The following is a 288,358-nucleotide window of genomic DNA, read 5'->3' on the forward strand; positions in this document are numbered from 1 at the left end:
ACTCCTAGTTCCTGTTTCCACCTCTCTAAGAAAATTCTACTTCCATTAAAAATAATACTAAAGGAGAAATTTTATAAAGATAATATGTTTGTGTCTCTCTGTTACCTTGAGGATAATCTTACTCATTTCTTATTCTCTTTTTATTCCAAAATCTACAACAGGGTAAAGATAAAATAAATGTTTGTTAAATAAATACTTGTAACATCCTAACCTCAGATAATGGTTTCACATTCATAATCTTAGTCCCGGTAGTAACTCTATGACTTAATAGATGAGGCCCAGAGAGGTAATGTAAACTACCTGAGGTCACACAGCAGGGAGTGGTACAGGCAGGACTTGGACATGGGTCTGCTGCTGATCACAATCACCTAACTCCAAATTTAATGCTAAATCTATGAAATCCCGCTTTATGACAGTCAAATAATCATTATATTTTTTTTCTGTGGTCATTGTTAACTGAATAAATATTATGCATATATAACTTCTAAATTTATGAAAAGAATGATAAAATTATTTAGAAACTTGGCACCATTTAATTGCCCTTTAATATGAATTCTGCCACAACATACTATTCTCTATAGATTTCAAACAGGATTTGAAATAAGTTGTTATCTCCTGGCTATCTAGGAGGTACATTTCATTTGGGAGGTAACTGAGAATCAGAGATAAAAGGAAATCCTTTTCTGTCTTAAATCAGGCTGCCATTTAAGCTACTCGGTAGAGCAGACTTTCAAACAGCCCTGCTGATGTCTGACAGTGCTGGCTAACAAAGAGAGCCTGCCACCGACTGTCAATCCTCAACTTTCTGGGCCAGAGAAATCCTCTCTGTACTGAATTTAACAGTACCTAAGCACAGGGTGGTATAATAAAAATCATCAAATAGCTGGCTTTGATGCTTCAGTGTCCTTTAAATATATAGGCCAGAGGAATTGACTCATACTTATTCAACACCTACTACGTGTTGGGAGCCAGATGATTTATGTCTGATTTTCTTTCAATCCTATCATCAATGGAATGAAGTAGGTGCTCTGGCCCCATTTCACAAGTGAAAAAATGGAGACTCTGAGGGTCTGGGTATACTGGCCAAGGTCATACAGCTGGCAAGTGACCAAACCCAGGATACAAGCACTGTTCTCCTTTATTCCCCAAATGTGTTCCAGGATACCGCTTGATGCTAAATACCAACCACAAGTTACAGAAGGGGTAATAGAATAATAGCCTCCCCATGTCCACATCCTAACCTATGAATATGTTATCTTATGTAACAAAAGAGACTTTGAAGATTAATTAATAAAGGATCTGGAGATGGGAAGATTACCCTGGGTTGTCTGGGTGTGCCTGATGTAGTAGTCACAAGGGTCCTTCTAAAGAACAGAGGGAGGCAGGACAGTTGTCGGCCAGAGTCCAAGAGAGATCTGAGATGGCGTTTGCTGTCTGAAGATGGAGAAGGGGCCACAGTGCAGGGACATAGGAGGCCTCTGGAAGTTGCAGAAGGCAGGGCAACACCTGCTTCAGGCTTCTGACCTCCAGAATGATAAGGTAATAACATTGTATTACTTTAAGCTTTTTTCATTTACAGCAGCAATTGGAAACTAGTAGAGAAGGGCAGAATAGTTAAGCGTATAGAAATTATCTTTTTGGCACTTTAAAGGAGCAAATTTAATTTTCCTTTCTAAGAGCTTGAATCTTGACTACAAATTCTATGGCTAATACTAATTTAAAATATGCTTGTATTGTAAGGGTCTTAGTACTGTAGGAAAAATCCAACACTGTCAACACTTCTATAAACATATCAATAACAAAATAAATGGTGTTAGGATTCACGAGAGTATGGAATAATCAGACACTTTCTTTCTATTGTGGATATTAACTGAGTTGCCACCTTCATTCCCACCATTTATTATATTTAGTTAGCACTCATTTAACCATGCCTGCTAGGCAGCAGGTCTCATACAGGTGTATGTGTGGGGTAAGCAGAGATTTAGGTCAGTAGAGAGGAAAACAGGAGCCCACACATTCTGCAGTGCCCCAAGCTCTGACAGGCAGATTGTCACTGTTAGCAGTAGTTCACTTACCATCTTTGAATTAGGTGGACGTATAAATGTTTAAAAGTTTATCAGATATCTGATTACAAGAGAACATAAATAATTCAATACAGAAAATTACCCCTTTAGAGAAGTGGCAAGTAATTTAAGTTTAATATCAACGAGGAGCTTCAATTTTATCCCAAGATGCTTTTCAAAAATAGAATTAGAACTCCTGCCAGAGAAAGAACACTCTGACATCTATTGGATCTTATGAAAGCTTGATTTATTCTCTGTCAGAGTTTATTATGAAAGTTAGAAAAATATCTTGATATTTTTTTCTCACTAATTTTATTTAGTTATTTTTCAAGTACAGTTTTTTGTCTATTTCTCCCATCCCAGCCACCCCACCCCGTGCTCCCCACCTCCCTCCCATTTCCACCCCCCCTCCAGTTCTCATCTCTGTGTCCTTCATATTTGCTTCTCCAAATCCCTCCCCTTTTTCCCCTTCAATTCCCTTCCCTCTCCCCTCTGGTCACTGTCCCCCTGTTCTCTATTTCAGTGTCTTTGTTTTTATTCTGCTTGCTTGTTTGTTTTGTTGTTTAGCTTCCTGTTAAAGGTGAGATCATATGGTATTTGTCTTTCAATGCCTGGCCTATTTCACTCAGCATAATGCTTTCCAGTTCCATCCATGTTGTTGCAAAGGGTAGGAGCTCCTTCTTTCTCTCTGCTGCATAGAATTCCATTGTGTATATGTACCACAATTTTTGGATCATAGCAGCACAATTTACAATAGCCAAGAGTTGGAAGCAACCAAGGTGCCCATCAGTAAATGAAAATATCTTGACATTAAGGGATATAAAAAATCATTCCTGCAATATGACCACCACATTGGAATTCAGAGTCCCGATCAAAATGCAAAGCTGCCCGCTTGTCATTGGGCTTGCTTGGCTGGGGACCCGGGTGTTGCTCCTGCTGGGGCCCAGGGGCTGTTTAGGGCCTCCATTGATGGAGGATTCAGTTATGTCTGAGTTAGCTGAACAGTGCCATTCCAGAGTCCAATAATCTAGATGACGTCTTTGAGCATATTTTTTTCCTATTAAATGGAAGGACACATTTTCTGAATTATCTTCAGTTATTAAAATGGTATTTGGTCCCAAATGACTGAACCATAGTTCTGCTAGCATGTACCCTGACTCAGAATAGTTTCGATAACATGATCAGTTAATTCTAAATCAGCAATATACTCACTCAGCCTAGTTTATGTATGTTGCGGAGCATGTGCCATAGCCAAGGACTTTGCTACATGCAGTTGAAGAATATGAATAAGTATAAAATAGGACCCATCCAGGGCTTTTGTGTGAATTCTGAAATACTGTACAACTTGGTGAGGGACTGTGCCTTTGTCACTATTAGGAAAAGTTTTCCTTTTCTCAGAGTAGATACAGCCCCACCACAGGGCATGGGTGTCGGTGAGCAGAGCATGAGCTAGACTTCAGCGCCTGCTGTGTCCTTGGCTGGATGACTTTGCACAGTATACAACCTCCCCAACCACACTTAGCAGCCATGGTAAGAACAGTCCCCACTTTGTAATCTAGTTGGGGAAACAGCATATCTACTCTGTGTTCAGTTCTTATAAGTTATTTCTAATGGGTGCACTGTCAATTCAGTTCAGATCAAATCAGAGGAACTAGGGCAATTTCATTCTTAACAACTCTTTCGAGGAAACCATCATATGGCTGTTTGCAAACTGTTTTGTTTTGTCAAGTTTGTTATTAAATGTGCTAAGTGCTTATGAATTTCACAAGTCTTGCCTACAGAAGGGAGGTTGCAGAATCTCCTCTATGCATTTAGCAAACGTGTGTTGAGAACTATCACTAAGCACTGGGAGATCAGCAAGTGATGGTGAATGAGAGCCACCATTCCTATGTGTGCAGGGAAGTCTGGGGAGAAATGTAGTAAAGTGGAGAGGTGCTCCAGATCCTGAGAAATTATCTTTTTAAACAATTATTTTTCAATTTATACTCCATATTATTTTGTATTAGTTTCAGGTATACAGCATGGTGGTTAGATAATTGCATATTTTACAAAGTGTTCTCCCTGATATTTCCAGTACCCACATGACACCACACATAGTCATTACAGTGTTATTGACTATATTCCCTATTCTGTACTGTACATTCCTGTGACTATATTGCAATTGCCAATTTGTGCTTCTCAATTCCTTCCCCCTTATTACCCAGTCCCCCAACCACCCTCCCCCTGGGAACCATCGGTGTGTTTTCTGTGTCTGTGAGTCTGTTTCAATGTTTCCTGTTGGTTGACTTTGTTCTCTAAGTTCCACATATAAGTGTGATCATATGGCATGTGTGTTTCTTTGGCTGACTTACTGAGAAGATTTTTGGTCTTTGCTAATATCAGGGACTTGCTGAGCAGGAGGAGTTCTGGTGGTGATGTAGATGGTTTCCAAGGAAACCTTCCCCTGTTGAAAAAAATTAGGTGTGGAGCTGGGTGTGTGAAAATGTGCGTATCACAATACTTAGCCTTTATACTTTGACTAAAAAGGAAGGAGGCTGAAGGTTTCCCTTGGATAGGCAGTTAGAGAGTGTCAGAGTTACTTATGAGAATAAAGAAGGCTATTTAATTGGTCTTTGTGAGGAGGAGTAAGCAGGTGGTTAAAACTTCAGAGGCCAAAGCATCTTGAGGTCACAGTGGAGGTGAATGGAGAACTTCCCTGGGAGCTGTGTATGTGCATGAAAACTGGAGAGTCCCAACACCTGAGTTCTACGGTCATCTTTTACTTAGAAGAAGAGCCAGTGATTGACAACAACTCATTCAGTTTGGTAACTATTCCTCATATATTTAAGTGTTTTTATTTATTTTGGTACTCTCTAGTCTGTGCCATTTCTTCTTGCAAAAAAAAAAATTATATGTAAACCTTAAAATATTGAAATCCTTTGGTCTAGCAATTCTCCACCCAGGACTTTAACCTAAAACCATCCATCTGTATACAGGCATTTGTACAGGAATATTAAGATGTTGATTGTTGTGGTTCTTAAATATGAAAAAATTGGCAATGACAAAATGTTCATGGAGGATTGGTTAAGTTTTGGTGGAGCCACAATGAAAAGAGAAAGGTAAAAATCACAGTGTAGACTGGAAGTTCTCACGAGAGAGGCACATCATGTTCTTATTCATCTGAACAACACTGATGCACCAGGAAGTTTTAATTTGAGCATGGGGTTGGGTTGGGATGTAGTGGGGGAGAAAAGGGTAACTTGAAAGGAACCTCCCCAAGTGATTCTGATACCCTGAGAGTGGGCATAACCCCTTTTAGGAAATAACTTCTGTTCTTAAATGATGTAGAACCTATGAGTGTAATATTTTTTAAAACATGAAATGTTAGCCCTGCCTGGTGTAGCTCAGTGGATTGAGCATGGGCCTGTGAAGCAAAGGGTCGCTGGTTTGATTCCTGGTCAGGGCACATTGCCTGGGTTGCAGGCCAGTCCCCAGCAGGGGACACACGAGAGGCAATCATACATTGATGTTTCTCTTCTCTCCTTCCCCTCTAAAGATAAATAAATAAAATACTTAAAAAAAAGTAGAGAGTTGGCATTAGTAACACACACATTTTTAAAAGTGTCTGAAGGAAGTAATACAAACATATTGATAGTTATTTGTTCTTGGGGGAAGATTATGGGTGATTTTATTTGCATTTGTGTTCTCTTCTGTATTTCCCAATATCTGGCTTACAAATCTGTACTACTTTATAGTCAGAGAAAAAAATAATACATTCTTGAATTTAAAGGATGCAAAAGTTGTAGTAAGAGTCAAACTTTTCTAAGAGTATCAACCTGGACAAAAAAAAAACCAGTAAAAGAAGAAGTTCCTGAAATGCTTATTATACATGTGTAGGCTCTCAGTTATCTATGGTTTGGGGAAGCCCAGCTATGTGGCTCATGTAGAGTCAAACTCAAACATGACAGCCCCTTCACAGCAGGTACCCAAATTTCTTGACCAGTGACTAAGAAAGTCACCTGGAATGTGATGACAAACCCCTTAGTTCCCTTTCAAGTCAACTTCACATCTGAGTACATTTTGAGAGAGAAAAATAATTGTCCACACATAGCCAGGGCTCTCTGAAGCATTCTATGGTGACACATGTACCAATGCTCCAGGCAGCTGTGTACGTCACTCCCCATGTGGGGAGCTGGCTTTTCCTCTGCCTCCCTCTTTTTCTCCTAGCACTTAGAAGACAATTTTCCTGGAGACTGGACTCTTCTCTTGGGGGAAGGGATAAAAGATGGAGGACAATGAGATATGAAACATCACTGGGCCCGGGGCCAGAATGCGTGGGTTCCAGAACTGGCCCCACTATTTAGTATCTTTTCCCTTGTCAGCAAAACACAGACAGGAGCAGCAGCCCTTCTTGCCATCCAGGAATGCTGTTAGACTTAGTGTTTGCAAAAGTGTCATGAGAGCTATGAAATGTTATACCTGAGTAGTCTGTTATTACTTTTTAATGGTAATCCAGCTCAGATTTTTAATAATCTGAGACTTAAGGGGCCCTGTTGATTGTACAACTATGGCCAGTCCTTGTGAAGAGCAGCAGTCTCTTTTGCCCCATGGAGTCATGTCATCCTCAGTTACAACCACAGATGGCAGGACCTGGATTTGTGCCCACTTACCTCACACTCCTGACTTATGCAACTCTCTCCCTGCTTCCTAAGCTCTGGCCATTCTATCAGTTTCTGAAATGTGTTTCCCCTTGTGCTCTTTCTTCTCTTGAGAGAATGATGCTGTGTTTTGCTCTGCCAGCAACGTTCTCTTCTGCCCCCATCACTTTTCACCTCTTCATATAATCCCCTAGAAATAGTCCTTCTCAAACTGTGGTTCTTGGCCAGCAGCAGCCGCATTCCCTGGGGACTTGTTAGAAATGCACATTCTGGGAGACCCAAGATGACGGAGGACTAAAAGGACTAACCTCTTCCCAGGACCAATCTGGAATTGCAACTAAACTATAGAGAACGCATCCTGAATACTAGCTGCAGAGAAGCCTTATAACCAAGGACAGACAGAAGAAACCATTTCACCACAACAAGACTGGTAGGGAGTGTGAAGGAGGCACAAGATGGCTGGCTGGGTTCCCGCAGGCAGCAGCTGAAGTTAAGTGGGCATAATTCAGTGGCTTGGGGGTTCCCCCTAAGAAGTGTGGGGTCTAAACCCCAAGATGGGCTCCCCAGCCTATAGCACCAGAGACAGAAAGAAACCCAGATAACATCCAGCTGTGAAAAGCAGTAGGATTTCTATCTGCCAGGGATAGACAGCTGGAGACTCAGAGAGTCTCTTAAAGGGCCAAACACAAAATTTTGTTTGCCGCCACTTCCCCTGACTTTGGCAGAGAGTGAGCGTGGTGAATTAGAGACACTTGAAGAGTCTTGGGTTGATGGCTTGTGGGGGAGAACTGAAGGAACAGCCACCAGGATCTCTGTGCTGAGTCAGTCCCTGTACTGCAGAAGCCAACTTTCTCAGGCAGAGCACTCCCCTCCAAGTGGCATCAGCCTGAGGAGAAGCAATAGCACTACCCACTGGAATAACTCTGCCTCCCCCTGAGGTGCAGAAGCTGATTAGAGCTTGACCAGTTTAATAACCAACCAGTTTAACAGTTGATTATTTTAACAACTAAGGCAGAAAATACAAAGAAGCAGCCAAAATGGAAAGAAAAAGAAACAGACCCCGAATGAAAGAACAAGAGAATTCCCCAGAACAACTAGATGAAATGGAGGCAAGCAATTTATCAGAGTAATGACCTCTCAGAGTTCAGAGTAATGATTATAAGGATACTTACTCAACAGCATGGGAAAAGACATAGAAATGATAAAAAAAGGACCAGTCAGAAATAAAGAATGAAATAACTGAAATAAATAATATACTGGATGGAATAAACAGTACGTTAGATGAAGCAGAGGATCAAATCAGTGATTTAGAAGATGAGGTAGAAAAGAATATCCAGGCAGAGCAACAAAAATAAAAAAGAATTTAAAAAATGAGGAGAATTTAAGAACATTTTGGATAACATGAAGTATAATAACATCCACCTGAAGGGAATACCAGAGGAAGAAGAGAGTGAAAAAGGAATTGAGAACTTATTGAAGAAATAATGACTGAAAACTTCCCTAATCTGGTAAAGGAAAAGACACACAAGTCCAGGAACACAGAGTCCCAAACAAGTTGGACCCAAAGAGGCCTTCACCAAAACACATCATAATTAAAATGACAAGGCCTAAAGACAAGGAGAGAATCCCAATAACTGCAAGAGAAAAGCAGTTAGTTACTCGCAAGGGAGCATCAATTAGACTGTCATCTGATTTCTCAACAGAAACATTTCAGACCAGAAAGGGAGTAGCATGAAATATTGAAGGTGCTGAAAAGCAAGAACCTACAACCAAGGCTACTTTACCCTACAAGGTTATCATTTAAAATCTAAGGAGAGATAAAGAGCTTCCCAGACAAAAAAAAAGCTAAAAGAATTTGTTAACACCAAAACAATTCTGCAACAAATGTTAAAAGGCTTGCTTTAAGAAGAAGAAGAAGAAGAAAAAGACAAAAAACAGAGGAAAACAATCTAACAATAAAATGGTTCTATCTATCTATCTATCTATCTATCTATCTATCTATCTATTAATAATCACCTTAAATGTAAATGGCTTAAATGCTCCAACCAAAAGACAGAGAGTTGTTGAATGGATAAGAATACAAGACCCATGTATATGCTGTCTCCAAGAGACCCACCTCTGATTGAAAGATGTACACCAACTAAAAGTAAAAGGATGGTAAAATGATATTTTATGCAAATGAAAAAAAAAGCTGGGGTAGCAGTACTTATATAAAAAAAATGGACTTTAAAACCAAGGCTATAGTAAGAGACAAAGAGGGGCACTACACAATGATAAAGGGAACAATCCAACAAGAGGATACAACCCTAGTAAACACTTATGCATCCAACATAGGAGCACCCAAATAGATAAAGCGAATCTTGATGGATGTGAAGGGAGAGATCAACACAAATACAGTCAGAGTCAGAAATTTTAGCATCCCATTGACTTCAATGGACAGATCTTCCAGGCAGAAAGTCAACAAGAAGACAACAGCTTTAAATGACACACTAGATCAAATGGATTTAATTGATATTATCAGAGCATTTCATGCCAAAACAGCAGAATATACATACTTCTCAAGTACACTTGGAATGTTTTCTAGAATAGACTGCATGTTAGGACACAAAACAAGTCTCAATAAATTTAAGAAGAATAAAATCATATCAAGCATTTTTTTCTGACCACAATGCTATGAAACTAGAAGTCAATCACATGAAGAACATTGAAAAACATGTAAAGCTATAGAAGCTAAATAGCATGTTATTAAACAATAAATGGGTCAACGAGATCAAGGAAGAAATCAAAAGATACCTTGAAACAAATGAAAATGAGAGCACAACAATCCAAAATCTGTGGGACAGAGAGTAAGTGGTCCTAAAAGGGAAATTCATAGCCTAATAGGCTTATCTCAGAAAATAAGAAAGAGCTCAAATAAATAATCCAACTTAACACTTAAAGGAACTTGAAAAGGAACAACAAAGAAAGCCCAAAGTGAATAGAAGGAAGGAAATAATACAGATCAGAGCATAAGTAAACAAAATCAAGTCTTAAAAAATGATACCAAAGATCAATGAATCAATCCAAGAGCTGGTTCTTTGAAATGATAAACAAGATTGACAAACCTTTAACCACATTCATTAAGAAAAAAAGAGAAAGGACTTGAATAAATAAAATAAGAAATAATAGAGAAGAAATAACAACTGACATCAAAGAAATACAAAGGATTGTAAGAAAATATTATGAACAATTATATACCAACAAACTGGACAACCTGGATGAAATGGATAAATTCCTAGAAACATACCATCTTCCAAAGCTAAATCAGAAAGAATCAGAGAATCTAAATAGACAGATTACATCTAGTGAAATAGAAGCAGTAATAAGAAAAAAAAAGCCATAAACAAGATGGCTTCACAGGTGAATTTTACCAAACATTCTGGGAAGAACTAACATCTCTTCTTCTCAAACTATTTTATAAAATTCAAGAGAAGAGAAGGCTCCCAAATTCACTTTACAGGGCCAGCATTATCCTAATTCCAAAACCAGATAAAGACACTACAAAGAAAGATTTGTATAAAACAATCAATATTCCTGATGAATATAGATGCTAAAATCTTCAACAAAGTATTAGCAACTGAACACAGCAATACATCAAAAAGATCATACACCATGATCTAGTGGGATTTATTCCAGGAATGCAAGATTGGTACATTTGCAAATCAATAAATGTGATCTACCACATAAACAAAATGAAGGATATAAACTATGTGATCATATCAATAGATGCAGAAAAAGCTTTTGATAAAATCCAGCACCAATTTATGACCAAAACTCTCAGCAAGGTGGGAATAGAGGGAACATACCTAAAAATAATAATGGCCTTCTATGACAAACCCATTGTCTGAAACATACCAGCAAAAACTACAAATGTTCTCCTTAAGATTGGGAACAAGACAAGGATGTCCACTTTCACCTTTCTTATTCAACATAGTATTGAGAATCCTAGCCACAGCAATCAAAAAAGAAGAAATTAAAGACATCCAAATTGGAAAGAAAGAAGTAAAACTGCCTTTATTTGCAGATGACATGATACTGTACATAGAGAACCCCAAAGATTCCACCAACAAACTAGAACTGATAAATGAATTCAGGAAAGTAGAACTGATAAATGAATTCAGTATACAAAATTAATGTCCAGAAGTCAGTTGCATTTTTATATGCCAATTATGATCTAAAAGAAAGGGAAATTAAGAAAACAATTCATTCACAAATTGCTTCAAAAAGAATAAAATATCTAGGAATTAACCAAGGATGTAAAAGACCAGTACACTGAAAATTATAAGATGCTGAAGGATGAAATTTAAAAAGATACAACTAGAAGCACATACCATGTTCATGAATAAGAAGAATTAATATTATTAAAATGTCCATAGTACCCAAAGCAATCTATAGATTCAACACAATTCCTATCAAGATTCCAATGATGTACTTTGCAAAACTGGAACAAATATTTCAAAAATTTATATGAAACCACAAAAGACCCTGCATAGCATCACTGATCCTGAGAAAGAAGAACAAATTTGGAGGAATCATGCTATCTAATATCAAACTATACTATAAAGCCATAGTTATCAAAACAAAATGGTACTTGGATAAAAACAGACACATAGATCAATGGAAAAAATTGGGAGCCCAGAAATAACCCACACTTTTACAGCCAATTAATATTTGCAGATGAACCAAGCATATATAATAGGGTAAAGATAGTTGTTCAACAAATGGTGTTGGGGAAATTGGACAGATAAGTGCAGAAAAATGGGACTAGACCACCTTCTTACATCACACACAGGAATAAATTCAAAAGTTATTACTTAAATGTTAGACACAAAACCATAAAAATCCTAGAGGAAAACACAGGCGGCAAAATCTCAGACATTGCTTGTAGCAATCTTTTACCAGATACATCTCCCCAGGCAAAGGAAACAGAAGAAAAAATAAACAAATGGAACCACATCAAACTAAAAAGTTTCTACATAGCAAAGGAAATCATCAACGAAGTAAAAAGACAACCCACAGAATGGGAGAGCATACACACTGATACATCTGATAAGCAGTTAATATCCTAAATTTATAAACTGCTTGCACATCTCAACACCAAAAAAGCCAACAACCCAATTAAAAAATGGGAAAAGGACCTGAATAGACACTTCTCCAAAGAGGTCATACAGATGGCCGATAGCCATATGAAGAGATGCTCAATAACACTGATCATCAGAGAATGAAAACTAAAACCACAATAAGGTATCACTTCACACCTGTCAGAACGGCTATCATTAATAAATCAACAAACAATAAGTGCTGTAGAGGATCTGGAGAAAGGGGAATGCTTTCGTACTGTTAGAGGGAATGGAGACTGGTGCAACCGCTGTGGAAAGCAGTGGCTTTCCTCAAAAAATTAAAAGTGGATCTGCCTTTTTACCCAGCCATCCCATTTCTGGGAATATATCCAAAGGAACCTAGAACACTAAATTGAAAGAACATAAGCACCCCTATATTCATTGCAGCATTATTTACAATCATCAAGATACGGAAGCAGCTGAAATGTCTGTTAAAGGACAAGTGGATAAAACAACTGTGGCACCTTTACACAATGGAATACTACTTGGTCACAAAAAAGAAGAAAATTTTATCCTTTGCAACAGTATGGGCGGACCTGAAGAACATTATTCTAAGTGAAATGAGCCAGTCAGAGAAAGACAAATACCATATGATTTGACTCATATGTGGAATCTAATGAACAAACTAGAAAGAAAAACAGAAACAGACTCATAGATGGAGAACAAATGACAACTAGTTGGTTGGGGGCAGTTAGGAGGTGGAGGGATTGAACAAAATGGAAAAAGGACTCATCGTCATGGACAACAGTGTGGTGATTTCTGTGAGGAGTAGGGTGTAAGGGGCCTAATTGGTAATGGAAAAAATACAATAAAGATTAAATATTTTAAAAGTAAAATAAAATAAAATAAAATTTCTGTTCTTCAAAAAGAAAAGAAACGCACATTCTGAGGCTCTTCCCCACAACGAATGTCTGACACTCTGGGTCTGAGGACCGGAAACACGTGTTCTACAAGCCCTCTCGGTAGTCTAATGCGCCCTAACGTTTGAGAACCCCTGCATTGCAGCTACGATTCTCCATCTTCCCTGCACATTGGACTGAACTGGGAAGTTTTAAAACTGCTAGTATTGAGAGCCACATTCCAGAACAATTCAATCAGAATCTCTAGGCTTGGAGCCAAAAATCAGTATTTAAAAACCTGCCCAGGTGATTCCAATCAAAGAACCAAGAGGTCAGAGAACCACCCCCGGGCTGGGTTAGCCCTGTTTGTGCTGGGCTCCCGTGGCACCCTGTGCTTCTCCTCTGTAACTCGCATGAGCATAAGGAGTCTGCTTTATGTCATGACCTGGCACAACATGGCACCACCAGATGATGATAGAATGAATCCAGCTATGCTTTGATTAGATGGTAGGTTAGGAGGATTAATGTAAACATACTAATACCAAAAAATTTCAACATGGTGTTATCCAAAATAGGATTGGGGCAGTAATATGGCAATATCATAGTAATTCCACAGAATTCACAATGGAGATCCTTTACAAAGACAGAATTAAAGAAATGTAGGAATAATCCCCCATGGCCACCCCCAGGACCGTGACCCACACTAACCCCGAAAATAGGCTCAGTCTTTGTGTCTCTCCCTTCAGGCACTCTCTCTCTCACATCCTTTCCGACACAGGGGAGCTCTGTGTGCCCGATGTGCGTGTGTTTGTGTGCCATCAAAACAGGCGAACTTCAAACCCCTATTTCTTCCTCCCTCCCTCCCTCCCTCCCTCCCTCCCTCTCTCTCTCTCTCTCTCTCTCTCTCTCTCTCTTTCTTTCTTTCTTTCTTTCTTTCAAGATTTTACTTATTTATTCTCAGAGAGAGGGGAAGGACAGAGAAAGAGAGGAAGAGAAACATCAATGTGAGAAAGAAACACTGACTGGTTGGTTGCCTTTTGCATGCCCCCAACTAGGGACCTGGACTGCAACCCAAGCATGTACCCTGACCAAGAACGAGCGACCTTCTGGATTGTGGGGTGGCGTCCAAGCCACTGAGCCACAGCAGTCAGGGCAAACCCCCAATTTTTAAAATCTCAGATTGAACACATTGTTTGCCCTGTTTTTTAGTGGCTGCTCCATTCAGGATGGACTCAATATCCAGAGATTTTATCTCCTTTTACCATCAAGTCCTGTTTTATGAAAAAGCACCAGCTGATGGCTTTGGTTAAGTTCTCATTTAACTTAGAATGCCATTTAGAATTGATGGATAAAACTCATGAAAAGGAATATGGGCATTAAAATAGAGCAGAAAATGGATTATTTGGTCTTACTAAAAATACATCTGTTTAGAGTAAAACTTAATAGGATGTTCTTTGCAAAAATTATCCTGGGGGAAGAAACCCAAAAGTTAGCTCTTTTTTTCCTTCCTTGCAATTCTTCAATCACCAAGTGCAGAGCCTGGCCCTCCATGAATGGGTGGAGGCTACTGAAGGCTAACCTGCCTGGCTGGGTTGTGGGGGGAGGGGGGGTAAACGCAGACAACTGTAATTGAGCAACAATAAAAAAAATAAAAGGCTAACCTGCAGTACTTCATTTTTAAAAAGTTATAAAATCCTTTAATAGTTTTGAAGTGTTTCTGCTGTCATAAATTTTTTTTAAATTAAAATCTTTCTTCTTGATGTGCTTACCTTCCAAAGGTTTTTATACTTTAGGTCTGTGTGTTAACTTGTGCACAGATGTGGGCATATATATGCTTAAGAATGAACATGCTGAAATTTTCACTATTTCTAGCCCTTCAGAAAAATGAATATTATATATAAATTTCTTAGATATATTAATTGCCTTTGTCACATCAAGAAATTTCGCTCATTTATTCATCTATCTATCCAGTCAGTCATTCATTTCAACATTATGTCTGGTGGTTGTGACCTTAAAGGCATGGTCCCTGTCTTTGTACCACTGACCACATGATGATGTCAGCACAAGTCATCTAGGACATTCTTGACTTCTGAGTTCTAATTCATTGCTGGTTTGATGTGTGTGTATTTTATGTGATGCCATATTGTTATTGATACCACGATTATTATCGTGATAACAATAATATATATTATCATTCTTGATACCATTTTTTACCTGCCCTGCTTAGATTAACTTTCTAAACAAACTACCTTCCAACCTTCTCAGTACATCCCAGAACAATTGGACATCCCATAATCAGTTGGTGATTCTACAGTAACACAAATTAAGTGTCCGTTTTGCCATAGCTCTCCTTGGAAAGAACAAATGATACACAGTACCTAATTTGTGGATTTATAATCTTCATGGTGCTTTAGTAGTTACCTCCATTAAAGATAGCAGCTCAAGCAAATTTAAAATGAATAGGCTCTATCTTGTTTGCCTATTGTTATTTTTGAAGCCTGTTAGAGAAGAGAAATTGTGCAAATGGTGTCAGTCTGTTGCTCCTGTACTCACACCGGGAATGCATTCTAACTCATTCGGTAGGTGGAAATGCGTATCAGAAGTAGAGCAGGCTCTCAGCCGTTTGCAGGACCATGTCCCTTCTTTCAGATGGTCCATTTTGAGCAAATAAGTATTGTCAGAACTGAGGTAGGGGATGGGAAGGTGGAGAAAGAAAGTAGGATAAATTACTGGGACTCAGTCATCTGGAAGGACCTGGAACAAAGCCCTGGTAAAAGTGTTCTAGGCAGTCCTCCTTTGCTGAGGCCTGAGTAGGCTGTCAATGACCTTCAAGACCATATTCTGCTAGTCTTCCTGTTCAGCTATTTCCTGTGAAAAACTGCCAGGACAATCTTTCTCAAAAAATTTTCCAATGTCATTCTACTGTTTAAGAACCTGGTGTGGCTCCCTATGACCTCTGGGGTAATTTTAACCCTCCATCCTTTCTGAAACTTCTGCTGTGAACTAATTCCTCTTGTGTACTGATTTAGCTTCATCTTTTAATTATGTCTGTGGTCCTTCTACTGCTACCGGAACCAGGTCTTTTTCATATACTATTCATTTATTCATTCATTCAACCATTCAGCAAATAGATGGGATAGTCAATAAGTTCACTTGAATTCTAGGATGCTATGATTATGCCAGCTATAATGTATCTCTTATGTACAAAAATTGTGGGTATATAAGAACATAGAACAGATTATGCCTAGTCTTAAAATTCTTATTACAGTAAGCGGAAGCATAAAAATCTGCATTCAGCAACAGAGGTAATATCTTTATTCTCTAGACGACACTCATATCTGCACTGTCTGAGTGCTGTTTCTTGGCTATGAATTTCCTTCCTGCCTCACCTACACTAATCCTTTTCACTTCTTCCTTCAAATACATGCTTAAATTTACCTGCTCTAAGAAGCATTCTCACTGGAGTCTTGGTCCTGGGTTGAATAGACTCTTCTTCAGAATTTATAGATGCAGACAATTCAAGGTTATTTGGCTTTTGCTACCTGCTACTTCTCAGTCTTCAGCTTATTTCACACAGGCCTGTATGCCACCCTGATGGCCATAAAAGGAGCTTGCTGCAGGAAGGCAGACCTGCCTTGCTCTCCCTGGCTCTCCCTCTGTCCTCTTAGTATGATGCTCTGCACACAGCCCAGGGCATGCTGCTGAATGCTGCTGAACAGTTGTCTGTCCTCAGGAATTCAGAAACTCATGGCATGTCCCCTGTGTGCATCTACAGCTCAGGAAAGTGAACTTAACTACTGGCCTTGACTGAGCCCTTGACTCAGAAATAGATGATTAGTTTGCTTGTGTAATGTCCGGAAGGAGCAATGCAACCTAAGGTAGGGAGGATATAAAATCAGAAATATTACACGATGTGCACATGGGCCTGGGACAAAGGTTTGGATTCTGCTGCTTGTGCCAGGAGACACTAAACAGATCAGGTTCAGCGCCCATTACCATCACATTAATCTTGGGTAGCAGGGAGGCAAAGCCACAGAGGATTTGGTAGATTTATAAGCCCCTCCCACATCAGCTATGTGAGATAACACCACATGGAACCTGGCTTGGAAGACAGTCCTCTGGTGACGATGTGTCATACATTCTGATCCATTCGCTTCTCAAAGACACCATGTTCTGGGCTAGAGTGTTCTGCTGTTTTGTTTTGAAGGAATGAGAACCCAATCTTAGATGAGCCTGATCCAGGAAATAGGTCTCAATGTGAGTTGCAGTCACTTTCCTTGCAGCTTTCTTCTGTGCTTGCTTGAGATTGCTTTCCTGCAAAGGACAGAGGCAGCTGCCCTGGCTGGTCGGCAGCTGAGGGGGGGGGACAGCCACTCTAGCCTCAGGCCCTTGTCAGGCACCACTCACACAGATTCCAGGGTCCTCACCACTGGCATCTGTCTTTTGCTTGGGCTGTTAAATTCCCATTAAAAGGGCACAGAAACACCCTCCTTGAGCATTATTTTTCACACACACACACATATGCACACAGCACATTTTATAGCCACTCAATTTGCCACCTGCAGTTTATAATAGAATGGACCTGTGGGATTATAAACCACTTTATTTCTGCACAGCATTTCTCAGCGTGAGGCCAAATGGAAGGGCATTAGTCATCAGTAATTTGCAGCTATTTTTAATGTTTTTCACTCAGAGAGGTTTAAGGCAGCTAAAGCTAAGATAAATTTCCCCATGCTTTGGTGAGGAAGTAAAAAATCTGATCATTTAGTTAATCGTTTGTCATAGCCGTAGGTGTGCCTGGTTCCTCAGCCACTGCAGCTTCGTGACTGATTTGTCATTTGGCAGCATGGCAATCTGAATATCAGATAAGTTCAGTTACACACCATTCTTTTTTTCCTCCTGTATTTGTATAGGTTTAACGTTTAAAATTCATAGAATGCCAGAGAAGAGGAGTTAGAGAAAAAATCTAGGGATCTTTTGAGTTGCCCAGGGAGTGCGGTCAAATGCCAGTTCCCAGGCTCTCACTTGGACCTTCAGCGTCAGCAGCTCTGCATTGGAATAGGTACAACGAGTGGTCCTTGGAGCAAACTTTGAGAAATAGTGATTAATGCGACCATCCCATTTTTTCAGATGAGGAAACTGAGGCACTGATTGTTGACAAGACTTTATAAATTTGCCAGCCTCACAGACATACAAGCCTGCCCCTGCAGGTCAGGTTTCCTGGTTTCCAGTTGAATGCATTTCCCACCGCCCACAAGAAGAAATACTTGTTTCTCATGCTCTAGAACTAGCCTGGCACTGGCTGCCCCTTGGGTCCCCTCTCCGTGTGTGTGCAGAAGCGACACCTTCCAGTTAGGGTGGTGGCCACTTCCTGTCTGCCTGCCTCACTCCTGGAGAGGATCTTGTAGTGACACTCCCTCTCCCCTTGTCCCAAAGACCTTCTGCCCAAATGGAAGTCTAAGGTAAGACCCAACAGTCAAAAAGCAAACAAATAGGTTTTGAAAAGTTTCTTCTTGTAGCAGTGTGGAGAATAGACTGTAAGGGGCAGGGGGCAAGATAGAAAGTAAGCAACAGGCAGGGAGGCCATGGCTTTGGTGTGGGTGGCAGATGTGTGGGGTGCACACCTGGAGGCGGTGGCAGGGCTGCAGGTGGTGCCCAGATGGACGTGCCTGGTGAGGGGTGTGGGGTTCTTCTTCTAATGGTGGTAAGTGAGGGTGGTGGTTTGGCAGGTATCTGGATTCAAGAATGTACTTTTATAATTTGAAAATTTTTTAGTTGAAAAATTAAATTTACTTATTTTTAAGCAGCTTTATTGAGATATAATTCACATGTACATTTTGCCCGTTTAAAGTGAATAACTCAGTAGGTTTTACTTTTAAAAAGTTTTAACTAAATTTACGACTTTGTGTTGGGCCACATTCATAGCCAGCCTGGGCCTCATATGGCCTGCAGCCCTCAGGCTGGACACCCTAGTTCCATTTGTCACCATGTATTTGGCCCCTTTTACCCTCCCCCACCTTCTTTCTCTCTGGTAACCACCAATCTGTTGTCTGTATCTATGAGTTTGTTTTTGTTTTGTTTGTCCATTTCTTTCTTTTGTTGATTTATAATCTATATATGAGTGAAATTGTATGGTTTTTGTCCTTTTCTATGTGACTTACTTCACTTAGCACAACATCTTCTAGCCATATTCATATTGTTGCATATGACAAGATTTTATTTTTAATGGCTGAGTAATATTTCATTGTGTGTATGTGTATCACATCTTCATTGTCCATGCATTTTTATATGGACACTTAGGTTGTTCCATAGCTTGGTTTTTATAAGTAATGGTATGATGAACAAACATAGGGGTACATCTATCTTTTAAATTAGTGTTTTCATATTCTTCAGGTTGATACCCAGAGGTGGAATTGCTGGATCATGTGGTTGTTCTAGTCTTAATTTTTTCAAGAAACTCCATACTGTTTTATATAATGCCTGTACCAATTTACATTCCTGCCAACAGTGTACAAGGGTTCCCTTCTTTCCACATCCTCTCCAACACTTCTTATTTGTTGTCTTTTTGATACCAGCTATGCTGCAGGTGAAAGGTGATATCCGATTGTGGTTTTGATTTGCACTTCCCTGGTGACTGGTGATGTTGAACACTTTTTCATACACCTGTTGGCCATCTGTATGCCTTCCATGGAAAATGTCTGTTCACATCCTCTGACCATGTTTTAACTGAGTTGTTTGGGGTTTTTTTTATTGTTGGTGATTGTGAGTTATATAAACTCTATAAATTTTGGATATTAACCCCTTATTGGAAATATCATTTGCAAATATCTTCTCCCATTTGGTTGGTTGTATTTTGGTTTTGTTGATGGTTCCCTTTGCTGTACGGAAGCCTTTTATTTTGATGTAGTCTCATTTCTTTATTTTGGTTTTTATTTCCCTTGGTATTGGATTTAGATCCACAAAAACATTGCTAAGACTGATGTGCAGAAGCTTAGCACCTATGTTTTCATCTATGTATTTTATGGTTTCAAGTCTTATGTTCAAGTCTTCAATCCATTCTGAGTAATTTTTGTGTGTGTTGTGAGATAGTAGTATAATTTCATTCTTTTGCATGCAGCTGTCTAGTTGCCCCAGCATTCTTTATTAAAGAGACTTTTCTTTTTCCATTGTGTGGTTTTGGCTCCATTGTCGTAAATGAGTTGTTCATATATGTATGTATGAGTTTATTTCTGGGCTCTCAACTCTGTTTCATTGATTTGTGTTTTTTTCTGCCGTACCATACTCTTTTGATTACTATAGCTTGTTGTATAGTTTGATAGGAATGCATTTTACAGCAGAGCTGACAGGACTTATTGATTGTCCATAAGAGGGCTAATTAATTAGTTTCATATTTGTGAAGTAATTTGGAATTTGTTAGAATAAAAATCACAAGTTTGAAAGATTTCCTTCCTCCTCGTTGATAGCCTTTAATGATCAAATTATATAACTTCATGTTTTGATCTGTGATATAGCTTGGTGCCTATCTTAGTTGGTTTTGGCTACTATAACAGAATCTCATAGACTGGTTGACTTAAACAACAGAAATGTATCTCTTATAGTTCCAGAAGCTGAGATGTTCAAGATCAAGGTACCAGCAGGGTCAGGTTCTGCTGAGAGCCCACTTCCTAGTTTGCTGTGTCTTCACATGGCAGGAAGAGAGCCAGTATCTCTCTGGCGTATTTTTCTTACAAGAGCACTAATCCCATCATGAAGGCTTCACCCTTATGACCTAATTACCCACCAAAGGGCCCACCTCAAAAACCATCACATTGGGGATTAGGGCGTCAACTTAACATATGAATTTGGGGCTGGGGCACAATCATTTAGTCCATAGCAGTGACTTTCATCTTGGAGCATAAGATTTCACACAGAAGAAAATTCTTTCTCTAAATAAAAGCAAAGATTTTACAGAATGTATTCCATTTATTAATGCTTTTTCAGTTACTCATGGTTTTTGAAAAGTATGGTCACTTTCATAAATGAAAATGTATTTTTAGACAGTTAAATGAGACTTTGTTTTAAATCTACAGGAGCTATTTTGCAAAAGTTAGAGGCCAAAGTGACAAATGGCTTTTCACCAGCCCATGAAAACTATGACTTTTGTCTGATTTTTCTGTAAGTCTTTTTGAAAAGTCCCACATATCCATTGTCCTTCCGTGCCAGCTCTGTGAGCACAGGGGGCCCTGCATTTCGGAATCATCCTCCAGGCTGACTGATGACATGCTGGGCCCAGCTGTCCCCCAAGGTGCGGTTCTGTGGACAGTTCTAACCATGACACCCAGGTGCCATGTGGGAACCTTCCTTCTAACTGACAGTTTAAATCCTGGCCATTTTCTCTCCCTCTCACTTGGATCCTCCTCAGAATGTGACTGCCCTCCTAACCACAGCTCTTTTGAAGACAAGATTCCAGACCTTTCCTTAACCCTCTTCTCCTCCTCACCTGCTCTGGGGCATTTAGCTCAGTATCAGCTTTGCTTCTTCTTGAAACTCTCTCTTCCCTTTCTGCTCTCTGTTCTTTCCCTACCTCCCTGTTTGCACCTCCTCTGGCTCCTCTTCCGTGGCCCTACTAAGTGTATAGATTGTGTGAGATCCTGTCCTTTCCCTTTTGTTCCACACCCACCTCTGCCTTGGGAGCCCAGCCAGGGTCACGGGTAGACATGACCAGTACTCTCAGCACAATCTCTCTCCTGAGCTCCAGTTCTGCTTCCTTGTTTCTTAACCTTCAAATCATTGGTCTCAGTTGGGACTCAGAGTCTCTCTCCAAAACTATGCCTCCTCCAGGGCTCCCGGTTTCTGTCAACAGTATCTTGCCAGCTAGGTTCAAAAATATTAGCTATTTTTGTATTTTGCTTTTTCTTTTCATTTCTACAGCCTATGTTTTGCCCAAAATCTGCTGATTCCACTACTATTAGTCTTTTCCCAGATACCCCTGTCTGTCTTCCTGAGACTCTGTGTTAGTTCAAGCCCTCACAACTCTGACCAAAATCCACAACAGCCTCCTGGGTCATCCTAGAGTTACCTCCTCTTATCTATCCTTATGTGCTCGTGCCAGGTTAATTCTCCTGAATTGACCATTAGGTCATTGTGTTCAGAAACTCGCATAGCTCCCTACTGAATGATAATAATACTACTATTCATTGAGTGTTTGCTATGAACCAGAAATAGATCTAAGAAGTTTACATGTATTTATTTACATGTTATCTCAATCAATTCATAGAACCAACATCGTAGAAAAGATACTATTATCCACATTTTACCGAAGGTATAACTACAGCACAGCAGAGTTAGTGATTTGCCTATACAAGAATGTTCAAACACTTAGCAGGGTATTCAAGGCCTCCAAGACTCAGTCCCAGGTCCACCTGTCAGCATTCAGCCAGTATTTATTGGTTATTTGCTATATGTTCCTAATTTAACAGAGCTTATATACTGTGGAGGGAAATAATAGGAACTAAACAAAGATACACAAGTAGTATTTACAGCATTTAGTGTTGTAGAGGAAATAAACAGAATTATCTGAGTGAGAATTATAGAGGAAACTATTCCCCATGAGGTGGGGTTTTTCAGATTTTGTTTATTTATTTTTAGAGAAAGGGGAAAGAAGGGAGAAAGAAGGGAAGAAACATCAACATGAGAGACACATTGACTGGTTGCCTCTAGCACACACCCTGACCATGACCAAACTTGCAACCCAGGCATGTGCCTGACAGGGAATCAAACCAGCAACCATTTGCTTTATGGGATGACACCCAACCAACTGAGCTACACTACTCAACATGACGGGGTAGAAGCGGAGCTGAATGTGAATTACTTGAGGGTCCTTTATAACATGCAGATTCCTCCACCCACTAGCAACTCAAAATTGCTGGTTAGTAGGCCCAGAATCTGCATTTTAAATAAGTTGCTGGAAGATTTTGATGAGATTTGCTGGGCACCCCCAAATTCTCCCAGCTGCGGTTCCCATCCAGAGGCCTCTGTTTTCCGTCTCTCCGTCTGCTCCCTCTGCTTGGCAAGTCTTCTCTTCTCTCTGTGTGTCCTGCTCCAGCTTTCCCTTTAAGCCCAAGGGAAATGCCACCCCTGCATCCTCCTGGCTGGGTGAACTATCTCCCTCCTATGGGACATTTATCACTCCCTATTTTGCTGTATAGTTGCAAGTAAATATATAGTGCATAGTCTACAATTTATAGTCTATACTTATTTTCGTATAGTAACTCATGTTCAAGTCACATCATTTTATGTGCTGAACTGTATATTCACTTAGGTCAGGACTGACTCATCAATTTTAAACTCTCAATGACTTGTTCAGAGTAGGTGCTTAACATGCATTTTGTGGAATGTCTGGCTAAGTTCGAGCAGAACTGGAAAGAGATTTCCTAAGCACTTTACTCTGAAAAATAAAAAAAATCTACACCTGCTAGAACTGAGGAAAGCTTGCTCCCCCCCCCCCTTTTTTTTTTTGCTAACGACTGGCTGTTTTTTAGCAGCCTCTAAATGACACCTACTTTGGCCTACTCTCCCTGAAGCCACAAGAGTAACCTGTCAAAACATAAGTCAGCTCAGTTCCCTCCTCTCCAGATCCCACCAAAGGCTTTCTTGTTTTTTTTTAAAAATGTATTTATTTAATTGTTGTTCAAATACAGTTTTCAGTCTTTTACTCCCATCCCAGCCCACCCACCCAGTGCTTCCACCTCCCTCTCATTTCCACCCCTCTTAGTTTTTGTCCATGTGTCCCTTGTACTTGTTCCTGTAAACCCTTCCCCTTTTCCCCTGAAATTCCCTCCCCTCTCCCCTCTGGTCACTGTCAGCCTGTTCTCTATTTCAGTGTCTTTGGTTATATTTTGCTTGCTTGTTTGTTTTGTTGTTTAGGTTCCTGTTAAAGGTCAAGTAAAAGCCAGGTCCTTGCCTCCGAAGGGCTGGTAGAGACCTATGTGATTTATCTGCACTGCCCCCTCTGCATATGTGTCTGACCCCACCTCTTGCTTATTCCAGTGTAGCCACACTGGCTTCTTCACATACATGTTGTACCTACTTATTTTATTGATTGTCTCTCTGCCGCACCAGGATATAAGCTCCATGGAAGGATAGTTTTGGTCTGTTTGGATCATTGCTGTATCCTCAGCACCAAGAAAAATGCCAGACACTTAGCAGAGGCTCATTAAATATTTGTCGAATCAATGAAGCAGTGCAGAATAAACAAGATTTAAATCCTGGATCCCAGCTTAACTTAACCTTTCAGTGCATCAGTTTCCCTGTATGTAAAATAGTAATAGCTCTTGTCTCATGGAGGTATGACACATGGTATAGTGTCCATTACCCAGTCTTTACTCAGTAATTATTCCCTACAATGGATGAGGTTTTATGGGTTACTTAAAGGGTACTTAGTGGTAATATTCCTCTCTTTTGTAGCTAGTGGATTTTTCTAGGATGTATTAATAACTCTGTGTTTCATGCTTACTAATGACTGTGACTACCACACAACACTGAAAAGGTGAATGCTTTTCACTATTTCCACTTTATGGATGAAGAAACAGGCCCAGAAGTTTAAGCAATTCTCCCCTTGCAGACAAAGCTATTGAGTGTAAAAGCTAGAATTTGAACCCGGGCTAGAGACCATGCCTTTCGCCTTATTTGTCACTGTTTCTCAGAGTGGACAGGATCGAATGCGTGAAGCCATTGGAGGCGAACAGCAGTGGCTTTGTTTCCTTCACAGCAGCACGAGAAGTTGAAAGATGGTGTCAGGTGTTCTTCTTACCTCCTTGGTGGAAGTAATTCTTTTACTCCAGCAGGTCTTGTCAGGGCTGATCATTTCCCTCTTCGCTGCCCAAAGCTCCCTCTGTGTGCGTTCAGTGAATCCTCGCCTGGAAGCAGCACCAGGGGCTGTCTTTGGTTGTTAACAACAGAAAGGGGCCTGGTGCCTAGTGGGCCACACAGACCTGGAATATGTGGGACAGCCTGCATCGTGAAGGTCTTTCTCGTTGAAAGTGCCCAAAAGGGGACAAAAAAGGGAAGAAAGTGCCACAAATGCCTCCATTAAGTCGTTGCTTTGAGACTCCAAGATTCAGCCCTCCTCATTTAACTACATTCAGCCTCTTCTTTGGTTTCACAAATATTTGTTGAGTGACAACTGAATCAAGTGCAAAAGGGACTCATGGATTAGATCATCCTTGCCTTTAAGGTGATTGGGGCCGGTTGGAGAGTTGCTGTTTATGAGGTTTACTCACAAAGCGACACCATAGGCAGCTCACTGTTTAGGAGCCCAGTGGGGTTTCAGAGGAGAAGGAGCTGCCTATTCATGCAGGGATTAGGGATGAGCTGTTTGTTGAAGGGCTGGTAGGACCCTTGATAAGTGGATATGGTGGAATGAGTGTTCCTGGTGGCACAAAATACATGATAAAATTATAGAGGTTCAGGCATCCAAGGATATTCAGGAAATGGCAGAGGATTTGCTTGAAATTTGTCATAAACTTGATACAGGAAAATGACAGGAGATTGTCAAGGCAGGAGTGGAAGGCTGCATTTAGGTTGCTGAGGTCTTAACTATCTGAGTGAAGGATTTGGACTTTAATTAATTTAGCAATAGGGAGTGATCGCAGGTTACTTGTTTAAGCAGGATGGTGACATGAAAGAATCAATAGTTTTGGATATTGTGTCTAGTCATGTGGTCCATGAGGAATTGCAATAAAAGGAGACTGGGGAAAAAAGACTAGTTAAAAGGCTTTTGTAAACATCCTTATGAGATGCATAGAGGTGGCAGCAGTTGGAGTGGAAAGGGAGGGATAGAAATGAAGAAAGAAGGGACACAGCTTAGTGACTAACGTGAGAGGTGAGGTAGTGGGAGAATATTTTGAGACCTGGGCTACCAGGAAAAAGGTGTGCCCCTGACAGACTGGGGAGTTGAGGAGCGGTTTTGAGGGAGCCGAAGGTGGTCCATTTCGTCTAATGCATGTTATGTCTGGTGACAGGGGACGCATGTAAGTGGAGATGTGTGGCAAGCAGTTTGCAGTCCTGGGTTGAGGCTCAAAAGGGAAATGGAGTTGGAGAGACACCACCTACCAAGACACTGACAGGTAAAGCCTTGAGTGTAGATGAGACATTTGGAAGACGAGTGGAGGACTAAAGGCAAAAGGACTTCATTTTGAACTTCCACAGTAACAGGAGAACAGAAACTGGTCCAAGAGGTAGGGAACAGAAAAGGAACCACAAAAGTAAGCTCTAATGGAAACAAAGGGAAGGGAGTGTTTTGCAAAGGTAAAGGCAGTGAGCAATGACTGATGCTTAGAGTGAGGATGAGAATTAAGTGCCTTGAATTTTATGACTGATTAAAAAAACAAAACTTTTAAAATAACAATTCAATAGGGAGATTGGGTTAGGAACTAGACCCTCTGCCCTGTCAAACAAGCAAACAAATAAACAAACAAACATAGCTACACGTATTTATGTGTGTGTGTATGAGTGTGTGTGTCTGCAATGATATTTAAGAGTGGATGTGTTTGGATGGTGGGATTTTGTGAGTATTGTAATATTTTTCTTTTATTTCTCTTTATTTCTCTAGTGTTCCATGAAAATACACTTTTTATATTAAGAAAACCTCACTGGTTTTTAAAGTTCTGATTTTTTATCCTGTGTTAAGTAAACATTTACTGAGTACTTAGTATGCAATGGGTATTTGCCTCTGAGGCAGAAAAAATCACTAGGCATCCCTTTGTTCTCCAGGACCTCACTGGTAGAAAAGACTAATGAAGGAACATGTGGTAACTGCTAGAAAAGAGTACACAATACAGTGGGACCGTAAGGGAAAAGTCACCTCGAATGGGAAGACTAGGAAAAGACCTCCTTTCAGTGGGTTCTATCTAGCGGTGTGCAGATAGATTTAGTTTTTGAAGAAACCAGTTCCTACAAATAGGCCTGGGCTTTATGAGCCTTTACTATTGTATCTTGCACTTTCTTATATGTTATAGTTTGGAATCATTCTCTAATTAGTTCATGTCAGTATGGTGTGTGTTTTCCTGTTTTGTGCATCTCTGGGTGTTTTATTATATTCAGTATTTTTACAAATTTCCTCTGAACTTTCACTGTTCTCTTTCTCATTCCTTTTTTTTAAAGATTTTATTTATGTATTTATCTTTAGAGGGGAAGGGAAGGAAGAGGGAGAGAAACATCAGTGTATGGTTGCCTCTCATGTGTCCCCTCCTGGGAACTGGACTGGGTACCCTGACTGGGAATCAAACCACGATCGTCGGGTTTGCAGGCCCGCGCTCAATCCACTGAGCTACACCATCCAGGGCTTTCTCATGTCTTTTTAAAAGCTCTTCCCTAGATCTGAAAGCATTCTTCTATAATGTGTGGTTTATATAGAACATCTTATAACAGTTAGACAAAATATTATGAATATCAGTCAGAAACGAAAGTCTTCATCATGAATTTTCTCACAAGTATCAAATGCTGCTGGACAAGTTTCTATTTAAATCATACTTGCTAGGCTTGACTGACTGCAGGAGTTTACAGGGTACATACCTCAGATCCACTGATTTTCAGCAAGGTAAAGCTGCACTTCCAGTAGGGCATAACACAGGGTATTCTACAAGGGTGCAGGCCAGGCTCCTTTGGGGTTGTCAGGAACTAAAACCAGCCTGTGAGGGACTGGTGGCCAGGGGTGGGGGTGGGGTGGGGGGTGGGTGGATCAGCCCGGAAGAAGGGTGGGAGAGGGGCTTCTTAGAAGAACGCAGTAGGTAATTTCATGGATATTCAAGGACAGACAACAAAGCTGGTAGGACTCTGAGGGCTTGGGGGTAGAATTCATGGTGAACCCCCTGGCCAGGCCTCTCAATCCTGGGCCTTTGGTTTCTTTTTTCTCTGTTTTTCTTCTCAAGATGGGCTTCTGCTGCTGTACCTGATTTCTGTTCTCCAGTGGCTTCAGCATGCCTCTGGGCCAGAAAAATCTCTGTGGAGCTCTTTTGTTATCTCTGTTTTTATTTGTTTCTTTGTTATTTTGTTTTTTTAATCAGTCTTGAAATTCAAGGCACTATTTATCTTTTACAATAAAGTAATACATGTACGAGCAAATAAAAGACTAGAATAGAAAGGTATAAAATTTAAAAAATTATATTAATTTCTCCCTTTTCCAAACTCTCTGACTCCTGGTACCTTTCTCTAGAGTTTAAGTTCTTTTTTTTTCTTTAGCCTGAAGATATTTATTTAGTAAGACAAACACATATATAAAGAAATACACACACATAAACATACACATGAAATTGCTATAAATGCAAATGTTCTTTTTACTTTCACAAAATACAATCTTTACACATTAATCAATACTTTTTAAAAACTCTAATTGTATATTTTGACATTCTTTCCATATTAGTCGACACTGGACTTACCTTCTTTCATTTAAGTGGCTAGGTAGTATTTCATTTTATGTAATTATTACAATTTATTAGATAGTTTCTCTGTAATGATGGACCTTTAGGTTATATGTAATTTTCTGTTAGAAACAATGCTATAATGAACATGCTTGTATGTCTATGTACTCTAAGTTTAACTCTTACATTTGTTGTATGATCAGTTTCAAGCTAATTCTTATATGTATAATGAGGTAAGGGTAGAGAGATTCTTTTTTTATTCTCACTAATTTTTTAAGAAAGGACTACAACTTCTTTTTTTAACTTTGGAGAGGTGGAGATTCTTTTTTTCTTTCTACATGTGGCTATACACTTGTTTTAGCACTATTTATTGAGAAGATTTTCCTTTCTAGTATATTGAAATATGACTGATTTTAAAATACTGACCTTGTATCCTATAATTTTGATAAACTCACTTATTAATTCTACTAGCTTTTTTGGTAAATTCTATTACATTTTATATAGATAACTATTTAATTGATATATTATCTGCAAATAAAGTTCATTTTATTTATTTCTTTCCAATTTCCGGTCTAGATGCTTTTAACTTCTTTTTCTTGCCTTGTAACACTGGCTCTACCACAATGTTGAATACAAGTGGTGAGAGCAGACATCCTTGCCCTTTCCCTGGTCTTAAGGTGAAAGCATTCAGTTTTTTACAATTAAGTATGATGTTAACTTGAGGTTTTTCCTAGGTTGAAGAAGTACCATTCTGTTCCTAGTTTGCTGAGCTGTTTTTTTTTTAAAATCCTGAATGAATGTTTAATTTTGTCAAGTACTTTTTCCACATCTATTTAGATGATTAAATGTTTTTTTTCAGTCTATTAATATGATGAATCTAAGTGTGCTTTTTTGATTACATACATAGTATAAATGCCTGCCAGTAGAATTGTGGTATTTGAGAGATTTTGACTGTTATCCTCAAAAATATTGTACCAATTTACACACTCATTTATATTGTCTTATGTGCTTCTGTATCCAGATCCTTCTTGATACTGAGTATTATCAAACTTAAAAAAATCTTCTCAGTCTGATGAGAGATAAATGACATCTCAATATTTTGATTTTGATTTTAAAAATGATGAGTAAGACATTGTCTCTTTTCTATGTCTATTACATACTTTATTTTTTCTTAGACTGTTCCTTTTCTTAGCCTATTGTATATACTGTTTATAAAATGAGAAAACTAGCTCTTGTAAATATTTTATCTTCTGCTTTTATAAAAATGTTACTACTTTAAAAAGATTGGCTGTAGAGAAGTTTTAAACATTATGCAGTTATAATTTTTTAATGGCTTTTAGGTTTTATATTCTGCTCGGAAAGATCTGTTGCCTATGCTGAGATTATAATACACTTTTACCTATGTTTTATTTGTTTAAAATTTTTTTATCCCTTCTAGTCTATTTTGGTGAGAGGCGTGAGGTATTGATCTGGCTTAGCTGTCTTAAATAACCAGAAAATTAAGCCAACACTATTTACTGCATAACATTATTTAGTACATCTTTTCTCTATTGATTTGAAATGTGATATTTATCATAAACTCTGTTTCCTCATTATTGCCTACCTTTATATATTGTGTTCTGTTTTATGTATACCTAGTCCTGTAATATAATGTCTTGACTATTGTGGCTGTATACTGTTTTAGTATCTGGTCACGTGTTGTTTCCTAATTTTTCTTTTTCTGAATTCTCCTGTTTTCATGTTTAATTTTCTAGGTGGACTTTAATGCCCTTTTGTCAAATTCTTTTTTTCCCCATATCCAATAATTTTATTGACATGGCAAAGTAGGTTTTGTTTTGCCTTGTTTTCTGCTTTGTCTGAGCACCATTGGCAGACTCTGTCTTGTCCTATATGAATGGACCACTTTGTACTTTGGCTTGCTGCTGCCCTTTCTTTCCATATTATAAAGATTATTTTTCCTGCTGTACTGCTGATTCATTAGTATTATTGTAAAATTTAAACTGTGGTCTGCCCACCCCTACAGTCCCCCCCCCCCCCGCCAAAGTCTATATAGCAGTTTATCACCTCACTTTCTGGAGGGTCAGAAGTTCCAAGTTTTATTTTGTCAAATTCTTAAAAAAATAAAAATCAAGCACTTACAATATTGACTTTCAAGAAAAACTTTAGGAAGAATCAGCATCTTCACAGTGAAGTTTCCTATCCAAGAATAAGATGTGTGTCTTATTTAACACATATATTTAAGCCTGTTCTTATTTCCATGATTTTAAGATTTTACTTTGTACACATTCTGCTGTATTCTTGTTGGATTTAACTTTGGGTATTGTACTTTTTGATTTCTATTATAATGGTATTTACTGTATTTTGCCATGTGTAATGTGCACTTTTTTGACCAAATTTTTGAGGGAAAAGTAAGGTTGTCCCTTATACATTGGTAATATTAATTCCATATCTATATAAATGTTTTAATTTTTTATTTATGCTTTTGCACTAAAAGCATAACTCTAGAAAGCAATAATGACATCTGTATGCAAAATAATACCCTGGAATATGATACTTGGCTTTGTTTCTAAATATAAATAAAAAAGTAATTGAATTAAAAAATTAAAACAAACATATTTTTTCTGAAAGTTTGGGCCAGAAAAATGTGTGAATATTATACATGGCAAAATATGTTATTTCTGACTTTTTATACTTAGAAAAATTGTGATTTTTATATATATTAAATTTTTAGTCAGCCACATCATTGATTTAACTTTTTTCCCCAATCATTTTAACTTTTTTTTGCCATTAGTGTTTACTCCTACTCTTTCTTTTGTCTAGTTGCAATGCCTAATAATATTTCCAAAAAATGCAAGACACTATGGAGATTGTGGAAGATCATTGTCTTTTTCTGACTTCATTCATGATGGTTTTGTTAATATACTATTAAGCAAGATGTTGACCTATGGTTTGAGATATATACACTTTATATAATTTAAGTGCTATAGAGGAATTAGGGAATCAATCTATTTTAACTTTTCTAATGATCTCAAAATTGAAAGGGATATTGACATTTATCAAATTCATTTTGGGTGTCAGTTTGTTCATATGGCTTTGTACTTTGATATACTAATGGGAAAAATGATATTAACATATTTCCTCATGTCGAATTATCTTTACTAAATTCTATTGGCTGATTTTAAGAAAGATGTCTTTGTTTTTTATTTCATTTTTCCAGTAACTCATTTGTACTGTATTTTACAAGAGTTCTGGTCTACAGTGGCTTAGAAAAGAAAAAAGAACTTGTCTTAGGCTTATATGGTTTGAGAATAGTGTACATGACTTCCCTTTGTATTCCTTCAGTTAGAACTTAGTTTCATGGTCATCTCTAACCATAGCAGAGGCTGGAGATGTGGGCTAGCTGTATGCACAGGGAAAAGGGAAGAACATGCATATCGGTGAGTGCCTGTAGTCTCAGGCACACTTAGCTCACATACCTAGAAACACAGCCTAAAGTCTGAGATTGAAATGAGAGGACTAAGTCACCAGGGTGAGGTTGAGCATGGGAAGTATATCCATCTTACTTTCATCCATGTTGTCTGGTTTTTAACAGGATTTCCTCACGAATATTCTTAAGTAAAATTGGTAGTAGTTTTATTGTTGTGTGCTGCTTGATTCAGGTTACAGTAAGAGCGTTTTGCTATTTTTACTACAAGTAATTTGAAGTTGTTCTTACTTTCCATTCTTGTTCTGGAAAAGTATAAGTAGTATTGGAATTATCTGTTCTTTGAAAGTCTGAAAGAGAAACCACCTGAGTCTTGTTTCTGAGGCACTCTTTTTAAATATTCTAAATCTCTTTCATTGTTACATGTCTGCCTAAGTTCTTTGTCTGTCTTGGGATCCATTTTTGTCATTTCTGTTTATCTAAGAAAGCATTCACTTTACAATTTATTTAGCATTAGAACAAGTAATATTTATAATTTATTTATTTAGAGATTTTTCAGAGTAGTGTTCCAATGTTTTTAATTGTGGTTCAAGTACAGTTGTCTCCATTTGCTCCCCTGTAGTGTGCCAATTATTAAATTTCTTGTGTGTTGTGTTGCATTTTTATTTCTAATTTTATTTGTGTTTTCTTTTTCCTTTTCTAAACTAAAGTGTTCTATTGTTGTTTTACTGTGTTTCTCCAGAGAACTACGCCTTATATTTAATTATTCATTCTATTGTTTTTCTGTTTTCTAATTACCATAGTTTGCCCTGTGTAATGTGTACCCACATTTTTGGCCCAAACTTTCAGGGAAAAAAAATCTTTTGTTTATATTTTTAATTTATTTATGTTTAGATACTTGTTTTTCATATTATAAAGGAATTTTAACATTTATTTTTGAACATATTATGGTACAAGAAATTTTATGTAACAAATAGTTCCAAAATATAAGAACATATGCAAAGTATTCCAGGCACTACCCACATACAATGTTCATTCTTATTTTTCCCTCAAAAACTTGGGCAAAAAAATTGAGCATTATACATGGCAAAATATGGTAAATTGATTTCTGCTGTTTTTTTATGCTTTCCTAGGTTTATTTTTTTGATCCATTTCTACCTTCTTGAATAGAATGTTTTTGAAATTCTTTTCTTTTTAGCTTTATCCCTTCACCTTTTTCACCCAGCACCCCCAACAGTTGTCAGTCTATTTTCTGTACCTATTTTGTTGTGTTTCTATTTTGTTCTTTAGACTCCATATATAAGTTAAATCATATGGCATTTGTCTTTTCTAACTGGCTCATTTCAGTTAGCATAATACTCTCCAGGTCCATCCATGCCGTCACCAAATGTAAGTTTTCCTTCTTTTTAAAAATTTTTTATGGCTGAGTACTATTCCATTGTGTAAATCTACCACAGCTTTTTATCCCCTCATCTACTGAGGGGCACTTTGTGCTGCTTCCATATCTTGGCAATTGTGAATAGTGCTGCAGTGAACACGAGGGTTCATGTATTCTTTTGAATTAGTGTTTTGGGTTTTTTTGGATTGAAATTCATTTTTATTATCATTTGCTTAATAAGATGTTTAATGCTGTAAAGTTTTACCTTGAACCCAGCTTCCAAAGTATTTTGCTAGGTAACATTTTTAATATTGTTACACTTTATAGACTCTGTAATTTGTTTTAATTTTTCCTTTGCATCAAAATCTGAGAGATCTGAGAGTTTTTAAATTTTCATGTGACTAGGCTTCTTCTTCTTATCTTAATATTTAATTTTATTGTAGTGTGATTGGAAAGAATTGTTCCAATTCCACTTTCCTAGAATATATTGAGACTTTACTTTGTATAGTGCTGTATTCTTTATCTTTAAAATTAAATATTCTATCAGACCTTGAAAAGAAGTTTTGTATTTTATATGTACTTTGATATGTATCTACTGGTTTAACCATATTGATTTTATTATGCAAATTTATTTTATCTTCTTGTCCTGTCATGGCTGACAGTGTCTATTACCATTATGGCATTTTGTGGATTTTTTTCTTGAGGCTTACATTTTTATGAATTCTGACAATTTGTTTTTAGTGCTGAAATAAACTCATTATTGATTTAAACTTCGGTCATTGAAATGATGTGTAGAACAGTACCTGGTGCATAGTAATTGCTCTGTTACTATTATTGAATGCACAAATAATCTTTTGTGTTTTTAATTGCTCTTGCCTTGAATTTACTCTTTTCTGATATTATTATTATGATTCTTTTTCTTTATGTTACCATTTGACTGGTTTATCTTTGACCTTTTTTCTTTTAACCTGAGTCATAAAACAGACTCAGAAAGTCTGTTTATTTTAGATGTGAATCTCCACAGGTTTCGTTTGTTCTATATTTTGGCCTCATTAAAGAATTTTTTTAAAAGATTTTATTTACTTATCTTTAGAGGGGAAGGGAAAGGGAGAGGGAGAGAAATATCAATGTATGGTTGCCTCTTGTGCATCCCCTGCCGGGAATTGGCCTGCAACCCAGGCATGTGCCCTGACTGGGAATCGAACCGTGATCCTTTGGTTCGCAGGCCCACACTCAATCCACTGAGCTACACCAGCCAGGGCTCTCATTAAAGAATCTTATATTTAGTGATATAATAAGTATTTTCAGCCTTAATGCTTCTTAATTTACATTATATTTTCTATCTTTAATGCTCCCCCACCTCTTACCCCCTGGATTGTCTTTTCTTTGTATGATGTTTGTATTTGTCTATATGTGTAAGTTACTTTTCTTATGATAATGTAAAATATGTATAGTCTATCTTTTTGTTATTTAGAGATTTCTTTTATAATTTTATTCAGTGGTTTTTACCATTTATCAGTTATCTAATGACTAATTACTGAGATGGTTGATAAAGTTAACACATATCCTTCCTCCTTATTTTTATTACCATCATTTCAATTGGCTAACTTTATCATTTCCAATAGTACACCTATATCTAAATTTCTTGATCTATGGTCTTTAGAAAGTAATGAAATGTAAAGAAAAATCTACATTTATTTTCCCCTTTATGTCCTCCCAAATATTGAATATGGCTTATTATTATTTTTTATTGTTGAAATATTTAGTATTTCCTTCCATAAATGTACTTCATACTGTTGTATAACCTTATTTCTAGATACGAGTAGATTCTCCCCATCAGACTTTTTTACTAGAGCTCCATATTTACCTCTTGGGTTGCCGGGTTTTGGGCTCACGTCAGCCTTTTCCAATTAGTGCTCATGGAGTCACTGAGCTGTTGTATGTCTAAAAATGTCTTTATACTCGAACAGCAGTTTGGATAAGTGTAAAAATACTTGTTCACACTTCTTCTCCCTCAGAGCTTTGTATGCATAGGTTACAGATTTTCTTGCACCGACTGTTGAGTGTTGCTTTGGAGAGAAGCCTGAGTATTTTGTTTTGCTTTTTATTTTGTTTTTGGGTGTGTGTGTGTCCTAGGCACCTGAAAAATTCTCTTTCTGCCTTTGATATTCAGTAACTTTACCAGGAAATGTCTGTCTGTCTGTCTTCTTCACTAAGCACATTAGTTTTAAGGGCAAACGTGATATTTGTTCCATGGAGTCCTTTTATTGCTGAAGTCAAGGCTCAACTTGTACGGTTCCTCATTTTCCTTCTAGCCCTTTCACTGGCTGCCTGGGGGGCCGCCCACTCAGCTAGTTAATGTGTGCGTATTTCTCTTTTCTTTGTGACTCTGTGTTTAGCCTTGGGCAGATTTGGCTTTGGAGTCACTGGGCAGTTTGTGTTTCAGGGAAAAGATGAAAAAGATTACAGATCTTTGTGGTGATGAATGTTTTTGTTCATTTTGGCATCTGTATATTGATATTCTAGCTCTTTTTCCCTCTCAGGAAGGAAGAACAGGAGTTGAATGGGCAGAAGAAGGTCACTTGCCTATTCTACATATTGATTTTCCTGTGCCGTTCAGCGGTTCATTAGTTTCTTATAACTACAGTTCTGTATTTAGCAGCAGATTGGGCTGGGACGTCAGCCACAGAGTGGGACTGGCTGTGCCTAAGTCTGCTGGAGGTGGATTGGGAAGGTGACTTTCGGACAGTGAGTGTGGGTACTTTACGATCACATGCCTGGCTGTTTTTGTTGGTCTTGTATTAGTGATTTACAATTTCCTACTTGCGTGAAGTGCTAACCCACGTGGGACTTGGAGACTTTTGAGAACATTATCCAGGGTGGTGGTGACGAAATGCTTTGGGAAATGGGTTTGACCCTGTGTATGAATAACAATGTACACTGACATACATAAGTTATGTACAATTAAAGAAACATTTTATTATGGAAATTGAAAAACATGCAAAAGTAAATAGAATATAATCATGAAACCCCATATTCTCAGTATAAACAATTATTCCCCATGGCCAACCTTGTTTCATGTATACCCCTTCTTATTTTTTCCCTCTATATAGTTCCAGACATATTATTGCATCTGTAAATATTTCAGTGTGTACTGGGGTTTTTTTTTTAAGATTTTATTTATTTATCTTTAGAGAGGAAGGGAAGGAGATAAGGAGAGAAATATCAATGTATGGTTGCCTCTCATGAGTCCCTGCTGGGAAGGAAATGGCCTGCAACCCAGGCATGTACCCTGACTGGGAATCGAACCCCGGTTATTTGGTTTGCAGGTCCGCGCTCAGTGCACTGAGCTACACCAGCCAGGGGGTCAGTGTGTATTGTTAAAAGATAAGGACATTTTAAAAAAACATAACCACACAATAATTACAATTATAACAATTAAAAAATAATTAACAGTGCTTTTTAAATATCATCAAATAACTAGTCAGTGATCTCATCTCAAAAATATTATAATTTTTAGCTTGCTTTGTGAATCCATAGTTTATTTCACATTTAACATGTATTCTAACCTCTTTTAAGCCTGAGGTTACCCTTTTCAATTTATTTATTTTTATTTGCACTTTATTTTAAAAAAAAAAACAACTTCTCTTTAGATTTATTATTATCTTTAAAGAAAGAGGAGAGAAACATCAATTTTCGCCCCTTTTTGAAGAAATTGGGTCATTTGTCTTGGAGAGTTTCTTGGAGAGACTTAGAGTCTGGACCTTGCTTATCGTGCACGCATGCTGTTGTCTAACGTGTTGCCCTGTACTTCTAGCAGCTTGATCAGATTCAGGTTTAATTTGGGGGGAACAACACTATTTTGTAGGTAGGGGGTGTTCTTCCATTGGGAAGCATAATGTCTGACTTTCTGTAATGCTAGAAGTCTGTGCAATAATGTTTGACAAAACCAAACCTTGAAATATTTAATGCCTTATTTTTTTTAAAGTATGTCCTCTGCTCTTCATTGAAAGAAAAACTCCTAAGGAAGTCTTTAGACATTCAATCCTGATGAGATAAAGCAGCAGCTGTGGTATTAGTTTACAGCCATATGTGAAACTCCTCTGCACGGCGTGGTGTGTAGCCTGGGCAAGTCCCCGTCTTGTGGCGAGCCGGCTCTGGAGCCGAGCTGTTCTTGGTGGTGCGCGATCTGCCCTGCCGTGAACTGCAAGTAGAGGTCATGTTCAGTCCATTTGTACTCATCAACAGCAAAATTATTATTGAAAGCCATAAAGAGACGTGGCTCCTGCCTTCTAAGATTTTGTCTTCTAAAAACAAAACGAAACAAGAAAAAGACAACGGTTTTTAACTTCCAAGGGACTGTATTACCACAAGGATAAAGTCTCTTACTAAATATCTATGTATCTATCAATCTATCTGTCTGTCTGTCTATTACTCTATCAGCTTAAGTAATGAAGAGTTTTGGCATTTCCTAGAAATTTGGTTAATAACGATGTGGGCACAAAGATGGGAAAATATTCTTTTAATACCTATGTAACCCTTTACTGAGTGGGTCTATGTTTCCTAGGTGATATCCTCTTGGCCTTGCTAGTTGCTGTTGCTGGTAGTGAAAGGGTTTGGATGATACAGGAATATGGGGGACAGCAGAATCTTGCTCTCAGAGAGAAGTGACTTTTATAAAAAATCATTTGAGACATTGGCGTAATACCATTACATGCAAAAACAGAGTGTTCATCAAGTCTTCACTTTAGAGCAACTTTAGAGCAACCACACACACAGACAAGTCCAGGCCAGTGAGTTTTTGATTTGGTTTGTAAACTGCACAGGCATTCCCCATGCTGGCAAATGCCATAAATTACTTCTGCAGAGGCAGACTTAGTCCTGTTTGTCTTTCAAAGAGAGTATAGCCTGTGTAACCTGAGTTTTCTAGCTTCTCGAGGTCACCTTTTCACTTTATGTCCACATACATAATGGAGGCCTCATTTTGGGGACAGCAGGAAATGCAGGTGTCTCCATGTGGACTCCTGAGGGTTCTGCAGAATGCTGACGTCCCAGGTCCATCCTTTTCATTTCAAACTGCTCCTGGCTCTTTTTTTGGTCAATCCTGGCTATTGCCATGAGGCTCCAGCCCCAAACACAGACATAGGCAGAAGTGCAGCCTGCCCTCCAGGTTAACATTCTGGCCGGCAACAGCTTTTTGGCCTCTAGAAGGGCTGCTCCAGCTGCCTCTCCAGAGCCGATCATCACCACTTTCACAGGGCTGTACAAGCAGCCACTGTTTGAGCTGACTATTCAGTCAATTGTCAGAGAGGTGATAGAGGCGGGTACTGTTTTCAAAGGGAGAAGACTGTCAACCCTGTGAATGTGCATCTAGTCTGTTGCACCTTTATTTAACCTTCTCTTTGGGTGCTCAGGTGGACGTGGTGGGCATGGCAGTGGGACCTGACTGATCAGCCCCCACCTGCTCATCATTGGAACCAACTGCAGATGAATCCCTCTGCAGGAGATCTAGTTTGTGAAGGAGCAGAGGTTTCCGTCTAATAGGTCTGTGGCAGCATTTAGCCTCCATGTGACTGGGGTATTCCCACGCAGAACTTTTCAATATTTGGTACAGTTGGTCAGAGACGACCATTATTAACTAGCTGTCTCCCTCCATTCTGTTCTGTGGAACTGAGGTCATGGGATCGGGCCTCGCCTCTGAAGGACTAGACTCTTGTTTCCGTACATCCCTTAAACAGTCATGTCACCAGTCTGGGTTTTAGCTTCTTCATCTGTAAAAAGAGAGTGTGTTAGTTTGCTAGGGCTACCTTAGCAAAGTACCCCAGACTGGGCGCATAAACAATAGAAGTTTTTTCTTTGCAGTCCTGGAGACTGGAAGTCCAAGATCATGGCACTGGCAGGGTCAATTCCTTCTGAGGTCACTGTTCTTGGCTTGTAGATGACTATTTTCCCTCTGTGTTTTCACATGGTCTCCTCTTTGTGCATGTCTGTGCTCTAATCTCTTCATAAGGATACAGCCATGTTGTAGTAGGGCCCCGACATGACCCCATTTACCTGTTCACCTCTACAAAGGCCCTACCTCCATGTGTGGTCATATCATGTGGTACCAGGTTAGGACTGCACTGTATCAGTTTTGGGGAAGGTATAATTTAGCTCATAAGAAGGGGCAAGGTGGACGTGGGTGTGGGGTATATAAATAATGGTTTCCTAACACTGCTCCAAGGAAGCTCCACATACTCGGTGACAGACCTTTCTCAGTTTGCCAGTTCTGAGAGGTCTCCCTGGATATGGGATGTCCACTGCTAAAACCGGGGCAGTCCCAGGCAGACCAGGGGGTTGGTCACCCTGTCTGTTCTCCCGCAGGGGGCACAGGGCTCGCACTTGGCTTCCCAGCCTGCCTCAGCCAGCGCTGCCCTGTTCTCTCAACTTATGCGTCAGCATCCTAAGTGAGATTTAATTCAACAAAAGGCTTTAGAGGCCAGAAATCACTAGAAAACCACTTGATTTGATGGCCTCTAGGGTCCTCTTCAGCTGCCGCATTCTATGATTTAATTTCATTTGCATATATCAAACTCCAGCCATTCGTCTGAAAGTAGGAAATGACTGGAGCAAAATTAACTTGGTCCTTGTTTGGTTTGTAGCCAGCAGTGAAACAGTACAGAGAGCTATTTGTTAGGCCTTGCCTGTTCTGAAGCAGAACTTGGTGCTCTGCTTTTGTGATGGCCGACGACACTCGCTGAGCCCTCACTCTGCTCACTTTATCGTATCGCCTCCTAGTCCATAATGCAACTCTATTAATGGGTTGTATCACCAGTAGCAGCAGCCCCATCGCGCAGATGAGTAAGCTGAGACACAAGGAGGTGAGTAACCAGCCCAAGTGTCTGGGCTGGTCAGGGCAGGGCCAGGACTGTGCAGGCATCTGACTTGAGTGCTGCCCTGTCACGGCACTGGGCCCAGATGCAAGTGTCCCTGTTGGTGGAAGAACAGGGATCTCACTGACAAGAGTAAGGTAATTCCATTTATGCTGATGGGGCAGATTCTTCTCTCTAGGCAACGCATTTCAGTCCCCGGCCCTCTCCTTCCCAGCTGGTCTACCCCTGACCAGCACCCAGGCTGGTCCTGTATTTTGGTGTTGTAGAAGCAAGCTTGGAGCAGTTCTCAAGCTGATAAGAGGTTTGGGGGAATCTCACAATAAAGAACACCGAATTGCATAATGATGAAGTTATTCCCTTGCTAATTTCTTTTTCAGGTCTTCTGATCACACAAAGGGAACAGTTTGTGCTAGTCTTTAATTCCTTCCTATCACTTGATCTCCCTTCTTCAGCAAGGAGAGCAGGGGGGCAGCAGTATCTGGCTGGATTTGAATAACTATTGTTTGTTACGTGACCATCCTTTTGCAGTTGATTTTGAAATATGGTAAATGGTACTGGTTTTGCATTTACCATAGTGATAGAAAGTGCCTTTACAGATATTAATTCTCATGAAAAAGCAATTATTTTAAATGTTTTTAGTAACTAATAGCACAGGTGAAGTATAGATATGGCAAAAATTACAAAGCATGTGGTAAGAAAGATAGATGTGAAAACACTGGCCGGGAGGAAAGGCCGGAGTTGAATAGAATCTTGAAACCAGCAGATGAAAGGCAGGAGTCGTTTGACCAGCCGACCTCTCGGGGTCTGTGCCTCAGCCTTGGTGAGCCTTGCCTGGGCTCTTGAGGTGCTGGTCTCAGGCCCCTTTGGAGCGAGGCATGCCTGCCAGATGAACTCTGGAAAGACAGGGTCCCTTCTAGCGTCAACCCCACAGCTTTTGAGATTTTCTTTTCTTTTGGTAATAGTTTCCAATATCTTTGAATGCTTACACATCAGAAAGGGTACAGATAAAAAGTGGATTCTTGTACCAGGTCATAGGCTGTACCTGGGGAGAATGCAGTCTAGGAAATAATTAAAAGTGCAAATTGGAATGCCCAGCATGAGACAGAAGTGTTTGCCCTGGGTGAACACCAAGCCACAGTGTGGGGATTGGAGGCCATAACTCTTGATGTCAGAGCCTGACAGCCTCTCCCCTGGGGTTAGAAGCAGAGTGAGGTTGAGGCCCCTCATCCAGCCCGGAAGCGACAGAACTCGGAGGGGCTTTTCCATGGGACCAGTCTTGGGCGACCTTGCTTGCTAAGCTTATTGCTGCTACTTAAAATGCAATTGACTCTTGAATAATATGAGTTAGAACTGCATCATTTACTTATACTTGCATTTTTTTTCAATAAATACAGTCAGCCCTTTGTGTGTATGGGTTTTTGCGTCCATGGATTCAACCAACCGCCTGCAGACTGAAATCATATTTTTGCATTCCCAACTGCATTTGGTTGAATCTGCAGATGTAAAGGGCTGACTGTAGAGTTAGAAGATTGTCATGGATTTTCCACTCTTGCAGGAGGGGCCTCTAACCCCACATTGCTTAAGGGTCAACGGTATTTAAACTACACAGAGCTGCATCCTTATTAAATAGGCAAAGTGAGTTAGCAGTTCCTGGTTAACCGCTCAGTGTGATTCCCACACTGGTCCATTGCTCTGTAGGTAGGGTTTGAGCTCAGCTAATCCTGCAGGACCCAAGACCTGGCTGGCAGTGGTTGCTGTGCATTGACTGATGCCTGGTTCAGGCACCACATCTTTCCTAGCAGCCCAGACTTTGCATATAAAAGTTGGGGATTGGTTTCCAGTGACCATCAGAGAGGCCTGGTCATGGTTACCATAACCCGGGGACAGAGACCTAAGACCACTGGTTTACAGATGCTTCCTCTGGCATAGCCTAGAGTGACAGCTGTCTGGTCATGACCAGATATGTCTTTAGCCCATTTTATCCCTCCTGAAATATTTATATAGTCCCCCCATATTTAAAAATTATGTCCTTAAAGGTGTTTTAGAGTCATGTTTCTGACCCCTCTAACTTAAACCTCATTTTCTAAGGAGGCTTCAAATCCCCCTTTAAATTTTTCACTTAAAATAGAAAGGAAAAATGAAAAGAAGAAGTACCACAAGGTTGCTGGTTAAGAACCAAAGCTATTCTTGTTTTGAAAGCCCACTGCCCTCAATGTTGGGCTCTGTTGCACATAACAAGCTTTTCTCCCCACCAGGAAACATCTGTATGGATTGTTTCATTACAGCCCCACGATGCTTGGATTTGAATCCCTTCCAGATCCCACGGACACCTGGGAAATCGTAGAGACCATAGGTAAAGGCACCTATGGCAAGGTCTACAAGGTCACTAACAGGAGAGATGGGAGCCTGGCTGCAGTAAAAATTCTGGACCCAATCAGTGTAAGTGATGGTGGTAAATTGTAACCACAATGCAGTATTTCATTCGCACTGAGTTTCCAACCTCTTGTCTAGTTCTAGGGATAATTTTCATGAGACCTGGTATGAAATGTCAAAATGAGTTCTGATTTTTCAGCTCATTTGATTGATGACTCCATTTGGAATTAAACTTTCCTTGACTTTGTGTTTTTTGTCTTGTTTACTATTGTTTTGGTTTGGGCCCTCTGGGCTCTTTGAAAGTTATTCTCTCAAAAAGAATGATGTATTTCATTCCCTGGGCTTATACAGAGGCTGGTCTCTCTGTCAGTTACAAAATGACTTAGACATGTGCTATTCAACCATCTTAGCCTGGCATCTTATTTCAGAGCCCTGAACATTGAGGTTATGATGCTGGAGGCTGTTTTGCACCGTGAGGTTATAGGTGTCCTGTCCTGTGTTGAGTCCTTTAAGCTTCTTCTCCTTAAATGCTTTGGAAATTCAGATATTTTTTAAATTGAAAAGATATGTATAGTACTGTTAAAGAAAAAAGGATATAATAAAGACATTTTATTGATATACTAATTAGACTTTTAATTGGGATCTGAATGTCCATTATTACATATATTCAAGATATGGTAATGATGACATTAAAATACAAATAAATATGCCCTGACCGGCACGGCTCAGTGGGTCGGGCATGGCTCCACAAGGCGAAAGTTTACCGGTTTGATTCCCGGCTAGGGCACATTCCCCGGGTGGTGGGCCAGGTCCCCGGCTGGGGATGTGTGAGGTGCAATTGATCAATGGCGCATGGATTTTTCCCTCTCTTTCTCCCTGCCTTCCCTCTCTCTAAAAATAAATAAATAAAATCTTTAAAATACAGATATGTTTTATTAAATAATTACTCAATCATGATGTCGTACCTATGCCCTTCCTCACACAGTAGATTTAATCCAGCACGCGCTTTTTTTTACTCCATGTGCAGGATATGGATGAAGAGATTGAGGCAGAATATAACATTTTGCAGTTTCTTCCTAATCACCCCAACGTTGTGAAGTTTTATGGGATGTTTTACAAAGCAGATCACTGTGTGGGAGGACAGCTGTGGCTGGTCCTGGAGGTAAGAGGGGCTCGGTGGGTGACTGTCCCTTCAGGCAGAGCTCCAGCGGCATGGCGGTGTGCTTTTTGCCTACATACTGTGCCATGCACGTCTGAGAAGCCGGTCCCTCCTGCGTGTCACAGGGACCGACCAGATGTGGCGTTCTCCACAGTCGTTACAGGGGGCTGTGGACTAAAGATGTTCCTGTTTCTCCACTTCAAATTTTTAATAATCTTCTAATACTGCATGAACACAGGAATAAAGTTGGGAAAGATGATTTTCTTCCCTAAACTGGGAACATTTTATAGAAAACATAATTACAACTCATTTTCAAAAATTGTTAGCCCAAGATGTATTTGGTTCACCAAGCTGGGATTAGCCCATCTTTGTTCATTAATCCACATCTCAGAGTGGGTTTTCTCAAACTGATTCTGAGGGTTGTGCGTATAGCAGGTTGGAGAGATCATGCAGGGATGGACCTGGAGGGAAGTAAGGCAGGCAGGACTGGGCAAGGGGGACATTGAAGGGCAATGTGGTTGCAGTAGAGGCTTCAGCCCCCGCCCTCCGCCCTCCGGGAGATGGAGAGCTGGGCTGCTTTTGCAGAGCTGTATCTCTGCATCAGCCAGTCACTGGCTGCATGCTGTGCTAGGGTGGAAAGTGACCTTGGGTTGGGGGGAGGAGCATTCCCTTGTAGCTGGGGGCAATTCCTGGTGAAAAGTGCCCCTGGGAGCTGGGAGCAGCACTCCCAGCAGCTCTGAAGAAGGAATCGAAAAGAAGCACCACTGTCTCCACTGTCTTCCTGCCTTATTTCTCCCTTATTAATGGAAGTGCATGTGTGTATGTGGGGGCAAGAGTCAGTTCCCCACAAATCCAATTCCCAATGGGACTAAAATTGCAAAGGCACAATAATGACAATCTATGGAATTAGTTTATTGGGACTCACAGGGTCGCCCTGGTTTGTTCTGGACTCTGCCCCTCTGGACCAGCACATGCCTCTGTGCATAAGGTCATACATGTGATCCAGGAGCATGGGGACACGCGTGAAAGCCTTAAGCACTGAAGGAGAAGCCAGCACTCGATTCACCATCTAGTCCCCCTTCTCTGAATCTTCTGCATGACATGGGGAGATATATATTGGTTGCCATAGCAACCATGTATGGGGAATTCATTATATTCAGATGGGATAATCTGCAGGAAAACCAATTTGAACATTTCTGTCACATCAGTTGCCTTCCTCGGGATATAAATATGTAAGGGGTTTTGGTTTTCAGAAATCATCTTTGTTTAGTTGACTGGTTGTCATATAACACATTCTTATAATCTTTCAGATTTTATTATTTCCCTTCCCTTCCCTGAGAATATTATAGGTTTTATCCTGCCAGTGAAGCTCAAGAATATCCATAATTTAAAAAATGCTGCTTTTCTTGGGACATGGAAAGTATGATTTCTAAGGTCTCTGATTATATTCTTCTTCAGCTCTGTAAGCTCTCCATGTTTTAAACCTCACTGTAATTTAATAATGAAGTTTCTGTCCATTTTTGTCTCCTGACTCAAAAAGGCTCTGTAGTTAAATATGGAGAACGGAACTTCCAGACTTGGCCAGGTAGGCAGGTGGGCTGCTCATACCTGCGGCCACCTGGAGAATCAATGCTCTTCCCGATAAGGACTGACCTAAGGTCAGCCCTTCGGTCATGGCCAGGTGGCTGGAAAGGGCTGGGCATGGTTCTGGTAGCTGAGAAGGAGCCCAGAACTGTGGACTGAGCCTTGTCCTCTGCTGACTGGTTTTGCTTTTTCAGGGTGACGGCAGACAGGTAATGAGGCTGCCCCAAGACACTGAAGTATTCCTATCTCAGGATCACAATATGCTGACATTTATGCCTTTTGCAGGTTGTTTTGTTCCGCGCCAACATTGGTGGCATGGGGAGCCAGATGTCCTCAGGTCTTTTATGTCCCAGAACGGGCCCTCTGTGCCAGACTGCTGGTGATTAGGTGTGTCCAGTGCCCACAGTATGCTTATAGAAATGGTGATTTCTGGGCTCCCAGAACTACTGGTGGGAAGCTCAGCCTTCCTTCAGGGTAGTCCCGAAGTGTTCAGGGGAGGAACAGCGCCCAGAGAAGGAGTGATGTCTCTCCGTTATGTCTCTATGGTCACATAATGAATTAAGTGGCAGAACTGGAGGGAGAACCAAACATGGGCACTTTGCTTGGGGCCCCCACTGCTGTCTGCCATCCTGGAACACAGACTCTCGCTGCCTGGCTGGGGCCCCACGGTCCCTGGTCTGTCTCTCTCACACACGCAGCGGGAAGACCATGGCGTCACACAGCACCTCCGCCGTTTTGTTCCTGCTGCAGCTTTTTTAGGAGCGCTTTAGGAGACTCACACAATAAAATTACAGTCTGCTTAACATTGTGCTCCTCATCATGCACACTGAGATTAAATTTATGTCGCTGTTGCTGTTTCCTTGCTGAATGAGATGGAAGGACCAGTGAGCAGCTATTCCACAGAGCAATTCTAAAAGATAGAACAATGTTATTAATAACCTTCTTAAATCACCACAGCTCTGAAAACAAAAGCAAATAAAAACGTCATTTCTGAAATTCATTACTAATTGTTAGCAGAAAGTAAACCAAAGCTCTCTTTCATAACAGACACCCCCTGTATTAGAAAGATATGGAGAGAAAGCACTCACATACAATAATGTTTTGGAGAATTTCTGAATACATTTTATTCTAAGATAATATTAAATTTAAATAATCTATAAGTCACATTATCTCTCACCTAAATTAAATATAATAAGAATTTAGACCTTTAAGAAAAACATAATACTCAAAAACAAATACCTAGTATGTGCTAAGACATGAACTACAGGTACATTCTTTCTATTTTTCTTTCAGCATAAAACCTTTGGTAGGTAGATACTATTACTTTCAGCATGAATCATGTGTTCAACTTAAAAGAAATGCTTTGGAGTGCAGGGTACCAGTAAATGAGGTTGTAAAGTAAAAAAAAAGTTTTTAAACCAGATGAATTTATTTTTAATATCTTTTTATCTCCCAGAGATCTATGTATATGTTCAGTAACTAAGCCAGTTGGAGGGGTTGTGGGGGGGTGCCATTGTTCAATCTTTGCTTTAAGGCTCCAGAAAGTCCAGCCTGGGCCTGAACATCACTACGGGTGTAATGCTTTAAACCGTCCTCACCCATGGGTATGCAGCACAGATCAAGTTGATCGCATTAACGAATCAGGGTCACAGCAGGACTCCGGTGGTCAGGAGCATAGGACTGGTAGGTTCTGATTGGCCAGAGATGGCCAGGAAACACTGATTCAGATGGCTGGTTCTGGCAGGATGCCAGAATGAGGGTCACTGAAGTGCCGGGGACCAGGAGGAAGGTCCAGAACACTTGGGAGCAGAGAAGAAGGGAGGAACTTTGAAATGGCACAGAGTTACATCCTATGTACACATGCTGTATGAGTTCAGCAAAAGCAAGAGAGAGTTAGAAGCTGAGAGGCGGAGTGATCCTGCCCACCCCACTGTTCTACTCAGCAAGCACGTGTCCTGCGAGACTGAGGTAGGAGGTGGGCCCATCTCCCCCCACTCCGACTAGAGCTCATAAGTGACATAGTTTTCATTCTTTTAGGTGCAAACCAGTGACTTCACCTGGTATCAGTAAAACAAACACAATTGTTCCCAACAGTGTGGAGGAAAAATATACATTGTTCTGGCCTTACTGAGAGGTGGACATTGTCCAGCACAGTGCTTCCTAAGGCATCATCTAGAGTAATTTTGATGATCCTTGACCTTTGCCTATACCCTCTGTAGAACTTAACACCCTTGAAAGATAAAGTCTATGGAACCAAATGGACCCTGAAAAGAAATTCCTCTTGATTCTTCATTCTGACTAGATCAAATCAACATGCCAGTACAGAATCCACTTGAAAGTTAGAGCTTCAACTAGAATAAAGGTCTGGTGATTGTGTTGCAGTGGCCTTTTTAATAACATGGAGGAAAGTTGATGGCTAATTGAGCAAGGAACATTTTATTGCTTAAAATCATGACCATCTTAGCAAAGGCACATACTGTGATTGAGTCAATATTCAACGATGTTTTGGAAAATAGATGTGGTACCTAAATGATTTTTCTATTTTCCTTGGTTTGGAGCAAAATGCTCATTAAATTCTAGATGCATCCAGCTGCCACACTCCCTGGACGCTGAGGGTGTAGGAAGAAACCGGGGCCTGGAGCCACCCTCCGTATTTGAGTGTGAAGGCTGGAGAGTGGGTGGGGATAAAGAAAGGCTGCGTGCTCCGACCCTTGGTTGCCTTCTTACAACTCTAAGGGGATTATTTTATTCAATGCATTTTAATAAAATTTTTTGTCACGCTTTAAAAATATTCAGTCCATTGCACGGAACATTTACTCTGCGTAGACAATTGTAAGTGTGTACCTGCTTCCCTTTTTTATATCCAAGTACCCGAGAAGCTTTCTTTGTGATCCGTGGGCTGCCCTTTAACGCTCTGCTGGGAACTTATCAACTTAGCAGGGCAACTTCCTTTAAAGTTTCCCTGAGCAGTTTAATTATGTGGTTTTTTATTTTGTTAATCACAGGCAGTCAGAAAGCTCTTAAACTCTGACATTTAGAGAACCAAATGCACTGACTAAGGAAAGATCACTTTGTTGTTTTTAAACCCACAGCTTAGTTTTGATCCTGCTAGCAAAAATGGCTGCTCTAATCCCTGCATAGCTTTGACAGCTATGAAGAAAGTTTTTATGTTGGCTACCTATATAAAATATCACTGAATAGGCTCCGGTTGCAAAAATGATCACATTCAAAGTAGGGCAGGAGACCGAGAGGAGGTTTCAGGGGAAAATTCCAGGGTAGAGTTAGCTTGGATTGTCACCCAGTATTCAACTTAAATTTTCTCTGGGTAGAATTTTAATAGTGCACTTGCGATTCAGTAAAGCACACACCTCCCTGAGAGAGGAGCCAGGCTGAGGGGTGGTTCTGAAAAGGTGGTATAGTGCCTTGCATTCCTATTAATTGCTGTGGATTTAGAGGATCAAAGAACCTTACTGTTATGTTCCTATTCTCACAACATCCTCAGACTGTCTCTTCTTCACTTTCTACATGCAGTTGGACAGAAATCCTGTCTATTCTACTTCCTACAAGCATCTGTATCTGTCCCAGGCTCTTCATCCTCATGACTCTTGACTTTTGGACCTTGCCTCTGATTGCTTGAACACCTCCTAACACATGTCCAGCTTCTGATGTCTTCCTAGTCTGTCCACCTCCAATCTGCTGCCCAAGTCATCTTTCTAGAATGCAAATCTGAACAGAGTCCGCCTGCCTAAAACTTGTCAATAGCTTACTATTCTTACCTAATGGTACATTATGGTACTATTATATAATATATGAGTGTATAGTAGTAAAGCCCACACTCCTCAGCAGGGCAGACCTGTCGTTCCCTGTTCTGCACCTTCCTTCCCATCTCCCTGCCCTAGGATCCTGCCGCCCTTTGTCCCAGTGGTAGCAGAGGATTTAGAATTCGCCCACGCGTGGGCACACCCACACATTCCTCGTTCTTTCAGGCTCCCTGCCTATACGCATGCTGCTCCTCTCCCAGGGATGCCCTTCCTCTTTTATCCACTTTCCATAAACTCATTTCTCCTTCAAACCCATTGCAAATGTCACATCCTCTAGGACGATTTCCCCAATTGTCCCCTCTTTGCTCTTTCTCATCAGAGGTTACCATTCCCTCTTCGGTGCCACCATTCTCCCTTAGGCACATGCCTAGCTCCACATGCCATGCTCCTAATTACCCATGTGTCCATTACTGGCTCTTTGAGGGCAGAGACAGTGTCCTGTTCGTGTTTGAGCGAAGTTTAATGGGTATGAACTGGACGATCACACACTATTGAGAACAAAGAGGTAATTTTCTTTTCAGTAACTGAACTCAAACTTGTTCTTGAGCCCCCAGATTGCCTAGTGGAGACAACTGACTTTAACTCATTCTGTTAAATTCAGCTTAACTGAGGGACTTCTTTGGGAAGGGGCAAATTCTAGTATTTATATCCTATTTTTACAGTCCAGTTCAAAGCTCAATCCTTTGGATAAGGACTTAGTAACATTAGGGCCTTTACTTTTCTCCTTCCCACTCCCCCTCTCCCGAAGTGGCACCTGGATCTGGGCATTAGCAGATGCTCCTGTGCAGCCACGGCAGTGAGAACAGGGCCTCACACTGTGGGGGCCCCCATATCCTCCTACTCTGCCTTACCATGTCTCCCCGTGCCCCTGGGCTCTGATACTCCTTCCTGTCCTGAGGGCCTCACTCTCTTTTCCTCATTCGAATTTTGTCCTTGTCCCTGCCCTCAGTTGGAACATGAAGTTGTAAATCTCCCACAAGTCGTGAGCAGCTGTAGAGAAGTGTTCTGATCCCAGGCTTGGCTGGCCTCACCATGCTGTACTGCCAGTTCCATTCAATGGGATACCCCCTTGTTGGCACGAGGCACTTCGGTCAGCAGGTCCCCTTCAGATTTCCAAATGAGAAGAGGGTCATAAGAAACTGAAGTTCCCATCATTATCCCCTTGTACACACCATCCAAGAGGGGACATCCTCACTCTCATTTTGTTCTCTCAAGCTCTCCGAGCTGCATGCCATCCACTCCAGAGGGTTTTCATTTTGTGGGTTGAGAATTTCGCTCAATGTCATGTGTTATGGTTCTTCCATGATCATCATTTGATTCTGTGGTCAATTCTTTGATTCTTGTTTTATGAAATATAGAGTCTAGTTTGGGGAGTCTTGAAAAAATTATTTTATGTCTATCAAAAACTTAGCCTTTAAGACTATTCTATGAATCATGGAACTGAACATGCATTCATTGATGAAGAGGGCATTATATTGGACATTGGTGATCATTTGCCCTTTCAGGCCAAATAAGACAAAGCTGAAATCAGATGAATCAAAGGAATCCTTTGGAAGACATTACCCTGGTACTCAACATTAGTCATCAGAGCTATCAGGGTTAAGTTACAAGTTACCCCTGACATCAGTAGAAAGTAGGTTCCAAGGACGCTTCATTCAAACTCAAGGGGCTGTCATAGTCTACAATGCATTGCACTGCTTCCAGGGTCCCTCCTAAAGATAGTAAGACAGTTTTAAAGATTTTTAATGCTGTATTAGACTTTTAGTCACACACTCTTGCTTATGAGAAATGTAAATGCTAACAATTTGGGCAGATTTGGTCACAAGCTAATCTTGTTAGAGTGTGTAAAAGGCGTCTGCCGTGTATGTATCAGGAAGTAACACACAATCACATAAAAACATCTGCTCACCCTCTATTAAAATGTTGCAGATGTTCATGATTACCGTTGAATAGATCCTAATGTATTATTATCTCGATAAAAGTTGTCTCTTTAAAGGAAAGGTGCTAATCTGTGCTCCCTCGTTGCTTCTTGCTTATGAAAAGCCAGTTGACTGGGAAAACTCCCCAGTCTGTTTTCCCTAGTCAGTTGAGTAGTGACTCTCCCCCAAATTGCAAAGAACCAAAAGGAAACACACATTTCTATAGCAGGGTCTCGATCTTTATAAGGACAAAGATGGCTCTGAGAATCTGATGTAAACTCTGAATTGTTTTTTTAGAAGAAAAATGCAAAATGCATATACATACTGCCTACCATTTCAACTACAAGCCCTGCTCAAACCAGTTAAGAACCTTTGATTTAAGATGACATACATCCAATCCTACCCTGCACAATTGACTTCTGCAGTTAGTAACTATTATTCAAGAAAACCCTTAAATTGCTGTGAAAGTAGAATAATACCTGGTTTACATACTCTCAAATCTCAGTGATGGACAATACATAACAAAGAACAAATATGCAACATATACTTTTATAGCATTTTTAATTACAGGCAAAAAAGAAGAGCATGAAATTGCTGAATATCTAAAGTTGACTATGAGAAGGTTGCGTGCACATATGATGTAGCTCCACTCCATACATGTGGGATGCAATGGCAACTCCAGGAAGAGCTGCCGGTTGGGCTTCTGCTGCCTGCAGTGCCAGCACAGGAGACAGGAAGATTTGGAAAGGGGGATGTATTCCTGCCTCAACGTCAATGGCATCCGTCTAGACTCTTCTGGTCTTTCCTTATCCTCATAATGCATGTTTATAAACATAGACAGTATTTATATAAAATGAAAAATATCCAGTAATTTGCCATACTTTCTCTGTTAAATTTCTAATAATGGCCTGCGCTTTTTATATTTCACTTGACAATTTTAAAAATCAACTTTTTAGACATGCACTTTCACTCATAAATCATCACCTGAATAAACACATGCACACACAGAACTGGTTTTGCCCATGTAATGGAAATTTGAAATTTAATTATTCTGACCTGGAGTTTTGTGATCTGCACATTTATTTTACCACATGGGGCTTGTATTCTTAACATCTTGTTCTTTTCTTTCTGTGTGTGTCCTGCTGTTGTCTCTCTCCCCTGCATCTCCTGCAGCTGTGTAATGGGGGCTCAGTCACCGAGCTTGTCAAAGGGCTGCTCAGGCTCGGCCAGCGGTTGGACGAAGCGGTGATCTCATACATCTTACATGGGGCCCTGTTGGTAAGAAAGCCCACTGAGCTGGGGATGACAGCAGAGGGGGCAGTTTGCCGTCTTTGGATCCCACTGCATGTTAGCAAGGGGGAAACCTCCCCATTAGTTGCAAGGTCTGTAACAGCAGGGAGGTTAGCCAAATGTGGACTTCGATTAGATTTTTAGTAGTACAATAATTGCTTAAAATAACCGTGTGAATTTTCCATTTCTCTTTCCTGTTGCTTGGTGGTGGTGGGATGCCATGCAGGGCCTTCAGCATTTGCACAATAACCGAATCATCCACCGTGATGTCAAGGGGAATAACATTCTTCTGACAACAGAAGGAGGAGTTAAGCTCGTTGACTTTGGTAATGACTGCTTGTCGTTTGTTTTCTCGATGTGTGCGGTTTAGCCAAGGGCAACAATTTATTGCAATCTCAGAAGACTGGAGTCTTACACCATAGGCTGAGGGACTTTTCCAGTCAAACACAGGCTGGCGAATGGGGGATTTACCAGATGGATCACCCTAGGAGATGCTGTTTGCTAATCTATTTTCAGCTTTAGAAGCAATTTTATTAAAGATAGAAAATAAAAGTGTTTCAAAAGAAGAATTTGACAGGAAAACTTTTTGCTTTTCTGGGAAGAATTTCATGTCTCAGGGCAATTGTTTATAATTTACATTTTGTCATTTCTTCTTTAGCATATGAAAAGAGAAAGCAGTTTGGTCTTTTCAAATGACTTTCTCTAGCCTTAGGCATGCTTATTCCCAGTGAGCAGAAGGTAAACTAGTCCTTTGGGTCTGGGAACCAACATCCCTTTAAAATTGTGGTTACTGCTGCTGCACGTGAGGCTGGTTGAGCTGGAAACATTAACAGGAAATGCAAGTGCGAGAAGAAATGCAGGGCAATATTACCTAAGGCCAGAGAACTATTAACTATCTGCCTGCAACGCTAGTGTATTGATATTCACAAACCAACAAATCATTTGGGTTTTCAAGTTTATTGAATGGCTGAATCTTCTAAATGAGTTCAGCAACAGTTAGTACTTTAGCATGATTGTTACAAATAATTAAAAAAATTTACAAAAGCACTTTTTAAAATGTCCTTTATCAGTGTCAACATAGTAGAAGAGATTGATGATTTTGAATAACCATTGTTTCATTGGTCAGAAAGAATTCAGTGTTAAAATGTATCAGTGAATCATTTGCTCAGAATAAATTACTCAGGAGTAAATGAAGTTACTTTAGGTATATTGGTCTGTCTAGTAAAAAGCATGCAAAGAAAAATGGGTGGGCGCGGGCACTTTGAGTCTTATGCTTCTCCTGTATGAGGAATGGTGTAACTCCACGAATGTGCTGCGTGTATAACATCAGAGATGTATTTTTTGCACAATCCTGGGGGCAGTGAGTATGCCGTGAGGGGAAGAACCTAGAAGACGAGGATGGGGATGAATGCTGACTTAGCCTGTCAGCAGCTTTGTGATTTGGCATGAAGCTAAAGGGTCCTGATCTTTCCAATAAAAGTCTCCTGAACTTCCGGTTGCTGCAAAAGAAATTTCTGAAAATTAAACACAGAAAAGTATAGCTTTTTTTTTTGAAACCAGAATTGTAGTGGAGGATTGGGTAAAATGAGAAATTATCCATGGCCAGTAAAGGCTGTAGAGCCCTCTTCAGCCTTCTAATTAAGAGAGTGCTAGCAGCTAGCACACCTACTCCCCACCCCGAAACATCCCGTTGTCCCTCTGCGAATCTATGCTTGATGTTTTCACAGGTGTGCCCTTTGCTAAAATGTACACATATCCAGTTTTCTCAGTTCTTCTCATCGATAGCATTAGTGGCAATCCTTATCATTCACTTAAGGGCCGCATTCAATTTTTGCTTGGAATAAAAGAATGCCTTATATCTGTAAAGTACTTTACAATTTATAAGTCCTTTTCAAATTTGTTTTCTTGTTTGTTCTTTAAGAACTCTGCGTTAGGTGTGATGAGTATCATTATCCCCAGTTGGGTGATGAGAAAGCTGTGGCTTAGGGTGAGTGGTCTGTGGTAGTGCGGCCGAGTGGCCTAGCGTGAAGTGGTCTGTGAGTGGTCGTACAGTTAGGAAAAGGCATAACCCTGATGGAAAAAAACAGGTCTTCGGACTCCTAACCCAATGTACATTTACTTCTACTTCATTCCCTTGAGGTATAAAGATGAGAGCTGACTCAAGGCTAAGACAGATACAGTACATTAGAATTAGATTAAAATTCAGGTGCTTGACATTGAGGCCTACATAATAATATGAGTCAATTTCTTTTTCCATTTGACAGTTTTCTTGCTAGTTTCCTAGGCTTCTAGGTAAGATAAGGTACTGAAAACTTTTTTTATATTTACACTGATGCTCTATTATAGATAATACATGCCAATTTTCTTTCTCCATAAAATGAAACACCATTTTAAGAAAGAAATCACCTGAAACATATTGGAAATATAATAGGAATAAATTTGGGGTTGATCCTGGTTGTTGATATTTTCTTCTGATTTCAGGTTTTCAGCAATATGGATAGAAATGCTTATTAGGAAAAAAAACATTTGAGTGATTTAGAGAGGGTGATAAATGCTCCCACACAGCGGTCCACAGACTGTGGAGCCTGTCAGCCAACTCAGACCTGCCTCCTGTTTTTCTGTGGCTTTTGAGCTGGGGATGGTTTTCACATTTTTAAGTGGTTGGGAAAATATCAAAAGAAGAGTATTTTATGGCATGTGAAAAATTGTATGCATTCATTGATAAATGTTGGTGGAAACGCAGGCACACTCATTTGTTCCTTTGTGTTCCGTGGCTGCTTTTGCACTGTGGTGGCAGAGTTGAGAAGATGGGACAGAAAATATAAGACTCAAAGCCTAAAATGTTTATTACCAGATCCTTTACAGAAAGTTCGCCAGCCCCTGGTCTAGCATCGTCCTCTGCTTGCTGCTCAGCTACAACCCCGTTTCCTTCTAGGTGTGTCAGCTCAACTCACCAACACACGTCTGCGGAGGAACACGTCGGTCGGCACCCCGTTCTGGATGGCCCCCGAGGTGAGGAGCGGACATCTGTTTCTTTGTGTTTGTTGAGTGCGATGCCTCGGTGCGATGACTTTTTGTGGGAAATTCCTGCACTTCACAAACTTTTCAGGAAGAAGAGAATCCTTTATCCTCTTTGAACTGTGAGAGTTTTGTTTGGGGGAGTGGTAATACTGACACTTAACCACAGAAAAGCAGGGTTAAGTCACAGCCAGCCCATAGGACATCTTCATGCCATCGGAGAAAGGCGCCCCCTCCAGAAAATGCAGCTGTCTCCGCGGGTCATGGTTTGGACTCTTCCAGCTTTGATGCGAATTAGAAAAAGTCACCTTCCCTGGATAGATGCAGCCCCGGCGACATGCGGCTTGGTGACGAGGGATTTCGGTCCCAGGTGGTGTACAGAACTACGTGCAGTGGCCCTGGTTGTTTTGTGGTGTTGGTTACCGTGCACATAGCAGCTAGGCCCACGTACTTTTTTGTTTCCCAACTAAACCTTGGATTTGGTCCTAATTCAGTTGGGGCATCATCACCGAAATCTCTATGAGATGATGTGCAGAAGTTTGGACACTCTGCCAGCTAGAAAGGCAAACCCTGAAACACAGGTTCAGTTTCGCTTGTCAAGTCAGCGTTTAATTCCACAGTACTCTGGCCTGTGCCTGAGAGCAGCTGTCTGGGACTAAGCCAAAGGGCTCTTTCAATAAGAGGACTTCTACAGACATCTCTTTAAGGGTCTTTCTGTTACTGGACAGGAGGCCTGGCCTTGAGTGCATCTGCCTAGGGCCAGCTGTAGTGTATGGGTTCTTGACTTCATGTAGGAAAGATTTCACAACATGAGTCCAGCTGATTTTGAGAGTGTATTAAGGCTGGAAGAGTAAAACAGAGGAAGGACTTAAGGTAGAAGAAGTAACGGGAGAGATTCTAGGAGGTGCTCTGCTTTGGCTCTCTAGAAAAGTTATAGGAAATGAGTGAGCCAAATGGGGGCTGCTGTTAGCTCACTGGGAAGTCAGAGAAAGGGAGCCCCTGGAGACAGGATCGGGGGTAAGCCTGGTCTAGCTGCTGCTGCCCACTGCTCCCTGGGAAGGGGCATGGGCCAGCTCTGGAGCCAGCCCACACCGAGTCTTTGTCCTGAGGGCTTTTTATTTTTTTTCTGCAGGTGAGAATCTTGGGAGAGGGTTTCAGCAGAATATTCATCAGCTTTTCAGGTGCATTTTTAATATGATGATGCATCAAAATGAGCACATAGGGGGATCTGGGAGATCTTTCCTCTGCTACATTGTTTTTATCTTGAGTCTGTCTGGCTTTTAATGGGGTTTTTGTTATTGGTTCCCCTGATTTCGTCTGTCCTTGGGTTTAGCCAGCACAAATGACATTAATTGGGTCTCTGTTCTTTATTTCCCAGACCAGGGAGATTTAAGCCTTGCATTCTTTGGCTAGGGAGGACAGGTATGAACCATTCACTCTGAAGTGCCCTTGGTTAGGGAAAATAAGTTCTTGGGATTCACCAGCTGGCTGTAAGTTGTGCAAACTCTTGGCCTTGTTTAATTTTCTGGTTTCAATTTCCCCATTCCACTCACCCGGGAATTTTTCTAGCTTCTCACTACCCTGTGTCATTTCCATCTCCATTCTGTCCCACAGTTGTCCTTCTGTCTGGCTGCCAATGTGATCTCCTACACAGTAATTGGTTCACACTGATCTGCGCAATGTCTACATTGGCTTCCTATCGTCTATGACCCTCTCTTTCATATTTGGGATATGGACAGACCCATTTTAGAGAAAAAGAAAAACCCTGCAGATTCCAGTGTTTACTCACATCTTAAATGTTTCTTAAATAGCTTTGGCCAGAATGGCTCAGTTGGTTGAACATTGTCCTGCATGGCAAAAGGTCATGGGTTCAATTCCCGGTCAGGGCACGTACCTGGACTGTGGGCTCTGTGCTCCGTCTCCAGGTGGGGCGCTTGCAGAAGGAGGGCCACAGACGTTTCTGTCTCACATTAGTGGTTCTGTCCCTCTCTTTTCTCCCTTCTCATCTCTGTCTTTTAAAAAAGTTTCTAAAATAGGTTTTAAAAAACGTAAAACTAAGAATAAACTCCTAATCACTTACATTTATAGAACTATAAAACAAAAGGAAAAATGTATTATGAAAAAACTACAAAGTTGGTAACACACAAGTAAGCACCTTTAATTTACTGAGACAAATGACATTGTTTTGTGAAACTCAGTTCTCCTTTGCACTGTGACTGTTTCAGACCATGAAAGAACAGATTATTTTCAGTTGTTTTGTTGTACTCACTACCCCGTGCCACGTGGAGACCCAGTTTTCCCACCACTGTCCTCGGTGTCAGCTCGGGTGAGCTCTCTGTGCAAACGGCATCTCCTTTGGCCTCCCGCTGGGGCCACTCTGGCTTGGTGCCACCTTAATAGTGAACGTAACTGTGGTCCCTGAAGTCGTGTGGCACATGGTTGTCCAGATGCTCTGGAGTATGTTTTTACCACTATTCCTGCCATTTTATTATTATAAATAAAATTATCATCGAAACGAAAACAAAACAAAACATTTTGTAGGGCTCTCGTGAAATTGAGAAACACTGCAAGACAAAATCAAAACTCCTTTGGAGGGTGAGCAAAGCCCTTGAGTTCCAACCCTTACTTAGCTGTCCAGCCTCATTCCAGGGTACTTTTCTCCAATTTACTTGTGCTTCATGCCTCAGCAGGCGAACAAGTAGTTCTGCAAATGCATCTTGATGCAGGATTCCCTTGAGCCCTTTCATGTCTGGAGGGACATTGTCTGGAGGGACCCTGAGAACCCTGAAACATTCCTCTTCAGTCTTCACATTTCAGCATCTTCCCCCAGGACACCTTCCTCAATCCCTGGCTGACAGTGAGGCTCCTTTACACCCCATTAGCCCACCATGACCATTCTATTGTCATTGTCGGCAGGCTGGCCTCCTGGCTGGACTCTACGCTCGGCAGGGACTTGGGACACCCAGCTCTCAGTGTAGTGCGGGGCACAGAGTGGGTGCTCAGTGAGCATCTGTTGGATGAATGAATCCATTGGTAAAAAAAGCCAAAGAAGAAGATGAATTTGAAGGGTAGTTTGAGGAGGCCAACTATTGGCATTAGCAAATTTCTCTGTAGATTTTCATTGTTATTAAAGGAAAGCATAACTGAGGGCACTCAACTCAAATTTGGGGCAGCGTAACGAGGAAGGTGGTGTACCTTTTGGAGTCTAAAGGAAGCTGATGTTCTCAGATCCCAGTGGGACAAGGAGGATTTTGAACAAATGGGCTTTGCTAGGTTCTTCCCTGTCTACCTAGTTCAGATTAAACTGTAGTTATCTACGATGACACATCCTTTTCTGGGGCAGGTTGTCTATGTAAATGCCTTTTAGGCAGTTAGAGGGAAGGTCAAATTTCTTTCTGAGTCTTTGGATTCCTAAAAGGCAGCACAAAATTGACATCCCAAAAGGCATATTTTGGGGTGGCAAACTCTGCTTCTCTTCAGTATGATGGACTGCACAGTATATTGATCTTAATACGTGTTCCCTTCTGCTCGTGTGAGTAAGTGGTGTTTAGATTGACCACGACAGCAGTGCGAGCAGTGCCGGTGCCAGCGCGATAAAACCGTTGCAGGCAACCAGTGCTTTTATTTTGAAAACGCAGCTGCAAGATCCTTGATCTTACTTTGTTTTTGAGATATGGAATCAAATTATTCTTTTCCCATTTTTATTTCACCAGCTTGAGTAACTGCAATATTTAATTCAAATACGCTGTGCTTCAAACCAGGCAGCTAATGGAATGTGACTATACCACACAATCAAATGTCGACGAGCAGACCAAATGCGTAGTTCACTGGGGCAGCTCGGAGCTGCAGCTTGCATTGGCTATCACGTTGTTAACATTCTCCACTTATTTCCTCTCACTGCCTCATTTGGATGCTCCTAAAGTTGAAAAATTCTGGGTTAAAGCAGTATCATCTCAGCGGTGTAAGAGAAGAAAAATCCTAGGGGTTCGCCTAGTACTTGGTGTGATAGTTGCCTGGCATAGTAAAAAGGTCGGTGTGAAAATCAAGATCAGTACAATTTTTTACAGACTCAGTGTGTCAGTAGTGTACTGCGACTCACGGAAGATTACTTTAAGAGGGAAAGAAAAAGGTGCAACATGGAAACTATGTAACAGATTACCCTGAGCAAAGTGACTGAAACAATAGGAAACTGAGTTTCCCATGTAAGTGTAAGTTGCAGAGCTTGTTGATTCAGCAGCCTAGTAAACCAGCAAAAACCCAGGGTCTTAATTTCCGTGGCCATGACCCCTGCAAGCTGCATGCCTTTGTTGTCAGGGACTGACTTGGGGGCAGTTGTGACAACGTCGCCTGTGAATATGTGAGGGGCAGTAGTGGCTCCAGCATTCCTACAGCCACCTGTGAAAGTGCCCACGGTACAAACAGATGCCCCCCTTACTTCTATGGGCCTGCTCCCATGGCCAGCAAAGACATTTAAGTGGGTTCTCCCGTCCTAAGGTCAAAGCCTTGTCCAATCTGTATTGTTTCCTAGGACTGCTACAACAGCACACAGACTGGGTGGCTTAATACAGCTGAAATGTATGATCTCAGGTCTGGAGGCTGGAAGCCTGACATCAAAGTGTCAGCAAGGCATGTTCCCTCTAAAGTTTCTAGGATACTTCCTTGCCTCTCTCTAGCTTCTGGCAGTTTGTTGGCAATTTTTGGTGTCTTTTGGCTTACAGCAGCAAGGCTGCAGCATCTGCCTGTGTAGTCACATGACTTCTTCCTGTGCGTCTCCCTCTTCACATGGCTGTCTTCTTATAAGGACACCTGCCATTTTGGATCAGGGGTCCACCCTACACTGGTATGATCTCATCTTAACTAAAGACACCTGCAACAACCCTATTTCCAAGTAAGTTCACATTCTGAGGTCCTCGGGGTTAGTACTCAAATATATCTTTTTTTTGGAGGACATAATTCAAACCATAACAAGTCTCCAAATACTTAGCAACCCTTCTCTATAGTAAATAATTCATATTTCTAAGGTAATCAGTCTATCATTTGGAACCTGCAGGTCTGTATGATATAGGTGCTAGTTTAGTGAGGGAGCTTAGCCTTGCCCCCCCCACACACACACACACACAGACACACACACACATGCACACATACACACACAACTTTCTCTCAGCCTCAGGTGTCTGAGGCATAAGCAGTTCTCTCTTGATGTATGAAGCATAACAAATTGCCTTCCAGGTGGGCTCTCACACCTTCAGAATTCTGTTCTGTCCTACCTGCTCTCTGGCATTTTTTGATGATCTCCTGAGATGTTTGGCCCAGGTTACTCGTCCCAACCTTCTGTTTACCCTGAGCCTCTGGTCTCCCTTCCTGTATCTTAGACCCGTATATGCACACAGTCTTCCCCCTTAGCCATGCTATCTCTTTTCTCTTCCAGCCCCTGACACCCAATTTCTTATAATAAATAACATGACTAATAGTTTCTCGTATTTGCATAAGACTCTTTATATTATTTTTTTAAGTGCCCACAGCTACCTGTGAGGATGTCAGCTGGGCATCATTACATTGATGTCATACCCACGGGATCCAAGCCTCTGCCAGGCTAAGTGCCCAGGGACACTAAGCGGGGAGGTGGGGGGATAACAGTGGTGGACACCCATATCTTGTGACCCACTGAACTAAGGGATTTTCAAAACAACCCACTCCCAGTGTCGGTATTGGTATTGCTTAGCTGGTGTTTGAATGAAACACATGCCAGGTAATGTGCTGGTTTATAGCAAATGGGATCAAAGGGGAATTTAGGTTCATTTTTGTTGATGGCAAGGGTTAGAGGTATTTGATCCTTCCCACCATCCCACGTGGCATAAGAATTAAGGAACCAAAGTTGTCATTGCTGTTTTTATTGAGGACCTTTGGAGACTATGTTAAATTATGCCTTAAGGTTAGCTGAATGCACAGGAGTGGCCAAGCTGATTGTAAAGTATCGAAATATTCCCATTCTGGATAGTAAATCCAGAGGCTTTACTATAAAGGCTGCTGTTCAGAAATGATCCTCAGCCACCAGGGATGTGTGTCTCTTTCTTGGGGACACTACAGGCCTTGGATGGTCTGGTAACTACAGGGGTGATATCTTGCAAGCAGAGGAACTCCAGGACCAGCTCCAGTGCTTGAGCCCACTGACTGTCAGGGTAAAATTGTGCCTGCCCAGCAAGCGAACAGTGGGAGGGAAACTTTCACTTACTAAGGACCTGCTTATGCACCAGCAACCGGGAAAGGTGCTGTTTAAATACATCAGTTCATTTTATTCTCACAATAGCTGTCTCTAGATTTATTTTCTCCATTTTATCATGGAGGAAAGTGAGGCCCAAAGAGGTGTAGGAACTACCATGCCTAAATTCACATATGTAGCTAAGTACTGGAGCTGCTTTGCTTTTCAGAGAGCAGGAGAATGTGTCGCGTTTTACAGATAAAGAAACTAAGACAGGGAGAGGATACTCTCCTTGCTCATGCCGAGCACACTGGGCACCAGAACTCAGGTTGCCTAGCCACTGGCCTTGTACTCTTTTGCTTTCATGTGTTTGTACTCGTGTTTATATGGGCTGTTCATGTGGAACTGTGTGCTGAGACAGCGCTTACAGCAAAGACATGTGGAGACCTGGTGGAAGAATACTCTGAAATTGGAGTGTCAGACACATCATTTTAAAAGACGTACACGAAGGGACCTATCACCTATAATTTATAGGTTGACTGCACTGTGAAATCCCACCAATGAGAGAAGCAGCCTGTATATCAACATCTTCTAAAACAGCCAAAGGTCTGCTTCTGTATTAGAAAGCAAACTTGTGGATAAAACATTTACTTTTTTAAAAATTTATTTTTTCATTTTTACTTCCATCTGCTCATTGTTGCAAACAAGAGCTAATCAGCTGAGCAGAGAAACAGATGTGCTGTGACAGCTCCCAAAATGGGTCTCTCTCTGCCTGGCAAAGGGTCCTTGACAGGGGATGGTTGCCATAACAACCAGCTTACATCAATACAGGCTTTCTGCAACCACTCCTGCCTTCATTAATTATGGCGTTCCTAGCTAAATGATACAGTAATGCTATTTCCTTTGGCACTGCCAGGACTAGAGATGACAAGCGAGATATTATGTGTCAGAGGGCTGAGAAGGCCATAAAAGACTCCAGAGCTAAAATATTATTATTGTCATCATTACCATTTTGTTCCCTAAGCTCTAGCTGTGGGTTTGGTTCCCAACTAAGGGTGAGCATTTATTGAGTGCTTACTATGTGCCAAGCACTAAGTGCTTAATTTGAATGAATTCATTTATAATCCTCACAACAACCCCATTGAGTCAGTGCTACTCTACTAATAGTCCAATATTTTAGATAAAGTAAATAAGTCACAGAAGGCTCTGTTCTTGTTCCTGGACAAGTTATTAGTTGATGCCACCAGGTTTTGAACCCAGATGTTTAGCTTCAAAATCCTCCCTCTTAACCACTACACTAGAGCAACCTCTTTGTGACCACCAGCGTACCAGATAAGATGTAAATTGGGCTTTTTCCTCCCAATTTTTAAATTACTATTTAAAAAAAAGATTTTATTTATTAATTTAATTTTTAGAGAGAGGGGGAAGGGAGGGAGAAAGAGAGAGAGAGAAACATCAGTGTGTAATCCACCAGTTGCCTCTTGCCTCTCGCGCACCCCCCACTGGGGCCCTGGCCCACAATGCAGGTGCCCTGACCAGGAAGTCGAACCAGCCACCTTTCTGTTCGCAGGCCAGCACTCAATCCACAGAGCCATACCAGCCAGGGCTTAAATTATTTTTAATAACAATTATGCTTCCTAATATGCACAGAAGAAAGTATAATATTTCAACATGACACTAGAAGTCAGTATAATTAATGCCCAAAGGAAGAATCTGGAAAAATAACAAAGTCCTTTAGAAAAGAATTTAGGAGTCTGGATTTTAGTTTCAGCTCTGCCGCTTGTTTTTAACAAGTGATTGTGGTTAATTTATTTTAATATGACTTCAATGTTGGTAGAAAAGTTAAGAGCACAAATTTCGTGGTCAGACCTGGGAGCAAATTGTAGATAACTTCATAACTACCTACCACAGATCCCAGGTAAGTAACTGAATACCTCTGAGCAGTAAGATGGGGAGAAGTTGCAAGAAGTAAAATGAGAAGGAAAAAAATAGCCCCCAAGGACAAAACGAAGTGATGTACTAAACCTGTTCGGCACAGCGCCCACAGTACTGTGCTTTAAAAAATGGCGGCACATATTGCCTGGACCGCGCCCCCCAGCCTATTCCCAGCTGTAAGGAAAAGAGACGGGCCGTGGGAACCTATGTCCCCAAGGTCACTTCTGTTTTTCATAGACCATTTACAGTTTTCAGGGGGAAAAGCCCCTTCCGGCTCTCACATTCCGTGGCTCTGCTATTCCTCAGAGAATGAGGGCAGGCACGCCTTGAGCTCTCTCTGGGGGTGAAGCAAGGACACTAGTGAGACCTTCAGGGTATTTTGTTTTTTTCGACTTGACTCTGTTTTTAAAGCCTGTGGATTCTTGGGACCCCCACCTGCCAGTCGTATCACTGAGAGAGGCCAGCTTTGGCTCTTGGGAGATTTAGGTAAGGGGTTTAGAATCTTAGATGATTGTCCAAAAGGCCTGTGTTTCTTTCCTCAAGACATTCATCTCTGAGATTCTGTAGCTGTTGTGCTCACTGGTGCCCTGCAGTCTCCTGTGTTAACCTCTAAGAAACAGAGGGATTCTCCCCTTTCTGCTCTGGGGCTGACCCTGCCTGCGTTCCCACAGTGGCCCTGCCTTCCAGGGCCCTGAAGCACAGCCCAGGAGCTTAGGGCCCTGCTGGGTGAAGGGCCCAGGGCAAAGGTGAAGTGACTGGGCACAGCCCCAGCTTCTAGCCTCTTCTCCAGGAACAGCTCCCCCTCAGCGGGAACTGTGTGGGGAAGTCATGTGTCATTAGTGTGGAGGAGGGAGGCTGGCCCCAGAGGTGGTGGTGACATATCATCACCCTCCTCTTGGCAAGACTAAACATAGGGCACCATCCGAGGGCTGATGCTCCCAGATGTGCAGAAGCACGTGAGGCTGGGAATAGAGGCCTTATATTCCCCCACCCCCGCTTGGTGCTGAGCAAGAAGTGTCAAAGTAATGGCCTTTGTGAGCATTTGAAACTTTGCCAACTGTCCTCCCACTCGTCTTCGGGGGCGATGAGAAAGGTCAAGGCACCTGCTCTTTCCCCTTCTTCATCCATCAAGGAGGAAGGACTGGCGCTCTTCCCACAGGGGCAGAAGTGTTTGCTGAAGGAACCTCAGAGCCAGCCTCGGCTCTCCCCAGCTCTGAGTCCCAACTTACCTGATGGCTACCTGGCTGCCCACCGTCAGTGCCTCCACTGCCCCGCCCAGAGCACGGGGGCTTGGCCCCTGGAAAGGGAATTCACACCTGGGCCACACTCTGCATTTGTTCCCCTGGCTGATGGTCACTGATCTGTCAGAAGAAAAACAAAGGGCGGTGGGCTGTCAGCGGTAGGAATGGGAGCCCAGAGGAGCCTGGGTGGGGGTGGGGGTGGGGCAGGTGGGGGCGGGCAGACTGCTGTGCACGGTGCGCTGGTAGGTCCCAGGTTTTCCCACACCTGCTGAGTTCTAGAGAGTTAAAGGAAATTACTCACTGATAGGAATGTAAGACATTTCCAAGGTCATATCCTGGTTACGTGATGACGTCAGCCTGAGAGAGGACAGAATCCAGAGACAACCTGCAGACAGAGGGGTGCGACCATGTGGGATCATTCAGATATTCTGTTTGATTTGCTATTTTTTTAAATGAATTGTGGAGGAGAAAAACTTTTCTCTGTCATTAGTTTCTTATTGTGGGCTCATGCCTCATTTCTATCACCTACGAGCTGCTAGACTCATGACAAGTTTTTTTCTCCTTTCTGAATGTTTCCTTGCCTGTGGTAATAATGCCGCCCTAACAATCGTAGAACTCTTACTCATTCTTTCCTTACTGTCATCTGGTAGAATTGGAACACTAGTTAGCGAACGAAAAGGGCAGCAAGGAAGGGAGAGTGAGGGGATAGAAAAAGTGAGAGGGGGCAGGCATCTGTCTGCTTAACTGGAGGCTGTTCACATGCACATACAATGGGAGCTACTGTGGCTGGGGCTTAGGGAACACAGAATCCTTAGCAATGGCCTAGCATTCTTTGTATTTTCAGAATTTTGACTATCGGTGTAGCTACTATGGAAAACAGTACAGAGGTTCCTCAAAAAATTAAAAAATGGAAGTTATGACCCAGCTGTTCTACTTTTGGGTATGTTATCTGAAGAAATAATACTAATTCAAAAAGATATATGCACACTGATGTTCATTGCAGCGCTATTTACAATAGCCAAGAAATGCAGGAAACCTAAGAGTCCATTAATAGAATGAATAGATAAAGATAATGTGGTGTACACACACACACACACACACACACACACACACACACAATGGGAATATTACTTGGCCATAAAAAGAATGAAATCTTAACCTTTTGAGACAACATTGATGGACCTAGAGAGTATTATGTTAAGTGACATGAATTAGACAAAGACAAATACCATATGATTTCTCTTATATGTGGAATCTAAAAAAACAAACAAAAGAGAAACATACTTTCATACTTTTATAGATACAGAGAACAAGTTGATGGTTGCAGGATGGGAGGGGGTTTGGGGGACTGGGTGAGAGAGGTGAACGGATGAAGAAGTACAAATGAGCAGTTACAAAATAGTCACAGGGATGTACAGTTTGGCATAGGGAATGTAGTCAGTAATACTGTAATAACTACATATGGTGCCAGGTGGAGGCTAGACTTATCAGGGGCGTCACTTCATAAGTTATATAAATGTCTAACCATTATACTGTACACCCGAAACTAGTACAATACTGAACGTCAAATGAAAAATAACAAAAACAAAAACCAAACAAAAAACTGATTTTCAGGAGATGCCTGATTCAGGAGGGTAGAGGGGGAACCGTGGAGCTTGCTGCTGATTTGGCCACAGACCAGCTGTGTGACTCTCAACAAGTCAGCTCCCTGCCAGGACTTCAGTTCCCTCCTCTGTGAAATAAGGGAGTTGAATTAATGAATCCCAAAAATCCGTTCCAGCATCCATCTCTGGTGTGGGGAGCTGCTGGAGCAGGGAAGAGCTGTGGGATTATCTTGGATCTCCAAGTAAATGTGCTTCTTCAGAGTTTTGAGTATTAGGGATAAATACAGAAATTTGGGCAGGTTGATTTACCTTTCACCAGGAGTTCTGTGGATATTGGTCCTAAGTTTGAGAATGAGGCTTACCATGTAATTAATTATAAGCGACATGTTCCCAGGGAGTCAGGGGAATTTAAGTGCAATAATCAGTGTGTGTGGTTGCCTCAAACCCAGTTCCAGTCCCTCTCTGCCCTCCACTAGCCATGGTGGGAAGTTGGTGTTGTGGAAGCGTACTCTGTGTTTTTAATGTGAAGCTTGTTTGGTATTTCTTTTTTTTTAAATTTTTATTTATTGATTATGCCATTACATTTGTTCTATTTCCCCCCTTCATTCCCCTCCACCCTGCACAACCCTCCCCCATCATTCCCCCCCTTTAGTTCATGAACATGTGTCTCAAGTTCTTTAGATTCTATATTTTCCCTACTATTCTTACCCTCCCCCATCTATTTTCTATCTACTGTCTATGCTACTTATTTTCTGTACCTTCTCCCCCCTTCTCCTCCTCCCATGCCCCTGTTGATAACCCTCCATGTGATCTTCATTTCTATGCTTCACTCCTGATCTAGCTGTCCTCTTAATTTGCTTTTGTTTTAGTTGTGGTTGTTAATAACTGTGAGTTTGCTGTCCTTTCACTGTTCATCTTTTTTATCTTCTTTTTCTTAGGTAAATCCCTTTAACATTTCATATAATAAGGGCTTGGTGATGATGAACTCCTTGAATTTGATCTTATCTGAGAAGCACTTTATCTGCCCTTCCATTCTAAATGAAAGCTTTGCTGGATAGAGCAATCTTGGATGTAGGTCCTTGCCTTTCATGACTTGGAATACTTCTTTCCAGCCCCTTCTTGCCTGTAAGGTCTCTTTTGAGAAATCCTCTGACAGTCTGATGGGAACTCCTTTGTAGGCGTGACTGTCCCCTTATCTCTTGCTGCTTCTAGGATTCTCTCCTTCATTTGAATCTTGGCTAATGTAATGATGATGTGCCTTGGTGTATTTCTTCTTGGGTCCAAGTTCTTTGGGACTCTCTGAGCTTCCTGGATTTCCTGGAAGTCTATTTCCTTTGCCAGATTGGGGAAGTGCTCCTTTATTATTTGTTCAAATAAGTGTTCCACTCGTGGCTGTTCCTCTTCCCCTTCTGGTACCCCTATAATTCGGATGTTGGAACATTTAAAGATGTCCTGAGGGTTCTTAAGCCTCTCCTCCTTTTTTTGAATTCTTGTTTCTTCATTCTTTTCTGTTTGGTCATTTTTTTCCTCTTTCTGGTCCACTCCTTTGATTTGAGTCCCAGTTTCCTTTCCATTGCTATTGGTTTCCTGTGTATTTCCCTTCATTTCAATTAGTTTAGCTTTCATATGTTCCTCTAATTTGTGACTAAAATCAGCCAGTTCTGTGAGTATCCTGATCAGCAGTGTTTTGAACTGTGCATCTGAAAGTTTGGCTATTTCTTCATTGCTTAGATTTATCGGCTCTGGGGTTCTGAGTTGTTCTTGAGCCATGTTTTGATCTGTTTGTGCCTGTTAAGTATGAGGAGAGGCGCCTTAGGTGTTCACCAGGGCAGGGCCACCCAGGTTGCTGGTTTGTGACGCTGTATGTGGGAGCGGGGTCATAGAGGGAGCAATGGTGGTCCTCTTCGCTCGTCCAGTCCGCCTCTCCGCTTGCCCCTGCCCGTTTATCTGAGCGCAAATGTGCTAGCCCGCCGCCCTGCGCCAGGGGCCTGTGCGGCCTGTCTCAATGCACATCTCTTTACTGGTTTATCTGAGTGCAAATGCTCGACCTCAGACCACCAGCCGAACTGAGCCTTCCCGTAGTTACCCTGCACCTGGGATCCACATCCTCATCTGCCTGCGTGCCACCAGGGTCAAAGGATCGTTTTTGCCTGACCCGCTCCACTGCTGGCTTCGCCCCTCTCACTGGTTTAGTTGAGTGGTTCATTGTTTTCGGACTCCATATTGTTTGATTTTCTGTGATTTGGTTGCATTTATTATTGTCAAAACTTTGTTGTTTTTAGATTTGGTTGTGCGAGGAAGCAAAGTGTTTCCACCTACGCCTCCATCTTGGTGGAAGTCCTGTTTTGTTTTTCTGAATGGAGAAGTTGAATATTACAATCCTGGGAAAAGTTTGTAGAACACCAAATTTTAATTGGTGACCTCTCTGAATATTATAACAGTATAATTAAAATTCTTTCTGGTGATTTCTTAGTATACAACATACAGATTCAATTCTAGCCCTAAGTTGAATTTTATGAAAAAATCAAAACAGAAACTCCCCATCACTTGCAGTTCTGTTAGTCCCCATCCCCTTTGCAAAAACAAACAAACAAAAAACCCTCAAACAAACTTCAAATGTATCCTCTCTTGAATTCAGGTTTCATCCAAAGGAAGATATTTTGTTTATTCAGTATCTCAGTTTATAACACTGTTAAGATGTTTGTATGTACGACTGATGAATAATACTTGGCCATTGGAATATTTATAACTGCTATTTCTAATTCCAGGAAAGTTCTATTTAAGAGATCCTTATCATAAATAATATTTATCAGTTTTGCTGCATGAATTGCTTAAGCAAAATTAAGAATCCCAGTTGCTTTCCTACTGTTTAGCCCATATTGTTTGCCAGTCTGTAGACTGTATTTTGGGGCTCAAGGTCAGCCAAGGAGTAATAGCTTCAGCTCTCCTGGCCTATGCTCTTTTTAAAGCTGAATTTAGCTCTTGATATAACAGCAATTTGCCTGTGTACTTGAGTGAAATTTTAATCTTGGCCTTTAGTTATTTTGGATCACACGATCAATTCTAATAAGATGAGGAATCAGAACATAGAAGGCAAACCTAATGGTATTTTTAATCATATTTTAAAACATTAGAGGAGAATGAAATAGTCTGAATAACATACATTATTTTTTAAGTTTGATAAATTATTTTGTAAGAGCAAAACATTTTTCCCTCATGGTAGATAATGCTATTATAATATTATTTACTTGAAGTATTGATTAAAATCATGTTATTGAAAGAGATTTCAGCTCAGTGGTTCTTGGATATATAATTTGATAAATAGTTTCAGTTAAATATCTTGTTAGAGAAACCTAGGTTTTCTGCATGCCAGAGAACATATGGTGACTGAAATTTTAAAATCCCCTTTACATCCAGTCTAATAAAGATGTTCTTTTTGAATGATGAGGGCCTTGAGATGAGGAGAGACTGTTCTCTCAGGATCTCACAGCCCAAGTCTTTTGGCAACTGGTAGAGAGTGAATCTCACCTCTATCTTGGGAGCTTTAATAATAAGCCCATCCTTGGTCTAGGCCGAAGTATCAGTGTAATCATGAGGCATTTCATGGGATCCTGGTGGCCTGAGAAAGTGAAAGTACTACCCTTAGCCTTGTGCTTACAGCAGGAAGGGATGTAGTTGGAAAAGGGGAGTTCTTTAATGCTTGTGTGAATCTCCTTTAATTCCTTGTGGGAACCTAATTTTATAATCCAGACACCACCTTTCACCTGCCAACTTGTTGCTGAAGAATCTCCACAGCCAACAAATGATCTAGAGGAAGGAAACACTCTTGAAAGTTAAGGCAAACTTTTCAATACTTATTTACATTTCCAAGACAAAACACAGACAAAAATTTGCTCTTTTTGTTTTAGAAATAATTCATGCACCCTATAGACATTTTAGAAAATGCAAAAAGTTTCAAAGTAGTAAGTAAAAAACAGATAGTACCCATGTATCCGTGACCCATCATTACCTACTACCAGCATTTGGTGCCATAGAAAAAGCTGGTAACCAGGGTTGTCATCAGCAGTGCATCAGAGAAGGTCCATGAGAAGGGGGCTGCTCCATTTGCATGCGAAGAAGGGGTGCAGGAAGATTAAGCAATTTACTAAAGTTATCCAGTGCAGGGGAGTGGCAGAACCAAAACGAAGAAGCCTGGCTCTGTGAATTTTCTTATACCAGCCAGAGGTGCAAGTCTTTTCACAGTGGAAAAGCCACTGACAGTTGCATTTTCTCTGCCATTCCCCAGCTGGTGGCTGAGGAGAGGGGCCACCATTCTCCGCAGGACTCATCTGACCAAGCCCAAGGGTGGACGAGGAGATACATACCAAAGCAGCTGTGTTATCAAGTTGTGGGGCAGTTTCACCTCACAAACTCCTTTGGGGGAGGGATGGAGTGTGCTCCCTCTGCGGGGCAGGAAGGAGTGACTGGGGCTGATTTAGAAAGTTTGGGACTTTGGAACTCGTTACCCTGGAGAGGGCTGCAGAGAGCTGCCTTAACAATCAAAGAATGTTGGTTTTTTGCTCTAAAGACCAGTAGAGCTGAACTACTAGTAAAAATGTGTTGTCCTCTCCAGAATGAAAAGTTCTGGGCTGCTAAGGTGGCAGTGACTGAGAGCTGGGAGCCTCCAGCCCACCACTTGGTAGAAGAGCTGTTGGCGTGGGGCACTGAAGCTGCTTGTGTGTAGCTGTTGTCGGTAGTGTAACAGCTATACACTAAACAGCATTAGTGTTTTTAGTCTTCCAAAAATAAGCAGCAGTGTGGTCTAAGTGGACCTAGAAAAACTATAAATTCACATTTCAGGGCAGGGACCTGGACATGCTCCATTAGCCAGCATCCAAACAATTGCTCGGTTGCTGAAGTTCATCTTCCTTAACAGAGGCATTATCCCAGCACCCAGCATCTTTTCATGGACCTTAAGACCTTCTACAAAATACTGGTAATAAGATCCCCTTAAGGTTCTAGTTATCCACTTCGCATCCCTGAATCATCTGTTTGCTCTAGCTAATTTGCACAGAGAGGTTAGCCTTTCTGTTTGAGATACAACCCCAGAATTACTGATTTGGGAATCATGAAGACATAGAATATCCAGGCTGGAAGGGAAGGTAGAGATCATTCATTCCCACCTTGCCACGTTATAGGTCTACAAGGTGGGGTCCCTATAACCAAAGAAGCCTCAGCTCAGAGTTTTCAAGGGACTTGTCTAAAGGAATCCAGCTGGGAAATAATCGAGTTCAGACTTTGTGATTCCAAACCAAAGATTTTTCAGCATGTCTTCCCTGATGAGGGCCACAGAGTGTTAGGTTTTCTTCACAACACTGGATTAAGATAAATACTCCAATTTGTTCCAGTCCTGATGTACAACCTAGTATCTGCTTCTGGCACTTATATCTGTGTATTAAAACTACAAATTTTGACTAATTGTGTTGGCAACCAACAATAGGAAGATTAAAATCTATAGAGTTCTGAAATGTAAGATACATTTACTATAATATAAAACTCCATGTAGCCACTGAAAACATATCAGTATTTGATCATTACCCTTCATATATTCTGCTTCTGATCTTAATGGAATTTTGCTTTTCTTAGTGCATCTATATTGGGGGGGGAAGTGAGGTCATGAGGGCACAAGTGATTTTTTTTTTCATACTTGGTTGGGGATAGCGCTCAGCCCCACTTTGAACTTGTTCTACTGCCCATCACTGACTTCTCCTGACTTCGGTTTTTTGTAAATGGCACCATCATCCCCCTGGTCCCCCAGGATCAACATACCAGTCTTCCTTGGTGTATCCCTTTCCCTGACTTCCTATGTTAGATCCTCCTCCAAGACCTGCAAGTTTTCCCTTGAACTCTCTCACACACCTATTTTATCATTTCCATTCAGTCCACTGCCACTAACATCATTTTATACTCCTCTGATAGGAGCAAAGGCTCAAGGTAAAGGAACATATATACTTGCTTTGGGCATAGCTTCTCCTTGGGGGGGGGGGTAGAGGTGAGGTGGAAGGGTGTGAGAGAAGAGGTATTTTGGGTCCTGGACCTGCATTAGTGTTATCTAAACCTACCTCTTCGTCCCTTTAATATGACTTACAGAACATAGAAAACCTGGTCCAAGGGCAGTGCACTGACTTACTCTCTCTCCCCAGCAGAGCGTTGTAACAACTGGTTCAGAGAGCTCTTTGAGAGGTCTCCTTCTCATGGGGGCAAGGGACCCAAAGACCAAGCAGCCATCCGTGCATTCCTAACTCAGCTTTATTTCTCCTAGAGACAAGGGGAATGGTGAGCTAAGGAGAATGAGGTCCCTTTTTCTCCTTGAGAAGTCGTTGTAGACTTCGGTATTGGATTGATAGGGAATCTAATTCCAGGATGTGTTGACCTTCAATGCCTTCTCTTATAGTGCTTCTTTGAATCCCATCCCACACCAAACCTGAAAGAAAGACTCCCTCTGAACATTTGGAGTTTAGGTGACAGAACTCTAAAAAAACCTAGTTGGTTTGCTCAAAATATGAGTGCGACACTTACCACATTATGAGGTTTACTTGTATCTTCTCTGCCTGTGTTCAAATTCTGTCCTTGACAATGACTGGTGGTGGGCTCTGGATGAGCTATTTACCGTATTTTTAGGACTATGAGACCCACCAGACCATAAGACGCACATAGGTTTTAGAGGAGGAAAATAGGAAAAAATAATTTAAAGCAAAAATGTGGTAAAATGTTTAATAACCTGTGACCCCACTCCACCGCTGTCCCCCACACCACAGGGAGCCAGGTAAGCTACATTCAGACTCTAAGACACACTCCCATTTCCTCCCAAATTTGGGGGGAGGGAAAAGTTTGTCTTATAACCCAAAAATATGGTACCTGTGCTATCTATCCCTCAGTCTCCACACGTACAAAAGGTGATAATAGCATCTATCTCGTAGTATGAGTATGAGCGTTAAATTAAGTATGTATTTGGCATCCTGTTCCCAGGGCTTAATACTTTGCCTGGCTCCTAGGTACTCAATAATTATTCATGGATTATTTTACTAGGGAAATTTTCTATAACCTTCTTTGGAAGACTGACCTTAAAGAATTGTTTGTCACAGTACAAAGCTGAATTTTGGGAAGAGAATTGGCTGAAGGGTGCTTTTTTATTAATCAGACGGAGCTGAAGATAGTATCTGTCTGTGAAGAGCCATTGAAACCAGATGAATGTTCTGAATATTTTACGACAGCACTTGAGAAACCTTAGGATATCACTCTTGCACTTGGACGGGTTCTTGGAATTGTCTTCTGTGTCCTGTCTAAAATGGCTAGAGGTTGATTTGCATTTCTTCCTGGAAGTTGTGGACCATGGCACTAGACGCTCCTTATTGCCTCGCTTCTCCCGCAGTGGTTGCCCTCTGACATCCCAAGCACTTGGCGCCTGCATCCTTTATTGGACGTGCTAGTACGCGTCGTCTTAGGACATTTATAGAGTCATGGTTTGCCCTTGAATTATTATAGCTTCACTTTAAATTTCAGTTGGCCATATCTCATGTTGGGGAAGGATGGGGTCTTATTTCTCTTTCCCTCAAAGGAATGTATAAAAATGGTCAACTATTTGCTGATCGATAGGTCTAAAATTCCGTTAGTTCCACATGTTTGGAAATGTCACTTCTGAAAGGGAAGGCATTGTGTAGACTTTTTGGGAGATCTATAAAAATAGCCTAGTTCCTCGCCTGATTGGGGGGGATGAAAGCCAGGGCTTCAGGGGCAATGAAATGGCCTTTGATTCCGAAATTGGGATTGTTTGAACTTTAGTTTGAAGGCATGTTTGAAAATAACGTGTTAAAAGTATGACAGGAGATTCTATGGCAGGATAGTCTGTTCAGACAGTAGAGCTGGGATCAGACCGAAGAGGCAGGTGCACAGAGAAACGTTCTTCAGTTCGGAATCCAGGACAGAGGGTGGAGGCAGTTATGGGAGGAGGCGCACCAGGTCTCAGGCATGGTGGTCGGTACGTTTACCTGGCTCTGCAAGTGCAATGAACTGGTCTGGCAGAGAGCAGGTTGACTCACTTGCTGTCACTGCCGTAACAGTGTCACACATTCAGTGGCTTAAAACAGCACACATTTGTTCTCTAGGTCAGAATTCTCTAAGTCCGAAGTTGAGAATGGGTCTTAGCCGGTTAAAATGAAGTCTCCATTTGGAAGTGTCATAGGCGTGTCAAACTTAATGTGTCCCAAATGGAGATCCTCCTTTCAACCCAAACCTGCTTTTCCTACTGTCTCTCTCCCCCAACTCATTAAAAAGCAATTCCATTCTGAAATCGCCCAGGTCTAGAACTCTGGACACTTCCTCAACTCTTCTTACAAGCCCCACTCAGCAAATCTGACTGGCTGTGCCTTTAAAATTATGTAACTAGAAACTGATTATTTCTCCCCGACTCTAGTTTGGATTCCCGCAGTAGCATTGTAAACTTGCTTTGCTTCTTCTACTCATCTTCCGTCTTAATGCGCCCTCCGTGCAGCAGCCAGGGTGCCGCTGCTAACCCAGACCCAGATCTGTCCCTCCTCTGCTCCCCAGTTGGCCCATTTCACTCAGTCAAAGCCAAAGGCCTTAGGGCCTAAGAGGGGAGGTAGGCCCATCACTCTGGCCCCCTCCCCCAGGCTTATTTACCTCACAAGCTGTTCTCACCATTACATCATCAGAAACTCAAAGCTTCCTACCTGTCCGCAGCCTTGGGCCATCCTTGGCCATGGAGGCAGATTTCAGGTCAAACAGGGGCATCTGTTCCTCCACGTCCACTGGCTCACTCTGCCTTCTCAAAACCCCATTGTGATGGCCACCAGAGTCCGAATGGAGGGGCTTTTTCTGTCTGACTCAAAGTGTTGCTTGAGCCCTGGCTGGTGTGCTCAGTGGGTTGAGTGCCAGCCTGCAAACCAGGGGGTTGCTGGTTCGATTCCCAGTCTAGGGCACATGCCTGGAGTGTGGGCTGGGTCTCCCGGGATGAGGGCCGTGAGAGGCAACCCTGTTTTTCTCCCTTTCTTTCTCCCTCCCTTTCCCACTCAAAAGGTAAATAAATAAATAAAATCTTTAAAAAAGAAAACGTTGATAGAAAGAGATTTCCCTACCAGGTTCTATGCTCCCCCAAACCAATGATGAGCCCAGGGGCATCTTCGGGTTCTGCTGCTCTTGCACCCAGTCAGAAGCAGCAGCTGCTGGTGGCATACAGACCAGTCACTGGGGTTTGAAGAGGGGGCAGAAGTTCCTAGAAAAGGGGAATTGGAGGGAGTGGTTTCTATTTCACGCTGACTATCAGTTTTCCGACATCTTTCTGCTCAGTTGGCCACTCCTGGGGATTTGTGGAGGAGACAAACGCAGGATGCAGGCAAAGTCTTTCCTCACAGGATTCGGGGCAGGTGCGGGGAGGTGTTCGCCCTGGACCTCCCCTTGGACTGTTCTGGTACCTAGATGGTTTCAGTGCATGTTTTTTGAACTGAACTGACACGTTAAAAAAAGTTAATGAATCTATTAGATGATAAATCAATCACACACAAATAAGGCCTTGAATACACATAGTTTATCATTACTAGAATTCTATATCGACCTAGCCAAGGGAACTGAGAAGGGGCTAGGATCGGCCAAGGGCCTTTTAGGACATCTGAGAGGTTGATGTATAATGAATGTTCTGCTTTTGTCTCATAGGTTATTGCTTGTGAGCAACAGTATGACTCTTCCTATGACGCACGCTGTGACGTCTGGTCCTTGGGGATTACAGCTATTGAGCTGGGGGACGGAGACCCTCCCCTCTTTGACATGCATCCTGTGAAAACGCTCTTTAAGATTCCAAGGTAGGACACAAGATGGCGCTCTCGGCTCGTAGGTTCTTCGTGAAAGCAGCTGTAGCGGGAATGACAGTTGTAAACAATTTCTCACCAAATCTGTGAAAGCCTGCTTATGAAATGTACAGTATTTCTCTTGGGGGTAGAAAAAGAGGCGAGGGGGAAGAGGACATTACTGAAAGATAACATAGCCCAAGGAACAATAGGACTTTGTTGTAACAATTGCATATTTTCAGTATGTACTCCAGTACATACTGAAATGTATGTATTGTCATGTTCATTTTTGAGATGTTCACTTTTGGTGCTTTGGATGAGAAGACTACAAGGGCAATTTTGGATTAAGTAATCTGTCTAAATACTGTGTTTGTTTTTAATTATACAATTATTTTTTATTTGCTTGAATCTTTCTTGACTATTCAGGAAAATTTAGGGATAAAAATGTGTATCATATTTTTGTATCCACTCAGACCAGCACTTAAAAATATTTTTTTAAATGTTACATCAGTTATAAAACTGTCTCTCCATCCCTTAATTTCTGTCTTAATGGAAAATTGTGCCGGAAGAGTGGTCTGTTTGGAGTGTGTTTAAATGCTGGTATATTTTCTATTGTGTGCATTCATCAGGGGTTTGTACAAGAGGTTTGGTTGTCTTTCATCAGAATCCTGCTGGTGTTCAGCCAGCTGGAGAAGCTATCAGGGAGCTCCTTCCCAGCCAGGTTGCAGGTTGAGAGATCTGTACCTTTCACATTTCTCCTTCAAAGGGAGGCGCTGGGCTGGCTGGGAGCTGTTTAACCACTTCGACAAAACAAGCGTTAACCTTTCCTTATCTGCACAATCACACAGCTATGACAGCCCTTAAAAATTTCTCCTGATTGCAATTTGCATTTCTGATTAGGTCTATTTATATGCAGATGAGGCTCTGTGGCGTTCATCATCATAATGTTATGTTTTATACCTAATCCAGATGTGAACAACCACCCACCATTATTCCAAAAATGATTCCCACTCAAGACAGGGCTGGTCTTTTCCCCTTTTCCAAAGTACAAAAACAGGTCACGGTGCTAGAAGAGCAGACAAAACTCCTGGATTTTAAGATTAATGGTCTCGTGGGGGAAAAAAGTCTGCTGAAGGTTGAGAATGATGTAAAACGAGGGACCACAAAATAGTATTGTGTACAGTGACAAGTCAGAATGTAAGAAAGGGGGTATGGGATGATTTGTGTGTGTGCTTTGATTTTTTCTTACAAATGGTTTACTCTTCACCATTTACTTAATGTGGCCACATAGTTTCAGAATATCAGAATTAAAGTGTGGCTTTGGATTAGCAAGATATACTGTATTTTTCGGACTATAACATGCATGCCTCCCCCCCCAAATTTGGGAGGAATAATGGTTGTTAATGCTGCTGTTGAGTTCTGTTTACATTTACATTGGTGAAATATTATGTTATTTATGTTATTAAATTTTTACCACATTTTTTTCTTCAAAATTTCTTTTCCTGTATTCCTCCTCTAAAACCTAGGTGTGTCTTATGTCTGAAAAATACGGTATGTACTTTTGATAAGAGGTTGTCTGTGCGTGTATATATTTTTCTTTTCTTTTTAGTATGTGTTTGCGTACAGACCAACTGTCCAAATTATTTCACAGGGTGATAAATGTGAAATAGAAGGGATAAGTGTGTGTGTGTTCACATCAACCCTTCATCTCCATGGACTCCTCTGAGCCTGCTTCTGTGCCCAGCCCAGCCTCTGGTCTCTGAGAATCCACACTCTCACTTCTGTCACTTCTCCCATCTTGGGAGAAACCTTCAGATCTGAAACACGAGGAACCGAGCGCCCCCCCCCCCCCCTCCGCCAAACTGTAGGAACAGGGTAATTGCTACGAAAGGATCTGAAGGGAGACAAGAACCCTTATCCCGACGTAGATTGAAGTTTTCTTTCTCTCCTTCTGTAACCTCCTGGCCTTTTACCATCTCTTGGTTCCAGTGCAAGTGACAAATAAGGTTGAATGAGGGCCCGTCAGCAATCGTGAGTGGCTCCTCAGTGCGATTGCGTGTACTCAACACTGGCTGTTGTCACGACCTTCACAGCCAACTTGACATTCCTGGGCAGAAAGGATGGAAGGTTTTCTTTTTTAAATGAAGCATATTTGCACATACTACCCAACGTTTATACTCATTAGTTTATTTATTTAAAAATTGCCCAGTGGATTAGAAATCAGGCAGTTCTCTTACGAAGGACTGTGGATTGACCTATGTGTCCATACTATCTTAATTTTGAGTGCTAAAAACATATCTTTTCCTGAGAAAAGCTCTTAGAGAGTGGAGAAATGAAACATTTACGTATTTTAAATAGACACTCCTATTATTTACCTGTGTGTTTCATGAGGCTTTTAGTCTCTTCCATTCTTTCTCAGTATTTTCCTTCCTAATGGGGAAAAGCAAAAGACACCTGCACAGATCCATTTGTCTTCAAGATTTTTTCTTCCTATTTGGTTGAGTGTTTTCATTCTGTACTTCTCCTTGGTTAAACACTGAGTCTGCGTCAGGGTACTCTGGGAGCCAGAATACGGGTGCTGCCTCTTCTCTCTAACCCTTTTTTTTGCTGGGGATAAATTGAATAAATTACCCAGTAAGGGAAGAAAAGAAAACCTTGACTAAGTCAGGTAAGAAGTGACTTTCACGAGTTACAAAGGACTTACGAATTAATGGAGTGCTGCTTACATGTGAGGTGAGAGCCTCAGATGTCAACAAAGCAGGTGATTGCACGGGTTCCCTGGGCACTGTCAGAAAATCTGACAGCGAGGCCTGCCTGGATGTGGTTGGTTTGTCTGCACACGGGTCTCCTTGCTCGTCCCCTCTCTGCCTCTACCCACCTCTCCTTCCTCTTGACCTTCACTTTGGAAGATGACACACGGAGCATTTGTGACCTGTCTTTGAGATGCTGTGTGACTCACAGTCTCTCTGACTTTGCAGCCCCACAGAAATTATTTTCTGATTGGCAGAGCATCCACTCTTTCTTGAACCTGTCAGCATGTGTCATCGCGTCTAATGCCTTTGCTCCCAGACAGTCACCTCTCTGACAGTTGCTGCTCTGTTTGCTGGAACTTTTTCTAGGAGTTAGAAGAGGGGAAAAGACTGAAAACAGTTTCTCTTGGTACCCGTGGGTTTGACAACCTCACTCCCATGACTCTCTCCTGAGGAATCCTTTGAAATTCCAAGTCTCAGGAGGAACTTGCAGATGACCTGCATATATTTTTCCCTTAAAAAAAGATCTGCTTCGTAGATGTAATTGCAAAACCCACAGAGTTAGAAGAAATGCAGTTATGTTGGTCTCTTGGCAACCAGTTATCTTTTCTTAACTTAGAGTCTTTGTCTAATGACCTATTTGACCTCCACAGGTGGGGATCTGGAAGGCCGTGGGGGCCACTGTGGGACAAGGACTCAGAGCTGCGTTTCCTGTGCATTCACTTGGGGGCAGATAGTGGCTGAGTCTGTGCGGTGCCTTACTGCACATTGAGTACTTCCACTTCATTCCCATGGGAAAATGTGGAATGTTTTCAGGATTCCCAGCAGAAAGGTTCTTGGCCGCAGGCAGATGGGACAGAACAGCCTGAGTGGTCCAGTCCCAGAAGCCAGTGCTTCTCCCCTTCCACAGAGAAGTCTCCCTGTAGTACATGATTCAAGGAAAGGAGAACTTGTAATAACTATCAGTTCACATTTGGGCTTTCTTCACCAAATTTCGGTTCTTCCAAACTGTACCCAACTATATTCATTCCCTAGGGTTGTCATAACAACGTACCACAAACTTGGTGGCTTAAAACAACAGAAATATATTCTCTCCCAGTTCTACAGGCCAACAGTCCAGAATCACGATGCCAGCAGAGCCACGCTCCTTCTGAAGGCTCTAGAGGAGAATCCGTCCTTGCCGCTGCCGGCTTCTGGTGGCTTCTGGTGGCTTCTGGTGGCTTCTGGTGGTCTCTGGCTGGTTGCAGCATACCTCCAGTCCCTGCCTGCATTTTCAGGTGGCTTGCTTCCATGTCTCTGTCTTCTTCTTGTCTGTCTTGTCCAGTAAGGACACTTGTCATTGGATTCAGGGCCCATCCTAATCGAGGACCATCTCATCTCCAGATCCTTGGCTTATTTACATCCGCAAAAGACCATCATTCAAAATGAGGTCATATTCTCAGGGTCCAAGTGGACCTATCCTTTGACAACTATAATTCAACTCATTATGTCAGCCAATGTTAGTATTTACCAGATTCTCTGAGAAACCAGTTTGGGTACAAAAGCCAGGGCAATTAGCTGAATGAAGATGTGAAAATAGTAACTGAGGTTTATCTAGTGCTCAGTATGTGGCAGGCACATTCTGTGTGTTCCAGAACATGAGTGCATTCGGGACCCGCGGTGACCTTGTGAGGTAGGCAGTGTCACCGCCCTTCTTCTCGGGCAGCAAACTGGAAGTCCGGGGAGGAAGCCCCCGGGCATGCACCTGAGGGGGCAATGAGGTGAATTTGAGAAGTCTGACTCCAGAACCAATGTGATGTGCAGCTAGATAGAAAAGTTAAAGCCCTTTCTTAAATTATATGTTTTTATGCATTCATTATGAACCGAGTACCCAGGGGACTGGATATAGGAATGAATAGGACATCCTGACCTTTATAAAGCTTATAGTCCAGATTTTTTCCCCTGCTCCCAATTTTAAACTCACACTGTAAACCTGAGAGTTAGAATTTTGTTAGCATTAATAATTGCGTCAGTCAAGGAGCGAAAGCATGGGAATCAAGAGTATTATCATAGGTGAACACATGCCCTCCTTTGCTCATTGATTTATGACCCTTAAATCAGAAATCCCTCCCTTTCCAGACTCCCCTTAAGCAACTGCCTTTTCGTTCTTAATTTAGAACACTTAAGACAGGTGTTTAAACTAAAAAATTGCAGGACACGTATTATGTAAAAGCAGAGAGACATTTCAGGTTATCACTGTTGGTACCCAGAAGGTTTTGTCCCGTTCTACTCCCCTTGCAAACCCTGCACCTGCTGCACCAGGGCTGTTTCAGGCACAGCTGCATCTCTTCCTGCTTCGCCTCCTTTTTACCCTTTCAGTGAGAAAAGCTCACTTTGGTTTTGTGCTAAATGGAAATCTGTTTCTGGCATCCTGAGTTGAAACGCTTTTTCTCCTGGAAACTATAGCAAATGATTATTCAGGAGGAGGCTATATAACACCTGAAGTTTTCACTTTGGTTATGTTATTAGACTCTTGCGGCCAATCAGAGTTTTATGGTTGAGTCTGAAGACTTTGCCCATCTCTACAACTTTATGCTTATGGGGTAAAAAATGCCTTTGAAGCTCTAACCTGTCCATTTACCAACGTGCTTTGAAACACAGTCTGCTGGGAGTTTGGGCATGTCTGTGCCTCCTACCTAGGACGTCACTCTAAGTCTGGCTTGGGTTGAGTGCTTGAGTTACAAGATGAATAAGAGGGTTTTTCTTCTTTTAAGGAGAAGATAATTTTACGTTCTCTCCTCCTATTCATTAGCAAAGGTGAACTGGGCAGAAGTTGGACAGTAAGAAAGAAGCACAAGGAGGAGAAATATAAAAGAATATTCTTGGGCTGCCCACATGAAGTGGGTGGAGGGACTCAGGCTAAATTGTCACTTGAAATACTATGAATCAAACAGAAAGGTTTCTTTAGGGACTCAATGCCTATAACTGACTCTTTAAAAAAATAACTCTTTTTTAGACAGAGGGGAAGAGAGGGAGGAAGAGGGAGAGAAACTTCCCTGGGCTGCCTCTCTCAGCACACCCCCAGTAGGGACCTGGCCTGCAACCCAGGCATGTGCCCTGACTGGGAATCAAACCAGTGACCTTTCTGTTTGCAGTCCCTTGCTCAACCCATGGAGCCACACCAGCCAGGGCTATAATTGACTCTTGTTCTGAAACAGAAGTCTTGGGTTGGATTTTCATTTAATTTCTTCTGAATCAATTATTTTTTAAAGGCAAAGATTCCTTTTATTGTGACTTTTCTAATTCACAGGCCATATTGTTCCTACATGGGAAGCCTGCTCCTCAGCTGGGAGAGGATGCGGGAGGCAGCAGGAGCCCTGAGTCACCAGTAATTGCCTTACTATTACAAAGTTGTCGCAGGACACTTTCCCTTAGGGCTGTGAACTCTAAGGAAAAGAGATGAGAACTCAACTATTGTTGTTAAAATGGAATGAGAGAGCAGGTGGGTGTGTAATGGCACAGGGAGCCTGGATTTGCCCCAGGGAATTCTGGTTTCTCATCACCAACCCAGGTCACTTAGCTATTGGCCTTCTGAGCAACTGACCCTCACAATCTCAGCTTCACTCATAAAGCAAGACAAGCTAGAATTTTTGCATCATTTAGCATATATCGAGTGCCCAACAGCATTTTAAAAAGGTTTTCGAAATACTCCAATAGAAAAACAGTGGTCTTTTATGACTCTTTCTCTTTCTTTGGGAGATTTCTAGTACATTTTAAGGGATTGTGGTCCCTATTCCTCACGATGTTTCTGGGGGTGCCCCACCCCTGGAGTTTTCTCTCCATTTCATTGGGAACACGGTAGCTGGAGGTGGCTGGCAGGAGTGCCCCAGAGGCTTCCCCTCTGCTGAACACGTTTCCAGACTCTTCTTTAATTTGAGTCGAGCAGCTGGGGCTGTTAGTTCCTGCAGAGGTGCAGCTTGCTGCATGCCTCGCTCCCCCAACCTCAAATTCTGGCAGGTGGGGAGAGTTTAGTTTTTCAAGGTTTTATTCGGGGATCAGGTGCAAAGCGGGAGCATGCCTTCAGGGACTTGCAGTCCCTGTTAATCCATGCTGAGTTTCTTACTCAGCCCACCCGGAGAGAAGGGAAAGGCCAGAGAAGGAGCCTCGTTGACTTAGAGCACTGCCAGTGCCTTCTCCCTCATTCCTGTGGTTTCACTATGTTGGCACCTCATTTTGGCTAATTCCACCTTAGCTCCTAAGTGATGGGAAAGATGGGCAAAGAGGGGAGGCAAGGAAAGGGAGCCCAGAATAGTACCGGAGGGTTTCAGGCACCTTAGTTTCTTCTTGACTCCAGAGGAAACGAGGGAATAAAGGTGATGATGAACAGTTACAAACTGCCTTCAAGGGGTGGCTTACTGGTGGGGCACAGGATAAAGTGAGAGAAGGTGGTCCTCTGGAGGAAGGCTCTTCACAGCTGGGGCTGTTCCTTCCTCTAGAATCAGATGAAGCCAGTGTCATCAGAAAGAAAATACAGTGTAGTGGTCAAGTATTAGTGTTTGTATCAGTTATCTACTGGTAGGTAACAAACCATCCCCAAGCATAGGTGCTTAAAACAATGCTCATTTATTACTTCTTGTGAGTCTGTGGGTTGTTGAGGTGGTTCTGTGGATCTTGCTGGGCTTACTCGTGTGTCTGTGGTCAGCTGAGGATGTGGCTGGGGGCTGGCTGGTCTGGGATGGCCTTGACTAGAGTGACTCGGCTCTGCTCCATGTGGTTTCTCATCCCTCGGTAGGCTGGCCAGGGCCATTCTCACACTTGTGACAGGGTTCCAAGCATGGATTCTGAAAGATGTATAAAACTGGATCATTTTTGCAATCAATTTACCATGGTGTTCTATAGTCAGCCTGCATGGGTTCAAATGTGAGCCTCACTCTCACCTTCAAGCTATGTGAACTTGACCAAGTTACTTAATGTCTCTACACCTCAGTTTTCCCCTCTGTAAAATGGAGATATGAATAGATTCAGCCTCATTACATTGTTGTGAGCATTAATGTAAAGCGCTCAGAACAGTGCAGAGTAAGCATTTGACTTTCTCCGGTGCTACCAAACAACAGATCTTAAGGACGTATTTATATTGCAAGGGGTTTGCTTTCCCTCTATCTCAAGTAAAAGCTTCCATTCAAAATAGCCATGAGATCAATCATTTGAAAGTTTATCTGATTGATTGATTGATCATTATGTGGGGCATTAAGAGAGAATGAAGACCGATTTCTCAATAAACCTTTACTACTTCCACTGCACCTGTCTGAAGGACTCTGCCATAAATACCAATTGTTACTATTGCTTTGTTAACAGACAGATTCCTCAGAGATGAGAACGCTCCGCCACCTGCCCGCGTACACACCCATGAACGTGATGGCAGGAACTGTCCATCGGGGAGCAAAGCTGGCCTCTGTCCCAACTCCCACTCGGTCTACAGTGGGTGGTCGTGCTGCCGTCCTCTGGGGGGAACTGCGGCTGCAGGGCTTTTCCTCTCCTGTCAGTGTCACCTTTGTGGTGGCGGAGAAGTTGTGTGATGGGGGCGTGGCTGCCTCTCCCGACAGGGTCCCTTCAGCCCCCTTGGGAGGTACACCCTTCCCTTGGTCCTGAAAATTTCTTGTCCCCAGGTAAAGGTACCATAGTAGGGGTTCTAGACAGAGGGCACCGACCCAAGATTGGGCCTTATTTTGCTCCCATTTTCTCCGCCAAGGAGAATGATTTTTTTCCAGTCCAGCGTGGAAAGGCTAAAAACTTTGGTAAGGGAGACAGAAAGCCAAGCTAGGGAGGGGATTGTAAGGAGAGCACTTAGTCATTTCAGGTGAGTTCAAGTTTCTTGGCTGGGAGGAGTGATACCCAGGTGCTGAGAGAATATACAGGTGAGACTACTACTGACTCGCTGCCAGTGATCTTGGGAGAACCCCAGAGAACAGGACCGGTGTCAGAGGAGTGGAAAGGGGGAGTGTGCTTCCGTTCTTCAAAACAGGGAAGAAGGCAGAATCTGCAGACTACCATCTGGTGAGCTTCACTTTCTTTATGGGCTAATTACTATGATTCCTTTTTTTCTCCTCCTTGAATAGCATATGAGTTCTTAGGGTAAAACAAAAAAAGCCATGATCAGTAGGAATTAGAATGGGTTCACTAAAAATAAGTCCTGTCAGACTAGTGTCCTCATTTGGTATTATTGCAAGACTGGAAGAACTGGGAACTGTTCTAGGCATGCTATATTTAGAATTTTGCCCTTAAGTAAAATTTGTTGTGATGTTTTTATGGCAAAGATGGGGAAACATAGACTGGAGAACGAGGGTAGTGATGGATCATAGACCCAGAAGGCCTGTATTAAGGGGCACTGGATAATGGTGCCAGGGTCACCATGGTGGGGCGAGTCCTGGAGGCCCTGGCCGGGGCTCTGCTGACCTTCCCACCTGCTGAATGTTTGAAAATGTGTCACCAGTTGGAGGATACCTGTAGTCTGTCCGTCACATTCATGGAAAGCGCAGCTGGTCTCCCGGGTGACAGACTGGAGTCCTGAAAGGTCTCAGTGACAGGAACAGTGTGAGGTCTCTAACAAGCAAATGGGCTCAGAACCCCTGGTCCAGGCTGAGAGAGTCACGGCGTAGTAACCCACAGGGGAAAAATGAATTTAATTGTGGCTGCAAGCCAATAATGTTTAAACAGTAAAACAACCCCACACGGTTAACATGAGGTTTGATAGAACAAAAATACCACCTTCCCCCCACATTGTCTCTGTTCCGACCTTTGGAATGTCTTTATCTGGGCACCACACTCAAACTGCCACAAGAGAGACTCATCCCAACAGAACTCTTCACAGACCCGAAGCTGGCATTTCAAACTGGGATTCAGGTGCCGGTTCTACTCCTGCTCTGTCACCAGCCCATCTTGTCACCTCTCAGAGGGGCAGACATGACACTATGCTTCAGCGGAATGTTTTGCACTCAGATAGCAGGGCCTGTGGAAACTGTTTTCTTCAGCATCCTCCCTTCGTTCTTCAGGTGCTGATAGAGAGGAACGTGAGTGGTCACCAAGCCCAGGCCTGGGGCCATTCCCCACAGCAGCGAGTCTCACCCAGCCCGGGCTCCTTAGTCCTAACTACAGGTTAAAATACCCTGGGAGCTTCATAGAACGTCAGCGCCTGGCACTGCCTCCTGAGATTCCATTGTCTGGAGTCAAGCTCAGCATTTGTAGAAATAACAAATAATTTTACAAATACATATATATTTGTAACAACATGCATATCACTTTACATTTTAAAGTTCCCCTAGATGATTTAAAGTGCAACCAGGGTTGAGAAAAACTGCACCCTGAAACAGCTATCAGACGTTTGTCTGTTTATTTATGTTTCAAAACTACAGAGTGTCCCCTGGAGGTTCTGGGTTCTGCCTTCCCCGCCCTCGCCCCATGGTTGAGAACTGAGGAATGAGAGATGACACTGATGGAGTGTGGGGCATGTGTATGAAGAAGGAAAATGCAGAAAGAAGGGCTCCAGCAGAGTAGTCGGCAGTGGTTGAGGTCAAATGGTGGCATGTCTCCCACAAAAAGTCATGTTGAAGTCCTAACGCCCCAGTACCTCCTATTTGGAGAGAGGTTTATTTTAGATGTAATTAGGTAGGTTAAGATGACGTCCTGCTGGAACAGAAGGGGTCCTTAATCCAATATGACTGGTGTCCATATAAGAAGAGTTATATTTAGACAGACGCACACAGAGACATGTGAAAACAGAGATACAGGAAGACGGCCACACTGCCACAAGGCAAGGAGTGACTGGGCCACCAGAAGCTGGAAGAGGCAGGCAAGGAGCTTCCCCGAGAGGATTCAGAGGCAGCATAGCTCTACCGACACTTTGTTTTGGACGTGTGGCCTCCATGACTGTGAGAGAATGAATTGCTCTTGTTTTAAGCCACCAAGTTCGAGGTACTTTTTATTAGGGCAGCCTTAGGAAACTGATGCAATAACTCAGTCTAGTTCTGAGCGTGTTGCCCCTGGAGTGTTGCCAAGGGCATGATTAGGGATGGGAAGGAGCTTTTCTGCCTAACAGAGTCCTAGAGGTGTGGAAGGGCTGGATTGGCCAGCCTTCCACTCCATCAACTCCCAGTTGGTATTTCAGTAGAATACGAGACACCCTTACATAATGTGCATAGCAGGACTTGGTTCTCTCCCTTGCTTCAGACTGCTGAGCCAAGAACTTGCTTCCCCATCCAGACTTGCCTGAGCAGGGAAGAGCCTTCCACAGTGTTCAGCATGAAGAAGGGAGCTCTGCATTTCTTCTCCAAATTTTCCCCAGACTCAGGACTTCTGGAATGGAGTACAGAATGAAAAAAGATGCCACTTAACCTTTGATCTTTCCATTCAGAACAAAGGGGATGGCATAGTAGAAATAGAACTTATGGCAGTAAGAAGTAGCTGTGGTGGCCCATCTGTGACAAGTGCTGTGAGATGGGTGGTTTTCCAGAAAATCAAGGTATCCACCAGGGCAGGACCAAGCACCATGGAGCATGATCCAAGGAGCAGCACCATCTGCTTCCTGTGCCTCATAGAGTCTTCACACCTGCACAGACAGCAGATGGGCATCCCGGCGTCATGCCTCGGCCTGGTCACGGGGTATGAGCAGAGGCTTTCACCAGGCTTCATCCAGATTTTGTTTTTTAGCTCCATGCCAAGCTTGTGGCCAACTCAGGGGATGGTCAGGAGTACTGTGTGTGTGTTGGCGTGGGGAGTTGCCTGGGGGATTGGGTAGGGGTCTCCTCTGGGACCTCATGGCCTCATTGCTTCCTCCACATCTGACCCCTGGCTCCTGCTTACTTTGGCCTCACATTTTGGATGTTACCCCTGGTTTTGCTCTCAGGAGTCCTGGTCCCCTCCCACCCCTTTCTCTGTGCTGACTGTTCCTTTGGTTGCAAGCTCCTGTGTGAGTGTGGCCTTACTTATCAGTCTTCAGAGGTGTGGCCTCCCCTTGCTGCCCTCGCCCTTTCTCTGCTCCTTCTTTCAGAGGAGTGAGGAGATGGGCTGAGGGGGTGGGGTTTGGAGGGCTAAGGAGAGGCTTGGAATTAGTCACTTCTAAGCCGCCAAGTGACAGGGATCCTGCCTGATTCAGAAATTTCTGAAAGCTGTTCAGCTGTGCATTGATAATACTGCCTTATGTTTACATGTTTTAAATGTCTTTATGCTCAGCCCCATGACAGTAAGATCTGAACTGCACATCCCATCTTAATTTCCTATTGCTTCTTTAACAAGTTATCAAAAACTTAAGTGAATAAAAGAACACAAATTTATTATTTTGTAGTTCACAAAGTCAGATGTCTGAAATGGGCTTCAATAGGTAAAATCAAGGTGTCAGTCATCAGGGCTGAGTTCTATTCTGGAGGCTCTGGGAAAATCCATTTTCTTGCCTTTTCCAGCTTCCAGAGGCTGTCTGTCCTCCTTGGCTCTTGACCTCTCCTCTGTCTTCAAAGCCAGCGGTGGCTGGTCACGTCTTTTTCACAATGCATGACTCCAGCTCTTCTTCCCCTCACCACTTCCCCATTTAAGGATACTGTGACTATACTGAGTTCACACAAGTAATCTAGGGTCCTCTTCCTATTTTAAGGTAAGCTGATTAGCAACCATAATTTCACCTGCAGCTTTAACTATCCATTGGCATGTAACTTTATTTTTTGTTTGTGGATGACATTTCTGTTTTTTTAAATACACTTTATTGATTATGCTATTGCAGTTGTTCCATTTTTTCCCATAGCACCCCTCTACCTGGGTACCTCCATTCCCTCCAGCAATCCTCCCCTAGTTCATGTCCATGGATCACACACATAAGTTCTTTGGCTTTTCCATTTCCTATACTATTGTTAATATCCCTGTCATACTGTACCTGCCAATTTGTACTTCTTAAACCCTGTACCTTTTCCCCTGTTCTCTCCCTTCTCTCTCCCAACTGATAAACCTCCAAATCATTTCCATATCTACGATTCTGTTCCTGTTCTGGTTGTTTTCTGTTTGTTTTTTAGATTCATTTGTTGATAGCTGTGAACTTACTGCCATTTTAATGTTCATAGTTTTGATATTTTTTTTCTTAAATAAGTCCCTTTAACATTTCATATATTAATGGCTTGGTGATGATGAATTCCTTTAGATTTTCCTTGTCTGGGAAGCACCTTATCTGACCTTTCTGACCTTCTGTTCTAAATGATGGCTTTGCCGGATAGAGTGATCCAGGTTGTAAGTCCTTGCTTTCTTCACTGGGAATACTTTTCGCCAGTCCCTTCTAGTCTGTGAAGTTTCTTCTGATAAAACAGCTAACAGTCTTATGGGAACTACTCTGTAGGTAACTCTCTACTTTTCTCTTTCTGCTTTTAAGATTCTCTATCTTTAATTAACCTTTGGCATTTTAATTATGATGTCTCTTGATGTGGTCCTCTTTGGGTCCAACTTGTTTGGGACTCTGTGCTTCCTGGACTTGAATGTTCTGTTCACCAAATTAGAACAGTATTCCTTCGTTTCTTTTTCAAATAAGTTTTCAATTTCTTGCTCTTCCTGTTCTCCTTCTGGCATTTCTATGATTTGGATGTTGGTATGATTGGAGATAACCCCGAGGCTTCTTATACTATCCTCAGGTTTTTTAAAAAAATTTTTTCTTATTGCTGTTCTGATTAAATGCTTATCTCTTCTTTATGTTCCAAATCATTGAATTTAATCCCAACATCATCCTCTCCATTGTTGGTCCCCTGTAGGTTTTTCCTTATTTTACTTAATGTAACCTTTATTTCTTCCTGGCTGTTTTTTTATGTGGTTGCCATACTCAGTGAATTCTCTGAGCATCCTGATAACCAGTGTTTTGAACTCTGCATCTGTTAGGTTGGTTATGTCTGTTTCATTTAGTTCTGAGGTTTTGTTCTGTATTTTATTTGGACCATATTTTTTTGTCTCCTCAATTTGGCAGCCTCCCTGTGTATGTTTCTGTGTATTAGGTATAGCTGCTTTGACTCCTAGTCTTAGTAGTGTGTCCTATTGTAGAAAAGGCATCTGTAAATTGTGTGGGACAGAACCTTGGGTAATTTCCAGGTCAGGCAACCCACTTCACTGCTTTGTGTCTCTGTATGGGGGGAGGGCTCAGAGAGTAGATAATGTCACTGCCTGGCTTCTGGAGGTTTGCCTGGCACTTGCCCTGTTTCCAGTCACTTCACTTATTCCCCTTATGTGACTGGTGCCCTTTCAGCTATTTCCATGGTGCTGAATCCCAGAGCGGGTGGGTTTGTGTAAGTCCTAAGTCCATGCAAGCCCTTTAAGAGGTGTCTCCTAAGAATCCAGGAGTTTCTTCTGCTGCCCCAACCCTTACTTGATTTTATAACCAGGAGTTATGAGGATTTATGTCCCTGGTGCTGAAACCCTGGGCTGTATGGTCTGGCCTAGGCCTGGGATCCTTTGTTCTCATAGTATCCCTTCCAATTTTTATCTATCACACATGGATGTATGACCACCTGAACCACCACTTCTCTGTGCCACACCAGGTCTCTGTGCCAATCCACCCATCTTCATGTTTCTCCCCATTCTACCTGTCTGGCTGAATGTAGTTTCTTTTTTTTTAAATTTTTTAATATTTATTTATTTACCTTTAGAGGGGAAGGGAAGGAGAGAGGGAGAGAAACATCAATGTATGGTTGCCTCTCGTGCTTCCTCCACTGGGAACTGGCCTGCAACCCAGGCATGTGCCCTGACCGGGAATTGAACCATGATTGTTTGGTTCGCAGGCCCACGCTTAATCCACTGAGCTAAACCAGCCAGGGCTGAATGTAGTTTCTTTAAATTCCTGATTGTCAGATATCCATACAGCTTGATTTTCTGATAGTTCTAGGTGTTATTTGTTTTGAGGTCTGGTTGTAATTTTTTCTGTACTTGTGCAAGGAGGTAAAGTGTGTTTACCTATGCCTCCATCTTGACTGGAAGTGCTCTCCTTTGTCATGTAAATTAATATATTCACAGATTCTGGGGATTAAGACCTGGACATCTTTGGGGTCCATTATTTTGCCAAAAACACCATCTGAAACATTGCCCAGGAATTCTTAGAAATCCTCAAGAGTGTGCTTCATTTGTGCCCACAGCTGTTTGGAGCTACTGTCATTATGTGGCCTCTGCCCACTTACCTCTCTCCTGTCTGGCTCTTCTTTGCCCCCAGTGTTCTCCATTTACCCACCATTAGAGCACCTGTGCCTGTGAGGCTGCTGGTTCTGGTTATGCCCAAAGTATCCAGTATCAGGATGCAAAACCACTGGATTCAGTGAGAAGAAAGGAAGTAGCCCCTCTCCTGAGCTCTGAGCCACACTCTGTCACTTCAGTCCCTGAGCAACTCTGTCTATAACCAGAGCCTCACCATTTTGGTCAACTTCTTGCCCTCCTCTCTTGACAGAGTGGCATCAAATCCCTCTAGAAAAATAGGCTCTTGTATTTTTATTCTCATTTCTAAAAATCCATTTAAGGAGCCAGAGAGGAAAGAAACTCACACCACCCCCTACACCTTCCTCCATGCTTTCTCTGTCCCCAATTTAACCCTTTTTGGCCTCATCAGTTGCTTGATTAGATGCTCTTATTCATATCAATATGCACGAGGGAGAAGAGAAATAAAGAAGATGTACTGACTGTGCCAGTGGTCTCCAGTGTGGGAGGAAACAATATATCCAGGTGCAGAGAGAAAATATTAGGACTTCTATATCTATGTATTTTTATTCTAAAAATAAGAAACAAGTTATGCTTCCTGCTACTAGGTATAAATATTGACATTGGTGCCTTCACTCACTACAACAGTTGAGTGGCCTGTCTGGTTTGATTGCAGGTGAATCACAGGGAGCTACACAGCCAAGGGGACTGAGGAGGCCATACTTGAGGGATTGGTTTTAGAGTCCTGGAAAGCATTGAAATTAAAGAGTGCCTCATTAAGTGGTTACAAGACAAATGCCACCCAGTCTCAACTAAATACAACTTCACAAAGTGACAAGTGGCTCTAAAAGATTTCTGCAAAAAAAAAAATACCCCTCAGAATCTAATTCTACCAGTGCAAGCGCAAGTGTGCAGCAGAAAACATGGCCAAGAGGATGACATCTTTCCTCTTAGGATAAGCTTTCCATCAGCCATGTGAGGTTAAAAACAATAAGCTAATTAGATCTGCCAAGAAATAATTTTTTAAAAGTCAGAATTGCCATGAAGACTATCTGAACTATGGCTTTATAGCCACCACTGTTAATGATGGACCCCTTCCTTATTATGGCCCCACCAAACTTCAACAATGTAACTGCAAAATGTTTTAGCATACTGTCAAAATATCATTTATTTCATTTTACTTGTTTATTTTTAATTTAGTAACACTCTTACGCAGTTGATAAGAAAGGAAATTATTACTAGAAGTTACCCTTAAAAATTTCTTACTACAAAAATTTTCTTACTGATAAAGTGTGCAATCAACCAAAATTTTGGGAACACTGGTCTAAACCAGTAGCTTTGGGCCCCAGTTCAGGCATTGTAAACAGTTCTTTTATAGTTGTTTGTCCCTTCACAGTTGCATTATTGTATTAAATGCAATGTTTTATAATCGTCACTGCAACATTTTAGGTCATTTTAGAGTTGAGGATTCAGGGCTCAAAAGAGTTATCCTTTGCTCTAAGACACACAGTTGATAAAACCTAGTAAGTGGCAGGGGATGAGCCTCAAGGGGTCTGTAAACCACCAACACTGGACACAAAATGGACCATTTTTAGGAAGATGTTTGTTATAGGTTGAATTGTATTCCTTGAAAAAGGTATGTTGAAGTCCTAACCCCACTACCTCAGAATGTGACCCTATTTGGAAACAGAGGTAATGAAGTTAAAACGTGGTCATTACAGTGAGCCCTAATCCAGAATGATTAATGTCCTTACAAAAAGGAGCTAGGATAATGAAGACACAGAGACACACATACAGAGGGAAGCCAGTCTGAGACATGGAGAGAACGTTGTGTGAAGGCTGCGTTTATGCTGCCAGGCCAAGAGTCATCGGGGCTGGAAGGGACAAGGAAGAATCCTTTCCCTACAGGCTTCAGAGGCTGCATGGCCCTACTGACACCATGACTTTGGACTTCTAGTCTCCAGAATTCTGAGGCAAGAAATTTCTGTTATTGTAAGCCATCTAGTTTGTGGTACTTTGTTATGGTATCCTAGGAGACTAATTCAATGTCCATAGCTCTGAAAGGGTTCCAAGACCCAAAAGGTTTAAAACCACTGATATAATACAGTGCAGCTATAAACAGAGGAGGAAGCTCAGAGACTGGGAGTGAGTTTCCCTAGGTGATATGGCTAATAAATGTGACAGAAGCAGATGCACCTTGGGGTGGTTTATATACAATACAATATACAGATGATGTATTATACAATTGTATGCCTGAAACATATAATTTTATTAACTAATGTCACCCAATAAATTTAGTAAAAATTTAAGAGAGAGAGAGGTGTAGCTGAGTCCAGTCCCACACATTCTGACTGCTAAGTTCAACTTCAAGACCTGGAGGGGTGGATGGCTCGTCTCCTTATCACCAGATTTAGTGTTGGTGCTGCCTTGATGGTCCACCTACGTCTGGCACAGCCCACCACTCTTCCAGCGACTTCAAAGGAACAAATGGAATGTGCATTGCATCATTTTCTTGAAGATGATGCACTTTCTTGAAGATCATAGTCTCTTTCTGAATCCACCTTACCTTTCTTCCCAAAATTTACATGTTGGCACTTCTGTGTCTATTAAAAAGGAAAAAAATAACCAACTGTAACTAAATATGTATATCAAAGAAATAGTTCATTGCCTTAGTAGTGATATGTTCTTAAACTGGAAAGGAGTTTAAAAAAATCAGTGCACCTGGGACAAAATTATAAAAAAAGAAAGAATTACCCCAGGGCAAAAACGTTTGCCAAATGAGTTTGGCAAAATGTAAGAGTTTCCTAATTAAAACTATTTTAGTTTTTTAGGAGCATGTGTGTGAGTAGCGACCTACTTTACAAATGGATTGTAATTTGATGCAGGGAATTAATTTGCTCAATCATTAGATAGATATCAAGCATATACTGTGATCAGGCACTGGATCGGGCACAGCAGCGAACAAAACAAATTCCCTGTTCTCATGGAGTTTCAGAGGGGGAGACAAATAATAAACAAACAGAATATATGAGGTCTGTCCAGAAGGTGTCTAGCCATGATAAATAAAGACATTTATTGAAGAAGATATAAGGTACAAGGAACATTGTACATAGGGACAATGACTCCTCAGTCACCTTTGAAGTAGGCACCTTAGGACCTCACACAGTTCTCCCAATCGCCATCAGCTGCCCCATTGTATTTCCCTGAATCTCATCAACAGTCTGAAATCTCTTCCCTTTCAAAGGTGATTTTACTTTTGGGAAAAGCCAGGAGTCACATGGCATCAAGTCTGGGTTGTAGGGGGGCTGAGTCACCTAGGTGAATTGATGTTCTGTGAAAAAACTCTGCACAAGTCATGATGTGTGAGTGGGCGTGTTGTTGTGAAGAAACTGCCAGTCACCAGTTGCCCATGGGGAGGCCTTCTGAATCATCTGAATAGTTTCCATGGATGAATGTTCAAGCTTAACACAAAATTTGATGCAGGTTTGTTGCTCTACTCAGTCATTTTGAATGTGATGGCCACACAGCACACATGCTTACTCATTGGCCCCTACCTGCCCCACTGGCTAGTACAGTGAAGTTGTCATTGTTCACATGTGTGCATTCCAGTCCACTCTCCTTGGATGCCAGATTCATAAATGTCATGCAAACCATTCTTGTTATATTAACAATGGCCATATTTTTGCACTTTTTTACAATAAAGTGAGATAAGGGTAATAGTGACAGCTGGAGTAGGATTTACTGTTATACAGTATAGGGCAAAAGTATGTTTACAGTTGTTTGGAAAATAATATAATAATAAATAATAATACGAGAATAAACTCTGTGTTTCAAGTACTCACAACTGTATAAGGTGGTTTTTCCCCACCCTGTACAAGGTACTCAAAGAACACTTCTCTGCATAAGGTAAAGGGTAAAGTCTAAAAAAAGAGAGGAAGCAAGCCATGCCTTAGGGGAAAAGGGCAAAGGCCCTCGGGTGAGAGGGAGATGGGCACGTTATAGGAATAGCAAGGAAACCAAGACGGCTGGAGCACAGTGGGAGAAAGGGAGAGAGGTATAGGAAACAATGTCAGAGAGAGAATGCTCTGAGGACAGACCACGTAAGGCCTTCTAGGCCACTGTAAGGATTTTGAATTTTTCCACAAATGTGGTGGAAAGCCATGAGAGTTTGGAATAGAGAAGTGTCGTGGAGAATGGAATCTTAGGGGGTAGGGTGGGTGAGGGGAGGTAGGAATAGAGGCAGAGACACAAAGTAAGAGGCTCTTACCTGTACTAATCCAGGTAATGGAGAGTGGCGGCTAGGATAAAGGTAGAATGGTAAGAAGTAGTTGGGTTATGGACATAATTTGAAGGTAGAGATGATAGGATTGCTGAAGGATGTAGGGCATGAAAGAAAGAGAGCACAGAGTGAAGATCTCAAAATTGTTGGCTGGAGAAACATGGAAAGCAGGAGTTACCACTTTCCAAGGCGTGGGGTGGGCAGGTATCAAGAGTTTCATTTCAGGCTTTAAGTTTAAAATGCAAATCTGCCACTCAAGTAGAGATATGGAGTAGACAGTGAGACACAGGGGTCTGGATTCCACAGAGACATCAGGACTGGAGACATAAATGTGGAGTCATCAGAATAGACATGATATTTCATATCATGAGTCTAGTAGACTTTACCTGAGCAGTAGGTGTAGATTAAAAGGTAAGATGTTACTTACCTTTTTTAAAGGCTACTCTCACCTTTAGAGATGGGAAAGATGAGGAGAAACCAGGAGAGAAGTTTGAGAAGGCATGACCATTGAGGCAAGAGAACTAAAATAGAGGGTGGTAAACCAAAGAAGGAAAAGTTGAGAGAGAGAGAGAGAATTATCAACTTTATCAAATGCTCATGAGTCAAGTAAGATGAAGATTGAGAACTTTTGGACCTGAAGACCTGGAGGAAATTGGTGACTCCATCAAGAGCTATTTTGATGGAGCTCTGGGGATAAAAACCAAATTGGAATGGAGTCTGGCTACTGGCAATATTCTGTTTCTTGACCTGAGTGGTGGTTACACTATTGTTAGATTATACATGATATATTACAAAGTAAAATATTTTTTAAAGGGAGAGAAATTGAAATGCAGTGATCCCTCACTTATCACAGGAGTTACGTTCCAGAGACCTCCACAATAGGTGAAAATCCACAAAGTAGCGGAGTTATATTTATTTTATTATTTATATATATATTGAGACTTCATAAACCCTTCCCACACTCCTATAAACTTTCCCCACTCTCTTATTAACCTTATAAACATTTCATATGCTCTCAAACACTTTTTGCACTCTTAAAACTATGTAATTTCAACAACATATAAATTCCATATGGGTACTCACCAGGTGAAGTATACAGCCGTCCCTCACTATATCGAGGTTCACTTATTGTGGTATAGGGAGGGATGACTGTAGTGATTATAGACAACTCTTCTGTGATGTTTGCTTTAAAAGGGGAGCAGAGAACTGTGATGGTAGCTGGAGAAGATAATACAGTTTCCACGTTTCAGTGATCATTTGCCCATGTGAGTGTTATAAAAAGGAGGCTGCCGGTGCATGTGCGTAAGAAAATGGTGTGTGTAACACATTCACATACAAGGTGCTCTTTCATTATGAAGTGTATGCAGTATGAAAAATACGTTCTAGAAAAGTGAATGATGCTATATTTAGCATGATTTAATGCTAAAAGAAACAGATTAAAATGATTTAATCTGTATCTTTTGGGTTGAGGTTACAAATGTCTAAGAATAATATAGATTAGTCAGGCTTAATCAAATATCAAAATTAAATATATAAGTGTTTAGGATAACTGAAATTAGAATATATGGCAACATCAATTGAATAGAAAAGTATAAGTACCTACAATGTATGAAGGATTGCTCAAATCTAAAGGATTGCTCAGCCAGGCAGAGCTTCTGCCCTTAGGAGTTCCTGATCAATCGGAAACTCCCTTATGTTACAAAGTACACACATAAGGCAGAAAGGAATGAAGGTGTGAAGGGTTGTGGAGATATAAAAGGAGAAATGGTTAACTTCAACCAAGGAGATCCAGGAAGGCCTGGATTTGCACCTTGTTTGAGCCAAGCCAGTGCAATGGATGAGGTGGTATTCAGAACATAGTGAGAGCACGAGCCCAGGAAAAGCAGTGCAGTGGTGGGGCCAGGTCAGAAGTGGCGGGGGTGAGAGATGCGACTAGAAAGGTACCTTGAAAACAGAGCACCAAGGTTTTTGATGGCCAAACAGACCAGATTTTTGGGACTCTAGAGAATCGAAGCCATGAGCCCTTTTGGAGAACAGTGACAAGAATTCTACCTTTGTTTTAGAAAGATACCCCTAGAGACAAATGTTATGAGCATATGTTCATGATATAGTCTTTCCTGCAAGTCTTCTAGGCAACTGCTGGGCTAGCTGCCTGCCGAGCAGCCCAGCACCAAGGAAGAGGCAAGAGTCACATACAGTAACTATGCTATTCACTCAGCTTTTATTGAATGCAGGTTCACTCAAAGTAGAACATCAACACACATTAATATCCTACTCACACTCTAACAATCTAAGAGGAATATAACACACACACAGCAATCAATGGGGAATAATAACTCCAAGTCCCAGAGTCTCAGTCTGCAGGTCTGGGAGACAGCGTGGTGAGCAAGGGACTTGTCAGCGTTGTGCAAAGAATGGTCTCCAGAGCCAGGTGGGCAACAGGGCAAGTTAAAGTCCTCAGTCCAGCAGGGCAGAGCCTCCAGTGGCCAATGCCAAAGGAGATGAGCATGGTGTGGAGCAGCACCCTGGTATGTGGAGCTTGGCTGTCTCAGCAGTGGTCTGGAACCCACCTTAGTTATACCTTGAAAGTGGTGTACTGCACCCTTCTGGGTCTTTTTGATAAATTTCTCTGCACCCCTGCTGGTAAGTATGGCATTTCTTCAGGAACCTGTTTATGGGTGGTCCCACTCCACAGACACAGCTACTCTGACCACGAGTGTGGGTATCTTACATGTGTCTCCTTGCCAGACGTGTCTGCTCTCCTGGCAGGGTATGTTCCCTTGACAGATGTGCTTACTCTGACTTAGGTAATTTTCCTCTTGAACCAAAGTGTCATGGCTGACTGACAGCCATTTTAGTTGACATAAGTGACTCCAGTGTTTTTTATATACTTTGTGCTATCTTGATCGGATCAATGCCATTGTATTGGTCCTGCTCTCCACAGCAGAGTAAAGGTGAATGGGAGAAAATGGGAGGAAGGAGAAAGGCGAGCATGTGAAAGCTCACTCCACCATTCATCTGTGCTCACACCTTTGTGAATTTGGGGCCATTTGTGTATTCAATTATATCTCCTATTGGAATGTAAGGGCCTTTGAGGGTTGAGACTATAATTTTCTAAATCTTTATATGTCATAGCACCTACAACCAAATTGTATGTGTACTATGTATTTGAAATTTTCTAAAAATAAAAAAGTGATTTTGAGGTAACTGAGGATAGGTGTTTCATTAAATAAGTGCTGAAAAGTAGGGAGGGGACAGTGAAAATTAGAGAGGCCAAGTGGCATAGGCTTTTAGAATCAGATGTTTTGGTTATTTATTGCTGGGTCAAACAACCCTAACACTTATTGGCTGTGGATGCTTAAACATCCATGGTGGCTTGAACAACAACTTACGTTTATCAGGATTCTGTGAGTGAGGAACTCAGGCAGGGCTTGGGCCGATGGTTCAATCGGAGCATGAACTCAGCTGCTGCATTCAGCTAGCAGGTGACTGGGCTGGGAGGTCCAAGGCGTCTTTGCCTGTATGCCCCTGGGCTCCTGCACGGCCTCCTCTCCCCACCTGACTTCCTCACAGCAGGTGCTCTCTGGTCAGATGGATTTCCTAATGGAGGCTGGCTTCTCAGTACATGAAAGCAGGGCTGCAGATCTCGTAAGGCCCAGCCATGAAAGTTACACGTGTCACCTCTGCCACATTTTACTACTCAGAACAAATCATGGAGACAGCCCACACTGAAGGGGAGGAACATAGACTCCACCCCTCCAGGGGAGGAGTGGCAGAGAATTTGCAGCCATCTCTAATCCATTACACAGACATTCCTGGATTTCAATCCTGCATCTGCCTTGGGCTGGCTGTGTGATTTGGGGTGAGTTTTGTGAACTCTATTGGCTGAGGGATATATCAACGTTATTTGCTCTGAGACAAAGAGATGATATGGCAAAGTGTCCTGGCACATAGTGAATGTTCAATAAATAGTAGACACTGTTATTACTAATATCTCATTTACTGAAAGGATAAACAGTGAAAATTGGGAAGAGAATGTTTGTTGGGTTTGACATTAAGAGACCTTTGGTGACTGTCTAGTTTTGGAAGAGAGTAGTATCTGGGTGAGGAGCAAAGGGCATTTGCAAAAGTTAAGCTGTAAGTGGATTTCAGGGCAAGAGCACAGCTTGGTGGTAAAAGGGGAAATAAAGTGAAAGGGGCTGTCATTTGGGAAGATCAGATTAAGCAGAAGGGCAAGTGGAGAGGTGGAAAATGGAGATTTGTCAGAGGAGATAATTGATGAGGGCAAGGTTTTAAAAGGCTTTTTAGGATTTTAAGGATTCCTGTTTAGAATGCTGTGATTATGAGTGAGAAAGCTGTTGGGAGCTGTTCTCTCAAAAGCCTCCCATCTCTTCATTTAAATATTCTAGCCTTCTCAGCTACCAAGGTTTTTCTCTAGCCGGTGACAGACACTTAAGGAATATGTAGTTTCTCTAGATTCTGAAGTCTTGACCTTAATTTCAGAGCAGTCTGAATCCTTCAACAATAAATCACACCACTGGAGACTCCAAAACTCCGAAAAGGTTTATGTATTCCAAAAAGATTCTAAAAGAAAGCACTTTTCTGTGTAATTTGGAAGGTAAATGTGATAAAAATCTACATTTTATGTAAATTTGGGAATAATTATAGCGTGGCTGTGGCCCAAACGAGCAAATCAGAGTTTTAGGAACACAGCCAGGGACCCAGGGGCTCATGCTGAGGTGTGGGTAGTCATAGCAGAGGGCAGTGAAGCCCAGGTAAATGCCCTGGGCTACTGAGAGGGCTTGCTTTTAGCTTCCACTTCCTCACCTTGATTTCTCTCTTCTCTCTAATTAGCTATCCAACTCTTTATCACTTGGCTTCTTCTACAAGTATTCAAGGCCATGTACAAACACATACTGTGCAACAGCATGGAAACACACTGAGAGAAGGAATTTTGCATCAACTAGGAAACAAAGATAGGAAAATGATTAAGCTAAGGGCAGGCTGATAAGCAAAATGCACACCATACTTTCTTATTCATCCAAAGATCACACATTTGTTTCTGAGCTTCCTAGCTGCCAAGGCAAAGAGTGAAATAAAAATCAGTTACATGATTTGCAGCATTCAGAAGGTTAAAAACAAGGAGCACGCTCAGGATGGGTAGTAAACAGTGTTTTTGTTGTCTTTATGGTAAAACCAACAATACTGTTTCAGTGCAGAGAGACATATATCAATCAATCATATGTGACTATAAAAAATTCAGTTGAAATTAATAAAACAACACAGGCCACATGTATATCTCTCTGGTGACTTGGTCTAATGCAAAATTAAATTTTTAGATTTTTCTAAAGTAATGGATTAAATATCTACCTTGACTATGAAAGAAAACACATCTAAAGTCAATAAAACATAAAATTTTAAATTTTAAACTCACTTTAATCCATGTCATTTTCTGTTTTTTTCTCTGAGTTAAACAAATGAATTTCTGAATAACTGACCAAGTTGGTTTGTAGTTGGGTATAAACTAATCATGACTTGTTTTATATGAGATCGGGCGTGTTCAACGTAGTATGGCCATAGACTGGGGGAGTCACACTCATTTTCACTGGAGATTGTGTCAACCTTGTAGTTGCCTTCCAAGGGCCAAAATAATTTTAGGAGTGTATAAATGTAACTACTCCTTAACTGTTAAGAAGTTGAAATTACATGAGGCCCTTCGAAAGCAACTGCGAGGCTGATGTGGCCTCCGGTGAAAATGAGTTTGACACCCCTGCCATAGACTAATTATGGCTTGTTTTAGAATACTCTCAAGTAATCCTTTCTATGGCTCATCTATTTCTTAACGATTTTCGTGTTAAAAAAAAAACCGTTGTGCATAGAAGTGCATTTATCATCCTTTTCCTTTATCAAGTCGGGGAGTAAAAGGACCGCCACAAACGAGGTGGGGAGGTCCCAGTTCTATGATGCCTAGGGATCTGCAGGGGTTTACACCTCTTAGTTCATGAAAGATTGTCATCCATGGAGTCAGAAATTAAAGGAAGGCAATAAGAGCTCTAGATAGTCCCATGATGCTTTTAACCAAAGACACTGAAATCGATAACAGGCTGACAGTGACCAAAGGGAAGAGGGGAGGGAATTTCAGAGGGAAAGGAGAAGGGTTTATAGAAACACATATAAAGGACACATGGACAAAAACTAGGGGGGTAGAAATGGGAAGGAGGTGGGGAGGGCTGGAGGGGTTGGGCTGGGGTGGAGGAAAAATGTAGAAAACTGTACTTGAACAATGATTAAAATTTAAAAAATATATATATGTTATTAATTATGCCATTACAGTTCTATTTCCCTCCTTCATTCCCCTCCACCCTGCACACCCCCTCCCCCACCATCCCCCCTTTAGTTTATGAACACATGTCTCAAGTTCTTTAGATTCTATATTTCCCATACTATTCTTGCCCTCCCCTCTATCTGTTTTCTACCTACAATCTATGCTACTTATTTTCTGTACCTTCTCCCCCCTTCTCCTTCTCCCACTCCCCTGTTGCTAACCCTCCATGTGATCTTCATTTCTATGGTTCTGCTCCTGATCTAGCTGTCCTCTTAGTTTGCTTTTGTTTTAGGTGTGGTTCTTAATTGTGAGTTTGCTGTCCTTTCACTGTTCATCTTTTTTTATCTTCTTTTTCTTAGATCAGTCCCTTTAACATTTCATATAATAAAGGCTTGGTGATGATGAACTCCTTGAACTTGACCTTATCTGAGAAGCACTTTATCTGCCCTTCCATTCTAAATGAAAGCTTTGCTGGATAGATCAATCTTGGATGTAGGTCCTTGCCTTTCATGACTTGGAATACTTCTTTCCAGCCCCTTCTTGCCTGTAAGGTCTCTTTTGAGAAATCCTCTGACAGTCTGATGGGAACTCCTTTGTAGGTGACTGTCCCCTTAGCTCTTGCTGCTTCTAGGATTCTCTCCTTCATTTTAATCTTGGCTAATGTAATGATGATGGGCCTTGGTGTGTTCCTTCTTGGGTCCAACTTCTTTGGGACTCTGAGCTTCCTAGATTTCCTGGAAGTCTATTTCCTTTGCCAGATTGGGGAAGTTCTCTTTTATTATTTGTTCAAATAAGTTTTCCACTGGTGGCTGGTTCCTGTTCCCCTTCTGATACCCCTATAATTCAGATGTTGGAGCATTTAAAGATGTCCTGAAGGTTCCTAAGCCTCTCCTCATTTTTTTGAATTCTTGTTTCTTCATCTGTTTGGTCATTTTTTTTTGTCCTTCTGCTCCACTCCTTTGATTTGAGTCCCAGTTTCTTTTCCATATTGGTTTCCTGTGTATTTCTCTTCATTTCAATTAGTTTAGCCTTCATATGTTCCTCTAATTTGTGACTAAAATCAACCAGTTCTGTGAGCATCCTGATCAGCAGTGTTTTGAACTGTGCATCTGGAAGTTTGGCTATTTCTTGGTCACTTAGATTTATTGGCTCAGGGGCTCTGAGTTGTTCTTGAGCCATGTTTTTCTCTGTTCAAGCCTGTTAAGTATGAGGAGCGGAGCCTTAGTTGTTCACCAGGGCAGGGCCACCCAGGTCACTGTTTGTGACACTGTATGTGGGGGCAGGGTCAGAGAGGGACAATGGCCGTTCCCTCTGCAGCTTCCTGCCACTGGAGCCTTCTTCGTCTGTCTCACTGCTAGCTCTTTCACCAGTTTATCTGTGCGCGAATGTGTGACTGGGATCAGCCCTCAGTTGGTCTACCGCCTAGCGCCCTCAGTGGGCCCGCCTGCTTCTCCACACCTGGGATCTGCCCACGGCTGCTGGTGCACCTGGGTTGTGCCCGGGTTGGTCCAGTGGATCTTTTCTGCCCGACCCCACTCTGCTGCTATCTCTGCTCCTCTTACCGGTTTTGGCTGAAGGGTTCCTTGTTGTCAGACTTCTGTGTAGTTCAATTTTCTGTGGTTTGGCTGTGTTTTTGTTGCTAAAACTTTATTGCTTTTAAACTTGGTTGTGCGAGAAGACTCAGTGCTTCCACCTATGCCTCCATCTTGGCGGAAAAAAACTTTTTAAAAATAAGCTTCTTTTGATGGTAAAAGTCTAAAACAGAGGGCAAGGCGATTGAACAAAGGAATACTGATGACAACTGGCTAATTATTGTGTTAAATATTGAGTGATATGGGGTCCTGTGCTTTAAACTTTGCTTTTCTTTATAGTAATTCATTCAGTTTATTGAACATTTTTGCCTATTTGTAACTCTACTATGAACTTGCTCACTGTAGAGATGAGGAGGTAAATTTAAAAATGTAGACACATCCACTGCTCTCTAGTCTTACAGTCATCTGGGTGCAGAGACATAGGAAACAATTAAACCATGTGATTGCATTAATATGAAGGACTACAACCGAGTAATACTCAGATGAAAGGAAAATATTTGCAGCATATATAACAAATAAAAGTTAATATTGATACCATATAAAGAACCGCTTCAATTAAGTAAGCAAAAGATAGTCCAATTTAATAAAAGAGCAAAAGAATAGCAATTGGAATTCCACAGGAGAAATATAAATGGTCACTGAAAATATGAGAAGGTGCTCAAACTGCTCAAGTCACTATACATAGAAATCAAGAATATAGGAGTAAAATGATAGGACACGGTTGAGCTGCTTCACAGGGGCACCTGAGTCACCTGAATCCAGCTCACTTGAGGAACTGGGACAGGGCAGTTCCACTCAGTTGAAGGTGAGATGCAAGCTGGGACTTGCTGTTTGCTTAGGTGGTCACACGTCTCACAGGCGTGTTCTTAATGTGAGCGATTTCTACCAAACACGAATTGAGTCTGGTGTTTAGAGATGTGTACTTTTCATATGACAGCGCCCCCAAACATTTCATCTGAAGCTTCAGAGATAGTTTACAAAAAAGTTGGCTCAGTTGTCCATATTTAGAGTGAGTAGGTAAGTTTCCAAAATAGCATAGTCCTCAGAGATATTCAAAGGTAATTTTGAGTATGTATGTTTTTTACCTTTTACCTGTTTAAAATCTGTGCTTGCCCCAACTTCTACTCCCCAGTAACATGTGGTTTTTGCTGTGCCATATTTTACTATGCCACTGTTATGTTTCTACATTTTATCACTATTAGATTGGTAAAAGTGGGAAAGATCGCTAATTATAAGTGTTGGTGAGAATGTGGTGGGGGAGCATTACCATTCTTGGTGGGAATATTGGTAAAGCCTTTGGAGGGCATTTTGTCAGTATCTATCAAAATCTGAAGGAAGAAAACCCTCTCTGGTGCATCAATTCCACTCTTAGGAATTCATCTGTAGACTCATCAGATAAGTCATTGAGGCAGATGGACCAGAATGACTGGTGGATGTTCATGGCAATGCCTAAACAACTATGATATATACATTCTATGAAATATATTCATTTAAAAGAATATGTAGATCTATATGTCATGAGCTGGGAATGTCTTTGAAAACAGAAATTATTAAACTTTAGTGTGATTAGAATCACCCACAGGACTCGTTAAAACACAGTCTGCCTGGGCCCTGCCCCCAGAGTTTCTCAATCAGGTCTGGTGGGGGCAGGACTGGAAGAATTTCTAAACAAGTTCAGGTGACAATGATGCAGCTAGGCAGAGGTCCACACTTTGAGAACAACTATTCCAAACCTCAATGTTCAATGGGAAAAAGTCACATTGCGGGCTATTACATACAGTATGGTCCTTGTTACTATAAATATTTGAATGGACATAAACTCATGAAAAAAGGTTCAAAGGATTCAGAAGTGAGAAGGACCTCTTCTTTTCCTCCTTAAAGTATTACATATTTTAATGTTTGTTAATGAGGTAAAGAAATGGGTGGGTGAGGCACAGGGAATATAGAAGTGGTGAGCATGCTTTAGCTCTGAAGCCTCTAATTGGAATGATAATAAATATTACCGCTTTGTTTCTCAATGCACACATTTTCTTTCAACAAAATAGAATTGTATAGGTAGCTCATAAATCTTCTGAATAGGGGACCTCCGGTGCCTACAGATATAGATAAATCACACTGAGAGGACACTGAACCATGAAATGATTCTGTTAATATGTCATCCGTGTGGAATATACTTTCAAATCTCCAACAGAAGGGCCTAAATTATGAAGGGAGGTGGCCTGGCAAAGTTGGTACTTTGGTGCTCAGTACTTTTAACCTTCTCCATCAGCTCTTTCTGCTCAAGTCAGGTCAGGCCGTGGGTGGGACACAACATGGCCTAACAATAAGACACTGGCAGTGGTGTGTTGTTCTACTTGTCTGGTTTACTGAGAAATTGTGAGAACTGCTGAGTCCAAATGAGAATTTTGACCACAAAGTTCTTGCTTTATGCCCAGCACAGACGCCAATACTACTACCATGGATTTGGAAACCAACCTTAAAATAAATGGCTTTTGTTCTCAACTTGCTTTGAATGTAGCTCCAGAACGTGGAGTGGGGACTAGAAATTTTGAATGGCCTGGGTGCACCTGGGTTACAGTATACAACAATGTGGAAGCAGTTCTCTGTGTCTAGGAACCTTGCTGATGCCAGCTGAGGGGGGAGGTACTGTTATTTTTCTACATTTTATCTTAATGCCCTGAGCACAAGTGACTTGCCACTGTTTCTGAATAAGCACGAAAGAGCCTTCATTTCTGATTTGGCCCAAAGAATGAGGCTACCCAAATGGTTTTCAAAACCAGTAGCATTGGCATCACTTGGGAGCATGTTAGAAATGCAAATTCTCAGGCTCTGCTCCAGGACTACTAAACCAGAAACTTTGAGGGCAGGGCCCAATCACCCATGCTTTAACAAGCCTTGTGGCTGATTCTGGTGTTCCTTAAGGCTTGAGAACATTAGGCTGGGCCATTTTTCCTTGGCTCCTTTCTAGGACTTCTACCACTGCCTGGGTGCTGTCCCTCAGCTCCCCAATTGGTCACTGCCAACCTTGGTGTAGGACCAAGGCAACAAGGGTCCTCTCAGTTCTCTGTAGTCTTTCCTATTTCACCTGATAACCATCCAGGGGTTCGGAGTCACCAATCTCACTGATAATTAACAGAGTGGTTTAGCCTGAAGCAAATCTTCTGCATTACTTGCTTAGGAACTGGAGGAAAAGGGAGGGATCTGAGAAAATGGCACCCCGGGCCCTTGCTGTATATCATCCCCACAAGCCTAGGTTCTTCCTCTTGCTTTAAATTTCTGAATGACCCATGGTTGCCCATAGGATGTAGTCCAGATGTCCTGCTGAAGTCTATAATATGATTCTGCTCTAGTCATATTCTGGTTCCTACTTGCTTTCTCTTTGTTACCAACTCTTCTGAGTCAGGGACCCAAGCCAACGTCCTTCTGCCCAGTGCCATTCATTCCAATAGAATGAGTCTAAGTTCAGCAAAGCAAAGCAGAAACTTCATTCTTTGATCAAGGCATGGAGGAGGGTGGGCTTATACTCTACGTGGCAGCTTCTCCTTGACTGGGAAAGAGCCTTCTGTATTTACAGACTGTGGTGTGGAGTGATTCCGCCCTTTCAGGCATGTGTAGTTCATTCCCCTGTCACACCTGCCCCTTTGGCACGCAGCACTTTTTACACATGACGCCCCCTTACCATCTCGGTCTTTGTGCTTAGCACCTTGGTCTTTGCAGTCAGGAATCCTTTTCAGTTTCTGTAAGTTAGCAGGTCTCATGATATGGTTTAGGTCTTCAGAAACATCAGGTCCTTTTAGATGGTAGCCTGGTGACCTCTTGGTACTGCCCAAATGCAGCCTGCACTCTGGTCATGTCCAATTAAGTTCTCTAAGGAAAATGTGCTTTTTCATGGTTCCTTATTTTTTCACATTCTGTATCCTCAGCCTGGAATGCTTGTTCCCCTCATGCTCTCACACTGCCCCTGGACCCTGCCACTAGCTCCATAGTGACCATCCTTAAAAACCCAGCCCATGCATCGCCTGCTCTGCAAACCTTCTTCAAATCCATCAAGCAGGACTGGACTCGTGTGTTTATCTTAACGTTGGTCTAATAACTTTTTGTGACAATTGCCTTATTCCTGAAGTAAGAATTTTTTACCCGTGCAATAACTTCAACCTCCTAGGCCTTGGGTGCTAATAAGAGGCCTTGGAGACTCCACTTGGAATGGAAGGGCAGCTGGGAAAGCCATAGACGGTGGTCCTGGGCCAATCAGTATTTTTTCTTGGAAATTTTAACTAAGACATGGAGTGTCATTCCAATTGGTGGTCTAACAGAATGCTATAGATTGGATGACTTATAAACAGCAGGAAATTATCTCTCATAGTTCTGGAGGCTAGGATATGCCAGGTCAAGGTGCCCACAGACTCAGTATCTGGTGAGAGCCCACTTCCTGGTTCCTAGACAGCAGTCCTCCCACTGTGTCCTAACGTGGAGAAAGGGATAGGACAGTTCTCTGAGATCCTTTCTCGGGGCACTAATCCCATTCATGAGGGTTCTGCTCTCATGACCCAATCACCTCCCACAGGCCCTACGTCTAAATGCTAACACATTAGGGATTAGGTTTCAACATACGTATTTTCAGGGAACAAAAACATTCAGTCTCTTGCAGTATTTGGGTTAAAATGTTGGAAAGATTTGGGGCTGGAATGGCCACATTGGCCCTGTATTAACATGGATAAGCAGAGCTAGACTGGGGGAGAGAGCAGGAAAGGAACCTGGGGTCACTTGAGGAGATGATGAGACAACGCAGTTTAGGGATACTATCCAAATTTCTTGCTTTTCCTGCTCCCCGTCTAGTTCACTTGGGGCCTTTCTGAATTTAATTTTGTGTTCTCAGCTTCACTGGAGTGCTATCGCCTTAAATAGAACTCCTTTGCTGAAGCTTTTTGAAACAGATTTTCTTCAGTGCAACCAGGAGAGCTTTGACTAGCCCATCTCTGGGGGCTTTCTGACGGAAGGCACAAGGCTGCTCTTCGAATCCCCAGTTCTTTAGAGCACAGTGCCTGATGTTAGTAGGCACTCAGTAAATATTGAATGCATGAACTAATAATAGGCACTAGGATGCCAAATTATTCCGTATAATGAAAACTGAAAAGCACAGGGTGGAGGGGGATTGACTCTGAAGGGGCACCAGGAAACTGTTTGGAGTGAAGGGAATGTTCTCTGCTCGATTCTGCTGGTGATTACATGGTTCTCTATATGTTCGTCAAAATGGACAGAACTGCCCTGGCCAGTGTGGCTCAGTTGGTTGAGCATATTGTAAACTGAAAAGTTGCCAATTCAATTCCCAGTCAGGGCACATGCCTGGGTTGTGTGTGGGTTTGGTCCCTGGTTGGGGTGTGTATGGAAGGCAACACATCAATCCCTCTCATATCAGTGTTTCTCTCCCTATCTTTCTTCTTCCCTTCTCTCTCTGAAAATCAATCAGTCAATCTTTTAAAAAATTGTTAAAAAATGCACGGAACTGTATATCTATCTACAAAGGGAGAGTTTTTACCAAAGTAAATTATAACTTTATAAACTTGATCCAAAGGTGAATCAATTAAAAAGAAAAAGACAAATAAAAATTTCTCTATAGCACTAATTTTTTAATAAATAATCTAAATACTTTTTATGTCTAAAAATATTTATGTCTAAATATTTTTTTCCATTATCAGATAATAGAGATTTTGCTTTTTGGCATGTTTGACGTTATTCAAAATGTTACAAAAAATAGATGGTAATGCTTCTCCACTTTCTAGTTTTGAGTAGTGATAGAAATGAAAGATTATATTCAAAGATAAATAAGTGTACATTTCTGAGCTCCTAGCTTCTGCTAGACCCTCATTAACATTTTTCCTACCAAATAAATGTTTTACTTGTGAGTCTTAAACAATATTGGTTATACTATCCTGAGCTAGAGCCTCTCAGACTTAAGCACTGGTTCATGGGGTATTTAAGCAGGTTAACTGAAAACAACAGTCGCAACTTAAGAGAGTTGCGAGGCTCAAAAGCATTTGGGAAATTCTGGTTTAAACAAAATGAAAAAGAGTTTTCCTTTTTTTAAAAAAAGATTTTATTTATGTATCTTTTAGAGGGGAAGGGAAGGAGAGAGGGAGAGAAACATCAATGTATGGTTGCTTTTTGTGCATCCCCTGCTGGGAACTGGCCTGCAACCCCGGTATGTGCCCTGACTGGGAATCAAACTGCGATTGTCTGGTTTGCAGGCCCACTCTCAATCCACTGAGCTACACCAGCCAGGGCTAAGAGTTTTTATTTTTTAGCAGAGGTGTAATTGACAGCTGACATTACATTAGTTTCAGGTGCACAACATAACGAGTCAGTGCTCTTGTACATTGTGAAATGATCGCCACAGAAGGTCTAGGAAACAGCCGCCACCACGTACCGTTCCAGACATTCTTCTTGTGATGAGGACTTTAAAGAGTTCCTCTCTTAGCAACTTTCAGACATTCAGTACAGTATTATTAACTCTGGTCACCATGCTGCACACAACACCCTCACGCCTTATTCATTTTATCACTGGAAGTGTGTGCCTGTGACCCTGTTTACCCACTTTGCTCCCCCAGCTCCCACCTCTGGCAACCACCAATCTGTATGAGCTGGATCTTTTTTTTTTCAGACTTCTCAGATTGAGATCATTTTTTAATTGGATTGTTTTTGGTATTGTTTTATACAAGCTTTTTAAAATATATTTTAGATATTAACCCCTTATCAGATATAGTAAACAGGTTTATTTTTTTTTTATTTCAGGACTTCTTAATGTCTTAGAATAGAGTTTCTCCAATGAGATACTGAGGATTGCAAATGTCTCACATCACTGCCAGTTTTCGCCACGAATTCCCAGGTGTTGTCATCTCTTTCCTACACCTTCGCTTTGGAACTGGCTTAATTGAATCATTACTGTTACTATGACATACTTCATGTGTAGTATGTCTTGACTGCTATGTGCTTGCATTCATTTTATTTTGTTTCATTTTAGAAAGACACAGAGCCAGGGCCACTTGAACTACATGTTTGTGCCAAAGAACATATACACTAGCTGAGTACTAACTTATTTTAAAAATAAGTCTGTGGTACTTGTAAGAAAAGCTCCTTGCCAAGGCATGAAGGGTTTTTCTGCCTTTTGTTTTGGCTTCTGAGGCATGTTTCTTTATTAAGGGAGTGTTTTATGCTTTGCAGAAAACACATGTACCATAAAACTAGTAAAATCTGTGCAGAAAGCAAAACAGAAAATGGTGTAAACCTGTTATCTGGCATTCTCTGGGGAAAGGAATATATTTTCACCTTAAATAATAATGTTTATATTTTGTTAACACAGAAAATAAAACAAAACAAAAATAAGCACCTCAGTGATTCTGCATATATTTACAGTGGTTGAGGACATTTAAATACTCTCCATCATTTTTTAAAATTTACTTATTTGAGACAGAGGAAAGGGAGAAAGAGAGGGAGAGAAACATCAGTGTGAGAGAGAAACTTCTATTGGTTACCTCTTGTATGTGCCCTAACTGGGTACTTGGCCTGCAACCCAGGCATGTGCCCTGACTGGGAAGCTGGCAACCCTTGGGTTTGCGGGACAGCACTGAGCCACATGGGTCAGGGCTCATTTACATATTTTAAAAGCAGAATTTTGTAATCCTTAGAAATTCCAAGCTGCTCTCCTCTGTTCAATGAGGCAGGACCTTGTAGGTTCAGTCCTATTTTTCCTTGCTAGCCAGTGTCATCTCCTGGAAGGGATTATTTATAGGTCACTTACGAATTTTATTCCTAGAATTGTGGTGGTTGTCATTCTAGACAAATGAAGTCACACAAAAAAGCTGGCATAGGTTGCCCACTTATACCCACTGCTGTGGAAAGAAACTTTCAGCCAAGTCAGGAGTGGGTGATTTGAAAGTCAGTGTGGGTTTAAGTTTCTCAATGAACTATTCCTATTATGGGCTACTGAAATGGCAAATAAACGGGTCACATAGAGAACCTTGTAGCAATATGAAAGGGCCCACTGTTATTTATAGACTACTTCTTCACAGAACCCAAAGTGTGTCAATTCTGATCTTGTGATGCCCTTAAAGGGCGTTCTAGAGTAACCCATATGCTCGTGGTTGGTTATCTAAGAGATCCCAAAGTCCACATTGGTAAAAAAGGAAATAATTTATGTAAAAATCCTATAGCTTAACATTTGTGCCATCTTAATCATACAGTTTGCAGCTGGAAATAGTTTGTAAATGTGTGAGTAGGCAGTACATGGCCAATTATAGGAAACACAAAAATAAATCATTAAATTGTTATTAGAGCCTAAAAAGACCCTCAAAAAAGGCAAGAAGGAGCGGTTAGTATTCAGCTCTTCACAGGTAGATAATGTAATGCCTTCCTAATATAGCCAGTTACCTTTCTTGTAAACATAATTCTTTGATCTTCATTCTATTTTGTAGTAGCAATTTCCTATGTAAATTTCACTGGCAGAAAAAGAATCAGGACTCTGTGAGACAAGGGGGCCGTGTTTTTGCTTTATAATTTTTTTGGATCATGATAATGGTGGCCAAGATGCAGTGAGCACTAGCTCTGTTTTTCTCTAGTGGAAAATGTCCTGCTGACATTTCAGTGCCAGACCTGTCTTCAAGCAGCATGTGGCCAGGCAGGGCAATGCCCGGAGAGGGCCGCGCAGAGGCCCCTGCTCTGTCTGCTCTTAAGTGAGCGTCTGAAATGCAGGGCTGCAGCTGCACCTAGAAGCCCAGGTTTAGCAGTAGGTTTCATGGCTTTGGAAGCACACATAATCTGTTCTAATGGTTGTTATTGTTAATTACATCATTACTAAAGTGTTTTCCAAGCATGTTGTGCTTTTAATTGGGTTTCCCAAGAAGTTAAAATTGATGGTGTTTTTCCATTGATCAGTTGTTCTGCGGCGGTCTCTTGGGCAGTCAACATTTATGGCTAATGCAACAACAAGTTATTTAAATCAGTATACTTCAATTGCTGGATTTTGAAGAGATTCTTGATTTTTGCATAATGTAGCATATACGGGCAGCTGCACTGTGGCTGGGTGTGACGGCGCAGAGAACTCACTGGGCACTGCTTTTACACAGAAAAGTAGGTCAGAGGGAAATGTGTCCTTCAACACGGCTTTATCTATTCATTTAACTTAGGAAATCATTTGTTTTAGGCTGGTAATTTAAGGGTAGCTCTGCTGGGGATCGGGACTTTTTTTTTGCCTGTACTGTTTCATCTGATTACAAAGTAGTAATATATACTGACCGCAAAATTATTCAGATATTATCCAAATATATGTCTTCAAGAATCAAAGCCTGCCTTAATACTGTCCCTCAGAGAGTACCTCTGTCAACAGCTGCACATTATTCAGTGTGTTTCATGCAGTACACACACATAAATTTCTGCAATTTGCTTTCTCTGCCAGCATTTAGAGGAAATGTATTTTAGAAGCGAATTTTCTTATGTACCATGAAAACAAACTTTTCTATGTATTAGATTTTTCAAATTATGTTTGTGTGCCTGGAATAGGTTAAAATAGGGACATTTTCAATACCTATTTATCTCCATAATTATCCAAAGTCCCTGAGAGGCTATGGCTCGTTTATTAGATATATTTAGAAAGAATAACTGCAGTACTAAGCTCTTTCCTACAGAGTGGGCTTCCAATGCATAAAGCATTACAATTATTTGGAGACAATCTGTAGCCTTGGAAACAATGTGGCAATAGTGACATCAGCAGCAATTATGTGTAATTTTTATCCTCCGTTTGTCACCAAGGTAACCAGAGCAGGTTTCCCTGCTTGAAATTTTAAGAATGTTGTAGTCTATATACAGCAAGGACATAGGGAAGGATTGTACTCAGAATCCGTCCTACAATTCAATCCACTTTCATTATAAAACAGCCCTTTGGAATTTGAATAGTACACATCTATTTTTGGCCACAGCTGCAAGCTTTTGAAGCTATTAAATAAGATCCCAAATATCCTATATACTAAAAATAATTTATTGTAGCGTTTAAATTTTGTGATGTTCTTCCTCATTAGAATATTTTCTCTTAATCAGAACAGCAGTATGGTACAGATCCTTTCTCAGAAACAAAAGAAAGGAGACAAGCAGATCAGCATTTGGTCCTTTGTAAAACAAGCACAAACTGGCTCATTCCTGAAACCAGTTGTCACTAACAACAATCACAATTGCTTGGGTTAAAAGGTTATGGTCAGTTCTCTGTGCAGATGTCAGAAGGCTAGAGGCAGGCAATGGTGCTGGTAGTTGAAAGTGGTAGTTTAAGTGGCAACTCATATTTGAATGCTTGAGTGATTCCTGATACATTTCGTTAAGTTGGGTATAATTTTGAATAAATGAATAAGTGAGTGAATGAATGAAAAGATGTATAAATGTGCATGTTTTTAAATTACTTTATTGTTATTCAATTACAGTTGTCTGCATTTTCTCCCCACCCCTCCCCACCACCACCTCCAAACCCATCTCCCTCCCTTGCTTCCACCCTTGCCCTTGGTTTTGTTCATATGTCCTTTATAGTAGTTCCTAAAAACCCTTCCTCCCTGTCTGCTTCCCCTCCCCTCTGGCTACTGTTAGATTGTTATTAATTTCAATGTCTCTGGTTATATTTTGTTTGCTTTTTTCTTTTGTTGATTATGATCCAGTTAAAGGTGAGATCATATGGTATTTGTCCCTCACCACCTGGCTTATTTCACTTAGCATAATGCTCTCCAGTTCCATCTATGCTGTTGCAAAGGGTAGGAGCTCCTTCTTTCTCTCTGCTGCATAGAATTCCATTATGTAAATGTACCATAGTTTTTTGATCCATTTATTTACTGATGGGCACTTGGGTTGCTTCCAGCACTTGGCTATTGTAAATTGTGCTGCTATGAACATTAGGGTGCATAGGTTCTTTTGAATTGGTGTTGCAGGGTTCTTAGGGTATAATCCCAGCAGTGGAATTGTTGGGTCAAAAGGCAGTTCCATCTTTAGTTTTCTGAGGAAATTCCATACTGTTTTCCACAGTGGCTGCACCAGTCTGCATTCCCACCAACAGTGCACTAGGGTTCCTTTTTCTCCACATCTTCTCCAACACTGGTTGTTTGTTGATTTGTTTATGATGGCCCTTCTGACTGGTGTGAAATGGTATCTCATTGTCTTTTTAATTTGCATCTCTCTGATAGCTAGTGATGCTGAGCATCTTTTCATATGTCTCTGGGCCCTCTGTATGTCCTCCTTGGAGAAGCCTCTGTTCAAGACTTTTGCCCATTTAAATGTGCATCTTCATGCATTATTGCAGCAATACACTGGCTTCTCCATTTCCCAAGAATCCCTTTGCCATGCAGCTCAGCAGCTCTTGTGAGTTTTTTGCTCACGTGTTCTACTGCTAGTCCCTGTCATAGTGGCACTCCAGAAGCAAAGACCATAGCAATAACCACTCCACAGCTTCTTGCTGAAATAGGTGGGAAAATGTTTGTACCATTCACCTATTCTTTAAAACCTGCTGAAAGGAACTGAAGGAGAGGCATAGAGGAGATGTCTCTTCTTATAGAATCCCTTCCATTCAAGTGACCACTGACCCCCTCTATGTGCCACTGGTGCACAAGGCAGTGCATCTATCATGGGCACCCAGGGGGCCCTGAATCTGGTGGGAAAGGCAGATATGTAAATGTAAGTATTGGTCGAACCATATAATATTTCTAATAGTCAAATATTTTGACCTAAAACAGCAATGATCTCTTGTAGTTCAGCCCAGTATACATCACATGGTAGCTATGATAACAGAGAAGAATACTAGTCCAGCGGGGGTGCAGAAAAAGGGGGAAGTGACAAACAGAGTATGGGGGTCAGGGAACATTTTCAGAGGAGTTGAGGCTTACACAGAATTTTGGTGAATGAGGAAGACAATGAAAAAGAGAAAGGAAACCTTGATATTTATGATAAAATAATTAATTTCCTGAAGAGAGTAGCCTAAGTTTTTAAATTTTTATTTAATTTTAGTGTTAAATATTAAAACATACCAAAAAAGCCCTGGCTTGTGTAGCTCAGTGGATTGAGCACAGGCCTGCGAACCAGACAATTGTGTTTTGATTCCCAGTCAGGGCACATACCTGGGTTGCAGGCCGGTTCCCTGCAAGCCAGTTCCCAGCAGGGGATGCACGAAAGGCAACCGTACATTGATGTTTCTCTCCCTCTCTCCTTCCCTTCCCCTCTAAAGATAAATAAATAAAATCTTAAAAAAAAACATACCAAAAAGCTTAGAAAATAATGTATCTGAGAACTTCGCACATTGCTTAAATTCCTTTTTCTTAATGAGTGAAATGTATTAGAGGTGAAGTACCTCTACCCATTTTATTCTTCTCTTCTTTCTTAGACATGACCATCACGTTGAATTAGTGTATATCTTTCCCACACATTTTTGGAAACATTTATTGCACGTGCATATATTTATAATACAGAGCATTGTTTGATTCTTTTAAATGTTATGTAAACTGTCTCATATAGTACATATTCATTTGCAGCTTGTTTTTGTGTTGGTAAACATCATGTTCTTGAGTTTATCTGTCTTGCTTCCCATGTTAAGAGAATGTTTCTACTGTTTTGTAAATATTTTTCAATGATAATACTGTCTCAGATTATAAATATTATTTTAGTTTGCTAAGAATCTTGCTTCTTTAGAAATCATGAATAATTAAATTTTCTCAAATGCTTTTTAAACATTTGAGATGGTTATGTATTTTTCTCCTTTAATTTGTTAATAATAATAAATTACCTTAGTAATTATTAGTAGTAATTTATTTGTGAAAATAAGGTTTTAATATCTTTTCTCTTTATCCTTCAGATTGGATAATTTCTATTGATTTATCTTTAAGTTCACTGACTCTTTCCTCTGTTATCTACATTCTGTATTTAGCCCTTCTTGGGAGTTCTAAATTTTGATTATTGTATTTTTTGGCTCTAAATTTTTAATTTATTCATATATATCCATATATTCTTCTGTTTCATTGCTGAAAGTTATTTACTCTTTCTATTCATTTCCAGAGTGTTTGCCCTTACATGTTAAAGTATTTTAATAATAGCCCCTTTAACGTCTTTCTCAGATAATTCCAACATCTGTATCATCTTGGTGTTGATGTTTGTTCATTCTTTTTCCATGGGAATCGAGATTTTCCCACTTCTTTGCATGCTGCATAATTTTGGGTTGTATGCTTGACATTTGAATATGATGTTATAAGATTTAGAGGCTTTTTAAAATCCTATGGAGAATGTCAGTATTTTGTTTTAGTAGGCAGTTGACCTGGGTGAGTTTAGGCCAAAAGTCCCACCCAGCTTTCTGTGAGTTATAATTTTTAACATCAGTTTCATAGTCTTTAAAGCACTATCTGGATCTGGCCTGCATGAGTACCATTCAGTGGCCCATCTGGGATCTGGATGGTGGTTTATCTTTTAGTTTAATTCTCAAAGTTTTTGATACGCTATTCAGGATCAGATCTACACATGCAAAATCCAGGAGTTTGTCCAGAAATTCTCAAACAACTTTATGTGGTTGCTTTCTCAAGCTCTTCCCTCTCTGTGATCTCCGCAAGACTGCCTGGTTTCCTGGAGTTCTCCTTTTCAATTTTCCAGCCGGAAATTTAGGTGTTTATTTACCTTGCTCTGCTATACATTCTCTATGACCTCGCTCGTGTCGGGGGCCAAGTGGCTGGATGATAGAGAGGGAAAAAAAGCAACATGGGTTTACTCCACCTTTTGGGGACCAGAGTACCTTTAGAGTTTTAGGTGCCAGTTGTTCCCACGAGGCTCCTTTTTGCCTCTGAAGACTGAAATAGAGCTTTCTCTGTCCATGCCAATACCCACTTCTGGGTTTTAGACTGCCTTTCGACCAGGCTGGGAGATATGGAGGGGAAAAATGGTAAATTTACCACCTGTTGAATGCTACTAAGACTTTTGACCTTTTTTCCCAATCAACCTGTTCCTATTCACTTTTCAGAGTCCTCTAATGACTGCTGCATGCATTCCGTTCAAATTTTGTAGAAGCATTCAAGGTGAGAGATAAGGCAGAGTGTGTTTATTCCATTTTACCTACAACTAAAGTGTATTCGTTTTTAAAAAAACAGGTTTTGTTAGTTCAATTCGGCTGTTTGTTTTCTATTTCATTAATATCTGTGCTTAAAAGTAAAATTCCCTTCATATTATTTTCTTAGGACTTACCTTGCTATTTCCCTCCCTAATCTTTAGTTGAAGACTAAGTTCAGCCTTTCTCCACCCCTCCTTTTCCCCCCACACCACAATATACACAACAATACAGACCTGTTATAGAAGATTCTTGCTTCCCAGGTATTGGGAAACTGCAGAATGGCACTGTGGGATTTAAAGGAGGCTATAGAACTTACCAGAGCCCTATAATGGGGAGGTATCAGGGTCTTCATGGCCATGAGACCACTCTTCATAGCTCAAACAAATGTAAAAACCTTTTCACCAATTGATCTCCTTCACACATTGGATAGAATTATTAATAGTAGTAAGCCAAGGGGAAAATTGATGAGAAAATATACAATTTCTTCTTCATTGTCAACAAACCTACCTTGCATCCATTGTGACTGAGGTGCTTACTGGGTGCTTGGATATAAAAATTCACCTTAGAAAAATATTCACTCCCCACTCCCCCTCCCACACTTTATGGCCTTGAGCAACACCCTCCTCATTACCCACCCCAAACATATGCATTGTTGCCACAGACAGTTTAGAACATGTGGGTGTTCTCCTTATACCTTGTAAAATGAATTGAGCTAAATTATAGCTTCCCACTTATAAAACAGTGGTAGTCTAAAGCTGAAGACTGCAAAATTCAGAGATTGCCATAGTAACTCTGCTTTTCCCAGCAAGTAATTGAAAAAGGATACTTTTTACAAAAATAGAATATTGATGTTCATATCTCTAAAGGAATTAATTTACTGACTGATAGAAGGGAAAGACGAAGGACGAGCTATCAAGCTGCATTTTAATGTGATTCTGATTATCCCCAGGGTGGCAAGCAGCTTAAACTTGTTCTTTTATTTTTGCTGCAAAGAGCACTTTTCTTTTCAGCTTGGTTTATGTATAGAAATAGTTTCCAGAAATATATAGAGTAATAAGAAATTAGAGAGCACATTTAGTAAAACACTGAAAGGCACCAATTTATTTCTTGCCATTATCAGTTTGATGAATGTTAAAATTGTTTGCAAGATATTTAATTGCTGTTCGTGATTAGTACAGCAGCAATACTATAGAAATAGCTTGTGAGCCTACTTTTAACAGTTAGGGAACTAGCCTATCATAAGTGCCATCAGGAGACCAATGTGAAGGAAAAATGATTAGACAAGGAAATGATGATAGTCATGTTCTAGAAATACTACTTGGCGATTTGATGTGATAGAATTTTGACGAGGGCTTATAACTGCATGTATTTATATATATGTATGATATAAATATACAGCATATGTATTTCAGGGCTTGTTCTCTGGGAGTTTTCTTCTAGAGAATTAAAACCATCCTAAAAGTGTTTTATTTCCAATTAGGTCTCAGGTAGTTAAAGAATGATCCAAATGAATGAACCTCAGACATATTAGAAATATTGGACCCCATGGCAGGATTGGGGAGGAGAGTTTGAGGACACAGCCCTCTCCAGATACCAGAAAGATCACACTCCTGGTAAGGCCGGTCCTAGGGGGCAGAAGTGAAAATGTGGCTCTTCTTTTAGGACTATTTGTATTTTAACAAGAAAGATAAGTCCTTACTCAGCAGGACTAGAACTCTTGGAAAAGTATCTCAAGCAAGATAACCTGGCATGGGATTTCTGGATGGTTAGTGACTGGGGGCCACTTTGCTCTCTACTTAGGATGTATCTCACATAAAATATTTCTTATGCTCAGGAACAATGGTACATTCATGAATCTGCTTCCCCTACTAGATTATGAGCTCTTATTTATCTCTGGGGTCATCAGTTTAGAACAGCACCAGCATTAGAGGCTATAGTAGATAAATGCCGAAATGATTGATTGATTAAATGAATGAATCACGAAGGCAGGCTCATGTCCCATTTTCTAGGACCAGTGTTCCTAGACATTGCCATTGGCTCAGCTGACCTAACCGTTACCTTTACTGCTACCATGCCCCATAAAATAATTTTTCAGTTGGTTTATATATATATTTTTAAAGGAAAAAGACAGCGTTACTTCTGGTCAAGATGGAGGCATAGGTAAACATGGCTTGCCTCCTTGCACAACCCCGGCAAAAATTACAACTAGAAGACAAAACAAATAACATCCAGAATTATCAGAAAATCAAGGTGTATGATAGTTTGATAACCAAGGTATTAAAGAAGCCACATTCCCCCAGACGAATAGGAGAGACAGACATGAGGAGATGCACAGGGAAGTGCAGTGGCACAGAGATGCAAACAGGTGGTCACACAACCATGTGTGGTGGGTAAAAATTGGGAGGGATACCTTGGGAGTGAAGGATCCCAGCCCCACACCAGACCACCAAACCCAAGGTTTCACTGCCAGGAAGAGGAGGCCCCATAACTTCTGGCTGTAAAAACCAGTGGGGTTTGGAGCAGTGCAAGAAACTGAGGGATTCTCAGACATCTCTTCTTAAAGGGTCTGCAACAGATTTAAGACTCATGCGGACTCACTCCCTTTGGCTTTAGCACCAGGGCATCAGCTAGAAGGGCATCAGTGACATTTGAGGAGAAACTGAAGTGTCTGGCGTCAGAGCAAGTGCCAGGGGACAGCTTCCTCCCAGTCAAAAGTCCAGAGGCCAGGCAGTGGCCATTGTCCCCTTTCTGAGACCTCCCCCACACAGAGCCACAGAGTGGCAATACCATATCAGAGACTCCATCAATCTGATTCACACAGGTTGCCCTGCTTTGGTGGTTACCTAAGGCTGTGTTCCATCCAAGTTACTGGTGTACATTTCTACAATAAGCCATGCTACTAAGACAAGAAATCAAAGCAGCTGTACCTAATACACATAAACAAACACAGAGAGGCTGCCAAAATGAAAAGACAAAGAAATATGGCCTGAATGAATTAACACAATAAAACTCCAGAAAAAGAACTAAACAAAATGAATATAAGCAAACTATGAGATTCAGAGTTCAAACACTGGTTATCAGGATGCTCAAGGAACTCATGGGTACTTCAACAGCATAAAAAACAACCAGGTGGAAATGGCAGTTGCACTAAGTGAAGTCAGGAAAAATTTACAGGGAACCAGCAGTGGAGAGGATAAAGCTGAAAATCAAATCAATGATTTGGAACAAAAGGGAGGAAAAAAACATTCAATCAAAACGAAAGAAAAAACACTCCAAAAGAAACAAGGATAAGCTAAGGAACCTCGGACAACTTCAAACGTATCGTCATTCCCCACATCAGTCCTCTGACAAAGCCTACACTATCAAGAACACTGTCCGTCCGAGTGGCAGGGAAAGAGAACATTGAATCATTTTTCCATGGCTTTCACTCAGAAATGTCATGTGTTACCTCCACTTACATTTTCATAGGAGAGTTGGGAGGAGAAGACATAGAGCAAGAAATTAAAAACTTATTTGAAAAAATAATGAAAGAAAACTTTCTTCATTTGGTGGAGGAAATAGACATGCAAATCCAGGAAGCACAGAGTCCCAAACAAGTTGGACCCAAAGAGGACCACATTAAGAGACATCATAATTGAAATGCTAAAAGGTAAAGAGAGAATTGTAAAAGCAGAAAGAGAAAGGTAGAGAGTTACCAACAAAGGGGTTTCCATAAGACTGTCAGCTGATTTCTCAAAAGAAACTTTGCAGGCTAGAATAGACTGGCAAGAAGTATTCAAAGTGATGAAAAGCGAGGACCTACAACCTAGATTATTCTACCCAGCAAAGCTATTATTTAGAATGGATGGGCAGATAAAGTGCTTCCCAGACAAGATAAAGCTAAAGGAGTTCATCATGACCAAGCAATTACTGTGTGAAATGTTAAAGGGACTTATTTAAGAAAAAAAAGAGTATCGAAACTATGAATATTAAGAAGGCAATAAATTCACAACTATCAACAACTGAATCTAAAATACAGACTGAGCAAACACTGGAACAGAAACAGAATCCTAGATATGGAGATCATCTGGAGGGCTATCAGTTGAGAAGGAGAAGGGAAGGATGGTGGGAAAGGTACATGGATTAAGAAGTACAAATTGGTAGGTAAGGACAGAATAGACAGAGGGATATTAAGAACAGTATAGGAAATGGAGTAGCCAAAGAACTTACATGCATGGCCCATGAACATGAACTAAAGAAGGGGATTGCCAGAAGGGATGGGGGTTACCAGGTGGAGGGGGACAAAGGGGAAAAGTTGAGATCATTGTAATAGCATAATCAATAAAATATATTAAAAAATAAAAACATTTGATTAAAAAAAGAAAGAAAAAGACAGTATTAACCCAATGCTTATTATGAGCCAGGCACCTGGCTGAATGAGCACCTAACATACTATTATGTATATTTGATCCTTTCAAATCCCTGAGAGGGTAGGTATTGTACTGTTAATATCCCCAGTTTTCAGAGAAGGAAACTGAGGCTCAGAAAGATTGGCTAAGATTTCGTAACTACAAATGTTAGGGCCAGAATTAGCAACCAAGCAGTTTAGCTTCTATTTTTTCCTTTTTGTTCCCAGGACATTGAGTAAAAATGGAAATGAATCCAATTCTGGAATTCTAGAAATAGGGGTAAAAAGTTTTTAAATATGGGGTGAGGGCAATAAGGAAAAACATATATTTCAAGATCAGAAGAAGAATTATGTAGTCTTTGATGAGATCTAAAGAACTAGGGAGCATCTTCTGAATATAAAAAATTTGCTTCCATTGTTGGGGTGAGATTATTCAATCTAGGTATGGCAAAGGTTTTGTATATTCTTGGTGGTGTGACACTTACTAATAAAAGAACTCACTGTTGTATAGGGCCTGTTTTCAAAAACACTCTCACATCTCGGTTCATTTGATCTTCACAACCCCTCTGAGGTATGCAGTGCATTAGGTGTGCAGTCGTTAGAGCCGGTCAGTATTCCAGTTCCCTTCCTCTGCACACAGGGCCTAGTTGCTTTCACCTGCCCCTTTGAAATTGGGTCTAACCATGTGAGTTGCTTTGGACAAGAAAATGTGAGTGGAGGTAACACATGACATTTCTGAGTGGAAGACTTGGAAAAGAGATACAAATGTTCTCTTTCCCTGCCACTCTGATGGTCAGTATACCTGGTAGTGTAGGCTTTGCCAGCCCATATGTTAGAGGACTGATATGGGGAGGGCGCATAGTAAAAGAGTGGAGTCGTAATCTGCATAGCAACACCTCCTATATTTTCCACCATAACGGATGGCTTAAGGCCTCAAGAGAAGACTCTATTTGCAACCCTTGGTCTAGAGATATGTCATTTTCTAAATCCTTATCACATTGCATATCCCAAGCTTTGCCCCCAAACAGGTCTGTCTGAGAAGTAATACTGTGGGAAGCACTGGTCTCCCTGAGAGGTTGGTAATCAGGAACAAGGAAGGGCCCTTGATGGCTGGACCAAAGTGGCATAAGGCATTTAGTGCTACAAATGCAAGAAGACCTCTTTCTCCTTTTCTTTTCACCTTTGGGGTTTAAAAAGTAGGGGGTTAAACATTATATAGGGAACAATAACAATGACAAGATTGAAACCAATTCCTGATGGTTGGCATATCTAGTCTGCAACCAGCATCAATGAGCACTCATAAAACAAATCTGAGATAGACATTTGGGCATTTTTCTATTTTTTGAAATTCACCACATTACATCTTAAATGATTTACCATATTTGGTAAGACTTGAGAATTAGGGTTTGTTTTGGCTTTTGTTTTTATATTTCTCATCTCAAAATTAGCTAAAAATGATGGTGAGACAGATTCCCACATACCACATCTCTTGGTGATTCGAAGCAAATCTGGAGAGGAGGTGCTGAATTACAAAGAGAGGCTTCTTAAGTTAGTTGATGGACCATGGTGGGTGCCAGCATGTAGGCACATTAGACTTTTACAGGCTGCTTCTGTGTAGGCTGCCTGTCAAGAAGTCATCCCAGCTTAGGGAAGATGGTAAGGGGAGCCAGAATCAACTGGATGGCAGTGAGAGTAATTGAATGTTAAAGCAACCTACTTGTCAGTGAGTGGTGATCCCTCAGCTGAACTGTAAAGACCACTGGACCCTTAATTATCTGCACCAGCTGCTCAACCAGGTTTTATATTGGTGACTGTAATCCTAGGAAAAGACATTCTAGTTTACTATTAGAGCTATCCTAGACTTAAATGAGTCTCAGCAATATATTTTCATATGTTGAGCTTGCGGATGTTGATATTTCAGGTGAATTTATGCATCAGTGATTTACCTGATATTTGAGGTATTCATAGTCCCTCAAATTGAATTAATAATGCTTCTAGATTATCCTAATTTTATATACTTCTGGGCACAAAATGCCATCATACTAAGGTATAATGTTACTAAGAAAGTAACATTCTCTGAGAATGTTCTGTGCATTCAAACTCTTCTGCTAAAGTCCAATTTACATTTCAAATGGTTGGAAGCAAATCCTTTAAGGAGAATGCCCTTAACCAGAATCTCAGCTTCCATTAAAACAAAACAATTGGTTGTTGCTGGGGTGGTTTATGACTAATCTTCAGAGTCTACTTGCAATAACAAATGAGAGTTATCATGAGTAACTACTTCCTTACTGTGTGGTGCACAGTCAAGCGAAAGGTGACTGTGGGGACACATTGGCCCTGTATTTCAGGGCCTTTTTGTGAGTCAGGGTCTGTGCAAGATGAGAAAGCCCACAGGAAACAAGCAACAAAGACTGCCACGTAAGGCAGAGTGGAGGCAGGAGGCTGGATTTTCCCTCTCAGGCACTGGCTAGATAATTAGAGCCAGCGGCAGGAGGCAAATTAAAGTCTTACTGGAAAATTCAAAACAGATAGGTGTTTGTGAGCTTTGGATACTTCTTGGAAGCCCTGAAGCAAGACTGAAGTGTAGGAGCAGACTCACTGAGAGCAAGTCTTCCTGTCAAGCTGGGTGTATGACCACCCCCCCCAGCAGCTCTCAAGTCCCCAAACCCACAACACGACCATGGAGAATGAGGTCCCAGCGACTTTGTATTTTAAAAAAGGAATAAATACAATGAATAATAACAGTTGAAATGGAAAGTTTATGAATAAGATTCTTATTTTGTGTGTGCTCGTAACTCCACATGGTATTTTCTCTTAGAGTTAATACACAGGTGTACACAACTGATATCTAGTTAATATAATTATAAAGAGTTTTAAGTGGAAAAGACATTAAGTGGAATGAAAGTACTTACCTTAAATGAGTTAGTTCCCTGTTCTCTACATTTGAAACGGCTTCAGCTGCCTTGGGACTGTACAGTCTAAATAAGGATTACTGTCCGTGCATTGGCAATAGCTCCAACTTCAGAGGCAGATTTCAAAGGAACTAACTAACTGGCCCTTAGAACAATGCTTCCCATCCTTCTTCCAGCTTCCAGACTTCTGAGGGGTGTAACAAACACCAATTAGAAGAAGGAACTTTCTGTATTTGTGAAGCCCATTCTAGTAAAAGCTCCAATATACCATGACAGGGTAGGGGAAAGGGTATTCACTAGAGGTCATGAGGCATGTGTGGTTTTAAACTTTTGCCCTCTGTCATTGAGGTCACTGCTTTAGAGATTGGGTCTTGCAAAAACAATTCTTTATGTGCTAGCTAATCTCTGATGTTGAACATAATATAGGAGGAAGCCAAGATAGGGAGGCATTGACTATGAGGTAAGAGTGAAGAGAGTTTTGGTGTCATATACGCCAACAAAGAGACAATGGTTCAACCCATCATTATCCCTTTTCATTACTTTATTCTTTGATTGGTTTTTCTATTATAAAAGTATTGTGATAGGTCCTTGTTATAAAATGATCACCCAATACAAAATACTGTAACACTCTGTACTAGATGTAGCTACTGATCCGTTTCCTTACATTTTTATCCACACTAGATATTATAAATCTTCCAAGTTTTTCCCTTATAGTGGGTAAAAATTGTATCTTACTTTCATTACCCTGATTTTTGGTAGAGTTGAATGCACTTAGGTGTTTTCAGCCATTTGTACTCCATCTAAGTAAATTGCTTATTCATGTTTTTCATCCACTTTCCTATTAGGGTTTTTTACATATTCTTAGGAGTTTGTAGAAGCTTATAATGTGTATGGTTCTGAACCCACTGACTGTTCTATATCGCAGGTATTTTTCCCTAGTTTTCTTTTGGCCTTTTAATTTTGCTTAAAGTATTGTTTTCTGTTCAGAATCCAAATTTTTAATGAAGTTAAATCTGTCTATTTTTTCACTTATAGCTTTTGGATTTTATATTTTGGTCACAAATCTCTGTCCTAGCTCAAGATTTTGTGTTCTTTATTTTGTCATTTGAGGTTTTGTATTTAGATATCAATATTTAGATTTTTAGCCCACTGGGAACTTACTCTATGATTAAGTGAGAATGTAGTTAGATTTTTCAAAACATGAATAAACTATTATTCTAATACCACAGGACACACCATTCATTCTCTCCCACTACTCAGGGTAGTTCAATCTTTTGCAGTGATTGAACTGTCTATTTATTCTACACTAAAATATCACATATACATTGTCTCTTTTTGCATTTTCTGTTCTATTCTATAATTTTAAAAGTACTACACTTTTTATTAAAAAAAACCAGTAGGGTGAGTCCCCATATTTCTCACCAAAATATTTTTGGCTATTTTTCCACATTTACTTTGCCAGAGGCTATTCACTGTAGAATGTGGCACTGATAATGTTGGAGGCAGCTTCTCTGGGACTAGAATTGAAGAATACTTAGACCTGGTCCAACCTTGGTACTTCTAGTTTCCTAACCTCATCACCAAGCATTATATCAAGTCTTAAGCAATAACTAGAAGAAAGAGATAGAGACTTCTCTCTGTCTGCTAGTCTGCTAGTTAATTCCTTCTTGCGACACTTTAACCTATGCCCATCACTCAAGTAGTTCCAGTCCCAAGATTCTGTAAGCTTTTGTTTCATACACTTACTGCTTCATGACAAACTACCTCAAACTATAGTGGGTTAAAACAAGAAACTTTTGATGACATTTTATTAATTGGGGGGGCAAGACTGTGGGCAGAGTTCAGTTGAGTGATTCCTTTATTTTAAATAACATAACCTGGGGTCAGCCTGTGCTATTCTGCTGGTAACTGGCCAGTCTGCAGGGTCCCGGACTGCTTGATTCACATGTCTGGTGCCTTGGTGGGAATGGCTGGAAGTCAGATGGACCTCTGTCCCTTCGTATGTGGTCTCTTCAGTAGAGTAGTTAGACTAACATGGCTGTCCAAGGCTTCAAGAGCAAGCGCTTCAAGAGCAAACATTTCAAGAAACAGGAAATAAAGACCTCCATTCTTTTAAGGTCTGAGTTTCCAAACTGGTACCACATCACTTTTGTGAGATTCTGCTGGTCAAAGCAGTCACAGAACCTGCCCAGATTCAAGGAGTGAAGACACAGATCCCACTTCTTCACGGAGGCATAGTCTGCACCTCTCAAAGGAAAGAGTGTCAGAACATTTGCATGTGGTAGAGTTTCTAATGATTGTTTTGGGCACACTATCACAGCACTCAGAACCTAAAGTCAGAGCCTAAGGTTAGTTTTCTTCATTATTGTAAGAACAATGAGATACCACTTCACACTGATCAGAATGGCTATCATAAACAAATCAACAAACAACAGGAACTGGAGAGGATGCGGAGAAAAGGGAACCCTAGTGCACTGTTGGTGGGAATGCAGACTGGTGCAGCCACTGTGGAAAACAGTATGGAATTTCCTCAGAAAACTAAAGATGGAACTGCCTTTTGACCCGGCAATTCCACTGCTGGGATTATGCCCTAAGAATTCTGAAACACCAATTCAAAAGATTCTATGTACCCCTATGTTCATAGTAGCACAATTTACAATAGCCAAGTGCTAGAAGCAACCTAAGTGCCTATCAGTAAATGAGTGGATCAAAAATTGTGGTACATTTATACAATGGAATATTACACAGTTGAAAGAAAGAAGGAGTTCCTACCCTTCACAACAGCATGGATAGAACTGGAGATCATTATGCTAAGTGAAATAAATCAGGCAGTGTAAGACAAATACCATATGATCTCAGCTATAAGTAGAATGTAAGCAACAAAATAAATAAGCAAGCAATATAGAACTAGAGATAGTGAAATAAAAAACAAACTGACAGTAACCAGAGGGGTGACAGCGGGAAAGAAGGGGAAGGATCATCAAGAAACATGTATAAAGGGTCATGGACAAAGCCAAAGGGGGTAGGATTGAGGGTGGGAGGTGAGGAGAGGTGAGGTGAGGGAAAATGGTGGCAGTCAAACAGAGACAACTATACTTGAACAACAATAATAAATAAATAAATAAACTCCATAAGTATATGTGTACAATTTATGTATGTGTGCACATGGGTGGTGATGTGGGAAATTTTAGTTCAATCAACTTGACCTTGAAAATAATTGGTTAGCAGATAGTGACTGGTGACTTATGATTTTAAAATGTCCTTGTCAAGTAGAGTTCAGTTGGCTGTATCACTGTGCTTATGACCCCAAGGCCAGGGGTGTAGTCCTCACGTGAGACAGGAAGTCTCCTGCAGCTCTGACCCCACATTAGCCCATTTGCCATTGCATGTCTGGGTACCAGGAGGCAACATGGTCAGATGACCGTTTGGGGGAAAAACAAGTGCAGGGCCTTCTGAAGTAGGGTCTGTGATGACATCTTAGTGCATAAAAAGTCATTGTGTATACATGCACAAGAACATATAAAGAGTCTATTTTAAAAACTGCGTTTTAATTAATTTTTTGCAAGAAGCTTCGTATGTCCTCAGGCAAATGAATGGCGAAACTATTTCTTTTATACTCATTTATCCAAAGGTAATATAATTTTTCTTCCATTTCAAAATCTATATGATTCACCAGGTCTTTGATTGTAGGTTGATCACAAGTCTCTGCTTTTCTCTTGAACACTGACTTGAAAAGTTATATGCACTTTCACCACAGAATCAAGAACTCAGAAACAGATGGTGAATTGTGCCTTTTATGTGAGAAAATTAAAATGCTCTGTTCGGTGAGTCAAAGTTTTCTTCCCCCATCACTACCTTTCTTACTATTACCGATATGATAGAGAGCGTATCACTTATCAGTGGTGCGTATAACCTTTGAAGCTGTAAAATCCCATTTTAGCTTTGGCTTCCCATCCCCCTGTGTGGCCTTTAAGTGCGAAAGCAAGACCCTTTGTGTCACAGATGGAAGGAATGATTCGTCTCAGCTAAAATGGGAAATTATTCTTTTCTGTGTCTCCCATGTCGAGTCTGCTCTGGTTCATAGTAAGACCTCAGTATTTATTGAACAAATGGCCAGAGCAATAATTTGAATGTACTGGCCTCCTATTCCAAGTCTTTTATTTGCCCTGCTGAACCCCATTGTCTCGGAACATACTGTGATAATAGACTACTCTCAGTTTCTGATACAGCATGAATGTTCTGTTCAGGCAACATTGCAAAGGGATGTTGTAATTGCCGGAGGCGGTACCCTTTGGAGGCCTTTCTGGCACACAGAGACCTGAAACCAAAAATCAAAGAAACCACTGCCTCCTGTTATTATTTCTGTAGCCATGTTCCTGGGTACGAGTCACTTGCACCTCCTTTCTCCTTCTCTGCACAAAGGGGCCTCCCTGGGCCTGGGAGGGATTGCACTCTCTCGATTGCACTCTCCGCACCAAGATTCACATCAGTGAATGTGCATAACACACAGTTCCCACAGCGATCCCGATTTCTGTGAGGACCATGCAGCCCGCTCCCTGATCGCAGATGGGGTCTGCAATGCCGGTCATACTCTGGCTGTATGTGGGTCTCTGTGCTTCAGAGCCCAAGGGAGCTGGGTTCAGATACTTGTGTTGGTTTCATTCCTCATCTTTCTCTTAAGAATCCTTTTATTTCTTGTTGTATAATAAATACCATCTTAATTTATGTATCACGATTAAGTCCCCTTTCTCATATCCTACAGACCTTCCAGATTAGACTGTCACACTCCCACCAGTCCCCTGCATTCAGGAAAGACAACATCAAAAGCCAACCAAACACACCCAATAAATGTGTTCTTTTAAAAGGGACCACAAATTCAAATGTAGTTAGAAATCAGGCAGAAATGTAAGTAAGCGAGCCACGTAGATGTGAAATAATAGGAATCAGAGGGGGCTGGGGCTACACTGGGGAGGTCATCTCCTCCCTAGAAGCACTCAGAATTTTTTTATTTTTAAGGCCATGCAGGCCAAACAAAATACAGTTGACCCTCGAACATTGGGGAGAGTTGGGGGTGCCAACACCTGTGCTATCAGTGATCCGCATATAACTTTTGACTCCCCCCAATCTTAATTACAGAAACAGTTGATTAACACAGGTTTTATATGTCAAATGTATTATACACTGTATTCATACAATAAAGTAAACCAAAGAAAAATGTTATTAATAAAATCATAAGGAAGAGAAGATATTTATAATATTTATTGGAAAAAATCCACATGTAAGTGGACCACACAGTTGAAACCCATGTTGTTCAAGGGTCAGCTGTATAACTTCTGACTGAATCTGGCCCACTTATCAAAGATTCACTCTCCCTATTGAATTTTCTAAATACTCTCAAGGGGACCTCTTGAGATCTTTGAAATTATGTATACCATGTATACATTATGTATACATTATGTTTAACCATGATGACATAAAATGCTACAGAGTATGTGGAAATTTTAAGTGGCACCGTCAACACTAAAGGAAAATATAATAGTGAAAGCAACAAAGTGGGTTAGGACCACTTGCATAGCCTCACAATTGGAATTAGTGTCTCTGCAAAATTGTACATTCCTATATGTAATAAACCTGTTAAGTGGCTTGCAGATAGCGACAACTGTTACTGGTAAATCCTTCCAATACCAAGGATGTACTGGCTGTCTTTCTGGCTCTTCCACGGAGTTATGTACATGATGTTTCCATTGAACAGGACGTTCTCTATATCACTGCCCTGAACCCTGCTTCCTCACTTATTACCTCTAACTTACCTTTTCTGTCTCAGTTCATTTCTGACATTTCCAGGGAGGCCTTTCCTGATTCTCTCAGTCCAGAACCATGTATCGCTCATTCCTGGGTTTATGCTTCAGGGGAATGATTATTTGGCTAAGGTCTGTCTTTGCCACTAGATAGAACATATATGTTCACCATTTTACCTCCAACATAGTAGGATTTTCCCAGTGGACCTTCCCTACTGTGGAATGAATGAATGACGAATGAATTTCTTCTAGATATCTTATTTTTAATTTTTAATTTTTATTTTTTTAACATTTTCTTTTTTGATTTTATTTAGTTATTTTTCAAGTACAGTTTTCTGTCTATTTCTCCCATCCCAGCCCCCCCACCCCGCCCCATGCTCCCCACCTCCCTCTCATTTCCTCCCCGCCTAGTCCTCATCCCTGTGTCTTTCATACTTGTTCCTCAAAATCCCTCCGCCTTTTCCCCCTTAAATTCCCTTCCCTCTCCCCTCTGGTCACTGCCCACTTGTTCTCTATTTCAGTGTCTTTGTTTTTATTCTGCTTGCTTGTTTGTTTTGTTGTTTAGCTTCCTGTTAAAGGTGAGATCATATGGTATTTGTCTTTCAACGCCTGGCCTATTTCACTCAGCATAATGCTTTCCAGTTCCATCCATGCTGTTGCAAAGGGTAGTAGCTCCTTCTTTCTCTCTGCTGCATAGAATTCCACTGTGTATATGTACCATAATTTTTTGATCCATTCATTTACTGATGGGCACCTAGGTTGCTTCCAGCTCTTGGCTATTGTAAATTGTGCTGCTATGAACATTGTGGTGCGTAGGTTCTTTGATATTGATGTTTTAGGATTCTTAGGATATAATCCTAGCAGTGGAATTGCTGGGTCAAAAGGCAGGTTGATTTTTATTTTTCTGAGAAAGATATCTTATGTTTTAAATGTGAAGTCATTGGCTTATTTTTAGGTGAAATTCACATAACATAAAATTTACCATTTTAAAGTGAACAATTCAGTGGTGTTTACTATATTTACAATGTGATACAACCACTACTTTTATCTAGTCACAAAACATTTTAATCACCCCAAAGGAAGTCTAATACCCAGTAAGTGGTTACTTCCTATTCCCCTACCACACTCCCCCAACTCCTGGAAATGATCAGTTTGTATTATATATCCATGAATTTACCTATTCTGGATATTTCACACAAAAATTATATAGTAAGTGGCCTTTTGTGTATAGTTTCTTTCATTTCGCATGTTTTCAGGGTTCATCCACATTGTAGCATGTATCAGTACTTTATTCCTTTTTATGGCTGAATGATATTCCACTGTATTTATATACCAGATTGTTAATCCATTCATTCACTGATGAACATTTGAGCTGTTTCCACCTTTTAGCTATTGTGCGAATAGTGCTCCTATGGATGTGCGTGTGCATGTATTTGTTTGAGTACTTGTTTTCAGTTCTGTTAGTTGCACACTTAGAGGTAGAATTGCTGAGTCATATGGTAATTCTATGTTTTACTTTTTGAGGACCCACCAAAGTGTTTTCTATAGCAGCTGCACCATTGCACATTTTCACTAGCATATATAACAACTCTAATTTCAGCACATCCTTTCCTACATGTGTTATTTTTCATTATAAAGTATAGCCACCCTAGTGGGTATGAAGTGGTACCTAATTGTGGTTTTGATTTGAACTTCCCAAATGACTAATAATGTTGAGTATATTCTCATGTGGTTATTGGCAATTGTATATTTTCTTTGGGGAAATGTCTATTCAAGTTCTTTACCCATTTTTTAAGTTAATCATTTTTGTTGTTGAATTTAAGAGTTTTTTTATATAGCCTACATATTAGATTCTTATCAGATATATAATTTGCAAATATTTTCTCCCATCCTGTAGATTGTATTTTTACTTTCTTTATGGTGTCCTTTAAAGCACAAAAGTTCTCATTTAGATGGTCCAACTTAGCTATTGTTTCTTTTTTTGCTTGTGCTTATACTTGTCATATCTAAGAATCCATTGCCAAATCTAAGATCATGAAGATTTACTTCTATCTTTTCTTCTAAGAGTTTTGTGGTTTTAGCTCTCATATTAAATTGTTTATCCATTTGAGTTAATCTTTGGTATAAGGTATGGACCCAACTTTATTCTTTTGCTTATGGATATCCCATTGTGCCAGCACCATTTGTTGAAGAGACTGTTCTGTCCCCATTGAATGGTCTTGGCGCCCTTGGGTAAAATCAATCAGCTATAGATCTATGGATTTATTTCTGGACTCTCAATTTTATTCCATTTATCTATATATCTGTTCTTATGCTAGTACCACACTATTTTGATTACTATTGCTTTATAGTAAGTTTTGAAGTCTGGAAGTGTGAGTCCTCTAATGTTGTTTTTATTCTTCAGTATTGTTTTGGCAAGGGATTATCTTTTCCTTGTTGCTCAGAGTGCCTTATTCTTTTGCATCTCCTCTTCCCAGCCATTCCATCACTCACATAGCCAAGTGTCCTAAAATGTACATTTCTTCAGGTGTTCACATTTTTTCACAGCCACAAATGTTTCTAGGGAGGAGTTAGAGTTTGCTGTCATTTCATGACATGAATACCTCTAAGAATGGTCTGGGATAGGATGAAGCAATGGTAGGGGCCAAAATCTGGCACAGCAGCCTTTTTGGACCCATCCAGCTGGGATTCCAAGACAGCATTTTATAATGGTTCATTTACTTGTCTGTGATTAATCTGTAAGCAATTAAAGGATGAGGACAGTACCCCTAATATTTAGTATGGCCCCTGACCTTCAGTAGGAGCTTATTGTGTCTATTTAGTACTGAACAAAGAAATCCCTGACCAAATGTGGGTAAATGTTGTCTCATGCCTAGGGAAAGGTTCCAATGCTACTAACAAAAGAGTTGCTGCTGGTAGTAAGCTAGTTTTTACATTGTAATAATAAGTTTGATCTAAACCAAGAGGCACATTGCCAACAAAGCAAATTCTGCATGGAAGAGTGATAGAGGAAGTGGAAATATTTACTTTGCAATTAGCTCAGGATAAAAGAGACATTTCCGAATATTCTACTTGGCACCTCCAGGTGGTCCAGGCAGACCACTCTGCTAACCACCTTCCCTCTGTTAGTCAGGAAAATCATGGCTACCCGCAGTTTCGAAGTGTGTTTCCCTGCAGCCATTGTCTGAGTTCTAGTTACACTTCAAACTGGTGAGTTCCCCAGAGGATTTTAGACCCACTCGTCTGCAAACATATGTAAGTTAACAGATTAAAGTATGGCTATCTATATTTAATTTGTGATGTAACCATGGTGTTTATTTTCTTAAACAATATGGAATCGCAGTACTTAAACAACTGGGTATCTACTTTAGAGAAGAGCAACAAATATATTAGCATTGCCCCACTTCCCCTACTCCCAGTAATTGACATTTTTCCTTTCCAAATCTGTAGTTCTTCAATTGTAATCGAAACAAAATATTGGAGAATTTTATAAATTAAACAGAAAACCTCTCACTGCCCTTCTGCATCTGTGATGACTAATTTGATCTGCCTCTCTTGCTTGTTCACATGGCATTTCAATAACAGGAATAATTGGATAAAATATCATAGACACATTGAATTTTGCCTGGAGAACGTCCATTGCCAAATGAAGTATGTGTCTTTCTCCTCCTTCCACAAGTTTTTAGAGATCCAGATCTATCTGTCCCTGTCCAAAGGAAGTTGGAAACAAAACAAGAGTAGTTCTTGCTTGAGCAATAAATGAAACTTCACACCTGCTGGACAGGCCTGCAGCCTGCAACCTGCTTACATCCCAGTGTGTCAGGGAAAAGGTTAGACATGGGCCAGCTGCTCCTAAGCAGGGTATTTTTGTTTTTGTTTTTGTTTTGTTGTAGTCATTTAAAATTTATCTTTATGGTCAGGAGGCTGAGGTACAATTCTGTTAGGAGTTTCACCAAGCATATTAAGGAAGACTTATGAGATCTCCAGTAGTCTGAGGAATGTATGAGAATTCTCAAACCTTGATCTCCTGAGGCTTAGGTTTGTTTGAGAGTGTCTAACCCTGAACACTGAACAAGCTATCCCCCATTTAAATATATACCTGTGGTCTTCATATATTCAAAAAGCACCACACCTGGAACAACATTAATGGAAAGAGTGTGCCCTTGCCACCCTATTGGTAAGTCTTCAGTCTATAGTGACAGAATTGGTAGTGTAGCCTAAGGTGGATGTGCATGGACTGCAGAAACAACCCAAAGTCTGAACTAGCTTAAGGCAGCTGGGAAGTGGGCTAAGTTTGTCTTTGCAGTTCAGCTTTGACATTCAGACCTGCCCTCCTGTGACGGTCCCTTCACTGATGCAACCCCCAGCCTTGTCTTTCAGTGCTTCACTCAGGTCCTTCTCCCAAAACCATACCCAGTACAGGGGGCCTTTCTTGTTCTCCCAGTATGTGCCTGTTCCTGTGTTTTGTACTCTAGCCACCTAATCCTTAATATTGGGAAATTAGATTCAGAAATAAATTCTAAGGGCCAGTGAAATAATATTTTAGAAAACCACAGAACCCTGTGACCAGATGAAGGCTCAGCATTGCACTGTGGGTGGGAGACTCACTTTGAAGTCGGCCTGCCTGGGTTGCTTACAATGGCACTTGAAATCTTTTAGCTAGTTGTTTTACGTCTCTGAACTTCCCTTCCCTCCTCTGTAAAATGAGGGCATGACCTTTCTCTGTCAGGGGAGTGGTGTGGACTACAAGAGCTCTGTAGATAACACATATAATCTAGTAGCAAGCATATAGTGCTCAGTAAGTAAATGAGAGTCCCCCCACATACACACACAATTGGGTAGAGTAGAAGAGAATATAGAAATCATCTCATCTACCTTCTTGGAGAAACATATCTGCTCTAACCCAGAAAAGTGATTCCAGATGCAGAGGAAGAAACATGCAGCTGAGCCCTTTGACTCAGAGCTGTGGGCTGCACCCATCCTCGGGCCGGCTTTGGTCCAAGTCTGATCTTGCTGCTGTGTGATCCAGTGATAGCATCCTTGGATCTGAACAGTCAAAATATTCCTGAAAGGGACCTGCTTCCCACAGATATGCAGCCAGCCACCTGGACCCCATATTTGTTTTTAATTTAGCAACTCTCATCTTTTAAAAATACTACTTTGAGAATGTACTGAATCCATTTTATATTCTTTCTTCCTCTCCTGACAGGGCCTCTCTTTTCCTTTCCACGCCCACCTCTTGGCCACCCTCTTATCCTGACAGCTGCAGGGAAGATTTCTCTCCAGCTGTCTATCAAGTCTTCAAAAGCCATCCGGAATATAATTGTAATCTATTTTCTACCCCTCAATAGTAGTGGGTGAAAAACACACACACACACTGCTCAAAATTGCAAGGAGAGAGGAGCCAGAATTACCCCATGACTTACACAGAGCCCTGCATAGATAATTACTGCCATTCATTACTGGCCCAGGAAAGAAAAAAAGGGTCCAGTTGGATTTTAGTGAACCAGAAGCCCCGGGGATAAGAGGGGAAGGAGGGGGCTGTGCTATCTCCCTACTGCCTCCTATCTCCCCATCCCCCACACACTTACATGCCAAGTTTCCAGAAAAATAACATCCTGCTGGCCATTCTCCTCCCCTCTCACAATTTTTTATGCTTATTTAAAGTGCAGTTTAGAATTGGTACTGTGGCCAGATTCTGCCAAGCATCTCTCCCTAGAATGTTTCAATAACCTTGAGCCAGGACCTGATATACCTGCTCTCCAGGATGAGGGTTAAAGTAGGCTCTATTTCATTAATTCATGAATTCATCAAGCCAACAATTCTCATGAGCTCACCTCGGAGGACTAGATTCTGAGGGAAATGTTGAAGTTGCATTCTTCCCAATGAAGTGTGCTTTCCTCCCCACTTTAACCCTGTCTGGTATCAACTCTAGCAGACAGGTGAAGGTGCCATTTATTTGCTCATCCCAGTCAATGCATTCTCTTCCTTCTTAAATTCCCTTGGTCGTGCTGCTCTGTCTTATGAGCTTTCATTAGATTTTTAACTTGTTGAGGACAGAGAATACTGCTAAGAAAGAGGGAGTATACATACAAAAATATATCAACATCAGCTCTGATCACAGAGTTTTATATTGTTTGTAAGCACTCAAACAGTAAGAAAGGAAGGGAAGGAGGGACAGAGAAGAGGGATAAAAAGAAGGAACAATGTATTTTTAAGCTAAATGTTTTTGGATTTCTATAGGGAGAGGCAAGTCCTAGTGGACGAGTAAGAGATGGTTAGTTGATAGAGGAAGTCTGTCTAGAATGGGAAGTGTTGGAAGAAAAGGATCTTATGCTGGGAGTGAATCTCTGGAATTAGAATACATAAAAGAACACACTAAGGCTCTATATTACTTAACATTATTTATTTGCCCTCGAGGGTGGTTCACCAATATCCATGTATTCATTTAGCATCAGCCATTCCTTGCAGGAGCTCATTAGCTGTATGGCATTTGTATTGGGTGAGTAAGGCCCTAATGGATACTTTTAGGACAGTCGAATTTTGCTTCAGATCACATGCATATTATTGTTTTTACTCTTTTATTCTGTTATTTTGGGGTTCTGAAGATTCATATGGAGCACATCTCTTTTGCTTCTTAGAAGACTGATGTTTTAGGAATTAGAAATAGCATTCAACTTATGATTCCTGGGAATCTGTTTTGTTTTGAAGACTGATTTCTAATAAATTTAACATACAATGTCAAGAATTATCTGGAGAATTAGAGTAAAGAGACTCATGATTTATTTATAGTTCTTAATAATAATGGCAATTTTAACATTGAATGTTAACTAAATATTTGACATTGTGTTTAATGTTTTACATGAGTTATTTTAATTTAACATCCATTTCATCCCAATTATATGAGGTCACCAATGTGACCTCAAAATGACAGATATCTGGGCTACTTAAGAGATAATTCCAAAGCATTATTTTGGAGCAGAGGCAGGGCTACTGTTGATCAGTATTGCACATATAAGTGAAGTAATTTGTCAAGTATTATGTACTTAAAATTCCCAATGTTACAACCTTCAAAACTCCAACCATACATGCACATGTGTGTTATAAATGATGAGTGTACCTCATTTAAACAGTTAATTATTTTAGGTATACCAATCCACTGAACTCTTTCCCAATAACCTGAAACCAATGTATTCCCAGGAAAATCAGTCGAAGTTCTTCAAATGATCTCTAAGGGATCATTTACTCTTACAAAGAGCTTTTTTGTTGTTCCCAAGAACCACCTTCTTTAACTGCATCTTCTGAATACTCATAACATTTTTATCCTAAAATCTGTAAGGGTTATTTTGTATACCTACCTGTGCCTGAGCAGAAGATCTTGGTAGATTATATTTCTTTTTTTCAATGACCTACAGAGGATACTTAACTGCCTATCTTGGCATTTTTTTTTTTTTGCAACGTCTAGTAGTCTAGATAGTCAGCAGGTATTTTTGATGTGCCATTAATATCTCTCCTGCTGCTTTGGCTCCTTCCATTTGATTGTCATGATACTGATGTTATCCTGTTCATGGGCCTTTCTTAAGGGCAGGAAATCACAGCATTTATAACTGAGTTGATAGTTACAGTCACATTCCATTTTCCTTAAGTACCTCCGTCTTGAATAGCCCTCTGAGTCCCAATTTTTGTAATGTGGTCGAGGAGCTGTGAGAATGCCATCTGTTTACAAGAATGGGGTCATTGATGACTGCACACTTGACTTGAAAATGGCACTGCTCCTTCAAATCAAGATTTGAGACTTAAAGAAGCTGACCTTGGACAGGTAGGTGGACCCTCACTTTGTTGGGATGCATGGTCATTAGAGAGTAATAGGATGAAAACATGAACCTAGAGTGGCATTTATATAGCATTTTTATTTATTGAGTAATAACTGCTATACTCAGCTTTGTGTAAAGCATGGGAGTAATAGGATCAAATTAAAGAAAACTACTTAGATGGAATAGCATGGAAGTTCCCTAATGAAGAGATCTGATAGACCATGGAATAGTCTTCCCCAGGAAGGCTGGTCTCATTGAGATGTGGTTATTTACCATGGAACCAAATAGTTCCCCACTGGATGCCTCTTAGGCCATTTTCATTTTGGTCTGTGACTTTGATTTAATTGGAAAAGTACCTCACATCTGTTGTTGACTAAGTCAATGTTTTTCAAATTCTAGTTGCGGCAGAATAGCCTAGTTAGTGTGTTAACACATATTCCTAGGCCATGTTTCTAGATATTTTGTTTCATCAGGTATGAGTACTGTCTGGATATCTCTGTGCTTACCAATTGTTTTGATGTTCTGACGCATATGCTCTCTAAACTTCATTTTGAAAAAAAAAAACCCACACTGAGTTGGGAAGACTCCTGATCTTTTAGTAAGTACATCTGTGCCTTCTGATTTGTTCTGTATTCTAAAGGTCCACTTTGCTCTATCACCAAAGATCCTTTCTTCTTGTGGGTAGGGTGATGTCTGGTAGAAGAAATGTCTGGTGAAGGGTTTGGGATTGCTCAGAGGAGGGTGTTGCTCCAAGGAGCCCTCCAAGCTTGCTCAGTTTGGCCTTCTCTGCCTTTCCTGTGAGGCAGCTTAGTGTATTATAGTTATGTGGCATATTGACTACTATTGGAAAAATGGGGTTCTATGCTCAGATAAGTGTGAGGAACACTGTGAAAAACAAAATTAACCAGATTTTTAACTGTATCATGACAAAATCTTAACCATTAGGAAATGGTTAGGATCAAAAAGTTCAGGAAACTGTTTGATCATAGAATTTCTCATGGGACTAGTGATTCAGGGAACATGCTCTGAAAAACTCGGTGAGTTGAAAGCAAGAAAAATTAGTTTTTAACTTTAGCTTTTCAACCAAATAGTAACCTTGGATAGTTTTTTTTTTTTAATGTTCTCTGAGTGTGTTTCCTCATCTGTGAAGTGGGCGTAGTCATGTTACTATACCTAGATTACAGGATAATTGTGAGGACTGAGTAAAATTCATTTGTGAAGTGATTTGTGAAGTGTAATATGCCATGAGTTGTCATTGGGAAACATATGAGTTGTATACAAGTTTGGAGAGTAGAGAGTGAGCCTGGACAAAAAGTTTGTCTTTGTCTTTGCTTAGATTTTTCTTAGACTGACCAATGGGACTTAAAAATCTGATCTTGGCTTACCAGGATTTGTCTTAATGATACAGCAATAGTTAACTTAAAATCCTCAAAATGCTGCTTTCTGAATCATTCCACTGATTTGACCAAATATGATAGCTCTGGATATTTTGCAGTTGATGCAGAAACAAGATTAGTAAGTGGTGACTCATGGTGAAAGAGATGGTCAAGGCCATGGGCCAATAGGATGTGAAGGGCTTGGACTGGGAAGAACTAGAACCTGGGGTGATAGTATTGGGTTGTACTGCATGGGATGGGTGACCCCAGATCAAGTTCCATTGTCTTAAGGAGTTTGGACAAACTTGAACACAAATAAGTAATAACCATGAAGAATGGGTTCAGTACTGTGGGTGGGAAGACAGAGCAATGTATGCTTCCACACAGAAATAATGCTCATCATTTAATAGGTGCAGTGTTATGATTCTGAGTTGTTAGTGTCAGTTGGAGTCTGATAACAACTAACATCTGGGCATGAGAATCGAGGTCCAGACCTTTCAGAGAGGGGCCAGAAAAAAATTTGTGTGTCATGTGTTGAAATTCTCACCAAGTTGGCTGAACATTAGGCCTAGTGGTATAACTTAGAGAAACCCAAATATACCAACAGGACAAACAGTGGAACTTTGGAGAAATGGATGAAGGGGTCACATTAATGGGGTCTATCTCTCTTATACTAGATTTCAGAGTATGAAATTGATTACGGACCATATTTGCTCGTGGTGACCAAACTCCTACATCAGCAGTAATAATAATAGAAAAGAGTTATTGGAATTTACTGTATGACAGGCTCTGTTCTATATACTCTACATATATTTTCCCAGTTCTCAAACTGCAGTGTAGGATATGAAAAACTAGTATTCCCATTTTATAGATGATCATTTAGAGGTAGGGAAAAGCCAATCAAGTAAGTTGTCACAGGTCACATAATTAATAAATGGTAGTGTATAGACTTGAATTTACAAGGCTCAACTCCAGAGCTACGTTCTTTTCCACTATATTAGGCTGCCTCTGTTCATCATGACCGTGAAAAGTATATAATTGAAATTAGCATAGTGACTAGAGAACTCAACAGATTTGAGATTGTAAAAGAAAGAATTAGTGAGCCTGAAGACAAATTAATAGAAACTAATTAATCTGAAAAACAGAGGGAAAAAATGAAGAAAAATGAGCAGAGCTGAAAATACCTGTGGAATGCCATCATAAATTTCAACATACATGTAAAGGAAATACAGGAAGGAGGTGAGAGAGATAAAGACCAGACAAATATTTGAAGAAATGATGGGTGAAAGTATTCCAAGTTTGATGAAAAACAGTCTACACAAGCAAAAACCTTCACAAACCCAAAGTAGAATAAATACCTATGCACAGTCCAAGAACAGATTTTTTAAAGATGAAAATAAAGAGAAAATATTAAAATCAGGAAGAGAAAAACAACCAATAATGTACAGGAGGCATCAATATGATTAATGGTTTACTTATCACTTAAAAAATGGTAGAGGACAGTTGATGACATAGAGGACTGAAAAAATTAGCAGCCAAGAATTTCATATCTAGAAAAAATTTCTTCAAAGATGAAAAGTAAAACAAAGACAATCTAAGATAAACAAAGACTGGAAGAACTTGTTGTCAGCTGACCTGCCTTATAAGAAGTACTAAGGGTTGTCATTGAGGCTGGAAGGAGACAAGAACAGATGGTAACTGAAATCCACAGGGAGAAATAACAAGCATAGGAAATGGTAAAAAGGTGGGTTAATATGAAGGTGGGTTAAGTACATTTTTCTCTCAATTTCTTTAAAAGATATAAGATTTTATAAAGGATAACTATGACTGTATTCTTAATATTAGACAATATTGAACTCAAGGCCAAAAATATTAAATTAGTCCAAGAATGGCACTTTTTAATAGTTGCTATTATTTAATGAAGATATAAGAAGAATATTTATTTATGGCATCATTCTCATAGAGCAGAAACTACAAATTACAGAAAGTATAAGGAGATATACACTGGTTGCAGGAGTTATTCATTGAACTTTTCTCATTCCATGACAGACATATTAAAAAATGAGCAGTCATACTGGTTTTTGTGACACTTGAAGTAAGGAACATTTTATAAATTATCTTATTTTTCAATATAAATGACATACAATATTATATTTGTTTCAGGTGTACAACATAGTGATTAGATATTTATATCCCTTATGAAATGATCACCCTAATAAGTCTAATATTCATCTGACATCATACATTATTATTATAATAGAGCATTCTATATTCTTGAGGGACAAGTTTTTATATGTACTTTATATATTTTTAATATAAGTATATGTTTATTATATACTATAATGCATATATTATATAAATATGTGAAAATGAAAAAATATATAGACCTGCTATAAAGGCTACAAAGGTGTCTTAAACTCTATAAATGTGAACAATGCCAACAATATTCTCTGACCTCAATGCAATCAAGCTAGAAATAAACAGAGAAAATAAACATTTCCCAACAACCTAGATATGAAAAAAAACAAAACCATCCTTAATATCTCAGGTTTAAAAGAAAATCTAAAAAATTGAAAAATATATGGAAAACAGTATAAAAATACTATGTTTCAGAATTAGTGGGAAATAGTTAAAGCAAGGATTAGAGGCAAATTCATAGCCCTAACTATATTAAAAATCAAGAAAGAATGAAAGTAAACCAATTAAGCTTACAACCCAAGCGATTAAACAATTTGTTTAAAATCCCAAGTAAAATAGAATAGAGGACTTAATAAAATAAAAGTAAAAATTAATGAAGCAAAATATAGAAATTAGTAGAACAATATATAAATCATTAGCTTTTACAAATAAAATAATATAGATGAATATTAACTAATATAATCATGAAAAAATAATGTTTAAACATATAAAATAAAAACTAAAAAGAGGAAAGTAACTGCAGACACAGAGGAAATCAATAGAATTATGGGAAGGTACTTTACTCAATTCCTTACAAATACATTTGAATACCTGAATGAAATGCATATTTTTTGTATGGAAATAAAATTTAGCAAAAGAAAAGATACCAGGCAGACAAGAATGAAGCATTTTCCTTGAGTCAGTCACCACTAGGATGAAATGAAAGAGACTGCAGGCTTTCCTCAGGCATGATCCGAGACCCTGAGACAGGACAGTGAAATGGGCATTGTTTCTGATGACTTTATACCATTGTATTTATTCTTCATGTTTATTCATATGCAATAACCAGTAATAACCCCCCAAACCTCTGGTTTGGTGAGTATTCTTGTGTAACTATGCTTGCTGGCATCGTGTGTTCCTGCTAGAAGGAACCCTAGCAGCCTTATGATAATATAACATAGTCCCTCCTCGCTCCCGCCCCCCAGGAGGTTTTAATGGATTGATTTTTTAAAAGGAATCTGTAAAATAAGTATAAATTCATTCATCAGTATGTCTTCAGCATCCCTCTCCCATATTTCTGTCTCTTCAAAAGGTTGCTAGGCAACCAGGTAGGAAAATAGCCAAAGCCCTTATAAAGAGAAGACATACTTACAATGTGGGAAATATAAATGTGGGCTTGCTCTCTTGGGCTTGCTCACAAACTGCCAGGACTTGCAACATAATCAATTCGGAGGCAATGATTGCGATTGATTTTGAGGTTGGCGAAAACAATTGGCCATAATCAGCCCAAGGAGACATAACTCAAACCGTTCAAGTGTGAGAGGAGGTGCTCCTCCAGTGGTACCTTTTGCCCTTTAAGGAGGATGAATTTTCAGCGGTTCCTGCTGGCCAGTGTCTCTGCCTAAGTCTCTGTGACTGTATTCTTGCAGTTAGCACAGTCTCCATGAAATCTCTTTGGAGCTCACAATTGTTCATGCCCACTTTCCCCTAGGAATTGCTGCTACATCTCCCCTTGCATTTAATATAGCCACTTGATTTTAAATGGAGCCTGCCTCTGTGGCCATTGGTGTGTGCACTATCTCAGGTGGCCCAGGCTCAGACTGCATGAAGGAGCTGCACAGCCTTCCTACCTGGTGTGTGTGCCAGGGTCTGCTCATGGTGACAGGTGTTGCTGTTCAGCTGCTAATTTCCCCATTAGAGACAATGTGGTAGGATCTGATGACACAATCTGTTCATCTGAGGTCTGCCCTGATTTTTCCTGTTTAGAAAATATGGCTAACTTTATTGAAACAATAAAAGAGGGAATAGAGGCACAATGTGCTCTTTAAATGGTTTTGCTTTGCTGGGAAAAAAATTCACAGCAGTCAATTTCTTTTTGTCTATTGTAAATTTATTAACAGTGTGCTGTAATTAGGTGCATGGCTTTGCCTTAGAGGACAAATGGTGCTTCTTGAGCTGTGACGTTAGTCTGATTGTGGTAAAATGACCCATTTGGTTTTACCAGCTGTGACTTTGGAGGGAATGGAATGACAGAGAACGCATAAAACTCAACAGATGAGAACATTCCCAGCTCATGCTCCCTATTGCTGATTATTCTGCATCCCAAACACAATGTTCTTTGGATTTACTCCTTAATGTCTTAGTGATCTGAAGAGTATTGTGCTTAAGTTGATGGGATGTCAGAAGGGCAACTGACTTATCCAATTGGGTTCACATTCTCCCATTAATACAACATATATTGCTCTGGTAGAATCTAAAGATGTATGTTATCTGATTTACCAAGAGGGATTCCCAAATGGGAAAGCAGGATGGTGCATGGTGGCAGTTGTGCTCTTTGGGATCAGGCTGCCTGCGCAGGAAGCCTGGCCGCAGCACTGCTGGCTTCTGAACTTCTCTAAGCCTTGGTTGTTTATCTCTGACACAGTATAACCTGCCTCGCAGAGTGTATGTGAGGATTCTTAGCACAATGCTATACATAATAAACTCTAAAGGCAATTAAGGATTCATACCCCCAAAATAATAAAGCGTGTTAGACTCTGCAGAAAAATGGTCCAGCTTAAGGGAAAGTTGTGGGTTCTCTTTTTTAGCTCACACAAGCTTGGAACTATAGAAATAGAAAACCACAAAGAGATGAAGTCTGAGCTTACAGTTCTGTTCCCTCACTGGTCTTTGTTCTGGGTCCCTTTTTCTAAGTTTCTATTGTTTCCTGCCATTTATTTATCCCACGTAAAGTTTTGGCCAATGAAGATGTACAATAGGATGCTCCTCAGAACATTCCCATTTTAATAAGGAACTTCTGGCATAGAAAGCAATGAATCCTAATGAGGACATTTTATGCACCATAACAAAATAGGTTTTTTTTTTAAGTGGGGAAGAAGGTTAATGTCATCTCTTGATTACCTCATAAGTGGTCCTAATGTCACAGGAGGCTGGACTCATTCAGCTGACAGTAGCTGGAAGTCACATATTCAAGCCTGAAATAGAAATTTCTTAAAATCTGGTGTTTCATCTTTATAAAAAAAAGAGAGAGAAAACATTCTAACACTGCCAGCCTCTGTGTGTTTTCTCATTCACTTCTTTCCTGCACATTTACCCTTTTGCTTTTCAGCTCCGAATCTACCCTTCTTTGTCCTGCTTTGTGATATTGGAGTGGACTCGAAACATTTCTTCTTTGTCATATGGCAGATGTTAAGTTTTGTCAGTAGAGGGCACTGGAAGGCCACTGCAGGAGGAAAGTGCCCTCTTCTTGGTTTCAGTGTGCTTTTTCCCTTCTTGTTCCTGTGGCCCTTGGCTACCAGCAGCATTTGGGACACCCAGTGGTGCTCAGTCTCCAGAGAGTTTTAACAACACTCAAGTCGGCAGCTTCCCAGTGAGTTTCCAAGGCACCCCTGGCAGATGGTTGCCTTTGTTCCAGCCTAGGCTTGTCTCTCCTCAGAGAACTTTACCACCTGTGAGCCATAGTCACATCCTTCCCCATAAGGTCCTTGGTGTTGGGTTTAGGGGCCGGGGCTCTTCCAAATTAGTTTTTTCCACAGGCATTCTGTCTCCGCTAGAGGTAGTAGATGTTCCCAGTATCTGCTCTTCCTATACTTGTTAGAGTTCTCTTTACTCCTCAGTATCTATACATCTCTCATTACAAGTTACTAATTCTTTATATTAAATTGTCCCTGTTCAAAGCACTGGTGTTTGTTTTTTTGTGTGTTTTTCCCCCCTATCTTCTCATTGAACCCAAACTGAGAGATCCTAGAGGATCAGAAGTGATGTTACGCAGATGGTGAGTTTGGAGAGGCACTGGACGAGCGTATCCGCGCTCTTTCCCTTCTCCTTCCCTTGGGAGTCAGCCAGACCCAAGACTGGCCAGGCAAGGCCTTCAGTTTCAGAAAGCCTACTCCCTGCAGACCAAAGCCACATTCTCCAAGATCAGCTTTGTCAGTAATAACAGTGTTATTTTGGATCCACTCTGTTGACTACTTTATCTTATTTCTTAATTAATTCACAACCCAGGCAGGGAGAAGTCCTACTTTCTGTTGTCCCCCCACCTCCCTAATTCCCCAATGATTTTTATATAAAACATTTTAGATAACTTACCACCAGGAAAAGGGATGCTCCGGGAAAGCACAGCATGTCTGTCTACCAGATGCTCTTCAGTATCGCCTGTCCCCAACCACCTCCCACATCACCGTGATGTCATCTCACCACATACAAAGCTATTTTTTTCTTAAAATGCTAACATATCTGGGGAGTGGTTCTGTACCTCCAAAAGGGTGAGTCATGCCATGATGGTCATTGTTATGAGTACAATCCCACAGAACCCACGTAAATGATAAGAAAACATTTGGAAAACAACATGATATACTTGAAACACATCTCTTTAAAATCCAGAATTAACAAATCATGCATTTAAAACTGTGTGTGAAAAAGATAGACTTGTGGCTCTACTCTGTGCCTAAAGTCTCACCAAAGAAAGGGGTTATTTGCTAGCCCTTGGGCCAGCTCTATTTCCCTGATACATTGGACATTAATGGTTGGATATGATGGTGTTGCTGAGTTTTTGTTGAAGGAGGAAATTGAAGAACGGATGTCAGCAAATGATCACATTTGCTCAGACAGTTAGCCACATACCACTTCTCCCCTCCATCATCTCTATTGACATAGCCTTCTATTGTCCTTGACTTTCTCTTGCACTCTGCATGCATGGCTGAGTTACTTATGTGTCCTATGTGTTTGCATAAGGAGAGTACGGTGGAGGGAAATGTACTTCATTGTGCTTTTGAGAGAAGAAAATATGACTCATGCCTTTTGTGAACATTTGAAATATTGGTGCGGCAGCTAAGGATTAATAAAACTTCATGACATGCCCTATCTCAAGCATAGGCCCGGGGTAATAACACCTGACACAGGAAACATAATGTAATCTTGAGATTCTGAGATGACCTTTGAAATAGATTCTTGCTTGACTGAAAAGCGAGGGAAAGTGAACATCTTGTCACTTAATGATGATTAATGATTAATAATAGGGTTTATTATGAGCCGTACGACTTGATGGGATAACTCTACATTTTAATAAGTATAGCTTAACATTGCAAATGGTGGTATTTAAGGGACAGGATCAAATCAGGTGATTAAGAATCAGAATCTAAGGAACCAGCAAGCTTGACATTTAAGTAGAAGCCTTTGCTTTTCTCATTGCTTTTAGTAACTTCTTTAGTTATTGTGGAATAAATAATCATAGGCATTAATCATAAAACCTATACTTTTTTAGACAGTGAGGATCTAAGGCTGAAATGTGACTTAGGTTTATTTTATTTTTGTGATGCGGTTCGGGGCACAGCTCCAAGTATGACACCTTGGCATATTGAAGAGTCCAAGCTGAAGGATTTTGAGAAATGACATGTGCAGGAAGGACTTCCTGGCTTTCTCATGAAGCTGATCATAAAACCCTCTTGTAAGAGGTACCCTCTTAGTTCCCAGAAGAGGAGAGCCTCCGTATCTCCAAAGACCAAGATAATGGAGTCAGAGAGGAGTCTGCCTGGACGGGCCTTGCTGACTTTCCTCAGTCTACCGTACTGAGCTCACACTCTTTGTCCCCTCACACGTGTCCACAACTCTCCATTCTTCATCAAATTTAGCATAAAACACTCAGGTTTAACTGTTTCTTTCCATTTTTATTTCCTCATGAAGCCTCTCATACCATGTAAAGCTCATATGAAATAAATTGCTATGCTTTTCTCTTGTTTATCTGCCCTTTGTTACAGAGGTTCCAATTGAGAACCTAAAGGGTGAAGGAAAAAAAGATACTTTTCTTCCCTGCATGTGCTTCCTTTCAAACACCTCTTCCTTAGTGCTCTCCTTGCAAACTACTTCCACTCCTCCTTTTTCCTGCTTCAAAGGATTGACCCTGATTGGGAGATGCCTTTATGGTAGATTTAGTATTTAGCATGAATGTCTTTTCAACCTGGACATATCACAGTGCATTGCATAGCATTGCAATTCTGATTTGTATCAGCTTCATGTTTTCTGATTTTAAAGAGGTATCTTCAACTATTTAATTTTTTTCAAGTGTTTCCTCTTTAGCAGAATTATAGCATATGTATGTTTTGAATAAAGTTTGGTTTGTGCCTCATATGTCAAGGTAATTACCCAGATATACCCACCATTAGAACCAGGTAGCAGATTCCTAAAGTGGCAGAATGGAACCCAGCAGCAGAGGTTCAAAGCCTGACACTAGTGGAACCACTGTGAGTAGGAACGACTTACATACAGTTCCTCTTCACAGTGTATTCTCTGGAGCAGTGACCCAGGGGCACTCTTCAGAACCCTGCAGGGCCGTGTGGCAGTCACCTGGTCCTCTGCTCTGGAAGTGCTCACTGGGCCAGCTCACGAAAATGAAACCACCAGTGTCTGCTCTCTCTGCATTTAGGTTACATGGTAGGGTCCTGCATGTTCACTGACAAGAGGTATTTACCATTTTCTAAGACACCTTTTAAAAGTTTCAAATCACATATGACATATGGCATGTGTGAACTATTTTAGCCTTCTTCCTAATAGTGAAAAAACAACCAGAAACTGTCTGAATATCTACCAATGGGTGAATTGCTGCACTGTGACACGGGATGATTTCTAGAATGAAAAAAATCAGTACCAAGACATTTATGTGTAGTATATAAATAATCCCATTCTACTGTTCCCAACTATAATTACATTGTAAAAACTAATATAAAATTTATGTTGTACTTATAGATGTATTTATAGCACAGCAAAACAGTATATATTATATATTTATAGCACAGAAAAAATAATACGTAATATAGTTATAGCAAGTATTTAAGATGCATATAAAAAGGTCTGAGAGAATACAAGTCACACTGACCTGGGGGAGAGACTGAGATTAGATAGAGATGGTGGTGAAGTGGAATTTAGGTTTTGCTTTCTGTATTCCTGTATTGGGAAATATTTTGCATTGGATGGAATCATGTATTACAAAGAAATATTTCAACATTTTTTTGCATAGGTAAGGGATGACTTAGGGAGCACAGCGAGACTGGCTGTGGCTTAGCTGGTGATCCTGCGGGAAGAGATGCAGGCACACACCTCTCCACCAAGCTTGTTAATGGATCTACCAGCTGTGACCCAGATGGCAGCTGTGCTGCTGCGATTGATCATCTCAGAATGCTTAATTGTGCTCAAATGCCTTGCTTTTTTGCTTTTATGAGTAAATAAATAAAATAATTTTTAAAAAATCCTGGCCCAAGGACATGCTTGTTGATTTTAGAGAGAGGAGAAAAGAGGGAGAGCGAGAAGGAGAGAAACATTAGTGCAAGAGAGAGACATCGACTGGTTGCCCCGCGTACATGCCCTGACTGGGGACCAAACTCACAATCTAGACATGTACTCTAAGTGGGAATCGAACCCATGACCTGTTGGTTTACAGGACAACGCTCCAACCAACTGAGCCATACCAGCCAGGGTTAGAATACCTTTTGAACATACTCCCAGATGTCTAAGTTTATTTTAATGATTATTAATTCATTATTATACCTCAGTTTTTCTATCTCTTCTCTGTATTTCCCTTCTCCTTCCCCAGCACCTTCACTCCCCTCACCAACTGGTTTATGTCCCCTCTGTTTGGGATCCACCTTGAAACTCACAACTTCCCAGAAGTCTTTCTTAATTAACTCAGCCTCATTGAGAAATCCTTTACTCAGAATCTCCTTGGTGAATGTACTTTAATGTTTGAGGACTTAATTTTGCACCTTCAGGAGGTGTTGCTTGCTAATTGGCTTTCTGTCATTTTTTACATATATGTTCCTTGATTCATCTTTCCAAGTAACAGGCTCTGCCTGAGATAAAATATAGGGGAAAAAAACGAGGCATATGGGTTTTAGAGGCAAAAATACTTGACTTTAAAACCTGACCCTTCCACTTTTTGTTGGATATTTTAAAGAAAATGTCTTCTTTTAAGCTCACTTTTTCCCACTTATGAAAATGGACTGATACTTCCTGGTCCGTGGGATTGTTGTGCTACCCTACTCTCTCCACGTGGAGCACGGGCATGTGGCTCGGTGGCAGTGAGGTCACAGTATATGTTAGTGGTGAGAGTTACTGATTCTCTTCTATCTCCAACCCACCGTGAGGCATAAAGTCATGATTTATTTTGTTAATTTTGGTTAGATATATTCAGAGACCTAGGGACATTTGGGCTTCAAAAGTGGAAGAATGAGGCTTATGTATCGTCAATCCAACTCAAGTCACTACCTAAGGGGACTCTTTTGATCCTCAAAACCTGCTTGTTCTGTATAATTTAGTCATAATTTGCTCATATTCAAAGAAGCCATTCCATAGTTTAATTTTATACTACTTTGGGGACCAAGTCTTATTTTGTCCTGCCATCATTTCTTGGCTTACTTAAAATATACGTGTGTTTGTGTATGTTCATTCATGTAGTCATTCAGCAAACTTTGCTAAGTGCTGCTCTGCTGAGCACTAAAGATACACATGAAGCGTGAACAGAAGCCTGCCATGTAAAGCAAATTGAGGAGAGCACTCTAAACAGAAGGTACAGCATGTGCAAAGGTCCTGCGACATGAAAGAAGAGGGCCTGCTCTAAGAGCAGTAAATACTGTTCAGTACAGGACTGTAGATTCGAGTGAACATGGGGAGGTGGTTTGAGATGAGGTCAGGCAGATGCACAGGCAAGACCATTTCCGTTTCATGTAACAGGGTTGAGATTTCATCATGCTGTCAGTGCAGATCTACTAAAGAATTTTGAGCATAGAAATAACAACATCAGATTTGTATGTTATAAAGAACTTCTAGCTGCCAAGTGCAACATAGATTAAAGGCAGTTCAGGCTAGATGGAATAAGATAAGGAGGCTACTTGAGTTATTACAGTATGAGATATTAAATGAAGGAACTAGAACATAAAAGAGGCAATGGGCTCTAGCTGGTGTGGCTCAGTGGATTGAGTGCCAGCCTTGAATCAAAAGGTTGCTGGTTCAATTCCCAGTCAGGACACATGCCTGAATTACATGCCAGGTCCCCAATAGGGGACACATGAGAGGCAACCATACATTCATGTTTCTCTCCCTCTCTTTTTTCCTCCCTTCCCCTCTTTCTAAAACTAACAAAGGAAGGAAGGAAGGGAGGGAGGGAGGAAGGAAGGAAGGAAGGGGGTGTTGAGAATAAATTTAGGAAATAGAATTTGTAGGATTTGGTGTTTGATATATTCATTTTCTACTTCTATCATAACAAATTACCACGAATTTAGCACTTTAAAGCAGCACAGACAGTTATATGGGTGAGGAATCTGACGTGGGTCTCACTGGGTTACAGTCAGGGTGTCAGCAGGGCTGCACCCCTTTCTGGAGGCTCTAGGGGAGAACTGGTTTTCTTTTTTATTCAAGTTATTCGTAGACTTTACTTCCTTGCATTTGTAGAACTGAGATCCCTATCTCCTTGCTGGGTATAAGCTGAGGCCCATTCCCATCTTCCACAGGTCACCTGCATTCTTCAGCTCCCCTCCCCTGTCTTCCAACAATGGTAGGTAGAGTCCCTGTTACACTTTGACTCTCTCCTGACTCTTCTTTTTTTTATGTCAGTCTCTCTCTTCTGCTTTAAAGGGTTCAACATTAAATTGAGTCCACCAAGACAATCCAAGGCAATCCTCCATCTCCAGGGTCTTAACCTCAGTCATATCCGCCAGATCCCCTTTGAGTAGAAGGTAGCATATGCATAGGTTATGGGCATTGGAATGCGAACTTCTTGGGGGACCCATTATTCTGCCTTCTCCAGTTGGATGTGGGGTTAAGGGGGAGAAGGTAGAACCCAAGTTTCTGACTTCAACAGCCAGGTGGATGCAGCTTGAGGGCAGGAGGATGAGTTTGGTTTTGAACATGCGGACTTTAATGTGCTCCTGGGAAATCAGAAGAGAACAATCTAGTAAGTAGTAAGATATCCGAGCCCAAAAGAAGAAATTGAGGCAGGAGGTACAAATTAGGAAGGCTTCAACATATAGTGAGCCCTTAGTGAGTGTGCAGCTTGCCCAGAGAATAGGGCTTAGACAGAGTGCTGGGGCCCAGAGCATTCTAGGTGCACCGGAGGGGAAGTGCTCTGAAAAGTAAGAGTCGAATAACCTATATGGTGTCCCATCACAGGGTCGCTGCATGGTGACACATCGCTTTCTTCCTACTCCACCTGGCCTATTTTCTCTTTATTCCCTGGTTTTCTGCCTGCTCATAGCTTCTGCTTCCTGAAATTTCAGCTTGCACACTGTGCCCTGTGGCCTCCCCTGTCTGAGTTCTCATCATGGATCTCTCGGCTTCAGCTCTCATCACTAAACTGCCTATTCTCTCCTATTTCGTTTTGTTTGTTTTTAGTTCAAAATGGAAAAAAGTACTTTCTAGAGAGAGTCAGATTGACCGGCTTATTTTAAGTCACACTGTAGTCACAAAATTAAATTAGGATTGGCTGTCCTGAGGCCAGGTACCCACCTAGGTCCAATCATCTGCTTCCCTATTTCAGGAACTAAAATGTCTTCAGTTTGATTGCTCAGCAAATCATTTCATTTCACAGACATTTGTGGGGAAGAAGGTTAACTTTGTCTCCATCGTATTTGCTGGACTTAGGGTTGTGATATCAGTCATGGGCATGTAATATGTTCAGGGCTCTCTTCACCATTACCCTCTGCTTCTAGCCTCATATAGCTTGAACATTATCTGTGTGCAGGAGATCTTTATAAAAACTGAATTTTGGGTCCAAAGCAGAGGAGTAAAATTCAGGCAGATAAAACTCAAATCTAATATAGTCATTTTTCTTCTCTGACTGATCTTTTTTCTACATTGCTTTTGTATGTTGAGAGCTGGCTATTCAGATTAATAGGTCTTCCATCCACTCACCAGCCATACATCCTGTAGGCTCTCAGCATCCATACACATAGCGAGTGATGCCTGCCTGCCTCTGAATCATAGCTATGCACTGACTCTCCCATCATACTCAATACAAAGCTTCTCACCTCCGTTTAGAGAGAGATCCTCTGGGCAGGGTTGCAGCTTGTATCTGTAGCTTTGAAGGAAGGCAGAAAGTACCATTGTTGCTAATTGGTGGTTTTCCTGGATGGTGGGAGAACTAGAATTTATATTGCCAGTTGAAATAATGTACTCTAAATCCTTTGGATTCTCGAAGATCTCAATTTACTGAACTTAAGTATGATAGATGGACTCCAGAAAAGTGCAGGCGTCTACAAGGTCAAATGAGCTTCTCTAAAAAGCAAATTCCTGCCCTGACCAGTGTTGCTCAGTTGGTTGGGTGCCATCCTGCAAACTGAAAGGTCACCGGTTCAATTCCTGGTCAGGGCACATGCCTAGGTTGCACTTTGGTACCCAGTGGAGGTGTGTGCAGGAGGCAACTGTTTGATGTTTCTCTCTCACATTGATATTTCTCTCCCTCCCTTCCCTTCTCTCTAGAATCAATAAAAAAAAATTTAACCCCAAATTCCTGTAATGCCGAGCTTCAAAGATGTTCCCTGTGTGGGGTTCATGTGAAGCCATCAGGCACTGGCAATGGTCTAGGTGAGCGGTGATTTGCTGTTGTTCTCCTCTGTGTCCTGCTGCAGAGGTTTGGCCGACACGTAAATGACAGCCCCTGTCTGTAGGGCCTGAAAACAGGAAGGCACAGTGTTCTCTACACGAGAGTGGACACTGGCCATCAGTCTCCCCAGTGGATCCTTGCCAGGTCATTCTCTAATTGCAGCAGAGGGCTGTCTCTCCATGCTCAGCTGGCCAATGTCAAGCCTACTGGGGTGGTTTTAATCAAGTCTGTACACTCTGTCTACAAGTGGTCATGGTTAACTGCTTTGGGGGGGTGTTACGTCTATTAGACAGCAAATTGCTTAAGTAGCTCTTCTTTGTGAAACTGGCCTTAGTGAGAACAGAATGAGCAGAACACCTGAGAAGAGCAAGAAAGGTTCAAGTCCTGGAATAGGCTATAGAGATGACCTTGGACAACCTGCTTACCGAGAGGTGCCACACTGACACCCACAGGGGTGAGCTGGGAGGCTGTGCACGCAGAGGCAGCCTCAAACACTGGAGCTAGTAAGAACAGGTCAGCACCACTAGTATTGAAGCAGAAGTTATATGATCATACTTCTATTATTTAAAAAATTCTAGGTAAAGATGAAGACAAATATTTTTGAAGAGAATGAATGAGATAAAGAGGCAGCTTCCAGAATAACTGAAGGGCAACCTCCCACTGCTACTCTTTCTAGCTGAGCACACTGATAATTTTCCTTTGCATCTTTGAGTCAGATGATCTGAAGGATAATTAAATTCTCATGCAGAACAGGGAAATCATATACTTCTTCTCTTATCATTTTTTCTTCCCATCTTGTCCTTGCCTCCCGCTCTCTCTCCAGACTCAGGAGATTCATACAGTCTAGACCCCCAGACTACTCCCTTTCTTTGACCTACTGGACATTTTTTATAGCTCTGTGACTTAATACGTGGTGTTTTCTAAGCCTGTAGTGGCTTCTCTCTCCTTCTTTATCTTGAAAAATCCAACCTAATCTTCTTTAGGGGTCATCTCAAGTTTATCTTCTTTATAAAGTCTTTGGGACTTCCCACATGGGATAGATTCTCTTCTTAGTTCTGCTCCCACATAACTTTATGCTTGTGCTTCTATTATATCACTCATCGGATTGTGTTTTGTGTGATGGGATAATACTCTGAAATATTTTTGGCTCTATTAGGATTAATTGCATATCAGAGTGGATTAAAGAAGATGGAAGTTTATTTCTTCTTCGAGGAAGACTGGGGGAAGCAGTCTAGAACTGGTATGGCAGCTTTGCAGTGTCATCAGGAACCTAGTTTCCTCTCTATGTTCTTAGCTTTCCTTGGCTCATGGCTTTCATTTTCAAGTTAACCTCATGTCCAAAATTGCTGCTCAAGCACCAGCCATCACATTCATGCTCCAGGAAGCAGAGAAGGGAAAGAAGAAATATGGCATGTCTCCTTTCTTTTGAGAAGACTTTCTGGAAACACCATAGAACAATTTTACTTATATGTCATTGTGCAGAACTCAGTCACATGGCCATATCTAGCTTTAAGGAATTCAAGGAAATGTAGTTTTTATGTAGCAGCATTATGCCAGAATAAAAGTTGTATCATAAGAAATGAGAAAGAATGGTTATTGATAGGCAACTTGCAATCATATTACCTGATACAGTTTTTATTTCTGGTTATTCCTATTGCTCTCAGTTTTCTCCCTATTGAAACTGGGCAATTGATGGCTTTAGGAAGCAGTTAGAACTCAGGTGAAAACAAAGATCACATATAATAGGTTTAAAATTTATAGTCATAATTCAGGTGTGTAGAAATGTAACTTTCTTCATTTCCTGAACTTGACTTGCCCACAAGTCCCTATTTTCATTAATGGCTAGAAAAAAAACCTTACCAATGAAAGGGGTGGGGGTACAAAAAAAGGGAAAAACTTTCCTTCTACCTTCTAAATTCTTCTAACTGGGCTAATAATCATATTAACAGAGACAGATTAATAAGAGAAAGTGTCTGAAACACATTACGGATGTACATGTGGAGGCGCCACAGGAATATGAGACCCAAGGAGGCACTGGGCAGTTGAGGCTCACATGCCGTTCTTGACAGAGGAGATGGGGAAGGGGTCTGGCATGTTAAAGAGAAAGCATGTAATTTATAGGTGGATGAGAAAGAGCAAACATGTGGTAAGTAAATTTTTATTGGGCCACCCAGAAACAGTTGGGCACAGAGGAAGTTCAACAAGCAGGTTTTGCTAGATTTCTCCCATCTGCCCCATTTAGTTTATTGTATGGTGTCAGGTGATGCTCTCTTCCTTGCAGAAGAATTTCTTTAGGCAGGTAAAGGCAGGGGGTCAAGGGTTCTTTCTGAGTCTTTTGATTCTTAATAACAGCTCAAAATCAATATCCCAAAAGGCATATTTTGGGGTGGCAAAACTTAGATCCCCTTCAAAGGTAATGCCTCTTCTCTTTTAAAATCAAATGTCTCTGGATAAATATTCAGTCACATTCAAGGCCTTTCCCTTCCCCCTTTTCTTGCCTTCTCATTAGGAAGTGGTCTGGTTACCAGAGTCTTCTACACTTCTTTAGTTCTCTTGGACCTCCAGTAATTACTTATATGAGCTGTCTGCGCCCCTCTCTACTAAGAGACCTCTTGGGGTCTGGAACATTATCTTAGCTGTTTTGCTTTCTCCACTACTTATTGCAGAAGTTGACATATAGGAAATAGTTTAAAATGTGACTGATGAATTTACGAGTATACTTTAAATGTATCACATAATTAATTCAAATGATAATATAATGATCTGAAAATCCTGCAAAATTAAAAGTCTATTTCTCTGAAGCCCGTAGCACTAGATTTATAGTTTTATTCTGACACTAATAATACTCAGCTCTGAATCTGAGTAGTCCTGTGCTTATCTCGCCCCTCATTAGAGTGTCCACCCCCTCACAAGCAATGTTCCCTGTCTATGTGATCCTCACAGGTCCTACCAAAAGCCATGGACATAGAAGACCCTGAATCAATGAAAATGAAGGACTAAATTAATAAGGGCTGACACTTTATAATTTACCACAAATTAATGATCCTCACCCAGGAAGAAATAGAATGGATTCTATCAGAGCTATTTGGAATGAGATCAGTAGACAAGTTGATGTTTTGTCTTTAATGGGACACTTCTTTTTTATAAGGAAAAAATTGCTTTTGTTTTTCAGAAATCCTCCACCTACTTTACTTCATCCAGAAAAATGGTGTGAGGAATTCAACCACTTTATTTCACAGTGAGTATTTCTTCCACTGAAAATTGCTTATCCAGCAAAGCCTCGAACAGTGACTGGAGAAATCTAAGCTGTGGAATTTACTTGGTGCTAGAAGTTGTTAGGCCTTCTAGCACGTTATTACACAGAATTTGTTCCAGTAAATGACAGAAGATGCCTCTGTAGGATTTGAAAAATAAGGAATTCCATTTGACTCTTAGCTATGATTATTCTCCTTATCATATAGGTCACACGTATCTGAGAATCTACTCTGTCCTAGGACAAATATTGCTGGACCAGAACAAAGATAGAAGGTGGCAACCTTCAACAGAGGTTTCACGGCAAGGAAGCTGGGCTTTGTTCGAGGATCTGTGGTGTGGGAGCAGGGCTCTAGTTCCCAAGGTGATTGAGGGGGCAAAGTAGGAGCTCAGGCCTGAAGCACCAAGGTGAAGAGCCCCAGCCAGGGCTTGCAGTGTGCATAACAAGGTGAAAACCCAGCTGATGGGTGATATACCTGGTGGGAGCTGTGTTACCAGGAGGTAGGCAAAATTGAATGGGACTAAGGAGCAGAACCAACATCATCACCAAGGGGTGATGACTCAGTGCTGGGAACATGGGCTTTTGGCCAGTCCCCTGGCAGAGGACTACCCTGGTCCCAAGTCTGAGGGAAATGCTCAGTATGCTGGAGGGGACTATGTGCCCCTGAGCTCAGGGCCTGGTGAACTGTGAGGGCAGGAATTGAGGCCAGGCATGGCAAGCCGTATCCAGGCACAGGAGCTGAGAAGAGGTGCCCTCAGTGTCTAGCATATCAAACAAGGTGTTCAGAGGACATGGAAGGAAAAAAAAGTGACTGAAAGAGCTGGGAAACTTTTAATAGGGAAGGGTTAACACAGATTTCCCTAACATATATGTCTGTGTGCTTCCACAAAGGCAGGGCAGTGAAGCCAACTGGGTCTCTTGATCAACTTCTTTAATCAGTCACAATACAGATCAACAGTCCCTTGTCTACAGTTCCAAACTCCAAAGAGCTCTGAAAAATGAAGCTTTTTTTGTACTTGAGTCATTGAGCTGCAAGCCCTGACCTTATGTAAACTTATTTGGTGGCAACACATGACCCAAACTGAAGTAGGGTTATTTATAGTTGTTATTTATCTCACTCAGTGTGAATATTCATGTGAATTGTTGCAGATATATTAATGTGTTGGATTGCAGTGTGCTGCCCCAGATCCTGCTGGGGATGTTACATAACATACATTAAATGCACTGGTTTACTTTTCTAAAATTTGATAAAATTCTGAATTCCAAAACATATGTGGCCCCAAGGGTTTTGTATAAAGAACATTTCACTTTCACTTCAAATGTAACATAATTCAGAGTCCCCTGTTCAGTCCCTCCTGGGTTTGTGTCATCTTCCTCAGGAGAGAGGGGCAGTCAACCAAGCAAGGCCATGTTGAAATGTGACTGTAAAATTTAAGGCCAGGGGTGGAGGACATTTCCTCCCCACCTCTGTCCCCACTCCGATGTTCCTGCAATGACTGCAGAATGCAATAGTCACAAGTCAAGGGCGGTGATGTTAGGCAATGTTGAGAGGAACAACAGGTATAGCAGAAGGGATGATGCTCATGTAGGAGCAGAGGAAGAGCCACCTCCTGAGATCTGAGAGCTGAAGGGGGAGGTAGAGGGAACTAGAGAGCTAATGGAACCGTAGTGGCTGAGAACATGTTTCAGATCAGCCCAGGGAGAGAAATATGATGGCTATTGTTCCATTAGTTTTGCAGGCCAAGCCTGGATCCAGAGTTTTCCTTTTCACTCCATTGCTGCACACAGATGCCCTTGATTGACCTTCTCTAAACTGTTGGTCTAGAAAAACCCATTACATATTCACAAAATGCCTCCCTATACCAAGCTTCCATGATGCCTCTAAGATGTGACTTGACTCATCAAAGATTGGCTTCTTTTTCAAAGTATGCTTATGTTAAGCCAAGCATTGTATTGCTTGGATGGATTTGGGAATAAAGGTACACATTGTTGATGGGGTTGGGACTTTCAGGATTAAACACAGTGTAGAATTCCTCCCAACTATTGGTTTTTCTTTATAGAAAGTCCTATTATGTGACCATTTCAATCCGCTTCTGGTTTCCCTAACTCTGAGAATTCCAGATGCACTCTTTTTGGATTGCTGTAGACTTCGAAAGGTCTTCATCCTAGAATGGAGGACTAAACATAGAAAACAGTTGTTGAAAATGCAGGGGAGGAAGTCTGAAAAGGTTCTAATGAACCAAGGAAAGTAAATAGAAATTAAGTGATTGTGTGCTTTATTACTAACTTAAGATATGGGAAAAATGTTATCAATTTTCTCTTTATTTAATGAGTTGTTCTTATTGCTTGTTAGTGAAAATATTATATATTATAGGTATTCATAAATTCTTTCCTGACCTCAGCCACCCAATCCTATTTTCACCATTACATCTTAGATTTCTCAACCATGAATTCTCCTTTTACCATATTTTGGGGGACTGTAACTCTTAACATTAAAAACATTATTATACTTTTTTATTTTTAGGTTGAAACCTGCCCACTATTCCCAAATAATATCCTTTGGTTTTGTAGGTGAGCCTACCTACCCTAGGCTGCCATTACCCAGCCTACCAAATGCAATTTAACTTTACTATTTTATTCTACTTATTCAAATTTCTAATTAAATATAAACAGAGATACTCACTGGGTTAGAAATGTCTATTTAAAGAGATAGCCTTGGTTTGCTTTTATACTTAGCTTGCTTGTATTGGGAGGGACAGGGAAGGAGGATGGAGGATTAAAACCTTCAGATTATAAACTTTTCATTATTGATGGGGTTGAGGTGGGGAAGATAATTCTCTGAGCATTTCAGGAAAAGTGTTTTACCAGATAATTGCTTCTGTTCCCCAGTAGACTGAGCTGCGGTGTATTGTATTAAAGTAAATGGGTTTTCTCTAAAGATTAAACAAGACAAAAGCTTTAACACCTTCAATATTCTGTCCCAATATGACTGCTGAGCCATCACAGAGTCAGTCAGTGATTTCTGTCTTTCTAGGTCCGTGCTCGTCACCACTCACCAAAGGACCTGTATGGCTTCTCAGTGACTCCAACAGTGGTCCGAAGGGTCTGGCCTGGCCGATTATAGCTGTGTTGACAGGGAACAGGGCTTATGCTTGTGAGTGTGTGTGTATGTGTGTGAAGGAGAGAGAGAGAAAGAGAGATGAATACCATGTTTGCATGGGATGGGAAGGGAGACGTGGGTGCCGAGATACTGCTTAATGGTTTTCAGATTGGTTTCCAACTTTCTTAATTTGAAGACAAGAGAGATTTTAAGAAGGTTTGAAATTTTATTAGTACACCTGTTTGTGGGACAAGAAAAAAAAAGTAAAGAAACATTAACCTGTTTGGTTCTGAACCTTTGGTGGTTAATAATGATTGACTCCTTTATATGTGTTATGCATTTGTCAAGGCAGGACTCCTGACAGCTTAGTTATGATACATTAAACATGATGCTCACACAAATTCTGCAGTGCTTTTCATACATATGCGAGGACCCTGCCCAGTGTTTTTTGTCACTTCTGTAATGTGTGGTTGGCTTTGTAGCGATTTCATTATCAGCCCTTTCCCCTGTGGCTAAAGCTATTTGCATAACAAGTTTATCTGATTCAAGTCCCAACCAGACTTCTATTTTGCCAGGAGGCTCCATTCAGAAGTAGCCTCTTGATAAGATAATAATTTTCCTTTGCCAAATTCACCTTCCTTTTAATAGATGTCATATCGTTTTATAAACTAAACTAATTTCAGATCTTTGGACTAAACTACAGAAATACTTAGCAATCACTGGTCAGAAGGTATCTGTGAGCTATGTTTTTTCATTTTGCCTCTAAAACTTTTGAGATTTTATTAGTAATTAGATTTAGGACTTCATCATTAATGGCTCTTGAGCTGATTAGCAAGACAATAAAGATGGATTTCTCTTAGTCAAGGGCAAAGCCACCAAGAACACTATGGCCTATGGCTGCTCAGCTTTGGACTCAGCAGTGACTTGAACTGTGTGGTTGCCCACACACTGTGCTTTCCTGGGTTGGCTGGCTTGACTGACTAAGTGTGCAGGTGTGTCTATTTCCAAGAGTGAGCACCGTGGCCAAGCCCAGCCATTTATTCAGGAAATAAGGAGGTAGCCTTTTCTATTCATCCAAATGACATTCCAATAGCTACGAGCAGTTGCACTGAAGGTTAACAAGGGGAGATCACTCTGAGCTGCAGAACTATAAAACAAATGAATATTTGCATAAATTTATTCCTTAAAAATTGAAAATCAGACCTGAAACATTTGCTTTCTTTTTAGGCCTCAATGTTTGTAAAGGTAGCCACTGGGGGTTGGTTGTCCTGGATATGATTATGTTCCTTTCAAGGCAACAATTGCTAGCTCTTCGCCGTTCTCCATGTTGTGTTTCAAAGCAGCTTCATTCAACGTGGCTTTGTGATGTCGGTGAACAACACACTTGGAATGATAAATATTCTAACTTGTGCTTAAGGTTACAAATATTTCTGGTTTTTAAAATCCTGTTGGATTCTCAGGTGGCCATGCAAAGGGTTAATACTTCCTGGAGTAGAAGGATGCAATAACCCTTATTTACATTACTTTACAAATTGGTGATTTTAATTAAAATGAGCAGTGGTATCTCCAGTGACAGACTCTCTCCATTTTAGATTTATTTAGCCAGTGATTAGCTATTATGGCTTCTTGAATTAATTAGCATCTCTTGAGCTACAGGGAATTGGTGAATTAATAAAAACTTATGGAGAAGCCAAAAAATAAAAATTCTAATTAAAGAGCCCCAAAATTCTCCTCTCCCCTCAATACGTATTGATCAATCTACTGTAAAGACAACGCAACTTTTTTTCATATTTTGAAAAACTGGGACATTTCCCCTATGTGAGAACGAATAAAGCTGTGTGTTTCCAGGTTATATCCCCCTGAAGAGCATCTGATTGAGATTACCTCATAGATCATCTAAAGCCACCAAGGGCCCACTTTGATCTGACTTATACCCCACTTATGAACTCAGCCAATGAAATCTGATTTTCTCATGGTATAAACCAAGATGTGGCTGAGGGTGACTTGAAGTTTGAAACATTCTGTGGTGTCTACAAATCCCTGCCATATACTGTCACCCTAGAAACCACGGCAATGAGGGTTTAGTCTCATCCAGAATAAGCAAAAGGCATAGGAACGCGGGTAATCCAGACTGTAGTCAGCATATTCTTGTTATTTCCCAACAAATGCTGGTTTTAGATCCTGTGAGAAACTAAATCTGTAGCATATGTCACAGATTTCACCTAAGTGCTTGTGGCACCTTATGTGAGGTGACTTTTAAGTATGGCTAGTCTAAGTGACACTCTCTAACATTTAGCCCATGCTGGCTTTTCTTTTTTAAAAAATCATACTTAAATTTCATAATGTCAATCAAAAAACAGTCTGCAGTTGAAGTAGACAGAAGTGGTGGTAAGATCTGCGCTGTCTGCGGGTGGGGGTGGGGCGGGTTTGGCTGTCCTTCTGCCCATGGCCTGTCCCTCCCCTCCCCAGACGGCCACCTGGCTCCTCATCAAGAGGAGGCAGTCGTGGAAAGCACTGCGTGCACCCAGCTGTGTCACTCACTAGCTCTGGAACCCTGGGGGAGATATTTAACCTCTCTGACCCTAGGTCCTCGTTTGTCAAATTGGGACTGAGACTACCTGCCTCACGGGGTTACTGTAAAGATTAAATTGTACAATGTGTATGTGGAACCTGGCAAATAATAGCTAACATATATAACGCTTACTCATGCCAGGCTCTGTTCTCTACATGTCATGTAATTCACTTAATCCTCAAATTTTATGAGGTTGTTCTAATATTATCTCCATTTTGCAGAAATTGAGGTAGAAAGAGGCCAAGAATCCTAAGACCACAGCTAGTAAGGGGTGCTGTTGCAAATAAGGTTGTTCCATGGAGTCATGGGAAAAGCATTTTGGGTCCCACACAAAGGAAGATGAGGTGTAGTGGTAAGATTTATTGGAGCAAAAATAAAGGACTGTCCCCCAGGTGCCTGGTCTCATCCACAACCAGGTGGATAAGCTCCCTTTTGCTGTGGGGAAGTCCAGCCTCTAGGGCCGCAAAGTCCATGCTTGTCCTCATCAAGCCCAGGAGGATCAGGGGCCAGAGATGCAGAACTTCTCTGCGTCTCTTTTCGGCAACTGCACATCAGCTGCCAAGACCCAATGGCACCCTGGCCATGGCTGGCGCTGCACTTGGGCCCATGTGGCTGCTAGGCCCCCACAGCTGCTAGGGGGAGGGAGCGCCGTGAATGAACGAGCGTGTGCTAGCAAAAGCTAACTTTGTTAAGCTTTGATTATATTACCTTGGGCTTGGGAAAGAGCAGGCTTTCTTTAAACTGACCAACCTCTTCCCAGGCTTGTGCTGGGTCATCCGCCATTCCAATCCAGCCTCTTACCCAGGCTTTTCAGGCTACACTCTGCCACTTTATGTCGCCATTTTGGCTCCTATTGTGCACGTCTCAAAATTGTGCCTTGCCGTCTGGTTTCTACTGTGCATGCACCTAGCAAAGGAATTTCCCCTTTACGGTTTATTCCTCCCTCCCAGCCCAGGGGTTGCAACCCAGGGGTTTCTTCCTGCAGGCTGAGGGAATGACTGTTTGGGGATGACGGCCCTTTAGCAGAGGATGTGCCAATCCCCTGGGGAGCTTGTGAATACTGCACCTTCCTAGTAAATCAGGCTTAATGTCCGATTCAGCTCTCTATTTTATTAGACTTAGTGTCTGATTCCCAATTTTCTCTCTGCTCTTATTAATAACTAGTTAGCTTCCTATGGCAAACAGTGGAGCTGGGATTTGAACCCCAGAAGACTTGCTTCTGCATTCGTCCTCAGCCGGCAGTAGTTACTGTTTTTATTACCCTTTGAATTTGGTCCATAGCACTATCCTGAAACTGCTTTTTAAAAGTATCGCCAGATCTCTCTTCTTTACTCTGTCATCGTGGTGCATGCAGTTGACTCAGTTCCTTGCTATGTCTTCTCGCAAGTCTTTCAGGATTAAATGATTCCTGACCAAGAAATAAATGCAAAATTGTCTCATTATCTGCTGGATTTGGACAAAAACTTGTAATAAATCACGACAACTCCAAGAGGAAACATTAAGGAAGTACCAAGCGGAGCTGATAAGAAATCACACATGAGATGACAAACATACATGTGCTCTGTCAAGGTCACTAGCATCTTGTGCTGAAAACACCACCACATCTGAACAGCTGGGCATGTTTTGTTGGGAAAATTATTTTTCTCTTTCTGTTGATGTAAGAAATATCCAAACCTGTAAGAATTTTTGTAAGTTTATTTGTGCCAAACTGATGGCAATTGCCAAGAAGCAAAATCTTAATGGATTGAGAAACTGCTTGAGAGAATGGCAGTTTTGTACCTATTTTATACGTTACAGTCAAAGGAGGAGAATCGAGGAGGGTACATGAGCTCCATTGGTGGTAGATTAGGGAGGAGGGAGAAAGCAAAGTGTCAGGAGGGGGCAGAATCTCTGAGATGAGACAAAAAGTAAGAGTAAAATGGATAAAAAGTGAAATGGATAGACATACACTTCTTTAACTTTGGTGGACATAGTACAGTTAACAGTTAACAATTAACATGATGAAAATAACAAGTTCTGTGGTCTCCTGCTCTGGTGGGAGATTGCACCCTGAGGGGTCTGGAAAAAGGAAATTACCCTGTCATTCCAAAGATATGTTACTATAGATGCAAAAATAGACAGACACAGTTAAGGTAAAGTTGACCTTCGTCCAGGAAGATGCTGGCCTAGGACATGACTACCTGCCATGACCTGCTTTGAGTCAGGAAGCTTTCAGTTCAGACCGTGCTGTGGAATTACTTTCGGTCTCTGAGTTTGTGAGGCTGCCGTGCAGGCCTCCCCTGAGCTTGTCAGGTTTCGTATGTGCCCCTTTTTTCATCCACATTTCTATACTTCTGCACTTGTAGGTTCAGTAATAAACAGGTGAGACCTTTTGTTCAGGAAAAAAAAGGTATCAGGGACTTGCTCATCCTTGACACCCCTGGAAATAATTCAATCTGCTACCCACCTTCTCTTTATATAGATGCAAACTATTCACTAATTGTCACAGCTCAGGCTATACATGCATTCGGACGTGCTCACACATACTCTTTCACTGTCTTCTCAACAGCAACACACTGCCTCTCCTCAAACTCAGCGTGAGAGAATCATCTTTAGCAGGAATCAAACAGAAGCAATGCCTGGAGTGCAGACATACTATTAACGGCTCACGTCTCCCACATACCCCAGGGCGTACCTTGTCCAGGCCAGTGCCTCTGTCTGTTGTCAGCCTGCCACAGGTTTCTCCATGGGAAGAAGCACTGGGACAGGAAGTGGATGCCAGGACCATGAAAGGCAGAACCCACAGTGCCTGGCAACTAACTATGGGAGGAGATAGGTGCTACCGAGAGGGAAGTGTTAAACATGACTCCAGTGTTTTCAGCATGGGAAGAGATCTTTTCAGAGACTATAAGTTGGAAAAACTAAGAGCGCAGGATCTGAAGTCAGGTTGTATTCTAGCACTGCTGCTTAGATTTTTTATCTTAAACAAGTCACTTAACTTGGCTGAGTCTCAGCTTCCTTGTCAGTAAAATGGGAGTACTAATACTTATAGCCACTTGGGATTGAGATCAAATCTTCTGTGTTAGAAAATTCCAAATAAGAATGGCTTAAATAAGGTAGATTTCAGTTTCCTCTCATACAAAATAAGCTGGGAGTTAGGCCACCCATGTACTGCTGGTCTGGCAAGGCACATGGCAGGCAGCCAGGCTTCTGTCCTCATGCTGCCCCACTTAGTGTGATTTCCAGTCCCAAGGGCACCTCATGGGCCAAGGTGGCTGCTGCAGCTCCAACAATTACATGCTTATTACAGGCAGATGGAAGGGGAGAGAGATGAAAGTTCCCTTATGTTAAGAAAACATTCTGCCAGCTTCCTACAATATATTATTAGCTACAACTTAATCACATAGCTACATCTAACTATAAGGGAAGCCAAGAAACAGTCCTCTAATGGTAGCCATGGGCCCAGGTCAGTACCAGGGCACTACTTCTCAGTACAGTGGAGGGTGTATAGGCAGGTAGCAGTCTGCAATCATGCTACCTTATAGGCCATTGCAAGACTGAGATAGACTGAGAGCTCAACAACTGTGGGTGACAATGATGAATATTACAACTCAAGTAGTGATGCCTTCCACAGAGATGTGAGAGTCAGGGAGGAGAGCTCGTAGGGCCCATGGGGTGATGAGGTCACAACAGAGGTGGATCTTAAGTAGGGGCAGTCACGATCCCTGCTGAGGCTGACCTGTGGCCTAGGAGAATGGGAAAGTAAGGTCAAAGTAAAAGCAAATAAGTAAGGTCAAGGTGACCAAGTCAACACCCCTTCTCGGTTTTCTACCAAGAAGTGTGATGACCTTCTGGTGTAATCTAAGCCCCCAGCTTCCGGCCTGTTCCTCCGTGCCCTGGCCACTATAGTGTCCACTGTGGAGTTGTCAAAGGCTCTGGTGCAGAAGGAAATCTGGCTCTAGGTCAATCAGAATTTTAATTAAACATGGAAATGAAGATTCATGTCACTAGAACTACATTCTTACAGCCCACTGATGATTTCTGGCAGGGATAAAAATAACAGGCACAGCCCTTTGGCACTAATGAGGAGGGGGCTGTTTATTTGTTATTTTTTAATAGACTCAAATTTTATAACAGCAATTTAAAATATAATGAATCATCATTATAGAGTTTTTGCTCTTCCTTCTCCTTTTGGTTGTGTATGGATTTTGTTGACCTCCCGGTATTTTAATGTGGAACTTCCCGAGGTCATCAAATGCATGATAGAGCCATCATAACAGGTTAATGAGTGAGGGGAAAATCCTGTAATTTATTTTTTATGTGAAGGACTATTGAATGTTTTCTTGAAAGAAGAAATTTATTGAAAACGCTATATTTTAGTGAACAATGGGAAATTTTGCCTTTAACGGAGGCCTGAGCTTAAACCCTTAGGCGTGAGTGGGGCTCCCTCACACACATACAGAAAGCCTGGCTTTGACCAGGCCACATTACGGGTTGGATTGTATCCCCTGAATCTCCCTGTTTTGAAGTTCTAAACCTCAATATCTCAGAATATGACCTTATTTGGAAATAGGGCCATTGTAGATGTAATTATTTAAGATGAGGTCACTGGTGTCTTTATTAGAGGAGGAAATTTGGACATAGACACATGCACAGAGAACGTCCTGTGAAGACGGGACTTAGGCTGCCACAAGCCAAGAATTAGCAGAAGCTGTGAGAGAAGCCTGGCATACATCCTTCCCTAGCACCTTCAGAGGGAGCAAAGATCTACCAATCGTGTGTTCTAAGATTTTATTTATTTATTTTTAGAGAGAAGGGAAAGGAGAGAGAAAGAGAAGGGAAAAAATATTGATGTGTGAGAGAAACAGAAATTGGTTGCCTCTTGTACGCCCACAACCCAGGCATGTGCCTTAACCGGGAATCAAACTAGCGACTTTTTGGTTTGAGGAATGATGCCCAACCCACTAAGCAACGCCAGTTAAGGCAGATCTGTCAATCTTAAATCTTGATCTCAGACTTCTAGCCTCCAGAACTGTGAGACAGCAGACATCTGCTGTTTAAGAAGCCACTGCTTTTGGCACCTGGTTTATGGCAGCCCTAGAAAACTAATGCAGTCCATGACTTGAAAGATACCTCATCTGAAGTCATTTGATCTCTGCAAGCCTCCTCTTCCTAAGCTATGGGTGAGGACAGCAATGTCCACCCATCTACAACTGAGGATCAGATGTAAGAACCTTTGAATACAGCACAGCATTACCACATGCCAAGTATTACTATTACACCTTAAAGTCAATAGTGTATTTTCTTTTCTTCCATTCTTCCTTCTTCTCTCCATCCCTTTCTCTTTTCTTTTTTTTTGTTTAAATATGTGTCAAATGTTAAAGGCTTATGTTAAATTCCTTCTTCTACCACCCAATAGTAAAAGAGGGATACTTCTGTAATATCAATAATTTGCTGGTCTTCATTGAGGACTTTAAGAACCAATGCATGTTCTGCACTAAGATTTTTTGGTCACATGACTCTCTGAGAGGAACAAATTGCAGTAGAAATGGGCAATTTGTTGGCATCTTGCATCCCAACACTGACCACCTGGCCACCTACCAGGACAGAGGACCATGCTCACTTAGTGATATTTGCTGTGGATCTGAACTAGAGTAACTTATACTTTTTTGGGCCTAGAGTTCACACATATTTTTAGTTATGACCAAGTCTGTGCTATGTGAAAATCTTTGTGCAGGCAAAACTCATTTAGCCCATGAAAGCAAAGAAAGCTTACACTCAGCTAAATCAGGTACTGCCTGAAAAATATCTTTGAGTTAAAATGAAACTATTGATAGTTGAATAAATTTGGGGTTGTTGATTTGCCACCTCCTCAAACCAATGGGCAAAATCTGAAACTGCCCCAAGGATACAGCCTTGAGATGTAAATGTGGTATTCAGACTATCTGGATGGTATATGTGACTGAACCCAGTTAAGGCCTCTTAGATAAAGTTTTAAGATTTGATGGGCAGGTGCGGAAAACTATTCGTCCTGAGGCGCCCAAGACAAGCCTCATAAGTGTTAAGTTCTCTTGCTTGTTAAACCCATCATACACCAGTTTGGGGAGGTCTGCCTCTTTCCTCAGTCTCCCCCTGCCCTTGTGTTTCCTTGGGGAAGCTTTTGGACCAGGGAAGTTAAGCTGAACACAAATTCCAAAGACAGGGAAGGGAGTGGGGAATCTCCAATTGCCTGAGTCTATTCAAGTTGTGGGTCAGCTGGTGGTCATGTCTCCTTGATGACCTCCCCCAACAGGAGTACAGGAAATATTAACAGTATAATTTATATAAAGCTGGTTATTTATCAGACACAGTGAAATACGCTTTGCATTAGTTTATTATTTCCTCACTGCAACCATATGAGGCAGGTTGTTTCTCAGATGGGAAGATGAGCTTTTTAGTTGTGACCATCCTGAGGTTTCACAGGTAAACTTGCTAGAAAATGGCAAAGTTAAGCTTCACACCCAGGTCTGCATCATAGTCCAATATCTGTTCTGAGGCTCATGATGCTGTGGGGTGTCAGGGTGTGTGTGTGTAACTGAGGTGAAATTCACATAACGCATAAACAAACCACTCAGTGACATGTAGTATGTTCACAATGTTGTGCAACCACCACTTCTACTAATTCCAAAGTATTTTAATCATCCCAAAGGAAGCCCTATACCCTTCGAGCAATTATTTCTGAATCTCCTTTCCCTTGCAGCTACTGGCAAATGCTATTCCGCTTTCTGTCTCTTCCTTCTCTATGAATTTATATAATCTCTGGATATTTTATATAAACAGAATAGCAGTGGCCTTTCATGTTTGTCTCCTTTCACTCAGCACAATATTTCTGAGGCTAATTCGTGTTGTAGCATGTATCCGTACTAAATCCCTTTTTATGGCTGAATAATACTGTGTGTATGTTTTTGAGGCAGAATGCCAGCAGCCGCCCACCACCCTCCTCCACCTGGAGATACGAAGAGGAACCAAGTCTAGCTGCTCAGATTCCTTCTCTAGTTTCCCCTGTCAGTCCCTGGAACCATGGACAGACTGCTGAGACGCCAAGTGCTCTCCCTTCTCCTCCTCTGCCCATATAAGTAAGGAGTGTTTGGACATGGTCTTACACCCACCTTCATGTCCAGGGCCAAAGCACCCAGGGCTCTAGAATGGGAGCACTGACCATAGCCTAGGATATGTGGTTTCCCGTTCTGTTCCCAACTTAGGATGGTAGTGTTGTCTGACTTCTTCAGGGTGTTCAGAATATTGCATCACACATGTCTCTGGTGCTCCTGGGTTGTGGTTCAGCTCTGTGCTGCAACCGGAGCAACAGTGTCCATACTGCTCTCCCTGGTTCTACAACCACAGTCACTGCAAATCATCTGCACAGAACAGTTGGCATGATCTTTCTAAACCCGCAAATGATTAAGTGATGCTGTACCCTCAATCATGCTGTGGCTCCTCATTGCTTAGGGTACACCAACACTTTCACACGAGTTCATTCAGGATCTGGACTCTCTGTGCAGTAGCATTCTTTCCTCCATATTCTCTGCATGTTCTGTCAAAATTGAGTAAGCGGGGCTTCCCCTGGCTCCCCAAGGAAGACCCAGAGGCCCTCTCTTTCATGTTCTCTTGCCAGCATGATGCCTTTTACAGCCCTTCAGAATGAGGGGAGAGGGAGCAGGACACGCCATTCTGAAATTATTTGTTTGTGTATCTGTCTCCCCACTCAAACTGTGAGTTCCTTGAGAGCAGAAAATGTATCTTTTCAGCTTTGTGTCCCCAATACCTAGCATAGTTCCTGGTATGTGGCAGGAGCTCAGTGAACATTGGTTCCTTTTGAAAAGCCAAGAATTCTAGAGAGGAGGTAATAGCCTTAAAATAATGCAGAGTATGGTGGACCTGGTTAGAAGTTGGATGCTAAGACTCATGATCTTTGGCCAATCTCTTCTAACTTCGAACAAAACATTAAGGAAGAGAATGAGGGAGGGGAAAAGTGGTCTAATGCTCTCCCCCAACACACATACACTTTCCCAAAGCAGAAGTGAGCCCTGGCTGGTGTGGCTCAGGGGACTGAGTGCCGGCTTGCAAACCAAAGGGCCACCAGTTTGATTCCCAGTCTAGGGCACATGCCTGGGTTGTGGGCCAGGTCCCCAGAAGGGGACACTTGGGAGGCAACCACACACTGATGTTTCTCTCTGTCTCTTCTCTTTCCCTTCCTCTCTCTAAAAATAAATAAATTCTTTAAACAAATAAAATTTTAACTGTCAGAAACACTGTAGGATTGTTAAGGTGAATAATGACAGTTACATGGTTAGATATAGATTCTTTTTTCACTGAATATATGGAAATGATGCCAAACAAATCCTGCCTGGCAAGTTCAGAGGCTATTTTTTCCCAGCAACCTGTGCTTATTCCTCTTTCCTGACCCTCTCTCCCCTGATCGTACCCCACTTTTCTATTCCCCACCTTTACCTCCACTATAACCTGCTTCAGAAGTCCAGGGGAAGGTTGAAGAGCCGCCATTTCTGAACCTGGGATAATGAAAAACAGTTATGTTAGCATGGTTCATGGTGTTTCAGGACCATAGTTTGCCACAAGACATTCTACAGAGCTCGCAATTTCCTTCTAACATGAACATTCTCTAGCCAAGGGTGCCTTAGGAGAGTATGTGGGCGTAACGGGTGAAAATCAGGGTGTGGGAGACTTTGAGGCCTATGACCTAAACTTTGCTTCCTCCCTATGAAGTAAGAGCAAGGGCACTTCTTACAGGTGTTAGTCTTGGTCATGTACATTAATAGCTTAAAACACTGTTCATACCAATGGGCGTTACTAAAGAAAAATAATTTAGAGTATGCATAGTAAGCAGAAGATATTGTATAAATTTGAAATGCAAGAACTTTTGCCTTTAGATGCAAGAGATTTTCTGTCACAGAGACTCTTTAAATTTATATTTTTCCAAACATGTAATAATGACAGACCAGATAGAAAAAGCCAAAAAACATATTACTGGGAAAGGACTAAATCTAAGTATTTTGACAATAAGAATTTTTTAAAAATGTCCAAAGTGCTCAGCTACACTTAGCCATAGGTCTTCTGAGATCAGAAGCGGGCAGTTGGGCTCCTGGGCATAAAAGGGTTAAGAGGGCTCCAAGCAATTCATGGTCTGTGGTTGGACTCCTGCCTGAAATCTGCCTCTGGGGTAGTTCTCGGAGCCTGAGAAAAAGAGGCTGGGAGATAGTGAGATGGGGGGGGGGGTCCTATGACCCTATAGCAATTTCCTCTGTGTTGTTCTACATCATCTGGAGTACTGCTGACCATCACCCAGGTGCACAGCTTTAACCAGCTTCTGGCTTAGGGTGGTAGAAGGGTATAGAAGCAGCTGGACCTCCTGCTGCCACAAGGGTGGGCTTTTTCACGTACTTAATGAAACCATGGGACAGGAGCACAAAATGCTATTCTAAAATCTGGCTCTGGGCTAGAGACCCAGAAAGCCAAGCAGGCACAGCTCTGAAATTATTAGACTAGTAGGGCGGGCACAGAGGAGGGCTGAGGGAGAGGGAGAACAGAACCCTTCTCTGCCTCACCACCTAAGACTAAAAAAGACAACTCACCAAAACAAGAAATGAAGCATAAATTCATTTTAAATGAAATTAATTTCATGAAACAGTTCCAAGTGGTAAAATAACTGACCGTACTATAAGCAGGAAAACTATTTGGGATAAAATACGTAAAAACTAATTCTAAGCAATCATAAAATTCAGGGAGGGGCAGTGTTCAATGTGTGGTTAAGGCATGCATAGCTTCTTGTGCTCAAAAATAGAACTACTAGAAAAATTTTAGTTAAGCGAATATGTTAGCCATGTAGAGTAATTACTAAAACTATAGAAAAACAATGTTTAGTTTCTAAACCAACAGAAGGAAAAGGGTTTTGTAGCAAACTTTATCAATTCAACAGAAAGCAGGAAATGAGAAATAAAGAATTAGGGAGAAAAGGTGGTAAAAAGGGATTTCTATCCATATGTGCTTTAGAATGATCAGGCAGTCAATTTTTCCTGAGATTCCTAGTCCACAAGCAGTGATGTTTAACAACTGACTGGGTGGAGATGGGGGCCTGATTTCTATTGTTCCCTGATTTCCGTGTGGTGTGAATACGCCCACGTTGGCCAATTTCAGGCTACCAGGGTAACATCAGTGAGTTACAAAATGCCTGAAAATGTAGCAATAACTCCCTGGGAGCTTGTGGGTGCTGCCTGCAGCACACTGCTGTTTGTTTGGGACAGACTGGCTCTTCTCCGTGGTCTCCACACTCCGTGCAATTTTTGACAATAAAATAAAAAAATTTTTAAAGATTCTCTGCATTTTACTTGTCTAACTGAAACCATATGAAAATTTATTGGGAAAACAGGAGTTGGTGGCATTCTGTTATTAGAGTATTTATCATACGGTTATGGAAGACTAGTAATTTATGATCCTTGCTAGCAAAGCCAGATCAATACAGAGATAAATGTCCTGAGCACAATAGAATTTATATCATCCACATGATAACTGACCACTGTGTCATACGTTCAATCATTCATCTCATTATCTGATATAACGAGCAGAATGTCTAATGTGTGTGATTTATTAATGCACACTAGACCCATCTAACCGGTTACCTGTCCTTGGCAACATGGTGTACAGTTGTCTACTTCCAGTAATAGGATCCCTCAAAGAGGATCAAACACCCTTTTCAATGCTAAGACATTTTCTGCTGAATTAGAACAGGTAGGAGAAATGCCCATGTTAGCATTATTCCCTCTCTTCCTTTTACCTCCTCTCCCATTCATGGATTCCTACTCCCTTCCCCTCTTCCTCCCTTCTTCCCTCCCTTTCTCTCTCCCTTCCTTTCTCCCTTTCTCTCTCTCTCTTTCTATCTATCTCATCAAAGCCAACGTTGCTCATCCTAGAATGGGGTGGGTGGGCAGATGGTCCTGAAAGAGCCTTTCCTGTCACTAATTTGCTACTGTGAGTATATTTGGTGACAGTCATTTTGTGTCACCTATCTATATGCATGTCAGTGAGTTGCAGTGACTTAAAGCTCAGGGCACACCACAGTACCAGAGCAGGAAAGTGCCCTGTTCCCTGGAGAGAGAGAATAGGGAAAATGAAAACAGAAAGCTAACCATTTTGAAGCCTACACACAGAGTTAGCTCACTAACTGCAGGAGTAGGCGGGACCCAACCCCACCCCCTTTCTTTCTGACTCCCCTAGGAACATTTGTGGCTTGCAACTGCTGTGCTTTGCTTTGCAAGGGTTAATCAGAGGACCTATTATTCAGCAAATTAAAGACTTGGCTGCCTGAGAGTTCCTTTCAGTAAGGATTAGGGTCTCTGATGCTGCTTTGATGTCATAGATGGAGCTGTTCCGTTCCTTCCTGTTAAAGGAGGAGCAGTTAAGGGCTCCCCAGGCTCTCTGGTAGTTGGTGTCTTTACTCATTCACTTGCCTAGAAAAAAAATATTTTATCTTACAAAAATTTAGTGCTGGAAGGGACAAGGCACTGGAGAGATGTCCCTGGGGGATGAAGTATTCATCTCTTTGTCTAAAATCACAGAGGCTTAGCACTAACTGGCTTCCTTGGGGGGGGGGGGGGGCACTTCCTCAGGAGCAACCGTCTTTCCAAAGAGCTATCACTGGGGCCTGGTGGTTCATTGCCCTTCACAGCTGGCCAGAGGGATGGCAGGTGACAGGTATGGTGGTGGTTTGTGTCCTCAGGAACATGAACAAAAGCAGCCAGTAGCTGGGCAAAGTCCTGACTTCCATGAGACATTTACAACTTCTTATTATCTGACAATATTTTCTCCAGGCTCGTGAGTAGTGGTTAGGTTGTTAATAAAAACCTGGCTTAGTTTATTTTCCCCAATTCGACGTCATTCTATCAATAATATTTATATAATTGGCAATAAGGCAGAGAAGTCTTTAGTCAATTTAAGTCTTTACCAAAAGAACATCCATTCGGGAAAGGGGGCTCAATGTGGGCAGACACAAGACTCGCTAGGTCATTATCTTTCTTCTTAATCTCCTCCTCCTTCACCTGCACCTCCACTATGAACTGTGGCCCGAAACTTTAGTTGGAGCCGTTATTGTCATCACTTAGGAGGCAAATCGACTGCCCCGTTGTTTCCAGGACCACTGGTGGGATGCTTCAGTCCTCTTCCAACCCCCACCTGTGGGCTTAAACTGCCCCCTACACTTTTGATTCTTGGGCTAAACTTTTTCAGCAATCTTCATTCTTTGCAATGAACCGCATATGGTAGCCTGGCACTGTGCTTTCTTTTTTTAATTTTTTCCTTGATGGACACCAGCATCTGGGAACTATATCAGCATATTATGAATCAAGAGACCTGACTATAAAAATTCACCAAATCTCTGGTAGATTTAGGTGCAGATTAAGATTAGAGAGCTCTGTGCCTTTTTCCACTGGCCACCCAGGGAGAATTTTAATTTTTACCAGATAGTATTGTGATAGAAGGCATCAGTGGGTATTGAAGAGTGTTGTAACAAACAGCCCTGTGAAATTCATGGCCATGAATAACTGTGGAGAACCAGTATTCATTACATTATATGGCATTATTTCTCTGAAAACCCAGGAAAGCTCTATATCTCTAGTCTCCTTACCAGTCAGTATCACCATCAGTAGCAGCATCATTATATCATTATAGTTCTCCAGGCAGTGGGTCTGTTTTTATGTCATGGATTTTTAGAAATGCTGTAAAAGAGACTGCCTTTTCCCTTTCACCCTGGCTGCCAGAGGGCCCAGAGCCAAATTGGTAGCCACCTATAACAAAGTAATTTATTTTGCATTTTAATTGCTATTTTTGTTTCCTAATTTGTCCTATCTTTCATTTTTCTTTTTTCCTTTTAATTATTTTTTTTATTTTGCCTTATTGTACATACCTTTATTTATTTAAACACATATTATAATGTACCTTTCTCAAATGAGAGTAGGTATTAAAAGTCAATTGCATACACTGATTTTGGGAATGTAAAATGATGCAGCTGCTTCGGAAAACCATCTAGTAGTTCAAAATATTAAATACAAAGTTACCATAGGATAATACCAAGGCATTCTGCCTTAGGTATGTGGAGCAAAGAGAAATGAAAACATATGTCCATGTGAAAACTTGTGCACAAATGGTTATAGCAGCATTATTCGTAATAGCTTACTAGTGGAAACAGTCCAAATGCCCATCAACTGATGAGTGGATAAACAAAATGGGTGTAGCCAAACAATGGAGCATTATTTAGCAATGAAAAGGGATGAAGTATTGATACGTGCTACAGTATGAACGAACTTTGAAAACATTGTATTAAGTGAATGAAAGCCAGTCACAAAAGACCACATATATTACATGAAATGTCCAGATTAGGGGTATCCATGGAAACAGAAACTAGATTGGCAGTTGCCTGGGACTGAGGAGAGTGAAGAGAAATGGGAGGTGACTGCTAATGGACACAGAGTTTCTTTCAGAGGTGATGAAATGTTCTAAAAGTTGATTATGGTCATGGTTGTACAACTTGATGAATAGGCTAAAACTCTTTGAATTGTGTACTTTAAATAGGTGAACTGTAGTGTTTGCGAATTATATCTCATCAAAGCTGTTATAAAAGTAATTTCAGTAACCAATCAACCTTAAATTTTATGGAGTAGTTTTTGCTGCTTTTCTTACACTTGTAATTTTTACTTTGCATCAGACATTTACACTGTAGCTAAACCCACTTATTTTCAGCAGATAATACAGACTCATTTGGGACTGTGACTCTCCAAGAGTAGGGATGGTCTTCTCCATAGCATGCAATTTCCCTGTATTATCTTTTTTATCCTCCTTTGAGGACTCTTTTTTTCATTGCTTTTAGAGGGACAGGAAGGCGGGGGAGAGGGAGAAAAGAGAAATACTGATGTAACAGAGAAACACTGATTGCAGGTCTCCGACCAGGGGTGGAACCGGTAAATTTGGTGTGTGCCCTGACCAGGAATCAAGCCTGCAACATTTTGGTGTATTGGACGTTGCTCCAACCAACTGAGCCACACCAGCCAGGGTGCAAATTCCCTTTATCTAGTTCAGTAAACTTGACCCATTAGGCAAAGTGTGCCATTGTTCAGCAGCAAGTTCCATGCCTGTGGGCACAAATGATGTCATTCTCTTTCCACTCCTTGTCTTTGCACAACCTGTCTCCCCTTCCTTGTCATCTTATTCCACCTGGTAGTGAAAACAAACTAGCAGAAGTGGTCAGAGCCACAGGGAATGCAGTGGCGTCGCCACAGGCGAGGAAAGAGAATGTTTCAAGGTGAAATAGGTCATTGGTGACCATCAGTGAACAGAAAAGTTGAGGAGGATGAGAACTAAAAAGAGATCATTGAATTGGTAACGTAAAGGCTTTTGGTTTCCATTGAGAGATTATAGTCGGGTAGTGAAGGTAGAAGGTAGGTTGTTGTGTTCACAAAGATTTAGCTACAGATCTACCCATTGAATTTGAGTTGGCCTAAGATTCCACTGGTGGCCCTTTCTTTTTTGTTTCTATACCTTTGGCTTATCTTCAGGTTCCACAGCTACAACCTCACTTTCCTTTCTCATTTCCTTAATTCAGACTGTAAGTGTCCTAAATGGATCACCCCCCTTTCTCCCTCCAATTTACTCTCTAATGTGGTGCCAGTTTGTTTTCTAAGGCAAAGATCTATTTGTGTTATCTTCCTACTCAAAGGGTGGCTATTCAGAGTGGCTGAGAAAGAAAACCTAAGCTCACTGTCATGGCCTTCTAGGTCCCAAGTAGGATGTTCCCAGCCAGATGCTCACCCCCATCTTTGTTTCAATTGCGTTATCTAGTCTGCTCTCTTCCCCATATGAGCTGTGCATTTTACCAAAGGGCTTCCATTCACATTGTACTTTCCACATTTGGAATGAATGCTCCTTCCCTGCACTTCCTGTCAATATCCCTTTCATCCTTTAAGACCCCAGGGTCACCTCTCCTGAGGAACCTTTGTTCTCCTAGCTGGGACTGTGGACTTCATCTGAGCTGCTCCAGTGCTTACACTTTTCAGCATTGATGGTTATTCCCGCCCGTATCTATTCTTCTACTCGTTTCTAAATTCCATGAAAGTTAATATCTCACTCCAGGTATCTTTCCCCCCAAGCACTTGGTGGAATACCATTCATAGTAAATATTTACTGAGTTTGAATGAATCAATGAATGCAGTCCCACCTGGTTCCCTAAATATTTTGTACATGTAAGTTTAATATTATCCCAGAAGACACGTTTCTTGTGGAGTCATATACTATCCTTTGTTTGTTTTGCACTCTCCTAGTCCCCCTCCCAGTCCTAGGGTGTCCCTGAGCATGAAACGGTTGTGCTGTGGAACTGGTGGTGTATTTCTCAGAGGGGATGGCTGGGCACTGTCCATGCCTTCCCCTTATAGGGGAAAATGCATAGAAATGAGAATTATGGATTTAAGTCTGGGCAGCATGGCAAGGAGGATCAAGGGAAGGATTAGAATCCATATCTCCCCTGGCACTTATGCCCAGACTAAGAAGCAGACCATAACTGTTTGTCAAAATGGAAATTGACTTTTGAATCAAATAAATTAGCCAGATTTTCAAAAACAGGAGTGCCCAAAGGCTTGAACTTAAAAATGTTAAAGTTCTTTGCTTTTGCTGAGTTCTCAGACTCTAAAAGTCCCCCTTCTCTCGTGGAGCTTTCAAAGTTCAGGTTGATCAAAGTTTTGCTTTCAAAGTTCAGCTTTCAAAGTTTTGATTGATCAGGATGTCAATCAAAGAGCAGTCTTGTTCTCAGTGGTGGGAATCCACATGGAGAAACATCAGCTAGTTAGCGAGCACAGTATTATTCCAGTCCGATTCAAGGAGCCATTGCACATTTGCAGTTCTTTTGACAGCACTCATCCTGCTTGGAAGTCTCCTCCGATGGACTGTTTGTATTCCCACCACTTAGTACAGTGTCTGGCCTGTGTAGCTGGCATTTATTAAGTGCTCCCAGGCGCTGTACATGGATTATTTCATTTGCTCCCCACAATGATATTATTACCATTTGCAAATGAGGAAACTAAAGCCCAGAGAACTGAATTATCTTGCATGCCATCACATATCTATAAACTTTATGTATTACTGCCCCAATACTAGGCATCAAACCTTTTTTAAAATGAATGTGTCATGTGTCGTGTGCTATGCTTGGCAGAATGATGGGTTTGGCAATAAAATATATTGTTATTTACATAAATCAACAGATTTAAATATTTAAGATCCATAATAATTTAAATATGCAACATAATTATGCATTATGTTGTATGAATCTATATTATATTAATAATTAACATAAAGATAAAATCTTTATCTTATCTTTAAAAATGGATTTGTCGATATCTAGATTATTTTGCCCTGACTCACCCATATTTTCTATAAGCATTTCCATCTGGGTTCCGCCATCACTTCCCTCTTTGGTTATTCCTTATCTTTCTGGGCCGATTCAAGCACGTATTTCCTTCATTTCCATCTGAAGTAAAGTGCTCTAAAGGAAGCCGAGGCCTGTGTCCAGTTTGCTAAGTGTAGGGCTGACCAGGGGCTGACTTCACCCCCTCACAGAGGCTTAGGAGGCAGTGGCTTGGCTGCTGCAGGTGCGATTCAGCAGCACCTGCAGCTGCAGCAGCAAGTACCCAGATCCTAGGGAAACGGCAGCACTGTAGCCAGAAAGACGGAGCCATCCCAGAATTCCCATCTTCTCAGGGATCATGCCTTCCACCACTCTGAACCAGAGGGTGGGATTTGAACACAGATTAACAATCCAATAAACTAGTTGTCGGGACTGTTTGATGAAGTAATGTTTCACTTTTTTCTCACATGGCTAGAGTGGCCTAGAGAAATACCTGTTTAATTACAAAGTGCTTTTTCCACCCAAGGAAGAAAGAAACAGAAAACGGAAAGTGAGAGGATGAGACCTGGGGCTACCAGCTATGGTCCGTAAGCCTGCCTTCGTCCTTGGACGGGAAAGCTGGGTCTGACTTGGCTTTGGCACGGTCACTGGAGGGCGTGCTCATCCCCAGTCTTCACATTTGAAAGCACAGTTTACTCGGAAGTCAATAACAATAATTAAACTGCACCCCCTCCACAGGCTTCTCCTCGGAAGAAGCTTCTCCACAGCTTCTGTGTCCCCTGAACCCCATCTTGGCCTCTTCCTTGGCTCTGGCCTGATTACTCTTGGCCCTCTACTTGCTTTACTTCCTTGCTTGGCATTTTTACTCCTTCCTCCTCCCAGACGGATTCTGCTGTGGGATACACCACCATCTGTGATGTATTCTTTTTTCTCTCAGCCCCTTCCAGCCGTGGTCCCCAGCTCGTCCCCAGACAAGCAGTGTTTGAGGACCTAGCATTTTTGTTACCACATCACCTTCCCTAAGAAAACAACAAATTAGTCTGGGCTTTGCTAATTATTTGCTGTTGGTCACAAGATCAGAGTCATAACAGTAAAGTAAAGAGGTGCTTGTGTTCACTGGTGTCACACAGGGTTGCCTATCTCAGCTCTCTCTGCCTTAGTGTGGCCTCTAGTCCCGGGCCCATTTCTGCATGGAGACCTCTCCAGCTACCAGCCATGGCGCTCATTAACTCTTAAGGGAGATTCTGTCCTTTCTGCTCTTAGATGTTACCTTCTGGCTTCAAACCATCCTATACTTTTTCTCTGGCCCCCTTCTTCACCTTCTTCACCTTCTTTGAGGCTTCTCTGGGTGAGAAAGATGGTTCTTCTCAGGCTTCAGGAAATGCCATGTTCTTCCCTTTTCCTTTCTTTCCTGGGTTTACCTGAGCGCACTCTGGACCTTCAGTGCTGATGGATTAGTGTGAGGCAAGGGGCTGACTTGCTGATTTTTCTAACCCTGCATCTGTGTTCGCTCAGCATCTCTGGCAAGTTGGCAGCAGCTCCGTTGTCCTGAAGTCTCTGACTTTGCCGCGCAGAATCTCCTCCCACTGCCCACTTCAAAAGAGACGGAGCTTCCTGTTCTGCAACCTTCTGTCCTACTTTTTCAGGGCTTTTCTCCATGTTTCTCTCTCATCAGTAACTGTTGACCTCTGTTGCTGAGTAAACTCACTCCTGGTTCTTACTTCTATTTCAGGTTAGGACCCCAACTTCCCCACCCCACCTGTGAAATTTGCATGCAACTTCATTTCTCACCAGTGAGACTTTAAAACACCACCATATGCAATAACTGTAAATTTAATGAAAACTGAATGCAGTTCAATATTCCACCAAACAGGGAGGTGGTGTTTTGTTAAAATAACACAAGCAATGTCAAGTTTCTTAGCTTGTCCTCTTTTGAGGGATTAGTCATTTTGGGAAAACGCCTGTGTTTGTCAGTTCTGTCTTCCAAATGGAAATTTCCTCCCGAGACAGGTCACCCTGGGCTCCAATATTTGACCTATACTAGTGTCCCCTCTGGAGGATTTCTGCTCTTGGTGCAGAGGTCCCTTTGTCACTCAGGCTCCTGTCCGACGGTGATAGGGACTGCAGAGCGGCACGTGACATCACGCGGCAGGGAAACGTTTGCTCACATCCAAACGTTTAGATGTTCTGTACCAATGTAAACACTTCACAATCTGAGCAGCAAACCCACAGGAAAACAACAGAAAGTACAAAAGACTTATTTAAAAAGGAATGAGAAGAGACATAAATCTCAAGTTTTCATGTGGTTCTGCCCCAGCGTGTGGAATGAGATTGCTCACCCTCCTGCTTTTCTCACCAAGATCAATAGTATTTTCAGGTTTTGACTTTTCAACTGCTTTTTATCCAGTGTGTTTTATTCATTGGTAAACATCCATCTGTGACTCTTGATAAATAGCTCCCCCTTGCAGGCATTTGAGTTTTGGGTTACAAAATGACAGTTTACGCACTGGGGCAGCTGTGTCTCCACAGTTGTTGTCAGGGAGCAGAAAGAGCAGGGGCAGCCCAGCTCCCGAGCCGAGAGCAGGAGCCCGACCTGTTCCTTGCTAAGAAATTGCCTCTTTCTTGACCTGTTTCTGCCCGAGCCCGGCTGAGCGCTGCAACAACCTGTGTTTCATGTGGTGACACTAATGAATTCTGAGAGTTAATCTTCAGTCAAGAAAGCATGATGGAAAGTACTAGAATTTTAAATTAGGTAATGAATGGATTAATTTTTTTAAGGCAAGAATTTGCTTCCTTTTTATTCAAGTGGGCTTTTCTGTTCAACTCAAACCACTCACCATAGCCTTGTAAATTCAGAGGAAACCCAGGCAATACATCTCTAGGTAGTTTAAAATTTTTTTCTTTTGTTTTGTCTCTTAGCACAGAGATAACCACATATAAATCCAGATTCTAAAAAAGAACTACTGATGATTTTGGAAGAAAGAAGTCTTCCCTAAATCCAGTCCTTATTTGATTTCTTTTTTCCAAAGTAAAAGACTCTGGGATGAACTGAGCTTGAGGAATGCATATCCCCTGTTTGAGACACTGTCCTGAAGAACCAGCAGCTTACAGGCGTCTTCAACATGCTGGTGACATTAGGGACTCTGAGTGTCCCCCTTCAGCCAGCTGAGACGAGGACCTGCCACCCATTCCAGAAGTCCAGTACTGACTTTTCACAACAGAGCTTCCAGAGATATCATTTGCAGGGCCCTGGTTCCACTGACACAGGGAAGGGTCTGCGATCAGTAAGTTTGGAAAGATGAATTTAAACTAAATGTAGCTGTTTTTTTACCCCTGTACTTCTAAGAAAAGTAAACATGCTCACGTGCATTATAAAATTCCAGACTTAACCTGGGTGAAAGAATCACTAATGTTCCCCATGCCTTTTTGACCAGAATACTGGTTTTCTTTTCAATGGCATGTCTTACATGTCTAATGTTTCACCCAACTCACCTTCACAGACTGGCCCCCATGTCCCACACAGAAATCAAGAATAGTAGGGGAAATATAGAATCTAAAGGACTTGAGACACGTGGTCATAAACTAAAGGGGGGGATGGTAGGGGAGGCGGTGTGCAGGGTGGAGGGGAATGAAGGGGGGAAATAGAACTGTAATGGCATAATCAATAAAATATAAAAAAAAGAAATCAACATTTTATACATTCTCTTGTAAAACTTCTCAGCCTCCAGCTGGGGGAGATATTCTGCCTGCGTCTGGGGTTTGTCATTTCTGGTTTACTAAGCAATCCTGAAATGAATGAGCATATTCTAACTTTCTTAGTTTTCACTACCTGTAATCCAAATCAGGTTAGAGGATCCTGTCCTGCTTTTTAAAAGGACGCAGAGGCTGTCAGGAGTTCTTAAAGATCCCGGCAGTCAAGTCTACCTTAATCCACTAAATCCCTGCCTGGAAGAAGAGTAAGGCAAATGACAGACTGCCAGACCTAGCAGTTTGAGTTTGGGGCACCAAATTCCAAAGTCTTAAGCAGTAAAGAATATTCCATAGTTAGAGTTGGTAAAGGGACTAAAATTCGTGGACATTTAAAGGATGCAGCTTAGGAAGTGAAGGTGAATGTCGTGGTGACCTCCTGAGTTCCTGGCCACACAGCTTGCAGAGGTCAGGCCTCTTGCACTGCTGATCCAGTTTGCCAGCCTTGAAACGCCTCTCCCTCTTCTCCACCAACCCAGTTCAGTTTCGTTCCCAAACTTCCCCCAAACCTAGTTCTGTTCTCACCTGCTTCACCAAATCTTCCCTGACTAGACTCTCCCCGCCCCCCACAGTATTGTTCTGCCTGGTACATCAGTGCCATTTCAAACAGCATGTTGCCGAGCGGGAAGGAATATCCCAAGGGATACAGGAAACTGGCCTCCTCACTGTCGGGACCTGACCTGAGCTTCCTCACCTCATGAAATAGGGGTTGAAATGGAAAGTCTCTGTCTCTTTGCTCCAAAGCCCTGTGCTTTTGGGTGATTATTTTTTATCCTGAATGCAAGGTGGACAAAAGTAGCTTTACAGCTATTTGTATGAAAAATAACACCATGATTAATAAATAATAATACAAGAATAAACTCTGTGTTCCATGGACTCATAAACCTACTTTTGTACCACCTTCTACATAAGCAAACACTGGCTTCTGCCATTTCTTATGTTTTTCTTGTCCTTCCACCTGTATAATTAGATTGTAGATACTTGAGGAAAAGAATCCTGATGTTTTATGAATGAATTTATTTTGGCTAATTCTGCCTGTGGAATAAGTGTTTGCTGAACAAATGAGATGATATGATTCCAATGACCTGTAATTTAGTAATGCATGATGTTCAGCCCTGTCAGCTCCTAAAGTAGAACTTTCCTTTACTTACCATTAAAATAATTGTTCCATTTCAGTCTGGCTCTTGGCTCCCCACAAGAAAAAAGTATGCAAGAGAGTTTCAGAATAAGGCTGTACCCTCAAGGTCTTGGTGCCCTTCTCCTGAAAATCCTCCACTGCGTCCGTCCGGTGTGTCACAGCTCTGCTTAGCATTCTTCCCACACACACGCAGTCTCGGCTTTGCTGAGCCAGTGGTGTGACGTTCAGCCCACTCGGGTCTTACTGAGAGAATGAGCAAATCCTCTCGATTGTTGCTTCCAGAAGGTAATATGCCTGCCTTCACTTTTTGGCTCTTCAAGAGACAACAGATTCACTTATTAGTTAATTCTGATTATCTTACTTCATTATTTAGCTCTCTTTTCTCTTACTTCCTCTGTGATTTAGAGAGAGATCTTCTCCAAAATACCAAATGATCTTATTGGCAAATCACCTTATGTGCAGATTTATTCCCCCACTAGATGCTAAACTCATGAAACAAGATATAACACCTTTAATTGCACCCCCAGACTCCAGGGGAGACCTGTTTTTATAAGGCGGGAGTGTGAGTTTCCTGGTCTCTCTCAAACCCTACCTAAGGAGATTTAATTACTGAAGTGCCAGAAGGACCATGTTTTCAGGCCTCACCTGGAGCACTGTCCCAAGGCACCTAACCTGAGAAGGAAGCAGAAGCAGCTCCAGCCTACTTTCCCATTCACATGCTATGAATTTTCTATTAATTGTTAGACTTCCCACCTTCAGCTTCAGCCCCGCCCCCCGAGTTTACTCACGGGAAGCATAAGCACTACTGGTCAACAGGCGGTTACGGGTTCCCCTGGTGCTCTTGCTCTTTCTTCCCTTTTCTTTATTTTAAATAATTTTTTATTTTTTATTTTATTGATTATGCCATTACAGTTGTTCTATTCCCCCCCTTCATTCCCCTCCACCCTGCACACCCCTCCCCGACCATTTCCCCCCTTTAGTTTATGAACACGTGTCTCAAATTTTTTAGATTCTACATTTCCCCTACTATTCTTACCCTCCCCCCTATCTATTTTCTACCTACTACTGTCTGTGCTACTTATTTTCTGTACCTTCCCCCCCTTCTCCTCCTCCCACTCCCCTGTTGCTAATCCTCTACGTGATCTTCATTTCTATGGTTCTACTCCTAATCTAGCTGTCCTCTTAGTTTACTTTTGTTTTAGGTGTGGTTCTTAATAACTGTGAGTTTGCTGTCCTTTCACTGTTCATATTTTTAATCTTCTTTTTCTTAGATAAGTCCCTTTAACATTTCATATAATAAGGGCTTGGTGATGATGAACTCCTTGAATTTGACCTTATCTGAGAAGCACTTTATCTGTCCTTCCATTCTAAGTGAAAGCCTTGCTGGATAGAGCAATATTGGATGTAGGTCTTTGGATTTTATGACTTGGGGAAGTTCTCTTTTATTATTTGTTCAAATAAGTTTTCCACTTTCTGTTTCTCTTCCCCTTCTGGTACCCCTATAATTCGGATGTTGGAATGTTTAAAGATGTCCTGGAGGTTCCTAAGCCTCTCCTCATTTTTTTGAATTCTTGTTTCTTCATATTTTTCTGTTTGGTCACTTTTTTCTTCCTTCTGGTCCACTCCCTTGATTTGAGTCCCAGTTTCCTTTCCATCACTATTGGTTTCCTGTGCATTTCCCTTTATTTGAATTAGTTTAGCCTTTATGTGTTCCTCTAATTTGTGACTAAAATCAACCAGTTCTGTGAGCATCCTGATCACCAGTGTTTTGAACTGTGCCTCTGATAGGTTGGTTATTTCTTGGTCACTTAGAGTTATCAACTCTGGGGCTTTGAGCTGTTCTTCTTGAGCCATGTTTTGGTCTGTTTGACCCTGTTACGCATGAGGAGCAGAGCCTCAGATGTTCACCAGGGCGGGGCCGCCCGGGTCGCTGTTTTGTGACGCTGTACGTGTGGGCGGGGTCAAAGGGGGCAGTAGCGGTCCCCTCTGCTGCTTCCCGCCGCTAGGGCCTGCGTGGTCTGTCTCACTGCTCCCTCCTTTGCTGGTTTACCTGCGCTCGACTGTTTGACCGAGGTCAGCCTGCCGCCTTGTGTGCTCACTGGGTCTGCCCATTGCTACCCCATACCTGGGATCTGCCCAGGGCTGCCTGCATGCCTTGGTCGGGGGATCTTTTCTGCCCAACCCTGCTCCGCTGTTAGCTCTGCCCCTCTTACGGGTGTGGCTGAACAGTTCGTTGTCGTGGGACTTCTGTATAGTTCAATTTTCTGTGGTTTGGCTGTGTTTTTGTTGCTAAAACTTTGTTGTTTTTAAACTTGGTTGTGCAAGAAGGCATAATGTTTCCACCTACGCCTCCATTTTGGCGGAAGTCTTTCTCCCCTTTTCAACAGCATTGATGGGCAGTCAGATGAAACAGACAAAGCAATGAGAAAGAAAGAAAAATATGGAGGGAAACGTTAGGTGGAGAAACCTATTAAGAAATCTCCTTGTGCCTGGAGGTATACATGTATATATGGAATATGTCTGTTTAGTGATTGGAGCCAGATATAATGTGACCCACTGGCTTAGCTGTAAGACTCAGGGTTCCTAGACTCCTGTCTGACTCCCTCTGAGGCTCTGGGGGGGCAGGCGTGCAAAGCCACCAAGTCCATCTGCAGCGGGAACTCTCAGAGAACACATACTGTTTCTATTTCAGGAGATTTTGTGCACTATTCCTCAAGCCAGGAGACAGGGCCGTTCACCTGTATTACCTGACCACAGGACTACCAAGAGGCGCCTTTTTTCCGGGTGCTCAGAGGAACATTAGCAGTTCTTTTCCTTTCACAGTCGCATATGCACACACAGAGGAGCGAACATGGGGTGCAGGGGGCTTGCTGGGGTGCAGACGTGAACATGGTATTTTTTCAAGCATGTGCACTGATTTTGTATTTTTGGTAGGAAACATAATGGATCATACAAAAGGCCCTGAACCTATTAAAGTCAAATGATTGGTGTGTTTCCATGGCTAGGCAGAGGTGGTATTTATGGTTGTGCAGGCAGCAGAACGGAGATGATCGAGGTTCTTTGGGCTTTTCTAACTGAAGGCTCCTGTTCCAATTGACAGAAACTCCCCGAATCAATTCTAAAATGGGTGACTGGGAAAGTTACTGAAAATCTTTTCCACTAGTGTTGGTGAGGGATGTGAAAGAGGTTTGAAGTGTAAACCGCAAAGGTTAAAGCCCTTTGTCAATCCAACAGCTGAGGATTGTTTTGGGAACTCTGCTTAAATGTTTTGGGGAAAATGCTCAAGATGAGACAACTTTTATACCATTTGTCAGTGCATTTCATTTTTAAAATAATATGTTGTGTTTTACTTGTTGCCGGCACGACTCTGTGGGGAAAACTGGAAATGTTTGTTGCAGTGAGTGGGCAGAATGGCATCTAGTCTTTATCCTCAGCCCCTCATTGTGAGCTAAAGACTGATAGCCAGACAGGGCAGCTGCAGAAATTTCTTTCTCTCGTCAAGGGCAGCTAGCTGCTCAGAATGGAAATGTGATGGTAATTGGAGGGGTATTTATCAGATTCCATTTCAGTAGAAATTTCCTTGTGTCTAAATCATCTTTAATAACATACAGAGCATATAGCAAAATGTACTAAATCATTGTTTTCTTTGAAAAGGATAGTGAATCTGAAACAGAAAGCAGTTACACTGGTGCAGTTTTAACCAATTAACTGCAGAGGAGTTTAAATACAACCGAGTTTTTGCCATTTTGAATAGACTTTTTGTTCTCTGTTTGCATAATGTCATTCTAATTTATCTGAATTATATTGTAGTCACTTCCTGTTCTGAGGCTTTTCTGCTTCTGAAGGAGACGTTAGAAATCAAGGTGTTGAGCCTTCTCAGCGAAGGTTTTTTTATGATCAGTTTCTTCCCTTGCAAACTCCTCAATTCACTTTTCCCACCACCAAATAGCGGACATTTCATGTTAGGATTTCCCTTTGGTGATAGTATGTTATATGCTTCTAAAATAAATCATATAAACTAATCCACCTATCTCCATTGTAAACATTTTTCTCACATGGAAATTCAGGCAGATAATTTAGTCTTCCCGGTCTATGTTTTCAGTGTCTTGTGTACTTCAGATCAGTCAATTGTGTTTTCACTGTGTACTTAAAAATAGATTTCTGGTGTTTTAATTAATTCAGCCAATAGAGAATTATTTTTTTCTATGTTCTGGTGCACATGAATAAAGAAAGAGCTTTGTTAGGTTAGTGATCAGGTTTTACAAATGAGCCTCTTCTCCGCTTGCCCTCATGCACAGGGGAGCCAGGTGTCTAAGATTGTATTTTGGATTGTTTGTTGATCTTTGCAAACAGGTGTCTTATTAAGGATTTTGAAAAGCGGCCTTCCGTCACGCATCTCCTGAGCCACCCATTTATTCAAGGAGTCCACGGGAAGGTTGTGTTTCTGCAAAAACAGCTGGCCAAGGTCCTCCAAGACCAGAAGCATCTAAACCCTGTTGTTAAGAGCAGGTATGGTACTTGGTGTCGTCCGGGTTCCTTTCTCTGGTTATTAATAAAAACAGCATGCCATGTATTTTGATTTGCTTAGCATAATTACTGGTAATTATCACATCCCTGCATTTCTGAGAGTTTCATTTATATGGAATTAAGTTCTTCATGTCCAGTGAATGAGAGCGTTAGAGCTTCAGAAATAAGCTGCCCGTTTGTGCTCTTCTGGCTAATTTCTTTCAACTGTAGCTGAAACCTCACTCTGTCTTCATGTTCTAGTTAAGAACCAACACATATATTTAAACTTCATGTAAATGTAGGTTTTTAAAGACCAATAAAGGTAACTGTGTGAAAGCAGTCACAGCTGAGGTGGTCTGAGAAATCTTTACTTGCCCATTGCAGACTGGAGGGCAGAAATGTAAGCTGCTTTGTGATTTTTGGAAAGATTGAAAGTTAAATGCTGAAGCCCTTTTCTCTAGTGTACTCTGAGACTGTTTTCTTTAGTTAAAAATTTCTCAGAGGCAAGTTAGTATTTTAACAATGATTTCCCCTCCAGGCATTTCCTATGCTCTCTAAAACAACAGTGATTCTCACTCCTTTCTTTTTAAACATTTAAAAAGAAATGTTTATTTTCAAGGGCAGTTGCATAAAGCAGTATTCTCTGGTAGTATCTAAGAACTAGATCTTTGGTTTCTGTCCAGAGGGTGGCAGAATTTCTCTTTTAAGAAAAAATTAAATGCAAATAAAGCTGCTTCCCCAGCTCAGCAATTATTTGGTTTTATAAAACTGGCTGGGGTGCAGATAAGCTCTAATCCATTATTATTAAAAGGACATTCAAAAGATTGGAGGGGAAGAAAATAAAATATCACAAGTCACAAGTTCTGGAAATATCCACGTATTCTGCAGAAAATTGTTTACAAATCAGAAAGCATCAGAACCCATGGAGCCAGAGGCATAGTTTCAAGGTGACTACATCTCGCTGATCCACCTCCCCAAGCAGGCTCTCTTTGGATAGCTCAAAACAAAATTTTTCCTACTCTTTTCCTCTTTCCACAGCCATTTCTGTTTCTATGGCTTGCCTACGAGGTAGAGAAACACTCAGAAATTCTTGTGACTTGATGCCTTTTTGAAGCTGTAGAATTTGTGTTTGAGCCCAGAGGAACTGAAACCCCTTTTCTCCCCCTGCTTTTGTTCCTGTACCACAGCAACTGCCTCTCAGCCACCCCCCTATAGACACACACACAACAGCAGCGCTGAACATTAAAATGAAATAAAATAAAATGTAAACCAAGGGAAAAAACGAACAGCATTTAAATGCCCTAAGTAGAATCAGGTGCCTGTCTCCTTGTCTCTGTGTTCTGAAATTTGCTGCCGAGCACTTTCTGAGGCTCAGTTTGCCAAGTTATTCTGCTACTCACTTTTGCCTGACTTTGCCTGTCCAGATGTACGATCTCTGTTTAAAGGCTTCTCACCTTCTACCATAGAAAATCTGTCTCCAGGCTCTCTCACCTCTCTCTAATTTCTCTTTATCTTTGTTAACTCCTTTGATGTTGTCAAAAGCCTCATATGGTGGCAAAGGCTTTTCACAGGGTCTTTGTAATCTTCAGTTTCACTCAGAAGTTTGTGTTTCTTTGAAAGTGACTTTTAAAAAATACAGTCTCACAAAGAAGTATCAAAACCTTGAACAACCACTTCCTTAGGAGGTAGGAAAATTAGTTCTAGAGGAAACACAATGTATGTATGTACTTGAAACAACTCGCCCCCCCCACCTTACATTATTCCTTTAGCAACTGGCCAGGAGTTGGCTGCATACATGTTTTTTAAGTCCACTCAAAGAAATTCTCACATATCACTTGATGCTGGTAATTTAACATATTTAAAGTTGTGAGTTTCTAAATTGAGATGGAAAAAAAGCCAGAAAAATTGAGGCGACTGAGGTAAATACCCAACTTACCATTTTCCTGCACAAATGGTTACACAGTCGACCGCACAACGCAGTAGCTAAAACCACTGTTTCTGCTGGTTTTGAATGCCAGCTCAGCCACTTATGGACAAATTATTAAAATGTTTCTGTCTTGAAGTTTCTTCATCTATAAAATGGGGCTTATTTTGACGGTTGAGTCAATACGTAAAAAATACTTTAGAATAGGGTTGATGACAGATTAACCCTCTGAGTTAGCAGTAGTGGTGGAGGTAGTATACATGGTCTATTTAACTCAGTCCTCCATTTCTTTTGTCCTTAATCTGTGCAAATTCACCTCTATTTGCTTACCAAAAAACACCATGAAAATAAACAGGACTGGGGTTCTAAATGTTAAAAGTAAAAATTTCTGTCTCATTTAAAATCTAATTTATGCATTTTTTCACTCAGGAGACATTTATATGTGTGTATGTGCCAGGCCCTTTGCTGAACAGAGGAACTACAAGGGCAAGTCAGATACAGTTCCTGATAAAGTGCTAATAGGCCAGTGTGTGGAACAGATAAGAATCATAAGAGAACAGCTTAGCATGAAAAGTGCCTGGATAGAGGGAGGTCTGGGGTGCCTTCCTGAGTACCTGTCAAGGGAAGCCCCCTGGAAGGGGTGGGAAGGTGATCTTTGAGCTGTCTGGAAGGTAGTTGGGGAAGGGGCTTGTTCCAGGGAGAGGGAGAATGAGCAAGAGCAAAGGGCAAAGGCACAGAGGCTGGAGACAGCTTAGAGGATTTGGTGACAAATTAGTTGGCACTGCTGGAACTTGGCATGGGATGTGGTGGGGGGTGGGGAAGATAAGGCAGGCAGCGGCCAGGTCACGATGGGCTAATGAGTTTGGGTCTGTTCCTAGGCATTTGGGAGCCCCTGAAGGGTTTCAAGCAAGAATGTGCTCCAGGAAGGGTGTTCTGGTTGCTGCGTGGAGAATGGAATGGAGCTGGGCATCGCCAGAGCCAGGGAGAGGAGTGAGAGCAGACCTTGGCCTTTACACATAACAGAAGATATTAAGATATTGGTATTGTCAGGACTTACCGGTGGGTGGAATGAGAGAGACTAGGGAAAGAAAGAAGTGCGACAGAGTCTGTCCAAACTGAGCTGCCCTCCTGCCTTGGTTCACACTGCAATCAAACAGAAATTGCAAAATACTAAGAGACAGAGACCAGTAAAAAGATTTTGCTTCCTCTTCATATTCCATCAAATGCAATGCCATGTACTTCCGGATAATACACAAAGCTTCCAGCTTTCTGCCCAAAGTAGGGTTCTTCAATGCTCCAAATCAGTGATATCCAATGTTTTGGTGTCTCTGGGCCACACTGAAAGAAGAGTTGTCTTGGGCCACGCAGTAAAGACACAAACACTGATCCTGGCTGGTGTAGCTCAGTGGATTGAGCGCGGGCCTGGGAACCAATTAACTATGGTTTGATTCCCAGTCAGGGCATATGCCTAGGTTGCAGGCCAGTTCCCAGTGGGGGACGCACAAGAGGCAACCATACATTGATCTTTCTCTCCTTCTCTCCTTCCCTTCCCCTCTAAAGATAAATAAATAAAATCTTTAAAAAAAAAAAGACACAAACACTAATGAAAACAAATAAATAAAAAATCTCATAATGTTTTAAGTAAATTTATGGTTTTCTTTTGGGTCACAATCATAGCCATCCTGGGCCACATACAGCCTGTGGGCTACGGGTTGGACACCCCTGTTCCAGACAGTCCTCAGCCTCCCAGCTTGAGACACTTCTTTAGTTTTGAGAACAAATGCAGAGAAATGAGAGCTACAGGTTACAGGAAAAATTGTCTTACTTTTCCTGTAAATGTAGAAAATGTTCTGTTCACTTCGGTACTTTCCCCAGGGGAGAGAGAAGTAGTTAGTTTAAGGAAGCTCTAGGGAGGGAAAAACTTGGACAGGTTAAGAAAAGAATCTTGTATAGAGGGACACAGTGAGGGGGGTGGAGAAAAGAAGGGGGGGTAGGAGAGAGAGAGAGAGAAAAAAGGTAATAGAAAAAGTAAGAGGTAAGGATTATCAAGAGCCTAAAGAGAAGACTGACTTTAGAAAGAATCTCTAGACTGGGAAAGACACAGAAAAGTTAGATGAAGATACTCAGAAATGTGAAGGGTGAGGGGTGGGGAGCAAGGGACCGAGGAAGTACTATAAGGAAACTCATGTTGAATGGCCTGTGAGGAAACCAAAGTCAGTCGGTCTCAGAGTTGGGAGTGGGCTATAGACTTCAGGAAAGTGATAAGTCTTTGAAATGGCCACTATGAGAAATAAAATAAAGGGTCCATTAAAAATGGAACAGTGATTGCTCAACAGAACAAAAAAACCCAGGTGGAACTTTAGTGAAGAGCATTCCGCTGCAGTAGAATTCATCAGTGTTTAAGATAATGCATGTGGAGCATTCAGGAGAGCATTTGACACTAGAATCTCTCCAAAAAATTACCATCACCACCACCAACTTTTCCATCTATCATCTCTAGCAATTTTTAGCCATAAGGAGTAGAAGAGAAGTCAAATACTGTGATTTTCTTCAGGATTGAGAGTGTCTTGGATGGACATGAAAAGTGAACGGGGGTAAGGGAATCAAAACGAGTGGGAGAGTGTCCTTGGGTCTTTGGGGGTATGAAGAAAGTGAAGCCAGAATAGCTTGTTGACCTTGAGTCTGGGTTAGGGCTGGGGTCAGGGTCAGTTACAGTGAAGACAGAGAGCATATTCAGTAAGAGAATGTTAAGAAAAGGGATTGCAGAACTGAAGTCTTAGGAACTTTTGAGATATGATTGGAAATAGTTATAGTTGTAGACAACTTTATGGAATAGAAATACTGTTTTTAAAGAGCTGACAAGCTGAGGAACCCTGAGATCAAAATGTGAGAAGAATTAACAAAGTTATGGGAAGCAATGGGAAGACCAAAGACTGATAGCAGTGGTGGGAGGGGTAGAGAGAAAGGAAAATGGGGTCAAGTGCTCGAGATGCTATACTCGTATTTTGCCATGTATAATGCATTCTTTTGGCCCAGATTTTTGAGGGAAAAATAAAGATGTGCATTATACATGGGTAATACTAATTTCGTATATATATAAATGTTTTTAAGTCTTTTATTTATGCTTCTGTGTTAAAAGTATAATTCTAGAAAACAGTAATGATATCCATATGCAAAATAATACCCTGAAATATGATCATCAGTTTTGTTTCCAGATATAAATAAATAAATAAATAATTGAATTAAAAAATTCAAGTGAAAAATTTTTTTTCCTGAAAGTTTGGGCCAAAAATGTGGTTGTGCATGATACACGGGAGTACATTATACATGGTAAAATACGGTAAGAGGGTGATATGGATTTTTCAATAGGGAGAGATGGGATAGGAAGAACAATGGAGGGGCCAAGACAGAGTGGGGTGGGATGTTGCCCCTTGCCACTAGCACCTCACAGTGAGTGGATGGAAGGCAAAGCTGGGGCAAGAGCGGGATGGGGAAGCGGTTCATTTCAGTTATGATGAGGAAATACGAGTGTTCAAGAATAAGGCTAAGAATCACCTGCTGTGCACAGAAGAGCAGAAGCACTTGCGGGTAAAGGAGGGTTCGAGTGGTGAGCCCCATCTCACCTCTCCTGGGTGTAAGCAGCCAGCCCTTCTGAGTGTGCCAGGGTTTTGGAAAGCAAGGCTGTGATCCAGTTCCAATTCATATGATAAGTATGAGGCGACATTGCACTGTTTAAGATCTGGTACCATTTGTTGATGCTGATGATAGTGTTTAAGTAAAACTGTTGGAATTTGCTTTTCCAGCAATTTATAATTTTGCCATAGCATATGTATTTGATTTGGGTACAAGAGAGAGGCTATGTATCCAAGGCTTACTCTCTCAAAGGAGGTTAAATAGCCCTAAAATTCTGTGAATAATTGGGGTTTTATTTTTAGTTAAACTGCCAGAGATGCTTTTAAGCAATTTGACCATTTCCTTTACATCAGCTCCCATTTCCTTGACCTTGAAAAGGACTTAACCAGTTTTGCAAATTCCTGAATTCATCGATATCATCTGGTATGTCTCGTCACCATTACAGTTCAGAGAAGCAGATGTGAAAATGTGCTTTTTTTTCTTTTTTAAAATCACTTCACAAGAGTTAGCGGGAGAAGAGCCAAACCACTGGAATGAGGGTGGAGGTGGGGAAGGTGCTGGGTTAGCTGCACTGCGCTCCCTCCTGCCTTCCAACCTCCCACCTCTACTCAACTGGACCTCTGAATGAAATTACTAGGGCCAACATGTCATTCCTCTGCAGGTGGCTTGGGACTAGCTGAAACCACAGATGTTAAATCCCTAAATGCCAAGGGTCTACTCTAAGTATTACTTGGTAGAAGAATTAAGTTGCTGATTGTTTTCTGTTCTGTTGAATGGATTTTGATTCTACCCTTGCAGTTTGCCTGAGGCTGATTAAAACAATGACCTCAGCTTTTCAGATTTCTTTTCAACCTGCAGCGGTGACCTTTTAAAACAGATTTCTCACTGTGTAGCTGCTGAGCTTTTCCCAGTAGGCCTTGCTCAAACACTTTGTCTTTTACTGGCAAACAGGAGTGTGTGTGTGTGTGCGTGTGTGTGTGTGTGTGTGTGTGTGTGTGTGTGTATGCACAAACATCCATACACACATCCCTCATGTTACATACACTGATGGATTCCTGGGCTCGTGTGTAAATGAGTAATGTCTGAATGAATACCAGTTGCTGAAGATGCTTGACACACAGGATGTTAAAGATCCTCCTGTCCTCCTAACAGACAAGAAATAAATCCACTCCCTAGTATAATTAGCATCTGCTATCTATGTGTGCCTGTATCTGCCTCTCTATAACTGAGTGAACACATATGTATATAATTTCTGTGAGTGTCATTGATTCTTACTGCCTAGAAAAGGTGGCTATATAAAATACTGCCTAAAATGATTGGGAAGATGTTGATTTATTAGAATTCTGGCCCAAAACATGCTTATATGAAAAGACAGGGAGATACACTACTGATTTCCATTCAAATAATTCTTCTATTCTGCTTCTCTATCACCTACTTTTCAGATCTAGTTCTTACTCTTCACCTGTTTTCTTGAACTTGATGTTTTAGAATTGCCCTTGTTGCCTTTGGAGCCAGGGACTCAGACGTCAGTTCCTTCTTTTCTGATGAGATCGGGTGTGTTCAGGGTGGTATGACAATAGACCAGTTTCTCCTTTTCCAATACCTGAAACCCACAGGCAGCCCTCCGACCACCATCCTCCCCACCATAGTCACCCAAAACTCCAGGAACCAGTCCAAGCCACAGTTCCGAGTTTTGGCCCCTCTAAGCTTTAACCCCCTAAACTCCATTTGTCTGGGAAGCCAGGCTTGGCAGGCAACATACTCAGAGCCTCATAAAAACAAATAGAAAATCTAGCAAAAAAAAAAAAACAGTATGGATTTTGCTGGAATTTGAAAATATCTCCTGAGTCATTTATAATACCTTATAATATACTCTTGATTTGATAGAATGCCTTTTGCCATTTATCCATTTATTTATATATTTCTTCATTCCTTTAAGCTTTAGAATACTCAATCCAAGTATCTTTTAGTTGGCAATCTGCAATTTTCACATTAAATAAGGAATTCTTAAGCAAAAATTGATAACAGGTGCTATTCTCAAGAAAGGCACTAGGTGGAGCATGTGAATTTAAAGGAAATTTAAATAGGCTGTTGCTAGTAATGACCATTTAACTCAAGAAGACTAAAAAAATGTAAATCTAATATATTTTGATTAATTTAAACTAAAACTAGACAAATGTCAAACAATATTTTATAAATATAAATCTAGAATAATATAAATGAAGACATAAATATTTGAATAAATAAATAATTTTCTTGCCCTGGCTGGTGTGGCTCAGTAGCTTGAGCAGTGGCCTGTGAACCAAAGGGTCATGGGTTCGATTCTCAGTCAGGGCACATGCCTGGGTTGTGGGCCAGTCCCCAGTGGGGAGTGCCTGAGAGGCAACTACACATTGATGTTTCACTCCCTCTCTTTCTCCCTCCCTTACCCTCTGTCTAGGAGTAAATAAATAAAATCTTTAAAAAAATATTTTCTTTTCTCTTCAATAGACCCCTCCAAATCCCATAGCCAAAGCAGGAGAATGAAACAGGCAGCAGTTTCAGAAGAACAGGAGTTGGGACAGGCAGAGATAGGGCTAGCAGGTTATTTTTTCACTCACTAAGAAATGAAGTTGCCTTTATCCAAATGGAAAGACCTTGCGTCTTTATCAGCTTTTAACTGAAGTCTTCAATATTGGGAACAAATAATCTTAAGGAATTTGATTGCCTGTACACGTAAGAAAAAACCATACATTGCTGATAACAGCAGGTAAAACCTTTAGAAAGTTGTCTGTTGTTTATAAGACATGACTGGAGAACAGTTTTTATGAGAATCGAGCTCAGATTTGCAGACAGCACCTGCACGGGTCCTGCAGGTTAAACTGTGAGGTGGCCAGGTGGGCAGGTGGGCATACAGATGGGCTGTGGCAGATTCAGAAGATAACTGTTCGATCCTGGAGGCACTGCTGTGTACGTGTTCACGTCGACAGTCACCACGTCCTGCTAGCACTGACTCACCTGTGATGCTGCGTTTGAGGTTTATTCAGCACTTCCGTTCTCAGTGGGCTGTAAACATGTCACTGAGCACAAGGCTTCACATCCTTGTGTGCAGTTCAGGTTTCCTTTAAGTCCACGTTAGGAGTTACTGGAGAAAAAAAATATCCCTGGAAAACTTGCCATCGATCCAGTGGCATCCTGACTTGTAATTTCGAATTGTGATTTCCCAATCTACCTGCTACCATTTGCTTCTTCGAGTCCTGTGCATCCTGTCCAGGGTCCAGCTGCATTCAGTGGGAGACAGGTGCTTACTCCATCTTGTCTGGAACCTGATCTGCGGATGATTTTGTTTTACTTCTGATTTTCTTTGTCAAAATATTTGTAAAATAAAGCCTATACCAGGTAATTGCAAGTTATAAATATAAGGAGATAAACTAGTTGAATTTAATAGAATGAGAATTTAATAATTTATAGTAAATGTGATATTTTATTTTATGATGAACTTCAAAGGAAGAAAATACTTCAATTTTATGTACAGAGGATTTGGCCAGAAATGAGCACCCTCCTGCAGTTTTATTTAGCAGGGTGGTTAGGTGGAAATAGGCAAGAGCTCTGTTTTATAAAAGTCTTTTAAAACCATCTGATTTCTCTTCGACATCACTAATATGTTAGAACACAGATGAGTAAACAGTTCTGTTTAATAATAAAAATGCTGAGGTTATAAGTTTGATTTTATTAAGTATAATTAACCTACATTTACTTCGGATGTTCATTATGAATTAGAAGCAAAACTGGTTCTAGCACCGGGGATGACTAATGCCATGCTTCAGATCTGCCCGCGATGAGGGTTAGGAGGCAACATTTAATATAATAGGCAGGAAGAGACACAAAGTCAGTGTTTTCTTTGTTCATTTTCACGGTGTTATAAACTCCAGATAATATGCAGAGTTGTTGAGTTTGATTCTTCCTTTTTACCTACTTTTCTGAAATGTGTGAAGCAAGCAATAAGTGTGGATCAGGACGCCATGATGCGTACATGATGCTTGGAGCAAAACGTTCCAGAAAGCCAGCTTCTGGAACCTGCAAGACAGAACTGGTGTCCTTTACAGCTGTGATGATGATGGGCCTAGAAGGTGACAGGGAAGAACCATGCAGTGATGCTTCTCTGCTGATGACTTCATAGTACCTGGGAGGACATTTCACATGGGATTTTGTTTAGTTGATGGTTATGTGTAGAGTTGTGCAAGTTGTCGCTTCCAAGTTTTGACAAGAATGTAAGGATAGCACTTGGTACTTTTTTTTCAACCCTTTTGTATTTTTTAATCTGTGACTGTATTTGCTTTCATAGCCACCTCTGAGATAGACAGACCAGCCAGGAGTGATTCTATTTCTAGATGAAGAAAATAGACATCCTGGCTGTTAAGGGATTTACACAGTGGTTCATACTGTATCACTCACGATTCTGAAACTAGGATCCAGAGCTCTTAAGTTCTAGGCCAATGTTTCCCTATACCACATTGAGTAGTGGTAAGTCTATGAAGGGAATTGTGGGAAGGCCTACTTACCTCGAATTAATTTTATACCTTAAAGCACTATATTTTAGTATGCCAAAGGTTTTTTTTAAATGCCAGTGAGCAATAACTCCCCACCCCCACCACCAAGAGAAAGTCACATATACATACAAAGAAATGCACATAATGATATTGAGTGCTGACCCTGGCTGGCTAGCTCAGCTGGTTAGAGCATCATCTGATATGCCACAGTTGCCAGTTCGATCCCTGGTCAGGGCAATGTACGAGAAACAACCAAGGAAGGTAGGCATAAGTGGAGCAACAAAGCGATGTTTCTTTCTCTCTCAGTGTCTCCCTTCCTCTCCCTAAAATCAATTTTTTAAAAAATGAGGAAGAAAAAACATTAAAAGATATTGAGTGCTGCTCTGTTTTGAATAGCAAAAATTGGAACCAGCCTAATGTTGAATAGAGAGCAAGTTTGCAGAATGAAACCTACCAAATGATATCATTTCGATAATTAAACACAGAATCTGTATACTGTTCATGGGTGAATATGCGTGTGATCTCACTATTTTAAAATAGACTGGAAGGACCCCCACCAAATAGCAGTTACTCAGGACAGGGGAGTGGTATGGAACATGGGTCACAAAGGCATTTACATAAATAACATGAAATGTAAGCATTTATTGATTTATTGGTATCTACTGTATTATTTTATGAACTTTTCTATAGTTTTGAAAATTTTCAAAATGTTGGGGTGGTCCTGGTGGATAGCATGAGGGGACCTCAAAGGAGGTGCCCCAGTGAAAACTATATGCCCAACAGTGAATGGAAACAACGTAAGAAGGGCTGTGATTGGCATTTAAGAAAAGCAGATGTAAGTATTTGATGTCCACATTTGGTCATGCTTCCTACTGTGCTGAAATAAAGGCTTGAGCTCTAGCTCACCTTAGGGAGCTCACTTTACTCCTGGGAGACCTGAGTGACAGGGAGAGAGCTTGGGGACCTGTACTGGACTTGCTCTTCCTGTCCCTTTCTCTGAAGTCTCTGAACATGTCATATGAGAAAACTGTGAATGTGTCATTTTAATTGCTCCCTTTCTGCTACATTATTTACTGTCTTAGTACTAAATATTCTCTGGATAAACTTCTAGGCGTGAAAGGATGCATACCAGAAGACCCTATCATGTGGAAGATGCTGAAAAATACTGCCTTGAGGATGATTTGGTCAATCTAGAGGTTCTGGATGAGGTACTACATATTTAGTAGATAATTCTCATGGATGACATTTGTTTCATGTAAATGGTCTGACCTTTCTGTTGAGGACCACATTCTCCTAAAGTCACTTAAAACTTAATTGTTAGTAGAGCCTTGGTGAAGATCGGGGAGCATTTGGTTGCTGTGGCATCCTGTGTTGTGTTCTTTTATAGTCCCCAAAATTAATAGTCCCCCTTAATAAACTAAATCCCCCAAATAAATAAATATTGACTTCACTCTTTCCCTCCTGTGGATGGGAAAAGATTTTTTCCAATAAAGTTCTTTGTACTGTAGATGTGAATGTATTATATCAGCTGAAAATTATTTTCTGTTTAAAAAGCGCAGTTGCACCCTTAGATTAACATAGTTGTTCAGTCTTCATAAAGAAGGGCTCCTCTTGGGGAAACAGTGAAGTCAATATAGCTTGAATTCTGAATTTGAAAACTGCTAATCCCTGTTTCAGACATGCAGGGTAATAGAACTGTTAATTGCACTGGACCCGCTTCTCCTGCTTGTGACTCTGGGGACTCTTAACCAAAGTATAAAATAAAAGTATTCAATTCTGTATTCCCACCACATAAATTTTAAGTGCAATGCTTTGAGAAATAAAGTTACTGTTTTGTCTATACTTTATCTATAGAAATGACCTATTAAATAAAAGTCTAAATAGAACATTTTAATTGGGTGAAATAACTTTTTCATAATAAAAATAAAAATTTGTTGGACAGTCAGTGTCTTTTAGCATGACCCAGCTGGGCTTAATTCTTCTAGATATTCCTATTTTTTTCCTTATTTCAAGGCAAATATCTGGTCTTAGGATCATCAGAGTCTCTGTGTGACTTAAATTGACTACTTCCATCTTTTAGAGGAAAATATCCTTGTAAGAATGTTTTTTTTAATTTTTAGAATCTTTCCCTTGATTGGAAGTAATGTGTAATCAATGCCATTTACCCTCTTCTTAGGATACAATTATTCATCAGTTGCAGAAGCGGTATATGGACTTGCTGATTTATACATACGTCGGAGACATCTTAATTGCCTTAAACCCTTTCCAGAATCTAAGCATATACTCTCCGCAGGTAAGGAATGCTTTAAGAGCCTGTTGCTTCTTAGTAGGGAATTAAAACCCCAAAGGAAAATGAAACAAAGGAAAAAGTGAGAAAACTATGACACCCCTGAGTATGTACCCCAACTGCAGATAACGATGCAACGCAGATGGAATTCTTACATTTGGTGGGAACTTTCTAAAGCAAGATGTGACTATGATAGCTGGGAACATTCATTTAGTGCTTAGAAGAAGCACCGGGTGACCTCGTTTGTTTACTTCTCACAATCCTGGGAGACAGGGACTGTCATTAAGCCTATTGGGTACAGGAGAAAACTTAACATAGTCAAGTTCACTCCCTGGAATGAGCTCAGGAAGTCAGTAAGTGAGGACCTGGGATTTGAACTCAGGGCTGTGGACTCCTGAGCCTGTGCTCTACAGTCTTCCCGATGCTACAGTTCCCCAGTAAGAGACACAGCCCTGCTGTCATGGGAAATAGGTACTGGAGCATTAGAAGATCCAGTGGAGCAGTCGAAGGGCCCTTTGAATGAATTATTCTTTCTTCAGTTTTCCAGACTTTATCATGGAGTAAAACGTGCCTCAAATCCCCCCCACATCTTCGCATCAGCAGATGCTGCTTACCAATGCATGGTTACTTTCAGCAAAGACCAGGTGAGAACACAATGTTTTTTTCTCTCAAGTCCCACAGCAGATTGTATTCTGTCTTCCTCTGCAGCTCTTAAGCCTTCCTGAGAACTGGTGTTGACTCGGGAGATAGGAAGTGAAGTAGTAGCTCAGTGGAACAGGAACAGTGATAAAGCCAGAGGAACAGGAGAACATGAAAACCCTTTTCAAGAAACATGGAACTTTCACATCAAGAGCACTCATTTCCCCTGATAAGATGTAGGAAGGAAGTTTCTAATATGAATGTGGGACGCAGAGCTAACACAAACCTGACTGCACACACGACTGTAATAAAAACAGGACGTAGAATGACAAACGAAATTCACTCCTCATTAAGGTGTCAGAACTCTCCCGGCCCAGTCCTGGTCGTATGAAATACTGCTTATAGGTTGACAGTGCTCGTGCACCACGCTGTTTAGCGGCTGAGAAATTGTGACAGGTTCGGTGTAGACTGAGCAAATCTTACACTCAGTGCTACTCAAACACAAAGCTAAGTCATCTATGTGAACTCTCTGGACTTCCTGTTCAGAGTGAGGGCACATCCAACCTTTGACCCTTCCTTTACTTTCAATGTGTATGTTCTCCTTTGTGTCTTTATTCTGCTTGAAATAGAAATAATGTAATTTGGTGAGGAACGTTTATAAGAGAATTATTATGTGTATATTCCCTGAGACCTGAGAAGTCCCTGCTTCGGATTTGTTTCAGATAGATGCAATTATAACAGTGCAAGTCACAAAATGCGGTATCTAGATTCACCATAGGTTAGAAATTTGACTTCTCCAAATTCTTACCTTTCCTAAAAACTTGTGAAATGTCCATAGATGTCAGAGAGAAGAAGTCAGTGGAGATATATATATATATATATTTCTCAGGTTGAGAAGTTGCCCATGTTGTCTTTTTTTTTCTGACACCAATTGGTGTGTCTTTTCCAACACCGATTAATTCACCAATTCTCCGACACTATCTGGGTGTCCAACAGTTCATCCATTGAATTTTGACACTATACAACGCAGACCCCACAGGTTCAGGCTCAGTCTCACAAGGCTGCTCCCGCTTCAGATGCCAGCTGCACCCAGGGCACCCAAGTTATCCACATCCCCCCCTGGCTGACTACAGATTCAGGGATTCTCACAATCCTCTTCAGATTTGATAATCCACTAAAACAACTCGCAGAACTCAGGGAAACACTACTTATGTTTTCTGGTTTGTAAAGGATACGACTTGGGAACAACCAGATAGGAGAGATGCAGAGGGCAAGATGTAGGGAGGGGGTGTTGCAAAGCTTCCGTGCCTTCTCTGGGCACACCGCCCCTCTCAGCACCTCACATCAGAATGAGGAACTCTGAATCTTACTGATCAGGAGTTTTTACGACTCACTCGATCTCTAGCCCCTCTCTCCTCCCCAGAAGTTGGGAATGAGTGGCTAAAAGTTCCCACCCTCTAATCTATGTTTATTCTTTCTGGTGGCCAGCCCCCACCCTGACACCTCACCGTGAACCGCTTGGTTAGCAGTTGGGTTTGGTTGAAACATACTTATTTGTGGATAACAAAAGATGTTCCCATCACTCCTATCATTTTGGAAATTCCGAGGGTTTGGGCAGCTCTGTGCCAAGAACCAGAAACAAAGATCAAATAGGTGTTTTCTTATTATACCATATCCACTAATCTTCTTTATGAGTAAAGAGCTCTTAGAAAGGAATGATTAAAAGACTAACAATACAAAAAATAGACAAAGTATATCAACTGGTTTAGAAAAAGGAAAATATGAATGACCTTAAACATATGAAAAGTTACCTAACCTCACTCACAATAAAAGAAATGGTAATTCAAACTACACTGAGATACCATTTTTTGCCTACCAGATTGGCAAAAGTCCAGCATCTTCTAGTGAGGCTGTAGGGAAGCAGGCACTTTCATATATTGGTACAGTCCTCAGCAAGGTGGCACTCTCCACCAAGTATACAAATGCCTTTACCTTTTGATGCAACACCTCCATTTCTAGGAATTAATTCTGTAGATGAACCTACATATAAATATAATGAACTATGCATAGAATTACTCATTGCGGTATTGTTTGCGATAATAAAAGGAAAAACCTCAAGTATCTAGCCATATGGGACTGGCTAAACAGATTATGGTACCTCTATCAGTGGAACAATAGGCAGCTATGAAAAGGCTGAAGTTCTTGAAGTACTGAAAAGGAAAGCTATATTGCTGAGTTAAAAATTAAAGTCTATGGTGTTGGGTGTTATATGAAACACATAGCTGAACACATGGGGTTTTTGCTGGGCTGAGAAGTCCTCACTGACACTCCATTCTCTGTGACAGTGCATTGTCATCAGCGGAGAGAGTGGCTCTGGGAAGACAGAAAGCGCCCACCTGATTGTCCAGCATTTGACTTTCTTGGGAAAGGTACTGACCATCTGCTCCATGTATCGTGGCTAGAAGTTTCTGCAGAGTAACTGCATATTTTACAAAGAATGAAAATGCTGTGTGTGTGGGGGGGGCGGTTAGGGTTTACATAGAGCATTCCGTCTTTATGACATTTGCCCCCTGGAAACTAGGGCTCCTAACATGTCGGCATGCCATCTTTCTGTCATGTCATGAGAAATATAATGCCGGCATGAATTTACTAAGATTATTGGCAATTATTTTGTTAAATTTTTAATGCAATAGAAACATTTAGCCATTAAGTAGTTAAAGTGGTTAAACACGAGGAACAGGATCAGGGAGAGCCACTGAGGTGATTAAAGGATTGGAAAATAGAAACCTTTGAGCAAAAGTTGAGGAAGATGAAAATTCTCAGCTTGGTGGAATGGACATTGAAGGAATAACGAACAATGTCCTACCAGTTACTCATACTCAGAATTAGTGTATTATAAGACTAAGAAGGACTTTAAGGAATATTTTCAGAGGAGATTTATGAATATTATAATGGATGACAAAGAAAAGTTATGGGATTTCTCTATTTAAACTTTTTTCTTCATGGTTTAAGCATTTTATTTGCCAGGGATTTTAATGAGGTGTGCCTGGACACAAAAACTGACAGTGTAATTCAGCATCATCTGGTGCCTACACTGCGGAGTTGCTCGTCTGAGAAAATGATGCTGGAGGTTGATGCTCATTTCCCCAAATGGAGTTCTTCCCCACAGTATCGATAACATGATTCTGTGGGCAGGGAAGGGTGCCTGGCAGAACCTGCTTTTGTGTTTCTGCAGGCTTCTTGTAACTGTTCTCTGTTTGGCACAGGCCAACAATCAGACCTTGAGACAGAAAATCCTGCAAGTCAACTCCCTGGTGGAAGCCTTCGGAAATGCATGCACTGCCATCAATGACAATTCCAGCCGTTTTGGAAAGTATCTGGAAATGATGTTTACACCAACTGGAGCTGTGATGGGGGCAAGAATCTCCGAATATCTCCTTGAGAAGTCCAGAGTTATAAAACAGGCAGTGTAGGTCCACTCTTTTATCACTGGTTTTGCTCTGCATTGTAGACCTGGAGGCTTTGGAAATTTTAATTGCTGCATTTTTTACTCTGGTTCTTAGCATCCCGACCAGGATGGTTCCCCTCCCAGCCTTCCCAGGAGCACGGAATTAATTAAGCAAAGGATAAGTTATGATTTCTAACTGAAAAGATGTTTACAATCAGAGTACCAAGGGCTGGGGTGGGAGTACTTTGTGACAGATATACCCATTTCTCCTGAGTTGGTTATACCAGGTAGAATTTAAAGACATTGCATATGCTTAAAAAAAATCATTAGATCCCTTAAACTTAAATTTGTCTATTAAAAAAACATATTGAGAATATTCTATATGTTAATTTTTTTCCTGTAGATTGAGAGAGGAAAAATATTTTCTTTTAAGAAGAGCAGTATACCAGCAGCACGGACAGCTCTGGGGTTAGGTGTGGGCTCCAATACTTACTGTGTGGTGTTGGGTATTTCATTTAACCTCTCAGTCAGTGCCTCATCTATGAAATGGAGATGCTACTGGAGCCTACCTCCTGGGTTTGCAGTGAAGATTAGTGAGTCTGTTTATATGAAATTCATTTGAAAAGTGCCTGGTATAGACCATGTTATCACAGCCTTTCTTCCTATTTTTACTAGTATTGGAGGACACCAGACTTCCTCAGGAGCATGGCCCCATTCATGCCTTATGCAGTGATTGTCTACTGAATTCTTGCTCTATGCCAGTGCCGTGCTCTCTTCTGGGGTTGCAGAAGTAAACAAAATAGACACGGTCCCAGTATTCATGGAGCTTGGAGTGGGTGGAGGAAGGAGGAGGACCAGAGGAGAATCTTAAATGCAGAACAACTGTGATTAAGTACCAGAAAGCAATATAAGGTGCTGTGAAGGTAAAACAGGAGAAGGAAGGCCACAAAACCTAGTCCAGGAAGAAAGGAGCTCCCTGTGTATGAGACATTGTATTTGAGACCTGAGGATCACCAGGAGTTAGCCAAGGAGGCAGAGAGGGGTGAAGATGAGACTGAGCCCACATCATGTAGGGCTTTGGTACCAGGCTGGGGAGCCTTTTTCAAAATGCAGTTATTCTTCTGAACCTTATACTAAAGGCAATAGGAAGCCAATTAATGTTTTCAAGAAGAGAAGTCATGAAACCCAACTCGCATTTGGAAATGATCGTTCTGCCTTCAGTAGGGTCATTGCATTGGAGGATAGTATCGTGTTGAGGCTGTTAGGATGCTGTTGCCAAATCCATGTGCAGAATGTAGCAGTGGAGATGCAGATGGAGAGGAGTTGATGAATCTGAGAGATGTTGTGCAAGTAAAATCCATAGGGCTTTTTCTAGCTTAGGGATTCAAGCATCTTCTATCATACACTCGAAGTTCTCTCACAAAATGGGGACTGACATAAAGAAAATTAATGAACAAAAAAGTAGAGTTAGAGTCAATTTAGCTTATTCCTGGCTTCTTGATTAATTTTTATGAGGTCTCTCACTTCTTTCTCTCCAAATTAGGGTGATTTCAAGAAGTCCTTTTAGTTTTTTTTCCTGTAAAATGAAAGACACATTTTTTTTCACTTTTACCAATAACTTTGTTGATTTGGATATTTTTGAGTATGTCAGCTCTCTCCTTCATGGTATAACATTGATAGGTCTCAATTAATGTCTTGATTTGATTACTATCAACTTCAACTGGTCTACCTGACCATGGAGCATTGTTTAGCAAGACATCTCCAGCATGAAACTTTGCAAATCACTTTTGACACATTCAATCAGTTACAGCACCTTCTCCAGACACTGCACAAATCATTTTTTTTTTGCATTTCAGTTGTGTTTTTATCTTTCTTGAAATAATTATATGATATTGTGTTTTTTATCTTTAGTATTAAAATGGCTAAACAAAACTTCACCATTTTTGTGTTCTTTTTTAATGTCTTTAACCTTTTCTAAATATAGTTTATTGATTATGCTATTACAGTTGTCACAGATTTCCCCCCTTTGTCCCCTCCACTCAGCACCCCTGCATTCCCTCCAGCAATGCCCTTGTTAGTTCATGTCCATGGGTCATGCATATAAGTTAGCCACTCCACTCTTTAGCCACTCCATTTCCTATACTATTCTTAACATCTCCTGTGTATTCTATAACTACAAATTTGTGCTTTTTAATCCCTGCACTTTTCTTCCCATTCTCCCCTTCCCTTTCCCAACTGATAACCCTTCAAATAGCTATGATTCTCTTTCTGTTCTGATTGTTTGCTTAGTTTGTTTTTAGATTCGATTGTTGATAGTTATGAATTTATTGCCAGTTTAATGTTCATGGTTTTGATCTTTTTCTTAAATAAGTACTTTTACTTAGATAAGTCCCTTTAACATTTCATATAACCACCCTACCCCTCATCCCCACCATTACCCCCCCTTTAGTTTATGACCATGTGTCTCAAGTCCTTTAGATTCTATATTTCCCATGCTATTCTTGCCCCCCCCCATTTATTTTCTATCTACTGTCTATGCTACTTATTTTCTGTACCTTATCCCCCCTTCTCCTCCTCCCACTCCTGTTGCTAACCCTCCTTGAGGAATAAAGGGGGAATAGAACAACTGTAACAGCATAATCAATAAAAAAATTAATTAAAAAATAAAGATATTTTTAAACTACAAAAAAAAAAGAAGTACTTTTAACATTTCATATAATATTGGCTTGGTGATGATGAACTCCTTCAGCTTTACCTTGTCTGGGAAGCACTTCATCTGTCCTTCCATTCTAAATGATAGCTTTGCTGGATAGAGTAATGTGGGTTATAGGAGGTCCTTGCTTTTCATTGCTTTGAATACTTCTTGCCAGTCCCTTCTTGCCTGCAAAGTTTCTTTTGAGAAATCAGCTGACAGTCTTATGGGAACTTTTTGTAGGTAACTTTCTGCTTTTCCCTTGCTGCTTTTAAGATTCTCTTTTTATCTTTAACCTTTGGCATTTAAATTATGATGTGTCTTGGTGTGGTCCTCTTTGGGTCCAACTTGTTTGGGACTCTCTGTGCTTCCTAGACTTGGATGTCTATTGCCTTCACCAAATTGGGGAATTTTTCTTTCATTATTTTTTCAAACAAGTTTTCAATTTTTTGTCTTTCTCTTCTCTTTCTGGCACCACTATGATTCAAATGTTGGAATATTTGAAGTAGTCCCAGAAGCTCCCTAGCCTATTTTTGTTTTTTGGTGGTGTTTTCTTCTCGCTGTTCTAATTGAATGCTTATTTCTTCCTTATGTCCCAAATCATTGATTTGAAACTTGGCTTTATCCACTCCATTGTTGGTTCCTGTAAATTTTTCTTTATTTCACTTAGTGTAACCTTCATTTCTGCCTAGGTGGGTTTTTTTTTTATGCTGTTGGAGTACCCAGTGAGGTACTCAGAGCAAGAAGTAAATCTTTGTTAAGCCACTAATAACTTGGGATATTTGTTACTCCAATAGAACTAAGCCAATCCTGATAGACAGAGGGATGAAAATCAAGTTGAAATTATGCTAGGAATGGATGTTGGTAGGCAAAGCTTGAAAGAATTGATAACTAAAGGTAACTACAAAAAAATAACTATAAGAAGATAAGACCAAGAGGGGTGAGCCAACGCCAGCACAGTTACCAGAGGTTAAAGCGCACATGGAATTCATATCGGGCACACCGGTTCCTAGGGCCCTGCAAGGGCTTTCCTGTCTCAGTGGGTGGTGCCACCATCACCATGTGCTCAAGTTAGACACCTGGGAGGTAGGCTCCAGGTCCCGTAGGTTTATCACTCTCATTCATTCTATCACGATGTTTTTTTTTAGCTGTTCTTCCAAAATATATCTTTAGGCTTACTCTTGTTCTTCGTCATGATGGAGACCTCCTAATCAGTCTTCCTGCATCCATATTGGCTTCTTACAGTCTAGTCTTCACCCTGTAGCTAGAATGTACTTTTTTCAACACAACTGTACTCATGGCACATGCAGTGCACCATGGCTCCGGTTTAAAACACTTCAGATAAATCTAATTGCTTAATCAACAAAATCTCCACTGGGGCCTAACAAGCTCTTGTGTGGGCTGGCCCCGCTTACCTGCCCACCCCATTCTCAAGAGCATTCTTTTGGCTCTACATGGGCATTGCACTCTGTCTGAGCTTTTGTGTATATACTGCTCCCTCTCTTTGGAATGATCTTTCTCTCTGTATCTCCTTCCAGCCCCATTCTCATGCTTCAAAGTTTGGCTTAAGTGCTATTCCCTTGGAGAGTCCTTTCCTTGACTTGACACAAGTAGCCCTTGTCCCTCAATGGTGTTCTTCATCTCAGCCCCTTGTTTATCTCTTTCAAAGTCCTCATCACAAGCTTCCTTGTGGATTCATCTAACTTGATCACTGGAAGGGAAGCTCCAGAGGGTGTGAATCTTTTCAGTCCTTTATCCTTTGCATATGGTGCAGTGCCTGCCATGATTGACACTCAATAAATTCATAAGTTGAGTGAACAAATGAGTAAGAAATGGCAAGTAGCAGCATCTAGAATACAGGGCAGAAATCAGAATCATCAGAAAAACTTTGACAGCATAAGCAACCAGAGGAAAACTATGATATTCAGGAGAAGCTGAAGAAAAGAGTGAGGCCCATTCACAAATAGGGGCAAGGAGTAGAAGGAAGACAAGATTTCTTTCCATAGGTCTAAGTTGACTAAGATAAGGATTTGCCAGAATTCTGAGGATTTAACAGAAGAGACTGTCTTCCTCTAGAGCAGGGGTGTCGAACTCATTTTCACAGAGGGCCACATAAGCCTTGTGGTTGCCTTCAGAGGACTAAAATAATTTTAGGACTGTATAAGTGTAACTACTCCTTAACTGTTAATGAGTTGAAATTACATTCGGCCCATTGAAGGCAACCAAGAGGCTGATGTGGCCCCCCATGAACATGAGTTTGACACCCCTGCTCTGGAGGAAAGAAGGGATCTAGACCAGGGCTTTTCAAACTATCTTTGCTGACAGACTGATTTTTTTAAAGATAAGTGCTGATACCTTTGTAAAATCTAATTGAAATGAATCATCAGAGAGACTGTCATATGTTTAGATGTCATGGCAATATCACTTGCTGTAAAATGTCTAGCCATGTCCTTTTCAGCTCTTTGTCTCATCATAAGCTGACAGCAGTCCTAGACCACGCTTAGAGCAGCGTCTGTCTGAAAGGACCCCAGCTAGAGTGGCCTATAAGAGGGTAGGCAACAGGAGAGCAGGGGCACCGATGTTTATGCCATTTGAATTGTATTTGATGCAAGTTTGAGAGAGTGGAGACCTCGGTTTGGGACCAATTGCACTCCCTCATTTGCTGTACAAACTGGTGAGCCACTTGCTGTCTGGGATCCAGTAAAGCAGGGAGTTTGGCTGACCTCTTTCAGCTGTGTATCGTTGTCTGTGAAGTAACCTGGGCTACAAAGAGAAGGCATGGGCGCAGGTGCAGAGTTATGTTGGTTGGAATAGAAAGATGTCTAAACATGTGTAACCTGAGCTGCTATCTATAAATGTTCCATTCTCCAGAACCTCCTCCTGTGTATAGTAATATAACTGTGTTTAATAAGGTGACATTGTTATAATTACTGTACTAATCCTATCACTATTACTATTCCGTAATTGGGATATAGCATATTTAATTGATGAAAATTCAAATTTGCTACAGAATAATATATTGCACAAAAAAATGGTGTAAATTAGTTGGCGTGCAGAAGCCCAGAATATGTTATTAATAATGTACCCTCTCTCTCTTTCTTCAGGGGAGAGAAAAATTTTCACATATTCTACTATATTTATGCTGGTCTTTATCACCAAAAGAAACTTTCTGAATTCAAGCTTCCTGAAGAAATGCCTCCTAGGTAAGTGCCAGGGATTTTAGTTGATAATTTTTTATTATATATTTTTCCATTACCATTTAGTCCGGGGGTCCTCAACCCCCAGGCAACAGACCTGTACCCACCCAGTCCATTAGGAAATGGCCATGAGGGAAGCTTTCCTGAGATCCACCTCCCTGTCTTTTCCCCCACAATACCCCCTCCTTGTACCTGGAAAAACTGGTCCCTGGTACCCAAAAGGCTGGGGACTACTGATTTAGTTCCCTTATATCACCTCACCCTGCAATCACCACACTGCAATCCATGTCCATGAGTCCTTTTTCTTTTTGCTCAGCCCTCCACTCTCTGTCCTCCCCCCTCCCTTAGCTGTCATCCTGCTCTCTACCTGTGAGTCTGTCTCTGTTTTGCTTGTTAATTTGGTTTGTTCATTAGAGTCCATGTAAGAGTGAGATCATATGGTGTTTGTCTTTCTCTGACTGGCTTATTTCACTTAGCATAATGTTCTCCAGGTCCATATATAACTAGCAGTTGACAAAACCTGGAAATCAATGGAGCTGTTTCCCTAATTGGACATTCACAGTCTCTTCGACTGAAGTGCCCCAGGATGAGATGGCAGGCACTGCATTTCACCATTTGCATTTTCTAGAGTGTTTGAAACTCAACTCTAGCCATTTTACTAAGCCACATGCACCATTGTCCCACCTCAGTGCTGGGGAATGCCCTTGCCAAGAAGGGGCCCAGTGACGCCCTGGTGTTTTGGTGCCATTTGCCAAATCCATGATCGTTCTGTTTGGTCCTGCTCCATATAGGTACATAGCTGATGAGACGGGAAGGGTGATGCAGGACATCACCTCCAAGGAGTCTTACAGGAGACAATTCGAAGCAATTCAGCACTGTTTCAGGATTATAGGCTTCACTGACAAGGTAAGTGATTGTCAGGAGAGAAAAAACTCAAGTGTTAATATTCTTGGATCAGTGTGAGTGCAGACATGGATGTTCTCACCTGGGGCAGGTTAATTGCTTTTCAGATGCCACGCTGGTCAGGTTAAAAGGTGTTGCTACTCAAAGTGGGACCCAAGGACCAAAAGCATTTTCATCACCTAAGAGCTTGTTAGAAATGCAGATTCTCAGGTCCCACCAAGAACAACTAAATTAGAATGTGCATTTAACAAGATGTGTAGGTGAATATTAAAGTAGAAGTACTGTTGTAAGTGCCATGTGCCCATGAATTGTTGTCATTGTCATCAAGTCACCACAGCCATGATGTCAAATGCCCGAAATAATACTGCCCTTTTCTGAGTTAGGTTTGCTCCAACCATTACAGCGGGTTGTGTAACAGGAGCACAAGAATATGTAGGTTACACCCAAGCCACAGAAATATATTCATGCAAGTAGTTCCTTGAGCACCGAGATGAGTTCATTTAAACCTTTCAACCTGCAGTCACTTCCTTCTCCGTGGTACACTGTTGCAGCACATTATTAACTATAGCTCTAAGTACTGTACTCTTATCACACCAGATACAGGCTGTCTCTATTAAATACATGCTAGGGGTGACAGAAAATATTTATAACCTGAGGCTCTCAAATATCATTCTGTGATACATTTATGTCATAGTTTCTGGGCTTCATGCCATCAATTTTGCAAAATATACAGATTCTTCTGCTTTTCCAACAAAAAAGAGGTGAATGATTAGGAAGTAGGTGAGTGTTAAATCTTTAAGGATTCAATGACAAAACTCCTGAGTTACCCTGGACAACCACCCTGGACAAAGGACTGCTTCCATAATCCAGTGAGTCTGGCCAGCCCTTCCCGCCCCAGCGTCAGTGATTTCAGTCATAATAATACCTTTCTTCTTTCTAGCCAGCTGTTAATTTTCTCTGTCAGCCTCCCACAGACCTTAAACTGACAGGCAATGGAAAATCCCAAAGGTCAGATAAAAATATAAATATATTTCCCTTGGCTCCTTAGAGGAAACCAATTTAACAGGCACCTGCCCTGTTAAAGGGCCTTATCATTATTAATTTATGGAGCTAGTTGTTATCAAAGATGCATGGTAGAGATGGCTGTGGAGCCATTTAAAGTCCTGGGCCGTGCCCAGGTGTTTAGGGCATGCTTCCTGAGAAAGGTACAGGAACAGTGGAGAAGCCGGCCACAGGGTTAATAATACTGTGCTCTCCGTGTGTGCAGGGATGGCGGTGGGGTGCTGTGAGGAGAGAGGCCCTAACTCTAAATGAGGGACAGAGCGGTGCTGTTCTAATAATGCGAATGTGCTGCAGAATAATAGAGCACATGCTGTTTTAAGATAAAGTTAAAAACAAAAGAAATTAAATATGCTCTGTCTCCTTGAAATAAGCCATCCTAGCCCCTGTGCAAAAAAAGTACAGAAGAAATGGATGAATGCACGAATAAATATGAAAAGAAAGAAAAGTAGAAGGTGATACACATTCTTAATTTGTGCCTGGTCTGGACTGTTAAGTGAATAGCCAGAATGTTGTTTTACGTGTATGTGTATATGTTCACCATGTCCTATGTTAATTCATACTGGAAATAAACCAGCTTATGTCGGTTGGCAACCCTGGCAAGGGAAGGAAGAGGCTGGATCTTACCTAAATACTTTTGTTACATTTTTGTCTGTATCTCTACAGACAGCCTGTTTTGCTGAATTAACTTAGTTCACTCTATGTTTATAAAGCCAAAGACCTTTGACTAAATTCAGAAAGATTCAGTTGAGTGTAGTCAGACAGAAGATGCCAAATAGCTGGTGTAACAGAGCTTCTTATTCAATTTTTCTGAGGGACACTTCTAGACAGAGCTCAAATGAACTAGTTTCCTGCAAGAATCCCTTCAGTTTTTCCCAAACCCTTGTAGCAAAATATGAATAGCAAATTTAAAAATATATTATTTTTTTAATCCTCACTGAGGTTACGCTTATTGATTTTAGAGAGAGAAAAACAACGTCAATGTGAGAAAAACATGGATTGGTTGCCTCCTGTATGTGCCCCAACTGGGGATTGAACCTGCCACCTAGGTATGTGCCCGGACCAAGGATTGAACCTAAACCCTTGTGGTGTACGGAACAATGCTCCAACCAGCTGAGCCACCCGGCCAGGGCACAAACAGAAAATTTTAGTGGGGACTCAGGAGTATGAATTTTAATTCTGGGACACCAGCCAAAAGTATCTGCAAGAACTCTTGATCCTGAATTTATCGTAAAGAAACTTCCTCACAGGAGTCTTCCAATAACAATAATGGGTCCAAAAATAACAATTGTTGGAGGCTAGGGTGTTTACTTAAAACTGTATTATGAGGATCCATGCTTTTCAACTCCTACTTTTGGAGTCAAACCATGATATTTTTGTTTAGTACAGGGCAGAGCAAAAGTAGGTTTGCAGCTGTGAGTACTCGAAACCCAGAGTCTATTCTCGTTATCGAATAACTAATCTGATATGTTATCATAACACATTAGAGTTTTAGGTGTGTTCATATTTAATACTACATGAAACTTTTTTCATGATACTTTTTTCATGTAGTATTAAAGATTATCTCCTCGGTGGTCAAGATTGGACAGTTACTGGAGATACCTTGATGAAGAAGTTAGGCAGAAGGCTTTGAGATTAGGGCAATTTTTCTCCCTTTCTTCAAAATCAGTTATGAATCGGGAGAGTACTGCTGAAGAGAGCCAGGGGGTTATATGTTAAAATGTAAATTGGAGGTTTTGAGGATTTCTGGTGCCTTAATGACAGACAATAGGGCTTACCATTGACTTTCTAAAACCATTTTATTGATGTATAATTGACATACCAATTTTTTTAACCCAACCATTCACTTTTAAGATACAAATGTGAGCCCGTGGGAGGGGAACTGAGTGAAGGCATGTGAATAGAGCCCGTAAGGTTGAGGCCCCTCGGCCCGGCCCACTAAAGCGCTCAGGACGGAACTGGTGCAAAAGTAGAGACTGACGAAAAAGAAGCAAGGTAAAGAGAAACCGAGAAGGCAAATAAGTTTGGGGGAGGAACCACAGAAACAGCTAGCATGAAACGATGCCTGTGAACCAGGCCAGGGGCAATTTCCTTAAATCGGCCCCAGGCTAACAGAAAACCACAGTTCTGGTCAACTTTGCACTCTGCCTTAACTTTACTGAAGCAACATCAGCGAAAGTAGTGCCTTCTCAGAAAAAAGAGAAGCAAAGAGCACACATCTTGTTTGCGGCTTTGATGGAGAAATGTTCTTTCTTCTCCACTTTTGCTGATTGGTGGTGAAACTGAATTCATACTTGTCAACAGTAAATCGGGAAACCCGGCTGGAGGAGTCGTTAGTCTTCTTCATAATCTTTCCTGTCCTGAGCGAGGTGACTTCATTGTACCATGCAGAAAGCTGGAAGCTGGTAAAAAACAGAGAGGTGGAGCACCATCGTCAAACTCTGTAGGGAAGGGAGGGGTCCAGGAAAGGCTCCCCGTAGCTGGAGGTGAGGGAAGAGAAGAAGCCTTGGGTTGGCTGAGGGAAGAAGAGGCATCGATGAAGAAGTGCCGAGGAAGAAGAAATCCCGCGGGTGGACACGCAACTGATGGAACTCCACCACGGTTGTCTATACGCAGTGCTTTTACCTGAGCACAAGAGCTGATATAGGTTCTTAGGCCAGAAAGGAAAAACTTAACAAACCCAAGGGTGGGACTGAAGGATGCGAGTGGAATACAGTGTGGAAACATAGCATAGGGGGCCTCCTGAAGCTGAGAGCTCCTTAGTTAGCTGAACCCTGATCTTCCTCCTTGAGCTCCTCTCTCTGAGAAAGCAGACTATTAACTTGACTGTTTGAATGCCAAAGTTTTTGCTGGAGGCCACAGATATTTTTTTCTCTTTAAAAGAGATGACATGTGTGAGCATTGTGCAGAAGAGGTCATTGCCAGAGGAGCACTGGGGTGAGAACCACCATTTCCTCTGGGAATGATCACTCAGTGGCAACATGCCTTCGAAGCCTTATCTTGGGAGGTTTTGTGACTTGTACTGTCATACATGCTGTGTGTGTGTGTTTTAATTAGAAGAAATAAATTTTTCCCAAGAGCTCCGAGAGTGTTAGAGAACCTCTGGAGATAACTGGGTATCGAAATAACATATAGAACTCACTGCTGTCTCTTATTGTCTGGAATCCGCCTCCCTGGGAAGTTGCTCGCTACTTCTGCAAACCTCACACTGTATTGATCAAGGTAATGAGGTGCTGTCATGTTAAATCCAGGTTCGTCTCAGAAAACTCATTTGGTAGGTGTTCCCCTTAGCCACTCTTAAGTTGTGTGATTAAAACAGTGATTCCTGAGTCAGAAACATGATGTCTTGCTTTTGCATTTAAGAGCTTGGTTTAAAATCTTCATGTGTCTTTGTAGCACTATCAGGTATCCAGCCGATGTCACTATTACAATCTGTGCTCGGGTTTTTGGCTTGACTGAGTCAAGTTCACAGGAAGTCTCCAATTGGGGACAATGCTTTATCAATGGCCTAATGACAGTTTCTATTAGTTTGCTGCTATGTGTGGTACTAAATCAAGTTTCCCACCAGAGTATTTTTGGTGGAAGTACTTGCCTCTATCTATATGCATAAGATGCAGAAATTTCCTGGCTATATATTTCATTGTCTCACCTACAGAAATGCAAATGTTTGCATAAATAAATATACTTTGTTTTTTAGCATTAATGCTACTTATGTATTCAACTTCACTATAAAAAATGGGACTTAAAATCATCTGAACTGTCTTTACAGCACTTCTGACACCAAGTACGTGCAGTATTTCCTCCAAAACCAGCCAGTTCTCCTACAATTCAATTTAACTCTGACACTGTCTACCTGGAGTTAGCATCGGATCACACAGGTTAGGGGCTCAGCCCCACGGGACTGCCCCCACTTCACACACCAATCGCACGTCCAGGAGTTTTTCTACTTTTGACTGACTGGCTATAATTTGGGTGTTCCCAAGAACCCCCTCCTAGGGTTCAATAATTTGCTAGAAGGACTCACAGAACTCAGGAAAACAGTTAACTTTCTATTTCCATTTACTGACTATTATGAAGGGAACAACTCAGAAAAAGCCAGGTGGAAGCGACGCATGGGGTGCAGTACTGGGTGAGGGCCCGCCACTTCCTCTCACCACTTCGTGTGCTCACCAACCCAGAGTGCTCCGAGCCAGATCAGTCAGGGGTTTTAGCGAATGTTCCATGACGTGGCCACGCATGACTAAATCAGTGCCCGCTGCTGATAAACTCTATTGCCAGCCCTTCTCCCTTCCCTGGATGTCCAGGGTTTGGCTGAAAGGTCTAACCCATTAACCACAGGGTTGGTTTTTCCGGAAACCAGCTGCCATCCTCTAAGAATCACCACATTAGAACAGACCTTTCTAATGAAAGGGGCTTATTGTACCTAACCAAGGGTGCTCCTCTCATCTCTCTCATTCAGGAAAATTCCAAGGGTTTTTGAAACTCTAGTGCCTAAAATCAGTATGAAGACCAAATATTAATACTTTTTTTCGATTACGATACCACAGATAATTTCTGTGAGTCTTTCAAAATATTTCCTGACCTCACTTATAACTATATACTCCACTATTTAACTTCAAAATGTTTTAGCGAACCACAATGAATGCCCTGCCAGCTGTTTCGTAAGAGTTATATTCAAAAGAGGTTAAGGAAACATCTCCTCTCTTATTTTGAAGAAATATAACCGTATCTGAACCTGGAAGCTGGTATTAGTGAGGGTAATTGGATAAAAGTGGCTTAAAGAACAAAGATCAGTTCTGCCTTATATGAGCATTCCAAGGTAAGAAGTTCAAGTTGCTGAACAATTCCATTTTATGTGATCATTGGTCTCAGTCATCCTAATTCATGGCTTGGTTGAGGCTGGGTTGTGGCGAGTTCCCACCAGCAATAGTAGGAAAGAAGGCCAGGAGAAGGCATGCTGGCTTCCGTGAGGCCAGACCCAGAAGTGGCCCACATCATTCCACTTGCTCCTTCGTTAAGAACTGGCCCTGGTCGGCCATTGTCCCACGCACCAGAGGTTACAGGTTGAATTCCCAGTCAGGGCACATATAGGAGGCAACTAATTGATGTTTCTCTCATTCTCCCTTCCTCTCTCTCTAAAATAAATGTGTTCTCAGGTGAGGATTAAAAAATTAATTACACAGCCACACCTAACTGCAAGGGAGGTTAAGAAATTTGGTTTTGTGTCCAGGAAAAGGGGAAGGATGGACTTTGGGGACAACCAGCAGTTTCTGCCACAGTGCTAATGCTTCATTGGTTTCATTGGTAATCCCCCTCAAACGTGGTTCTTGGTGTCTTTTCAGGAGGTGCACTCAGTGTACAGGATTTTGGCTGGGATTTTGAATATTGGGAACATTGAGTTTGCGGCTATTTCTTCCCAACATCAGACGGATAAAAGTGAGGTGCCCAACGCTGAAGCTTTGCACAATGGTAATTATTTGATGCCTGCGCTGTGTTGCCGAAGTACATCTTGCTTCCACTTTGGTAGATTTTTTTAAGACTCTAAAAAATAGTGTGGCTGTTGCTGGTTCTTTGCTGCCTCTGAGTATTTTCACTACCCAGTATTTCCCAAAGGCTGTCTGGCAGAACACCGGTGTTCTCTCCATGAGCTACAAAAAGGTGTTCTGCAGAAAAGAATGCCACAGCAGTTAACTTGGGGCAGTGGTTTTCAACACTGGCAGCTTTTGAAAATCGTCTACAAGTTTCTGCAAATAATACAAGAGGTTGGACCCCACTCCGAATCCACTGAATCAACATCTGCAGGAGAGAAAGCAGGCAACTAAAAATAAGAGTCCTGAGTATAAAAAAACCACTTCATTTAAATATAATTAACACTTTTTGTGTTGAACTATACCATTTTTATGAACTTTAGTATACTAATGTGTTGTGACTCTCTAAGAGGAGACTATAGTCTCCAGAAATTGCTCCAACTTACTTGACTAAAGCTATTGCCTCCCATTTTTTTAAACACCTAACACCTGTGCAAAGCTTTCAGAACAGTTTGGGAGGTACCATATCAGTTTGGATGCTTTTTGGGGTTAGGGACCTGGCTTGTTTATCTTTGACTTTGACATGCCAAAGATAGAGCCTGGCACGTAGTAGGTGTTGAATAAATGCTGAATGAGTGAATGGATGGGCAGATTCATTCTCCAGTGTCATCTTTACCCTTTGTTCCAGCTGCCTCTGTTCTCTGCATCAGCCCTGAAGAGCTCCAGGAGGCCCTCACTTCACATTGTGTGGTCACCCGAGGAGAGACCATCATCCGTGCCAACACTGTTGACAGGGCCGCGGATGTGCGAGATGCCATGTCCAAAGCCCTGTATGGGAGGCTCTTCAGCTGGATTGTAAATCGCATCAATACACTCCTGCAGCCAGACAAAAACATATGGCAAGTTCCCCAGGGAGCAGAAACCTCAGGAGAGCTGTCATCAGCCCTGATGTCTCAGAGTTTGTGAGAGAAAGCATTTGGTCTGCTACTGGGTTTTCTTTAGCAAAGCCCCTAGGTCTTCTACTTTAAAAAATGTGTTGGGATCTAGGAGAGCTGAAATGGTTATGCCTGAAAGGCAGGTGGCTGACAGAGCCAGTACCTGTTTGTCCAGCTCCAAACCAAGCCAGGGTTCAGAGAACTGGCTTGGTTTGAAGCTGGATAAACAGGATTTGCGTCCAAGTGCTATAGCTTAATCAGCCTCATGTTCTAAGTGATGGTTTTCTCTTCTGTAAAAGCAGGATAATATTCTTCTCATTGTATTGTTACAGAATTAACTAACATGAATCATGAAAAGTTTTAAAGCATAGTATCCCATGTTACTGCCACCACTACCTCTGTTGTGTGGGGAGGTAGAAGAATGAATGAGCAGCAGCTCCAGCCCATGCAAAGTGGGTCCCCTTTCATCTCTTTCTATATGGAACTTCTGAGCAAGACTTCAAAAGATTCCCCTGCTATAAAGAAAAGTTGGAGATACTGTTGAAAGACTAAAGGAACAAATGGTTTAAGACACAAACTATTTCTCTGTTAGAGGCAATAGGATGCTGCTTTCCATGGGTGGTTACATGAATTGATAAGCACATGTGCACATATATTCTCACTGTACTCTGAGATGACTGTCTCCTTCCCTAAAAGTTTCGTATTCTCTCTCCTGCAGTAGTGCAGATGATGGCATGAATGTGGGGATATTGGATATTTTTGGATTTGAGAACTTTCGGAGAAACTCATTTGAGCAGCTCTGCATAAACATCGCCAATGAGCAAATCCAGTACTATTTCAATCAGCACGTTTTTGCTCTCGAACAGGTAACAGTGAGCTCTGAAGTCACTAAACCTGGTGGGGGAAGGTGTCTCTGAGCTCCCACCGTTTGAGGCAGAAAACCTCTTAGGCGGACAGGTAAAAGGCTCTAAAGAAAAAAACTACTGGTGAGGCAGTCCTGTCAAAATAAATCAATGGTCTAAATTTAGGCTGAAAAAAACCCACCCAGAGGTCTTGATTTTTTTCGGAAAGGTACATTCCCCTCCTTGAGTGGAGTTGGTGCCAAACCAGTTATTTAAATATGGCTTCCAAACTGTTTCATGTGTACTACCTCAAGGGCTGGATTTTCTTCTACTTCAATTAACTAAAAATATCTATGGTTGTGTCCAAAATGACACAGGATGATCTTGAATTCAGGACACAGATTTTTGTTCTCAACTCTCAAACTGGCTGCCCCCAACCCCACCCCTTACTCACCAGACCCGACAGGAATTGGATGGGTGTCTTTGGAAGAGTAAGATATATTTTCTGAAATGGAAGATTATCCCCTATGAGTGTAATGATAGATAAAACAGGGTGTAAAGCTAATTGTACCCTTCTCCTCCACCCCAACCCCAAGACTCTCCTTATGAAGTAGCTGCAATAATGAAACATTCTGACCAAGTCCTTGTTTTAAGGCAGAAGTGAGAACACACAAACCGTAATACCAGTGTTGGTTTTATCACTGGAGCTGGATAAATCCACACTGCACTCCTCTCTCCACCCACCAGGCGTAAAACTCAACCTTGTCTCAGTCCAGGTTCCATTTATTTCCCAGGGCAGTCTGGAGATTTTTAGTTTTTCAGTCCCAGATGCTTCCCTTGCAGAATCCTTTGCAGAAGATAGAAATCTGCTCTCTCTCTGGTTTAAACCATACTTGTTATCAAAATTAAAAAAAAATTCAGCTTCTCTTCTTTTCTACATCAGTTTCTAAATTATAAGTTACCAAATCATTGTTTGGGAGACAGAAAGCCATCCCTTCTTTCGCCAGCTATAGCTGCCTGCCACGGGCCACCTGCAGGTCGGGCTTACACCCAAAGCTTTACCCGAGTTATGTGCAGAAGAGTTTTTTACTAACGGAAAACACACCCTGTTTTCCACGTATGTTCAATGTTGCCAGACACAGAAAGTTCATGCCAAAGCGCCTAGTGGAAGCTCGGCCAGAGTGAGGCTGGAGAGATTCACATTCTGTTTCCTTCCAGATGGAGTATCAGAACGAGGGCATCGACGCAACACCTGTGGAGTATGAGGACAATCGGCCACTGTTGGATATGTTCCTTCAGAAACCCCTGGGACTACTTGCACTTTTGGATGAGGAAAGCCGGTTCCCCCAAGCAACTGATCAGACGCTGGTGGGTAGGTACCTTTTGGTAAGGCACGTGGGTTCAGAAGAGAACTTGGCTCATTCACCAAACACGTTGTGGTATAATGGACCTATCCTGTGTATTTTGGCCACCTGGTGGGTTGTAAAAGGATAGATCCTGCTTTTATTGAATTGAAATGTTCGGCCAATGGTTCTGGTAGAGTTAGTATCTTAAAGTACGCCTCTCAAACCCTCCTCACTATCCTATTTCTGCAGCGGAAATACCATTATTTTAGGTCAACATCATCTTTACACCTCCTCCTCCTCCCTGGTTTCCCGTAACCAGTACTTCCTTCCCCTCCACTTCTTCCCCTGCTCTCATGTCTCCATCTGGACCCCCCTCCACCCCGGTCCAAGTTCGTGCAGAAGCCCCTTCTCGTCCCCTGGCTTCTAGGCTCATATTCTTCGCCTCTGTCCTGGGCACCTTAGCTAACTTAGTTAGGCTCCTGTTCTCCACGAGGTGACAGTGAAACACTTCCTCCTGAACTCCAAGGCCCTCTTACCCCTGACCTCCTCCTCCTCCTCAGACCTTCAGTGCCACACCTGACCCTGTCTCTCACTGGGACTGTGAGATGCCAGAGGCAGCGAGCTCCAACCCTGCATGCTTTCTGCTCAGCACCATTCCTCACACAGAGGTGGCTCCCCGTCCTGACAGCAATAGCAACTCTGAGTGTTGAGGGAGAGCAGACAGTTTCAAGCCTTCTCCCCAGATGGAAAATTGATCTGTGGGAGGGAGTCACTTTTAGGATTGAGGTCATCACCCTCGCCGGTTTTCTTTTATCTGTGAAATTGTCACAAGTGGCTGGGATGGGTCATTTGCCTTCCACGGGATATCTTCATGGTTTTGAAGGTAAACGGTTGGCCTTCCGGAATCATCAGTGTCCATGGTAGAGATTTTAGAGCAGAACCCGAGGTTGTAGAGGGCAGCCTGACATAGATGACAGCATGAGACAATGGAAGGAGTATTCTATTGTAAACGCCCATTTTACCGGGGGAGGGGGGTCTTTCTCCACCATGTACATATAATGCTAATATCAGGCTTCTCTGAACTCCCTTATTCTGGGTCACTCGTGGCCCAAGGAACATGTATTTGTTTGAAGGAGCAAACAATTCACATTGTAACTTTTAAACATGAAATCTACACAGATAAATTTGAAGCTAACCTACGATGCCAGTATTTCTGGAGGCCCAAGGGAGTGGAGCTGTGTTTCGGCGTTCGGCACTACGCTGGCCAGGTGAGTCCGCCGAGGCACTGATCCTGAACCCGGCACAGGGAACGCGTCTGTGTGACCACTCGTCACACTGCCTGCAGATTGCTCTCTGCTTTTACTGCTTCTGAACACCTAATCACAACTCCCAAACTTTCTCTGCGGTGCCGCTCACAGAAGTTGCCCCTGGCAAACAGGCCAGTTCTCACTGGGGTGGGCGGTGAGCGCCATCTGCCCCTTCCCTGAGGTTTGGCCTAGAAGTGACAGCTCTGCAGAGAGAAAACACGTCACGGTTTTTGCGGTGTTCAGGGATGAATGCTCACATTCAAAAGCCATTTGGAGATGTATAGGTAACGGAGGTAACGTAGTATCACAGTGGGACTCAGGTTTTAGCACTGTAAGTATATTAAAGGAAAAAATGTTTTCAGTCCATCATCCAGATGCTAAGCTTTTACAACACTCACTGAAATGTCTACTTTTTCATTTATTATGCCTCAGTCTCAATTTCAAGTTCCTGAAGTGGATTAGTAATTGATTCAGGAAATTCTGTAGTCCCATAGCCAAAAACTCATTGCTTGAATTTTTCTCAAAAGAGCTCATTGGTTCTGGTGGGGTCTGCTGAGGCCCTGGGTCCAGACGATAGGTAGGAGTTCAGTAAAGATCATCTTGGATTATCGCATTGATTTGAGATTTAGAGGAATTATTTTCCAAATTCATATCATGACACTGAAATAAATTTTGCCTAACTGAAATTTTGTTGAAAGGCAATCTAATATAGGGTTAAAAAGGCAGGTAAATTTTCTCTTCTTCCCTTCTCCATTCTTTGACTAGTAATAATTAATAGGAGAAAGCAAATTTAGATATGCATGTACAGGATCCCAGAAGAATGAGACCCAAGGGCAGGCAGCTAGGCAACTGTAGCTTATATAACAACATCTTGAGCTGAGGGAGGCAGCAGGGGCCTGGGGGTACAAAGGGAAGAGTGTTTTTCCGAGGAAGGGAGAGGAGGAGTTTGGAAAACAAAAGTTTGCCCTGTTACGCAGATAAGTTTCTTAAGTAAAAATCCCTGGTACTTGCTCTCTTCCTGGTACAGGCGCCCTGCAATGTAAATTTAGGCACTTTGCGGGGAGGTGAAAGCTTTTCCTGATTCTTCTGGGGTTTGATTGCTCTTAGCTCAAAATAATCTTCATGCTAGAGTGGCATATTTTGGGGGTGACTTGTTCTGAACCCCTTCACAAGTAAAGGGGATTGTTTTTCCCTGCACATAGTACATGGTGGTATCTATTTTAGATCTTTGGTGGAAAGTGCAACCCAGTGTTTGCCCTTAAACACTTCACTTACTTTTGCGTTGACGTCTGCTTGTTGGTGTTCTTCCATGTCCAAGATGCCCTGAGCCTCGGGCCCCCCTCCGCCCTGTTCTTCTTACTGCCTCTCATTCCTCCCCTCTTCTCACACCTCTCTTCCCATCTCTCCATCCCTTCACACCTATTTCTTACCCACCTCTTTCCTTCCTGCTTTCTGCCTCTTCTTTCTTGATTTTAAGGGGGAAGAAAAGAATCCTTTTCTTTCTGGGTTGTATCATTTCCTGGGTTCATTTGCCCCTAGCACTTACTGCTCTGGAGTGTTCGTTAAAATTTCTCCGACCAGAATCCCCTCTTCCTGAGAACTGGAGAGTGCTCAGCACCCCTGAGGACTCACTCAGGCGTGGTGAGTGTGCCTTGGGAAGCAGTGAGCGTGTAGAGGTTATGAGCACAGCACCAGATTGCCTGCGTCGCCCAGCCTCTGTTTGTCCACCAATAAAGTGGAGATAACAATAGTGTTACCTCCTAGGATGGATGTTTCACTTATGGCGAGTACCCAGTATGTTTCAATAATTATTCTGATGTGATACAACTTTGATTTGACTCTTCAAAGAGCAACTGAACAAGAAGTTAAGATAAACTGGCCTGTCAAAAACTATAAAATTTCCTCTTATCTGGTGGTCTGGATCTAAAAGCATGGCTGTGTCAGGATGGATTCTGTACAGATGCCAATTACTGACTGACCTCAGACAACCTGCTGGTGCCACCAGTGATGGCAGAACTGGCTAACTTGCAATTTGCTATTCACGTTGCAGGTATCCTATGATGCTTCTGGGGTTCTTGAGAAAAACAGAGACACTCTCCCTGCCGATGTGGTTGTAGTCCTGAGGACGTCAGAAAACAAGCTTCTTCAGCAGCTCTTCTCAATCCCTTTAACTAAAACAGGTACTTGGACCCGCCCCTGATGCACCTACGAGCCATGCTGGGGTTTTCCTGTCCGTGTCTAGTACTGCCAGGGCTGTAGTGCTAACATTTTGAACTTTAAGCAGGGGAAAAGGTCTATCTGGCTAAGTTCAAAAAAAGAAAAGTGATTGTTTCTTTTGCAAGTTAATTGCACAGCATTAGTATGTATAAATATGTATCGTACACACACACACATACACACACATACACGTTTCCTCTAACATTGTTACAAAACAGAGGTCCAAGGGGGTGGTGCAATATTTGGCCCACCCAGGGACACCAAAAACTGTTACAGAACAGATATACCGGGGCCCAGACTCCAGAGGATGGTATACTAATATCGTCCAGACCACCTACTGGGCCCAATCGTCTGTCGCCAATTGGAAAGACATCTCTCAATGCCAGAGATTTGTGACAAGGAAAGAAAATGTTTATTTAATGCTATACAGACCTAACATAGTCACCTAACATCTTCATTAAAATATCAAAGTCCTTTAGGATATCCACCTATGCACACAGCGCTCCCTTCTCCCCTTGACCTAATTCAGGGTACCATAACTCAGGAAAAAGAGCACACATCCATTTTTCCAGGCCGCTGGCACCATCAGCTGTGCGCATCATCCAGGCAGGATCTCCAATTAATCCAAAGTCATGTGGCACCTTCTCACGGTCCACTGGCAGGAGTTCTTTGTACCCATTTTTCCAGGCAAAGTCTCTCCTGCTTCCCAGGCCATGCAGCCAAAGGGAGCACCCCAAAACCACGTGGGCCTCTTCCACCAAAGCTGCAGGGGTCTGCACTCTGCCAAAAGTGTGTGGCTTTCTTCTTCACCTGGCTGCAGGGGTCCCCACTCTGGCAAAGCCATGTGGCTCTTCCCTTTACCTGGGCAAGAGGGGGTCCTCACTCTGCTAAAACTGAGTGGCTCTTCCTGCTAAAGCTACATGGTGGTTTTCTCTCACATGGCTGCGGGAGTCCCCATTCTAGCCAAAAGCACGTGGTTTTCCCCTAAGTGGCTGCCATGTCTGGGTTTAAATCCCCGTGCCAATCTTCCTCTATATCCCTATTTCCGACTCCTCCCACAGTCAGTTACACCTGCTGATTTCTATGTTATTGCAAGTTTACTGGGCTGCCATCGTGAGTCTGGGCAGGGATGGCCCCATGTCCTAGAGCCAATCCTCTCCAAGCTCCCACCAGGGTTCTGTAACTCGGGGGACCTGCCCCCCAGTTACATCTTGGAGGGAAGTAACTTCATCCCCCTGGCTTCAAGCCTGGCCACAGCCATTTAACAAATCCAAGTGACCCGACAAAGGCTATAGATATGTTAAATGACCATGCCATGGATTAGCTGCAAGGCTGTGGCTGTACAAAACAGCCCTGCATGTTCCTGCTCCATGTGTCCCTTCCCTCACTCACATCTGTGGGGGAAGGGGTGAGGACATCTTATATGTCTTTCCAATAATTCCTATACACCTTGAGTTCTGGACCCCACTGCAAATTCCTTTTTGGGGCTTCCCCTCCTGGCTGCACCCTGTATCAACATCAGCTCTCAGACTTCTCATTTTCTTGCCTGCCTCTTTTCATTCTTCCATTTGTAAAGCCATATGTTATTAATTCATGCTAAACACTCTAAAGTGGTCTCAGTTTACCTAGAATTATTAGGAAGATTATTTCTATTCACGTATGACTACAAGTGCAGGGAGTGTAGTAACTCCGAGTCATTCATTCAATCATGGGTTTCTCAGAGGTTCCTAGTTCAGTTTCCCACCCAGTCACTGACCACACCCCCCCACTCGCCCAACCAGCTTGGCACGAGTCCATCACTGGCCTGCATACACACGGCCTGTGCCTACTTACAGTCAACTTATATTTACTTGATTAGTCAGTTCTCATGCCCGAAAGCAGGTCAAAGAATGACCTGATCTTTCTAATCTTTGCTATTTCACTCAGTGGGCTCTAATTGGGTCAAGCTCCTCTGATTTACCCAGGGTTCTGCTGCTTTGAGCTGGGCAGCAGACTTGGATCTTCCCACAGCGGTCATCTCAAGGGCTTTATGTTTTTGAGCCTATGTCTGCAAACTGGGTGTGCTTTTAAGAAAGGAGGGTGACAAGTCTCTTTATTGTTGTTCGTAATTTTCTCTTCTCTTCTCCCCTCATCCCTCTTGAAATCATTGGCACCCGTGTCTAGCATGAGACCTCTGCATGTTAAAAAGAGTGGCCGCCAGGCTCGATGTTAGCAACATGTAGAGGAATGAAAAGCTTGGTTAAGAAAAACGCCGCCTCTACAACCTTTGCTTTATCTTGACTTGGGATGAAATTTGAAACCAGGTTCTTAACTTTATTCAAATATGCTCCCTCAAGCAGAAATAGTAGGGTGCCCACCAGAAGCCTGTCTCCCAGCTTCCTCTCCAGACTTCTCTCGGTCGCAGCCAGGATTTGATTCATTGTAGACTCCCTCCCGGAGAGTGGGCAGGGGTGGGCGGGGCTCGGGCTTCCTCACCCGTCACCAAGGCTTAGACTGGTCCATCGACTCTGTGCAGAGACAAAGATGTGCCATTATGAATAGGAGATGTATGCTTTGAAATAAACTATATTCTAATGACTTGTCAGCTGGCATTAACACTTTCCCATAAATATAAGTAACGATTTGTCAAATCTGTTCACAGCTTTGGCATTTCCAGTTTTCCAACCTTTGGTAAAATGAAAATAAATTCACAGTCTAGGCCACTAGGTGGCACTATGTAAGAAGTCAGGCTCTGCCTTCCTTTTGCCCTGATCTCCTAAAAGTGAGAACAGGAACAAAGAGCTAGCCTCTCTTCTTTTTTTGTTTTTATTGGGTAGAGATTTCCTCCTGTCTTTTAATTCTTTCTGAATCTTTCCTTGCAATTGCACTCCACACCAACTGGAGAAAACAAAAGTGGGAAGACAAAAGTGTCTTCCTGAGAAGCTTCCTTGCCTTCCTGAGTTGTATATTGTGCATAATTTTTTGAAATCCTAAGCTTTATATTCTCTACATTTTGAGTATGAGAAACCATAAACACACACCAAAACTAATAAGCATGATTCTGTTTTCTTTTTCTGAAATTATTCATGTAAAAATGCCTTTGAACAATAAACATGTATGGAACAGTTTCTAACAATAAGGCACAGTTGAGGCAGCAAAGGTGAATGGAGAGATGAAGACAATACGGCTTTGCCCAAAAGCAAGTGGGACTTTCTTTTACCTCCACTTTCTGTCTAGAATTGGATAGCAATTTTCCTCCTTATGACAATATTTCAAAACTCAAATATTAATTAAACTTCTAAATATAAAACATCCACATTATGTATTTTCATTTTTATTCTATTACAGCTTTTGAAGGTGGGAAAACCTTCAGAGATAGATTATGCTGCTCTCGCTGAAGTTGCAGATACTTGTTTAAGGCACGTGCCCCTTACTGAGGGGGATGAAGCTGCACCTCCCAGCTGCTGGCTGGAAGGAAGGTGCCACACACCCGGACACTTTGGGAAAGAATAGGCCAGTATTTTCAGTGTGTGAGAAACTATTTCTTGATCATTTTTATTTTTATTTATCCTTCTGTAAACACTTAAATACTTAAATGGGGCACTAGTTCAGCGAGCATAAATATTATGGGCAATTACTTTACAAACTTCTTTTAGGGGATGAATTACAGAGAGGAAGGAAAAGGTCAAAGGTGGGAACCCTTTGAGGCTGTTAGACCCAAACTTAAAAAGAGGCCCAGCATTGGGCTGCTCAGTTCCTAGAGGAGAGGTCCCTGTGGGATGTGAGCAGTGCTCTGGTTCCCGGTCTAGCTGGTGGTTCTATGGATGTTTGCTTTATAGTATTTATTATGCTGTACATTTAGGTTTTGTTCACTTCTCTCTACACACATTTATGTCAATAATATTTCCCCCCAAAATATAGAGAAGACCTCTGAGAATAATTAATTTCTTTATGTAAGGTTTCCTGTCCAGTTAAACTGAAGTTTACTTGTAGCTAGACTGTTGCTCTCAAACACAGGTGTCAGAGAACCTCCAGCCGACATTCCTGTCCTTTAAAACCCACTTTCTCTCTGGGCCGCTGGGCAGGTAACAGTCTCTTCATTAGTGGATATCAAACAGAAATGTCGGCCCTTGGTTTAATCTCCGATCAAGGTTGAGCAGATTAGCCGCTGTGTGTGTTTGTGTAAAACCATACTATAAAATCAGAGAGAGTGATGCCATCGTCATTTTTCTGCTCACATTGCACATCCCTAAATACTGAAAAGGTTAAAAAACAGGGCAGGAGATCATGAGGCCCAGAGCAGGCAGCGTCTCCCAGGTTTCAGCAGCTGCTTTTGCCAGCACAGAGCTGCATCTGGTGGGGGTGGGGAGTGCCTCTGCCTGCGGTGCACGCTCTCATGCCAAGGTATTCAGTGTTGACTGGGTAAGTGGAGGCAGCTGCAGTCAATATGGGTTCTCTCCGTTCCCCTCTTACGCTTATACAACCCCTTTTTGGCCTGCAGATGGGCCACTTCAGATGTGATGAAATGTTCTTTGTAATTCTTCCTATTGATAGGAAATTCTCTGAAGATTTCATGTGTGAAAATTTGATGTGGCAGCAACACTGCTTTCTAACCCTTCAGCTGGGACTTTACAAACTGAGTGATCTAGGTAGAAAAACATTAAAAGGGAAGATGTTATAACAAGGTTTCTTGGCATATTTTTCTGTTTGGGGAATGTTCTACTTGCTACTAGTAAATTAGAGAAAAGTTCAAAAGGCTCAGAGGCGGAAAGAGATTTCCACAGGAACTTGAAAAACCCAGTTCTGTCTTTGAATCATGAATTCTGGTTTCCAAATAGTAGTTTGGGGCTTTAAAGGCTTTAGGGACTTGGGAGAAATTAGAAGAAACAAGAGCAGCTCCAGAGAGAACGTGGTTGTCTGAGCCTGAAAGTCCGATTTTGCATCAGAATCAAGAACTGCGTTTTGTCTCCATCGGCTTCTTCTGTCCGAGGACCCTCAGGTCCCTCCCTTGGAATTTGATTTATAGTCAAATCAATAGTAAAGTCTCTCAGTCTCAACTTCCACTGGCTCCCTCTTTTTATTTGGATGTGGAGGGGGCAGGATGAACCCCCATATTGTACCTGTAAAGCTCTGTAGTACCTCCACTTGCTGTTGATGGTTCCTGATTCTGTAACTCCCCGAATTAAATCCATCAAGCTTTTACGTAACCATTTCTCAGAGTCTTCACTTTCCATTTCTGGCTGCTCCTCCATCCTGACAGCTCAGCAAATGTGTTTAGCAGGGTGAGCTGATGCTAAATGACTATGTTCCAGGGTCACAGTCACGGACAGTGCCTGGCTCTTCCGGAAGTGGAGGCCGTGCGGAGCCAGGCCGGTCAGGGAGCCCTGGTGAATCAGTTCCTCCTCACACAGAGGCCCACACCATTCCCTGGAACTTGGGAGTGCATCTCAGTCAATGGATAATTAGGTATTTATCATCTTTCTAGATGTGGTGCTATGCATAGGTGATTTCTACATGGAATAAAAGAAAATCTCAGCCAGAATAGTCAGAAACAGATAGTACCAAACAGATCACGTATAAAAAATGCAAAAAAAAGGTTAAAAAAATGTAAATTTATAATAGTCACGTGATTCAATAAATGGGGGCAATATAAGCACGGTGTCTATCTATACAAGTAAAAATAGAAGGAAAAGTCATGGAAATACCAGGAGTTAGCATAGGAAAGAGTTCTTTTAACTAAGAAAGGCTTCCTGGGAGAGATTTGAAAAAACAGAAGGCGAGAGAACATTGATCAGAGCAGGAGTAATGAGGCATTCTCAGGCGGGTCCACAGCACTGGGAAGGCGAGGGAGGTGGAAGGAGGGTGAGTAAGTGGCGAGGGAGGGAGGGACTCGGGACTCAGGACAAAGGGAGGGAAGCAAGACCGGAAAAGGAGGGTGGGCTGCTGCGTGGCGGGCAGGGAGAGAAAGGGAACCGTGCGCAGGGTGTTGCAGACTGACTAGAGAGAACCAGGGCGTCCCCACGGAGTCTGTGTGAACTGCCTGTGACCAGACGCTCAGCGCTTACTTCTCTATTCTACATGTAGATCTAGCATTTATTTCTAGTTAATTTTTGCAGAAGGTGCGAAGTTGAGATTCATTTTTCCTAAGCATGTCCAGTTCTAAAACCATTTCTTGAAATAGCTGTCCTTTCTCCATTGCCTTGCTCTCACATTTGTCAAAACCCAATTGGTCATATTTGTGGGTCTGTTTCCTGGCTCTGTGTGTCCACCTCTTCACCAGTGCCGCACTGCCTAGTCTCTGGTAGCCTTTATAGGAAGCCTAAAAGGCAGCCAGTGGGATTCCTCCAACTATACTCTTCTTTTTCAAAATTGTTTTGGCTATTCCAGGGCCTTTGCCTATAATCTTTAAAAGCAGCTTGCCTCTAACTATATATTTAAGAAAAGCTGCTGAGATTTTGACTGGAATTGCATGAAATCTGTAGATTTATTTGGAAAGAATTGACGTCTTTACATTCATGAACAAAGAATATCTATTTTTTGGATCTTTTTAAAATTTAATCATATTTTGTTTTTAGCATGCAGATCCTGTACATGTTTTGTTAGATTTACACCTAAGTATTTTAATATTTGGAACTAGCATACTCTTCTTAAATTTTGGTTGTCAGTTGTTCAATGCTAATATTGTATATAGAAATAATCATTGTGCCCTGGCTGGCATAGCTCAGTGGATTGAGCACGGGCCTGTGAACCAGAGGATCATGGTTCGGTTCCCAGTCAGGGCACATGCCTGGGTTGCAGGCCAGTTCCCAGCAGGGAACCCAAGAGAAGCAACCATATATTAATATTCTCTCCCTTTCTCCTTCCCTTCCCCTTTAAAGATAATTAAATAAAAACTTTAAAAAAAAACATTGATTTATGTGGAATGGGCTTACAAAATTCATTTGTTCTAGGAGTTTTGTTTTTGTAATTCCTTGGAATTTTACGCATAGACAGTTGTGTATTCTATAAATAAGAATCCTTTTATTTTTTTTCTTTCCAAGCTTACCCCTGTTCTTTTTCTTGCCTTATTGGACTGGCTCAACTTCCAAGATAGTGTTGAACAGAAGCGGTGAGGGGAGGCATCCTTGCTTTGTTCCTGCATTTAATCTTCCACCATTAAGTGTGGTGTTAGCTATAGGTTTTATATGGGTGCCCTTGAACATGCTATTCCTTTTATCTGGAACAGTTTTTCCCCAAGACACACCCATAACTAGATTCTTCACTTCCTTTGTATTTTCTCTCACAACCTACTCTTCCTGTCTACCATAGTAGATGTCTCCTCTCAGCATCTTATATCACTATTTCCTATTTTATTTTTTCCTTAGTATTTATCATTACCTCATACTATATACGTTTGTTTATCTTATTTATTATCTTTTTCCACTATAATGTAAATTCCAAGATGGCAGGGGTTTTTGTCTGTTTTCTTCCATTACCATATCCTCAAAGTCTTGAAAAGTACCTGCCATACAGTAGACACTTAATATATATTTGCCAAGTAAATAAATAGATGGTTGAACCAAATCCATCCACCCACCTGCATCTGTTCCCATTTTCAGTCTTCCTTCTGATCTAAGTGACAGAACTACCCCTGCTCTTATTGCAGGCCAGCTGTGCCCTTGCCCTCTGCCTTCCTTTTCCTCTGACCTTCACAAGCACTTGGATCCTGCAGTTATTCTTCCTCTCTTCTGCATCATCTAATTATTCCTCTTAATGTGCTCACTCTCATTAACATGGTATCTTCCATCATTATGACTCCTTGTTATATGTTGAACTGTGTCCCCCCAAAATGTGACTTTTTTGGAAATAGGGTCCTTACAGAGATAATCAAGGTAAAATGAAGTCCTCATGGTGAGCCTTAATTCGATATGACTGTGTCCTTATAAATAAGGAAAGTTGGGACACAGAGTCGCCAGGGAGAGCACCATGTGAAGATGATGAAGAAAGCAGGGCTATGCATCTGCAGCCTGTCTCACCTGAACTTACTAACTAGACCCTCTTTCTGCTCTTGCCTCATACAGCCTAACAGCTGAGCTGCAGCCTTTCCCAAAAAGGGAAATCTGATCTTGTCACTTCCCTGCTTAAAACCTCCAAAGACTCTTCACACCTAAAATTAAATCCAAACTCTTTTCTTTGTCTAAAAACTCTCACGTTATTTATCCAGCCTCTGTCCCCATCTCTTTGAATGCTAACCCTCACTCTCTGTCTTCATTCTGCTCCTCAGATATTCCAAGCCTTTTCTTGACTGCACACCAGCTACTTACTCTGCCTAGAACATGTTTTTCCCCAGATCTTTACAGATCTGTCTCTCACTTGTGGTCCAGAATTCAGCTTAAATCTTACTTCCAAAGAGAAGCCTTCACCGTCCACCATTGGAACATAGTCTCATGCTGTCTACTCACTGTTATCTCATCCTCTGTAAATGTCTCCAACAGGAGCTGGCATTATCCTATCTACCTCTATTCCACCCACCTCGTGTTGTGCCCCAGGCTAGCCTGTAAGCTCCTTGAGAGCAGAACCCTTGTGAGTCCTATTTACCACTGTGTACTTGGGACCCACAGCAATGCCCAGTGCCCTGTAAGCCCTCAGTTAACATTTGCTGAAAACTGAGTAACTCCTGCAAGGTAGAAACTAAAGCTAAACTCCAAGTCTTGAATCGCAGTCTGTAGTAATTTGCTAGGGCTTCCATAATAAGGCACCACAAACAAAAAGTGGCTTAAACAAAAGAAACTTATGATCTCACAGTTCTGGAAGCTGGAAGTCCAAGATCCAGGTTGGTAGGTTTGATTTCTCCTGAGGCCTCTCTTCTTGGCTTGTGGATGGCTGCCTTCCCCTTGATCTGTTTCCATATTGCCTCTGTCCTAACCTCATCTCCTTAGAAGGACAACAGTCACATTGGATGAGGGCCCACTCATAGGACTTCATTTAAACTTAAGCACCTTTTAAAGATTCTATCTTCAGTCCTGGCCAGGCAGCTGAGTTGGTTAGAGTGTCATCCCAATAGGCCAAGGTTGCAGGTTTGATCACCCACCGGTCAGGGCACATACAAGAATCAACCAATGAATGCATAAATAAGTGGAACAATGAATCATTAGCACTCTCCCCCACCCCAGCACCCCCTCCTTTTTCTCTCTAAAGTAAAAAACTAAATAGTCTCCATCTCCAAATGCAATCACATTCTGACTTTCTGGGGGTTAGGACTTCAGCATACAAATTTTGGGAGGGTGGTATAATTCAGCTCATAAAAGCTGAGAGAGCTGTTCAGTATATATCCCTCCTGTAGGGAATGTGGGACCGCTACTTTTCCCCATAAAGCCCAGGACAGTTGTGACCAGCCAGAGAGTTTGCCACCTTCCCCAGTCAGGGAAGTAGAACTCGGTCCTCTCCCTTCCTCCTCCTCCCCACACCAGAGTTAACCCAGAGAAGAGGGGAGTGAGAGAAGACTATCAAGCTATGGGAACATCAACCCAGCCTGGCAGGAATGGGAGAATGGGGAAAATAACTTTGAATTGATATGATATTAAAAATGGAAAAAAAAAATGAATCTTCAGAACCAAAAGTGATCTTTAGTAACAGGAAATATTAGAAAATCTATGAAATGGGGCTGACATATGGATAGCACTTCTATCCTCATAGAAAGGTGAGGTCTCAGCATGAATGAAGAAGTTACAGGAAAAATGGAACTGTTTCTTGCTTATCCCCAATGAACTGAGATGCCTCATAGGCTGATTTCATGCTCAAGGCACAGCTTTCTACAGGCATGACCCTGGGAGCCTGGAAGGTTCCATCACTAGCTGGGCAGTCTCCCCAGCACCAGCCTGGAATGGGCAAGAGTCAGATCCTTATTGCAGGAATAGGGCTAATTACACTAAGAGTCATTTCAATAATAGAAATAGCAAATGTTAATTACACGGACTCCTCATCTCCAACCATTTATAAACAGCGCTCTGCGACTCAGTACTTCGGCCTACCCACCTGATGTGTAGTTGTCCCATGCCACCATCTTGTCCACTTGGGAAAATTGTAAGCTCCATGAGGACAAAAACGATGTCTCCTGTTTCATTTATATACAGAATGTGCAGTCAGAACTGCTCACAATGCTTCATGGTGCTATGCCATTAGCCATGATAATTCAGCTTTCTGGAATTATTTCTGTCTCACTTCCACCCTCATTACTGCACTGGCTATCCATGCTCTGCCCTTGCCTTTTAATCCTTTTCTCCAAAAATCAGCCTTAGCATTACCTCCTCCAGGAAGTTTTCGGTCTGGGTTGGGTGAAATTTCCAGCACCACTAGAATGTAAGTTCCATGAGGACAGGATTTTGTCCATTGAGTTGACTCCACTTGCAAACTCCTAGAGAGGCACCTCTTACTTTGGAGGCACTCAGTAGAGTCTGTCTGTCCAGGCAGACAGTGCAGTTTGTGAATGGAGCACTTGAGGCACATCAGAAATGTGCATCGTCCTGTGATTTCTGGGGCTGGCTGGAAGCCCACCAGCATGGAGATTTATTTTAACGAGCTGTGAAATTCAGAGAGAAGGAGCTCCATTTAGAACTCCACATTCTGATCTAGAGGGACAAGTGTGAAGCCCTGTTAGGACTCAGGTGCCAGAGAAGCACAGCTGTAATTGCAGTTACTTGTGGCATCTGAAATTGATTGTCAGCCCCCTTCCCAAGGTGGAAGGTGCAGGGTGGGGCTTTCTCAGAAGCAAACAGCTGCCTTTTCCAGGCTCCATGAAGGGCAGGTCCTTTTCTGCAGTTTGACCAGCTGGAGGAGGAGGCAGAGGGTCCTGGCAACAGCTGGACAGCCCCCAGAGAAACTTCACACTTTCCTGACTCTCCCTTTGTTAATAATGGTTTTCAGCCCTTGTCAAGAAGAATCTTTGATTTTCTTTGTAGCCTTGTTGAGGACAAAATGTGTTCACGGTGTGGTTCTGGGGAGAAGAGATCATTTCTTTAAATTCTCATTGTTTTTTCCTCCTATCCCTGAATGCCTTCGGGTTTTGAATTTGTATTCCCCAAGTACTTGTTTGTTGTTGCACAAATGTAAACAGATTAAATGTTCCCTTTAAAAAAGGCTAGCTGCAGTTTCTTCTACCCCATCAGCTGTAGATGACTGAAAACCCTGGACTGCAAGTCAGGACACAGCTGAGGTCAGCCTGGGTTGGTACTTTGCACCCAGCAGTTTTAATTCAGTTCACTGAACCAGCTTTCTATGTGCAGAGTGAAGGGTTTACATGAAGAAGAATCAATCTCCTGATTAGAAGGAAGCCCAACCTCTAATAATCCCTAGGCCAGACCTTCAGTCTGGAGCTACTGCGGTTTGGAAGCTTGCAGCTCTTTTGTTCATCAGTCTAAGTCCACCGTGCTCCTCAGTAAAATGCAAAATGTCCTATTTGCCACATCGTAAAAAGTAAAAAACAACTAAATTCCCTGAGTCCACTTGGGCTGCTGTAACAAAATGACATAGGTTGGGTGACTTATAAACAGCAGATATTTATTTCTCACAGTTGTGGGGGCTGGGAAGTCCAAGTTCAAGGTACCAGCTGATTCAGTGTCTGGTGAGAGGCCACTTCCTGGTTCGCAGACAGCTGTCTTTCCACTGTGTCCTCACATGATGGAAGGGACAAGGGGGCTCTCTGGGGGCTTCTTTATAAGGGCACTAATCTCATTCATGAGGGCTTTGCCTTCATGAATCACCCAATCATACCCCAAAGGCCCCACCTTCAAATATCACATTGGGGTTAGGATTTAAGGTATGAATTGTGGGTGAGGGGAAACCCAAACAGGCAGTCTATGTAGCACAGGTGAAATTAACTTTAATATCTTTACTCAGTGTATCAAAAATATCACCATTCCAATGGCTCGTCTCAGTTTGGACTGGCCGCCTTTCGTGTGCTGCCTGGCACAGCTCTCTGAGAACCGCTGCCCTGGAGCCCCAAAGGCTGCCTCATTCCCACTGTCGGAGAAATGCAGACCTGCCGGCCCAGGAGCTCGTCCGAGGGTCCTCTCAAGGAAGACCCAATCTTGTTTCTTCTTAAAGTGATGTTTTATTTCATGCAGACTTGACTTTATACTATTTTCCAGTGTGTGAGAGAAGTCATGATTCTGGATTTGCAGAGTTCTAGCACAAGCTTTTAAAATTTCCTTAGGCACTAGAAAGACCCCATGTTATTGGTATCAAGAGCAGTGTTTTCTGCAGTGTGTTTCATAAAACACTAGGTTTGTGGGACATGAAGAGGTGTGGAGAATAAGAGATCTTCAGGCTCACAAGTGTGGGGAATACTGAGTGTGAAAATCCACTCAGTATTTTGGTTGCAGAACTATCAAGGGGTGGTTCTCTTGCACAGAGCTTCCAAGCCCAGTAAGATGCTTTTTGTGAAAAGCTATTCAGGGTCAAGAGTGAAGTGGGACCCACTGAGGCAATGCTGGTCAGACGGTTTTCTGTCACGATGTTTTTCAGCACAGCCTTCCAGCAAGGGTCCAAAATCCATTTCTAGAAGGCCCTCTGCTTTTCTAGTTCTTGGGACCCTGTTGCTGCTATGTCCTTAGAGAACTAAGAATAACCTTAAAAAACTAAAACTGCAACCTTCAGTATTGAGTTGTAATCATGACTCTAATATTAGGAAAGTTGGTATCTGTTGTGAGTCAGATCCACTGTCTTTCCCAAGCACATTTTAATACTTCTTACATAACTCCTAAATGTGACAGTGAATGTACATTTTATTTTTAAGTGGCACTTCGGTTAAGAGCCATTTTGTTTTATCTTTTTAATGATCCTGTCAAGTATAGAAAATGTGGTGGTTTTGATTTTTCAAATGGTCAGAAATGCAAGAAAAATTAATTCTGATTCACTCAGCCAGCATCCTTCTCCTTCATAGAAAAGAAATATATTCCCATTTATGCTGAAAAGTTGTTTGCTTTTATTTTATAGCTTGTATTTGAGGAAAAGTCTCAAGGTCATTTACAGTTTATTAATTTATCTCACTGTAAAGTCTCTCTGTAATGGGGCTTTTGGGTCATTCCCTCACCCTTACTAAAAGATAATTCCAGGCATTTCAAATCAAGTGAATTAGAAACAGAGCCATTAAAATTATAATCTCTGTACTTAGAGAGGGATCCCAACTTAACACTTTCCCTCAGGAATTTGGGTTATGTTAACAGAAACTGTTTTTCTCTTTAGAACACAAGACCAGATTCTAACAGTCTGGTCCGTATGTCAGAATCATATAAAAGTTAATCATTTTGCTCTGGTGCCTGGGTGTTGTCTGTTAAGAGAAGCTGTAAACCACAGCTGTGCAGAGTAACAATTGTGAACTTTACTGGTGTGCACATGTGAGATGTCAGCAAACTATATAAAATGTCACTCAACTGAACTTGAGAGTTGCAAGTGGGAGCGAGGATCACTAAGATCTTGCTCAAGTTCAAGTTTAGTGGAGTGGTTCTATTCTTTGGGTTTCACAAGGGTAGTTCAATTTACACAAACACCAAATCCCCTTTTCTCTGGAGGATTAGGTTTGGCTCAGCCACCGTGGTGGTTGCTGGGTGATCAATGGGATCGCTGTGTGGAGGACCTGGTTTGGTGTGTAAAGGACTTAAAAAATCCAGACATCACGTAAGATCAGTGGGGCTCCACCAGTTTGGCCAGGCAGCAATCCCATCAGTGACTCAGTGCTTGAATCTGGTTAAAAGCCCTGAAACAACCACAAAATCTTCACTTAGGTCCTCCTACTGGAGGGGCATCCTCAGCATTACTGCTCAGTGCCCTGCACTTTGGTATCTGACCTTGGGCAAGAGAATACTTTGCCTCAGCTCCCCTTCTCCATAGATTGGGAACATGGCTCACAGGATTGTTGTGTTCAATTATTCACTTCACACACTTAGCACAGTGCCTCCTACATTGTAAATGTTCAATAAATATCCATATTTGAGTACTGTCAACCCTTTCCTGTCTGGTGCAGACGGACAAATATAGGCAAAATAAGGAGATTTCCCCTTTATTTTCTTATCTCTGGTGGATTTTTAAAAGACAGTAGATAACACTACACAGTACTATGGGCCCTCCCTTATCGATGGTGCTACACTAACTGCAGAAATGGTTCACAGTCAATGGCTTGTTTCCATGGAATAATGAGCTATAGCACTCTTGAATGACTGGAATAAGACTCTGATACTGAAGTTTGCCAAGAGATGGAAGAGATGATCCATCTGCAAAAGGCAAGGGCAGAAATTATTTAAAATATTGTTCTATGCATTAAAGCCTCTTCAGTAAACTTAACTTTGTGTGGGGAACTTGGCAAGTCTTACAGTGGGTACTGAAGGAATATTTTTTGAATTAATGAACAGAAATAGGAGTACTAAGTGCCTAGCCTTAAAGAGCTTGTAATCTCTATAAGGAATTCAATAATTTCTAAAGAAAATGGTCAATATAAGGTAGAATATTTGCATTGATTTACAAGGACTCAGGCGATAAGCACACCGACAAGCCATAACCTCTACAATTGGCATAGCATCGTGATGCTTATGGAGTTTCTTCATCAGAGAAATAATCTTTTGTTGTTGGTGGTGGTCTTTATTCGACAGGTCCTATTCTTAAAAGTGAAACCATAATTGATTGCATCCCAAGCATGTAGGATAAGACTTAAATTTCGAGAGTTTTCAAAATCATGGATGCTGCGTCACAGTTCCGTAAAGCCTAGGCCTTGAAAAAGAAAAGCCTGCACTTAAGAAAACACACATTAACTTCATCCTTCAACAGCATGACACACGTAAGGTTCAGTAGAAGAAGCTTTCTGGGCATGGCAAGAGTGATGCTGGCCAATTAGGCATGTTTAAGTTTCTTTCTCCTATAGACTGTTACCTTTCTCAGTATGCCTGTCCTTACTTCCTAGATTTTTATGCTTCTGTAGTTTTTCTCAAAGATGTAGACCTGAATGTTTAGATGAGGTCCATTAGGGAAAAAAAAAAGGAGCTAGGTGATAGGGAATAGTCACCCCTTGAAAGAAAGCAAATTAATTAGAATATGTGAAAATTATACTTGGAAACCTACAAATCAAAAGTTAGCCTTGAGTACTTTCGAAGACTTAATAGAAAAAAACAAAGATTTATGTAAGTGATGACTGCGTTCATATTAGCACCTGTTTTTTCAAAAGGGCTGCTATTTGTTAATATGCAATTTGAAAGAAGCACACTTTTTTACTAGGAGAATATATATTATGATGTTGAAGATAAGCGCCCTGAATTACTTAATCTTTAGGATATTGCAACAAGGGAGCAAAAAACTAGATCTTCGTCCCCTTTCTCATGTGCTAAGGGAGATGAATAATATAAAAACTAGACATGGAAATAAACTTCAGCCACAAGAGCAAACTGAAGAAAGAGGAGGGACTGAAAAGAGATCACAGAAGCACAGCCACTGCTAGTCACCGAGAGTGATCAGCTCTGAGGAGAGCAAATTAAAATTATAAGCACAAAAACAAGTTACTTGCCACTTTCTAGCAATGACAGTACTAAGTGGGGGTGGGAGAAATTTTCCTTTACCCTTCTAGGTTCTTTCAGCTGGTATAATAATTAAGGCTACATGAGGCAGATTAACAGGAGGAAATAACTAAATGTAATTACATATATATATCCCGGGACCCCACATACATGAGTGAGTCAGAGACCCCACATGTGAGAGTTTCAAAGACAGAAAGGTAGCATGAGGTGTGCATGACATCCTGAGGTCAGGAATGAGGTAAAATGCCCTGAGACTTCAGTGGGGAGGAGGGTAGTTCACAGGACATAGAAGAAGAGCAGATGTTCAGTAATTAGAATTTTGGGCTGCCTTATAGATAGGTCGTGAAAAGTTATTTCTGGTGTTAACTTCTATTATTGGCAAGGCCCCAAATTTAAATTCTTTAAGGGAGAGGTAAAAGTTTCTCTTGAGCCCACAAGGTTTTGATTTTCTTCAGCTCAAAAACATTCAAATGTCAAAGTAGTACATCTGGGGGAGGACTGTTCTGAGCCCCTTCACTAACCATGGAGGCAATTTTTGGAGGGAGGAAACCTGGCAAAGGAAGGATTCACTAAGACATCACATATTGCTGGAGAGAGCATAGATGCAAGCTTTGCTATTTTATTCTCCCAGTGGCCTTCAGGTAGAGTGTTTATCCATCCGTGTGGCCAAAGTTGAATGGTTTAGACATAAGTCACTAAGGCACTCATACTGTTTAGTTACTACAAATGCTAATGAGGCCAGAGTTTTGAGTAAAGTCCCATATGGGGCAGGTAGTTGCATGTAGAAAAGTGGCATTCCATAGTCTGAGTAATCCTGTGAACTAGGATTAATTCACAGAGTTGAATTAATGGAATTACTAGAATCCTAAATAAATTGCCCACTTAAGTTCTATATCGATGGTGGGTCAGTTATATGATTTCCCTGTGTGAAGCACATTATGTTTGTTTGTGTTTTCAGTTAAGACTGAGAAAGGCACACAGGGCTTCAGAAAACAAGAGACTGTTTATTACCTTCCCATTGTGCAAGATGGTGACTGAGTGTTTGGAACTGTAAACGCGTCTTTGGTTCTCCCTATTAGCATGAAAGCAATGAAAACACTAAACTTGAAACTGAGAAACCTAGATTCTTATCCCAGGCCTGCCACGGACTTTTGATCACTTCTGCTTTCTGTGACTTGGAATTATATGCCAAACAGGGATTTTGAGTAGATCAATGGTCCTCCTCTCGTGTGCCATAGCATTCTGCCTGGCATCCGTGGAGCTAACCCTCTGTGGTTATGCAGCTTCATCCAGATCAGTGTCCAGCAATGTGGTGTGAGGGGGGTGGACCCTTTCGTGAGAGGGAACTACAAGGAACAGTGGAATGTGGCCCTGATGACAAATTCTGTTCTCCTTCACATATAAACGTCTCACCTGAGTGAAGAGATACTTTTAGCTATCTGTGAATAAATTAGACCTGGATTAGTTGTCAGAAGAGAACCAACAACCAAAGGCTTAGAACAGACAGGAAAGGTTTGATGGGAGTACGGAAGAGGTCGGTAGTGGCTGGAAGAGTTCGGGGCAGGGCGTGGAAGTAGGGGGAATTGGTTGTCAGGGTAAGGAGGAGACACAGCCTTAAAACCACTCTGCACCTTTAGAAGCGGAACTAGGGATGGGCAAGGAGGTGTAGGGGAACTTGAACATATCCTTTGCCAAAATTACAGTTTTGTCCAGGACTAGTCCTGATTGGACTAGAAACCACTCCACTGCATATGGGTATTGCTCTGAGATCAGAATATGCGCTTCTTACCTGTCAGCAGTGTGGGTGCTGGCAGACATGTGTGTGGATTTCATTCTTTTTTGAATGGGTCTGTTCTTCTTAGATCGCTATCATCAGCCTGGGCTCCAGTCCTCATGTGGATACATGCCATGCCATTTAGCAGCCGGGTTACTTCTAAGCAAACTCCACCAAAAATGCAGGGAAGGCAAACAATACCCAGAGCTTTTTTAACCTGGCTCTGTTAAGGACAGATTCTTGTTATTAATATAGACTGAACTGGCACCTTCACCAGTGTGGCAAGGAAATGTGGAAAACAGAGACCTTAGCTCCACTATTGACCTAGTTAAGAAAGGGAAGCCTAGTACCTTGAAACATTCTGATAATTGGTACAGGTGTTTGCTGGATTGGCATCCTGTTCATGGGTTTTAAAGCTGAAGGGGGAAGGAGGAATTACTATTTTTCCTCAGCTCTACAAATTTGCAAATCTCTGGGTCACAAATCTTTAAAGCTGTAGTTCACGTTCTAAATGAAAAAGAAAAAAAACAGTGAAAACATTGGTTTGGCTTCCTTCAAGCAAATAGTCTAGAGGTGTTCGTCATACAGAAACTCACTGGGATGCCAACAATTGTCAATTGAAGTTAATGCAGAAGTGGGAAACGAGTTTCTTTTGGGCTTTGAATTTTTCACATGCGTGATAGAGGCAAGGTTCTGTATTCAGAAGAGAGAGTGCACATCTTTCCTCAATGAAACAGCCAGGAGCACGGTTGGCCTCTTACTTGCTCTTGATTTCCTTCCTCCACAAAACGACAGCCCCTGATATATCTATCTCTATCTCTATCTCTATCTCTATCTCTATCTCTATCTCTATCTCTATCTCTATCTCTATCTCTATATCTAATCTATATCTTCCATGTCCTTTTCTTTTTACAATTTTACTTATTTATTTTTGGAGAGAGGGGAAGTGGAGAAGGAAACATCCAAGTGTGGTTGCCTCTTGTGCTGCCCCTACTGGAGACCTGACTCACGACCCAGGCACGTGCCCTAGACTGGGAATAGAACCAGTGACCCTTGGGTTCACAGGCTGGCACTCAATCCACTGACACACCAGCCAGGGCTTCTTTCCTTGAGAGATTAAGTATGCCGAGAACTCTTACACCACCGCTACCCCACTCATTTATTGATATTAATACCCAGAGTCATAAAATAAATGATTGGAGAGGAAATAAAAACTGCAGAGCAAAATGGAACTTCACACTTTCTCTCCTGGCCTCCTACAACTATGTCTTTTTTGTTGTTATTTTGAGTTATTTCAATGTATCAAATCTAGAGCAAGTAACTGTTACAGATTTAGGATATAGTTATATGGAGATAAACTAAGTTGTTTTTTAAAACATACAAAGTACTGTAGTACATTTTATACAGCTGATGAATTTAACTCCTTGCTTCATCATTAGGTACAGAAATGAGGACACTGCAGTCACTGCAGGTGTCACGCCAGCACAGGTCTGTCCCTCACTGACTCCCTAAATGATGTTCACACAACCTATTGGTAAGACAAAGCAAAGTTCATTGAGAGATTGTCACCTCTCGAAGCTCTGGCAGTGTCTGGGAGAAGGAAAGGCAGGTCAGAAGTTATTGAGAGATCAAATTTGACGTCAAGCAAGACTCTCAAAGTAAGGAGGCAGGATTGGGGTTGGGTAAAGATCACACACAATGCAAAGTCCACAGTTCGTGGAAACAGTGAGCTGAGGATTTTGAAGTGAGGGATCTGTAGAATCATAGGGCTTGAAGCGTCTGTGGACATTTTCCATTGAAGAGCTGACGGGTCCTGGCTGTTCAGGGAAGTTCCGGTGATGAATAATCAAACCGTTTGTGGGGACTGGAGACTCACAGGAAATGAGATTCATGCTAAAAGACAGGAATAGCAGGAGGTCATTTTCATGTAGACAGCAAGGTGTGATTTGGGGTCTCAGTATCTAAGCTGACTGTCGGTACACGGCGTCAGGTCTGTTCGGATAACTTAATCTGCTAACAGATGAACCGAAGCATTTGAGGTTTTTATCTGCAGCTTCTTTTTTGGTAGCAATTCGACACAAGCCTTTTACATGTCAGCATTGCTTTTCAACAGTTTATTGGCTTATTAGCCTATTTCTTGTGTTAGGGAAAATGAAAACAGGAAAACTTCCGAAACAAATGCCCACCAGCAGCTGCTGCGGGCACCCTGCAACAAAGCCCGTGCACCCAGAGGGGGCAGCAGAGCGAAGCCGGATTCCGTGAGCGATGGTTTAAAACAGCAACCCATCCTTTGGGGCAATTCTTAGGGCGACTGAAGATGAAATCCTGGGTGTCGAGTACTTTGCAAGAGATGAAAATCCTCTGAAGCAGGCAGGAAATTGCCATCTTTTAAAAGTTCCAGCTCTGTCTTCAGACCACTTGTCTCCTTCCCTTGAAGTTGGAAGCAGGAAAATTGCGTGGGATCACGGCAAGCTCCACTTCAGATTCTTTTTTAACCCAGTTCCCACGTAGGATATAAATTCCATTAAGTGCCTCTGACTTCCTTTTTTCTCTCCTGCGCACACTTGGGGGAAGCCCAGGAGGGTGGTCGGGGCTGTGAGGCACCCTTAGCCAAAGATGCTGTCTAGGGGTAAAGTCCCCAGGATGCTCTTAACATTTGAAAGAAGTGTGAACACTTTATTTACATTTAAATTAAAATGGACACGTCTCATAGGTTATGTTTCTGAAAGGTGTGTGTGGCACATCTGCTGAGGTCCATTGTTTATTCATGCTGTAAATCCTTTTGAAATGTGTGAAAATGCTTCCCACTCATTATTAAGCTCCTGCCACCCCTGGATTACAACTTTGATGTCACCAATCCTGCTTCAAAGGGTTCTTTCTGGGCTATTAATCACAGTTTAGCCTCTGAAGATATCGCCAGAGAAAACATTGGACATCTTTGTGCTAAACTTGCTAAAAACTTTGAAATCGTGGGTGTCTTGCATATGCACAAATTGCAGCATTTCCTTTCATTGACAGCTTTTTATTTTGCTACAGAAACAAAAGGCATCGTAGGTAAAAATATAAGCAGACCTCTTCCCTTGGTTTGGGAGGCTAGAGATGAGAGGCGAAGGGGAGTTGAGAGGTGACATGGGGAAGAGGAGAGTTTGAGCTGGCCACTGAGACCCTTCAAAAGTAAAAAGTGGAAGGAACCAGAGTGACCGAGAGATTGAGGTGCAAAGGGGAGTTCTGTTATCATTTTTCTTATCTTTCATTTGTTTTTTTAATTAACCACTGCTCACAGTGGCAAATTACTGAGATTCCCTTGCCTTCTATTCTCTTTGAGACCTATGTTAACTGTTCACTGCAAATGATAATATTTTTTTGTTAAAGATTTTATTTATTTATTTTTAGAGAGAGGGGAAGGGAGGGAGAAAGAGAGAGAGAAACATCAGTGTGTGGTTACCTCTCACGTGGCCCCCACTGGGGTCCTGGTCCGCAAACCAGGCATGTGCCCTGACCAGGAATAGAACTGGTGACCCTCTGGTTCACAGCCTGCGCCCAATCCACTGAGCTACAGCAGCCAGGGCACAAATGAAAACCAATGCTAGTAATGTGAAATGAGCATTTAACCTTGTACCAGCACGGATATTGACAGTGTTTTTTTTTTAATTTCCATGAATGCCCCCAGCAACTCTGAGAATTAGGTAGTATTGTCTTCAAATTATACACAAGGACACCAAAGCTCTGAGATGTTCATTTGTTCAAGGTCGTGCCCCTGGCAAATGCAAAGCCCTGTCAGCCCACAGGACTCAAGAGGCTGCCGCCCACACTTCCACTGCAGCTGGCTGGGTTCCTCCCTGCCTGCCAGGGACACGTGCTGCCAGTCCTGCTCGGCAGTGTGTCTCGGATCCTGGCAATGGTGTTCTCTGTTATCCACCTTCTCTTTTGGGAAAGTGTTCAACTTCTTTTTTCTTCCGTATTCATCTTCAGTAAGCTACCCTGCCCCAGTGCAGCTCAACTGGTTAGGAAAGCAACAGGTTGCCAGTTCAATTCCCGGTCAGGGCACATGCCTGGGTTGCAGGGCAGGTCCCTGTTTGGGGCATGCGAGAGGCAACTAATGGATGCTTCTCTCTCACACCGATGTGTCTCTCCCTCTCTTTCTCCCTCCCTTCCCCTTTCTCTCATAATAAATAAATAAAATCTTTTTTTAACAAAATGAGTAGCAGTGCCATAAGCAGAGACTTTTTAAAAACACTGTGATAAAAACACGGAACATGAATCTGCTCTCCTGATACGCTTTTAAGTGTACAGTGCAGTCTTGTTCGTTGTGAGCACATTGCTGCACAGCAGATCTCTAGAAATTTTTCATCTCGTCCGATTGAAACTCTATACCCCACAGAGCTGCAGCTCCCCCGTTTTTCTGTTCCCCACTCCAGCCCTGCAACCAACATTCTACCCTCTGCTCCTGGGCATGGGATGACTTTCTATGCCTCATGTAAAGGGAAACATGGGTATTTGTTTTTCTGTGACGGGCTTATTTCACTTAACATGATGTCCTCCGGTCCATCCACACTCTCCCAAATGGCAGGGCTTCCCTCTTTCTTAACGTTGAACATTCTATTGTAAATGTTGATGTAAGAAATGTCCAAACCTGGATTTCTATGAATTTATTTGAGCCAACCTGATGACAAAAAAAAACTCAATATAATTGAGAAAATGCTCCAAAGAATGGCAATTTTCCGGTTTATTTTATACATCAGAATCAAAGGATGAGATGTAAGCAACATTATATCAAATCCATTGGTGGTATATTAGGGAGGTGGGAGAAAGCAAAGTGGGGAACCTCTGAGGTTGGATAAAGAGTAAAATAGACTCATGGTGGGTACAGAATAGTTAACAATTAACATGAGTAGCACAAAAGGTGGTATTTGTGCAACAAGATAACAATGAGAGGTTTTGTAGTCTGGTCTGGTGGCAAATTGTATTCTGAGGGGTCTGGAAAAGAGGGAAGTGCTCCGACATTCCAAAGGTGTGTTATCATAGACACAAACAGACAATAGACAGACTCAGCTAAGGTAGAGGTTGACCTTTGTCAAGGAAGATGCTGGTCTAGGGCAGGGCTACCTGCTGTGACCTGCTTTTTTTTTTTTTTTTTTTTAAATATTAAATTTTATTTAGTTACTTTTCAAGTACATTTTTTTTTATCTATTTCTCCCATCCCACCCCCCCCCCCGCCCGGTCTCCCCCCTCCCTCCCATTCCCCCCCCCCCCCCAGTCCTCATCTCTGTGTCTTTCATACTTGTTCCTCAAAATCCCTCCCCCTTTTTCCCCTTAAGTTCCCTTCCCTCTCCCCTCTGGTCGCTGCCCACTTGTTCTCTATTTTAGCGTCTTTGTTTTTATTCTGTTTGCTTGTTTGTTTTATTCTTTAGCTTCCTGTCAAAGGTGAGATCATATGGTATTTGTCCTTCAATGCCTGGCCTATTTCACTCAGCATAATGCTTTCCAGTTCCATCCATGTTGTTGCAAAAGGTAGTAGCTCCTTCTTTTTCTCTGCTGCATAGAATTCCATGGTGTATATGTACCATAATTTTTTGATCCATTCATTTACTGATGGGCACCTAGGTTGCTTCCAACTCTTGGCTATTGTAAATTGTGCTGCTATGAACATTGTGGTGCATAGGTTCTTTGAAATTGATGTTTTAGGATTCTTGGGGTATAATCCTAGCAGTGGAATTGCTGGGTCAAAAGGCAGGTCAATTTTTATTTTTCTGAGAAAATTCCATACTGTTTTCCATAATGGTTGTATCAGTCTGCAATCCCACCAACAGTGAACTAAGGTCCCCCTTTTCCCCACACCCTCTCCAACATTTGTTGTTTGTTGCTTTGTCTATTATAGCCATCCTGACTGGTGTAAAGTGGTATCTCATTGTGGTTTTAATTTGCATCTCTCTGATAGCTAACGATATTGAGCATCTCTTCATGTGTCTCTGGATATTCTGTATGTCCTCTTTAGAGAAGTGTCTGTTCAAGTCCTTTTCCCATTTTCTAATTGGGTTGGGTGTCTTCTTAGAGTGGAGTCGTGTAAGTTCTTTGTATATTTTGGAGATTAAACCTTTGTCTGAGGTATCATTGGCAAATATGTTTTCCCATACAGTTGGTTGTCTTTTTAATTTAATACTGTTTTCTTTAGCCATGCAGAAGCTTTTTATTTTGATAAGATCCCATTTGTTTATTCTTTCCTTTATATTCCTTGCTCTAGGGGACATATCCATAAAAATGTTGCTGCGTGGAATATCTGAGATTTTCTCGCCAATGTTCTCCTCTAGGACTTTAATGGTGTCATGGCTTATATTTAAGTCTTTTATCCACCTTGAATTTATTTTGGTGTATGGTGTAAGTCGGTGCAAGTTTCATTTTTTTGCACGTAGCTGTCCAGTTCTCCCAACACCATTTGCTGAAGAGGCTATCTTTACTCCATTTTATGTTACTGCCCCCTTTGTCGAATATTAATTGACTGTAGAGGGTTGGGTTGATTTCTGGGCTCTCTGTTCTGTTCCATTGGTCTATGTGCCTGTTTTTATGCCAGTACCAGGCTGTTTTGATTACAGTGGCTTTGTAATACAGTTTGATATCAGGTATTGTGATCCCTCCTACTTTGTTCTTCTTTCTCAAAAGAGCAGCTGCTATTCGGGCTCGTTTATGATTCCATATAAATTTTTGAAGTGTTTGTTCTATGTCTGTGAAATACGTCATTGGTACTTTAATAGGTATTGCATTGAATCTGTATATTGCTTTGGGTAGTATGGACATTTTGATGATGTTAATTCTTCCAATCCATGAACACGGTATATGTTTTTTGTTAGGAAGTTTTAATTTCAGACTGTGCTGCATGGTTACATATAGTCTCTGAGTTTGTGAGGCTGCCATTCAGGCCTCCTCCGAGCTTGTCAGGGTTTAGTCTGTGCCCCCTTTTTGTCCACATATGTAGGTACCTCATTTTCTTTATCCATTCATCCTCTGATGAACATTCAGTTTGTTTCTTCTGCTTGGTACTGTGAATAAGGTGCAATGAACATGGGGGCACAAATACCTCTTCAAGATTCTGTTTTCTATTCTTTTGGATAAATACCCAGAAGTGGGATTGCTGGATCATATGGTAGTTTTTTTTAAATTTTTTCCCCCAAGTATAGGTCTTTTACCTCCTTGGTTAATTTATCCCTGGGTATTTTATTTTATTTTTGATGAAATTGTAAGTGGGATTGTTTTCTTAGTTTTTCTTTCTGCTGGTTCATTATTAGTGTATAAAAATGCAACCGATTTCTGAATATTTTGTGTCTTGTTACTTTACCGAACTCGTTTGTCAGTCCTAGTAGCTTTTTTGGTGGAATCTTTAGGGTTCTCTATATACAGTCTCCTGTCATGTCATTCTTCTTTCCAATTTGGATGCCTTTTCTTTCTGCTTCATGTCTGATTGCTGTGGCTAGGACTTCCAGTACTATGTTGAATAGGAGAGGTAAAAATGGACATCCCTCTGTGGTTCCCGATCTTAAGGGAAACTCTTTTAGGTTTTGCCAGTTGAGTATGATGTTGGCTGTGGGATTCTCATATGTGGCCTTTATTATGTTGAAATATGTTTCCTCTATTCCCACTTTGCTGAGAGTTTTTATCATAAATTGGTGCTAGATTTAATCAAATGCGTTTTCTGCCTCTATTGATATAATCATGTGATTATTATCCTTCACCTTGTTTATGTGGTGTTTCACATTTATTGAATTGTGGAGCTTGTCCAACCTTGCATTGCTGGAATAAATCCCACTTGATAATGGTGTATGGCCTTTTTAATGTATTGCTGGACTCAGTTTGTTAATTTTTTCTTGAGAACTTTTAGCATCTGTTCATCAGGGACATTGGCCTATAATTTTCTTACTTTGTAGTGTCTTTATCTGGTTTGGGAATTAGAATAATGTTGGCTTTGTAAAATGAGCTTGAGAGTCTTCCTCCTCTTTTTGGAATAGTTTGAGAAGGATAGATATTTAGTTCTTTGAATGTTTGGTTAAATTCACCTGTGAAGCCATCTGGTCCAGGACTTTCATTTGCTGGAAGTATTTTTTATTAGTACTTTAATTTCATTACTTATAATCTGTCTATTTGCATTTTCTGATTCAGTTTTGAAGATTGTATATTTCTAAGAAATTATTCATTTCACCTAGATTGTCCAACTTGTCGGCATATAGTTGTTCATATTATTTTCTTACAACCCTTTGTTTTTCTTTGGTGTCAGTTGTTACTTCTCCCTTTCATTTCTGATTTTATTTATTTGGGTCCTCTCTCTTTTTTCTTGATGAGTCTGGTTAAAATTTGTCAATCTTGTTTATCTTTTCAAAGAATCACCTCTTGGTTTCATTGATATTTTGCATTTTTTAGTCTATTTTATTTATTTCTGCTCTTTATCATTTCCTTTCTTCTACTCACTTTGGGCTTTGTTGTTATTTGCCTTCTTTCAGGTTCACATAATCTTCCTTAAATTCCTCCTTAATTCCATAAGTATAAAAGAAACTGCAAACTGTCATTCTGTGAGCTATTAAGATTCACTTCCTGGCATGTCATCATTTTGGCTTAAATAAACTCTTATAATTCCTCACAGGTTTGGACATTTAGTTCAAGGTCAACTGCATATTTTGGACATTAATCCCTCATCAAATACATTGTTTGCGAATATTTTCTCCCATTCTGTAGGCTGCCTCTCTCTCTGTTGATGGTTCCTTTCTCTATGCAGAATCTTTGAGTTTCATGTAGTCTAACTTTTCTACTTCTGCTTTTGCTACCTGTGCTTTTGGTGTTGTATCCAAGAAGTCATTGTTAAGACCAATGTTATGAAGCTTTCTCCCTACGTTTTTCTAGGATTTTTATAGTTTCAGGTCTTACTTGTAAGTCATTAGTCATTTATGAGTTGAATTTCATGTGTTGGGTAAGAAAAAACTTTCTTCTGCTTTCAGGGTTCTTCAGGCTGATCTAATAATCAAATAGACATGAAACAGATTAGCAAAAGAAATTAACCAAATTTAATACACACACGTACAGGATCCCACATACATGAGAGTGTCAGAGACCCCACATGCAGGAAAGGTTCAGAGATAGAAAGAGGGCTTGAGGTGTATATAAGACATTCTTAGCTAGAGGTGAAGTAATGCACATTTACTTGGGGCTGCAAAGGATCATTGCAGAATGATAAGAAGAGCAGACGTATAATAAATAAAAGTTTTCCCTGCTACGAAAGTGGGTCAAAAAGGCTATCACTGGTAATCTCTTATTGTCAAGGTCTCTAATTTGAATCATTCTAGGCATTTAAGGGCAGGAGGCAGAAGTTTCTCCTGAGCCTGGGGCTAAACTTGCTTTTAGCTCAAAACAATTTGCATACAACAGAAGAACAGAACATGATTTGTTCTGGACTCCACACATGTATAGTGTGAGATAGATATCAGTTTCATTCTCTGCATGTAAATGTCCAGTTTTCCCAACATCATTTGTTGAAGTGACAGGCCTTTACCCATTGGGTAGTCTTGGCACCATGTCAAAGATTATCCGATTCTATACGCATGGATTTCTTTCTGGGCTCTCAATTCTGTGTCATTCATCTATACGTCTATGTTTCTGCCAGTACCATTCTGTTTTGATTACTGTAGCTTTATAATATATTTTGAAAGGAGATAGTGTAAGGCCTTCAGCTTTCTTTTCCCCCCTTCTCAAGACTGTTTTGGAGCTGCAGGGTCATTTGTGGTTCCATGTAAATTTTAAGATTTTTTTTTATTTCTACAAAAATACTATTGGGAATTTGATGGGATTATATCAAATCTGTAGTTCTCTTTTGGTAACATGGACATTTTAATAATATTAAGTTTTCCCATCCAAAAACACAGTGAAGGGTGGCACACTATGGAACCCCAGTATATACCACACTGGCATAAAAATTATTTTAAGCTGAAGTTAATTGAGAAGCAGATGTAAGAAAAGCTCTCTGCCTACCCCCTTATTTGCCTAAAAGCAGAATATAAATCTGTAAAGCAGGACATAAATTTTTAAAAGCTCTTTGCCCTCCTCTCCCTAACAGGAAGGACAGAAGTCAATCACCAGAGACAACTCTACACTCTAACAGCTGAGAAACAGCTCCAGAAGAATAAACTAGCTACTAACTAGTTACTAACTAGCCCTTATCTTTCATCAGCTTCCCCACATATTTACCTTCCTACAATTTATTGCCTGAGAAAGTCAAAGTTCTTTTCCTTTGTTTTGTAACTTTACACATTTATTGTCCTTTTGTTAAGATGTTCTAACCACCCCTTTGAGTTACTCATCATTGGGTACTCCTGTGTGTACACCTATGTGTGATGTGTGTGTTAATAAACTGCTGTTTTTCTCTGGTTAATCTGTTTCTGTCAGCCTAGTTTTCAGGTCCCCAGCCAATGAACATAAGTGGGTAGAAGAAAAAGATTTTTTTCTCCTCCACAACAGAATGTTTTCCCATTTATTTTTCTTTCATTTTTTTTCAAGAATGCTTTATAATTTTCAATGTATAAGTCTTTCACCTTGGTTACCTTTGTTTCTAAGTATTTTATTCTTTTTGATACTGTTATAAACGAGATTGCTTTCTTAATCTACTTTTAGGATTTTTGTTCTTAGTATAGAATGCAACTGATTTTTTATATTTGATTCTTATATCCTTTAACTATTTTGAATTCACTTGTCAGTTTTAACAATTTTTTGTGGGATCTTTAAGATTTTCTTCATATAAGAACATGTCACCTATAAAGAAAGATAATTTTACTTCTTTCTTTATGATTTGGATGCATTTTATTTTTTTTCTTGCTTAATTGTTTTAGCTAAGACTGCCAGTACTGTGTTGAATAGAAGTGGTAATAGCGGGTACCTGGTTTTGTTCCTGATCTTAGAAGGAAATCTTCCAGTTTTTCATGGTTGCATATGTTAGCTGTGTGCTTTTCATATATGGCCTTCCTATTTCTAGTTTGTCGGAGGAATTGGAGACTTCTTTTTGTTTCCTTTTTGCTTTTGAAACTAATAGAAATTAAATCTATATAATAAATTACTGACAAAATATTTATTACTTATAATTATTATATATTTATAATTTATATCATTGAAGTTCCAAATTAAATTTTTTCCAAACTTTTCAAATTCATAGAAAATCTTTTGAAAATTTCGGAAAAATACAACACAAAGAGAAAATTACTCGTGATCCTATTTAACTTTACTCTACTTTAACATTGTTGTCCTTTTTCCCCAGGTAACTTGGCTCAGACAAGAGCCAGAATAACAGCAGCCTCAAGATCTTTGCCTCCACATTTCAGTTCTGGGAGAGCCAAGGTGAGTAATTGGGTTTGTGCCCAAAATAATACGGACCGAAGGGTGCCTGCCTGGGAATAATTCTAGGTGGGCAACGTTAGTTTCCTTTATCTGGCCTACTACACGGGCAGTGTAGAAAAGAGACTAAGGCGTTTAGGAACTAGGAATTAGGACATCTGAAGCAACATTATAGAATCCTTTAAAATCCTGTGTAAAAAGGAAAACATTTTTTCCACAGTTGGGGGACTGTGAAATAAATCAAACCGATAGATTAGCAAGAGGAAAAACAAACATTTTATTCATGTACATATGGGAGTTCACCAAAAAAATGACTCAGAGAGTTAGATTTTGAGGCTTATATTCCATCTTAATAGCAGAGGAGAAAGAGAGGACATTTGTGGGAGAACAAATGACTTCTGGGAAAAATACAAGGGGGAGTTCCCCCCAAAATGGGAATCATCTTTTGCAGGGCAGACTCCTTGTAGTAAAGGCTTCCCCCGGCCCCTAGATGAGTTTTCTAGGAACCCATGTGTGTCAGTGCACCAGCTGGCATTGTTGTGAGAGGCTGCATTCCACTTCAGTGAATTTTTTTGGAAACTCTTTCAACATGTTTGCCCATTTCATGATGGGTGATTTAAGAGCAAACTGTCCACACCACCACACTGAGTGTTCAGCAGTTTTTGACCAAAAATAGCATTATTCCCATCCCCCACCCTCCCTGTTCACCTGATCTCGCTCCAGCAACTTTTTTTGCTTGTTTCCCTGATGAAAAAAGTCCTCAAAAGGAGACATTTTGCCAATGTGGAAGATATGAAACAAAAAATGTCAGAAGCACTAGGAGGCATCAAAATCGATGAGTCCAAAAACTGTTTGAAGCAGTGGGAAAAAAAAGTCTCTATAGATGCAGTGCCTCAAATGGAGAGTATTTTGAAGGTGACTGAAGTTAAAACATGTAAGAATAAATACACAATGTTTTATAAATAAAATCCAGTTTTTTGTGCCCACCCCCCAATAAATGTCCCCTATTCACATAGATGGGAGGTGCAATAGTTTTATGTTAATGTCTATTTAGGCAATTTCTTATCCCAGTGCTGACTTGTCATCTCTGGTGACAGGAGTCCATCTTCCCTGGTAACAAAACCCCCCGAAAGGGGTGTGTCAGCTGAATTCTTTCGCAAGGTTCTGCTTCTAGGCAAAGAATGGAAGTTCAGAAAAATATTCTCTCCATTCTTGATTCTTCCATGTCTTCAGCTCAAAATAATTCACATGCCACTGTGGCATATTCTGGACCTTTTCACCCGATTCTCAGAAAGACCACTTAAGATACAGAACAATGATACTTGAAAATAAAGTCCATTTGGAAGAGATAAAGCACTTTTGCTCGAAGCAATCACCAATCTACAGAGGAGGGTAACAGGGACCAAATGGAGTCAGCAGGGAGGAAGAAACAAAACCCTTTGCTGTTGCTCTGCTTTGCCCTCTGAAAAATGGGCAGTATGCTTGTCTATGCAACAGGGATGTTAGAAGTGTTAATAAGTATTCTGCTGTAAAATGTTTTTAACTGTTCCATCCTTCCGTCTTACGTTTGGCAAGGATCTCTAGGACTGGCTGGTTAATGTTTGTTATGTATACTAACACCAAGAAACAATTAAGTTAAAGGTAATGAAGTGATAAACAGGTTGTGTCTCTGAATTTTCTTATCTCTGTTTACATTAAACATGAATACATGATTAAATAATGTACTTATTTTTTAAAGATTTTATCTATTTCTTTTTAAAGAGAGGGGAAGGGAGGAAGAAAGAGAGGGAGAGAAGCATACTGTGTAGTTGCCTCTTTTGTGCCACCTGCTGGGAACCTGGCCTGCAACCCAGGCATGTGTTGCATAGGAGCTAGCATTGCCAATGGAAATAGGATTCTTCAATGGAGTTGTGAGAAAACCATTTTGGGGATTCATACATAGGAGGATCAGAGCAATCATAGTGAGACTTATTGGAGTAAAAACAAAGGACTTGTCCCAGGTGCTCAGTGTCTCATCCACAACCAGGTGGCTCAGCCCTGTCTTACTGTGGAAAAAGTTCTGGCCCTGGTGAGCACAAGTGCCCACCAGGAGGGTCAGGATCCAGAAGTGTGATGCCATCACTCCGGGCTCCAATAGTCCAGCAGTCTCCACGGCCGACTGCGCTCTGGCCAGATCAACAGACACACCCAGGCCTGTGTGGCTGCACTGGATAGAAAGCACGAATGTGCACCACCGAGATGGGCCTGTGTTAGCTTTGATTGCCTCTCCTTGGGTTTGGGAAGGGGAAAGCTTTCTTTCAAACTAACCAATCTTCTTCCTAATTCTCTGTGGCCTTGTGTTGATGCCTCCCCCTATCCCATCCCTTTCCTGGATTTTCTGGCATTTCACACCCTTATCCTATCCAGTCCTTTCCCTTTCTTTCTTCTCCGATGAGTGCTTCAAAGCTCTGCTTCATCATCTGGTTCCTACTGTGCATGTACTTACCTTCCCCTGTGCCATTCTGGCTTCTACCTCACGTACTCTCAGCAGAGGAATTTCTCCTTTACTGTTTTATCCCCACCCCCACAACCCTCCAGTAATTCCAGTGAACATGCTGGTCATCCTCCAGGGAGATTGGAAAGCCGGTTCTTCACGCTCACTTGGGGATTATCTGTTTGGTGGAGTATGCAGCTATCTCCTGAGCAGTGTGTGAACACTACAGTGTCCTAGTTCATCAGACTTAATGTCTAGTTCCATTTGCTTCCTTCCTTTATTAATAAGTAGCTGCCTATGCTAACACTAGCACTTACTTTTGCCATGGAACAAAACCCTGCATCCTTGATACTGATCACCAAACTAAAACTAAATCAGCACACTAATGATGGGAGAGGAACTGATTGATTTCTTCTGTGTGCAAGGCAATGTTTTTTACTAATAAAGAAAACAGAAGCTCTGAGAAGTTAAATAGCAAGTTCAAAGCCACATAGCTTGTAAGTGGAGGAGCTAGAATTTGAACCATGTGTGCCTGATTCCAAAACAATTCTCTATAGCACACACCCCCAGAGCCTAGGAAAGTTTGTCTAGTCTCTTTTCTTTCTATGAAGTAAAAACTTAAAACATGCTTTGGGATGGACTGTTTCTTTCTTGTGAAATTCTCACCTTTGGAAAGAACTGTTTGCTAGATGATCCCCCTAATAGAAAGAATCTGCTTTCTGGATTGTATCCAAGAGACTTTTGTAAAAATTAAATGAGGCTACCATTAACTAAATTAGCTCAGGAAGACAAGCTCTTAGGTTAGACAACAACCCGCCCATCACTTTTGGTTTTGCTACTCTGCAGTTCATTAGAATTCTCTGAAGTTCCTGATAGACACGGGGCAGGCAGAGGTCTCTTAATTTCAAGAGCCAAGACAGGCAACTCTGGAATGTGCCTTGCCCAACATTTTCTTGTTTAGACTTGAAGCCAGAGGGGCAAGTCCCTAGTGGGCAATTGAGCTTTAAGCCAAGAGGGTTCTTGACTTTGGGCAGGAAAGAATTCAAGATGCAAGCCAGGCAAGAGGTTAAAATGGAAAAGCAGGTTTTATTGAACAGAGAGAACAAGCAAGAAAATCCACTCCATAGACAGAGTGGTGGACTCTTCATATGGGAGAAGGAAAAGGGGCCTCAACAATCTCTAGAGGTTGAGCTTATATCTATTTATACTTTGCATGGAAAGTTGCTGGCGTGGGAAATAGTGGAGAAAGCTTGGGAGTAACTTTAGCGTTTACAAGGTATATTTTGTGGCCTGGTGTTTTCCTTTTATGGTATAGGTAAACGATAAGGTATGGGTGAGTAGCTATTAAATCATCTTTGCAGGAATTTTCTTTGTCTAGATGCTCTCCGTGGTCTGCTTACATCAAGGGCCAGCCGGGGTCCATGTCAGGCAGCATGTAGCAGGCCCCTGACTTAACTTAGTTTGACTTTAGTTAACTTACGTAGTTCTCATGCCCCTCTCCTATATTAGATTCACTCTATATGCCAGGAGAAGCAGTGACTTTGAAAATATGAGAGACACCCTTGACCAACCCAAGACCTTTCCAAATTCTTAAATTAGAAAATACTCTAATAGCATATTATTTATTCTTTAAAATACAGTACTAAATGTAGGTGATGAACTGCAGATAAGTATTAGCATTTCCAGGTCATATATAACAACCGTATAGGTTTTTACTTACTTCCCAAGAGTTACACTGTGTGTGAGTACAAGGACAGAACTTAAAGTCAGGCTGGGTGGTTATGCAGGGAAGCCCAGCAGCCTGATGACTTCGGAAGTGCAAATCGGAGCTTCAGTCTATATTTTTCCAATTTGCTGCAGAGAATGGGTACCGATCTTGAAAACAACACATATTATATATTTTAAATTATGTCTCAGCAGAATTAATATATACCAAGAATTTTCTGAATACTAAATTGTTAAATTCTCAAGATGCCAAGGTCCACTGTAATTTTGAGGGGTGGTACCAGGTAAATTTTCCCAAGCAAAGAAATGTGGGGGAGCTTTTCGCGGCCCTTTCACAGTGCATTAGAACCTGAGGGGTGGCACTAGCTGGCTGATTTGAATAAAAAGGAGAAATGAAGGAGAAAAAGCAAGGGTCAAAGCAAGATGTGGTTCTCCAGGGAGAATCTCTAAGTAAAAGGAAGTATGGAAATAGCAGGGAAATTCCTAAAAGTTTAGAGAGAGAGAGAGAGAGAGTGTACACATGTATATGAAGGTCAGGTAGTGGGAAAAGAAAATGAGACAAAACATTTAAGAAAACTCTTAGAATCAACAATTTGACCAAAGGAATACCCTAGCCAAGACCTTCTTTCATTTGGTCCTGAATAGCTTGCCCGAAACTCCATCACCTCTGCATTCTGTCATCCAAGTGGAGATGAAGTCATTTCCCTTAGAGACAGCCCCATATTTCTGCTCACTCACTATTTAGGTTGCCTTTCTAGTTTTTTTAAAAGTTAGCTCCACATTTATTCTCCTTCTTAAAGAAACCTGTTTTTCTTTATCCAAGCCAATTGAAGCATTGCCTTCCATTTTGCACACAGTCTCCTAAACAACCCCTGGAGGCAGGACTAATTATTCTCCCTGCTCCTTGTGCCTCTGTTCCTTCAGCACCCACTTTTCACTTTCATTGAACAAGGCCGCACACGTCTTCACTCCATAGGGAGGCGGCTGCCTGGACAGCAGTCCACCGAGCGGAACACACGTGCTGACAGTAGCATCTTCCTTTCAAATGTTCCTGCTTCAGACCCTGGCCACCTGTTCAGAGCAGATGGGAAGCTGCCACAGTGGAGGCCAGTGCTGAAAGGCCACTCGTGCGTTCTGCAAACCAAATAGCTTCCTGTGTGCAGGAGCAGGGCATTTACTGTTGAGGCACAGTAACGAAACACAGGCTACTTACAATTGACTCCTACAATTGTTTTTTGTTCATAAATTTCTTCCTGTCAGCCCAGTAGTTGGAATAAATGATTGGGAACAGAGGTATTCCAAGTTCAGGTCCACATGAGCTCGTGGGAACTGTGGGAGGCAGGAGGGGTGTGGCAGCAACAGGGTCTGACGGCAAGAAAGCCACTGGAACTCACCTTATTTCCTGCAGTTCTACCTGAGCCTTGACCCCAAGTCATCATAATCACCGAGCTTCATGGGCCTTTCCCCAGTTTTCTTTTATGAAATAGTTTGTTCTTATGTGACACTGTTGGAGAACTTACCAGGGGCCCATTCAAACATGGAGAAGTATAGAAATAACACTGATAGGGGTTTATACTTAGGTCATACAGCATTTTGCAGGGTGAGGTCATTGTCAAGTGAGTAGAACTGTACAAATTCTATTTTTCTTTATATGTCTTTCTTATTTATGGAGTCCACTATAGGGGGATATTTAACCAAAGAGCCTTTCAGATTTTCAGAAAGCCAAGAAATGAATTTTTTATTTCCTCAAACCACCTCTCTCTGCGTATGTTCTAGGTGGACACTCTAGAAGTAATACGGCATCCAGAAGAAACCACCAACATGAAGAGACAGACCATGGCTTCTTACTTCCGGGTATGGAGTCTTCCTGATCTCTGTCCTGCCTATTTGCAGGAAGAACTTGCCAACACTTCCCACAAGAAACCGAGATCTGATAGAGACGTTGAAATAAGAGCAAAGCACAACAGCCCATTTTAAAAGTGGGGGTGGGGGGGAATGTAGAGAGAGAAAAATACAGCCAGAAACTTCTCCCTCTGAGTACAATGTTCTCTGATCTCAGAAAGATCAGATGAAACCCTGGTGTCTGCGGAGAGCCCTCTCTGCCACTGGCACACAGCCCTGTCCACTGAGTGTGCTGATTCTGTTAGCATCCGAGCTGCTTCTTGGCCTTAAAGCTATTGGAGTCAGCCACTTCTCCAGCATATTTACTGAAAAGCAAAGTACTTAATAAAATTTCAGGAGGTGGCTTATCTAGTTTAGATCCTGAGAGAATCTGATTAGCCTTGACTTTATTTTCCTTAGTTGAATTGTCCCATTGTAAGACCCATTTGTGTGAGCCCAATGATTTCCCATCTTTACAGACCAATTCTTGATATTTTATCAAGTAAAATGATCCCTTTGAGTGAACACATTGTCTCTAGGTGGGATCTGTTAAATGTACATCATAAGAGGAAAGATAAGACACAGACACTGTTGTACCAGTTTGCACAAATTTGTTTATTTTTAAATTGTAGATTGGGTTGGAATCCCCTTGGAGATCATGTACTACTCAGAGCTAATGTCCAGCCAGCTTCATGGTGGAGATGCTGTTAGGTCAAAGACAGAACTACTAGTCCCAGGGACAAATGCATAAGGTTGAAAAATGGGGTCACCACAGGAAGAGGCTCTGCAGGTATGGGAAGTCAGGTGGGAAGCTGGGTCAAGAACTGGAGATGCCAGGCAGGCTGAAGGATAGGACCTGGGAGCCAGCACCATGGATAGCAGGCTTTACAAGAAGCTAGCAAGTTCAAGAGGTTCTAGAATCAAGAATTCCAATCTAGCCAACTGTGTTTCAGAGGCAGCCAAGAACTGAACTCAGGGCATGAATTACAGAGGCCCAATGGCCTTTGTGTTCAGCACTTTATCCATGCAGTGATCCCTGCTATAGCTTCTCTGACAGGAGGGCATTCAGACCCTATTTCATCAGTAATGTTTTACATTTCTAATTGCTACTTGCTTCTTTTTTAAATATATATTGTTGATTATGCCATTACAGTGGTCCCAATTTCTCCCCCTTTGCCACCCTCTACCTAGTACCTGTGATCGCCTCTGGCAATCCCTGCCTTAGATTATGTTCATGGATCATATGTATAAGTTCTTTGGCTACCCCATTTCCTATACTGTTCTTAACATCCCCTGTTTATTTGGTAGCTACCAATTTGTATTTCTTACTCCCTGAACCTTTTTCCCCATTCTCTCCTTTTCACATTCCAACTGATAACCCTACAAATGACCTCTATGTCTGTGATTCTGTTTCAGTTCTGCTTGTTTGCTTAGTTTGTTTTTCAGGTTCAGTTGTTGATAGTTGTGAATTTATTGCCATTTTAATGTTCATAATTTTGATCTTCTTTTTCTTAAATAAGTCCCTTTAACATTTCATATAAACATGGCTCAGTGATGGTAAACTCCTTCAGCTTTACCTTGTTTGGGAAACACTTTATCTGCCCTTCCATTCTAAATGATAGTGTTCCTGGGTAGAATAATCTAGGTTGTAGGTCATTGCTTTTCATCACTTGGAATACTTCTTGCCAGTCTATTCTAGCCTGCAAAGTTTCTTTTGAAAAATCAGCTGAAAGTCTCATGGGAACTCCCCTGTAGGTAACAAACTGCTTTCCTCTTGCTGCTTTTAAGATTCTCTCTTTATCTTTAACCTTTGGCATTTTAATTATGATGTATCTTGGTGTGGTCCTCTTTGGGTCCATCTTGTTTGGGTCTCTGTGCTTCCTGGACTTGCATGTCTATTTCCTTCACCAAATTAGGGAAGTTCCCCTTCATTATTTTTTCAAATAAGTTTTCAATTTCTTATTCATTCTCTTCTCCTTCTCATACCCCTATGATTCAAATGAGGGTATGTTTGCAGTTGTCCCAGAGGCTCCTTAGCCTGCCCTTGATTTTTCTTCTTCTTACTGTTCTGATTGGATATGTTTTTCTTTCTTATATTCCAAATCATTGATCTGATCCCAGCTTCATCCACTCCTCTGTTGGTTCCCTGTAAATTATTCTTTATTTCACTTAGTGTTACCTTCATTTCTGCCTGGGTCTTTTTTATGCTGTTGAAGTATCCAATGAGTCCCTTGAGCATCCTAATAACCAGTGAACTTTGTATCTATTAGATTGCTTATCTCCATTTTGTTTAGTTCTTTTTCTGGAGTTTTGTTCAGTTTTTTCATTTGGGCCATGTTTCTTTGTCTCCACATTTTGGCATCCTCCCTGTGTTTGTTTTTGTGTATTAAGTAGAGCTGCTTCGACTCCCTGTCTAAGTAATGTGGCCTATTGTAGAAAAGTGCACTGGTAAGTTGGATGGGGCAGAGCCTTATGTAATCACCTGGGGTGGGGCAGCCTGTGTGAACCAGGTTGATGGAGTCTCTGATATGGTGTCACTACTCTGTGGCTCTGTGTGGGGGAGGGCTCAGAAAGGAGACAAAAGCCACTGCCTGGCTTCCAGAATTTTGTCTAAGAGGAAGCTTTTTCCCTAGCACTCACTCTGATGCCAGATACTTCAGTTATTCCCCATATGCCACTGATGTCCTCCCAGCTGCTGCCCCAGTGCTGGAGCACAGAGAGAGTAAATCTGTTTAAGTCCTAAATACATTGCTCTTTAAGAGGAGAAATGGAAAAAACTGCAGTTTCTTCTGCCACCCCAACCTCCACTGGTTTTTACAGCCAGAAGTTATGGAGACTTATCCTCCTGGCACTGGAACCCTGGGCTGGCTGGTCTGAGGTGAAGTTGGGATCTCTGGCCCCGGAGGTATTCCTCCAGATTTTTATGAACAACATGTAGGTGTGGGACCCCCCCATTCCATGTCTCTGTGTCTCTGTATACTGTGCCCCTCCTACCTGTTTGGATGGAGAGACTTCTCTTTTTTATTATTATATTTTATTGATTATGCTATTACAGTTGTCCTGATTTTTCCCCTGTTACCCCCCTCAACCCAGCACCACCTACTTCCTCAGGCAATCCCTATACCATTGTTCATGTCCATGGGTCATGAATATAACTTCTTTAGCTATTCCATTTTCTATACTATACTTTATGTCCCCATGGCTATTCTGAAACTACCTGTTTACTTCTTAATCCTGTCACCTGTTCATCCATTCCCCCACATGCCCATCCTATCTGACAACCATCAAAATGCTCTCCATATCCATGATTCTGTCTCTGTTATTTTATTTGATTAGTGTATTTTTTAGTTTCAATTGTTGACAGATATGTATTTATTGCCATTTTACTGTTCATCGTTTTGATCTTCATTTTCTTAAATAAGTCCCTTTAACATTTCATTAATGATGGTTTGGTGATAATGAATTCCTTTAGATTTTTCTTGTCTGGGTAGCTCTTTATCTACCCTTCAATTCTAAATATTATCTTTGCTAGCTAGAGCAATCTTAGCTGCAGTTCCCTGCTCTTCATGACTTTGAATATTTCTTGCAAATCTCTTCTATCCTGCAAAGTTTCTTTTGAGAACTATGCTAAAAATAGAAAAGGTTTCTTTCATTATTTTGTCAAATAGATTTCCAATTTCTTGCTCTTTCTCTTTTCTATCTGGCACTCCTATGATGTGAATGTTGGACCTCATGAAGTTGCCCCAGAGGGTGCTTATACTATCCTCATTTTTTTTTCTGATTCTTTTTTCTTCTTGTTCTCTGTGGTTGCTTTTTGCTTCTTTATGTTTCAAGTCATTGTTTTGATTCTTGGCTTCATCCACTCTACTGTTGTTTGCCTTTAAATTGCTCTTTATTTCAATTAGTGTATTCTTTGTTTCTGACTGGAACTTTTTTGTGCAATTAAAGTCCTCACTAAGTTCCTTGAGCATCCTTATAAGCAGTGTTTTGAACTCTGCATTTGAAAGATTGCTTATCTCCATTTTGTTTAGGTCTTATTCTAAAATTTTGATGTGTTCTTTCATTTGAACCATTTTTCCTTATCTTCTTATTTTGGCAGCCTCCCAGTATTTGTTTCTGTTACATAAAATTGCTTTGAATCTTTATCTTGGTAGTGTTGCCTAATGTAGTAGGTGTCCTGTAAGGTCCAGTGGCACAGCCTCCCCTATCACCCAAGCTGGGTACTCAAGGTGTGTCCTTTGTGTCAGCTAAGTATATCTTCCTCTTGTAGTTGAGCCTTGGCTGCAACTGGAAGAACAATAGGAGGGATTTACCAAGGCCAGTCAGCTGCAAGGATTGGCTGTGACCACTGACCACAAACCTCCACCCTCTATGGAGGATCAGCTGTGCAGGGACAGGGTGGTGGTTTTCCAATGTGGTCTGTAGCTCTCCACTGGGTGTGCTGACCCTGGAATTTCCTGATTGGTGAAGGTCAAGGTCAGCCCCCACCTGTGTTTTGCCGGGGGCATGCTGCCTGAGCTATAAAGCAATCTGACATGGCTGCTACTTTTTCTGGGCTTGGAGATTCTTGGGTGAAGCCAAGCTGTGAATCTAGGTTCACTGCTGCTAGTGATGGCCTGGCACCTGGGGGGAGGGGGGAGGGGGGGGTCACTGAGGCCAGTTGTTGCTCATTTGAGGGGGTTTAGGAAGTTGTAAAGCAAGAGCAAAGACCACCCATTCATATGGAGAAGTAGCTTGGGGGGTCCCTAGTTGGGTTGGGCAGAGTCTCTGATGATCTCCAAGATGGGCCAAACAGTGTTAGCCAGGTTGATAGAGTCTCAGACATTGTACCAGCTTGCAGGCTCTGTGTTCAGAAGGGTTTTAAAAAGGAACAATGGCCTCTGCTCGCCTTGATGCCAGACACTTACTACCTCCCTATATGCCATGGGTGACTTTCAGGCTGCTACCCCAGTGCTAGAGCTCAGAGAAAGTGAGTCTGAGTAGGCGAATGTGTGTGTGAATTCTTTAAAAGGAACTGTTTGGGGATCCAGAAGTTTCTTCCAGCAACTCAATTCCCACTGGTTTTTGTAGCCAGAAGTTGTGGGGACTTATCTTCCTGGCACTGAACCCTGGGCTGGGGGGCCTGGTGTGGGTCTGGGACTCCTTGTTCTCAGGATATCCCTCCCAAAGTTTTATCCACCACACATGGGTGAAGGACAGGCCTGTTCTGCATCTACAGTGCTCCTACCAGTCTGGATAGATGTGGTTTTTTAATTTATAATTGTCAGACTTCCCATTCAACTTGATTTCTAATGGTCTGAGCAATGGTTGTTCTGTATTTTAGTTGTAATTTTGATGTGGTTGTATGAAGTGGTGAGCCATGTCTGCTATGCCACCATCTTCACTGGAAGCCTGAATATTACTATTTTAATTCCTTGGTTGTCAGACTTCTATATACCTGAATTTTCTGATGATTCTGCATGATAGTTGTAGTTTTTGCTGTGCTCATACAAGGAGTTGAGCTGTGTTTACCTACGCTTCCATCTTGACCAGAAGTCACCCCTTTTTTCTTATCTTGTCCACTTTAGCAGCTGTATCTTCTTTGTGTCTTGGTATGTGTGTGTCCATACCATGGGACTTGGAGCCTCTGAGCACCTCTGTGAAGCCATCCCCAAGAACCCCAATCCTCCTATCAGCAGAGAAGTCTCTGGCTTATAGTTTTTTAGAAACGTATCTATGATAGTCAATCTGGTGTCCTCAAAATATTGGTCTCCAAGTGCTACATCAAAAAATAAGGTATATTAGCAAGCTAGGTAACACCATTTTTGACCAGTAGGAGCTGTGATTATGAAAATAATGGTACTGATTTCCTGGGTAGCTTGTAATTACTCCTGAAGTCATGTCCTGAAAAGGAACTCCAAAAGCGGATGCCCCCAGGAACAACTGAGACCTCCCTTTCACAAGCACTCCTTTGCTTTTCCATGTGCTTTCTCCCTGTGCCAGACACTCAATGTATGTTAATTGATCTTTATTATCTTCTTTTCTCCAATTTTCTTGTTCCTTTTGCCCTTTTTAAAGTTTTTCCCTTACCAATGAAAAACGTTTGCTTAGACTTTCTGATGATTCTTAGGGTAAGGAAGAAACTAACACCTTCCCTAAAACTGGACATTTTAAATTACAGATACAGTTTATGGAGTATTGCCTTGGAATACCAGAAAGGAGCCAGTTCTGGTGACGGAGTTATGGGGTAACCTAAATATGTTCTTAAGCAGCCAAGTTTCTGCCACATGAGGATATTACTTTGTACTAGGTGATGTTTAAAGAATGCATTTCAATCCATAGGCAGTTATAAGTACTGATCAGAATTTATATCATCATCTCCTATTGCTGGTTTCTTATTCGACCTCAGAAAAAGCCCATTAGCTGTTCACAAGCCAGTGAACTGCTCTAGAGGCCCCTGTCAGACTGTGTTGTAGTTACCGCCGCGTTTGTGGCAACCTCATTCCATGTGTATGTTTTTTCCCCTGTTAGTATTCTCTGATGGATCTGCTCTCCAAAATGGTGGTTGGACAGCCTCACTTCGTGCGCTGCATTAAACCCAATGATGATCGAGAGGCCCTGAAGTTCTCCCAAGAGAGAGTGCTGGCCCAGCTCCGCTCCACAGGGATCCTGGAGACAGTCCGCATCCGCCAGCAGGGGTATTCCCACCGCATCCTCTTTGAAGAGTTTGTGAAAAGGTCAGGCTGCCGTCTTGGGAAATATACTGTATTAAATACAACTCTGCCATGGCTATCCCTGTTTACTGGGATTGTTGTTCTTTCCTGCTTGCCTCCAAACATGTAACTGGCTAGTTACCAGCTACCATTTACTTGTGTAAATGTTGAATTTTTATTGTGCTCCAACTAAATTGCAGTGATCTAAAAAACAAATTAAATTCCCTTTTGATCACATTTAGAAAATAAAAATGTCCATAGATATTTATATGTTACATATCCTTAATTTTTTAAATCTCCAGATATTTAATTGGTAGTATGAAACTCTCTCTCCATAAGTGGGTGGAGATTCTGGCAGATGATAATGCACCCAGACACTCACTCCTCTCCCAGCCTAACACAATGGCATGACATAATATGATAGCTAACATTAACATAGCATCTAAAATGCTCTAAATACGTAATATCATTTGACCCATGGAATAGCCTTGTAATTTAGGCTTTATTATTATCAACGTAAGAAATGTCCAAACCTATAGGAAATTTTTACGAATTTATTTAAGCCATGGCATGCTAGGAAGCAAGATCTCAAATGCTCTGGAGAAGGACAGTTTTGCACTTCTTCCACATTTGGTACCAAGGAGGGAATGTAAGGAAGATGAGATGAAGGTGAGAGAAAGCAAGGCCAGAAATCTGTATGATTGGATTGTAGGAGAGTTGACAGATTCTATGCTCCCTTGAGAGTGTTTACACCTCTGAGGAGTCTGGAAAAGAGGATTACTTCTGGCACTTCAAAGGTGAGTTTGCCTAGATGAAGAACATTGGACAGGGCTTGCTTAAGGCAAGGGTAAACCTTTTACAAGCCTAGGGCTTGACTACCCACCATGCCCTCTTCATTAGGAATTTGTGATCAGATCACCCTGTGAAGTTATTTTGTCACTGGGCTTGCCAGATTCATTATAGAGCTCCTTTTTGTTTAGTTACTTCTTTTGGTCATAAATCAGTCTGAATGATGTGTTGATGACCAGGTTTTTGTTCGAATAATATGATCTCAAAGGGCTAGAAAGGCTCATTCTTAGGAAGTCTCAGTACCCGCATAGTCTTGTTGAAACAGTGCACTATTGAAGATGAGGCAATACAGTAGCCATGGGATTCGTGTTGAGGTAGAATCTTCCCAAAAGCAAAGGGCAGATAAATGGAAGGCAGTCAGGTCTGATGGCCTTCATTGTGAAGAAAAAAAAAAACCTCAATATTATTTCTGCCCTGTGAACTATCATGATTTAAGTTTTGCTGTCTATCTCATTTTTCTGTCTTTTGAATCTAGTTTAACATTTACATAAGTTAAAGAATATTAAAAGTTATACATCTTCAGTAATCATTAATAGTTGGGCTATAAAGAAAAACTGAAAGAATGTATATAACTATTATTATGACTAATATCATTAGTAGACAGGTCAAGAAAATCAAACACATGGTTTCTGAGTTCAACATTGGTCTGTTGGTATAACGACCTTGCCGATGTCTTGGGATGACGGTCTACCTCTGATATTGGCAGCTTCTCAACCTCGAGGAGTCTTTGGTGCCTATTGGAGGCAAGTATCAGAGACAAGGGTAAATGTCCATTCACAGTTAGGTTCATGATAAAGACCCTTCCAACAAGGTTGGAGAGTGTCTCTTATTTGATGTTCTTCCCAGTACACAAAATCTCCAGGTGAAAGTCCATGACCTTTAAAGTCTTTATCTCCTGGGAGCTAACTGTGAAAGGACATGGTTACCTATGTGGCATTTTCTTGAAGTGACTTTATCAAACCTTAGCGATTGTGTAGGTATCTCCTTTCAATAATATCAGGTCCTAAGTTCCTTCATCTAATGTAAGTCCAGCTTAAATGCACTATAATGTATGAGTAATGCAGAAATGGAACAATGGGTTTGCCAGGGAGCCTTAAAGAACCAGTCAGCCATCTTGGGTTTCCCATAGCTCCAACTATTTATTTAATTTACAACCATTGTTGACCCGTACAATATACCCTAGAAGTTTTTTTATCATTTATTTTATAATGCTTCCCATGCAATTTAACATAAAAACAAGTCTTTGAGGTGTTCCAAGGGTCTTTCTGGAACACCACAAAGTTATTCCTATATATATTGAGATTTTTAATCTTTGAAAACTCAATTTCTAATGAAAACTAAGAGGAATGCAGTTAGCATTCTTTAGCATGGCAGATTTATGAAGACATTTTATAACCTCCAGAAATATATTTTATTAATATTGAAGACATTTATTAGCATGGACTTATTTTTGTGAACCTGGATAAAATATAAATATTATATTTAATATCAATAACTTGAGAGACATGTCCTACTTAAACCAATAAAGTTAAACTATATTTTATTTACTAAGGATTAATCTTAGATCATATGAACTTGAAAAGCATTTGTGTTAGTTTTTGCATTTCTGAGAAGTCTAAAATACCCAATACTTACAAATACTCGCCTTCAAATCAATTAAGTTAATATTAAATTATTAAGTTAACATAAAATTAATATTAAAATATTAAGTCAATCAAAAATTAATGTTACATTCATTTTAACAATGCCATCCAGAGGTAGAAAATTATCTCACATTTATAACATACCTTAGACACTCAGACAGATAGATACAGAGATCTTTTAGCCATGAGATAAGCTTATAGTTTACAAAAGAACAAATTGAGTCAGAATTATGTTTTGGCAGTTGGGATAAGAAGACACAATTTGTATGTCTCTGACAAGTTCCAAATGACCCTTTTCCCTTTTAAAATAAGGACAGCTGCCCTGGCCAGTGTGGCTCAGTTGGTTGGAGGGTCATCCATAACCAAAGGGTTGTGTGTTCGATTCCAGTCTGAGTGCATACAATCCCCAGTCCAGGCACATGTGGTCCCCAGTCCAGGAGTGTAGGGGAGGCGACCAGTCAATGCTTATGTCTTGCATCAATGTTTCTCTTTCTCCTTTCCTCCTTCCTCTGTCTCTAAGAGTGGTGAACGAAGTGTCTTTGGATGAGGATGGATGGATAGATAGATAGATAGATAGATAGATACAGCTTTTTTTTAATATCTCAAAGAATTGGGTTGCTAACTAAACAACACCATAGTTTGATCCACTTCTCTAAATCCTCTTTTTGAAGCTTTGAGAGACCAATTAAATATATGCTTTCTATTCATTCTGCCTAATTTTATTTTTATAGCTGGATTTTTTTCTAATATGTGCACAGAAGATTAATTTAGAATTATCAAAGGATCCTTATCATGATCATCTTTCTACAGGATTTTAATGGGAGGCTGACTGTCAGAGGGTTTGTTGGCCTTGGATATCTGATTTCCCATGTTAATTTTAATTTTCCTTTGAGATCTGTGGAGTCTGAACAAACTTCTAGGGAAAAACAGCCTTTACATGCATATCTTTAGAGAGCCAAATGCAGTGGCTGTCCCTGTAGGACGCCTCACACCCTAGAGGAAATTTTTCCTCAGGCAACCCTACAAATACTCCTGGTCACCCAAGAATACCTGAGGCTTGGGTTGAGGGAGCAAGTGTCCTTTCTCTTTCAGAGCTAAAGAGAGTTCAGTCTCTCATTAACTAGCAAAAATTTTGTTCAAACTATTAGTAAGCAATTCAATAAAAGAGCAGAAATGAAAAACAGCCACTCATCTATTTCCTCCTTTTTGGGGGTTAGCTCAACCCATAACCACTATGGGATTTTCTAAGATCAGCTCAAATAAAGTTAGGACCCACCACCTAAAGCAGGTAGGTCCAGGATTCCAAGAGAAAACGCACTCATGTTCACCCCGTGCAAAATGGGAAGCTGGTAGGGCACAATGGGCTCAAATGGTACCTAACACGGGGTCCACATTCTCAGGTTGGTCCTGCCAACTGCACCAAGCATGTGTCAGTGTAAAAAACATCCAAACTTACAGAGAATTTTTGTATGAGTTTATTTGAGCCAACATACTAGGGAACAAGATCTCAAATGCTCTGGAGAAGGACAAAGTTCTTCTCATACTGTTGGAATTAAGAAGGGAATGTAGGGAAGATGATGGGAAGGTGGGAGAAAGCAAGGCAGGGAAATCTGTATGATTGAATTACAGGAGAGCCGATGAGATTCTGTGCTCTCCAGAAGGCAGTTACACCTCTGAGGAGTCTGGAAAAGAAGATTACCTCTGGCATTTCAAAGGTGTATTTACACCTTCCGATAAGAACAATGGGCAGGGCTTGCTTAGAGCCCTGGGGTGTGACTAACCATCAAGGTCTGCCCCGTCAGGATTTATGATTACATAAATCCTTGCGGTTACTTTTGGTCATTGGTCTTGTCAGATTTATTGACCCCCGTTTTTTTGGTTCACATATTCTCTCCATTTTACAGATGAGAAAACTGAGGCACAGAAACAAATCAAGTGACTTTCCCGAGGTCCCATACTCGTAAATGGTAGTCCCCAGGCAATCTGGCTCTAGCATTCACACTTAATCTCCTTGGGCCATTGCATTCAGTCAGCATTTGTTAAAATAAATTGCTGTGGAGCTTTTTAAATTCAGAAATTGTCTTTACTTTTGAATGAAATGCTATTCTTTTTTGCATGACTGCCACAGGGATACCTTGTGTATGCATATGATTACAGGTAGAATTTTTACAATACTCTTTGTGAAGAAATAAAGGATGATAATAAAACAAAACAAAAACCAAACAAATAAACAACAACAACAACAAAAACCCACCCCCTCTGAGAAGCACTGCTATCAGAGGATATCCAAAGAGGAAAATTAAAATTTATTATAAAATCTACCACACCCCATCAGTCTTCTTTAGTTTCTTTTTATTTCCTTCCTGAAACTTAGCCCCAAGATTTTTCCAACATTTTCTCAAAGAATAATGGGTCCTAATATGGTTTTTGCCTCATCAAGGCTTCCCAACACAACTATATTCCATGAATAAGAAAGGGCAAAAAAGTTAGTTGCAATGAGAGTTTTTAAAATAAAAATGAGGAAAAAAACCCGGCTTTTTAAAAAGAGTTGTCTTCAAGCCTCTTTTTTCCTCTTAAATTTAGAGGTAGAAGAAGAAAAAAATTTTAGTACATGAATGTTACTAGTCAAATGTTTTTAGCCACTAAGTGTTGAATACATAAAAATATTTAAGAAAACAGGTCAAATTCCAAACAGATTGGCATGTCATTGTTCATAAGCAGAAAACCATTGGGCAAGTAGGAACAAGAATTTCAAAATGTCAGTAAATATGAGGGTTTCAAAGATTTCTGAGCCAGCAAGTTAATTGGTATTTTGATCCTTTTGAGCAACTTAACAACAAAATGGATGAGTTAGCAGTTTTTTCCCTTGATGTTATTCAACAAATAAGTTCACTTCTATTCCTGTTTGAGAGTGCTGTTTGTAAACTCTCAGCAGGAAATACATGACAAAGCAAAGTCAGGAAAGGAGCCATTCAAGGTTTATCAGTTGGCAGTAAATAGAAGATGAAGGCTTGTTTAATGGCACTCTTTACCTTTTTGTGTTTTGTGGAAGTCAGGACTGGAATCCTGATGTGCACGCATGAAAGGCAGTGTTTGGGGGATTATATTGTTGGTTCCAGAGTGGGGAAGAACTTCCCAAGTCACACAAGTCTGCAGACTACGCCAAACCTAAAATATTTCCTTCCCCCATTATCCTTAAATTTTCTGGCAAAAAGGACTTGGAAGCCCCCTTTTGATTTTCTTTTCCTGGAGTCTTCAAGGAAAAGGGTTGTTCCTGACTCTCTCATCAGTGAGATCAGGTGGGTTGGGAGTATTTATCTATCGCCAGGTACGTATGAAGGAGGCCCCCTGGCAGTGCTGGGCTGGTAGCCAAAACCTCCTGGAAGTTATGCTCTTGAGAGACATCACAGAAAATTACTCTGAATGTTCATGCCATCATGGTCAGTGGGCTGAGAAGTGTGGCCAGCAGAAGGTCTCCCCAGGGACAAACACATATGACTGCATGTGTTGGGAGAAGTTCTGGCAAATGCCTAACGGGGGTGTCCAACCTTTTGGCGTCTCTGGGCCACACTGGAAGAAGAAGAAGAATTGTCTTGGGCCACATATTAAATGCACAAACACTAATGAAAACTGATGAGCAGAAAAAAAAATTTTAAGTAAGTTTACGATTTTGTGCTGGGCCGCATTCATAGCCATCCTAGGCCACAGGTTGGACATCCCTGGAAAGATAAGACAGCACATTCAGTTGTTCACTGTCTTGTGGCTTGTTTATTAGAGTATTGTAGTAAATAATGCAGTTTAATAAGATCGATTTCTAGTCTTTTTTTGGACATAATATCTGGCAAGTAACTTCGCATCTCTGTTAAATGATGTTTCCTTGTCTTCATGATCAGAAGGCAGAAATATACAGAGCCCACATCCTGAAGCGTTTCAGGGGTTACATGCAGGCTCCTGGGCCCTACTTAGCCTCTAAGTCTTCTAGAAGACCCATATCTCTCAGGACCCAATTCATAACAGTAGTTATTGTCTGCTGAACAGAATGACACTCTCCCCTTTTCTCTTTCATCAGCAGCTTCCACTTCTCCTGATGGCATGAGAGCCATGGTGCCCTGGTCTCTCCTTAAGCCTCTCTACTTTCTCTTCCTACACTTTCTCCTCCAGAAATCTCGGTGCCGCCCATGTCTTCTCAGTATCTTCAAACAGGCCATGACCAGGCTCTGCTGACTTTACCTGCTGAAGTTCCTCAACAAAGTCCCTTTGGGGATCTCCCATACCTCCTCTTAGACTTTGTTAATTGGGCTAAGACACTTCTCCCGATGTCAATTATTATTATTATTTTAAAGTAATAACAGCTTTATTGAGATATAATTCATATATGATAAAATCACCCTTTCAAAGTACAATTCAGCAAGTTTAATATATTCATAGAGATGTGCAACCATTACCACTATGTAAACTAAGCATCTATTCATGTGCTCATTGGTCATTTGTATATCTCCTTTGGAAAAAAATGTTTATTCAAATTCTTTGCTCATTTAACTGTTGACTTTTATATATTCTAGATACTAGCCCCTTGTCAGGTATATGATTTGCAAATATTTTACCCCCTTCTATGGGTCATTGTTCCAATTTCTTAATGATGTCCTTTGAGGCACTAAAGTTTTTAATTTTGATGAAGTTTAATGTTTTTATGATTTCTTTTATTGGTCATCCATTTGTGGTCAAATCTAAGAAACCATTACTTAATCCAAGGTTCTGAAGATGTATTCCTATGTATTCTTCTAAGAGTTTTACAGTTTTAACTCTTATAGTTATATCTATGGTCTATTTTTGAGTTAATTTTTATACCAGATGTGAGGTAGAAGTCCAATTTAATTCTTTTGTATATATTGAGCTTTTCCAGCACTGTTTGTTGAAAAGACTATTCTTTCTCCTCTTGAAATGTCTTAGCATCCTTGTTAAAAATCAACTGACAATAAATTGGCCATAACTTATTTCAAGTCTCAGTTCTATTCTATTTATATTTATTCTGGGCCTTTTAAAGCTCTTTTGCCCAACCTCTTGACATAGCTTCCTAAATGAACTTCTTGCCTATTCTGTTCTGTAAGGAGACATCAGAATATGATTCACCTAAAATTTTTTCTAAGCATATTGCTTGCTTGATTAAAATCCTTATTTGAAGTGACTACTCAGACCTCTACTGGATGAGCTTCAGCCCTCTGCCTGATACAGGGTAGTTTCCTTGGTCTGGCCCCTGCCTACTTCTCCAGTCTCTTTTCTCTTGTCTTTCACCCTCAGCTCCTACTCCAACAAAAACCAAACTTCTTGGAGTTACACCCCATGCTGTTCCATGCGTCTGTGCTTTTGTTCTTGGTATATTGCCTGAATCCCCTTCCCCAGCACAGTGCCCGACACAAATTAGATGTCTAGTAAACATTTATCTTGTCGAAGCAAATGCAATCTCCTTCATAGCTATCTTCTTTTATTATCTCCTTACTATCCCTTTGTTCCTTGCTATTTTGAAGTATATGACAAGTATGAAGAGCTGGCTTTGTTGGGGTTTAGTTTAACTTATAAAGTAGAACTGAGATTTTTCTAACATAAAATTTCAGGTAAATCATAAGTAGCTCTTTCTCAAGCACAGGTAAGAAACAATAAATAAGATGAGAAAAAGCCTCTAATCCAGTTTGGAAACACTATTATTAGTGTTTAAAACATTAAAAGGGTGACATTTAAAGAAATTTACCTCCCTTCTCTCTGCAGCAAACATTGATTCTCCCTGCCCGTCCCCTCCAAAAAGAGATACACTTATAAGGACAAGGGAGATTCTCTGCTCCGGCTTCTGCCTGTTTTTCTAGCCCCTGTCCTGTTTTCCTATTCTCAGTTCACAATCCGGGAAAAAAGGGAAATACTTAGAGCTCCCTCACATAGCATAAAATATGCCTTACTAAGGCAACATTTTATAAAAACACACTGCTTCCTTGGTGTATTAGTCAGGAATCTTTCAATAAGTGATTGAAACTCAAGCAATTTGAAGCAAAATTTAAAAAGGGGTGGTTATCATCTTACCTAACTAGGAAGGCTAAAGATATATCTGGATTCAGGGCATTGACCAATTTTACCAAGCCATTGTCTTTTTCTTTTTTAAAATATATTAGTTTTGCTTTTCTCTTTTTTGAGTTTCTTGTCAGCTAGGCAGTCATTCCTCACATGTTGGCAAAGATAGTCCCTGGAAGCTACCATAGGAAGCATCCTATAGACTTAGCAACATCAGCAGGAAGTTCATGGGAGTTCCCACACAAGGAACTCTCTGGCTGTCCCATCTTGGGTCATATGGCAACTGTGTCCGGGGGAATAACTGGCCGGGTCTATGGTCAAGTGGCCAGGGAATGGGGTCAGCCCCACTAGAACTGTGGTTGGAGGGGCTTTGTTAAAGGGAGAAGAGAGAAGGATGGATGGGGTAAAACAACAAGCACCCATTAACCCTTGCTTTGACCATTTCATACTCTGGCATCAGCTGTAACAGTGCAGCAGTGTCTAATTATTTGCCTAGAGGAGGATTTTAATTTAGAATTTTCTAGGAATAAAAGTTTTATGGACAAGAACAATGTTTACTTTGAAATAAGAACTATAACCTGAGCATATTTAAATTTTTGTTTTTTGAGTTTTTGGTTTTTGAACCACAGCTACACTATTTGGTGGGTTTCTGAAATCAGTTTCCAGCTCTATTGCATTAAGGAGTTAGGGAGAACTCACAGTCTGTTCTGGCCCAGTTTGGATTCATCTTCTTGCACTTGATATTTTTTTTCTAATCTTAATCAGTGTGGGTCATGATGTTCTTGTCCAACATAGGACTGTGCTGGATGTCACTTTGTCAGGGTCTCCTTCTCAGCCTCTATTTGTGCTTTAAGTATAGACTTTAGTAATTACTTTGTTCAAGAAGGTTGCTTTTCCCCTTTCACACTACAGAATTCTCACCGTGATCTATTATTCTCTCAACAAGAACTTTTTTCTAATTCTATGAGTTACATGATCTGTATATTGTATTGCATGCCCATCACCCACAGTTAAAACCAGCTTCTGTAACTATACATTTGGCCCTCGTGAGTCCCCATCGATTCCCCCACACCCCTCCCTCTGGTAACCGCTATACTGTTGTCTCTGTTAGTTTCAATTTTAAATCCCACACATGAGTGAAATCATATGGTTCAGAGCTTTTTCTGACTGACTTATTTCTCTTAGCATAATATTCTCAGGGTCCATCCATGTTGTTGCAAATGGCAGTATTTTCTATTTTCTTATTGTTGAGTAGTATTCCATTGTATATATGTACCACATCTTCTTTATCCAATCATCTGTTGAAGAGCACTTTGGGCATCTCCATGTCTTAGCCGCCGTGATGATGCTACAGTGAACATTGGGGTGTATATATCTTTGCAGATACATGTTTTCAAGTTTTTGGGTAGAAATCCAGAAGAAGGTCATATGGTAATGGTCATATGGTAACTCTGTTATTAATTTTTTGAGGAATCACCAGACTATTTTCTATAGGGGCTGTATCAGTCTACTTTATCATCAATACTGAATGAGGGTTCCCTTTTGTCCACAACCTCTCCAACGCTCGTTATTACCTGTCTTGTTGATAACAGCCATTCTAAGAGGTGTGAGGTGGTATCTCATTGTAGTTTTGACTTTCATTTCCCTGATAGCTCATGTATTTTTCAGGTCTGCTAAGTTTGTTACCATTTTTTTATCTGATTTCTTGTGACCAAAATCTTGTTGTGACTATCTTCTGCCCTTTTTTTAATCTTCCTTTCTCTTTAGTTTTTACATAGGATTTATACCTTTAAAGAAATCCTCTTTCATTCTACTGTAGTATCAGAAGGGAGAAAATGTAAATGTATGTGTTTGATATACCATCATTACCTAGCCCTTCTTTGAGTGCATTACCTGTTTAAAATACAAATGAATAAAAATAATATGTAAAAAAATTAAAATATAAAAACAAAAAATAAGTTATTTAATGTATATCATAGTTCTTATAATTCATACCCAATTTACTTTTAAGATTGTTTTTACTCCCCTTAACCAAAATGTCTTAATTTTGCATATTGTGATGTAGGGAATTTCTAACCACAAAGACCACTTCTATTTCCTTTTTTAATTATATTTTATTTATCATGCTATTACAGTTGTCTCCGTTTTTCCCCCTTTGCCCCTCTCTAACCAGCACCTACTACTCTCTCAGGCAATCCCACACTATTATTTATGTCCATGGGTCATGCATATAAGTTCTTTGGCTACTCCACTTTCTATACTGTACTTTTTGTCCTTATGGCTATTCTATAACTACCAATTTATACTTCTTAATCTCCTCACCTTTTCACCAATCCCCTTATACCCACCTTCCATCTGGCAACCATTAAAATGCTCTCCATATCCATGATTCTGTCTCCGTTCTTGTTTACATAGTTTGTTCTGTAGTTTCAATTGTTGACATGGTATTTATTACCATGTTTTCTTCATAGTTTTGATCTTTTTTAAAAAAATAAGTCCCTTTAACATTTTACATAGTAAGGGCTTGGTGATGATGAATTCTTTTAGTTTTTTCTTGTCTGGGAAGCTCTTTATATGCCCTTCATTCTAAATGATAGCTTCACTGAGTAGAACAATCTTGGCCATAGTTCACTGCTTTTCATGACGTTGAATATTTCTTGCAAATTCGTTCTAGTATGCAAAGTTTCTTTTGAGAAATCAGCTGACAGTCTTATGGGAACTCCCCTCTAAGTAACTAACTGCTCTTCTCTTGCTGCTTTTAAGATTCTCCCTTTATCTTTAACCTTTGGCATTTTAATTATGATGTATCTTGGTGTGTTCCTCTTTGCATCCACCTTATTAACTTCCTGGACTTGCATGTCTATTTCCTTCACCAAATCAGGGAAGTTTTCTTTATTTTTTCAAGTAGATTTCCAATGTCTTGCTCTTTCTCTCCTCCTTCTGGCATGCCCATGATGTGAGTGTTGGAATACTTGAAGTCCCAGAAACTGCTTACACTACCCTCATTTATTTTTTATTTTTTTTCTTCTTGTTCTGTGTGGTTGTTTTTTGCTTCCTTATGTTCCAAATCATTGATTTGATTCTCGGCTTCATCCACTCTAGTGTTGTTTCCTTGTAAATTGTTCTTTATTTCAATTAGTGTACTTTGTTTCTGACTGGATCTTTTTTATGCTGTTGAGGTCCTCCCTAAGTTCCTTGAGCATCCTTATAAGCAGTTTTGAACTTTGCATCTGATAGATTGCTTATCTCCATTTTGTTTGGTTCTTTTTCAAAGTTTTGGTCTGTTCTTTCATTTGGGTCATGTTCTTTGTCTCCTCGTTTTGTTTCCTCATTTTTTTGTCTCCCTATTTTTGTTTCAAGACCACTTCTCTTTCATGTGGGATTTTGTATCCCATAATTCTGGAACTATTTGAGATCTGCCTAATGGGTATAATATCTTAAATTTTCTTTAGGATCTTTCTTTCAATAATTTAATATTTCTGATTATTCTTTTTTTTATATATTTTATTTGTAATTAAAGTAAAAGTAATGAGGGGGTGAAAATTGTAAATTTTTTGGCAGTGGCAGAAACATACAATTGCATAGAAGAATTGGAGTTTAAATATGTCGATTAATGGAATGGATACTACTTTATCATATTCAGTAAGGGTGGAGATAATCCTTTCAGAAGATTCAGAAACCATACATTTATCCTAATAAACTATGATGTTACTGAAAATATATTTATTTTTATTTTTAGGTATATTTTATTGATTACATTATTACAGTTTTCCCAATTTATCCCCCTCCACCCTGCATTCCCCAGCCCTCCAGCATCCATCCCTTAGTTCATGTCCATGGGTTATACATATAAGTTATTTGAGTTCTATGTTTCCTATATTATTCTTTATGTCTCCCCACATATTTTATGTCTACCAATTATGCTTCTTCTTCCCTGTACCTTTTCCCCCCTATTCCTCTCCTCCCACTCCCCACTGAAATCACTCCATGTGATGTCCATTCCTCTAATTCTGTTCCTGTTGTAGTTGTTTGCTTAGTTTTTGTTTTTGTTGTTTGTCTTTTAGGTTCATTTGTTGATAGTTGTGAGTTCGTTGTCATTTTGCTGTTTATATTTTTTATGTTATTTTTCTTAGATAAATCCCTTTAGCATTTCATATAATAAGGGCTTGGTGATAATGAACTCCTTTAACTTGACCTTATCTGGGAAGTAGTTTATCTGCCCTTCCATTCTAAATGAAAGCTTTGCTGGATAGAGTAATCTTGGATGTAGATCCTTGCCTTTCATGACTTCAGATACTTCTTTCCAGCCCTTTCTTGCCTGTAAGGTTTCTTTTGAGAAATCAACTGATAGCCTTATGGGAACTCCTTTCTAGGTAACTCTCTGATTTCCTCTTGCTCCTTTTTTTATTGCTTTATTGTTGTTCAATTACAGTTGTCTGAATTTTATCCCCACCACTCCCCCCACCAAACCTAGCCAAACCCACCTCCTTCTCTTGCTTCCACCCTCCCCCTTGGTTTTGTTTTGTCCATGTGTCCTCTATAGTAGTTCCTGAAAACCGTTCTCCTCACTGTCCCCTCCCCTCTCCCCCCTGGCTATTGTTAGATTGTTCTTAATTTCAATGTTTCTGGTTATGTTGTTTGCTTTTTTCTTTTGTTGATTATGTTGCAGTTAAAGGCAAGTTCATATGATATTTGTCCCTCACCACCTGGCTTATTTCACTTAGCATAATGCTCTCCAATTCCATCCATGCTATCGCAAAGGGTAAGAACTTCTTCTTTCTCTCTGCTGTGTAAAATTCCATTTTGTAAATGTACCATAGTTTTTTGATCCACTTATTTACTGATGGGGACTTGGGTTGCTTCCAGCACTTGGCTGTTGTAAATTGTGCTGCTATGAACTCCTCTTGCTGCTTTTAAGATTCTCTCTTTATCTTTAATCTCGGGTACTTAATAATGAGGTGTCTTGGTATATTCCCCTTCGGGTCCAACTTCTTTGAGACTCTCTGGGCCTCCTGAACTTCCTGGAATTCTATTTCCTTTACCATATTGGGGAAGTTTTCCTTCATTATTTGTTTAAATAAGTTCTCAATTTCTTGCTGTTGTTCTGCTCCTTCTGGCACCCCTATAATTTGAATATTGAAATGTTTCAGGTTGTCCCGGAGATTCCTCAGCCTCTCTCCATTATTTTGAATTCTTGTTTTTTCATTCTGTTCTGGTTGAATGTTTATTTATTCCCAATAATTGCCTTGAGTCCTGGTTTTCTTCCTATTACTGTTGGTTCCCTGAATATTTTGCTTTATATCATTTTGCATATATTTTATTTGTTGTTTCATTTTTTGACCAAGCTCAATCAGATCTGTGAGCATTTTGATTACCAGGGCTTTAAACCCTCCATCAAATAGGTTGGCTATCTCCTCATCACTTAGCTTAGCTCTGTTTATGAAGTTTTGCTCTGTTCTTTCATTTGGGCCATATTTCTTTGTCTTGGTGCACGTGCTAAGATGTAAGGGGTCAGGGACTTAGGTATTCATTAGGTCAGGGCAGCCCATCTTGCTGAGTTGCAGCACTGCCTGTTGCAGAGGGACTACAGAAAGAACAATGCAACTCACCTGCTCAGCTCTATCCCACTTTCCAATGAACTCTCACATGAGACTGGGAGTTTCTCCCAGTCAGCAACCACCGTAGTCCACAGTGAACTCTGAGTCTCAGTTTCCCATTCAGCTAGCCTCACCCATGTGATCTGCTGCCTCGCACAGGTTCTTACCAGTCTCACTGGTATGGTTAATTGTTTCTTTAATTCCTTGGTTGTCAGATTTTCATGCAGTTTGATTTTCTGGCACTTCTGGTTTTTATTAATTCTAGATTGGTTGTTATCCTCCTTTTGGTTGTGTGAGGAAGAGAGGAATTTCTACTTTCTCCGTAGGTAGAGAGGGTACCTTCCCACCTACCTACCTTCCTCAAATCTACCTTCCCTGTCAGTCTTCCTACCTACACCTCCATCTTGGCCAGAACCTCAAGTTCACTTGAAAATATTTTTAATTTTTAATTTGAACATTCCTTCAGACCTAAGCACACTATTATTTTATTTCACTTATAGAAACACCCACTTTGACCACATTTTCTATTAGTATTAAATTAATACTAATTAATGAATTAATCTTGGCTATTTCTAAAGATTGGCTATTTAGATATGAATTAATCTTGGCTATTTCTAAAGATTAACATACACACATGACAAAATTTTACCAACTATGAGGCTGATTTAAAAATGGAAGCTCAAATATTGATTCTAAAAATGAATCTCTGAAATGTTTTTGACAATAGAACATTCATAGGGATGTAATCTACCCAAAGAATTAGGGGAGGAATGACCTTTAAAAGGAACCATAATTATTCAGCATATTGGTTCTGGTGTAACTACCTTCCAAGTAGTAGCAGTATCTGTAGAAACTACAGAGAAGCCTTGTGAATGCCAAGGTTTATGGACACAATCAGTGCTTCTTTGTATCTGTGAAGGATCAAAGTGCCCTCATAAAAAAATTTCTCCTAAAAAGCCATTTATACACTTTTGCTTTTATGTGCACATCTTCACCTGTAATTGAGTGCCTAGCTAATAGTAATTGATTTAAAAATGTGGAACAAATGATTCTGTCCCCTTTCTCCCTCGACTAAGGTCCTTTGTTCTTTCTGCTTTTGTCTCTTTGTACCCTAAGGTAGAAGACCCAGAAAACTCTGCACCGAGGGCATTTCTGGATTTGACCAATTGACTTTCTTTGTTTCTAAAGAAATCCTTTGAGATTCAGATATTCTTGCCAGTGGAAGTTCTGGAGCAACTCTAGACATTCAGACATTTTTAGAGTTGACCTTTATTTTCAAGTCCTTCATATTTGGACTTTGACTCTATTTCATACTCTTCCAGTGTCTTTCCAGAGTGTTCTCTAGATAAATCCAGGAGGCAGATACACATGTCTCATTACCCTTCAAAACACAGGGCTTCTCAGTTCCTGGCTATCAACATATTCTCCCTGTTATCAAGTGAAAATGTGTAATAAGGAAGATATGGAAAGCTTTGTACAAGGTGCTGAGAGTACAAAGATAGAGAAGGGCATTCAGTATCATTGGGTTAATAGAAAATACGTATTGGAAGAATCACAAAACAACATTTGACACAACATCCAAACATTTATTCTCTCCCTTTGACTATTCCTGGCTACTTCCAGAAATGTGGGAGTCTAGCCTCCAAAAGTGTGTTCCTGACTCTAGTCTGCTTACGCTACATGAGTCTTTACATTGCCACTGGAGTTATGTTTCCAAGAATATAAACATGATTGCATCACTCTTGTAAATAAAAATCTGTACCTGCTTATTGCCTATAAGATAAAATCCAAAGCCTTTAAGTCAGCAAGCAAGGCTTTCTGTAATTGTCACCAACCAAGTATCCTCATTTTCCCCTCATATTCCCTAGACTGTTGTTCTCAGGTTGACCTTGGACCCTTCAGGCCCATGTACAAAGGCCAACAGTGGTTGGCCTTTGCATCTCCTATTTTCTCTGGTGGAAAGTCTTTACATGGTCATCTCCTCCTCACCTGTCTGTCTCCAGCCCAGGCACCTTCCCTCTGGAGCCTACCTGGACCACCCCACACTGGTAATTGCTCCATCCTCTGTGCACCCACAACTGAAACTGAATGTTAATATCTTTGTATTAGAGCATACACTTTTATTTTTATCCTAACATTTCTGCCTTCCCCACTAGAGTGTGAAATGAGCTTCTGAGGGGATGGAATAGACTCATTTCTGTATTCCTAGCATCTTGTATGGTGTTGTGTCTGGTCCATGGTATGTGTTTAGTGTTTCCTGAATGAGGGAATCTATTGGTCAGGAACACATTTGACTGTGAATAACAAACAAACATTTTTAGTGGCTTAAACCAGGGTTTCTTGATCTCATCGCTGCTGACAATTTGGACCAGATAATTCTTTGATGTGGAAGTCTATCTCAGTGCTTTATGTGATATATAACAGCATCCCTGACTTCTACCTATTAAGATGCCAATAGCCCCAACCCCAAGTTATGATGATGAAAAATATCTCCAGATACTACCAGATATCCCCTGGGAGGCAAAATTGCCAAATTGAGAACCACTGGCAAATAGGTTTGTTTGTTTCTCACAAAAAGAAATGGAGAAGTAAGCAATTTTTAATGTTAGTATCTTGCTATTACATGATGTCATCAGGAACCTGAATATCTTCTGACCTCCTTTTATTTCTTTTTACCGTCCTTAGTGTGAGGGTTGGCTTATAGTCTCAGAGCGACAAGGTGGCTGCTGTCTGTCTAGGCATCATGTTTACACTCCAGGTGTGAAGAAAGGGGCGGGGTGAATGGCTAAGCCAGCCACATTTTCCATATTTTTATTAGGATAGAAAATATATTCTGAGAAGCCATTCACATACCTTTTATGGCCAGACTGAGACGCATGACCATTCCTGACTACAAAGAGGGGCTTACAAGAGTGGGGCTAGACACATTGTCAGCCCCACCCCCCAAAAAATCTGGCATTCAGGAGGAAGTAGGGATGCAAATAAAAAAGACACTAATTATGCTTCACACAGAAAATAAATCTTATGTTTATTAAGTGAATGAGAGAGTTACTAAATGACTGAGGGGCTGAGGGGATTTTAAAAAATATTTGCAATCCTCACAATTCACTCATTTCTTATTCCTTATTACTCAGCTTCTTTCTCAAGATCGTAATATAAGAATTAGCAAGTATAGAAGTGCATGAGAAGAAGCAGGCAAGATGCTGAGGACCCTTTTATTCCATTGCCATGGAAAGATGTGTTTGCAGTTGTAAGCATGCAACAAATTCTTTTAGGTCTTGCAAAGTGAACTGAATATCATTAGTTATCACTATGAAAACTTTAGCTATGAAGACAGGGTCCCTGACAATCCCTTACAGAGCCCTAAAGTTAGTACTGGTTCATAAGACAGGAGTTGAGAGAAAAATCAGCATCACAGAAGATTCCAAGCACCTTAAGAAAGGCCAAAATCCAAATTTCAATTTTGAAAGAATAAAGCTTTTACTTTTTCCTCTGGGGAGTCAGCAGTGAATACAGAAACACCAATCTTCCAAGAGCCAGCATGGTGATAACATATCTCATCTCTCACAGGACATTCCTGGATTTCTTTTCACCTGTAACAACATAGGTGAGAGCCTGCCATAAAATAGATCTTAATATGCCTTTCAGATAAACTAGTATATCTGCAGCAAAGTGAAGAGAAACCTCAGTTCCCCACAAATTTCTTTATACGTTAAGAAATAACAATTAGGATAATGGACAGCTTCAACACTATAATAAAGTATATCACAAGCTCAAGTGAACAGTCACCACCTCTACCTTCTAGGGCAGCAGCTGAGTGGTGGGTGGATTCTCTACAAGGGATCTCTAACACCTGCTGTTCTCATAGACTGTCATTTACACTCATTTTTCTTTGTTTAATTGAGAGAGTGAGCTGCTCACCCTTCCCACCTATATTTGTGTGTTGATCGCTTTTATGTAGGTAAGACCTTAGATGGCTTCTTTACTCTCTCAACTCTTACATTTCCATAGTTATAACCTTGGTTAGTTCAATACACACACACAAAAAAAACATTTTAAAAGTGCCTCTTATAATAGCATTGAATGACACTAAGACACGACCTGGTCCAACTTCACATTTCACAGATGAAGAGACTGAGGCCAGAGAGATGAAATAGCTTCCTCCAGGTGCCATCTCTAGCGAGGGGCAGTATCAGCCTCCGCAGATTGCTGTAGACTGAAGAGAATTCTGTGATCACTTCCCTTCCTCCACAGGGGACAGAATGGGTTCAAACTGGCCATGCCTAGGCTGAGGATCTTCTCAACTTGCCTATTGCTCTAGATGACTGAAAATCCCATAACTCATTCTTTTAAGGTTCTTCCTTCCTCATGGAACCCACAATGTTGACAGATGCCTTTCACATATTCTAATACCAGAAAAATCATGTTGTAGTTGACAGTTATGCAAATTCAGCCTGAAATTTATAGTGGTGATTCACAAAGTGGTTACAAGAGGTAGAATCAGTCACACTGTTCTTCAAAGGCACTGGGTGCTGGCAGCAATAGTAAGTCCAAGCTGTCTTTCCTGACTCCCCTGATGTCTGTATTGTGGGTGCCCTCATGAGTTACTTCAACTGTAGGGAAGAACCCAGGTAGAAATAGAAACACGGGGAGCAATGGCCACATTATAGAAATTGTGCAAGAAGAAATAACAAAAGCAAACAAGAAGAAAGATGTGATAAAGAGGTTTGACAGTGTCAGTGCAGTCGAGAGGACTGCCGCTCCGGACCTTTGGACTGGCTGCCCAGCTTACTCTGAAAATCAAGGGCTGAATGAAAACTCTGTCCCTGCTTGGGGAATCCTCAGAACAAATTTCAGTGGGACTGACTTATGTTAGATAATGATAACACCAAGGCAGAAAGAAAAAAAAAAGAATGAAGGGAATAGTGGACAGAGAGGAGCAAAAGTAGAAGAGGAGAAGGAGAATGCAAGGAATACAAATGAGCATCACTTAGCTCTCCAGCCCCAGCTGCAGATTTAGTTCTCAGTCAGGCACCTTTTCTTCAGAGCCCAGATGTGGCCATGAACTCCCCCCAACACAGCACTCTAGGAAGCCACTGCCCAGTCCATCAGTGACCCACAGTTGACTTCCTAGCCATTCCTGTTCTAATATGTTCTATTCACTTTATAGTAAATATCTGCTTGCCCCTAAGCATCATGGTTTAGGGATGACTCAGAGGAAACATTTTTAGCTAGTTTGTCATTTTACATTTGGTTGGGGAAAATAAAAATAAATTTTTGATAAAGGATGGGAAGAAGGGGGGGCATTTATTGACTACTTGCTTGTGGTAGACTTCATGCTAGTCTTTACATGTATCATCTCACTTACCACTAGTAATAGCCCCCAAATCAATGAAATTATTTGTTTTACACACAAGGAAACTGGCTTAAAGTCACACAGATAATGTGTGGTAGAGTCAGGATATGAAATGAGGTTATTTTGCAGCCCATCTCCAAAATATGTAAATGAGACCACTGAACACATCAATACCCATTGTGAAATCAATCAGTAGAATTCATTCAGAAAAAAATACATTGATAACTTTGTCAGTTTTAAAATAGAAAAATCACTTTAACTTTCTATTACCAATTAACTTGTGAATAAACTCAGCCTCAATCTCTAATTCCCAGTCCTATTTTTCTGTAGAAGGCCTCCCGTTCAGTTTCTGAGCAGGTAGCAGCATCAGCATCAGAATTAATTATTAAGCGCCTGTTGTGTGTTTTGAGTGCTGTGTTGAGTAACACTGAATTAGAAAAAGTTTACAATCTCAGGACTTCCTTTATCTAATACCTTTATCTAATATCTAATATCTATGAAAAGATTGTGACTTTTCATCCAAGGCCCAAATTTAGGAGTCTTCCTAAGGATATAATGGCTTTTTTTTTGGTAGCAGATGGCGGCCAGCTGTTCTTTTTTTACTGAAGGCCAAATGTGAAGGGAATACATTAAAATAAAGGGGCTTATGGTAAATACAAGAAAGAACTTAAACTAAATCTGGATTTTTATACACACTAGAGGGAAATGGGCAATTGGGGGTAATTATCAAATTGTCCAAGCCAAAATAGCTTAGTTCCCTCTATTACCCACATAGGAGAAAATTATTTATATGGATTGAATTGTTCCAGTAATTGTCCTGTATTCTGGGTATCTGAGTAGACAGTCTGGGTGGTCACTGATTTAGATTGAGGGTCCCTCAAGGAATATTTTGAAATAGAAAAAAAGGCTAACTCTCTTTGGCATATGACTGGGGGTGTTGCGTCTACTCAGATGCAAGTGATATTAGTCAAATTAATAGCTACATGATTCTTTCACTAGGACTTGGAACCATTATAATTAAACCATAACATTTTACCTAATGCTTAAAATGAATATTTAATTAAGAAATAATGTATGAATACCTTTTCCTCTAAAAAGTTTAAATATTACATATAACACTAAGTCTTTATTTCTGCATCCCTAATTCCATTTCCCAGCATCCTGCTCCCATCATGGCCCCTCTCTCAAGTAACTATTGTTATTCTTTTGGTAGTTTACCTTTCCCGAATACACACACACACACACACACACACACACACACACACGGGGAGAGAGAGAAAAATATCCTGCTCTTTCAGCTTAACTTGAATCATACATTTTGTACCAATTGGCAACTTACTTTTCTATCTTCCAATATGTATTTGAGATAAGTCCATGTTGCTCCATAGTACTAATACATTCCGTTTAACTCTCACATTGAAATCAGTGACACTCATTTAGTCATTCCTCTACTGGTGGATATTGACATTGTATCCAATTGTTTAGCAATGCTCAGGAAACAATCCTAACTATTAGATGTGTATGAGAATTTCCTAAGCATAGATAGTAAACAATTACCCTTCCCAAGGAAAAATGATGTGGTCCAGTTTCTTTCCCAGATAAACTGTATTGCTGTGAACAAGTCACTTCACCTCCTTGGGATTCTGCTTCTATCAGTCAGTGATTCTTCATGCATGAGAATCTCCTGGAGGCCTTGCTAGAACACAGATTGCTGAGCCCTGGTGCCAGAGTTTCTGATTCATCACGGCCGTGAGTGCACGTTTCCAGGTGCTGCTGGTGCTGCTACTCAAGAGTCACTTTCTAGGTGTATGTTGAAGAGAATAATCTGTGAAAAAAAGATCATAGCTGAAATGTTAAGAGCCCCAACCAGACTACCTAGGCAAATTTTTAAAGTCTTCCAACTTATCCAAATATAATGACAATAAGCCAAGAATCATCACAGTAGCAGTATTGAGTTAATGATACCTATCAGTTTTATTTTTTTAAAATTTTTTTTAATTTTTATTTTTTTAATTTTATTTGGTTACTTTTCAAGTACATTTTTTTTTTCTCTTCCCCCCCCGCCCGGTCTCCCCCCTCCCTCCCATTCCCCCCCCCCAGTCCTCATCTCTGTGTCATTCATACTTGTTCCTCAAAATCCCTCCCCCTTTTTCCCCTTAAGTTCCCTTCCCTCTCCCCTCTGGTCGCTGCCCACTTGTTCTCTATTTCAGCATCTTTGTTTTTATTCTGTTTGCTTGTTTGTTTTATTCTTTAGCTTCCTGTCAAAGGTGAGATCATATGGTATTTGTCCTTCAATGCCTGGCCTATTTCACTCAGCATAATGCTTTCCAGTTCCATCCATGTTGTTGCAAAAGGTAGTAGCTCCTTCTTTCTCTCTGCTGCATAGAATTCCATGGTGTATATGTACCACAATTTTTTGATCCATTCATTTACTGATGGGCACCTAGGTTGCTTCCAACTCTTGGCTATTGTAAATTGTGCTGCTATGAACATTGTGGTGCATAGGTTCTTTGAAATTGATGTTTTAGGATTCTTGGGGTATAATCCTAGCAGTGGAATTGCTGGGTCAAAAGGCAGGTCGATTTTTATTTTTCTGAGAAAATTCCATACTGTTTTCCATAATGGTTGACCAGTTCATCCCACAACGAACCCCCCTTCCCGCACCCTCACGATCTTTTTTGCTTTGTTGCTTTTGCCAGCGATGGTTTTGGTTTTATGTTTTTTCTGGTCTCGTAGTGTATTCGTGTGTCTCTTGTCTCTGGGGCTCTTTAGCCTTGGTCTCTTTTCTTTTACTTTTGAGGGGTCGGGTGTTGGTGATACCTATCAGTTTTAAAAGTCACAGAAGCAATTCTGTAGGCCAAAGGACAAGTCAAGGTAGCATCGTTCTTGGAAAGAACCTTCAAGAGTTACTCAGTTCAACTACTCAGCTAAAACTAGAATCACTTCAGCAACATTCTTGACCTTGTCAATCCACTTAC

At 41.1% G+C, this 288,358-nt stretch overlaps 1 protein-coding gene across 2 annotated transcripts; it reads left to right on the forward strand.

Annotated features, from left to right (window-relative positions):
• The first annotated feature begins 27,455 nt into the window (after positions 1 to 27,455).
• On the forward strand, positions 27,456 to 158,348 carry LOC119045818 (myosin-IIIb). Of its 2 annotated transcripts, XM_037140653.2 has the most exons (9): positions 27,456 to 27,504; positions 42,026 to 42,209; positions 43,171 to 43,305; positions 51,800 to 51,904; positions 52,143 to 52,242; positions 54,852 to 54,928; positions 75,622 to 75,767; positions 156,417 to 156,482; positions 158,229 to 158,348. In XM_037140653.2, the coding sequence occupies exons 2-9, from the start codon at positions 42,063 to 42,065 to the stop codon at positions 158,293 to 158,295; spliced, it is 843 nt and encodes a 280-aa protein (XP_036996548.1). In that variant the 5' UTR covers positions 27,456 to 27,504; positions 42,026 to 42,062; the 3' UTR covers positions 158,296 to 158,348. The 2 variants fall into 2 exon arrangements, with proteins under 2 accessions (XP_036996548.1, XP_036996549.1); XM_037140654.2 differs by lacking the exons at positions 156,417 to 156,482; positions 158,229 to 158,348 and having other exon boundaries at positions 75,622 to 75,771.
• The last annotated feature ends 130,010 nt before the right edge of the window (positions 158,349 to 288,358 follow it).

The sequence above is a fragment of the Artibeus jamaicensis genome, unplaced genomic scaffold (genome assembly GCF_021234435.1).
Source record: "Artibeus jamaicensis isolate MK-2021 breed Jamaican fruit bat unplaced genomic scaffold, CSHL_Jam_final contig_391, whole genome shotgun sequence".
Taxonomy (NCBI): Eukaryota; Metazoa; Chordata; class Mammalia; order Chiroptera; family Phyllostomidae; genus Artibeus; species Artibeus jamaicensis.

What these genes read in the sequence shown, in the direction of transcription:
- LOC119045818 (XM_037140653.2), top strand. Translation starts at nt 42,063, where the DNA reads ATGCTTGGATTTGAATCCCTTCCAGATCCCACGGACACCTGGGAAATC. An exon ending in AGCTGTGGCTGGTCCTGGAG is followed by an intron (nt 43,306 to 51,799) that starts GTAAGAGGGGCT and finishes CATCTCCTGCAG; the next exon opens with CTGTGTAATGGGGGCTCAGT. An exon ending in TTCAACCACTTTATTTCACA is followed by an intron (nt 156,483 to 158,228) that starts GTGAGTATTTCT and finishes TTGTTCCATTAG; the next exon opens with TTTTGCAGGCCAAGCCTGGA.